The sequence below is a fragment of the Emys orbicularis genome, chromosome 5, assembly GCF_028017835.1.
Source record: "Emys orbicularis isolate rEmyOrb1 chromosome 5, rEmyOrb1.hap1, whole genome shotgun sequence".
NCBI lineage: Eukaryota > Metazoa > Chordata > Testudines > Emydidae > Emys > Emys orbicularis.
The window spans coordinates 143,155,173-143,426,003 of NC_088687.1; the positions used below are offsets into that span (position 1 = coordinate 143,155,173).

Below are 270,831 nucleotides of genomic sequence, written 5' to 3' on the forward strand. Positions count from 1 at the left end.
GGGTGTGAAGAACTCCTGGGTTCTGACTTTGACTCGGGGGCTTGAGCAAGACATGTGCTCTTTGCCTCAGTTTACCCATCTCCAATTTGCTGACTATTTTTTCATATTTATTCAATAACCTCCATGTTTAATTTGGATGAAGCTGCTGTAGGGATATTACTGCAGAAGCTAGGTTCAGCTTGCAGTGAAGTACAGGGTGGGGGAAAGATGGGACTCTCGTCTAATTTTTTGACAAGCCAAGAACTGGCTAGTGTGTTTGCCCAACTGTCCAGTCTACCCTGTGAAAACTACCCTGTGTGAGGACCTGGTTATACCATCATAGTTACCAGGACGGTCATGAGCGAAGTCCTGTAGGACCTCCCTCTTTCCTCCTTCCCTCTGTGGTGCAGGGGCTGATATAACATTTTGGGAGGTGCAGTGGTGCTTCAATTTTATTCTCCACCTTGACATCCTGGAATAAATTGCCCAGGGAGGTTGTGGAATCTCTGCCATTGGAGGTTTTAAGAGCAGGTTAGACAAACACCTGTCAGGGATGATCTACATCAGTGGTGGGCAACCTCAGCCCACAGGCTGCACGCGACCCGTGAGAGTAATCTGCTGGTGGGCCGTGAGACAGTTTGTTTACATTGACCGTCTGCAGGCCCGGCCGCCCATAGCTCCCAGTTGCTGCGGTTTGCCGTTACTGGCCAATGGGAGCTGTGGGAAGCGGCGGCCAGCATGTCCCTGCGGCCCGTGCTGCTTCCCACAGCTCTCATTGGCTAGGAACGGCAAACCGTGGCCAGTGGGAGCTGTGGGCGGCCGTGCCTGTGGACGGTCAACGTAAACAAACTTCTCGCAGCCCGCCAGCGGATTACCCTGACAGGCCACAGGTTGTCCACCACTGATCTACATCGTACTTAGTCCTGCCATGAGTGCTGGGTCTAGTCCATTCCCCCGCAAGGTCCCTTCCAGTTCTACAATCCTATGATTGTCCCCCTAATATCTGCCACTATTAAAAAAACAAACAAACCCTGGATTAGGCACCTCAGCTGGATGTTTTTGCAAATACGTTTAACTCTAAGATTAACAATGCAGAGATGTGAGTGGTAGGCTTCAGAGTTAACACTGCGTGGAGACAAACGGTGCAGCTTCCAGCTCTACTTCAAACTGTTTGCCCCCTCTGGCAGGCAGTACCGCATCAGCTCACAGCTGGCAACCAGAAGGGTTAGAGACTACATTTGAAAATGAAACCTGAGGTGGTGACACCAAAGAAATGCAGAGAAATCAGGGCCCCTGTCTGCGTGGGCTCTCTTTAATCCATGCGCATGATAGATACTCCGAAGGAAGGCTTAGCCAGGGCCTGTACCCCACTGCCAACGTGGTGCCAAGAAGCAGAGAGCGCATATGGGTATTGGGCTTTGTAGGAGAGCTCAGAATTTGTTGGGCACCAAGTCATTGGCGCTCTGTGGCCTGTCTTCCCCATCAGGTCCTGTGCTGCTGTGGCATAGTTACTGGTCTGGTGGAAGAAGTGAGGTTCTGGAGACCACAGCCCAGTAATCCCAAAACACCCGAATTCTGTTGGATGCGTGAGCAAGGACACAAGACTTTAGCACAGAAGAGCAGTAGGTTTAATGCACGTCCTAGTTTAAAGGGCAAGGCTGATATCTGAGCTAGTTTTTCCCTGGCTAATTCTCTTATGATCATAAGGCACTTCAGGTGTTAGTGATACCGACTCCTTATCTGCTCCAGCTCAGTAAATCACATAGCTGGGTTATGCCAATCAAAGCCCTTTTAAGCGGAATCTTAAAAAGCCAAGAGTCAGAAAAAGGCAGCATGGAAGTGGGGGGAGGGTATCCGCATAAGGGCTGATCCATTGAGGCGCTGAGCACCTCCACTCCTCACTGACATCAGTGGGAGTTGGAGGGTGCTCAGCGCCTCGCAGGACGAAGCCCTGGTTTTGCAGATGGAAGTTCTAGCCGCCGTAGTCGATTGCAGAGAGGTGAGCCTTGAGCGTAGCTCTGAACGCTGGGTCCAGAGTTTCCCGCAAGCTCACAGCCATTTCGTCCGTCCACCTGTGCTCCAGGCTCGGGAAGCGCTTCCTTTTCACATCGAAGATATGCGTGGGTTTAAATCCCTGCGGCATCGTTACTCTGATGGGCCGAGCGTGAGGATACAGGCTCCTCTCGATCACTTCATAGGGCAGGTTGGGGACGGGGGAGAGTCTCCCATTGTAAGCCATTTCGATCACCGGCTGTCCGTGCGAGTCCTTGGAGAGAAACAAGAAGGAGCTGAAGTCATGATCCCCACAGGCCTCGGGGTCGGTGCCCAGCCGGACTGTTGTAGGTCGGAATATGTCTGTCACCAGAGGGGAGGATGGATTGACGCTGGCATTCCAAGCGCGCTGTGATTTCCCAGTGGGGGGCTGAGCAGGGGCAGATAAACGAGGTTCCCCTTTAACTTTAGCCCTACGCTTGGCATGTACGCTGATTTTTTTTTCTCCAGGAGGTGTTTTGGCCACTTCCTTCTTGGGGACAGCATCCAGCTTCGCTCTGTCCTTGGGAAAATGCATCCTTTTAGCAGAGTCAGGCAACTGTTGTTGCTGCTTCATTCTAAGCCAGTTAGAAAATGCCACTGTATTCAACAATTCCTGCTCCCTCTGTAATAAACACACACAGAACCAAGTCAATCCTGTGTCATTAGATCGAACATTCGTCACCCAGACCAGGCCATAGAATCATAGAAGATCAGGGTTGGAAGGGACCTCAGGAGGTCATCTAGTCCAACCCCCTGCTCAAAGCAGGACCAATTCCCAACTAAATCATCCCAGCCAGAGCTTTGTCAAGCCGGGCCTTAAAAACCTCTAAGAATGGAAACCACCACCTCCCTAGTAACCCATTCCAGTGCTTCACCACCCTCGTACTGAAATAGTTTTTCCTAATATCCAACCTAGACTTTCCCCACTGCAACTTGAGACCATTACTCCTTGTTCTGTCATCTGCCACCACTGAGAACAGTCATATTAGGTTAAACAGCCATATTAGATTAAAACGTGTTAAGGAGCCAGAAAGCCTGGCAGGTGGTTTCTAAACGTTACTTGGTAGGGGGAGGTCTTTCCTCTGAATCAGTGCTGAATGACACGCTACTAGAAGACCCTGTGATGCTGCAGCTGCCTTCTTCCTTAGATGTAATGTTAATTCAGTGTCCTGAGTTCTGGCCACATTCCAGCTCATGTTAATATTTTGCCTACCTAAAAATTCCCCCTGTGGTTTCCTGGGGGCATAGTGTTCAATTCCTGTCCTAAACTCTTGGGTCGTGTCAGCCTGTGCTCGGAAGCAGCTGCTGCATTCCACCCTAGGGGCAATGCATTGCAGGGGGGCAAAATGAGTAGTGAGTCTAAAGAGTCAAGTGCAGCCCAGGTGAAAGTAGGCAACTAGCTCAGCAGGATCTGTTCTAAGGGCTTCCCTCTGGCTGCCTACGCAAATGAGGCTAGAACAACTCCCGATCTAGAGGATTTCTAACATCGGGGAGTCCCACTCATGACTGGATCTGAGTCCAAAGAAATGGCTTGGATGTCACTAGGGCAGCAGTTGAGGTGCAAGGTTGGGCCGTGGGCTTTGTGATTCACTGATTTGTATTTACATTTTCACAGGTTTTTAATGTCTCAGCACTAGGTCCAAAATGCCACCAGAAAAGGTACCCCATAGCCTGGGTCTTTCTCCTGCCTGGTGGACATACCGTGAGGAGATGAGATCTTAGCATTGTTGTGGTCCCTCAAACAGCTTAAAGCATTAAAATGCCATTGACAATATAAACATCATAACCCCTATTTCTTCTATAGATCAAAGCGCTTCATAATCTTGCATGTATTTATCCTCACAACCTCCATGTGAGGCAGAGAAGCATTATTATCCCCCGCTGGAGAACTGAGGGGCTAAGTGATGTGTCCAAGGTCACACAGGAAATTCATGGCAGAGCAGGAAATTGAACCACATCCAGGTCTGGGCCCTACCCCTGGGCCATTCTTCCCTCCACAGAAACACAGCATCTGACCCAGATCTCATAGAGCTGGAAGGAATCCTGAAAGGTCATTGAGTCCAGCCCCCTGCTTTCACTAGCAGGACCAAATACTGATTTTGCCCCAGATCCCTAAGTGGCCCCCTCAAGGATTGAACTCACAACCCTGGGTTTAGCAGGCCAAGGCTCAAACCACTGAGCTATCCCTCCCCCCTCACAATGCATGCTCTTGCTGATGGTAGTATTATAGAATCATAGACAGGTAGGGCTGGAAGGGGTCATCAAGTCCAGCTCTGTGCGCTGAGGCAGGACCAAGTACACCTAGATCATCCCTGACGGGTTTGTCCAACCTGTTCTTCAAAACCTCCAGTGATGGGGATTCCACAACCTCCCTCGGACACCTGATCCCGAGCTGACCTCCCTTAAGAGTTGGAAAGCTTTTCCTACAATCTAACCGAAGTCTCCCTTGCTGCAGATTAAGCCCGTTACGTCTTGTCCTACTTTCCGTGGACATAGAGAACAATTGAGCGCCATCCGCTTTGTAACAGCCCTTAACATGAAGACTGTTACGAGGTTCCCCCTGTTCCTCCCACTCTTCTTTTCTCAAGCCTACACAGGCCCAGTTTTTTTAACCTTTCCTCATCGGTCGGGTTTTCGAAACCTTTTCTCATTTTTCTTGCTCTCCTCTGGACTCTCTCCAATTTATCCACCTCTTTCCTCAAGTGTGACACCCGGAACTGGACACTGCGCTCCAGCTCAGGCCTCACCAGTGCCGAGCAGCGCGGGACAATTACCTCCTGTGTCTTACCTAAAACATTCCTGTTACCACCCCCAGAATGACATTAGCCTTTTTTGCAGCTGCATCACACCGTTGGCTCATATTCCATTTATGATCCACTCTAACCCCCAGACTCTTTTCAGCAGGACTGCCACCTAGCCCGTTATTCCCCAGTTTGTTGTTGTGCATTTGATTTTTCCTTCCTAAATGAAGTATTTTGCACGGTCTTTATTGAATTTCAGCATGTTGATTTCAGTCAAATTTTCTAATTTGTCAAGGTCATTTTGAACTCTAATCCTGTCCTCCAAAGTGATCCATCTTGGGATCATCCACAAATTTTATAAGCATGCTCTCCACTCCATTAACCAAGTCATTAATGAAATTATGCCACTAGTGTGACAGCGAACCATTGATAACTACTCTTTGAGTCAGTCTTTCAACCAGTTGTGCACCCACCTTACAGTAATTTCATCTAGACCACATTTCCCTTGTTTGCATATGAGACTTATCATGTGGGACTGTGTGAAAAGCCTTACTAAAATCAAGCTATATCGCATCTACTGCTTCGCCCATCCACTAGGCCAGTAACCCCGTCAAAGGAGGAAATTAGGGTTGTTTGACATGATTTGTTCTTGACAAATCCCTATTGGCTATTCCTTATAACCCTATTATCCTCTAGGTGCATACAGAATGACTGTTTAATCGTTTGTTTAGCATTGTTTCAGGTATTGAAGTTAGACTGACTGATCTACAGTCCCTCTGGGTTTTCTTTGTTCCCCCTTTTAATAAGTACTATGTTTGCACTTGTCCAGTTCTCTGGGTCTTCATCTGTCCTCCATGAGTTCTCAAAGATCATTGCTAATGATTCTGAGATTGCTTCAGTTAGTTCCTGAAGTACCCTAGGATGAATTTCTTCAGGCCTTGCTTACTTTCATACATCTAATTTATCTAAATATTCTTTAACCTCTCCTTTCCCTATTTTGGCTTGGGTTCCTTCCCTCTTGTTAGTCAACATAGTTCATATTATCTGGCCACCTTTTACCTTTTTAGTGAAGCCTCAAGCAAAACAGGCATTAAACACCTCTGCCTTCTTGATGTCATCAACTAGTTCTGCTGCCCCACTAAGGAGAAATCTAGGGCCAGCAGAGTTAAGGACAATAAGTATGTTTTTTAAAAATACTAGAAACAAAAAGAATCCTGACCATGGAATTGGCCCATTACTAGGTGGACAGGGTAGAGTTATCAATAATAATGCAGAAAAGGCAGAAGCCATTCAATAAATATTTCTGTTCTGTATTTGGAGGGAAAACAGATGGTGCAGTCTCACCATATAGTGATGTTAACACTCTTTCCACGCCATCTGGAGGATGTTAAACAGAAGCTACTCAAGCTAGATATTTTTAAATCAGCTGGTCCAGATAACTTGCATCCAAGAGTTTTAAAAGAGCTGGCTGAGGAGCTTGCCGGACCGTTAATGTTGATTTTCAATAAGTCTTGGAGCACAGGGGAAGACTGGAAGAAAGTGAATGTTGTGCCAATTTTTAGAAAGAGTAAATGGGACGACTCAAGTAATTTTAGGCCTGTCAGCCTGACATCGATCTTGAGCAAGATAATGGAGTGGCTGATACAAGACTTGATTAATAAAGAATTCAAGGAGGGTAATGTAATTAATGCAACTCAGCATGGGTTTATAGAATAGAGATCCTATCTAACTAACTTGATTTTCTTTACGAGATTACAAGTTGGTTGATAAAAGTAACAGTGCTGATGTAATAGACTTAGACTTCTGTAAAGCCTTTGACTTGACACTGCATGCCATTTTGATTAAAAAAACTATAATTCTATAAACTTAACATGGCCCACATTAAATGGATTAAAAACTGGCTAAGTGACAGATCTCCAAATGTAACTGTAAGTGGGGAATTATCACTGAGTGGATATGTATCCACTGAGGTCCCACGGGATGGTTCTTGGCCCTAGGCTGTTCAACGTTATTATCAATGACTTGGAAGAAAACATAAAATCATCATATTAATAAAGTTTGCAGATGATACAAATTAGGGGAGTGGTAAATAGAGAGGACAGATCACTGATTTAGTGCGATCTGGATTATTTGGTAAACTGGGCGCAAGCAAACGATACACATTTTCATACTGCTAAATGTAAATGTATACAAATGAGGTCAGGGGACTGGACTTGATGACCTCTCGAGGTCCCTTCCAGTCCTAGAATCTATGAATCTAGGACCAAAGAATGCAGGCCATATTTACAGGATGGGGGACTGTCACTGGGAAGCAGTGACACTGAAAAAGATTTGGGGTTTGCGGTGGATCCTCTATCACTGACAATGTTTAAATCGAGATGGGATGTTTCTCTAAAAAACTCGGCTCTGGGAATTATTTTGGGGGAGTTCTCTGGGCTGTGTTACACAGTAGGTCCGACTAGGTCCGGCTACCACAGTGGTCCCTTCTGGCCTTGGAATCTATGAATCTGTAATGAGAGGATCTACGCTTTGCGCTGGGTGTCGTACAGAGTAAACGACAGTCCTGAGAAGCGGCCGAAAAGCTAGCCAGATCTCTGCAGCCAGGGTGGAACAGACCTGTTAAGTCACTGAGTCCATCAGCTTCCTGACAGGCACAGCATCCCTTTGACAGAAGATCTCTCTGATATTAAGCTGACTGGACAGATTTAGACAGTATATTCCAATAACCAGGCTAGCCTGTAGTCAGAAGACAGCAGCTGCAGCTTTGCTCATGGGTTGTGGCCCCGGGGGCATGATTCACTCATAACGCAATTAAGCCCATGACTAACTTTCATCCTCAAATCTGACTCTCAGCTAGGCCAGGTGACATCTCTATGCAAATTGATTTGGCATGGATTCTTACAGAGCAGGGGCAGCCAAAGTGCAGCTCCCCCCTGCATGCTATGTAGAGCTGACGGGGAATTGTTTGACTAAGTGTTGTTTTTTTTCATTGGAAAATGCCCATTGGCTGAAACCAAACCTGTGGGGGGGGGGGGGGAAATAGCTGTTGGCTGTTCCGGGGTGGGTTTGGCTAGTGGCATGCAGCTCCACCTTGAGCCAAGCGGCTCATCCCACTCTTGCATTATTGCTCACCCCCTAGGGGGTCAAGGAGTACTGGGCTAGTGGATGGGACGGAGTCGGTGCTTCTGCTTAACAGGGGACTGAGGCATCCTGGCTGAATGAAGCAAGCTACATCCTCCCTCCTGAGGCGGAGTGCGCCACCTGGTGTCTCAGGAGAACTCTACCCACCGAGCGAGGGGTGCGAGTCCCTGCTCGTGTGCACACACTCCTGCTAGCTCTCATCAAGCTCGCACACGTACACAGCAGCGTGGCACGAGTAGCGGCAGTGGAAGCGCAGCTCAGCCGTGCGGAGTACGAACCCACCTGGGGGTACTGACCACGGCTAAGCTGTGCCTCCACTGCCACCACACACGCTCCCGTGGCTACACTGCTGTTCTACTAGCGGTAGCAGGGAGATCATGCCCCTAGCTTGCAGGGAGATGTAGCCTCGGCTACATATGAACACCGAGACAAGCATATCTGCCCAGCTCCCATGCTCCTTCAGGCCCTCAGGCGTAAGATTCCGGGGGGGGGGAGCAGGCAACTCTGTTTTGGTGAGTCTTTGGCGTGACTAATGAACAAGGAGGAAGAATTATTCTGGTAGTGAATGGGTAAAATGAGGAGCAATGGAATGAGATCAGGAAAGGGGAAACTTCAACTGAGTAACAGGAAAAGGTTCCAGACAATGAGATTTGTTAGGCAGCAGAAGGGCAGGAAACACATTTAGAAATGGACATGGTAAAACAGGGAACCATCCTACCCTGGGGGTGACCCAAGAAGTCTCTTTCAGCTTAGGCCTTGTCTACACTACACTGTTAGGTCGACATACGGCAGCTTACGTGGACCTAACTCCGGAAGCGTCCACACTAAAATGTCGCTCCCACTGATTTAACTCGCACACTACACCGCCTTCATAACTCCACCTCCGCGAGAGGCGGAGTGCTGAGGTCGATGTAGTTAGGTCGACGCAACATCAGCGTGGACACTGGGTTGCTTACGTCAACTGTTGCTACCTTTCAGAAGCCGTCCCACAATGCCCCACACTGAGTTCAATCGGTGCAGGCGCTTCTGGTGAGGACGCGCACCGCCGACACCAGGAACGTAGCGTGGACATGCAAAAGGAACTTAATTACTGTGGTGGCTGTACGCCGACATAACTGAGATAGACTTCATTTTGTAGTGTAGACTTGCCCTCAGATTCAGTGGGCTGGGGCACAGTTTGCTAAGGGGTAGGGGCCCTCACAATTGAGTGCTTTAACACCTGGAGCGCTGGAGAAGTTCTCACAAGGACCAGTGCTGCTGAGGGGCTGAACTAGTTGGGCATTAATAGTCTTTTCCACCCCTAACTACCTTGTAGGTTGCTAGTTGGCAACAAGGCCAGCAAAAGACCTTTTATTTTAACTAGAAACCAAAAACGGTCAGGAGAGGCCCTGGCTCTGCCGGTGCTACAGCTGTGGTGATCTTACCTTCTCTATCTTCCAGAAGTTTTGTTCGGAGCGCTGACATTCACTTTTGATTCGGTTCAGTTTGTGCATTTCGCAAGCAAAATTGCGTTTGTCTGTTTTCCACATGGCATCACTCAGGTACCTGGAGAATTACAGACCGGTCAGCTTAACTTCAGTACCCAGAGAGCTAAAGGAGCAAATAATCAAGCAATCAATTTGCAAACACCTAGAAGACAATAAGGTGATAAGTAACAGTCAACATGGATTTGTCAAGAACAAATCGTGTCAAACCAACCTGATAGCTTTCTTTGACAGGGTAACAAGCCTTGTGGATGGGGGAAAGTGGTAGATATGGTATATCTTCCCTTTAGTAAGGCTTTTGATCTGTCTCGCATGACCTTCTCGTAAACAAACCAGAGAAATATAACATAGATGGAGCTACTATAAGTGGGTGCATAACTGATTGGAAAGCCCTTCACAGAGAGTAGTTATCAGTGGTTCACAGACAAGCTGCAGGGGAAGGGCATATCAAGTGGGGTCCAGGGCCGGCTCCAGGCACCAGCCTGGCAAACAGGTGCTTGGGGCGGCTGCTCCGGAGAGGGGCAGCACGTCCAGCTATTCGGCGGCAATTCGGCGGACGGTCCCTCACTCCCGCTTGGAGCGAAGGACCTCGCGCCGAATTGCCGCCGCAGATCGCAGTCGCAGCTTTTTTTTTTTTTTTTTGGCTGCTTGGGGTGTCCAAAACCCTGGAGCCGGCCCTGGTGGGGTCCCACAGGGATCGGTCTTGGATCCGGTTCTGTTCAATATCTTCATCAATGATTTAGATAATGGCACAGAGAGTACACTTCTAAAGTTTGCAGATGATACCAAGCTGGGAGGGGTTGCAAGTGCTTTGGAGGAGAGAATTAAAATTCAAAATGATTCGGACAAACTGAAGAAATGGTCTGAAGTAAATTCAATAAGGACAAATACAAAGTACTCCATTTAGGAAGGAACAATCAGTTGCACACATACAAAATGGGCAATGACTGCCTAGGAAGGAGTACTGCAGAAAGGGATTTGGGGGTCACAGTGGATCACAAGCTAAAGATGAGTCAACAGTTTCACACTATTGCAAAAAAAGCAAACATCATTCTGGGATGTATTAGCAGGAGTTTTGTAAGCAAGACATGAGAAGTAATTCTTCCGCTCTACTTTGCACTGATTAGGCCTCAACTGGAGTATTGTGTCCAGTTCTGGGCACCACATTTCAGGAAAGATGTGGAGAAAGTCTAGAGAAGAGCAACAAAAATGATTTAAAGGTCTAGAAAACATGACCTATGAGGGAAGATTGAAAAAATTGGGTTTGATTAGTCTGGAAAAGAGAAGACTGAAGGGGGACATGATAACAGTTTTCAAGTACATGAAAGGTTGTTACAAGGAGGAGGGTGAAAATTTTTTCTTGTTAACCTCTGAGGATAGGACAAGAAGCAATGGGCTTAAATTGCAGCAAGGTAGGTTTAGGTTGGACATTAGGAAAAACTTCTTAATTGTCAGGGTGGTTAAGCACTGGAATAAATTGCCCAGGGAGGTTGTGGAATCTCCATCATTGGGGATTTTTAAGAGCAGGTTAGACAAACACCTGTCAGAGATGGTCTAGATCAGGGATCTCAAACTCAAATGACCACGAGGGCCACATGAGGACTAGTACATTGGCTCGAGAGACGCATCACTGACCACCCTCCACCCGCTGCCCCTGGCCCCGCCCCCACTCCACCCCTTCAATGAGGCCCTGCCCCTGCCTCGCCTCTTCCCAGTCCCCATTCTAGCCCCTTCCCCAAAGTCCCCGCCCCAACTCTGCCCCCTCCCTGCCCCTATTCCAACCCTTCCCCACATGCCCGCCCCTGCCCCGCCTCATCCCCTGAGCGCACGTCTCCCCGCTCCTCCCTCCTCCCTCCTGGAAAGCGCTAAGCGCCGCCAAACAGCTGTTTCGTGGCAGGAAGCGCCTGGAGGTAGGCTGAGGCGTGGGGATGCGGTGTGCTGGGGGTGAGGGGGTATGGCGGGGGAGGGGAGCTTGGCGGCCACAGGAAATAACTCCACGGGCCGGGTGTTTGAGACCCCTGGTCTAGATAATCCTTAGTCCTGCCATGAGTGCAGGGGACTGGACTAGATGACCTCTCGAGGTCCCTTCCAGTTCTATGATTCCACGATTCTATGATCAGCAATACAGAGCCGGATGAGAAAGGCTCAGTACTTGGAGCTTAAGGCTTCGGGTGGTTTGTTTTGGTTTTTAAGTAATTTCATATGTGGAGGTTTAATACCACAAACAAATCTAAAACCCTAAAACCCAAAGCTGTTAGAACAGGACCAGCCCTGCCTGCCCTACCCGAAGGCTTAGTCCCACTGAAGTCATTGGAGCGTCTCCTTTGGGTAAAGCAAAGAAGATTTGCCCCTTGGTCTGGTTTCAAAAAAGGATATTTCTTTCTCATGCATTTTCTTGTAGGGTGGCTTATGTCAAATGCATTTGATAGCATTTCCTAGTTCCGCTGGGACATTTGAGTACAGCAGTAATCTTATCTTGAAGGCAGACTGCCCTTTAATCTAGTAGAAAATGTCATAATATGCTCAATGGCTGAAGCTAGACAGACAGACTAGAAATCAGGCACTGATTTTTAACAGCGAGGGTAAGAAACCATTGGAACACTTTACCTAGGGACATAGTCCACTGTCCATTACTTGCTGTTTTTACATCAAGACTGGTTTTATTTCGGAAAGATGTGCTATAGCTCAACCACAATTGATGAGCTAGATGAAGGAACCACTGTGTGACAGTCTCTCGCCTGCATTGTACAGGTCAGACTAGATGATCAAAAGGATCCCTTCTGGCCTTAAAATCTCTTAATCCAATACTACCCTATGGTACAAGGGTCTTGCAAGGCTTAATTACAAAGGAACCTGTCCATCCTTATCAGGCAACCTCCTGTCTTTAGAGACCATAAGAATGGTCATAGTGGGTCAGACCAAAGGTCTATCTAGCCTAGTATCCTGTCTTCTGATAGTGGCTAGTGCCAGATGCTTCAGAGGGAATGAACAGAACAAGGCAGTTATTGAGTGATCCATCCCTTGTCGTCTGGTCCCAGCGTCTGACAGTCAGAGGTTTAGGGACACCCAGAGCATGGGGTTGCATCCCTGACCATCTTGGCTAATAGACATTGATAGATTTGTCCTCCATGAACTTATCTAATTTATATTTGAACCCAGTTATACTTTTGATCTTCACAGCATCCCCTGGCAATGAGTTCCACAGGTTAATGGCGCATTGTGTGAAGAAGTACTTCTTTCTGTTTGTCTTAATCCTGCTGCCTGTTAATTTCATTGGATGATCCCTAGTTCTCGTGCTACGTGAACGGGTAAATAAAACTTTCCCCACACCATTCATGATTTTATAGATCTTTATCATATCCCCCTTTAGTCATCTCTCTTCTAAAATGAACAGTCCCAGTCTTTCTAATCTCGCCTCATACAGAAGTTGTTGCATACCCCTAATCATTTTTGTTGCCCTTCTCTGTATAATTCAAATATATCTTTTTTGAGATGGGGCGACCGGAACTGCATGCAATATTCAAAGTACCATGGATTTATAGTGACATTATGATATTTTCTGTTTGATTATCTATCCCTTTCCTAATGGTTCCTAACATTCTGTTCGCTTTTTTTGACTGCTGTTGCTGCGCATTGGATGTTTCCAAAGAACTATCCACAATCAGGGCTGCCGAGAGCAGGTTCAGGCCCTGGCGAAAAATTTTTTTCGGGCCCCTCAGCAAGGGCGGACCAGCTAAACAGGGCCGATCGGGGGGGGGGGGGGGGGCGAAGCCGGGCCCCGGGCCCCCTTCCGGACCCCGGTAATTTGTACCGGCTTCCCGCCCCCCTTGTCGGCCCTGTCCACAATGACTCCAAGATCTTTTTTCTTAAGTGGTAACAGCTAATTTAGACCCCCATCATTTTGAATGTACAGTTGGGATTATTCTTTCCAACGTGCATTACTTTGCACTTATCAACACTGAATTTTACCTGCCATTTTGTTGCCCAGTCACCTAGTTTAGTGAGATCCCTTTGTAGCCCTTCGCAGTCAGTCTTGAACTTAACTATCTTGAGTAAATTTTTATTGTCTGCAAATATCCCCAAACATTTTGCTCCACCATTCATAGGTGATCTTCTCTTATGCAACTGATTTGTCTGCCCTTGGTCACTTAAGACTGGTTTTACTGTAACTGGAGTGAGAGGTGGCAAAACCTGGACGGGAACAGCAGGAAGCCTGGCATGTCAGGACTAAAAATATAATTACACTGGCAAATATAAAAATATCCTGGCGGAGCCAAGCAAAGGCGCACCACTGGAGCAGTGGGAGCTGCTGCAGAGCTGACGCATTGTTCACTGGAATGGCTGCCTGAGGCAGCTTGTACAGCACATGTCCATGATGGGGGTACTCTCCATTGCATGCTTCCTTGGGTGGGGTTTAGTGTACATAGAGCGCGTCATCCCCAGCCCGGGTATGGACAGCAGTGACCAGACAGGAAGTGTGAAAAATCGGGATGGGGGTGGGGGATAATAGGAGTCTGTACAAGAAAAAGACCCAAATATCGGGACTGTCCCTATAAAATTGGGACACCTGGTCACCCTAAGCAGTGTAGCCCATGAGGCGTGCCGTAGGTGAACAGAGTAAAGACTGGTTTAAAACGGGTGGGGATGTACCCACGTACAGACCCTACATGGCTCTCTACGGCCCAGTCCTCTACACTGCTATATTTAGCCTTCCCCCTGCTGCCGGGAAAGACTCTGGCAGCAGGGAAAGGCTGAGCTGGGAGCTGCTGAAGCCTCTCCCCACTGCATCCCCCCTGCCAGAGCCTTTCACTGCCAGGTGTAGCTACGCCCTGCAGGGTGGAGGCAGCCTGCATTTCACTGTGCCACGTAGCTACGCTGCCACTGGGTTTTAGGGTAGATGTGGCCTCGGTGCGGCTGTAGCCAGTGGTTTTACTCCACTGTCACGACCAGCAGGTTCCCCCATGTTTAAGTACTAGTGAGCATGATTCTGTGGCATGGAGAGCTGCGGAGGGAACTGTTGATTTCTCCTACAAATGTGTTTATTTTCCCACTGCTGGTTATCAGTTCCCGTCGTTAAACCCACAGCTGGTTGGGCCTTAGCTGTTTTTTTAAGGTTTTTCAGGCCCGGCTTGACTGATTATTTAGCTGGGGTGGTCTCCTCATCTCAAAAAAGATATACTGGGGAAGGGATAGCTCAGTGGTTTGAGCATTGGCCTGCTAAACCCAGGGTTGTGAGTTCAATCCTTGAGGGGGGCCATTTAGGGACTTGGGGATTGGTCCTGCTTTGAGCAGGGGGTTGGACTAGATACCTCCTGAGGTCTCTTCCAACCCTGATATTCTACGATTCTATTAACCAGTATTGTAGCTGGAAACTCTGAATCAGTCATCATTTGGTGTGCAGTGCTCACCTAGCACAGCTCCTGTGGGCCCATATCCTGCAGAGGTCAATGGGTTGCTGCCCCTCTGCGTCCTTGGCATGGACATCAGCTCCAGCCTCAACCAGTTCAATGATGCAGTTGAGGCGTCCTTCACTGGCTGCCTTGTGAAGTGGCGACGTTCCGCCCTGGTTCTGACTGAAAAACAGACTGTCATTCTGAATTCTAGTCCCGATTATGGTGGTCGGAGATGAAAGACAACTACAGGTCCCCTCCAGGCCATCCAACGCCACTACAGGATTGTGTTCTACTGGTGTCTGGAGCTTTGTTTGGCCTAGATTTCAAGGTCCCCAGTGGTGGGCTTCCACCACTTCTTTTGGAAGACTCTTCCCCTGCCTCTGAAGACAAGAAAATCCTCAAGCCCTTTATTTTTTTTTTTAACAGAGTTTGGATAGGGAGAATTTTGGCCAGGCCTGCAAGTGAATCTCTTCTAATTACAACCAAACTCTTTTCAAGTTGGTGGCTCCAAGTATCAACTCAGTCCAGGTGGATGGCTGGTTCAGGACTGGCAATGAGGCAGAGTGCCTCTCACACAGAGGCTCTGGTTTTAATGCGGGTCACATTGCTAGTGACTGGAAATCACTTTTTGGGTGGCCTATATGGGATGGGAAGCGACTGAATGTTCCTAGCTGATAGGAATCCCCATCCGAATAGGCCTCCTCAGTGGCAGACGCAGCAGAGAGAGCAAAGGAAGAATGGATCATGGAGACTCAACTTTTCGCTCCTCCCTTCAGGTCAGGATTGAGGTATCATATGATGGATTGCTGGAAATTTACAGGACAACTTCCTGTGCTATACCTATTCTGAGAATCAACACAGGACTTCAGCCTCCAGGGCTGCCAAGCCAGCATCTTTAAAGGGCATTAAAGCCGCACAAATTAAAAGGGAAAAAAACCCATTAAGATGAGGTAAAAAGTTACGGAGTCTCAAGCCGTCACTCACACATTGATGTCTGCCCCCTTTCCAATGAGGTACTGCAAACACTCCAATGCCCTGGGGCCACTCTCCTTGTTCATCACCAGGTGAATGGGTGTCCATCCTGTCAGACTGGCCAAGTTCACATCAACCTCAAACTTTTCGACTACCAGTTTCAGGCACTCCAGCCGGCCGTGTAGAGCTGCTAGATGGATGGCTGAGAAGCCCTAGCAGGGAGGAGGAGGCAAAGGACAATTCTAAATGTTTCTTGTCGGACTTGTCCTCTAACTAATCCACTCTAATGGGGATGCTTTTCATACCAGAGAAGTGTAGGCTGGTGTTCTGAGCACAAAAGCTCCTCCTGGATTCTAATTTTGGCTCTGACAGTAACTCCTTCTGTGACGTTGGGAGAGTCACATTGCCTTTCTGTGCCTCAGTTTCTCCCTCTGTAAAATGGGGCTGATAATATTTTCCTACCTTCTTGGTGTGGTGGTGTATGTTTATTTATTTATTTATTTAGAGGACTTGTGATTGGAAGTAATTGAGAATGGAGGGTTGCAACAGAAACAGTATCTGAAATGTAACAAGATATATGTGTGTGTGTGTGTGTGTGTGTGTATGTCTTTATACTTTGCAGTGGCCACCGTCAACACTGACACACACATCTTTACCACCTGCACCAAACTGCTTCTAATTGTGAAGATGTAGAAGGTTATTATAATTACTCAGGACAACCACTAGAGGGCATGATGATCACATGTACTAGGCTGATGTGTTACACAATGACATGTATAGAGGCATTATTTCATTACAGGTGTGACACTACATGCATAGTATTAACCCTAGAAATCAGTAGTTTACAAAAATAGTCCTAAAAATACCCAAATTTCCTCTTGTTTCTGAAGCACCCAGAAATGTTGCCAAGTTTGGGGGGCTGATACATGGAGAAAACACACATTAAGAAAAGATGTCAGTTTACTAAAGAATTAAAGGTAGATACTCAACATGAAACTCTATATTATTTAAGATGCCTGTCTTTTCAGGTGTTACTTTAAATACCTTAGCTTACTGAAACGGAAAGAATGACAAAATAAAACTCCAGATTTACTTTTCATCTTTCTGAGCCAGTGAAAGTAGACCCATCAGTTCCACTTGTGTCCAGTCAATTTCACTTCACTGCCTATTTGTTTACTTGCAGGACACACAGTAGGGAAATGTTTAAATACACCCTTACTATGTTTTTTTGTTTCCTGAAACATTTCTATTCTCCATAGGGTTTTTAAACCCACCCACTCCCCCTCATTTGTGTCACCCCAAGCTAATGTTCCCAATTTTGCAATCAGGCCTGTGTGGGGGGGAGAACAGTGCACTCACACGGATCCCCACTTGGGCTTCATACAGGTGCAGAGATCTGTCTGTGTGGATCCAGTTGCAGGATCAGGGACCGAAGGGTCTGGTCCTGAGTGGAGCTGAGCCCCGCAATTGCCATTTATTTCAATGGGGGTCGCAGGTGCCTAGCATTTTTTAAACTAGGAGATGGGGGAAAGCCGACTGCTGCAGAGGAGCGTGTGGATCGGACACAGACTTCCCTTAGGGGAGAGTCTGATGATAGAGAATCTCCAGGTTATAGTCAGGAGCAGAGGACTGAAAAGTATAATGTAAGGGCCGGATCAGATGATAAACAGTCACATAAAAAAGAATCTGGCACATCAGAAAAAGGCAGGCTAATAAACAGGGACAAGTTTTTAAAGTGCTTGTACACAAATGCCAGAAGTCTAAATAATAAGATGGGTGAACTAGAGTGCCTTGTGATAAAGGAGGATATAGATATAATAGGCATCACAGAAACCTGGTGGACTGAGAGCAATCAATGGGACACAATCATTCCGGGGTACAAAATATATCGGAAGGACAGAACAGGCCGTGCAGGGGGAGGAGTGGCACTATATGTTAAAGAAAGTGTAGATTCAAATGAAGTAAAAATCTTAAGCGAATCCACAGGTTCCATAGAGTCTCTATGGATAGAAATTTCATGCTCTAGTAAAAATATAACATTAGGGATCTATTATCGACCACCTGACCAGGACAGTAATAGTGATGATGAAATGCTAAGGGAAATTAGAGAGGCTATCAAAATTAAGAACCCAATAATAGTGGGGGATTTCAATTATCCCCATATTGACTGGGAACATTTCACTTCAGGACGAAATGCAGAGATAAAATTTCTCGATACTTTAAATGACTGCTTCATGGAGCAGCTAGTACAGGAACCCACAAGGGGAGAGGTGACTCTAGATTTAATCCTGAGTGGAGCGCAGGAGCTGGTCCAAGAGGTAACTATAGCGGGACCGCTTGGAAATAGTGACCATAATACAATAGCATTCAACATCCCTGTGGTGGGAAGAACACCTCAACTGCCCAACACTGTGGCCTTTAATTTCAAAAGGGGGAACTATACAAAAATGAGGGGGTTAGTTAGACAAAAGTTAAAAGGTTCAGTGACTAAAGTGAAATCCCTGCAAGTTGCGTGGGCCCTTTTTAAAGACACCATAATAGAGGCTCAACTTCAATGTATACCCCAAATTAAGAAAAACAGTAAAAGAACTAAAAAAGAGCCACCGTGGCTTAACAACCATGTAAAAGAAGCAGTGAGAGATAAAAAGACTTCCTTTAAAAAGTGGAAGTCAAATCCTAGTGAGGCAAATAGAAAGGAGCACAAACGCTGCCAACTTAAGTGCAAGAGTGTAATAAGAAAAGCCAAAGAGGAGTTTGAAGAACGGCTAGCCCAAAACTCCAAAGGTAATAACAAAATGTTTTTTAAGTACATCAGAAGCAGGAAGCCTGCTAAACAACCAGTGGGGCCCCTTGACGATGAAAATACAAAAGGAGCGCTTAAAGATGATAAAGTCATTGCGGAGAAACTAAATGGATTCTTTGCTTCAGTCTTCACGGCTGAGGATGTTAGGGAGATTCCCAAACCTGAGCTGGCTTTTGTAGGTGACAAATCTGAGGAACTGTCACAGATTGAAGTATCACTAGAGGAGGTTTTGGAATTAATTGATAAACTCAACATTAACAAGTCACCGGGACCAGATGGCATTCACCCAAGAGTTCTGAAAGAACTCAAATGTGAAGTTGCGGAACTATTAACTAAGGTTTGTAACCTGTCCTTTAAATCGGCTTCGGTACCCAATGACTGGAAGTTAGCTAATGTAACGCCAATATTTAAAAAGGGCTCTAGGGGTGATCCCGGCAATTACAGACCGGTAAGTCTAACGTCGGTACCGGGCAAATTAGTTGAAACAATAGTAAAGAACAAAATTGTCAGACACATAGAAAAACATAAACTCTTGAGCAATAGTCAACATGGTTTCTGTAAAGGGAAATCGTGTCTTACTAATCTATTAGAGTTCTTTGAAGGGGTCAACAAACATGTGGACAAGGGGGATCCGGTGGACATAGTGTACTTAGATTTCCAGAAAGCCTTTGACAAGGTCCCTCACCAAAGGCTCTTACGTAAATTAAGCTGTCATGGGATAAAAGGGAAGGTCCTTTCATGGACTGAGAACTGGTTAAAGGACAGGGAACAAAGGGTAGGAATTAATGGTAAATTCTCAGAATGGAGAGGGGTAACTAGTGGTGTTCCCCAAGGGTCAGTCCTAGGACCTATCCTATTCAATTTATTCATAAATGATCTGGAGAAAGGGGTAAACAGTGAGGTGGCAAAGTTTGCAGATGATACTAAACTACTCAAGATAGTTAAGACCAAAGCAGATTGTGAAGAACTTCAAAAAGATCTCACAAAACTAAGTGATTGGGCAACAAAATGGCAAATGAAATTTAATGTGGATAAATGTAAAGTAATGCACATTGGAAAAAATAACCCCAACTATACATACAACATGATGGGGGCTAATTTAGCTACAACGAGTCAGGAAAAAGATCTTGGCGTCATCGTGGATAGTTCTCTAAAGATGTCCACGCAGTGTGCAGAGGCGGTCAAAAAAGCAAACAGGATGTTAGGAATCATTAAAAAGGGGATAGAGAATAAGACTGAGAATATATTATTGCCCTTATATAAATCCATGGTTCGCCCACATCTCGAATACTGTGTACAGATGTGGTCTCCTCACCTCAAAAAAGATATTCTAGCACTAGAAAAGGTTCAGAAAAGAGCAACTAAAATGATTAAGGGTTTAGAGAGGGTCCCATATGAGGAAAGATTAAAGAGGCTAGGACTCTTCAGTTTGGAAAAGAGAAGACTAAGGGGGGACATGATAGAGGTATATAAAATCATGAGTGATGTTGAGAAAGTGGATAAGGAAAAGTTATTTACTTATTCCCATAATACAAGAACTAGAGGTCACCAAAAGAAATTAATAGGCAGCAGGTTTAAAACAAATAAAAGGAAGTTCTTCTTCACGCAGCGCACAGTCAACTTGTGGAACTCCTTACCTGAGGAGGTTGTGAAGGCTAGGACTATAACAATGTTTAAAAGGGGACTGGATAAATTCATGGTGGCTAAGTCCATAAATGGCTATTAGCCAGGATGGGTAAGAATGGTGTCCCTAGCCTCTGTTCGTCAGAGGATGGAGATGGATGGCAGGAGAGAGATCACTTGATCATTGCCTGTTAGGTTCACTCCCTCTGGGGCACCTGGCATTGGCCACTGTCGGTAGACAGATACTGGGCTAGATGGACCTTTGGTCTGACCCAGTACGGCCTTTCTTATGTTCTTATTTCTCAGGATCAGGCCCTACGCTGACAGTGTCTTTTAAAAAGTTTTACATTCAGCCAGTTAGGCAGGGGGGATGGTTATTGATTCTTGAGCATTATCATTAAGGGCGTGATCCTGATCTTCCAAAGTCCGTTGGAATCTTTCCAATATCTTCAGCAGAAACAGGGGCAGGCCCTAACAAACTACCTCTGTCCTCTCACAATAGGGCCCAATCCCATATGGTGCTGACCACCTTTTGCTCCAGTCAATGGAAGCTGAGGACACTCGGCATCTCACAGGAAGCACTTGGCAGGGTCAGGCCCTTTAATGAAGCAGTCATATTGTTTTGTCTGGTTTCTGCTGACGAGCAAAGCTCCCAAGAGCGAAGCCGAATTGTTTTATTTGTCCCCAGACGCGCAGGACAAACACAGCCTTAGGCTGAGTGCCGTTTATTCCTGCAATAATGTCACAATGGCGTCGGTGCTGTAAAAGCAGTAATTTTCACAGTGGGAACATTTGGTGGCCAAGGAGGAAGCACTTAATAGGACTGTGCTCTCAGCTAAATGACTCTGCATTTATTCTATGAGAGCGGATCAAAAAGGCTGCTACCTCCCAGCTCCATCCGTTCAGCAGTGCTGTCGGTGGGACTCATTCGTAAGCAAGCCTGTGATATGGAGATCAAGCTCCAAGCGATTTGCTTCGAACAGTCACACTCAGCTACCCAGGTCTCTCCATGAAATGACATTATGCACTATCAGTGCATTATGCACTGATCCAGAGCCCACTGAAGTCAATGCAAAGCTTTCCAGTGACTTCAACGGGCTTCCGACCAGGCCCTGGCTAGACCCACTGCTAGACGTGTAGTGTCTGAATTGCACACTGCAATCAAGCCAGGCATGAAACAAACCAGAGAATCTTTCTGGCTAATTCAATGTGACTGCCATGAAGACTAGAACGCCTTCAGTTACATTCTCCTTCGCAGGCAGGAGGACGCAGGGAAGAATACTTCCCACAGCAAGGAGGTTCAACTGTCCTTTGGGCAAAAAGACCACAGCACTTACATATGGAAAACCCCACATATTAAGTCTTATTGTCCATCTTGAGGGGCAGTAGCATGCCATTGATTTTCAAGCACAAATCCCACTGAAATCCGTGTTAAACTCACGGCAACCTGGACACCGCTGGATTGTCCCTTACAGTTTATTTTCTAGTATTTCTCATCTAATCTAGTGTTTAGAGCAGGGATAGTCAATAGGTGGACTACGGCCGAATCCGGACCACCAGACGCTTTTGAATGAACCCTGAAATCTTTGTATTTACTTATTATTGTTATTTTTAAAATATTATTTGCTCCGGAGTCTGGACCTTGACTATTACCTTTTGACCAAGAAATTTGAGCCTTGACAAAAAAATAATTGACTATCCCTGGTTTATGTCTCAAGTGTTGGGGCTTCTCTTGGGAGATTTAATTCAATGTCTACAGGTTTGACGGTCAGGAAGTCCTCCCTGATGGGTGAATTTAGGCTGACTTTCTCAGTGCCATTCCATTTCTCCTATTTATAGCCCCTGAGTTATGCCTCTTTGGTAATTACACCCTTCAAATATGGACACACAGTTATGTTCCCCTCTGAGTTGTCTCTTAGCTATACAGAGTCAGTTATTTACATTTCCTCAATCCAGCTAGCCCCTTAGTCATTTAGGTTGCTTTTTCTCTTAATTCCTTTCAATTTACATAACATTTTTTCTGGCAATAAAGATCCCAGAGCTGAATGCGGCATTCTATGAGCTGGCCATCTCACTTCAACTGGACAGAAGAGTCTATTACTTCCCTACTCTGTGACATGCTGACTGTGTAAACATAGTAGAAAAAGATTCATCTGCACATATAGGGAATTTCTGAGCAGGTATGGTAGGATTCAGCTTGGCAGGGCTCTGGGGGAATACAATTTTCAAATGTGGGTGTCTACCATTGGACACCAAGGGCCAGATTTTTAAAGGTATTTAGGTGCCTTTCAGAGGTGCATGGTAGGATTTTCAAAAGCACTGAGACACCTAAGTCTCACTGAGTCTCATGGGCATGAGGCACCTAGGAGCTTTTGAAAATCCCATGCAGCTCCCATCTCCATCTGGAGGTGCCTAAATATCTTTAAAAATCTGGCCCTAAACAGCTAGCCTGGTTTTTCAGAGGTGCTGAGCGCCCAGATGCCACCGAATAAATTCCCATTAGATAACAGTTCCTTGATGTCATTGGAAGCAGGACAAAAGATGGGACTGAGGCCTCCGTGGCTCACAGCAAGTGTCTTAAAAGACAGATCAAAACTTAACAGAGACTATCTTGGGAATACTGCCCCTCTCACTCATAGCTGTACAGACCACTTCCGCTCCTACTGGATCCCATAACATCCCCGTGGCAGCTATGGAGCAGTCGTTCACCTGGAAGAACGAAGGATTTATGCATTTTTTAACTGTTTTAAAGAAAATTAGCCGCTGGAAGCAAGGGGCTTCAATGGGAATGCTTTGCTAGATCAGAGCCCCAGTGAGCAACCAACTCTCTGCAGAGCACAAGTGGAGAGCCATTGATTCAAAGGATTAGTACACAGAACCTTTCGCCTCTAGGTTGCTAGTTCAAAGCCGAAAGCTCTCTTCTAAGTGTGTCTGGTGGCCTTGTCATAACAGTGAGGGAGCTTGCACACAGGCAGTGGAATCAGGCGACCTGGGCTCTAGTCCCAACTCTGCTACTGACTTACTGTACTCACTTGGGCAAGATACTTCACCTGATTGTGCCTCAGTTTCCCCATCTGTAAAATGTGGATAATTATTCTAATCTTTATAAGGGGGTTTGAGATCACTGGATTATAAACACCGTTTTTAGTTATATCTTCCAAGTGCTGTGCAAACATTAATGGCAACAACCCGGTGAGGTAGGTAAGCATTATTCCAGTTCTACAGAGGGAGGAACTGAGATAAAAAGAAGGCAAATGTTTTGCCCAGGATCACAGAGAGTATTAATGGGGAAATAGAACTCAGCAGCTTCTGGCTCCCCTTCCCCTGCTCAGTCCCCGATGCCACACTGCAATGAGTTTGGGTCTCAGGCCAGTTGCTAAGAGACAAGTGTCCAGCTCACAAAACCAGCCTCACAATTGTCCATCACAATGGGCCCCATGTTGTCACTCTTGGCAGAGAAACCAAGGACTGAATGGGCCAGGGGAGCCTGAACTCCCTTCTCCCCAGTTTGCTGGCATCTTTCACCAGCATTACGTTCACCTCACAAATGGGATTTACATTGATATCGGCTTGGTTGGGTGACTCAGCTTTCTGCAGACTTTCCTGGAGCCAGTGCAGGTTTCCCACGGTGGCTGCCATATGCTCATACTTCCCTCCATAAAACTTCTTACAGACTCTGGTCGATTTGGGAGTGCCTCTAAACGAGAAGACAGACACACAGACCCGTCACTCCGTCTGTCCCATTGTCTTCTTCACTTCTGCACAAGGCCTAGAATTGTGGTCACTGAGCTGAGCGGGGACTAGGCTGCAGCCTGGTTTAATGAGTAGGGGCAGGTCATCATTCTTTATATGTTCCATGTTAATCTCCACCCCAGCTGACTTCAGCCCTCCAGTTCCTTTGGACAGCAAGGTCAGCTATCCTCCATATCGGATGCACACAAAGCAACAGAGGTTTTCTTCTAACTTCAAAGTGCCCTGCGTCAAATTAAAATGAATTAAAAATGGTGCCAAGTGACTAGAAATCAATAATTTTTAAAATTAACCAAGTGGAGGGGCACGTTGTCTCCTCCCAAGTGAAAAACCATGGCTCTGGCTTCCAGTCATTCTCCAGTTACTTGGGTTTCACCCTCTGACTGCCACAGCTTCCAGCAATGGTCTCAAGTTGCAGTGGGGGAGGTCTAGGTTGGATATTAGGAAACACTATTTCACTAGGAGGGTGGTGAAGCCCTGGAATGGGTTCCCTAGGGAGGTGGTGGAATCTCCTTCCTTAGAGGTTTTTAAGGGCAGCAGGGCCGGCTCTGGCTTTTTTGCCGCCCCAGGCAAAAAAGCCTCCAGCCGCCCCCCCCCCCCGCCCAGCGGGGGGGGGGGGGGGGGAGGCGGCGAGCCCCGGCTGGGGCTCCGCTCTCCCCCCGGCGGCCAGAGCGCTGGGGGGAGGGCGCCGGGGGGGAGGGCGGCTGGAGCCCTGGGAGGAGGGCGGCGAGCCCCGGCCGGGGCTCCGCTCTCCCCCCGGCGGCCAGAGCGCCGGGGGCAGGGCGGCGAGCCCTGGCCGGGGCTCTGCTCTCTCCCCGGTGGCCAGAGCGCAGGGGGCAGGGCGGCGAGAGGGCGGCGAGCCCCGGCTGGGGCTCGCCGCTCTCCCCCCGGCGGCCGGGGGGAGGGCGCCGGGGGGGGAGGGTGGCCAGAGCGCCGGGGGGAGGGCGGCGAGCCCGGCCGTGGCCCCGCTCTCCCCGGCGGCCAGAGCGCCGCGCCGCCCCCCTCCAGGTGCCGCCCCAAGCACAAGCTTGGTGGGCTGGTGCCTGGAGCCGGCCCTGAAGGGCAGGCTTGACAAAGCCCTGGCTGGGATGATTTAGTTGGGGTTGGTCCTGCTTTGAGCAGGGGGTTGGACTAGATACCTCCTGAGTCCCTTCCAACCCTGATATTCTATGATTCTATGTATTAACTTTTTGGGGCCTCTTCCAGGGGGCTAAAGGGGAGATAATGATGTGCTTCCACTTGGCCCCTTTCCCCTGAATGGACCTTTTATCTGGAGAGGGCGGTGGAGGCAGTGGAAGGGGAAAATGCAGCCATCTCTGAAAGGCAGCAGCTGACCTAACAATGCACAGCAACACTACACAATTTGGGACAGGAAGGGAAGACTATCATATTGGTCGGAAACCCCACATAGATATCTATAGGGCTCTGCATTGTGAAGCCTAAAGACCTGAGGTCTCTCCTTGCTGCACACCTGTGTGGTCTGAAGAGAAATGAATGGTACATTGTTATCCCACACATCATGTACTGAATGGCTGAAGCGCCACAGGGCCTGGCTTAGCTGACCTGTCTGTTGGGTCTTGTCTTTTAGGTTTTAAGCTCCTTGGTGCAGAGCCTGTCATTTGCTCGCTATACAGCACCTAGCGCAAAGGGGTCAGACACAATTGAGGTGTGAGCGCAATATAAATAATGACATGAAAAAATATGGTGGTTTGGTGTCTACTGAGCCCCCAACACCTGAAGCACAGAGGATGAAATGTCTCACAGCCGGAAAGGTTGTTTTTGGGAAGTGGGTGGAGGGGACCTACGTGATATGTAAACACACAACCCGCAGACACACGTACACAATCACACTCCCCAGACCCACCCACAGGCTAACCCGCATATCTCAGACCCAGAAGTACCCCACTGACTCACCAACTCCTACACACATCCATCCCCGACTCACTCAAACCCCCAGCTTCCTCACAGTGCCTGTTCCCCAGCTCCTCAACCAACCCCCGCCGCACGCAACCCCCCCATCCACTCCCGTCCCAAACACCCCCCAACCACCCCCTCCCCAACTCACACCCCCAAATCCACAGTCACTACCCAACTCATACCCTCAGCCACCCCCCAGCCACACCATCCCCGACTCACTCAAATCCCCAGCTTCCTCACAGTGCCTGTTCCCCAGCTCCTCAACCAACCCCCGCCGCACGCAACCCCCCCATCCACTCCCGTCCCAAACACCCCCCAACCACCCCCTCCCCAACTCACACCCCCAAATCCACGGTCACTACCCAACTCATACCCCCAGCCACCCCCCAGCCACACCATCCCCAACTCACCCCCAAACCCACAGCCACCACCCAACTCATACCCTCAGCCGCCCCCCAGCCACCCCCTCCCCAACTCACACCCCCAAATCCACAGTCACTACCCAACTCATACCCCCAGCCACCCCCCAGCTCACACCCCCAAACCCACAGCCACCACCCAACGCACACTCCCAGCCACGCCCCAGCTCACACCCCCAACCACACCATCCCCAACTCACACCCCCAAACCCACAGTCACTACCCAACTCATACCCCCAGCCACCCCCCAGCTCACACCCCCAACTCACACCCCCAAACCCACAGTCACTACCCAACTCACACCCCCAGCCACCCCCCAGCTCACACCCCCAAACCCACAGCCACCACCCAACGCACACCCCCAGCCGCCCCCCCAGCTCACACCCCCACAACTCCAACTCACACCCCCAGCCACACCATCCCCAACTCACACCCCCAAACCCACAGCCACTACCCAACTCACACCCCCATCCGCCGCCCAGCTCACACCCCCAGCCACCCCATTCCCAACTCACACCCCCAAACCTCCAGCCACCCCCAACTCACACCCCCAGCCACCCCCTCCCCAACTCACACCCCCAAACCCACAGCCACCACCCAACTCATACCCTCAGCCGCCCCCCAACCACCCCCTCCCCAACTCACACCCCCAAATCCACAGTCACTACCCAACTCATACCCCCAGCCACCCCCCAGCTCACCCCCCCAACTCACACCCCCAAACCCACAGCCACCACCCAACGCACACCCCCAGCCGCCCCCCAGCTCACACCCCCACAACTCCAACTCACACCCCCAGCCACACCATCCCCAACTCTCACCCCCAAACCCCCAGCCACTACCCAACTCACACCCCCAAACCCACAGCCACTACCCAACTCACACCCCCATCCGCCGCCCAGCTCACACCCCCAACTCACACCCCCAAACCCACAGCCACCACCCAACGCACACCCCCAGCCGCCCCCCCAGCTCACATCCCCAACTCACACCCCCAAACCCACAGCCACTACCCAACGCACACCCCCAGCCGCCCCCCCAGCTCACATCCCCAACTCACACCCCCAAACCCACAGCCACTACCCAACTCATACCCCCAGCCACCCCCCAGCTCACACCCCCAACTCACACCCCCAAACCCACAGCCACCACCCAACGCACACCCCCAGCCGCCCCCCCAGCTCACACCCCCACAACTCCAACTCACACCCCCAGCCACACCATCCCCAACTCACACCCCCAAATCCACGGTCACTACCCAACTCATACCCCCATCCGCCGCCCAGCTCACACCCCCAGCCACCCCATTCCCAACTCACACCCCCAAACCCACAGCCACCACCCAATGCAACCCCCACCTCACACCCCCACATCCCCAACTCACACCCCCAAACCCACAGCCACTACTCAACTCACACCCCCAACCGCCCACATCCCCAACTCACACCCCCAAACCCACAGCCACCTCCCAGCTCACACCCCCAGTCACCTCCTAGCTCACACCCCCAGCCACCCCCATCCCCAACTCACACCCCCAAACCCACAGCCACCCCCCAGCTCACACCCCCAGCCACCCCATCCCCAACTCACACCCCCAAATCCACGGTCACTACCCAACTCATACCCCCAGCCACCCCCCAGCTCACCCCCCCAACTCACACCCCCAAACCCACAGCCACCACCCAACGCACACCCCCAGCCGCCCCCCCAGCTCACACCCCCACAACTCCAACTCACACCCCAACCACCCCCTCCCCAACTCACACCCCCAAATCCACAGTCACTACCCAACTCATACCCCCAGCCACCCCCCAGCTCACACCCCCAACTCACACCCCCAAACCCACAGCCACCACCCAACGCACACCCCCAGCCGCCCCCCCAGCTCACACCCCCACAACTCCAACTCACACCCCCAGCCACACCATCCCCAACTCACACCCCCAAACCCCCAGCCACGCCCCAGCTCACACCCCCAACCACACCATCCCCAACTCACACCCCCAAACTCACAGCCACTACCCAACTCACACCCCCATCCGCCGCCCAGCTCACACCCCCAGCCACCCCATTCCCAACTCACACCCCCAAACCCACAGCCACCACCCAATGCAACCCCCACCTCACACCCCCACACCCCCAACTCACACCCCCAAACCCACAGCCACTACTCAACTCACACCCCCATCCGCCGCCCAGCTCACACCCCCAGCCACCCCATTCCCAACTCACACCCCCAAACCTCCAGCCACCCCCAACTCACACCCCCAGCCACCCCATCCCCAACTCACACCCCCAAACCCACAGCCACTACCCAACTCACACCCCCATCCGCCCCCCAGCTCACACCCCCAGCCACCCCATCCCCAACTCACACCCCCAAACCCACAACCCAACTCACACCCCAGCTCACACCCCCAGCCATCCCCATCCCCAATTCATACCCCCAAACCCACAGCCACTACCCAACTCACACCCCCAGCCGCCCCCCATCTCACCCCCCCAACTCATACCCCCAAACCCACAGCCACTACCCAACTCACACCCCCAGGCACCTCCCCAGCTCACACCCCCAACCGCCCACATCCCCAACTCACACCCCCAAACCCACAGCCACCTCCCAGCTCACACCCCCAGTCACCTCCATCCCCAACTCACACCCCCAAACCCACAGCCACCTCCCAGCTCACACCCCCAGTCACCTCCTAGCTCACACCCCCAGCCACCCCCATCCCCAACTCACACCCCCAAACCCACAGCCACCCCCCCAGCTCACACCCCCAGCCACCCCATCCCCAACTCACACCCCCAAACCCACAGCCACTACCCAACTCACAGCCCCAGCTGCCCCCCAGCTCACACCCCCAGCCACCCCCATCCCCAACTCACACCCCCAAACCCACAGCCACTACCCAACTCACACCCCCAGGCACCTCCCCAGCTCACACCCCCAACCGCCCACATCCCCAATGCCACCCAACCCCCCAGCCACCCCTATCCCCAACATACAATCCCCCAGTCACCCCATCCCCAAGTCACACCCCCAAACACACAGCCACTACACAACCCCCACCCATCCCCATCCCCAAAACCCCCAGCCGCCCCCACTCCAACTCCCACACCCACAACCCCAGCTGACCTTAACCCCCTACTCATGACCCCCAAATCCCCCAGCTGCCTCCCCAACTCACCCCCCCAATCCACCAGCTACCCTGATCTCCGAATACACAAACCCCAACCCTCCAGCCACCCCATCTCCAACTCACACCCCCAAACCCACACCCCCCAGCTGCCCTCACCCCCTACTCAGGACTCTCGCAACCCCACCCTCAACTCAACCCTGCACGCCCCACTTGCCGCACATGAAAACTCACCCCCCAACTCCACAGCCCCCTAGCTGCCCTCAACCCCCTACTCTCGACCCCCCAGCCCCAAAACCTCCCCCAAGCCCACCGGTTGCCAGGTGTCCGGTTTTTGACCGGAACGCCCTAAGGCTCCCTACCCAGCTCCACGTGGCTCCCGGGAAGCTGCCAGCATCTCCCTCCGGCTCCTAGGCGCAGGGGCGGCCATGGGGACTCTGCACGCTGCCCCGCCCCCAGCTCAGCTGCTCCCATTGGCCAGGAACTACAGCCAATGGGAGCTGAGGGGGCGGTGCCTGAAGGCATGGGCAACGTGCAGAGTCATGTGGCTGCCCCTCTGATGCCCACCCTCTGCCCCTGCCCCAGCCCCGATCCCTATCCCGCAACCCAAACCCGTCATCCCCAGCCCACCCCACAGCCCGCACCCCCAGCCGGAGCCCTCGCCCCTCCCGCACCCCAACCCCAGCCCCGATCCCTATCCCACACCCCAAACCCTTCATCCCCAGCCCACACCCCCAGCCGGAGCCCTCGCCCCTCCCGCACCCCACCCCCCTGCCCCAGCCCCGATCCCCATCCCACACCCCACACCCCAAACCCTTCATCCCCAGCCCACCCCAGAGCCCGCACCCCCAGCTGGAGCCCTCGCCCCCTCCCACACCCCACACCCCTGCCCCAGCCCCGATCCCCATCCCACACCCCACACCCCAAACCCCTCATCCCCAGCCCACCCCAGAGCCCGCACCCCCAGCCGGAGCCCTCGCCCCTCCTGCACCCCAACCCCAGCCCCGATCCCTATCCCACACCCCAAACCCTTCATCCCCAGCCCACACGCCCAGCCGGAGCCCTCGCCCCTCCCGCACCCCACCCCCCTGCCCCAGCCCCCATCCACACCCCACACCCCTCATCCCCAGCCCCACCCCAGAGCCCGCACCCCCAGCCGGAGCCCTTGCCCCCTCCTGCACCCCAACCCCCTGCCCCAGCCCCGATCCCCATCCCACACCCCAAACCCCTCATCCCCAGCCCCACCCCAGAGCCTGCACCTCTAGCTGGAGCCCTCAGCCCCCGCCCCCCCCCTTGGGCCCCAACCCCCTGCCTCAGCCTTGAGCCCCCTCCTGCACCCCAAACCCCTCATCTCTGACCCCACCCCAGAGCTCGCACCCCAGCCAGAGCCCTCACCCCCTCCGGCACCCCAACCCCCGCCCCAGCCCGGTGAAAATGAACGCGTGAACGAGGATGGGGGAAAGCGAGCGACGGCGTGAGCGGGGGGTGTGGCCTCAGAAGGGACGGGGTAGGGGGCGGGGCAAGGGTGTGGGGTTTTCTGCAAATAGACAGTTGGCACCCCTAACCCCCCCATCCCGCTCACTGCCCCCATGCCCCCGCCCTTGAACCTCCTAGCCCAGCTGGTTGCCATGGCAACAGCACCATGCTCCACAGGAGCGCTGCCCGCCGCTCCCCCAAACCTGGGCGCTCCCCGGCGCTGACCTGAGGGCGGAGCCAGTCCGGTGCGCCAGGGCCGGGGGCCGCCCCACTGTTAAAGGGGCAGGGGGGGCTGCGTGCTGTTTGGCCGATGGGTAAGAGCCCAGCAGCCCCACCCTGATGGGGGCCGCACTCCCCCCCGGCCTCCTCCTCTCCCTTGGGGGGCCGGTCTGTGGGGGGCCGCACCCTCCCCCCAACCCCCTCCTCTCCCTTGGGGGGCCGGTCTGTGGGGGTCCTCACTCCCTCCCAACCCCCTCCTCTCCCTTGGGGGGTTGGTCTGTGGGGGGCCGCACTCTCCCCCCAACCCCCTCCTCTCCCTTGGGGGGCCGGTCTGTGGGGGTCCGCACTCTCCCACCAACCCCCTCCTCTCCCTTGGGGGGCCAGTCTGTGGGGGGCCACACTCTCCCCCCAACCCCCTCCTCTCCCTTGGGGGTCCAGTCTGGGGGCTCCACACTCCCCCCAACTCCCTCCTCTCCCTTGGGGGGCCGGTCTGTGGGGGTCTGCACTCTCCCGCCAACTCCCTCCTATCCCTTGCGGGCCTGGTCTGTGGGGGTCCACACTCCCCCCCGGTCCCCTCCTCTCCCTGGGGGGGCCAGTCTGGGGGGCTCCACACTCCCCCAGCCCCCTCCTCTGCCAAGGGGGGGCTGGTCTGTGGGTGACTATGCTCCTCACTGGGCTTGTGACCGTTAAGTCTAAGTGCATTGGGGTCCTTGCGCTAATGCTAGTGCAGAGGGGCAGGAAACTGTGCAGCCCATGGGACAGGGTCATTGCTCTTGGTTGGGATGTTCCACAGTTTAGGGCAGTGTCCTCAACCTTTCTAGACCACTGGACCCCCTTTCAGGAGTCTGATTAGTCTTGCGCACCCCCAAATTTAACCTCACTTTAAAACGACTTGCTCACAAAATCAGACATAAAAATACCAAAGTGTCCCAGCCCAGTAGTACTGAAAACTTGCTGACTTTCTCATTTTTGCCACCTGATTATAAAATAAATCAATTGGAATATAAATCTTGTACTTACATGTCAGTGTATCATAGACAGAGCAGTATAAACAAGTCATTGTCTCTATGAAATTTTAGTTTGTACTGACTTCACTAGTGCTTTTGATGTAGCCTGTGGTAAAGCTAGGCAAATCTCTAGATGAGTTGATGTCCCCCCAGAAGAGCTCTGCCTGCCCCCAGGCGTACACGTACCCCTGGTTGAGAACCACTGGCTTAGGGGAAGGCTAACGTGAGCCAGTCTGGTTTAAGGTCTGGAAGAGCAGAGGCCCCTCAGCCTGTAGGGCAGGCATTACCCAGGCTGTTTGCAGTCAGACACTGATCTCTGCCTGCTGCTGCATGCTTGCTCTAAGGAGAGCTTCGGCTGTCAGATTTTTCTTATCTGCTTTCACAACCCATCAGCCTTCGCTGGCCCAAAGACCCATTCATGGATTCCAAGGCCAGAAGGGACCATTGTGATCATCTAGTCTGACCTCCTGTATAATACTGGCCAGAGACCTGCCCCACACTAATTCTTAGAGTAGATGTTTTAGTTTTCACATCCAATCTTGATTTAAAAATGGTCAGTGTTGGAGAATCCCTGGTAAATTATTGCAATGGTTAATTACTCTCACCTTTAAAAATTTACCCCTTATTTCCAGTCTCAATTTGTCTAGCTTCAACTTCCAGCCATTGGAGTGTGCTATAAATGTCTCTGCTTGACTGAAGAGCCCAGTATTAAATATTTGTTTCCTCTGCAGGTACTTATAGATTGTAATCATGTCACCCCCTCCCCACGAACTGTCTCTGTGTTACGGTAAAGATCTACATTCTGTATTCTCTCTGTCTACCTTGCTGGTGTAACCCTTCTGCCCATCTAAGTTGGCAGCAACAAGGGCCGGGTTCTGTATCTAGGGGTTCCATTTTAATAATGCAATGCTAAACCGGCTCGAGCCCCCACCCAGTGACCTGGGACAATTACATACCACCCCCTGGGCGCCTCTCAGAGGCAATACTTCCCCTCTCGCAAGCACGGAGTCTGAGTGTAGCAGAAAATGTTTAATAACATGAGGTAAACGACATCAGCATTAAATTGGAAAAAACATCACAAACAGGATTCCTAACACAAACCATGAGCAAAAGACCCACCTCAGCAAATTGGGCTGTATCCTTTCCCTTTGGTTCTTGAATCCAGCAACCCAAAAACCACCCAAAGTCCCAAAAGTCCAACAACCCCCAAAGTTTCTGTCCCTGGTCAGTGCAGCCCCAGAGTAAAAGGGGGGCACGCAGGGTGTTAAGGGGCACCTTACGTGATCCGAGGCCAACTGGCCATCTCTCCGTGGGGTTCCGCCGCAGCCTTCACTACGAGCCAGTCCACTTCCTGCTGTGCCACGAACTGCTCTGCTCTACGAGCTGCTCCGCTCCACTCACCGACCTGTGAGCCGCTCCAGCCGTCCCCACAAATGGCTCCGCTCGCCGTTCCTTGGGCCGTTCCAACCATCCCCACAAGGCTCCGCGCCGCTCGCTGCTCCGTCAGCCGCTTAGCAATATAGCTTCAGGCTCCCCCACTAGTTAACACAGCACTCAGTGATCTCAGCTCTTAGTGATTTCAGCTTATAGTAGGGGAGCCCCAGTGCTGTTGTACCACTGGCCCAAAGTGAATTCAGCTCAGCAGCCTATAACTAGACTCTTAATGGAATCAAAGTTAGCTTTGACATTCAACAGTGGAGAGAGGAGATGGTGCAATTGGTGTTTCAGGCCCTCAAAGGGTGGGGTGGGGTGGTGTACAAATACCTGTCCCCATCCTCTCTCAATTCACTGGGCGGTGGAACCCATGTCCCTTGTCTAGCGAGAGCTACTTAGGTGATGGTGAGACCCTCTGTCATAAAACAGTTTCATTGTCCTTGATTCACATAATCAGGGTAACAACACTTTATTCCTCCTGCCCCAATAACAGAGAAACTGGGGATCCCACCCCATCCAAAGTAACCACTATCAGTTGCTGTTGTCTCATGCCAGGCGGGTGGGTGGGCCTATGCAAACAAGATCAGCCCCTGGAGTTCTTTTCCACACTCGCCATAATTCACCACCAGATGTCAGGGTAGAGCTCATCCTGACTCTGCTTACACTGGATTAGAGTGTTTGTGACCTTGCTAACTGTATTAATACTATTATAAATATAGTGTGATTTCCTACATGTGAGTCTTGCAACCTTGCATAGTGGGGTTATAATAATACTGCGCCTAATTTTGAGACAAGAACCTATCAAGCCTCAGAGTGTTAACCAGGAATTCTTAAGCAATCAATATAATCAATAGACCAGGCAACTCTATCACTATAAAGCTCGTTTTCTAATCCTTTAATCATTCTCATGGCTCTTCATAGGTATCATAGAATATCAGGGTTGGAAGGGACCTCAGGAGGTCATCTAGTCCAACCCTCTGCTCAAAGCAGGAACAATCCTCAACTAAATCATCCCAGCCAAGGCTTTGTCAAGCCTGACCTTCTCTGAACCCTCTTCAATTTATCAGCATCCTTCTTGAATTGTGGACACCAGAACTGGACCAGGCTCTTTCATGGTAGTCACGCTGATTTTCTCTAGAGGTTTGAGGCGTCTTCTGGTGTATTTTGCTAAGTGTAGTGACACAAAACTTCTCATAAGCCGATGGTCTGACCAGCATTCCGCACCTCTCAAAGAGTGGGAGATATACACATCTTTAATGTCATAGAATCATAGAATATGAGGGTTGGAAGGGACCTCAGGAGATCATCTAGTCCAACCCCCTGCTCAAAGCAGGACCAATCCCCAACTAAATCAAAGAACATACAAATACATAGTCTAGCATATGCCATTCTTTTGACCTGGGATGCATCCTTGTTTTATATTTGTTGGCCTGTTGGAAGACTGTGTTGGTAATAGTAAGATTGAACTGGGCACACTGGACAGAAGTAGTTGGCTGTTGGAGTTTGACCTTCCAATGCCGTGATGGCCTCGCACCCAGCTCCACGTGTCAGAGTCAGCTCTCACACCAGCATTAAAGTCTCCAAGGACAATGAGTTTGTCCTGGTACGGGACCCCTCTGATGACCCTGCTGAGATCTTTATTAAATGCCTTCTTGATCACGGCTGTATGAGTCATTGTTGGCGCATAGGTGCTGATAATGGCGGTGTACTAGTCTCTGGATGAGTTTTCGCGGAGCAGCATAAATCGGTCGGTTTATGTGGAGCACAATAAGGCAATCATTGACTCCCTTGGGGAGTGAGTCAAGCTTCCGGGCAATGTCAGACCATATGGGGAACCCTAGCCCTGACTATCTCAGCTCCTCCTTGCCCTTGCCAATCCAGTAGTAAGTGCAGCCTGCTCCTCCTCCTCAAGCTGGGACCCATCACAGTGTCAGGTGTAAACATTTAAATATTAATGTCCTTCCTCCCACTCACCAGTACCGTTTCTAAACAATGCATAGAACAGGCTGTGGAAGCATCAACTGCAACAAAACACATTTTCCTTTCCCAGCAATCAGACATGCATACCTAGGGAACCTCCTGGGCCATAGAGTCTCTGTTATCACAAGCAACCGTTATAGCATCCCGTATAAGAACTGGTATGGAATTGGAATCCTGCTACCCCATAGTGCCAGGCCTACATCCTGTCTTCATTTGAATCCCCCCCAGCGCTCCACTTCTGTGAGGCCCAGAAACATTATCCCACATCAGTATTGCACCATCACCACATCCAGGAAACAAACCAAGAGCTCTCCTTGGTTACCCCTGCTCTGCCCCTCCCTGTGCATCCTGTCTGTCTGCAGCTCCCATGGGTCCTGCTGCTTCTCTCACAGTGCTGTGAATTCAGAGCAACCCCTTGAGATCCCCGTTCTCCCTCACTCCTTCCACTCTGCCTCCATGATCTCCTCTCCCTATTCCTCACCACTATTCCTCTCCAGTCTCTGGATCCACCTCCCCAGGGCCTCCTCTTCTTGTAGAAATTCAACTCAGAAGCCACAACTTCTACGTTGCCTACAACCTCTGAGCTTTCCTTCCGGTCCCTTCCGTAGCACTCACTGCTACCAACCCTTCCTGCCTCCCCTGTCTAACCCCAACACACCCCGCTCCCTGTTATGAGAGAGCTGTACACAATTTAATAGCCTTGCATCTTGCAGGCCAAGCATCCAACATCTTGAAATACCCACAGCAGGCAGATCTTACCAGAGGCGCACATCAGCCATTCTCTTCCTACCCCTAGCTTACAAGAAGCATAAGCCTGCACAAGGCTTCAGTCTTTCACTAGTGGAGCCCTCGGGAGGAGGCATTCCCACAGCTGTTGGATCCGCTCCACGTTGGTTTGTTAGAGGTGGTAGTGAAGGTTCCTGAGCTGCCAGGCTTCAATGTTAATTTGTTTCAAATTTAAATACCCTCCCACTGAGATGTGTTGTGAGGTTCTCTGGCTAAGCAGCCCTAAGAATTGTTTCAACACGGCGTGCACTGGTGGAAAATGTCAGGGCCCGAAATGCTCCCAAGACCTATACAATTTGTGGGGCTTAGTTATTTTTTCCATGTTGACGTGACCCTGCTCATTAATTGCTTTGATGTTCATTTGCTTGCACAAGCTCATTCAGGTCAATGTATGTCAAGTGCCTGTCCTTGGATAGCTGAATCAAGCTATGTCATTCCTTAACATACTAAGGGGTCTTTCATGGCCCAAAATGAGATCCTCCCATACCGGATTCAGCAGATTCAGTCGACCTTCTGGTGGATACATCTGCTTGCTGTACTAGAGGGCGTTAATGCTCGAAGCCCTCACAGAAGAAGTGTTTTTTCAGGGGCTGGGGTGATGGGTTTGTTTGAATTATGAGAGGGAAGGGGAGGTACAGGGACCATGAAAAGGGGGAAAAGACAAGAGCCAAAAATTCCAAGACAGGAGCAGACACGTGACAACTCCTGAGTGTGAGGCTGAAGGGTGTGAACTTGATGGGGAAGCCAGGAAAGGGACCCAGAGCAGAGCTTAACTTGAGCAGAGCAGCGGGAGATGGTTTCTTGTCTGCAGGAAAGTGAGATGAGAGACAAGGGGGCTGAAGGACCAAGGTGAAATAGGACTCTGGGATGACTTCCAGCCCATGATGGTTTAGGACACAGTGGGACCACCACCGAAACTTTAGGGATGTCTCGCAATGTACCTTTTAATTCATGGTATAATAAGAGACCTCGGTGACGCTGGCAGACCAGACGCCAGCTCATGCCAAGGCCCCTAAGCCTCACTATGTGTTGGTATTGTTAAAATAGGTATTAGATTTATAAATAAATGTGTTTAGACTTTATGAAATGCTGCATGTATTAATCTGACTTATAACAGCTGTACCCCGTGTTGTAAGGCAATATATAAGTGTTTGCTCTGTAACTATAAATGCGTTTGCTCTAAAACTGTTACCCCCCCTTCCGCCCACTCAGTAGAGAGGCATTACCAAGGGTGAAATACTGGTTTACCACAAGAGGCGTCATCTCCTGCCCAACAAAAGAAGGCCCATGGACACCAGACAAGCCATTGTGGAACATCAGGAGCAAAAGACTTTGTTGGTTGCTCTCCCCACACCCATGAGGAAGAGATGTGCACAAGCCCTTGTCCCATCACTTTGAACTCTGGGAGAAGGGAATAAAAATCCATGACAAGAAGGAACTGTATCTCTATGCTGCTTGAACTCTGAGGGGTGAAGATTTCTAAGCATAAGCGAGGGATCCCCAACTGTTTGGCCTGGGATAGCCCTAAAGGACACATGGAGCTTGAATATTACAGCTGCTTCTATTACCTTTTGGAATCTAAGATTGTAACACGTTTGTGTGTGTATGTTGATCTGCTTTAGCCTTGTAAATAACTCTCATTTCTTTTTTCTTAGTTAATAAATCTTTAATTAGTTATAGGATTGGCTACAAGCACTGTCTTTGGCATAGGATCTGAGGTGCAGTTGATCTGGGGTAAGTGACTGGTCCTTTTGGACTGGGAGTAATCTGAATATCGTTGTGATTTTTGGTGTAAGGGACCATTTATCACAAAGGTAAGCTTGCCTGGGTGGCAAGATAGACCTGAGTGCCCAAGAAGACTGTCTGTGACTCCATGTTAAGGCTGTCATAGTCCTTGAGGAGTTCAGACTTGATACTTGGTTGGTGAAATGTGGACATAGAACTCACAGCCAGCTTGGGGTTTGTGCCCTGCTTCTTCACAGTCTGCCCTGAGGTGGGGACTCACGCTCGCGAGCCACTCTAGGCAGCTTGACAAGCTCCACAACATGTGAACTGCCGAGTGATCTGAACTTAGTACATCCAAATTCAATTTCTGTCTCTTTAGCCCTTTTCTCTAACAGGTCGTCTAGTTAAAAGGTACAGAGCTCAAATTTCAAATGTGGGGCTTCTTAGAAGGACACTCAGATCCCCCAAGATGCTCAGCTCAGCAGCTGAATGGGTTCTGCTGGATCTATTCTTGTCAGAGCAGCTCAGTTAGATAAGAATGGGCTCGAAAGCTGCAGCCTTTATCGGCAGTCCTCAGGAAGAGTGTGAAATTATGTTTGGCCTTTGAAAGAGGAAGGATGGATGATCTTTACAAACCACTGTCAACAAAACCACCTTCCACTGGCCAATGACAAATCCACTCTAGGACCACAATATGAAGCTTGTCGGTGTTAAGATTCCTGACCGCACCTCCCAGCAACCACCGAGGCAAGTGGAGCAAGCTAGTATGCGTAAGCAAGCAGGCTGCGCATCTGGTGGCACTTCGCGCTAACAAGCCCGATTGGAGAACCGCATCCCCAAGCTGTGCTCAGGATCTGAATGTTTGCGTGCCTGAAAGATACACAGGTGGGGCAGGTACTGCAAGGAGCATCGGCAGGGTGTGAGCCCAGGCGGTCATGCAGTGTATTGTGGTCCAACCTGAAAGAGATGCATGTTTAGAACAATAGAACAAAAGCATGAGAGTCCATTTGCAAGGCGGTAGTGCCTGGAGGCGGAGATTGGGACCCCGCTGTACTGTACCAACACGTCATAAGAAACAGACCTTGCCTCAAAGACCTTGCAATTAAACAGGCAAAGGAAGGACTATTATCCCCATTTTATGGATGGGAAATTGAGGCACAGAGAGACCAGCACACTCAGTGCTAGAGCCCAGCACTCCAAAGTCCCATGCTAGAGCCTTACCCACACCCCCATCCTCCCTTTCAGAGATGTCGCTTATTCACAGTAACTTCACCAAACTCCCACAAATGTAAGTCCCAACTAAATCCCCTGGATGAAACTCTGGCCTCAGTGGCACAATTCCCATTGACTTCGCAAGGGCCTGGATTCCACCCTGCTGCGGACACCATCAGCAGCCTGTGGCAGGGATACCCATGGAGTCCCAGATGGCAGCCTACAGCTTCCCTCTAGTCAGTAACTGTGGGGAAGGGAAAGGAAAGGCTGGGCTATAGCAGGTTGTCACGCTGCTATGTGCTAGTCAACGCTCAAGGCTGATACAGAGCCAAAGAAAAGTCCTGGGGCCCGATCCTGGCCCATTGAAGCCCATGAGAGCTTTGACATTGCCTTCACAGGGTCAGGGCCTGGGCTGGCAGCCTCCATACTGGACATTGTCCCCACACACCCACAGAGGAGCGATTGAGAAGTGACCACAACATCAATCTCGACTCACGATCTTCTGCCGTAGCAACCAACCCTTGTCCTCTCATGACCCCTCCTTTCACCCTTTGTATGATGTCACCCTTTTTGGTGTCATAGCCAATAAATGGCCAACTCCAGGAGCACCAGCATCTCCCAGCACCTATCATGGGGCTGTGGGGGCTTAGCACCTTTCTGGATTGTATCCACAGCCTCTGATCTGCGTCCACCGGAGTCAGTGCCAAAACTCTCACTGAATTCCATGGGAGCTGATGGTTAGACTGTAAGCATTTGGGGGCAGGGCTCTGCCATGTTCCTGGGGTGCTGCAGACAGCCCTAGCTGGCCTGCCTATCTTTGCGTTCTGGAGTGCTTTGCGGCCCCATTATTGAGGCCGTCTGCCCTTCCCCCACACAGAAACAGTCACGGTTTGGTATAACAGGCACATGCTAGCCTCTGGGGAAAATATTGAAACAAACCAGAACGAAATGCACAGACAATTACTGTTGTAACACACTTGTGCAGCATGTCTGGCATCCCCGCCTCGAGTGGCTGGTCTACCTGGAGGATAACCGCCTACTACTGCTGCCTGCTAGTGGAGTTACTCCTTTAGCTCAAGTGGGAGGTGCCTGTGCTGAAGAGCCCAGATCCAACCCTTCCTAGTGCCCCAATGAGGTGGGTTGTCATGGCTGTTTCTTACAGGACGGCTGGTTTTCAGGTAGTCTCTCTCTATGCTGGCTTGTCCTCTGCTTCATTCTGGAGAGCCAGTCGCCTGCTTTTCTGAAGGTGCCCCGATCTCGCTCTTAACTGGACGACAGCTACATTCTCCTCAGCGCATGGGCTGGACACAGCTTTGCAAATTTCACTGTCACCTTAGAAAATAAGAAAGCCACATAGACATTGTGTGACAAGCCCATGTTTCACAGAATGCTGCTATTCTGACAGGGGGGCTGAAACAATTTGTATAGTGGGGTTCTGAGAGCCACTGAACCAAACTGTAAACCCTGTATTTAATGGAATCCACTTCAAGCCCGGGGGTGCTGCAGCACCCCCCTGTACTCCTAGTTCCAGCACTTATGTGTTCTGAGATTCCATAGCTGTCAAACCTGCCCCCCAACAGTGGCTAAAATCAGCAGCCCCTCAAATATCTTGGCCTGATTCATTCTGCTGAATCATCCCTGTTATGACAGACTGGCCACAGAAATAGGACTTGATTCATCCCTCATCTGAAACTTACAGTGTTAAGCAAACCTAAGAAATAATGAACCGAGGAGAATATTTTGCATCAGTAGATCTCCAAGCACTATATAAAGGTTGGTCAGTATCATCCCATTTTACGGATGGACAAAGAGAGGCAAAGTGACATGCCCGGGACTGCCCGGCATGTCAGTGGCAGAGCTGCAAATAGAACCCAGGAGTCCTGGGTCCCAGAGCCTGGGCTCCAGTAATTAAACAGCCCCTTAGCCTGAGCCAGCTGACATGGGCTGGCTGCGGGTGTTTAATTGCTGGGTAGACATACTCATAGAGACCTACAACGTGGCTTCTGTCAACTACCTCTCAAATAGCAAGGTGTGGCCTGCCCCAACTCTGGCTCCCAGCATGCAGTGCTCCACTAAGCTTCCTGAATTGGATCTGAGAGACCCGAGGAGGTGTCACTGCACCTTGATTCTGCACCTCTTTTCTGAGCTCAGCCCGCAGTGGCGAGGGCTGGGCGGGAGTGGAGGAGTCCACCATCCTGCGCCGTCTCTGCAGGATGGACTGCAGCTGGTTGTCGTTGATCTTTTGGCTGTGTTTACGCCAGCTCTGTTTTCTGACCGGCCTTTTCATCGTGCCCTGACAAGAGAAACTGGCGCATGTTAGCGGACGGCTCAGCCACCGAGAAGCACAGTTCCCACCCACCCAGTGGCTGCGTGCGCAGGCCTCTCGGCTCACATTCAGAGATGCCCGTGGGCTGAGCCTCCAGTTGCCTAAAGGGGCTGAACTTCCCAACAGGGCTGATGTAACACTCTGCGTGGATCAGCAGTGAGGTTTGAATCTGGGGCTCGAGCTTGGCAAGGAACCAGCTTTGCAGTTTGATGGCAGTAAAAAAAAAAAAAAATTGGTCTGGATGGAACCAAATCTGACATTTTGCAAAATTTTCAGCAAATCAGAAACATCTGTTTCAGGTTTGTGGCACAGCAGGAACTTGAACCTGCATACCCCGTTGCCCAGGTGAGTTTTCTAACCCCTAAGTTAAAGGTGCGTTTAGGGGCTGCATGTCCTTCTCTGACTATTTTGGGCATGGCTGAAACTCTTGATGTCAAATTTGCGAATAGTTTCCGGTCACCCGAAGCTACATTTTTCTTCGAATTAACTATTTGTCCAAAAATAAACGTCCCCTGCTCAGACCTCAACCCCCTGAGGTGATGGAGAAGCTCCACTAGGGGGGAGGGGGGGCATATCTACACTACAATCTTAACTCGACCTAGGTCAACTTACAGCCTAATTGCTGTGGTGGCTGATGTCCACACGACCCTCCTGCTGGTGGTGCGTGTCCTCACCAGGAGCACGTCCACCCACTGAGGAGGGGCAATGTGGGGGGGGCTTGTTCTCTGCTCCATGCAGATCCCCTCTAGGAGCCCAGCTGCCGCTTGGGGCTTCTTGTCTCCGGTGGGGAAATCCGCCCCCGGAGTCCGGTCAGCTGCTGTGTTCCCAGCAGGGAGCCGGAACCCCGGGGGGCAGCAAGGTTCCCAGCGGGGAGCGGAGAGCCCGGGTGGCAGCCTGGCTTGCAGTGGAGACCCGGCTGGGGAGCCAGGAGCTGGCTTTCTTATCAGTTTTGGAGCCATGAAGTTGACAAGACAGCTAATAGTGATATAAGTAATGCAGCGTCTACACAGACACTGCGTCACCCTAACTACACCGACATAAGCCCTACACCGCTCCTCGAGGTGGAGTTGGGCACTTACATCGGCGGGAGCAGGGCTGTAGCGTAGACAATGACATAGTTAGGTTGACATAAGCTGCCTTATGTCGACCTAACTCTGTAGCGTAGCCCAACGTAGCAATAGCAGGCTATTATCCAGCTGCAAGAGAGGTAAGCGACACACATGGTAACTGTGATAAGCTTTCAAGCCAGAAAACACCCCCACATACAACTCTCAGCAGGTCTAGCGAGACAGGTTCACAGACTGTCGTAGAGGTGCCCAGGTCAAGGTCAAAGCTCAGTGGGTGGCACCACAGACTCTGCCGTCTGATTCTGTGGATTTTCCAAACCCAGGAAAATGAAGTGATGGCAAAATTGTCCAGCTCGCTTTCTGTCCCCCCTCCCAACATGCGAACAGGGCAGGGAGCATGCAGTGAACAGCTGGATGTTTCAGGTCCTCCCAGTGTGAGCCGTTCAAAATCCATTCACACATCGTACAGGGGAAACCTCGAACCTTCCAAAGCGGGGAGCCGCTTTTATTTTTAATTAAAAAAAAATTTTTTTTTAAAGGGGAGGGGGGGAATTGAAACTCACATCAAGAGTTTCCAAGGGCAAAAAAAAAAAAAAAAAAAAAGTTCATTTACAACAAAAAAAGCCTCCCCAGTTTGCAAAATGTTGAAACTTTCGCACGCTTAGAGCACAGCGTCAAGGTGCTGCGGTGAGCAGCCAGGGTAGGAGGCTCAAGGCATGTGAGTAAAGTTAAAGATCAGGCTGTCTGCACGGAGCGAGCGCATTATAAGGGGCAAGGAAGGGGGGTGAAGGAGGAGGTGCTTAAGTGTGATGCACATCCTGCTACTCAGCAATGGAACGGCCAGGGCCGGCTCCAGGCACCAGCCCAGCAAGCAGGTGCTTGGGGCGGCCAAGGGGAAGGGGCGGCACGTCCGGCTCTTCGGCGGGTCCCTCTCGGAGGGAAGCACCTGCCGCCGAATTCCCGCCGAAGAAGAAAGCGGCGCAGTGGAGCTGCCGTCGGAGTGCCGCCGATCGCAATTGCAATCGCGGCTTTTTTTTTTTTTTTTTTTTCACCGCTTGGGGCGGCAAAACCCCTGGAGCCGATCCTGGGAACGGCTCTGTCCTGGAGTAGCTTGATGAAGGCAGATTCCTGCAGGATGGGGGGCTCCCCTGCACGCCCCACCGTGCTCAGCTTTCTGCACCTGTCCTGTCCTGGGTGCAAATGTAAAGGGTTCTCCCAGGCACCGGTGCCTTTCTGCACAGCAAGCTGAGGGTTAAAGCTGCTTACCAGGATCCCTTGCAGCTCCATCACGGTGCTCTTGCGTTTGCTGACTGCTGTTGAGCGATCCTGAGAGGGAAGATCTCTTGAGAGAGGATTCTGCTGTCCCTCCCCCAGCACAGACACACCCCGTGTTCATATCCCAATGGCCCGGGGTCCTTCGCCTCGCTCCTGAGGCTGCCAAACAAGCCGGCCAGCTAGGACTGGCATTCAGTGACATGGACGCCCCTCCCCTGGGAAACCACCCCCTCACGTCACACGGGCAGTTATCAGCTGGTAAAGAGCCTTGGCATCTATCTGCCCCGCGCCGGAGTCAGGCTGGTGTGCTAGAGGGGAAGGGCTCCACAGCCCGTTCCCCAAGCCCGGGCCAGCTGGATCTGGGGCCCTACAGATGAAAGGCCCTGTCCCATCCTTCTGTTTCCCTCCCGGAGCCAGCCAACTGTCCCTCGAACCCATGTCTGGATTGGAACCACGGCGAAAGGCCCAACACCCCCACTCCTTGACTCCCCTGCCTGAGCCATCCCCGTGACACTGGGTATTACAAGCGCCATTGATATCAGGGGGCTGCACTTCCTGGTGGATGCCAGGGACCAGAGCCTCCCTTCTTACACCCCGGTGCCACTGTTTACCTGGGACAACGCAGCCCTGTCCTCCTTTGCTGGTCTCAGGGCAACCCCGCTCTTGATCCTGGCCATCATTTCCTCCACCGCACGAGCTTTGACGTCATCGGTAGCAGGTTCGCCTGCAGGCGTAGGAAGAATGAAGCTTAGTATTATTCGTATTTCCACAGTACCTGGGAGTCCCAGTCATGACCCAGGCCCCCGGTGCGCTAGGCGCTGTACAAACAGAACAAAAAGATAGTCCCTGCCCCAAAGAGCTAACAATCTAAGTATAAGACAAGAGACAACAGATGGAGACAGCCATGGGGAGCACAAGGAAACCATGAGACAGCACTGGTCAGTACGAGAGGCAGTGGTCTCTGTGCTCCAGCGGCCTGGCCAAGGGCCAGTGTTTTGTAGGCAGCATGGCAAAGGAGAGTTCTGACGGTGGATGATGAGGTGACTTCATGGAGGTCTATGGGGAGTGCATCCCAAGAGTATGAAGAGTGAAGGATCAAGGAAAATAAAACGGAGCCCGTGTTTAAATCTCCCTCTATGTCCAACAGCAGTGGAGGTGGTTCAGAGCCCCACTAGGAGATCTGCGATGCTGCTGAGAGGCACAGACTGGCCACATGACATCGCAGGAACACAGGAACCAAAGGGACATTGGATGAAAGTGGGTGGTGGCACAGCCAGAACTAGCAAAGGAAATATTTGTTCACACGGTGTGTAATTAACCTGTGGAACTCACTGCCACAGGATGCCATTGAGGTCAAGAACTTAGTAAAATTCAGAGAGGGGGTTGGACGGTTCTATGGATAACAAAGTTTGGAAGGGATATTAAACGTTGTATTTCAGGACTTAAGCCGATCTCAGTCAGAGGCCAGGATGAGACATTCTAGTGTATGTGGGGGGAAGGCAGGCAGATTATCCCACATCTGTACTGTGGGCTTTTTACACCCTCCTCTGAAGCATTTGGTGCTGGTGCCTGTCAGAGACAGGTCCTGACCGAGATGGGCCATAGAGCCGATCCACTCTGGCAGTTCCAATGTAACGCTTTGTCCTTCTAGCGTGTCTCTCATCTGAGGATCTCCAAGCACGTCACACACCCCAGCCTCACAACTCTCCCTTGGCATGACGCAGGCATCGCCAGCCCTCTTTTACCTGGGGGAAGCCGAGAGTGGGAGGGACTTGTCCCAGGACACACAGCGAGCCAATGGCAGATCTCTTGGATCTGTGCTTTAAGCACAAGCCCGGCTGCTCTCCTGTATAGCTGCATAGTCCGGTAGCCTCCTCTGCGCTTGAGCAAGGGAACTTGAAGACTCCCTTCCTTCCACACTGGTTTAGTCCCCCCGTGGATCTGTATCTCTCTCTGGTACTTATCTGATTTAGTTGGGGGTTGGTCCTGCTTTGAGCAGGGGGTTGGACTAGATGACCTCCTGAGGTCCCTTCCAACCCTGAGATTCTGTGATCTGCCCCCCCCAAGTATCTGAGCACCTCACAATCTTAACGTACTTATTCTCACAACCCATATTATAGGTAGGGAAACCGAGGCACAAAGAGACTAAGGCCCAATGGTTAAAATCAACGAGAGTGAGGTGCCTAAATACCTTGGAGGATCTGGGCCTCAGTGTCTTGGCCAAGGTCACACAGGGCATCAAACCTGAGTCTCAGGCGAGCACCATAACCACTAGACCACCTTTCCCCCTTGCCCATTCAGCAGCTGTGTCCATCTTGGCTCTGTTCAATACATTCACTCCAGCTCCCAAGCACCACTGAAATGCCACCAAGCCAGTAACGCACTGGAGCCCTGCAGCAGCCGGCTGCTTTCAGCCTAGAGTCCAGTAGCCCTCCAGAGAGGCAGACTGGATGATAAACTGCCTTGACACCATCACCTCCTGCTCCATGCAGAGAGGTCAGCGCCCAGAGGGACGAGACCACTCGAGAGCGCCATGCCCCCACGCCAGCGGAGTGCCAGGGGATTCGGCGTTAGTGCCGAGACGGATGCCTCTCGAGTCGGGCTGGCTTACTGGGTTTCTGCTGCCGCATCCCCTTCCTTTGCTTGATCACCAAAAGGGGACTGAAAAGGAGAGAGAAGTATGAATGCATTGCCACGGATAGCACTCCGGGCCCCACCTGGCCCCACTCTGCTCCTCTGCCTCCATCCCAACCCCACCATCCTCTCCCAGATCTCCATACCCTCAATGCCCCCTCCCCCCAGCTCCCTGAAGCCCCCTGAGCATCACAGAGGAACCAGGAAGGGACAGTCCAGAAAATCCCTCAAAGGACTGAGTTAGCCCTAGCGTCTCCTATCTGTCCAGGTCATTATCTGGCCCCATCACCACAGAGCAGAGGGCGTCCCATTAGCACTTCAAAGATGGCAACATTTTGGTTCTCTTTTCTGGCCCCTAGCTCAGGACGGGTTTGACACTTAGGACAGGGTTCAAAGCCTGGGAATTGACAGGAAATTGGCACACGATGCCCCCAGGGCGGGAGCATGTCACAGCCGAGGCCCCAGCGGGTGTTTTCTAGGACACTCAGCTGCAGTCCTTGGTTTCTAAGCGCTGTCAGGCCCCTCCTGGAGTGGAGGTGCTGAAGGGCTGCAGGGAGCGTGGAGGCCAATGGAGGGTGCTTAGGAGTAACCCAGCGCTGCAGGAGAAGGCAAGGGAGCACTTCCGCATCCCTGGATCTTCCAGCCGACGGACAGGCCATGGCTCGCTGGAGGGGAGTCCCAGGCCCCCACAATTATAGCTCCCAGACTGACTCCAACATGACCAACCCCCTGCCAGAGCCCGGCGCCCTGATACACCCACCCACCAGAACCCCAAACACCCTACCCGACCTATGCCAGGCTTTCCAAATGCCCCAGTCCCTGGCCAGAACCCCTCATCCTCAGCACATCCCTGGTGCCCCCTGCCAGAGCCCCAGACTCCCCCTACCTGTGCAGACCTCCACACCACCTATACACCCCACACTCCCCACCAAAGTCCATGGCCCTGGTGCTCCCTGCCACAGCCCTATATGCCTATCCCCAGACTCCCCCTACCTGTGCAGACCTCCACACCACCTATACACCCTACACTCCCCACCAAAGTCCATGGCCCTGGTGCTCCCTGCCACAGCCCTATATGCCTATCCCCAGACTTCCCCTACCTGTCCAGACCCCCACACCACCTATATTCCCCATATTCCCCACTAAAGTCCACGTCCCTAGTGCCCCCTTCACAACTGCCCCTTGGCAAGACCCCCACATCCTCCGATGCCCCTGAGAGAGCCCTCCATCCCCACCATCCTCTCCCAGACCTCCACACCCTCAATGCCCCCCCAGCTCCCTGGAGCACCCACAATGCTCCCCTTGGCCCGGATCTCTGCACCCATCCCCAGACGGTCGATGCCCCTGCCAGAACTCCATATATGCTTTGTCCCCCCACCCAGTAACTCCATGTCTTCCCTGTCGGCAGGCACAGAATCGTGCAGGGTGAGGAGCGTGAACGTATAGGGAAGCCATGTGGGACCCGAGGCTGGGAGAGCAGTAGACAGGGCAGGGGGCAGATGTAAATTGCATTTAGTGCTGGTTACAGCCCCAGAGGAAGACACCCCCCCCAGCAATCTGTAGCAGGGCAGGCTCCCCCACTACTCCTTGCCTGTGCACGAGGGGGCTGGGGTCCCTGATCAACCAACGGGGAGACCCATCTCTGTGGTCCGCTCTACCCTTGGACTACCCACTTGGAGAGTAACTGAGCTGAGACCCAGCAAACTTGTTTCACACAAGCCACCTAACATCAGAACGTCCAGTGGCTGCTGACCTGACGGAGCCAGGCAGCCTGAAGGTAAGAGGCTGTACGATTCATTACCCCTCCCCCCTCCCCCTCGGGCTCCCCACGCCTCCCCGCGGCATTCTCAGCAAGGTTTCTCAACCCGCGGCTCGTGACCCAAAATTGGGTTGCCAGAATTTGTCAAAGGAGGAGGGCAGCGGGAGGAGGGAGATTCAGGGCGGGTCCTGCCCGGGGTCCCCGGGAGTGTGTTACAGAGCCTGCCCTGTCTTCACCCTGCAGCGGCAGCTCCTGTGGGTCCAATGGGCAGGCTGGGCTCCGCTGCCCGCTCCGGGCGTTGCAACCCAGCGCACGACTCAGGTTTGGCCCAGCCGCCCCTCCGTCATGGTGATGCAGGCTGGCCAGGCCAAACCGGAGTGAGTGGCGCCGCGGCCCCATGCTCCGGGTTGCAATGCCACTCTGGCTGGTCCTCGGCAGGGGGGCTGGGCCAAACCCACAGCACCTGGCAGTCGCAAGGCCTGGAGTGGGGAGTCACACCCAGCGAGCCCTGCAGGACAGGAGCTGCGGCTATGGGATGCCCGGGGGACTGATTTAGCACTTTCCATTAACACGTACGCTGTATATCATGGGTAAGACGTAGTTACTAACCCAGACGGCTTTTGCACTAAAGCTATCGACTGGCTCCTGAAAAGCCATCCAGGGTTACCTGTGGGTCCTGAGTCCAGAAAGGCTGAGAACCACTGGTTTGTAGAAAACACTGGCACAGGCATACGCAATGCACGGACTAGGCGTGTGCCATGTCCCCCCCAGTGGCTGGGCTCGGACTGACAGCCAGCTGCTGATGCCCCGCTAGAGGAGCGACTCCCTTAGGGCCAGCGGTCTCTGTAGGGGAAGGTCTGGGTGTGGGTGGCACTTACTCCACGGGGGCGGAAGATGCTGGCAGTGGCAGAGGAGGTGGGGGTGGTGGGGGTGGGGGAGGAGCCACTTCTGGCGAATCAGGTTCAGAAGGCGGGGCTTCAGCCCTCTCCAATTTCTCTTCTAGTACCGTCACTGAAAGGGAATGCAGTTAGGAATACGGTCAGAGCTCGGGGGGGCCACAGAGACTGGGCTAGACGGCCCATCGGTCTGCCCCAGTAGGGCCGTTCTTATGTCTCCCTCCCACCCCCACCCCCCGAGATGCTGGCCTGTGGAGAACTGGCCTTGGACAGCTGGCTGGTCACACCATGCTGGCTCCTCTGTTCTCTTCCCAGCTGCTAATTTGCATTAAAAAACACACACATCTGTTCGGGGCCGAGAGTGCGGGCTGGACGGAGGCGACGCGATTGTACATGAGAGGGGAGGCAGGGGGGCCGTGGAATGGCGGGGGGGGGGGGGGAGCAGGGCTGGGTGATGGGGGAACGGGAGGGGAGGCAGGATCCGGTGATGGGAGGGGAGGGGAGGCTGTGGGGGTGAAGCTAGGAAAGAGATCGGCCCAAGTCACCGCCCCCATTCGGATCCGCATGCCCCCGAAGCTCGGAGGGGTTTGAAATCCAGCTCCAGTGCTGGGGTCTCATGCACACGAGGGGCTGAAGCCCCAGCTCTGGGGCTCTGCACAGCCTTAGACGTGGGGGCCGGGGGAAGGTTTGATCTGAACCACACCGCTGGAGTCCAGCAGCTGTAACGTCCCCTTTAACACCAGGCCCACTCACGAGAGGGTGGAGAGACCCTCGGCACGCATGGCTCTAATCCAGCCAGCCCCCTCGCCAGGAGTGTCCGTCAGATCCAGCTGGGCCTGCCTCGCACCTGGGCCCCCCTTGGGGGTCCAGAGCAGGGAGGGAGGGGGGGCTGGGTGCTACTCGCCAAGTGGAGGGGCCAGCACAGGAGCAGCGAGGAGAGCACCTACCTTTCCCCTCCAACTCCACGTTCCTCTCCTCCGTCTGGTGCAGCTGCTCCCCCAGCTGCAGCTTCTCCGCTTCGGCTGCAGCCAGGGCCGCTCGCACTGCGCCCAGCGCCTCCTGGCTCCCCTCTAGCTGCTCTTGCAGACCCTTCACCTGAGGGCAGAAGAGAAGAGGAGTGCAGGGGGCCTCGTCCCAGTGCAGGAGTCCCCCAGTCATCCACCCGAGAGACACACTGTGCTCCCTGGCCAGGGAGCCACGCCAGCACCAGGGCACGTGCTTCCGGCCACAGCCTGGCTGCTTGGAGAGAGGTCACTGAGGCCACCCGTGGGGCTGCCTGGAACATACAATATTACATGTTCCATCTGTCTGTGGTTTGCTCTAGCACCACACGGGGGGGGGGGGGGGCAGCCAAGCAGGGGTATAATAATAATAATAATTAATGGAGATATCCCATCTCCTAGAACTGGAAGGGACCTTGAAAGATCATCAAGTCCAGCCCCCTGCCTTCACTAGCAGGACCAAGTACTGATTTTGCCCCAGATCCCTAAGTGGCCCCCTCAAGGATTGAACTCACAACCCTGGGTTTAGCAGGCCAATGCTCAAACCACTGAGCTATCCCTCCCCCCAAGGGTGACCTGGGCATATGCAGGAGTGGGGCCCTTAGCCCGGATCGCCCCATTGAGCAGGACATATGGGACCACTCCAGCGTCATTCGCTCGGCAGTTTTCCCTGTGACCAGGCTGAGCTCGAGAGTCCGGCTTGGCCCAGGGAGGATCCGAGTGGGAAAGACTGGAGCAAAGAACTTCGCGGGGCGTGGGGGATAAACAGCCAGTCTCCGGATGCCGCGGCAGAGGGGGAGGCAGGGACTGCTGGGGAGCAGGCTGAACCCCAATGCCCACAGCTGAGGGTGTCTGGGATAAGCTAGGCCTCCCTGGGTGTGTCTATGTTGCACACTAAGCCGGGCTCTGACTCAGGTTTGAGCCCAAGCCCCACTTCTGTCCACACACACCTCAGTCTGGTTTGGGTCAGCGAGCACCCGGGATCCCGGTCCTAGGGCCTTGCTGGGGGGGTGGGTCAGAGCCCAAGTCCTGCTGTGACTCGGATCCAGGCCCTGTCATTTTGCAGTGTGGACGCAGCTCGAGCCGCAGACCTGAGTCAGGAGGCCTGTGCAGTGCAGATGCGTTAGCATGGCTATGAGGCCTGGCTCCGGCCACTGTATACCCAGGTTTACAATGCAGGGGGGATGCTTGGCCATGCCGAGTCACAAGCCCGGATCCCCCAGACCTGGATTCACAGTGCAGTGCAGACCCCCCCCCCCCCCCCCCCCGAGTCTCTGGATGACAGAGACGTGGGCTGACCCTTCTGCTGGGCCGTATCCTTACGGCTGCCATTCAGCCGCACTTGGGGGGAAGAGGCTGCTGGGTCTCCGTAGTCCCTGGAACCCGGCCTCAGAGTGGGAGGAGGGCAGGACTCCACCCTGGGGCAGGTGGCAGCCCGGGGCCCGACCTTGGCGGGGTGGAGGGAGCACTCAGATAGACGGGTTTGAGGTGCAGCTAGGCCTGATCCCTAACACAATTCCCCCACCCCCGGAGCCACAGGGCTCCAGAAGGGAAGAGGGAGGGGCTGACAACCAGCCCTACTCCTCGGTGCCGGGACCTCCCAGGCTGCAGCCGGATACTCCTGATGGCCTAGGCCTTTCGGAGAGCAGCTGGGGTCTCCAGGGAGGGAGCAGCTCATGGACAGATCCCCCCACCCCTCACACCACCACTATGGAGCAGCAAGCAGCTGGGTCTCATGGGCCCATACAAAGGTCCCTGCTGTTCTATAGGGAGGGGCGATGGGCGGCACCCCCTGGAGAGCCCCACAGCTCAGTAAGCAGATACGGGGGGGCAGCGGGTTGATGATCCAGGCGAATGCCGGGGTTAGCCCAGGCCGTCCCTGGTTACCGAGACAGTCCCTAACCTTTTCCTGGTGCTCCCGCTTGGCTTCCTCCAGCACCCCAGTCAGGCTAGCCACCTCATCCAGGGCCTGGAGCAGCTGGGCGTTGGGTCCCACGTTCTGGAGCAGGATCATGCTCTGCCTGTTGGCTTCCTTCTGCTTCACCAGCATCTGCGCCCAAGAGATCGGGGAGGGTTCAGTCGCGGGCTCGTGGGTACCGTATCCAGCCGCCCTTCAATGCCTGCTTCGACGCCGCAAAGCCGCTGTTCTCACGGCCCCTCCCAGCTCTGCCCCCCAGGGGCATCCGGCGTCACAGCACGTGACGCGACTCTCTGCTACTTTTGGAAGGGAGCAGTCACCAGGCGCCGTTCCCGGCTCTGCCACTGACCAGCCGGGTGACCCTGGCCAAGTCTCTTCTCCTCTCCGGGGCTCGCTCTGCATCAGTAAAGTGCTTCCATTGGGAAGCACTTGGAGAGGAACGCGTGGAACGTGCTGGGCCCCGCGGCCTGTTCCAGGCAATAGGAGGCTTCCGCTAACTTCAGTGCGCACGGGCCAGGCACTTGGAGAGGCAGGAATTTGTATTTTTACTCCTGTTAGCCCCGGCGGGCCAGCCCGGCTGTGGGGCAGGGAGCCGGGGCCTGTCTCTGTCAGCCCTGCTGGGCCAGCTTGGCTCTGGGGCAGGGAGCTGGGGCCTGTCTCCATCAGCCCCGCCGGGCCAGCCTGGCTCCAGGTAAGGGAGCCGGGGCCTAGTCCCCCTTGTGCATCGTGAACGGGGTTGTTTTCTGCTGTCCAATTTAGGGCCAATCACTTGCCCCGGGGGAAACGCACTAAGGGCAGCTGGGCTGGTGCAGGTGTCACTGAGGCCCGAATGTGGTGCCAGTCCAAGGCTGGTGTAATGTGTGCATAGCCATTAACCCTTTCACCCCTGGACTTTCCCGAGGCCGGTTGGGCTGTGGGGGGCCAGTGACATGGGGCTGGGGTGCAGGAGAGGGGCACCCAATACCCACGAGGTGTCCAGGGCAGGCAGTGCGGGAGCTGCAGCTGCCAGCAGGAGAAGCAGGCCAGGCCGGTGTCCAGGGTGCAGGGAGGGGAAGGTGTTTAAGGAGAGCGGCAGGGTCACTGTCGGGGAGCGCGGCAGGGGAGGGCGCCGAGCCCGGCCGCGGGCCCGCTCTCCCCAACCGGCCGGAGCGCCGGGGGGAGGGCGGCGAGTCCGCCGCGGCTCCGCTGGCGGCCGGAGCGCCGGGAGGAGGGTGGAGAGCCCGGCCTGGGCTCCGCTCTCCCTGGCGGCCAGAGCGCTGCGGGGAGGGCGGCGAGCCCAGTCGCGGCCCCGCTCTCGGGCCGGAGCGCCGCGCCGCCTCCCTCCAGGTGCTGCCCCAAGCACATGCTTGGTGGGCTGGTGCCTGGAGCCGGCCCTGGTCACTGTGGCTGGGGGGTGGGACAGGCCCGGGGCATTGTGGGAGGAACTGGGCAGCTCTTGGCTCGGCTTCAGGGACAGCCCTAAGTGGAGCGGAGCAGAGATGTCAGCATCACCCCTGTCCTGCTCAGACTTTCTGCCCCTGCCCGCTAGGAACCACTGCTGCTAGCGGAGGAGATAGGAAGGCCGAGCTGAGGAGAGTTACCCCAGGGCCAAGCAGCTCTTCCCACGCACAGACCATCCACTGTCCCCTGACCTCCTGGGCCCTGGCACTCCCCAGGGACCCAGGGCCAGCTCCAGGCACCAGCCCACCAAGCATGGGCTTGGGGCGGCACCTGGAGGGAGGCGGCGCGGCGCTCCGGCCTGAGAGCGGGGCCGCGACTGGGCTCGCCGCCCTCCCCCCGGCGCTCTGGCCGGTCGGGGAGAGCGGGCCCGCGGCCGGGCTCGGCGCCCTCCCCTGCCGCGCTCCCCGCGGGGGGCGGGCGGGGGGGGGCGGGCGGTGGGAGGCTTTTTTGCCTGGGGCAGCAAAAAAGCCAGAGCCGGCCCTGCAGGGACCCTACTGACTCCTAGCATCGGGCCCAGCGTTTGCACCCACAGCCTCGGCAGGATCGGTCCATGCAGCCCATTCCCTCGGGCTCTGCCCGGTCTGCAAATGTCCCAGGTGACGGGACTCCCGCCCCTTCCCTTGGGAGATGATTGCACAGACTGAGCCATCAGGGACCTTTCTCCGGGGCTCAGCCTAGAGCATGCTTGTGCGTTTCAGCCCCGGGCTCAAGGTTACGCCCCTCGTGCTGACGGTCCCGGGCGCGGGGATTCCGGCAGGCGCCTTTTGCACAGCGCTGGCCAAAGCCCGCTGAGCACAGCTCCTGGACTCGCCCTCCTGGCCCACTGCCCTGCCCTCCCCCCACCTGCTGCTTGCGTCCAGGGACCGTCCATTGCCCTCATCTTCAAGGCTCTGCATAACATCACGCCTGCTCTCGCTCCCAGCAATAGCCAGGAGAGATCTAGGGCAGGACTGGGGGACACCAGCAGAGCAGGGGTGGAGCCCAGGGCTGGGATAGCAGGGGGGCTGCAAGACAGGCTTGAGGGGCATCAGCAAAGCTGGGTGTAGGACCCAAGGGGTGTTCTCCTTTCCTCCTCCCCCCCACACCTTCCTCCCCCGTGTTCTTTTCCTCTCCCTCTCCGGTCCTCACAGCTGTCCCCGCGCCATCCTGTACCTTGTGCGCAAAGGTCTCCGCGTGCTGCCTCAGGTCCTGCTCCAGCTCCAGCTGCTGCACGGCCTCGTTGTACTCCTGAGCGACCATCTGGGACACTGCCCGGGGGAGAAGAGCCGTCGCTCAGCCTCTCCCCACGTGCGTCTCCGGGGCACCAGCCACGGCACTGACCAACCAATCGCCGGCTCCGGGAGACACCGGGGACAAATTCAACCCTTGGCTTCGACCGGCGCTGCACCCACATGGGCTGGGGCAGTGACACAGGTCTGATCCTGCCCTCCTCCCTCGGGACAAATTCCACCAACATCATTGGGAGTGTTTGCCCGAGTAAGAACTGCAGGATCAGTAATACACCTGCAGCTCTTAGACCTGGTCCAACTGCCCGGCCCTCCCTGGATTGACAGTGACCTGCTCCAAGACTGTACCCCCGAGTAAGCTCCCTCCTCCCCTTTGACCAGTGTCCCTCCCAACACACCCCAGCCATGGCCAGGCCGATTCCAAGGGTGTGTCCCCTGCGTGGCTGCAATAAACACAATGCGGGTTGAATGTAACAGGGAGCGATAGCACAGACCAGCTCAGCTGATGCCCCTCAGCCCGGAGCTGCAGCCCCCACTGCTGCAGGGCTGCCAGTTCTCATGCCTGCGCCCCGATTCTCAGGATATTTGGGGGGGGGTGAAGCCCCAGCTCCTGGAGTCAGGTGAGACTCTCAGCTATCAGAGCTAGCGCGGGTATGTCTACCTGAGCTGGAGATTACACCCCCAGCTGCAACATAGCCATCGCTTGAGTCTCTCTGTGCCTGAACAATGGGGTAACAACACTGCCCTACCTCACAGGGGCCGTGGGAAGAAGATAAACACATGGGGAGATGGGACACTAATGGGGGCCAGGTAAGTCCTATCGGTAGGTTCTTTGATGGGCTCAGACAGGAGTTCTAGCAATGGATTTTCATCAGGTGCTCGATGGGACGTGTGGTTCAGTCACACAGGTGCTTTGGAGAAGGTATTTGGAGCACAACAGCTAAACATCTAGGTACTCATCAAACTAAACCCACTGATCCCACCCCTCCAAGTTCCAGCCAAGCTCTGGGCATGAGCCAGCTGGCGAATGGGACACGAGAAGCAAGCAGAGGGGACAGGAGGCAGAAAGGAAAAAACCCACATGGGAGCAGGGTCACAGGAAACTCCATCAGCCGGGATGGACCTGGCCCAAGTTGTGCTCAGTGACCTGGGCTTGGAAAATGGGAGCAAATGTTCGTGAAACATTTCGAAAATTCAGAACTGGATTTCCATTCCACAGGTGTCCAAAAGGCCCAGTTCCCACTTCCCAGGCGGGTTTTTTCCCTTGAGAAAACCTCACACTGAAAATATTCATTTTTGAAAATGTTCTGATTCACATATTTTTGGGGGGGAGAGGGGGTTATGTTTTTTCTTGTTTCTCTGATTCCCCCCCCCTTTTGCCATGGAAAAAGGGGAGGAAAAAAGGAAAAATGCTAAACTGAAAAACAGAGGAAAAACCAAACAAAAAGGGCTAAAGTTTTCAATCATTAGTTTAACTGGACAACAAAAGGGAAATTAAAAAAAAAAGGGTTGGGAAACTTTTCAGCGCGGCAGGAAGGCCAGTGTTTCACTGAAAACACGGCACCGGAGAAGTCCGGAGCAGTTCTGTCCACGACTCACCTCTCTTGTACTTCTTCAGGGCCGTGTGACTCTGGTCCATCGCGGCCTGCAGGGACCGCCTCTCTGCTCGCTCCTCTTCCACCTGCAGTGGGACACCCGGTGCGGTTCTTTATTTGCACCAAACTCAACCCCATTGACTTCAGCAGCCCGTGGGCTTGAGCAGATCCCGGGCTTGATCTAACCCCTGCACCTATGGGGGGGCAGCGTTCACTCCAGGGGAGGGCAGGTGGCTGTGCACAGAGAGGCCTTTGGATCTGGCAGGCTCCCCCTCCCTCCCTGGCTCAGCCGTCCAGGGAATCTGCGCCCACGCAGCAGCGAAGAGCCGTGAGGAGTCAGGCACCGGGAAGGCCTGTAACTGCACTGGGGGTCTCCAGCGTCCTAAGGCAGGGTGAAGGCTGAGGGTGTAATGGAGCGAGCTCTGTGCCGGGCTCTAAGGGGCTGGAGCTCAGGGATGGTCCGTGTCAAACCCTCTGCCGGTAGCGGTGATACTGAAGCCATCACTCCGCCCCTAGGAGGAAAGTTCTCGCTGTGAAAGGCGTCTGCAGCTGGGTTGTGCTGGCCAAAGCCAGTGGCTTAGTCTGAGCAACTGCCAGCATCAAGGGGCCATCAGCCAGCTCGCCCTGGCCCCTGGGGAATAGCCGTGGCGGAGGGGGATCCCCAGCAGGTGACTCCACGTCACCCCCAGGGGCATGCTGGGGGCATTCCAGAGGCGAGCCGGAGCTCTGCTGTAGTCTGGCTATTCCCAGATGCAGCAGCAGCCCTTACAGGCCGTGGGCAGCCAAGCGCAATTCAGGGCAGCCCTCAGGCTGCTCTATACTGTGGTGAAGGGGAGTTGCCCCAGGCAGCCCCAGCATCGGGGATGCACAAAGGAGGAATCTCCCAGCCCCCTGGGGCTCTGAGCCAAGGCCAGGGAGGAATTCAGCCTTTATTGTCTTAGGGGGAAGCTTGGGGTCGGATCCCCCTCTGACATACACCAGTGCAAACCCGTTGAGCTCAGGGGAGCTATACCGGGCTGACCCCAGGGTGAGTGAAAGGGGAGCCAGGCCTGGGCATTCCCCAGATAGCGATGGGGCCAGCAGCATGCAGCAGCATGCAGCAGCTCAGCCCGCCACCTGATTACTGATTTGGATTACGGTAGCACCGAGCACCTCACTGTGCAGACACAGACCGAAGAGACAGCCCCTGCCCCCGCGAACTTACAATCAGCGCGTCAGGCTACAGACAACAGGCGGCGACAGACAGGGGAGCACAAGGTAACGAGAGGCGTCAGCGCGGTGAGCGGTGGTCTCAGCACAGCAGCGGCCGAGCTGAGCGAGCATCGCGGCCGAGCAGAGCGCCAAGGAGGGTCCGGCGTCGGCACCGTACCTGGTCCCCGAGCTCTCTGATCTGGCTCTGCAGCTCCTGCACTTGGATGGTGAGCTCCTTCTTCTCCCCCAGCAGCTTGGAAACCTTTTCCTGCAAATCTGGAGCCAGAGGAAGGGAAATAAAACGAGGTGGCTTCTCCCTCCTTGCTTCGTGCAACAGACGCTGGGCCTAAGGCAGCCAGGCCTGAGTGGAGGGCGACATCCGCTCTGTCTACAGGCCTTGCTCTCTGTCTAGGGCAGGGCGTGTGCGTCAGACCGATAGCTCTCCTAGAGTGCTCTCAAAAAGGTGGGTCACTAGCATCCTCCCCGTTTGACAGATGGGAAACTGAGGCACAGAGCAGGGAGGTGACTTGCCCGAGCTCACTGAGCGCCCATGTCGTTGCTTTATTCACTAGAGCATGCTGCCTCCAAAGCAAAGTCGTCCTAGTTGTCTCTGAACTTTGTGAAGGGAGAGGACATGTGGGGCCAGACAGGGCTTAAGGGGGCAGGGCTGGGGGGGGGAGAGGGGCATCTGAACGGTGCCCGGTAGGGAGATAGGCTGTTGGCTCCTCCAAGCATTTCCGTGCCGCAGAATGAAGTTGTTCCGGGGGAAAGGTGCCACCCTGGCAGCTCTGGAGACTGCAGGCCATGCCCAGCAGGTAACGGAAGCACCACCATGGGCCTGGTGGAAGGTAATGGACGCACACCCGTTGGTGACCTGGAGAAAACCCCCCTCGGACAGGAAGGGAAGTCAGTGTCCGTGGCCCAGGCTGTCCTCACCTTTTTCTGGGTAAGGGTCTCCAAAGGTGTTAACTTTGCATTAGCTTAACCTACACAGTTTTAGCCTGTAGGTAGGTCTCTTGCATTACAGCCAAACTTACTTTTAATATAAAATCTATAAGCCTAATACATCAAATACTCAAATTATATTTATACAGACAAGCAAATTAATCCTTAGGGCTACACGCCCCGCCTGGGGTCAGACAGGCACGGATGCCCTTAGCCCAAACGCATCCCCAGCTATGGTTTTTGATTATCTCTACCCTTGGAATGTCAACCCTTTGGTTCCTTGAAGTGCACCAATGCAGTCTGATTTAGCAACTGGGCCACGGCCCAGCACACAGAGGGAATGAACAGAACAGGTAACCATCAAGTGATCCATCCCCAGCTTCTGGCAAACAGAGGTTAGGGACACCATCCCTGCCCATCCTGGCTAATAGCCATTGATGGACCTATCCAGTTCTTTTTGAACCCTGTTATAATATATGGAGATATACCTATCTCATAGAGCTGGAAGGTCATTGAGTCCAGCCCTCTGCCTTCACTAGCAGGACCAAGTATTGATTTTTGCCCCAGATCCCTAAGTGGCCCCCTCAAGGATTGAGCTCACCACCCTGGGTTTACCAGGCCAATGCTCAAACCACTGAGCTATCCTTCCCCCCTAAGGGCTTTAACTGTTGTCCTCTCTCTTTCTGTGTCTTTAGTAAAAGGGTAAAAAGATTTGAATGGCGGAGTCGCCAGCCATAACATGACACTAGAAGCCAAACCTCACTGACGGGTTGATTGTTGTAAAAGTGAACATGGGTGTCCTTAACTTATCCCGTGTCGGGCCCGAGACCCCCCCACCCCAACACAACAGCACCTGGGTCCTGGCCCATGCCAAGGTCTCCTTGGCCAGTGGTTCTCAACCAGGGTGTGCGTATCCCTGGGGGCACGCAGAACTCTTCCAGGGGGGACATCAACTCCTCTAGAGATTTGCCTAGTTGTACAACAGGCTACATCAAAAGCACTAGCGAAGTCAGTACAAACTACAATTTCAGACAGACAATGACTTGTTTATACTGCTCTGTCTACGATACACTGATATGTAAGTACAAGATTTATATTCCAATTGATTTATTTTATAACTAGATGGTAAAAATGAGAAAGTCAGCAATTGTTGAGTACTAGTGTGGCTGGGACACATCGATATTTTTATGTCTGATTTTGTAAGCAAGTAGTTTTTAAGTGAGGTGAAATTTGGGGGTGCGCAAGACAAATCAGCCTCCGGAAAGGGGTACAGTCATCTGGAAAGGTTGAGAGCCACTGTCCTAGGCACTACAGTAATACAAGCAATAAATTATAACAATAACAGGGCTCCAAATTGACATCTGGATGTCTCAACGGCAAAGCGAAAGACCTTATATTAGAGTCCAAGTTTAAAAACTGGATTCAGATTAATTAAGTCCTGGAATACCCCTCACACCACTCCCTAGGCATGGATCTCTAGGTGTCTGGCACTGTTATGTTTAAAGTCAGGTAAGCCATGAGGTTTCTGCTCTGCCCCACAGCTCTAGCTAAATGCCCAAACCCCATCCCAGCACTGGCTCAGTGTAAGCACCTGGAATGGATTCCTAGGGGAGAGCCTCTTCTCTGGTTGTTCCCAAGTCTCAGTCTGGGACCCCAGGGCAGATGCGCGCGACTCACCTTTGATCTGCTGCAGGTACGGATACGCTGGATCTCGGCTTGGGTCGGAGGGGGAGTCTTCTTCAGTGGCCAGACTCAGCACGTCCTCGGGAAGCTGGTTCAACATGGGCAGCAGTGCCACGCTGATCCGCTTCAGCTTTTTGTTCTCCCTGTTCACCTACCCACCGGGGTGCAAGAAGAACAGACAGGAGCCCTTTGTACTGAGGCAGAGTGCAGGAAGGCTGCTGGACATAGAACTCGGAGCGGCTCTTACACCCAGAGGAAATGGGAGCATAGGCCAGACTGGATCAGAACCAAGGACCATCTAACCCAGGAACCTGTCTCTGACAGCGGTCAGTGCCAGCTACTTCACAGGAAAGGGAAGTTTCCTTTTAGCACGTTATAGTTAGTGTCTCCTCATACCATGAAACCCCCTTCTGAAACCCCTGATTATATTTTTAGTGTTTATTATGACAACTCCGGATGTTCTCTTTATCCACATAGCTGACCAGTCTCTTTCTGAATCCTGCTAAGCTCTTGGCCTCAATAATTTCTTGTGGCAATGAGTTCCACAGGCCAACTGTGCATTTGGTGACAACATATTTCCCCCTCTCACTTTTGAACTGGCTGCATTTCAATGCCAACAATTTTTGTCTCATTTGTTTCCCTTTATCCCCTCCCCAGGTGTCACATGCTGTTTGGATTTTCCCTGCTTACATTGCAGACAGTGATAATAATGGCATCGTAAAGTACAGCTAGTTGTAAAATTTTCCCAAGGAAAACTGATGAAATTTAAGAAAATTTCATTTTCTTGGTGAGGATTTTAATTTGGAAAATTGTAACTTTTCAGCAGAAATTTGAATTCCAGAAAGATCTCAGCCAAACAAAAATATGTAGATTTGGCAATCTGCCACACTGCCTCATGGGAGCTGTAGTTCAGGCGCCTCATGCTCACATTTGCCTCTATAGGCCAGGCTCCCTGGTCAGACTACATCTCCCATAATGCAACATAATCTCCCCTCTCAGGGAGTCCCGGGACATGGTGCATCATGGGAGATGTAGTCCACCTGAGGAGCCCAGCCTATAGACAAGAATGAGCACATGAGGCACCTGAGCTACAACTCCCATGAGGTGCCACGGCAACATTTCCAAATACATGTTGGGGGTGCTTGGGTTTTTCAGCGAAAAAATTCTGTTTTCCACGCTTTTCAAACCATTTCATGTGGTGGAAACCCCAGTTTAGCTGGACAGTTTTCAAGCAGCCCTAGCACTGAGTCTGACAGCCCCGGGAGGCAGGCAGGGATCACTTTGAGGAGCGGTGTGACTGCTGCTGAGTGATGCTTCCCCTCCCCTACCTGCTTTGGCCCTGTGCTGGGGACCAAGGACTGGCAGCTGGCTAACGCTGCCCTCGCCGCTCCCTGGGCCTTACCTGGGCTGCGTAGACTTCGGCTTGTTTGCGACATGATACTTCAATTTCATACTCCCCCTCCAGCGCCGAGAGCTCCGCCAGCAGCCTCTGCGACGCTGCGAATGAGAAGGGGAAGCTGGCAGAGGCAGGATTCAAGCACCCCACTCCACCCCCAACACAGGGTTCTTAACCGAGCGCTCCCTCTACACAGCCTGCCTCCCGGGCTCTGGCTCTGGCCCCCATCACTACAGCCCCACACTCATTCATGGAACTTTCCCAGTACATAAAAACATAAGAACTGGCCAGACTGGGTCAGACCAATGGTCCATCTAGCCCAGTATCCTGTCATCTGACAGTGGCCAATGCCAGGGCCCAGCGCACAAGTCCCCCTCTGCCTCGTAAACAATTTTATGTAAGTCAGCAAAAGTTGGAGCCACAGAGCCTGGGTCAAACTGGATTGTTCACATTGAAAAAGCTGGGCTAAGGGGTCTGCTGAGCTCCAGATAAACTCATAAGAACGGCCAGACTGAGTCAAACCAAAGGTCCATCTAGCCCAATATCCTGTCTTCCAACAGTGGCCAATGCCACGTGCCCCAGAGGGAATGAACAGAACAGGGAATCATCAAGTGATGATGAGCCCCTGGTGCTCATTCCCAGCTTCTGGCAAACAGAGGCTAGGGACACCATCCCTGTCCATCCTGGCTAATAGCCATTGATGGACCTGTCCTCCATGAACTTTAGTTCTTTTTTGAACCCTGTTATAGTTTTGGCCTTCACAACATCCTCTGGCAAAGAGTTCCAAGGGTTGACTGTGTGTCATGTGAAAAAATACTTCCTTTGGTTTGTATTAAACCTGCTGCCTATTAATTTCATTGGGTGACCCCTAGTTCTTGTGTTATGAGAAGGAGTAAATCACACGTCCTTATCTACTTTCTCCACACCAGTCATGATTTCATAGACCCCAGTAAGGCCAGAGGGAGTTAAGGCCCAGAGCAAAGTAGCCCAAGGCCTGTGACAAAGCCAGCAACTGAACCCAGCAGTATCAGCTTAGACAAGTGAGCCAAGCATTCCCCAAAGTTACAAAAGAAGTTTGCATGTTCCTTTTTATTTAATTGATAACTGAAGGACAGGTAAGCCTGTACACGTTAAATGAGTTAACAAAAGTGCTTCTTGTGGCCTTTTGTTTCGATTTAAATCAGTCCCAGCTCACTTTCTCCAGCAGCACCCGAAAGTTTGAAGAATGTAGTGCTGTGTGGGGCTCAAATCTTGCCAGAGCTAATAGAGCCTGTCAAGGGCGCACCGCTCACTGCTGGACTGGCACTTTCTCCTGGTCATGCCTGGGGATTAGCTGAAGGACGACACCCTCCCGTCCGCAGTGTGCACCCCGTCACACTGACTCCGCCTCCGTCGGCAGTCGCTCTAGGAACTGCCGCATCCTCTTCATGTCAGTGTCTGTGTTTCCCCCTTCCGGGGGTCAGTATCTCGCGGTCCATGCGTCCAGCCAGTTACCTCCCCTCATATAGGGGCGACTGTATGACTTCGTTCTCCAGCACGTTGTCATGGGGCGCACCACTCACTGCCGGACTTGTGCCTCCTCCTGGTTGCTCCAGGGATTAGCTCGAGGCCGACTCCCATTCGCGGTCTGCACACGGTCACTCCAGGAACCGCAGCATCCTCTTCGTGACTCGCAGTCCGTTCGTCAGGCCACTTCTCCAGGGGCGAATGGGGGGGACCCGGTCCCCGCCTACTTCGGGTCCCAACCCAGGGACCCTGCAGATGGCAACCACATGCTACGTCCCCTCCAACGGCTCAGTACATTTCCCTGGGCCACTTCACCACAGCCCCAGCACCTTCTTCACCCTCACCTCAAGGCCTCAGCATATCAGTTCTGGCAGCCACTCAGGAGCTCCTTCTGGCTCCCCCCAGTCCCTGCCAGCAACTTCTCTGTCCATGGTGCTAGATTCCCTCCATCTGCTAGGAATCCAGTCCTCCCTCCTTGAGCTCCAAGCCATGATTGACTGGTTCTGACCCAGCAGCTTCTTTCATGTGAGACCGCTGGGCCCTGAATGGTTGCTCCCTCCAGCGCCCAAGGTGCTCCGAGGACTCATCTCCATGGCACTCCTGGGGTTAACCCCTTCTACACCTGTGTGGGGTAGACACCCCATCACTGTGCCGCAAGAAGCTGCCTTGTTACCAGAATTGTTACCAGTTTATCCCCCTCCCCGGGCATCACCTTATAAGGGACTTGCTGCGGTAACCACTGCTTGGTGAGGCCATGGCAAGATTGTAGCCGTTATGATCGGTTCAGGACTTGGTGACATATATTTGGAATTGGTGAGATGTTAAAAGTTTCAGTAATAGCTTTGATGTTGTGTGAGACCTGAGAAAAAGAGGATTTCCATTAAGATCTCAAGAAGAGAGACGTTCAATCAATAAGGAAGGCAAAATAACACCAGCACTGGAGGTTTTGAAGAAAGATGGGAAAAGAACGCGGCAATTTCAGACATCTGGTGCTGCATCCAGATATGGTTAACAGGCACTACTGGGAGTAACATATTATATTGTTGCTTCTTCTATTTGCTTCTTTCAGCTAAAGTAGCCATTTGGGCTAATGAAGGCCACTGTGACTTGAAAAATCTGTCACAAAGTGCGTCTCTACACGGCTCATCACAAGAGCACACGACAAGTGACGTTTCTCTTGAAATGCTTAGAGCAGGAAAGCACTTCTATGGATGTGAGCAAAGGCGTCCTGCTGTCTTAGAGCATAACCAGAAAGTCAGGAAAAACAGAGAGATTTTGAAGCAACCGGCTGATATTTCAGTTGTTTTCTCTTGTCAAGAACTTGCATTATGTGACCAATGTGAGACGGAGGAATCTGTCAGACAGGGGAAGTTCAAGGAACATTTTGAGTATTGCTTTTTGTCAAAAAATGGGGTCGATGGCTTATTGGCAGAACAATGTATCCATTTTTTCCAACCTAAGAAAGACAATTCAGGATTAATTGATCGAACGCACAGCTGAAGAAATAACATTCTATATTAAAAAAAAAAAATTAATGGAGATATCCTATCTCCTAGAACTGGAAGGGACCTTGAAAGGTCATTGAGTCCAGCCCCCTGCTTTCACTAGCAGGACCAAGTACTGATTTTTTGCCCCAACTCCCTAAGTGGCCCCCTCAAGGATTGAACTCACAACCCTGGGTTTAGCAGGCCAATGCTCAAACCACTGAGCTATCCCTCCCCCCATATGGTTATTATATTGACCGGGAGATTGAAAAGTGCAGCTTTTTCACTTGCGAGGTAGACAAAACAACCACGCTTTCTCCCTTAAGCCAGCTTTCACTTGTGTTGTGCTACCTGGACAAGAAGAGGCAAACACAAGGGAAGCTCATGGGTTTTAAAGATGCCAGCTCAGATCGAAATTCAGGTGCTTTGACGCAGGTTGCGAATTCAGTGATATTAGAATACGACTACTTGTGTCTCAGTCGTATGATGGCACTGGAGTGCTGGCTGGTGAGCTGGAGGTCTGAAAGCCCTAATTAAGAAGAAAAGGTTCCTCAAGCATTGTTTGTGCGCTGTTTTGCACACAGATTAAATCTAGTTCTCCAGTAAGGGGCACAGTGTATTAAAGAAACCTGTGGCTTTTTTGCAACCTTGCAAGGCTTCTCCATATTTTTTACATGCTCCAGCAACCACAGTGAACTGCTGGACCAAACTGTGGGCAGAAGGGCCTTCCCTGGGTGCAGTTCAATGGCAGAGTCTACGTGCCATTGTCTTGGAAAGAGAGAAACCGGGTAAAGTGTTTCAGGAGATGTTCAGTGCCTGCGGGTGGGATGGAGAATCTCAGCGACATGCTATAGGATGCCTTGCAAAATTAAACAACTTCTAGTTTCTGTTCTTGGCATACTCCTACAGTAACATCTTCAGCATCACCGACATTCTCTATGATCAGACAAGGCGGGGGAGGGAATATCTTTTATTGCACCAACTTCTGGTGGTGAGAGAGACAAGCTTTTGAGCTACAAAGAGCTCTTCTTCAGGTCTGGGAAATGTACTCGGAGCATCACAGCTACATACAACGTTGCACTGGGTCCAATGATGTTATTGCATGCTTTGTCTCGAATCGAGAAAGGCAGACTGATCTCCACTATCCATTAGATAAGCTCCCATCTCTCTTATTGGATGTATAACTCAATTTCTGGCCATGCCAGGACAAACTGGCTTGTTTATTTTGAAATTTTTGAATTCATGAATTTTTATACCATATTTGTGCCTTTATAGTGAATATTCCACTAAACAAGATGTGATTGTCAGGTTCTGATTTGCTGATCAATTATACACGCATTTTTTTTAGTGCTAATGTTGCTTTTTTTTTTAATTGATGGGGGTATATTATAGTGACATAGCAACGGCAGTCTGTTATTTGAATGCATACTCAATTGAAGCAGAGGCATATGACATCAATGTCAATTTATGTTTAGGACTTTAACTAAAGCCGATATTTAATTTAATATGAAAATCTTGGTACTTGTAAACTATTTTTGTTTACTTGGAATTGCTCTTCTTCTTTCTCTGTAAAGAGATTCATTTAGGGATGGATCACTCGATGATTCCCTGTTCTGTCCATTCCCTCTGGGGCACCTGGCATTGGCCTCTGTCAGAAGACAGGATACTGGGCTGGATGGATCACTGGTCTGACCCAATCTGGCTGTTTTTATGTTCTTATGATTCTTTTCCATGTATTTAATACTAGCTATCCAATTATAAATTGGGTGGGAGTGGAAATGACTATTTTGTGAGGTGTGCCTCGTCTGTCAAAAATGTCCCAGGCCACCACTGGACCCGTCACCCCAGGTCTGTAGAGTCCTAGTCCAGCACCCTACCCACTAGCCATCCCGGAGCATCCCTAGCTGTTTTGCTAGCCAGGTGGAAAATGGCTTCAGCATGCCAGTAGCTAAGCAAAAAAGGCCAGCCAATCAGTGGAGCAAAACCAGCCAGCCAATCAGAGCTGAGCCAAAAAAAAAAAAAAAAGGCGAGTGCTATGCCTCCCTCCCGGAAGTTGGTACCCAGGACAAATGCCCTGCTTGCCTGCCCCTAGAACCAGCCCAGAGGCCATCCTTCCTGGCCTGGTATCCTGCAGCCTACTGCCAGTGTGGCTGTGTCTTACACTTGGCAGTTACAGATGGGCCCAAAGCAAAACGTGCCCAGCCGCTGGGGCACGTCCAGAGCTTGGCCTGACGCTGGCGGCTTGATCCGGTTCAGCTCACCTGTACAAACAGGTGACGAAACCGCCCCTGACCTGGGGGGGTTGGACTGTAAACCCTTTGGGGCAGGGGTCATCTCTCAGCCACATCGGTGTGACTGGGGCTTCCAGACCCTAGGGCCACCCCGAGAACAATCTTGCTGTCCTCACCAGCCCCTCCCCATCAGCAGCAGATTCAGTCCCTGTATCTACCACAGCCCTTTAGCTCCATACGTTGCTCAACATGCCGGGAGGTGACCAGGACCCCGGGGTCACCGACGTGAGCTACAAAGCAGCTTTGTTAGCTGCTGCCGATAGCGGGGTTATCGCCCTTCCCGTGGTCCCAGTCACCGGGGGCAGCCTCCCTCACTCACGCACAAGAAGTCAGCTCGCGACATGTCCGTAGCCCACATGTTTTATCGATCCCTGGAGCGAGCAGGATGATGGGGGATCCCTACCGGCCGGGGAGGGCTGTTTGCCCACCCAGTGGGAGGTACCAGCATGACCGGGGATGTTTTCTCCTTTAAAATAAGCATGTTTGATATCCATACGCTGCTGCAAAGAGGGGATGGTCGCTGGGCTGAGCTCTCCCCAAGCTGCCCAGGCGAGGACCCGTCTGCAGCTCGTGGTTATTCAAGAAGACGGTGCGGGAGATCAGAGCAAAGGTGGGCAAGCCACTGGGGACACTCAGTATTGTGCAACGCACCATCCCGGGGTAGAGAAGGGGGGTGATGGAGCAGCACAGGTCCCACGTATCTGGGCAGGGAACCCGACTAGAACGTACTCCTGCTCCTAGCACCATGGGGTCGCTTGTCTATGCAGCTGCGGGGCACGTGTTCGCAGCTCAGCAGATGGGCCCCTCCCCTCCCTGTGATGCAGGAGGGCCCCCGATTCTGTAGCCGCACAGTGCACAGAGTGGGCTGTGCATCGCTCCCAAAGGGCAGGGTGGCTGTCTGGTCCATTAACGTATGTCTACACACTGAAGCCAGGGGTGTCCTCTTCAGCTTGAGCAGACATACCCAGGCTAGCTCTGATTGAGTCAGAGTGCTAAAAAGAGCCGCGTAGATGGGGCGGCGTGAGTGGCGGGATGGGTTAGCCACCCAAGTATGATCCCGTCTGAAACCCTAGGTCTGTACTTGGGCGGCTCGTGTGTCCCTCTGCTCGTTCCGCTGCTATTTTTAGCATACGAGCTTGAACAAAGCTGGTGCCCATATGTCTGCCCGAGCTGGAAATTACAGCTCCAGCACTGGTGTAGCCGTACCCTGGGACTGCCAACTCTATGCGGCAGGGCCCTTGACATCAGGCTGTTCGTACAGCGCCTGGCACAAAGGGGCCCTCCTCCTGGTTGGCCCGGTGGCACTGCTGTAATAAACATGAGTCATGCTATCGAGCTGCAGGAGGAATGGAACGGCTCAGCCAGCCAGGCAAACAGCCTGTTTTCCCAGGTGTCCCCCGGTGGTCACAAGGAACTGCAGGCAGGAGGCCAGATTTCATGGTCATCCTCAGGTCGGATGCACTGGGCAGTCAGTGCACCCCTTGGCTTTAATCCACAGCTTGTCTGGTAGGCAGAAAAAATGGATTCACCAGACCAGAATTTTGTTCATTCCAGGCTGAGAGGAACAGGTCTGGACAACATGGGGGTTAGAATCTCCCGTGCCCTGGCTTAACCAGTCTCTGCCCATGGTACAGTAGCACCAGAGGCCCCGACTGAGTTCAGAGCCCTGTTGTGCTGGGTGCGATACAGACACGTCGCTGGGGAAAGCTAACGCACAGGGAGGGGATGTGACTTGTCTAAAGGCACCCAGCTGGTCGGTGGCAGAGCTAGGGAGAGAACCCAGGTCTCCTGGGTCCCAGGTTAGCTTTGGGAGACCAGGCCCCGCTATCTACTTCCCAGCCTCCATATCCCGCCATCTTTAATGAGCCTGGAGATTACACGCCTCATAAATGTCCATGGCTCTCTCCTGGGAATTCTGGGGGGAAAGGAGAAGAAGAAGAGGGAGGCCAAGGAACAGGACTCACCTTGCTCAAACTCAGACAGCTTCTCTTTAGCTTCATCCCTCTCCTGGAGGAGGGCCTCATGCTGCAGGCAGAAGCAAGGAGACAACACTTCATTTTTACACAGCACCTTTTGTCCCGAAGGATCCCAAAGCACTTCACCCACCACTCAAAAGCAGCCACCTCTGGGGTGGTGCATGGCACCTTTGTTTAACACCAGGCCACGGTTAGGGACAGGAAGCAAAGGATCCTGTATCCAATTAAAACTGCAGGGGATTTGAGGAAGGAAACGTAGTCACCCGAGTTAGGATTTGGTCAAGACTAGTGGGTTACCTGCAGCTCTGGAGCTTGGTCATTTTCACTGACCATGACTGATCAGGACGTTGGTTTTGTGTTTCGTCCAATGCCCCCCATGGCACAGGGCCATGAGAGAGGGACTATTGCCCCATAATCGGTCCCCTTGGCGCTACCGTCTCTGGGCCAGGCTGGGTTAGTTATTTTGGTCCGGATCCATTTGGACTGGTGGAGGGCTTTGTGAGTGGAAGGGGGGCCTCTGGGGGAGATGTGGACTCTGCTGAAATAATAAGTCTCTCCATTCAAGAAGGATTATGCCCAGAGAGATTATGCCCTTCGTGCCAGGCTCTGTATGAACACCCAGCAAGGGACGGCCCCTGCATTCCGTCATGCAACGCAAAGGCAGGGGCTGAGGACACTTTGCCCAGCACTTTGTGAACTCTGCCCAACGTGAGGACTTGGGGACAGTGCTTTCCGCAGGAATTGAAATGGGTGTGTGTGTGTTTGAATTTACAGGGGGGGTCAGGGCCGATGAGGGGTGAGACCATGAGGGTGAAGGTGGGCTGTATGGCACCATAGTAAAAACTGAAAAATTTTTCATGACCATTTTATTAGATTTAACTCATGTTTTAAAATCATCACACAAATTAAAGTTGGCTACTCAAGCCTTCTATGAAACACGACATCTACATCCTTCTTGGTTTCTTCTTATAATTTTGCACAATTCTGTTAATGAACTTCTTGAATGCAACGCGTTCATCTTCGGTGGCTTCTCGTGTGTCCGGTACTTCCATTCCTTCAATTGATCTGCTCATTAGTTCATTCACATGATCAGGCAGAAGGCGACTTCTTTCAGAACACAAAATTCTATTCAGTGATGAAAAAGAACGCTCAACTGTAGCTGTCGTGATTGGGAGTAGCAAGAGATGAATTCCTACTTCTTTCATCCCAGGAAACCAAACACAAAGATCGGGTCGAGCCACTAGTGATGATAAAACAGAAGTTGAAGTCAAATCTTCATTCATTTGTCGTATGATATTCCACTTTGTGTTCAAATGCTCTATTCTGTCCTGAGCACATGGCAGCCCCATTGCTGGTAGTGCCGCACTCCACTCAACTGTCGGTGTTTTATAGGACAGGATCTGTAAAAGCTAGTGTGACAGACCCAGACCAGTGGGGTACAGGAATCTAGTAGAGGGCAAATATACTGGTCACTGGATGAGTAGTTTTCTGTTCCCTGAGTGACCAGAGCAGGGGCTGCACTAGAGTAATCAGGAACCTGCTAAAACCAGTTAAGGCAGGCAGGCTAATTAGAACACCTGGAGCCAATTAAGAAGAAGCTGCTAGAATCAATTAAGGCAGGCTAATCAGGGCACCTGGGTTTTAAAAAGGAGCTCACTTCAGTTTGTGGTGCGAGTGTGAGGAGCTGGGAGCAAGAGGCGCAAGGAGCTGAGACTGAGCGGGTGTGCTGCTGGAGGACTGAGGAGCACAAGCGTTATCAGATACCAGGAGGAAGGTCCTGTGGTGAGAATAAGGAAGGTGTTTGGAGGAGGCCATGGGGCAGTAGCCCAGGGAGTTGTAGCTGTCATGCAGCTGTTACAGGAGGCACTATAGACAGCTGCAGTCCACAGGGCCCTGGGCTGGAACCCGGAGTAGAGGGCGGGCCCGGGTTCCCCCCAAACCTCCCAATTGACCTGGACTGTGGGTTCTTCCAGAGGGGATGGTCTCTGGGCTGTTCCCCAACCCACATGGTGAATCTCTGAGGCAAGAAAATCTGCCAATAAGCGCAGGACCCACCAAGATAGAGGAGGAACTTTGTCACACTACGTAGAGGTTGAGTAGAATCTAGAAGTCACTGTTGTAGATTTTTAAGAATCAAGTCTGTTTACTTTTTCAGTTGTCTTAACAAACACTTCTTGTCCTCTTCACTTAAGGATTCAATATAAATGCCTTCATTAGTCAACTTCTGGACTGAAGTCTTTGCTTCTTCCAGTACTTTTTCAATGGATAGCTCTCTGATTGATCCAAATGTAGCTTCTATTGCTGGACAAAGATCTACTCCTGTTGTAGCAGATGCCTGGATGGCATTGTTTAATGATCCAAGTGGTTTCAATAGTAGACTTATGAGAGAGAACGGCAATAGTCTTCTCTGAACGTAGTAGCAAAAGTAATCCACCAGCCTCACTACTTCGATCCATCCCATCTTGGCAGTGTGATAGACCCAGGCCAGTTGGGAACAGCAGAGTAGCAGAAGGGAGATATACTGGCCACTGGATAAGTAGTTTTCTGTTCCCTGAGTGACCAGAGCAGGGGCTGCTCCAGGTTAATAGACCACCTGACTCCAATTAACCTGCTAAGAGTCAGGTGAGGCTGTTAAGCACCTGACTCTAATTAAGGCCCCTCTGATGCTATAAAAGGGCTCACTCCAGTCAAGCCAGGGGGAGGCAGAGGAGAGGAAGTGTGTGTGAGGAACTGGGAGCAAGAGGTGTGCAAGAAGCCGAGAGTGAGTAGGCGTACTGCTGGAGGACGGAGAAGTACAAGCGTTATCAGACATCAGGAGGAAGGTCTGGTGGTGAGGACAAAGAAGGTGTTGGGAGGAGGCCATGGGGAAGTTGTAGGTGTCGTGCAACTGTACCAGGAGGCACTCTAAACAGCTGCAGTCCACAGGGCTCTGGGCTGGAACCCGGAGTAGAGGGCAGGCCCGGGTTCCCCCCATACCTCCCAACTCCTGATCCAACACAGGAGGAATTGACCTGGACTATAGCTTCTACCAGAGGGGAAGGTCTCTGGACTGTTTCCTGACCCACAGGGTGAATCTGTGAAGCGAGCAAATCCGCCAATAAGCGCAGGACCCACCAAGGTAGAGGAGGAACTTTGTCACAGTAGATACTTTCCAAAGCCAGTAATAACAGCTGGAGTAATTTTAAGACAACAACCAAGGATCACTCATGAGAAAGCCAGAGGGTTTTCCCAGGTTGGACTAATTTGAACTTCAGTCCCAGTGTATCTTCTATATTTTCCAAGATATTTAGACTTTTTGGACTCTTGCTGAAAAAAGATCATAATGAAGACATTAATTTTATAGCTTTTAAAATGTCTGTTGAAGAGTCTGCCACTTGTACTAGCACTAGTTGGAGTAGATGGCCTCTGCAGTGCGTATAGGAGAGATTAGGGTTACACTTTTATCTGAGCAAAGCTTGTACTCCACCATGTCTTCCAAAGAAGTTTGCAGCTCCATCAAATGCACAAGCAGCCATCTGTTTGGGGTCCAATTGACAAGCATTTAACTCTTCTAAGATGTGGGTTGTCACAGATGCAGCCGATGTGACTTCTATAACTTGAAGATCTAGAAATGCATCTACTGGCCTACCCCTGACATCAAGATAACATACACAATGACTTAATACTTGATGCCCATTTGCATCGGTGCATTCAGCAGCCATGTATGCAAATTTTTTGAATGTGGTGAGAGAGTTCTTCACTTTTTCAACTGTTGAGTCTTTCACTGTTGTACTGCATGCTTCTAGCCAGTCAGTTGAGTTTCTTGCAGAAAGATAGTGAGCATTTGCTGGTCTTGTTCGGAACCAGTGTTCAACTTCAGGATGAACAAGTGACAAAGCCCTTAACATTGGCCTCCAGTTTGTAGTGTGTGGTATCTCTTGCTTAAATAGAAAGTAGGATGCCACAGCCATGTTTGTTCGCCTGAACTGTGTTGTGTCTCCAGCATTCTTAACAGCCTCATTAACACTCACCGGTGCTGTCCTTAGTCTGTAGAGACTCAGAGTTCAGAGGTGCTTTCAAGTGAGTTCACCTCCCAGGTGGGGGGCAAGAAGGCACTTTGCTCGTTCCTCCAGCTGCTCACTGTTCGCTCTGGCCATTGTTCGTTGTGCCACCGTTCACTCCATCGCTCTCTTGCCAATGGCCCTGCACCGTCACCTTCTGCTGCCACCTGCCACTGTGACCTCTGCGAGTTGGTCTCTTGAGGTTCCACCAGCTCTCAGTGATTTCAGCTGAGCTCTCAGTGGGGGAACCTCACTGCTAGTGCAGGCTGGGCCCTCTCTTCCACAGAAGCACTGTCCCACAGCAGGTCTAAGCAATTAGACCTGATTATCAGTGATTTCAGCTGTAGTGGTCACTTAACAAAACAAAAGACTATCTATGGAGACTAATCAGCTCTGTCTTTAAACAGTGGAGAGGGGCAAGTACAAATAGTACTTGTGACTCAGGCAGACCATCAAGCAAAACACCTGTCCCCACCCTCTCTCTTGATGCCCTCAATCAGCACAGGCTAAGTACAGTTCTACTGCCCTTTACTCATACAATAAGAATAACATTTCATTACCCCCTCCCCGCCCGCATTCAAGTGATTTGTAACCCAACCCCAGCCAAAATCTATTACTTGGGCAACACAGCTCTGTTTGCTGGATACCTAGGTAGATTAGGTGTGAATGTAAATACAATCTGGTCCTGAAGCCTTTCCCCCCAGCCCCCAGCTCATCACTAGCTGTCAGGGAGAGCTCATTTAGACTTCGCTTACAAATCATCATTTGAAATTATTAGGTTGGCCAACATCACCGAAATGAATGCACTGACATTGTCATAAAAACAACAGCCGTATAAGGAAGCTAGTCTATGTTCATACTTTTCAAATCTATGATACTTTTTCAGATACACGTATTTTATCATACACTGTATATGCTTTTAAAGTGTGTATTAATGTTTCAATTTCAATTCAAATGTCCAAACAGTCACTAAATTGGCAACACTGCATGTAACTAGTTCACAAAACTGTGGGGGTGGGGGGTGGGGAAATTCAGGGGGTGTGTGGGAAATCCCTGCTTGGGGAATAAAAACAAAACAGAAAACGACTCTGTACCGTAGCCACTTCTTCATCCTCAGAGGACTCGCTGTCAGACTCCGGGATGGCTGCAGGGAACAGAAAGCAGAGCAGGAAGTTACCCCGGTCAGCAAGAAGCATGAAACCTTTGCAGGAGCGCTCAGCATTCCAGCTGAAAGGTCCTCATGTGCGTTCCAACCCCCCGGGAGGGACCCAGCACCCTCAAATACCCCAACATCTATGGGAGTCGAGAGTGCCTTGTGCCGTGTCCCGGGACTAAGTCATCTGCTCCAGAAAAGCAGCCACCACTGGTAGCTTCATGCATTTACACCATAGTATTGCCAACTCCTGCGATTGTACCGCAAGTCTCATGTGAATTAGTATTCTCCTTCAAGCCCCAGCTCCTGGAGTCATGTGAGGACGTGAGAATCCACCGTTCGTTGTTTTTTAAAAACGTCTCTTGATTTTTAAGCCATGAGATGCTGGCAGAGCAGGTGCCAGCTCATGCCAAGGCCCCTAGGTCTCAACTTAACACTGACGTAGCTGGAAACCAGTCTGGCTCAGTTGTGTGTTAGTGTTGTTCAGATAGGTATTGGAATGATAAGAATGTGTTTGGTGTTCAGACTTTATGGACTGCTTGTAAGTTGCTGCCTGTGTTAATCTCACTTCTAATACCTGTAGCCCATGTGATAAGGTGACATTTAAGTGTTTGCTCTGTAACTGCAAATCACCAGACGGGAGAGGAGCATTAACGGGTGTGAATTACTAGGGGCCGACAGGAGGTGGTGTCTCCTGTCCCTCAAAGGAGGCCCATCAACGCCAGATGAGCTATTGTGGAACATCAGGGGACAAAAGACTTTGTTGTTTGCTCTCCACCCCACGGAATTTGCAACTGGAAGCAGAAGCGGGGAAGGAATAAAAAGCCCTGACAAGGAGGAATTGTATCTTTCATGCTGCTTGGACGCTGAGGGGCAAGGGATACTAAGCATAAGCAAAAGATCCCCAGTGCTTGGCCTGGGTTAGCCCCAAAAGACACATAGAGCTTGCCTATTCTAGAAACTTCTATGACTTTTTGAAACTTAAGATTGGAACTGATGTGTGTATCTGTGTTTACCTGCTTTAACCTTGTAAATAACTCTAATTTCCTTTTCCTACTTAACTAATCTTTAGACAATTTATTGTAGGATTGACTACAAGCGTTGTCTTTGGTGTGAGATCTAAGGTGCAACTGACCTGGGGTAAGTGACTGGTCCTTTGGGAGTGGGAGTAACCTGGATATTGTTGTGATCTTTGGTGTAAGGGACCATCTGTCACAAAGGCAGGCTCACTTGGGTGGCAAGAGAGATCGGAGTACCCAAAGGGACTGTCTGTGACTCCATATTCAGGCTGTTATAGCATCTGAGAAGTTCACACTTGATAAGTGGTTAGTGAAATCTAAGTATAAAACTCACAGCCAGTCTGGGGTTTGTGCCCTGCTTCTTAGCAGCCTGCCCCGAGGCGGGTCCTCACGCCCCGGAGCCCCCGCAGGACAGCTTGCCAAGCCAATCTCATGAGCTTTTAGGGGCCTGACTCAGGACTGTGGCGTGGCTGGGGCTGGCGCTGCTGCTTGCTTTGCATCAGTTTCCCCATTGCGAGGATTTGACCCCATTGCTCAAACAGGCGTGCAAGGAAGTGAAGCCCTGGGAACCATGCTGGCCCCTGGAAGCAGCTGGGAGCCCAGGAAAGAAGGGTCCATGTACGGTGTTATCTGGGCTTAGCAGGGAACATAAGAACATAAGAACATAAGAACATAAGAAAGGCCGTACTGGGTCAGACCAAAGGTCCATCTAGCCCAGTATCTGTCTACCGACAGTGGCCAATGCCAGGTGCCCCAGAGGGAGTGAACCTAACAGGCAATGATCAAGTGATCTCTCTCCTGCCATCCATCTCCATCCTCTGACGTACAGAGGCTAGGGACACCATTCTTACCCATCCTGGCTAATAGCCATTTATGGACTTAGCCACCATGAATTTATCCAGTCCCCTTTTAAACATTGTTATAGTCCTAGCCTTCACAACCTCCTCAGGTAAGGAGTTCCACAAGTTGACTGTGCGCTGCGTGAAGAAGAACTTCCTTTTATTTGTTTTAAACCTGCTGCCTATTAATTTCTTTTGGTGACGCCTAGTTCTTGTATTATGGGAATAAGTAAATAACTTTTCCTTATCCACTTTCTCAACATCACTCATGATTTTATACACCTCTATCATGTCCCCCCTTAGTCTTCTCTTTTCCAAACTGAAGAGTCCTAGCCTCTTTAATCTTTCCTCATATGGGACCCTCTCTAAACCCTTAATCATTTTAGTTGCTCTTTTCTGAACCTTTTCTAGTGCTAGAATATCTTTTTTGAGGTGAGGAGACCACATCTGTACACAGTATTCGAGATGTGGGCGAACCATGGATTTATATAAGGGCAATAATATATTCTCAGTCTTATTCTCTATCTCCTTTTTAATGATTCCTAACATCCTGTTTGCTTTTTTGACCGCCTCTGCACACTGCGTGGACATCTTTAGAGAACTATCCACGATGACGCCAAGATCTTTTTCCTGACTCGTTGTAGCTAAATTAGCCCCCATCATGTTGTATGTATAGTTGGGGTTATTTTTTCCAATGTGCATTACTTTACATTTATCCACATTAAATTTCATTTGCCATTTTGTTGCCCAATCACTTAGTTTTGTGAGATCTTTTTGAAGTTCTTCGCAATCTGCTTTGGTCTTAACTATCTTGAGTAGTTTAGTATCATCTGCAAACTTTGCCACCTCACTGTTTACCCCTTTCTCCAGATCATTTATGAATAAATTGAATAGGATAGGTCCTAGGACTGACCCTTGGGGAACACCACTAGTTACCCCTCTCCATTCTGAGAATTTACCATTAATTCCTACCCTTTGTTCCCTGTCCTTTAACCAGTTCTCAATCCATGAAAGGACCTTCCCTTTTATCCCATGACAGCTTAATTTACGTAAGAGCCTTTGGTGAGGGACCTTGTCAAAGGCTTTCTGGAAATCTAAGTACACTATGTCCACCGGATCCCCCTTGTCCACATGTTTGTTGACCCCTTCAAAGAACTCTAATAGATTAGTAAGACACGATTTCCCTTTACAGAAACCATGTTGACTATTGCTCAAGAGTTTATGTTTTTCTATGTGTCTGACAATTTTGTTCTTTACTATTGTTTCAACTAATTTGCCCGGTACCGACGTTAGACTTACCGGTCTGTAATTGCCGGGATCACCCCTAGAGCCCTTTTTAAATATTGGCGTTACATTAGCTAACTTCCAGTCATTGGGTACCGAAGCCGATTTAAAGGACAGGTTACAAACCTTAGTTAATAGTTCCGCAACTTCACATTTGAGTTCTTTCAGAACTCTTGGGTGAATGCCATCTGGTCCCGGTGACTTGTTAATGTTGAGTTTATCAATTAATTCCAAAACCTCCTCTAGTGATACTTCAATCTGTGACAGTTCCTCAGATTTGTCACCTACAAAAGCCAGCTCAGGTTTGGGAATCTCCCTAACATCCTCAGCCGTGAAGACTGAAGCAAAGAATCCATTTAGTTTCTCCGCAATGACTTTATCATCTTTAAGCGCTCCTTTTGTATTTTCATCGTCAAGGGGCCCCACTGGTTGTTTAGCAGGCTTCCTGCTTCTGATGTACTTAAAAAACATTTTGTTATTACCTTTGGAGTTTTTGGCTAGCCGTTCTTCAAACTCCTCTTTGGCTTTTCTTATTACACTCTTGCACTTAAGTTGGCAGTGTTTGTGCTCCTTTCTATTTGCCTCACTAGGATTTGACTTCCACTTTTTAAAGGAAGTCTTTTTATCTCTCACTGCTTCTTTTACATGGTTGTTAAGCCACGGTGGCTCTTTTTTAGTTCTTTTACTGTTTTTCTTAATTTGGGGTATACATTGAAGTTGAGCCTCTATTATGGTGTCTTTAAAAAGGGCCCACGCAACTTGCAGGGATTTCACTTTAGTCACTGAACCTTTTAACTTTTGTCTAACTAACCCCCTCATTTTTGTATAGTTCCCCCTTTTGAAATTAAAGGCCACAGTGTTGGGCAGTTGAGGTGTTCTTCCCACCACAGGCATGTTGAATGCTATTGTATTATGGTCACTATTTCCAAGCGGTCCCGCTATAGTTACCTCTTGGACCAGCTCCTGCGCTCCACTCAGGATTAAATCTAGAGTCACCTCTCCCCTTGTGGGTTCCCGTACCAGCTGCTCCATGAAGCAGTCATTTAAAGTATCGAGAAATTTTATCTCTGCATTTCGTCCTGAAGTGAAATGTTCCCAGTCAATATGGGGATAATTGAAATCCCCCACTATTATTGGGTTCTTAATTTTGATAGCCTCTCTAATTTCCCTTAGCATTTCATCATCACTATTACTGTCCTGGTCAGGTGGTCGATAATAGATCCCTAATGTTATATTTTTACTAGAGCATGAAATTTCTATCCATAGAGACTCTATGGAACCTGTGGATTCGCTTAAGATTTTTACTTCATTTGAATCTACACTTTCTTTAACATATAGTGCCACTCCTCCCCCTGCACGGCCTGTTCTGTCCTTCCGATATATTTTGTACCCCGGAATGATTGTGTCCCATTGATTGCTCTCAGTCCACCAGGGAACAATCCGACATGGGCTGGAGGAGTGTCCGGGGCAGACAGACCACGCGTGACTTTTCCATCTCTTAACGTCTTTGATTGATGCGATGCAGGAAGCTGGGGGCGCCGGTGGTGGGGTTTGGAATGGGGACCGCAGCAGCCAGGGCCCCCAGGGATAGAATTCTGGGGTGAACCCCCCCTCACAGAAACACTCTCCCCCACTCTATGAGAAAGAGCAGAGCCAGTGACTCTGACCCGTCCTGGCGTAGGTGAAATGTGCTGCAATTCACAGGCCACTGCTGCCTACCCAGGCCATGTGTGAAGGAGGAAAGAATGTGGGTCCCATTTACAGGACGGGGGGCTGTATCCTGGAGTGCAGTGATGCTGAAAAGGACGTAGGGGCCGTGGCAGATGACCAATGGAACATGGCCTCCCAGGGCCATGCCGTAGCTAAGAGGGAGGACACGACCATTGGATGCATAAGCAGAGGAATATCAAGTAGGAGTAGGGAGGTGGCATTGCCTCGGTATATGGTATTAGTGGGACCGTTACTGGGACACTGTGTCCCATTCTGGTTATCTACACTTCAAAAAGGTCACTGAAAAATTGGAAAGCAGCTTTCAGAACATTACCGGGCAGTCTGGATATGCTGGATTCCCAGTGTCCTCCTGTTCAGACTCTAGAGTAACAAACCCGGGGCCGTTCAGGGCTGCCATGTGGCTTCATACCACAGCCAGGCCAAACTTCAGAGCAAGAGCAGAGACAGAGCTCTGATCCGCCAAGCCCCCCACCTATCTGGGCGAAATGGCAATCTCCATTAGCTACTAGCAGTATAGGGCCCATGACACACAGCGAAGCAGTTCAGCTTCCATCCTGCAGAGGGCAGTGGTATGCACATACCAGCAAGGTCATTACAGTTCTATAACATGGAATCATAGAACTGGAAGGGACCTCGTGAGGTCATCTAGTCCAGTCCCCTTCACTCATGGCAGGACTAAGTATTATCTAGACCAGGGGTCTCAAACACATGGCCCACAGGGTTATTTTCTGCGGCCTGCGAGCTCCTCACTCCCCCCCCGCCCCAGCGTTTACCTAGAGCGGCTCCAGCCCGACGTGCACCAGGGGCAGAGCAGGGCAGGGCAGGCTCCCTGCCTGCCAGCCTGCCTCCGTGCCACTCCAGGAAGCGGCCGGAACGTGGGGAGGGGCGGGGCGGCTCTATGTATTTTGCCGCCCCAAGCACGGCAGTCAGGCGGCTTTCGGTGGCATGCCTGCGGGCGGTCCACTGGTAACGTGGATTCGGCGGCATGCCTGCAGGAGGTCCACCGGTCCCGCGCCTTTGGTGTCCCCCGCCGCTGAATTACCGCTGAAACAGCGGGACCAGCGGACCTCCCGCAGGCATGCCACCGAAGGCGGCCTGACTGCCGCCCTCATGGTGATCGTCAGGCCGCTCCCCCGCGGCTTGCCGCCCGAGGCACATGCTTGGCGCGCTGGTGCCTGGAGCCGCCCCTGGAGAGGGGGGGCACATGGGTTTGTGTGTTGCTCTTGCTTCAGGCACCGCCCCCAGCAGCTCCCATTGGCCGTGGTTCCCCAATCCTGGCCAATGGGAGCTGCTGGGGGTGGTGCCTGAAGCAACAGCCACACACAGACCCCTGTGCCCCTCTTTCCCCACGTTCTGGCCGCTTCCCGGAGCGGCACGGGGGCAGGGCAGGGCAAGCAGGCAGGCAGGGAGCCTGCCCTGCCCCCGGTGTGCGCCGGGCCAGATCCTGCCCCCCTGCAGCCGAGCCCCCTGCCCTGAGCCCCCTGCTGCACCCCACACACCTCCTGCACCCTGACCCCCTGCCCTGAACCCCCTGCCACACACCTCCTGCACCCTGACCCCCTACCCTGAGCCCCCTGCTGCACCCCACACACCTCCTGCATCCCGACCCCCTGCCACACCCCACACCCCTCCTGCACCCTGACCCCTGTCCCCTGCCGCACCCCACACGCCAACCCCCTGCCCTGAATCCCCTGCCGCACCCCTCCTGCACCCCGACCCCCTGCCGTACCCCGTGCCCCTCCTGCACCCCAACCCACTTCCCTGAGCCCCCTGCCGCACCCCACACCCCTCACCCCTGCCCTGAACCCCCTGCCACACCCTGCACCCTGACCCCTTGCCGCACCCCTCACCCCTCCTGCACCCCACACCGTAACTCCCTGCCCTGAGCCCCTGCCACACCCCACACCCCTCCTGTACCCCCTGGGGACAGTGAGGGGCAGATTTCGGGGAAGGGGTTGGAATGGGGGCAGGGAAGGGGTGGGAAGAGGCGGAGCCAGGGCGGGGCCTCATGGAAGGGGTGGAGTGGGGGCGGGGCCGAGGGCGGCGGGGGGGAGGTGTCAGTAATGCAGCCCTCGGGCCAATGTACTAGTCCTCATGTGGCCCTCGTGGTCATTTGAGTTTGAAATCCCTGATCTAGACCATTCCTAACTGGTGTTTGTCTAACCTGCTCTTAAAAATCCCCAATGATGGAGATTCTACAACCTCCCTAGGCAATTTATTCCAGCGCTTAACCACTCTGACAGTTAGGAAGTTTTTCCTAATGTCCAACATAAACTGCCCTTACTGCAATTTAAGCCCATTGCTTCTTGTCCTCTCCTCAGAGGTTAACAAGAACAATTTATCACCCTCCTCCTTGTAACAACCTTTTATGTACTTGAAAACTGTTATCATGTCCCCTCTCAGTCTTCTCTTCTCCAGACTAAACAAACCCAGTTTTTCCAATCTTCCCTCATAGCTCATGCTTTCTAGACCTTTCATCATTTGTGTTGCTCTTCTCTGGACTCTCTCCAATTTCTTCACATCTTTTCTGAAATGCGGTGCCCGGAACTGGACACAATACTCCAGTTGAGGCTTCAGCAGCGCGGAGCAGAGCGGAAGAATTACTTCTCGTGTCTTGCTTACAACACTCCTGCTAATACAGCCCAGAATGATGTTTGCTTTTTTTTGCAACTGTGTTACACTGTTGACTCATATTTAGCTTGTGATCCACTATGACCCCCAGATCCCTTTCCGCAGGACTCCTTCCTAGGCAGTCACTGCCCATTTTGTATGTGTGCAACTGATTGTTCCTTCCTAAGTGGAGGACTTTGCATTTGTCCTTATTGTCTGGATTCTACAGGTATGGTCACTTTAGCAATGCAGACAGACCTAGATGGACGGGTCAGACTCCTCCAGCCTCACCCCTTCGCCTGACATCAATGAGACTGCAGTGGGGTTAAGATCCCCATACAACCAGCAGCTCCTGCACTGGACCAGACCATTAGCCAGCCCAATCTGCCAGGGGCCAATGCCAGATCGCTCGTAGGAAGAGAGACATTTCCAGTAGATCGCTCATTGTGCGGCACACAGCGGAGACCCTTTCTCCTCGACTCAGCTGATGATCAGCTGATGCCCTGGAGCATGGGATCACCCTTGTAACTTGCAAGTGCAATTGCACATGTGTATTCTCACTAACAAACACTCGGATCCTTTTCTAAGAACCTGCTCAGCCGTTTGCAGCTCATGTTATCACATGCACTCGGGGGGGGGGGGGGGGGGGGGGGGGCTTACCTGGCAATTGGCTAATGCTGTCACCGGCACAATCCATTCTGATCCAAGCTGACAGAGCTGTGTCTCCACGCTGGTGCGGCCTGTTGCCTCTGATGTGAGTCGACTGGTCTCCTTTCCCATCTGCACAAGAGGCTGGGCGTATTCCATTCCTCAGCCACATGGGGAACCGAAACCTTCCCTCTTCCTGTGAGCCGGCACCTCCAGTGGTGCATGCAACCCGTAGCAATTGTATCAACGCAGGGACTCAGCAGCGTGACAGGACAGGGCTGTTTCACCAGCAACTTGCAGGAATGATGAGGGTCTAAAGGGGCCCTGAACCTTGTGATCTCATGGGCACTGGTGCAAAGGGGGCATGTGATGGTGCGGGACTCACCCCTGTGGCGCCTCCTGCTGGTCGTCTCTGGGAATTAGTGTTTCTAGCCTCTGGAGCGCCCTCTGTAGGCTGGTGTCCCACTGCCGCTGGCCCCCATGTCCCTCCCAGGACCCGGTGCCCCTTGTCTTTGGGGTGCTGCCCCCTGGCAATACCTCTGCAGTCTCAGGGTCTCCCCACCCAGGGGAACCCCCAACCCTCTATCCCCACCTTGCCTCAGTCGTGGGCTACTGCCAGTCACCATCTAGCCCCCGCTCACTGGGGCAGACTGCAGTGTAAAAGCCACTCATCATAGGTGTCATAGAAATTTCTGTCCGTTCCAGCTGAGGAACAAGGAGAGACGGACACAGCTAGCCAAGCAAGGAGCCCCGGGAGGGGCGATCCGTTTATTTCAATTGCAATCGGGTTCAAGCTCATAAGTCAGCCAGAACAAAGAAAACACTTACACCAAAGCATTATATGCAGTTGCTTATGATAATCTATCGCTCTATGACTGGCCAAAATTTGCCATCATTACCATACATAATTAGCAAGCTACATGTATCTGCCCCTCTTATGACCCCTTATTGTTCATCTATTTGCCCCCTCCTCCTTGCTTATTTTGCAAACCAAGCAGTTTATCTACAGGACGCAGGCACAGAAAGGTCCATTGTCTGCAGGTTTGGAGTTTGGCTACATTTCCTCTTGAAGGAACTTCCTGACTACCTATAGCTGACCCTGCATTTTGTCCTTCTTCTTTCTCCCATGTGTACGTGACAAATTTGCCCCCTGGCAGTTAAGTAGAATAATTTTATATCAATAGGCAAGGGGGGTTTGGACCTGTTGCCTCTGCCTACCCATGGGCTGCCCCCTGCAACCCCAGTACCTAACTGGCCTTAGACTAGGCCACAGCCTGGGGTTTTCCAAGCCGGAGCTCCCCAGCTCCCTTGGCCTTCCCCCAGCCCTGCTCCACTCCAGGTACCTTCTCTCAGCTCCCTGCAGCCAGGTCCCCCCCTCTCAAAGCTAGAGAGAGTCTCTCTCTGGTGTCTGGCCCCAGCCCTCTTATAAGGGCCAGCTGGGCCCTCATTAAGCCAGTCTCGGCCTGATTGGGGTGTGGCCCCAGTTGAGGCTGCTTTCCCCAATCAGCCCCGCTTTTCCTTCCCTGCCACAGCCCTCTCCCCGGGCTGATTTAAGCCTTTTAAGGCAGGAGCGGGTGACCACCCCGCTACAGGGCACAAAATACTATGGGAGAGATTCTGTTTTACACTAGGGCCTTGTCTGCAGGGGGAAGCTATTCCAGCGGAAGGCAGGGAGTGAATGTAAACGGCTCACTATTTCAAAGTGAGCGCATCCCCCCCGGAGCTCTTCCAGAGTCGCTAGTGTGGAATAATTTACCCTGCAATAGCTACTCCGGTCAATGGCGCAGACAAGCCCCTCGCCCATTTACACCTCTAGCCTTAAAGTGGCTTTAAAGTGAATACACCTGCTTTACGGCCCCTTTAATCCGCCGGAGCATCGGGACGGGGCCTTGTGTGAATGATCTGATCGCGTTTGACACCAATACCAAATGGGGGTAAAGGGGCCGGACCACAAATCATAAGTGATCATAAGAATGAATCAGGCCCCCAGTGGCTCCGAGTGAGTCCCTTAGCCAGCCCCTCGGGCAGCCAGCGCCGCATCGTTCCCCACGATACTTCCTCCGAAGTTTTGCCCAATCTACCCTCACTTCCTTACTCCCACCTCAGTGCTCCTCATGAACCCGCTCGGTGCCAGCCCAGGTCACCTGTTCCCCTCCGGGGGCTTTGCACATTTCAAATACCTGTACACGTCAGGTACGTCCCCTCCCTGAGCCACGCTGAGCAGATATAGGTCTTGCCTTGGGAGCTGATCCCTGACCATTTCTGTGGCCCTTCTCTGAACGCCTTCTGGGGAGGAGGTGCCCAGAAGAATATTCCAGGCAGCAGAGCTGTATTCCCTCCCTTGTCCATGATGGGATGCCCTGTGGAGGCAGCCCATCATTGCCTGGGCCTTTTTTCCTGACATCTCACGGTGCAATCTCGCCACGAAGCTCAGCACGGAGATTTGAACCAGCTGTCCATTACGCTGCCAGCGCCATCATCACCTCTCCCCTCCCCCGTTCTTCTAACTTCCTCTAAAATAGCTAAAAGACGTCCAATGTTTATAGGAAAGTCTCCCTTACTCAGATCCAGGGCCGTGCAAAGTTCTCTTGGTGGAAGGGGCTCGGGTCTGAGATGTTCCCTCATGCATTGCTCACACCTCCAGCTTCCCAAGGGAGCAGGGCTCCACAGGGAAAGGGCCCCCATAGTGGCATGTTGCCTCAGGCAATGATCCCATCACCCGCCGTCAGTATGTGTTCTCCCCCCACGTGCCTCACCCAGGGCTGGCACTACCATTAAGGCAAACTAGGCGGTTGCCTAGGGCGCCAAGATTTGGGGGCACCAAAAAGCGGTACCCCCAATTTTTTTTTTACAGCGTTCCTGGGCTGGGCTGCCAGTGGCGCGCTGACATGTGCGGCTCAGACTCCCTCTCCCAGCGCAGCGGCCGCTCCATGCAATTATTGTAATTGCCGGCGGGGGCGGCGGGCTCGGGGAGGGGGCGTAGCAGAGGTGAGCTGGGGTGGGGAGCCCTGAGGCAGCTCCCCCCCCCCACCCTGAGGCACCCCCACCCCCCCGGCCCGGGGAGCCATGCAGCAGCTCCCCACCCCAGCTCATCTCTGCTACGCCCCCTCCCCGAGCGTGTGGTCGCCGCTCCACTTCTCCCGCCTCCCAGGCTTGCGGCGCCAATCAGCTGTTTGGCGCTGCAAGCCTGGGAGGGGAGGAGAATTAGAGCGGGGGCGGCGTGCTCGGGGAGGAGGCGGAGCAGAGGTGAGCTGGGGTGGGGAGCTGCCACCCGGCTCCCCGGGGGGGGGGGAGCTGCCGCGGGGGGGGGGGGGGGGCGCTTGAGGGCAGGGGGGGAGCTGCTCGGGGGGGGGGACGCCTCAGGGCGGAGGGGGGGCGGGGAGCTGCCGCAGGGCGGGGGGGGGGAGGGGCACAAGATGGAAGTTTCGCCTAGGGCGCGAAACTTCCTTGCACCGGTCCTGGCCTCACCATGCTAGAATCATAGAATCTCAGGGTTGGAAGGGACCTCAGGAGGTATCTAGTCCAAGCCCCTGCTCAAAGCGGGACCAACCCCAACTAAACCATCTCTGATAACACCACAGCGTTCGTTCCTCTGCTCAGGAACCGGCCAGTGCGCCAGGCCAGGGTGGACACAATTGCCCAGGACATCCCCAAGTTCTAGTGGGACTCCACAGCAGCCAGCGCCTGTAGCTTTTGGAGCCTGTTTTCCTCTCCTTCGCTTCTGAGGTCACTCGGCAGGACTCCAGAGACCGGGACGGGCTGGGGGGTGTGGGCCTTGTTCCGCCCCGCCCCCTCTGCCAGGCCTTGGCTTCACCGCCTTCGGGCGAAGACCTGATGTAGTTAGCCCCATGATCAGCTGGAAGGCGGTGATGCCGGGTTAGCGGGTGAGAGCTGCCCGCCTGGGTGGGATGGCGCTTTTCGAACCCCCCCTCCAAAGGCTGGGGGTCGTTTCCAAACAGGGTCCCGCATGTCCCACAATTAAAGAGCCAGAGACGGATTTTTCCCTCCACTTTTTTTTACTGCAGGTTAATATCCCGCTCGCTGTTGCGGGTCCCAGCCCAGGGTATGTTGTAAATAGCGATGTCTGGTCAGGCCTGGAGCCGGTGAGGCCGGGGGGAGCAAACCGGGATTCCTGGCCTGGGGCACGTGGTGGGAAGCGATCTCTCTCCAGGAGAAGGACGCCAGGCAGGACTGGGCGGTACAACAGGCTGCTTTGCTACGGCTTAAGGCCAAGCGGGGACAGGGGCTGTGGCCATGCTGGGAAGACTGGAGCCAGAAGCACAGGGAGGAGAGCTGGGAGGGAGGGACCCAGGCATCCCAGGGCAGGGGTGGGGGGCACTCTAGGGCTCTTTTTGGGTATTGATTTGGACCTCATTGGCTGAAAAGACCTTTGGTTTCCAATAAAAACAACCCCCCAAAGGAAGCGGAATTTGTTGGGGGGGGGTGTTCTTCCTCCTTCTCTGATGTGGGATCCCCCCTCTTCTAACCCTGTCCCTTCCCCAGAGAGCCCAGGCTGCTACAGCCACCATGCAGCCTGGGGGGGGGCAGGAAATCGGCTATCCCAGATGGGAGTGGGGGGCGCTCGGCCTGCCTGGGTTTGGGGGGGAGCAGCGCACACATCTCACCCCAGGCTCCATGGGAGAAGAGCTTGGATCTCTGCCTCTGGCCAGAGAGGGCTGGATGGGGGCAGGGAACTGACAAACGCAGGGTGTGGGGGGGGGTGGGGGGGATGGCTAGTGGTGAAGAGACATCAGCGCTGGGCTTAATCCGCTGCAAGGAAGGGGCTGCAAAGGCGGGACCGGTCTGGCCAATGCGCTCTCCTAGCCCTGCCTTCCTGGCGAACGATAAGCCAGAGGGATGCGGCCCAGGGCTCCCTCCACCCCATCGTCCCCAGTGCCTCCTCCCCACTGCCCTGGCTAGCTATGGACCAGAGGCTGCGGTGTGACGCAGGGGGTCTCCAGGATCCGGCAGAGCTCCCTTCGCACCACTAGAGGGAGCACTGCTGGGCAGGTAGCTAAGTTCCCAGGCTCTCTACCTCCCCGGTGGCTCCCGGGAGAGGGGACCTGGAGCATGGCTTTGTTGTTAGCATAGGGACTGGTCGTCTCACAGGGCCTCTGGTCCCCAGCAGCAGCTGCTGCTCCGTGCGGTTGCTGTGGCGGGGCAGGCAAACCTTGCCCCAGACAGGAAGGGGTTAAAGAGGGAATCTTTTATTTTCAGCATTTATTGGCTTTGGCTTAAGGAACTGTCACCCCACAACGGGTTGAATGCTTTCCAGTGGCTGGGCCAGAGGGCCAGTCACCTTTACAGCCAGAGCAGGCTGAAAATTGCCATGGGGAAACTGAGGCAGAGCTGTATATCTCCAGCCACAAGGGGGCGTGTTGGGACAGCAGCTCTGTGACAGCATCACAGAAGCGTGATCGCGCAGAGCGCACACTAGCTGCCGGCTGTGTAAATACCACCCAGCCCACCCAGCCGCAGAGCCATCTCAGAGTACTAGGGGCTGTTCCTTTACATAAATACGCTGCCGAAGCGCCCATGGGCGGGGACAGGAGCTGGTAACTAGGCTCCGAGCGAGGGGCTGGCCCGGAGCGGAGCAGGCGTTTACAGGGCGGTGTCGTGGTGCTGCAGGCCTGGCGCTTTGGCCTCCCGCGGGTAGTACTCGGCCAGGATGCTCTCGGGGATCCGCTTTAGCAGCTCCTTCGGGAAGATGCGGAGCAGCTGCCAGCCGATGTCCAGCGATTCGAAGATGGTTCTGTTGTCGTAGGGGCCTGGCGAGCGGGACAGAGGCGTGTTGGGAGACTGGGTGCAGACACCTGGGGCGCAAGGGTGGACACCTGCACCATGCCCCAGGAGGGGCTAGAAATGAATGTGGATCCCCGCGCCCCAAGCTGGTCTGGAGAACGGCTAGAGATACGTGAGCACCAGGAGGGCCTAAAGGGCTAAAGCGTCTCACACCCCACCAAGTCCTAGAAAATGGCCAGGGACACCCGGGCCCCAGGAGAGACTGGAGAATGGGCGGGGGCCCCAGGCCCCTGGGAGGGGCTGGAGAACGGTCAGAGGGCCCCAGGAAAGGCTGGAGAACGGCTAGGGGGCCCCGGGCCCCAGGAGAGGCTGGAGAATGGCCAGGGGGCCCTGGGGCCTCGGGGCGGGCTGGAGAATGGGATTCTGGAGACATGGGCTACAAAGTTTTTTATGATGGGAGCTTTCAGCCCCTGCTGTCCTGAGCTGGCCGTAGGCTGTGCCCGCAAAGCCCGACGTCGGCTCCACCGCGGGTGTCTTTGCACTGAGCACCACTCGTTTGCGGGCTCTCTGCGGAAGGAGGGCACCGGGCCGCCATGCCGGCCTGCGAGCCAAGGCACTGCAAACGGGGACCCCCAGCCCGTCCTCTGTAGCAAACACAGTGGCTTGCTTCAGCCATGCCCCTTCCCCGCCCTGCTGCAGACGCGTGGGCTCTGCTTGCCCGCTGGGCGCCTGTGCGTGGAGCTGGAAGCCGGGCTCCTTACCCTGGGCGATGAACTGCTTCTCAAACTTCTGCAGGAACTCCAGGTACAGCAGGTCGTCGGCCGACAGTGCCTCCTCCCCGACCACGGCCTTCATGGCCTGCACGTCCTTGCCTATGGCGTAGCAGGCGTACTGGGGGTGCGACCGAAAGGTTGGGCCGGTGAATGGGGTGCAGGAGAACTTGCAACAGGAGCGTGTGGGGAGAAATCCACTGAAGATACTACGGTGCTGGGCGCCACGTAAGACAGATTATCCCCCAGGAAGGGCTGCTATCTTCAATTTGCATGTAAGGAACCGAGGCAGAGACTAGGTGACCGATCCCAGGACACAGGGAGTCCGGGCAGAGCAGGGAATTGATCCGAGTGTCCCAAGCTATCACCCTAACCACTGGATCATACTTCCTCTGGGGAAGTCAGCGCACTTACCCCGGTTCACTGCCGGTGTAACTGAGGGCAGCCTCTGGCTCTCCGTATGAAGGGGAACGAGAGAGGGGTCGGGATGGAGAATCCCTCAGCGGGTACGACTAACATAACAAATTATTCCTACCCCCTATTGCTGCACTTACCAGCTGGTTGGAAACGTCACCATGGTCCTTCCGGGTCATCCCCTCCCCGATAGCCGACTTCATCAGGCGGGACAGGGAGGGCAGCACATTTATGGGGGGGTAGATCTGTGGCAGCAGAAAACACATGAACACGACGGCCTTAGCACGCCCTGCATGGCGGGTGTGTTAAGTGCCGGACGGACACTCGCTAGTGAACCCCCCACAAGAAACCCCGGCAGGAGATGGGGATTGTGAGCCCTGTTTTACAGACAGCGGCCAAGCCATTCGCCCAGGCTCACAGGAGCGGCCAGTGGCCCAGCTGGCATTAGAAGGGTGGAGTTCCTGGTGCCCAGGTTTGTGCCCTGGGCAGAAGATCTCGCCTCTCTTTATCACGTGCCCCCTCGCTAGCCAGTCAGCACCCCAGTTCCCCCAAAGCCACGGCTCTGTGCGCCCCTGCGGTTCCAGCCTTGGGGTCATCCCCTTTGGCAGTGGGTTTCCCTGGCTGTGGTCAGAGCCTGAGCCCTCTGCTCCACCCTGAGACACAGAGGGGGAAGGAGCGGCTCTCGGATTCAGGGGCGGCGAACCTGTCTGTTATGGAGCTGTCTGTCCACGTACACCTGCCCTTCCGTGATGAAGCCCGTCAAGTCGGGGATGGGGTGGGTGATGTCTGGGAAGGAAAAGACAGAGCCAATGGTAGCCTGTGAGGCCTGCAAACCAGCCAAGGGCTGTGGGCCAAATGAGCCCCCTCCACAAGGAGCCTACCCTCTGACAGCTGGCGTGGTGATGCCAGCCTATGCCCGGCCCGAGGGAACTGTCCTCGGCAGACCCTCACCAGCTCCCCCCCGTAGAGGGTAGGACCACCCCACCCACAATACCACCCCCCGGCACCCTTAGCCAGAACTCCGGCCCCTGCCAGGTAGGGAAGCCCGCGCGAATATTGGCTCTTGGACCGTCTCCATTCCCGACGGATTGTTACAGATGCCAGTCACATGGCAGTGCTTCTCCCTGATTGGACGGCTCAGCCCCCAGCCCACTGATGTGTTACCATCGATGGACAGTTCGGTGCTTGCCATGGAGTCGCGGGATCAGGGAGCCGGATCGGGGCCCGGTGCTGACGCAGGGCCTCAGTGCAAACAGCCCCAGTCTCCTGCTGGTCCCAGGGGACGCAGGGTTTGTGGGGGGCAGAGCGGCAGCTCGAGGGAGAACCCCGCCCTGGGACGATCCCAGGAAAAGCCCACGCGTGGCGCCCTGCAGACCCGTCCTCCCCTGACGAGTCCCCTCCCGGAGCAGAGGGAGTGCTCCCCCTTCTGACAGCTCCCCAGGGCGCTCCCCGTGTAAAGGTCTTCAGAGCCGCATTCGGGCACTGTCCCCTCCCTCCGACGGGATGCTGTGGGGGGGGGGAGGGGCAGGGCCGCAGCCTGAGTGATTCTAGCAGGCGAATAGGGGAACTTGTGGGACCTCAGATAAGGAACTGGGAGGTGGGGCGGAGGTCATGCATGGGCGGCAGCTTCCCTCTTTCCATTTCCTGCTTCTCGTACACTACAGCCACAGCCCGGTCCCCCAAAGGGCCCTGGGAGACCTGTGTGCAGGAGTCAGTGAGCGGTGCTGCCCTCTGGGGGCTGGGCCACGGAAAGGATAAAGGATATACCACTGCTAGCCGAAGCGAAGGCTGGCGTCCATTAGCTCACAGCTGGTGTTTTGGGTGCTGAAGGAGGCCGGTTCTCGCCCTGTTCCCTGGGGGCCAGCTGAGTCCGACACCCCCACATCTCCGAGCGTGGGGGCACAGCAGCTTGCTGGGATCCCCCCCAGCCCCCTCCCCATGGGGTGTGCAAGCACAGCTGCCTGCTGAGATCCCTCCCCCCATCCGGTGTGGGTTGTGGCCACCGGTTGGGATCCTGGCTGCTAATGCAGCAGCAGCAAATCACCGAGCAACGTGCTGATGCCCCCGGCACCCCCTGTGGCCTGACTGCCGTGGGGGCCGTGGGCTGTTCCGCCGTGTGCCCTTTGCCCCGCGCCGCTCACCGTCGTTGGGCATGGTTAGAATGGGGATCTGCGTGATAGAGCCGTTCCTCCCCTCCACGCGCCCGGCGCGCTCGTAGATGGTGGCCAGGTCGGTGTACATGTAGCCAGGGAAGCCCCTGCGGCCTGGCACCTCCTCCCTGGCTGCCGACACCTAAGGGGAAGAGCCAGGAGCGAGAGTTACTGCTGCCGGCCAGCGGCCATGGGTCCCACCCTCCTGGGATCCGCCGAGGGGCTCCGTGGGGAGGACCTGTCCCAGCTTCGGCCCCATCACCGGGTCTGGGATACGGAGCAGGATGCTCCCCCTGCCCGGCTGTCCCGTAGGTGCAGCGCCCCCCTCTGGTGGATCCCGGCTGAGCGGCGCCCCTCCTGTGCGATTCTGCCCCCAGGCCTGGTGAGCCTGCCCCCTCCACAGCTCTCTGCCCAGTGGCACACTCCTGCCGTACCTCGGATCGCATTCCTGCCCCACCTTGGGTTCCCCCTGCGCTTAGTAAACCCCCGTTTCTTTCTGCCTGAGGGACAACCCATGCTGCCCTCCCCCCACTGCGATCCAGCGGGCTGGCCCCTTCCCCCAGCGCCGGGTTCGTTCAGGAGAGGGCAGAGCCTGCGCTGGTCACCACCACTCGCCAGGGCTGGGTGCATGTGATCGCTGGGTGCTCTGTTTTACTGGGTCAGATAAATGGCTCTGGGGCGAGAAGATGCCCCGGCAAAATAAAACCCAGCCCTTGAAGCTCAGCTCTCCCCCCGTGGAAGGGAAACTGCCCTCCCAGCGGAGACGGACGTTTCAAAGGACAGCGGGTCGCACCTCTGCCAGAAAGCAGCGCTCTGTCAGAGCTTTGAAAAGCGTCCCATCCACAAGGAACCCGCTGACCCGGGGGCACCGTGTAACCCACATTCGGACCATTCCATTGGGGGGATGCCCCCTGGCAGGGTCACTGTGTGGGGACGGAGCCCAGGGCTTCCGGTTGTAAAAGGACAGGGCCCGACTGATAGAGCTATTGGGCCAGCGCTGTTAGTGTGAACAGATAAACCCGGCTGATTCTCTCTGCTTCTCCTGCAGCCACACCGTAAAACTCCCCCAGGCTCTCCCCACGTGCAGCGTCCTGCTCACCGGCCTCGACAAATGCCAACTTGCCCCGCTCAGACCCATTCGGGGTCTGCTGCAAAGATCAGTCTCCCAGTCAGCCGCTTTGAGCCCGTCCCCCCTCACTTTGCTCGCCCGGCCTGTTCGCATCGCACACAAGCTGCTTGTCTTCGCTTCTGAGGCTCCATTACCTCTCCTTTGCCATCACGCTGCCGGCGCTCGGCTCCGACGGGCGCGCGCCACCATAGCCTGCCCAGCAAGTTTTCACACCAGCCCCTCGCACTCGGGAGGAGCTCCCCGGGAACACCCGCAGAGTGACCTCTGTTCTCCTTCAACCCCCTCCGGAAAACTCGCCTTTGCCACGATGCCTCCAAAATCCCTTGGCACTGCCTAGGACCCCTCACTGGGCTGCAAGCCAGGCGGTTTGCTCAGATTAGCAATCTCCAGGTTCAGGGCCCGAGGGAGGACACCCGACGGGAAACACAAATGTGGCCCCAGGACAGAAGCAAGCGTGGACTGGAGTCACTTTCCCCTTCCCCAGCCCCCTGCAATGCACATGTTACTCTGCGGCCGTTGGATGCCGGGTGCAGCTGGGGGGTGAGGCCCAAGGAGCCAGAAGGAAGGAGCGTAGCGAGGAAAGCGAGTCTAAGGCCTTGGCTACACTTGGGGATTCACAGCGCTGCCGCGGCTACTCCCACCTCTCCGAGGGGAGTAGCTTGCAGCGCTGCGAGAGAGCGTGCAGCGCTGCAGGCGCTGATTACACTGGCGCTTTACAGCGCTGCACTCGGGGGGGGGGGGGGGCGTTTTCACACCCCTGAGCGCAGCAAGTTGCAGCGCTGTACAGCACCAGTGTAGCCAAGGCCTCAGAAGGTTGTGGGAGAGAGTTGGCCACGTTCACCCCAACCTGCCAGCCCACCCCCGGGGTGTATGTGACGATGTGTGTCGGGAGGTGGATGGGAGCAGCTGGAAGGGAGTGGACGGGAGCCGGACACAGGCAGGGGAACTGGGTCACATCACCCCTGAGTGTCCCGTTTGGACCAGAGTCTCCAAAGCATTTCTCTCTCATTTAGGAGCCCAAAGGAAGCGACTGGGTTTGATGAAGGCCTCAGCTCCCGGCAGCTCCCGCTGCTTGTTCACCTGCCTCAATGGGAGTTGCTGGGAGCTGATCACCTGGGGACAGTCTGGCCCTCCCTGGGCAGTGGGACCCAGTCTGGCCCCCCCTGGGCAGTGGGACCCAGTCCGGCCCGTTCACAGGCACCTCCAGCTCTTGGGAAGGCTGTGGTCTGAGTCCAGCTGTGGCGTCAGGGTGGGAGGCGTCACCGTACTGACCTCCCGCAGGGCCTCGGCGTAGGAGCTCATGTCAGTCAGGATCACCAGGACATGCTTCTCGCACTGGTAGGCCAGGAACTCGGCGGTGGTCAGCGCCAGGCGCGGGGTGATGATGCGCTCGATCCTGCGGGAGGAGACGGCCGTTAGCGGTGGCTGGTCTCGGATGGCATCGCGCAGCATCCCCTGAAAGCGCGTTCACCGCAGCCACGCCGTTCCCCCAAGAGACCAGGGGGCCCATCCCCGCTGGGCATCAGATGGCCCCGCTCTCGCTGACCTTGGAGTTCCCCATCCTCCAATGGCGAGCACCCCAAGTCCGCGGACAGCATTGGCACACACCCACAGGGAGCTGGAACGTCACGGCTGCACCCCTGGGCCATGCAGATCCTGCCCCGCAAAACCAGCCCCTCCCAACAGCTAGGAGATGACGCTCCCCTTGCTGGGAGTAGCAGCTGGCCTAGGATGTGCGGGGGAGCAGCTCTGAGTCTGTCTAGCAGAGGGCAGCCGCGTCCGCACACCAGCCCTTACGTTACACTCTCAGTAGGAACTGGGCCTCATGGCAGGGGAACCTGCTCTGGGTGAGCTATCCCTTGGATGCGTTCCCTCTCCGCCACTGGCCACCAGGCCGCATTGCAGTGTGTCCTAACCGCCCTACCCAGCAAAGGGACGAGGGGGGACGGGGGTGGGCATTGTGAAAGGACTTGAAATCTGGAGGCACCTTCTAGTTGCTGGTGGTTTCCTCCTGATGCAGGAGGAGGGCTGCCCAATCTGTAGCATCCATGTGGCATGCCCCCCAGGGAAGAAGAGTGTGAGCTCCGCCCAAAGAGACGAGCTCCTCCCCAGAGTGGCATTTGGGCCCAGGCGGAATGGGCCTATTGACCTCAGTAGAATTACTGCAGAGATAACTAGGCCCAGTGGAGCTGACCCTCCTCTCACTTACACCGGAGCACTTCCATCGACTTCCACAGGGTTACTCCAGCTTTACACCACAGTGAGGGAGATCAGAGCCATGAGAGGATGCCTGTAGCCTCTCAGGTCTCAGTATTATTAATTATTTGTATTACCATAGGGCCCAGGCCCCCCGTCATAGACCAGGAACCCGTCGTGCTTGGCGCTGTACGATATAATTGCTATTAGGTGTATTACGGTAGTGCCCACGAGCCCCAGCCATGGACGCACCCCATTGCTCTGGGAGATGTACAATTTTGTTGCTATTAGGTGTATTATGGTAGTGCCCAGGAGCCCAGCCAAGGACAGCATCCCGTTGCGCTGGGCGCTGTACAGTTTAATTGCTATTAGGTGTATTATGGTAGTGCTCAGACACTCCAGCCATGGACAGCACCCCATTGCGCTGGGCACTGTACAGTTTTATTGCTATTAGGTGTATTACGGTAGTGCCCAGGAGCCCAGCCATGGACTGCACCCTGTTGCGCTAGGTGCTGTACAGTTTTGTTGCAATTAGGTGTATTACGGTAGTGCTCAGGAGCCCAGCCATGGACTGCACCCCGTTGCGCTAGGCGCTGCACACGTGCAGAACAAAAGGCAGGGGGCCGGGCGTGTTATGGTTAATGGAGCCTGATCTGGCGCAGTTCCCTTGATGACAGGCAGGGGCTGCACTCACGTGGGGTCGTTGGCGAGGTTCAGGAAGAGACACACGTTCTCCATGGAGCCGTTCTCCTCGAAGTCCGACTTGAAGAAGCGGGCGGTTTCCATGTTCACCTGCCAATCACATCCAGAACGGGGCAGGGCTGAGCAACACAACAGTCCCCATTGTACAGATGGGGAAACTGAGGCCAGGGAAGGGCAGGGGCTCGCCCACAGTCCCACAGGGAGTCAGTGGCAGAGCAGGGACTAGAATCCAGGTGTCCTGAGTCCCAGTCTCTGGTTCCCACCCCAGCCTCTTCAGTATAACTTGGCTCTTTTAATTCCTTTCTGCTTTTACTCCTCTGGGCCCATGTCACCCTGGGGATGCAGTGCAAGGGCCTGCAAGGATGGGGCAGGCTGCTGTGGCACGGAGCGCCTCGGGGCACTGGCCCGGCTGCAGGGCACCTCTCCGCGTGGCACTGGGTCTCCTGGGACGGTCTCCGGAGGAAGCAGCTGGTGCTGGGGGCAGGGAGCGGTGTGGGGCCGGGGAGCAGAGCAGGTTGCAAGGACACAGCTGTCCACCAGGGGGGAGCACAGTGCTGCCGATCTCGGCCACCCGGCTCTTTACAGGAGGGTTCTCCCTGTCCCCGGGCCCAGCCTGAGGGGGCCGGGAGGCAGATCCAGGGCTTAGCCTGTTTCCCCACCGACCACTCGCTCTGCCGCGCCTCTCCGAGGAGCAGTTCCCAAAGCCCTTGGCCCTGAGACCAAGGCAGGACGTTGGATCCTCCCATGCTCGTGCTGACCCCCCAGTGGCTGGGCTCAGCACCGAACCCTGGTCCGCAGAGATGCCCCTGCTCGAGGGCCCTGGCTGATCCCAGACTCAGCCCTGAGCCCCCCAGATTTGTCCCCGAACCCAGCCCCAGCACGATGACTCTGACGCCCAGGTCCCCAGCCAAGGTCTGGACGCCTTGCTCTGGGTCTGACCCAAACCCCAAGTCCAGGCCACCCTCAGAGCCTTGCTGCATGGAGCCGTGAGGGGCCCAGCACCCTGGGCTTGCTGAAGCTGTCTGCAGCCCTCCGCCCCGGGACCTGCGGCCTGGGGCAAGGCCCTGCACGGAGCTGGGAGGCCTGCGCCGCCCCCACCAGCCCCCCGTCGGACTCACCCCCATGGCTGCGAAGACGATGGCGAAGTTCTCTTCATGATAGTCCATCACATCCTTGGACTTTTTCACCAGGCCGGCCTGTCTACAGATCTGAGCGGCGATCTGCAGAGGGGAGAGACGCAGGGCTCAGACCCAGAGATGGGCACCTCAGCCCAGCCTCAGAGCCCGACGCCTGGGCCGCCAGCTCACTTGGGCTCTGGATCCGGCCCATCTCAGATCCGGAGGGCCAAACTGCACGCTGGTGTAACTCCACGGAAGCCAGCCGCGTTACGTCAGTGAAGAATTTGGCGGACGGAGACTGAAGCTTGGTCAAATCACAGCAAATGCGGAGCCCGGGGGAACATGGAAAGTGCCTCTGGGAGTATTTGAGGGATGTAACAGAAGTGGACTGACTCATGGGATGTTGCTAAAGAAAGGAAAATGGAGGCTGAATCCTAATCTCCTCCCGACCACTGCCGTTCTCCATCACCGTAGACACCACCAACACCATCCTGCTGTCACTCAGGCGCAGAACCGGGCGCCCCCTTTGGCTCAGCCGTCTCTCTAGGTCCCCCCCCAGCTACGTCTAACCCTTGCTGATTCTTCCTGTGCCGCGTCTCTACGATACGGCCGTTCCTGTCCCTCCGCACAGCCAGAACGCCCATCGCCGGGTGTCTTTTGATTGCTGCAGCAGCCTTCTCTCTGGCCTGGACAACGGCCAGAGGACTGCGGCAAAGGGGGTTTTCCTAGCCTGGCACTGTGACCACGTGACCCCTGTCTTTGCCTCCCTCCACTGCCTCCCCCTTCTCTAGCATCAAACACCAGCGACTTGTTTTCACCGTCAAGGCCCCACCTGGCCAATCCCCGCCCTTCCTATCACCTCTTGCTCACTACTGAGATGTCGAAGCTCGTCTCCAAACGGCTCCTGATGCCCGCCACCAGCACCCACTTGTTACATTTTCAGACAAGTCCCTTGGTGCTTCCTCCCCTGCTGGGGGAGGAGTTCCCCGTAAACAGCCCCGAACCACCTCCTCCTCCTCCTCCTCCCCCCTGCCCCGAAACTCTCCTTTGCAGTGATGCCTACAAAAAACGGGACCCCGACCTTCCTGCTGGCTAATACTGCCTCTGAGGACAGGACAGGAAGCAATGGGCTTAAATTGCAGCAAGGGAGGTTTAGGTTGGACATTAGGAAAAGCTTCCTAACTGTCAGGGTGGTTAAACACTGGAATAAATTGCCCAGGGAGGTGGTGGAATCTCCATCACTGGAAATTTTTAAGAGCAGGTTGGACAAACCCCTGTCAGGGATGGTCTAGATAATATTCAGTCCTGCCATGAGTGCAGGGGACTGGACTAGGAGACCTCTTGAGGGTCCTTCCAGTTCTACGATTCTATGATTGTTTCCTTGTACGCCACCATCTCTCTGTATCCGTCTGTTGTCTCTTATTTTAGACTGTGAGCTCTTCGGGGCAGGGTCTTTTCCTTCTGTGTTTGTCCAGCACCTGGCGCAGTGAGGGCCTGGCCCGTGACTAGGGTTCGCAGGCAGTACAAAGAATAAATAACAGCGATAATAATAATAATTATCCACAGGCCGGTGGGGGTCATGTGTCTGCCTCTGTGCCTGATCCACAGAGGGGACGAGTCTGCTGCAGCCCCAGCTCTGAAGCCTGGCTTTCTGCTCAACTCCAGCCTGGCTTCAATCCCAAGCATCAGCCGAGCTAGTGGCCTGCATGCTGCTATTCCCTAGTGAGATCTAGTAGGCTGCAGAAGAGGGATACATGGGTGGGCTGTTGAAACCGATGCTGGGTGAAGCCCTGGAGAATGGACTCTAAGGGAGGAGCCTGACTGGGCCCCTAGAAGAATATATTTACATGGCCCGTCCCATCTCTAAAGTCTTGCGGCCCGTATTTAAACAGTTGGTACCAAAAAGGCAGGAACTCCAGCTAGAAATGCGAGCTGAAAAGCTTTGGGAGCCAGTGACGCAGGAGGGTAGAGCCCTGCTCAGACCTGGCAGTGCCGTCCCCAACACACCCTAATAGGAGGGAGGGTGCTCCCCACCAAGCTGGCCCGGCTGACCTGCTCTCACTGCCCTTCTCCAGGCCAGGGGGCTGCTTTCCCATCAGACAGCCGTCAGCTTCGCCGATGCCCTGCCCTGCTAACGGGGTGGGACCTTGCTGGGAACTGGTTGGTGTGTGAGGGGAAGGCCGGGAGCAGCGATGGAGGATGGGGGTTAGGGGGAAAGCAGGAGGCAGTGATGGAGGATGCGGGTGGGGGGGAAGGCGGGGGGCAGTGATGGAGGATGGGGTGGAGGGGGGAAGGCAGGGGGCAGTGATGGAGGATGCGGGTGGAGGGGAAGGCAGGGGGCAGTGATGGGGGGTGGGGGGAAGGCAGGAGGCAGTGATGGAGGATGGGGGGTGGAGGGGAAGGCAGAGGGCAGTGATGGAGGATGCGGGTGGAGGGGAAGGCAGGGGGCAGTGATGGGGGGTGGGGGGAAGGCAGGAGGCAGTGATGGTGGATGGGGGGTGGGGTGAAGGCAGGGGGCAGTGATGGAGGATGGGGGTGGAGGGGAAAGCAGGGCGCAGTGATGGGGGGTGGGGGGAAGGCCGGGGGCAGTGATGGAGGATGGAGGGTGCGGGGGAAGGCAGGGGGCAATGATGGAGGATGGGAGTGGAGGGCAAGGCGGGGGGAAGTGATGGAGGATGGGGGGCGGGGGGAAGGCAGGGGGCAGTGATGGAGGTGGGGGGGAAGGCGTGGGGCAGTGATGGAGGTTGGGGGGCAGAGGGGCAGTTATGGCATGTGGGGAAGGACCTATCACTCGCTCCCTGTGATGAGAGTCCATACTCTAATCTGATCCTTCCTGTAAGTACCTACCAATGGGCATCTGCTCCACTAACACTGCCTTTCAATCCACTTCAAAATCACGGCAGGACCAATTGGAGGCCTGGCTTTAAAACAGGCACCCAGCCTACCAGCGCCCCCCGATCCCCAAAAAAGAGGGGCCGAGGAGGAGGCTATTTCCCTGCCCTCCTTTATCAGCCGGCTCTGCTCCTGGATCCCTCCCCACCTCTGCCTTGTGCTGCCGCAGCATCCATTGCACTGGGCCCTGACTTTATTATATTAACTTTCGTCTGTCACTCCCGATCTGTCAGGCCAGGTTTTCCGTCCGATTGCATCACTGTCTCGCTCTGGCTTGGCGTGTGCGGCTGTTGTCAGAGGAGGAAGTTGGTTGATTACCTCTTGGGCCGCGGATCTCCGGTTCGTTGCCAAAGCGGCAGCACCAGTTGCATTTATAGATCAACCTGATATTTCGAGTTCATCAAAGTTCACAACCGAGTGGTTATGATCAGGGCTGATGCAGCTTGGCATTTCAGCACAAACTTCACTTGACGTTTCTAGCGCAGCCCAGCTTCGGCTCTCACTGGCTTTGATGGCCTTGCTGGGCCCAGCACACAGGGCTGAGGAGACCCTGCCCTTCCAAACCCGGGTCTGGTTTTTAGAGATTGGCCGATGAGTGCGGGCACCGGTGCCGGAGGTGCAGAGAGTTACAAACAAAAACAAGATCTTTCATCCTCCATGCGGAATCTCAGAGATCCCAAGGCCAGAAGGGACCATCGTGATCATCTCGTCTGACCTCCTGCCTAGCCCAGGCCAGAGACCTACCCCACAGTAATCCCTAGAGCCGAGCTGTTAGACAAACTGCAAGTCTTGATTTAAAATTTGCCAGCGACGGATAGTCCACCACAACACTTGGTACATTGTTCCAATGGTTAATTACTCTCACTGTTAAAAATGCACGCCTTATTACCAGTCTGAATGTGTCTAGCTTCAGCTTCCAGCCGCTGGATCGTGTCAGACCTTTGTATGCTAGACTGAAGAGACAATTACCCCATGTAGGTATTTATAGACTGAGATCACGTCACTTTTAACCTTCTCTTTGTTCCACTAAATAGACTGAGCTCCTCAGGCCCATCACGAGAAGGCAGGTTTCTGATCCTTTCATCATTCTCCTGGCTCTTCTCTGAACCCTCTCCAATCTATCAACATCCTTCTCGAACCGTGGGCACCAGACTGGGACACAGGATTCCAGCAGTGGTCACACCAGTGCCAAATACAGAGGTCAAATCACCTCCTTTACTCGAGATTCCCATTTATGCAGCCCAGGATCACATTAGCCCCTTTGGCCTCAGCATCACATTGGGAGCTCCTGTTCACCTGATTATCCACCATGATCCCCAAATCTTGTTCCAAGTCACTGCTTCCCAGCATAGAGTCCCCCCATAATGTAAGTATAGACTCAACTATTTGTTCCTAGAGGTGTATATTTGTAGGAACCAGGGGTCACCCAATGAAATGAACAGGCAACAGGTTTAAAAGGAACATAAGGACGTACATCTTCACCCAATGCACAGTCACCCTGTGGATCTCCTTGCCAGGGGACGTTGTGAAGGCCAAAGCTATAACTGGGCTCAAAAAAGAATTAGATAAATTCCCGGAGGATAGGTCCAGCAATGGCTATTAGCCAAGATTGTCTGAGGTGCAACCCCATGTTCTGGCTGTCCCTAACCTCTGACTGCCAGAAGCTGGGAGTGGACAACAGGGGATGGATCACTCAATAACTGCCTTGTTCTGTTCATTCCCTCTGAAGCATTTGGCATTGATCACTGTCTGAAGCCTGGATACTGGGCTAGATGGACCATTGGTCTGACCCAATATGGCCGTTCTTCTGCATGTAGCTGTATTAAAATGCATATCTTTTACCTGTGCCCAATTTACCAAACAATCTAAATTGCTCTGTATTACTTACTGATCTCTCTTCTTCATTATTTCCCACTACCCCAATTTTTGTGTCATCTGCAAACTTTACCAGTGATGATTTTATGTTTTCTTCTCGTTGATAAAAATGTTTAAAATAGCGTAGCCTAGATCACTGTGGGACCTCACTAGGAGCACACCTGCTTGATGATGATTTCCCCGTTACCGTTATATTTTGAGACCTCTCCGTTAGCTGGCTTTTAATCCATTTCCCGAGTGCCATGTTCATTGTATATCAGTCTAGTTTTTAAATCAGAATGTTGTGCGGTACCAAGTCAAACGCCTTACAGAAGTCTAAGTGTATAACGTCAACACTGTTACCTTTATCAACCAAACTTGTAATATAATCAAATACAGATATCAAGTTAGTTTGATAGGATCTATTTTCCATAAACCCATGTTGATTGACATTCATTATATTACTCTCCTTTAATTTTCTATTGAGTCCCATATCAGCCACTCCATTATTTTGCCTGGGATTGATGTCAGGCTGATAGACCTAGAATTATCTGGGTCATCCTGTTTACCCTGTTAAAATATTGGCACCACATTAGCTTTTGAAAGTTCCCCACTGTTCCAACACGTATTGAAAATGAACATCCAGTGATCTCCTCAGCCAGCTCTTTTAAAACTCTTGGATGTAAATTATCCTGACCTTCTGATTTAAAAGAGTCTGACTTTAGTAGCTGCTGTGTAACAGCCTCCTGACATACCAGTGGAATAGAAAGAGAGTTATCTTCATCATATAATGAGATCACATCATCTGTTTTTTCCCAAATGCAGAACAGAAATATTTTTAACACTTCTGCCTTTTCTGCATTATTATGGATAATTCTACTTTTTTCATGTTTTTTTTTTTTGTTCCTAATATACTTTAAAAACTCCTTCTTGTTGTTCTTAACTCTGCTGGCCATAGATTTCTCTATGCCTCCCTTATCAATTTTCTATACTTCCTAGCTTCTGACTGATATTGATTGTTGTCAACTTCCCCTTTCTTCCATTTGTTATATATTATCACCTCAAAGTGTTTCATGAAGATAGGCGTGGTAGCATTAACCCCATTTTACAGTTGGGAAAACTGAGGCACGGAGAAGGGAAGTGGTTTGCCCACAGAGTAGGGCACTGAATCCAAGATTCCTGATGTACCTTGCTTATATCGGCCTTCCCTTAGGAAAACACTGTGCTTTTACAGCTGGTCAAACTGTCCATTGCAGAGATTAGTCACTGAGTACTGAGCCCTAAACTGTTTGGGGAATAATTCCTGCAAACACACCTGTTCTCCCTGAAGACTCGCTGAACCGTTCGGACCAACAGTCTTCAGCCAGGGTGACGCTTACAAAATGTCTGCTCCGAGCTTTCGCTGTTTCTTACTTGCGGTGTGTGGAGGCCCAGCTGGGTCACATGGTGTGGTTCTGTTCCGATTGGACGGCCAAGCCATTTTTTGTAAAGAGGAGAATAACGAGTACCAAACACTGCCTCTTTCTGAGCCAGGTAACCACTGATGCTCAAAGTCACGATGATGAGTCTTGACCCTCTGAATACTTGGGAATAGTGAATAATACGATGCACTTGAACCATAATGACCCATATCATGTGCTTTTATCCACAAGCAGGTTCTCAGACCAGCCTGTTTACTCTGTGGCCATCATGGGCACACAGCAAGCTGGCAGCCGGACAGAGCATAGGACCCAGAAAGGCTGAAGCGCCAGTGCAGAGAAAACAGGATGTATTGCACTTTGCGTGGCCCGAGGGCATGAGCTGCAGACTTCATGCTTTAGAAGTCAGTGTGTGTAACAAGCCTGGTAGCTGAGATCCTCACAAGGAGGAAGGATGCTAGTTTGGGACTCAGGATGCCTGGGTTTAATTCCCTGCTATGCTATAAACTCCCTATGTGACCTTAGGCCAGTTGTTTCTCTCAGTAGCCCCGTGCATTAAAGATTGTGAGCTGCTCAGATAATGGAGGCCACACTACTACCTTGGATAGATGGGGGGTGGGGGGGGGGGTCAGCTCTCATGCTTCAGGGTGGAAATGGAGGGATTTCCTTTTTTGATGTACAGCAGCTGTCTTGTGTAGGGGCCAGGGTATGGGTGGTCAGGCCTAATGGTCAGAACCGGGGTCGGCAGCAAAGCCGGAGTCAGAGCAGGAAACAGAATCAGGATCATGCCAAAGGGTGAGCCGGAAACAGTGTCAAGAGTCACGCCAAGGGTCAGGACTGGAGTGAGAGTCAGACAACCATGCCAAGGGCCAAGCTGGAGCCAGATCCAGGACAGCAGCAGGTCAGGAATTCACTCAGTTGCTTGGACAACCTCCTTTACCTCCTTCTGGCTTAAATAGTGCAGCCGGGCCAATCAGTGGGACCAGACGTCTGCTCCAATCAGGCGCTTAGTGGGTGGAGCCTCTAGTGGGCCAGAGTTCTGCTGGTCCTCTCCCCTGCTGGTTCGAGAGAACTGTTGGGTTGTGGTCACGGTCTGGGCACCGCTTGGGGAACCAGTGGGGTGGTTCTCATAGAAGGTCTTTACGAGGTCAGGGGTGTGGCCAATCTCTGCCGGCTCCCAGGAGCACTCGTCAGGACCGCCACCTTCCCAATCGATGAGATGCCAGAGCCTACCATGTCTCATTCTGGAGTTGAGGATCTCATGGACAGTATACTCATCATGATCTTGAACATGTACCGTCATGGGAGGATTGGGAATGGACCCTATGTGGGGGGCTTGGAGTGATCTATGAACAACCAGGTAGGTGGAGTTCAAAGGTGACCTGGTTGATTTGGTGGCAAACTCGGTAGGGGCCGAGGAACTGGCAGTCCAGCGTATGAGATGGCTTTTTCCATATGTAGATGTTTTATCGAGATCCGTATTTTCTGGTCTACTGAAAGGGCGGGCCCCTCATGTTGACTGAAATCCACATACTGTTTGTAGCTCCTCTTGGCATCCTTTGGGTGAATCTTTGTGTCATCTTGGGTTTGATGGAGTTGTGCCCAGTCCAGGGCTGCTGGATTGGGGGAAACTGCAGGTAGAACCAAGGGTGGAATCCACAGTTTGAAAAGAAGAGTCTTTGCCCCACAGAGGCGTGTTCTGCGTTATTGTACATGAACCCTGCACGAGATAGCACTGCGGACCTGTCGTTCTGGTGGTAGTTTATGTAGCATCGAAACTGCTTCAGAATCTGGTTGGTTCTCTCCACTTGCCGTTTGTTTGCTGGTGTGTAGTGGGGTTGTCTCTTCGGTGATCAGGCTTAGTGGTCAGGACCTGCTGTTCCAGTCTCTCCTTTAGTTCACTATGTCCAGCACCACCTAAATGGGGTTCCACTGGGTCAGCTTCCTTGTTGGTAACCCCCTAGGCCTGCCCGTCCCAGGGCTCGGCTTAGGAGAATTTGGAGTGGGTAGGGGGACCTGGGCCTCCTGCTCCATTGGGTCCTGGCCCAGGGGCCCTGAAAATGTGACAACACGGGATGGCCAATGCTCAGTCCACCTCCTGCTCACCTTCCCCTACCCCACCCGATGGCTCAGTTTGAGGCGTGGCTGCTGTTTAATAATAGTCCTTTGCTCCAAACCTCGGGGTTGACCCAGGTGACCCTCTGGTGCCCCTGCCTATCCCTGGGGTGATGTCTCAGAGGAGGAGGAGCATACTCAGCAGTGCCTGAGGGGCAGCGCTTTCCTGGTCCAGCTGCTGCCTATCCCCTGCCTTAGCCTTAGTGTGGGGTTTGCAAGCCCCATCCCAGGGTGGTGGGCGGAAGAGAGACGAGAGGGAGTGCCCGACATTGGGAAGGCTTCACGCCAGAAGCTAGAGATGAATTACGCTCTGCGGTCAGAGATGATGGAGACCAGGAGGCCTCCAGGAGTCCAAGGAAGCAGCCAACTTGATCCACCCAGAGCCAGGTGGCCCCCTGGGAGGAGGATAGCCAGTTCAGGGGATGGAGTGTGCTGTTTTTGTGAGGTGGTCCCCATCACCGGCACAATGGTGGTGATCCCAGCGGGTTCGGATAATTCTAGTATAAAATCTAGGTAAAGACTAACCAGGGCCCAGATGGAGTCTTGAGGGGTTGCAGGAGCCCGAGGGATTTTATGGGGTGGCACCTTGGGGCTGGCAAATACATTGCAAGAGCCGACATAGACCTGCACTGTGGCTCGTGTGCAAGGCAGCCAGTAGAGATGAGAGACTAGGTGCTGAGTCTTGACCCGGCCAAAATATCCCACCTGGGGAGAGTCGTGACAGAGTTGTAGAGTTGTATTTCTCGGCATTCTGGGGGGACGTATCTACACCCTTTTCCAGTAGGTTATCCGCCTCAGACGCCGTGGGGTTTCCTTCCCTATCTATGGACTCCTGTTCATTGGGAGGGACCCTATGGGCTGAGGCTGAGGCATTACAGTGAGCAGGTCTTGGAATTATGAGGCTTGAGGATGCAGAAGGTTTCAGGGTTCAAATCCTCTAGGTCAGCGTAATGTTCCCCTTTCTGGGACAGTGTGTCAGTTGGAATGCCTCCACCTGGCTGCTTTGGGGATTAGCTGGTTCCAGGTTCCTCCTGTCGGTTCCTTGCCCTGTGGTCTCCCTCTTTCTCCAGAACTCGGGGTGCTCCTTCTTCATGACTCAACCCTCCGGCCAGGTCACTATAGTCCTCCCTTTCCGGTGTATGAACATCTCTTCGGACAACCGTCCTAGGCAGTCTGCGCTCTACTGCCACTCCCCCCGGGGCTGGTAGGGGAACCCGGGCCCACCCACTACTCCGGGTCCCAGTCCAGTCCGCTTTTCCTCAGACCCTGTTGCTCTTTCCCTGGACTCCTTCCTACTTCTCAGCCCTGCCTCCTGGCTCCCCCCGTCTCTGGGTGTACCAGCCCAAACTCCTTTCTCCCAGGGAGCAACTGCAGACTACTTCCTCCACTGCCCCCTTTCTGCTGCCAACTTCCTGTTTTCATAACCCCGGCCCACCTCCTCCCCTAGCTGGACTTCATCAGCAGGTAGGCCTTAGCACTACCTGGCTTTCCTCCAGGTGCAGTTTATAGGTTAATTGTCCTAATTTACACCTCCGGCCTTGAGTGGGGTGGGCCCCATCACAGTCGGCCTTGCTGTTTTTGGCTCCTGGGTGATAGAAGATTTTGAAATTGACGTGTGAAAAGAACAGGACCCACTGAAGTTGTTTCTGGTTAAGGGCCTTGGCCCTACACAAGTATTCTAAGTTCTTATGGTCTGTATACACCTGGCTGGGGTCCCAGGCCCCTTCACACACACATCTCCCCTGGGGAGAGGATGGAGAACAAACACGTGACAGATATCGGGTCACAAAGCTTAATGCCTAACTAGAAGGCGATGAGTGCCGAATAAGAACGTATACGGACTAGAGCAGAGGCGAGGCAGGGGAGACGGTATCCCTCCAGGAGGGTAGATCTAAGCCTGGAGAACACCTCTGTGAAGAACTGGAATGGCAGAATGGCGTAGTTGGGTTTGTTTAAGGGATGATTTCGCACAGACAACACTACTGACGATTGAGGTATCGGGTGGGCATTATTCACGGTATTTCTATCACACAGCATGTACAGGCCCCAACGGAGATCAGGGCTCCATTGTGCCAGGGGCCTAGTGAAAGGCAATCCCTTTACCCAAGAGCTGACGATCTAAATAGACAGGAGTAAAGGACCTGGGGATTACAGTGGATGAGAAGCTGGATATGAGTCAGCAGTGTGCCCTTGTTGCCAAGAAGGCCAACAGCATATTGGGCTGTATTAGTAGGAACATTGCCAGCAGATCGAGGGAAGTGATTATTCCCCTCTATTCGGCACTGGTGAGGCCACATCTGGAGTATTGCGTCCAGTTTTGGTCCCCCCACTACAGAAGGGATGTGGACAAATTGGAAAGAGTCCAGCAGAGGGCAACGAAAATGATCAGGGGGCTGGGGCACATGACTTATGAGGAGAGGCTGAGGGAACTGGGATTGTTTAGTCTGCAGAAGAGAAAAGTGAGGGGGGATTTGACAGCAGCTTTCAACTACCTGAAGGGGGGTTCCAAAGAGGATGGAGCTCGGCTGTTCTCAGTGGTGGCAGATGACAGAACAAGGAGCAATGGTCTCAAGTTGCAGTGGGGGAGGTCTAGGTTGGATATTAGGAAACACTATTTCACTAGGAGGGTGGTGAAGCACTGGAATGGGTTCCCTAGGGAGGTGGTGGAATCTCCTTCCTTAGAGGTTTTTAAGGCCTGGCTTGACAAAGCTCTGGCTGGGATGATTTAGTTGGGGGTTGGTCCTGCTTTGAGCAGGGGGTTGGACTAGATACCTCCTGAGGTCCCTTCCAACCCTGATATTCTCTGATTCTAGGAGAGACAAGGGTCGAAGGGGAAGCCACTTGCTGGACGTCACCCAGCAGGTTGGAGTTGGGCCTAGAACCGAGGTCTCCTGAGTGCCAGGCCAGCCCCCTGCCTGCAGAACCTGCTGTAGAGCAGTAATATGAATGGATGGTAGACGGTGTCATGGCGACAGTCTGGGAGTGCAACCAGGTGCCACACGGGACAGGCACCACACAGGGCAGAGCCAGGGCAGGCTTCTCACACACACGGCTCTGCCCGGGGGTCTCAGCTCGGACTCAGGGGGACCTTCTCTAAGGTCTCGTTCACTCTTCCGGGCCCACCCAGTTTTTGGCATCCCTGCTGAGGCTGCCAGCGGGGGGTTGGAGGAGTCAGTGGTGCTGGGGGGTTCTTGGGCCGGCCTGCTGGCAAAGGAGGCCTTGAGGTGCATCTCACAGCCAGCCAATGAGGGACAGCTGTTGGGAAGGGCGAACTGGGCCAGCTAGGAACAGGGGATTCAAACTCCAGCCACCATTACCAATCCTCCGGGCCAGGCACCCCTCCCTGCAGGAAACGTCCATGGATACCGGGGGCCTGGTGGTCCCAGCACTTGCAATGCCACGAGAACCCCACATCCAGCATCTCTGGTGTTAGCATAAAGCAGAGACGGGTCCGCCCTCGCCCCACGTGTCCTGGCCGCCCCTGCTGCAGAAGGAGACGGGGAGGGATGGGCAGAGAGGCGAGGTCCTACCTCGTTGTGAGGGAGTCCGGCAGCAGAGAAGATGGGGATCTTCTGCCCCCTGGCGATGCTGTTCATGACGTCGATGGGCGAGATGCCAGTCTGGATCATCTCCTCAGGGTATATGCGACCATGAGGGTTGATAGGCTGACCTGAAACAAGAAAGCAGGAAGGGGTTATTGCAGGGGACGCTCATGGACCTGATTTGTTATTGTAGGGTCACTTAAAAGACCTGGATGGTTTTGTGGGGATAGGGAAATGAACTGTTAGATATGAAAAATACAAAAACCTCTCATAGAGGGGGAAAATAGTCCAAATAGAGAGAGAGAGAGAGAGAGAGAGAGAGGCCCAGAAAGATGAGTGTCGTTCTGGGCCTGCTGTCCTGGGCAATGGCCCCTTAAAATCTATAGGGCAGTGGTTGCATGAGAGTGATCAGGTGTGCAGGAATCCAGGTCCCTGCAGGGCAGTCTGTGTGTTATTACACAGGCATCACTTCGACGCCCATGTGTGAAAATGTGCCCCCTGGAAGTTGACATTGCCCCCCCCCCCCCAAGATACGTCCATGCAAATGTAACCACGGCAGGCAGAACATAGTTTCAGATCTCCCCAGTGGCCGGGCCATATAGAGGTTTATGAGTCTGCTACCACCTCTGAACTAACAGACTGAGCCCTTTAGATCAAGCAGTAGAGGCTTGTGCTTTTAGACACAGGTTCAGTCCCCGAGATGACCCACACAGTGGTGTCATTTCAACTGGGGGTCAATCGGGGGCTGTTCCACTGTGGGTTGTGCTAGTGAAGTCAGTGGGAGCTGCAAGCACATAGCTGGGGGCAGTAAAGAGCCAGCTGTTGTTAGAGGGACATTGGCACGGTAAAAATACATTGGCCAAGTCGTGTAGTCCTCACTCAGCTTCACAGAGGGAGGTTTTGCCTGAATAAAAGCTACATAAGGGCTTCTGGATCTAACATCACCTTAGATTACTACCGCTGAAAGTAATTGAGAAACCTAACATAGTGTTCTATTGAAATGTGCCAATGGTCACTATCAGGTGAGTCTATGCCTTGGTCTACACCAGGAAATTAGGTCGGTATAACTACACTTAGAGGTGTGAAAAATCCACACCCTACAGCGACGCAGTTATACCGACCTAACCCCTGTTGTAGACAGTTTTAGGTCGACGGGCGAATTCTCCTGTGGACTTAGCTACCGTCTCTCCGGGAGGTGCAGCGCCTACGCCAGTGGGAGAACCTCACCCATTGGCATAGGGAGCGGCTTCCCTGAAGGGCTGCAGCAGCACAGCTGCCCCATTTCAGTGTAGACAAGCCCTTAGGCCCAAAGACAATCACATACCTTGTTAAAGCTAGTGGTGCCAGGCTCGCCATCTGACTCAACAGACGGAACAATCAAGCCCCTTTATGTAGTAAAAACAGCTGCAACCGTGCAAGGCAACAGGCCGCCTGGCAACACAGAGCTAACCCAGTTAGATTCAAAGAGGTTTCACTGATTGCAAAGGCAGAGGCTGGATATTCATAGAATCGTAGGACTGGAAGGAACCTCGAGAGGTCTTCTAGTCCAGTCCCCTGCACTCATGGCAGGACTAAGGATTATCTAAAGTCAGACCATCCCTGACAGGTGTTTGTCTAACTTGCTCTTTAAAACCTCCAGTGACTGAGATTCCACTATTGACTATTGATTGTGGATGTTGGAGGCAGAGGGAGGAGTTGTGAGTGCGATGCAGAGAGGAAACAGAGGGACAAAGCTTCTTGGGCACAGAGCTGGCTGGAGGGGCAGATGGGGATTTCTGAGCAGGGAACCTGTTCCTGTTTGTTCCCACTGTGCTCTGGGAAGCAGGACTCTGTGTACGGTTTTTGTAAACAAACAACCCTTCACCGAAGAATATACCCGAGTCCAAGCTTCAATTTCTCATCCTCACCGAAACAGCCCAGCAAGACCCCGGATGTTGGCTAACCCCTGGGACCAAAGAGGCAACACTATTCTTTGGAGCCTCATCTAACTCACACTGGCCAGGAAGATCTCCCCACTGACTTCAGTTCCCTTCTTACCCTTCACTTGGCTTGGGCAATTAAAACAGCTTGGTCCATTTCATTGGTCCTTGTCAGTCCCTAGTCAATTTCACCTGCAGAGTCTCATGCACAAGCCCAGTGCTGCAATGTTTGTATTGCAAACACCAAAGAACAATGGTTATTTGTTCACAAAAATAACTGTTCACATTGGAATTTATTACCTATTAATAAAAAAACACCTTGGTAACTTGGTCAAATTCAAGCCCAGCAGCCTCTTGCTAATGTGATCTGAAACCTTTAGTGCTGGCTTACCTGGTTCAGGGACTAGGGCCTGGCCCTTGGTAGCCAGGAGACCTGGGTTCTTTGGATCTGCCACTGACTTGCTCTGTGATCTTGGTCGAGTCATGGCCTGTCTCAGTCTCAGTTTCCCCACCTGTAAAATTGGGATCTGCCTGCCCCCCTTTGCAAAGTACAAACATAACAACGGCCATACTGGGTCAGACCAATGGTCCATCTACTATCCTGTCTTCTGACAGTGGCCAATGCCAGGTGCTTCAGAAGTAGGGTTACCAGATAGCAACTGTGAAAAAACGGGACAGGGGGTGGGGGGTAATAGGCGCCTATATACGAAAAAGTTCCAAAAAACGGGACTGTCCCTTTAAAAACGTGACGGCTGGTCACCCTATTCAGAAGGAATGCACAAAACAGGGCAATTATTGAGTGATCCATCCCCTGTCATCCAGTCCCAGCTTCTGGCAGTCAGAGGTTTAGGGACACCAGAGCATGGGGTTGCATCCCTGCCCATCTTGTCTAATAGCCATTGATGGACCTGTTCTCCTTGGCCTCTCTGCTATGACTGACAGCTAGAGGGCCACTCAGTGTCATCCCAACACACAGGAAGACATGGTCCGTGCCCCTTAGATCATGCGCTCAACATCCCTTGCCAACTTAATTTCTTGCAACGGGCTTACCGTTAATATCGAGAAAATCCTCGGCCATAACAGCTGGGCCTTTGTCGATGGGTTTTGCAGAACCGTTAAAAACCCGACCTGCAAAGGGAAATAAACGCTACTTAACATTTGGCCTTGAGGATAACAAAGTCATCACTGACAGCGTTTGCCGACCACACAAAGATTGGGGGAGCGGTAAATAACGCAGAGGCAGGTCAGTAATACAGAGAGAGCCGGACTGCTTGGTAAACTTGGTGCAAGCAAACAACATGTGTTGGGGACACCCCCTCGTCCCTCCTGGGCTTTGCACCCTTCATCGAGAACCGCGCTGGTTCCAGCGCTTGTTTTCTAGGCTCAGAAAAGCTGCAGACCCAGCTAGTCCACTTAACGCGGCTCCCGTCCCCAGAGGGGACTTGCCCCAGGTCGCACCAGAAGACCATAGCAGAGTAAGGAATCAAAGCAAGGTTTTCAGAGTCCCTAGCCAGCATCCTAACCACTGAGCCATCCTCCCTCTCCCGCAGAGCCTGGGCTCTCCCCAGGGCTGGTTGCAAATGGAAGCCATTTTGCATGCAACACCTGCCCATCCAACGGACAGCGGTCAGCTGGTTGCTCAATGCCTATTGAAATCAATGGGGGTCTTTCCTCCTACTTCGAAGGGCCCTAATGAGCCAGGTGCTTTGTTTTACTGGATGTTTCCTTCAGCAGCTCACCCCTCCTCCCGCCTCTGCTTTTGCTTCGGTGATAAATTAAACAGCTGTGTGTCTAAGACAAATAGAGGCGCAGTGAATACCAAGGTTACTGACCTTTCATGGTCAGTGGCTCCCTCTTCCCAGCGCCATCTCGATATTGATCTTTATCTGCTGTGACAAGGACAATGCTTTCCCCGGTCCTCTTAAAGGGCCAGAAGAGAGTCCTATAGGGTAATCGCCGGCGTACGGGGAGAAAGGGCTGAAGCGGGGGAGCACTAACGCTGCGCTATCGATTCCCCAGTGCGGCAATGGCTGATAGCAGATCTATAATGGGGCTTCGGCGTGGGAGTGCCGGCGGAGCGTGCTCAGGAGAAAGAGGCACAGAGCGCAAATGTTCACTCCCTCCCTCAGGAGAACACCTGGGTTTTAAGCCCTGCGCGCTGAGGCCCGTTCGGGGCTTGGCTGGAGCGTCTCGTTCACTGGTCTAGAACTTAACGAGGGTCATGGAAGCCCAGGGGAAGGATGGGGAGGGTCACCCAACCTGACCCCTGGCTGGACTCCTCCCTTCACACCAACATGTAACCCCCAGCAAGGCGGTTCTCCCCTCTCTAATCCAGGTCTCCCTTCCCTCCCTTGAATCTCTTAAGTCAAGCTGCTCCCACCACCGTCTTCACCGTCTGGGAGGCTGCCCTGCTGGGCTGGCTTCCCCTGAAGACGCAGGCTAAGCTTTTCCTGCCTTAGCCACAGCTCCTTGGGTAGCTGTCTCTGGGGAGCGTGCACCATGTCGTTTCCTTTGCGGTGTGCATCCAAGGGGACAGTACAGGCCGTGGCCACGTCTCAGTCTACACAGAGCCCTTCCTTGCCTAGATTCCACAGTCTACACAGAGCCCCCTGCCTCATCCCCCTGCCTTTGTATCGCTTCTCTGGCCGGTCTCTCGTTCTCCTCTCTCCTTCCTGGACTCTCAGGACGAGCGAGGCGCTGACCTTGGCCCGGATCCTGGACTCCGCTGAGGCTGCATTGCTCTGGCAGCGCAAAGCCACTGGAAACTTGGATCATCCAGTTCCCTGAGGTCTTCCCCCTCATATGGGAATCTCTGGGTGGCCAGCGGCCAGGGCAGTGGCTGCTACCCTGTTTCCCCTCCTGTGTCGCCCCCGCAGAACATGGGGGAGTGACTTGGACAAAGGGGGGACAAAGGGAGCTTCAGAGCAGCACAGTAATGACCTTGGATTTACGTACGATTCCCCTGATCAGTACGTCCCAGCAGAGCAGATTAGGGCTGAACCGGGTCCGTGCAGACCGCCTGGAGAGGTACGCTGCCTGGACAGACTTCATACTCTTTGCAGCACTCGCAGGGACACCGTCAGGATAAAAATAGTGGCCTACGTTTTCAAAAGGGGCTTAGGGTTTTGGGTGTCCAGCTCCGTGCGCCTCAAAGAGGCCTGATTAGCAGAAAGGACCACGCGCCCATCCTCTGGAAATCAGGCCCCTTTAAGGTGTCTGTAGAGGAGCGGACTCACCCCTGCGGCACCTCCTGCTGATCGTCTCAGGGAATTAGCTCTTACAGCCTTGGAGCGCCCTCTGCAGGCCGGTGATCCACCGGTCCTCTGGCCCTGTGTCCCTCCCTGGACCCCAGTGCCCTTTTGTCTGGGGTGCTGCCCCCTGGCAGTAACCCCACAGTCTTAGGGTCACCCCTCCCTGGGGAACCCCCACCCACTATCCCCACCTCACCTCAGAATAAGGCCACTGCCAGTCGCCAACTAGCCCCCGCTCCCTGGGGCAGACTGCAGTATAGGCCACTCATCACAGGCAAGGTTGGGTTTGGACCCACTGCCTTGGCCTGCCCCTGGGCTGCCCTCTGCACCCCCCGGTACCCCTTGGCCTCCCACTAGGCCGCAGCCTGGAGCTATCCAGGCTGGAGCTCCTCAGCCTGTCCCCAGCCCTGTGCCACTCAGGTGCTCTGTCTCCCTGCAGCCAGGCCTTTCTCCCTCTGAAGGCAGAGAGAGACTGTTTGGCCTCTGGCTCCCAGCCTTTGTATACAGGCCAGCTGTGGCCTGATTGGGGCGTGGCCCAGCTGCGGCCGCTTCCCCAATCAGCCCAGCTTTTAGAGCTGCAGCCCTCTGCAGGGCTGCTTTCAAGCCCTGCCAGGCAGGAGCGGGTGTCCACCCCGCTACACAGTCTCAACTCGGGCACCCAAAAATTGAAGTCGCTTTTGAAAATGGAGGCCAAAACCCAGTAGTAAAAGGCCCTTTCCTGGGTTACTACTAACAACCCGAGTTATTAACACGGAGAGATGTCTGGACAAATCACATTCACCTTTCAGCACGGAGGCTGCTTAGCTGCCTTTTATCCTTCACTCCCGGTGAGCAATGAAACCCAGACGGGTCACTTCCACTTCCTGATTTTCAGGTCTTAGCCCAAGGCTGTTGCAGGGTAGGGTTACCATATGTCCGGTTTTTCCCGGACATGTCCGGCTTTTTGGTAATCAAACCCCCGTCCGGGGGGAATTTCCAAAAAGCCGAACATGTCCGGGAAAAATACTCCCTGGCTTAGCTTAGAGCGGGCGCCGGGGGCTGCTGTGCTCCCTGACTCCTGGGCTCTGTAAGCGCCGAGCTGCCCGAGCGCTACCGGCTTTGGGCAGCCCCCATGCCTCTGGACCCTGCGCCCCTGGCCGGGCACTTCCCCTCCCGGGCTCCGGGGGCGCAGGGTCCGGAGGCATGGGGGCTGCCCGAAGCTGCGCTGGGGAAGCACCGGCCGGGGGTGCAGGGTCTGGAGGCTGCCCGGCAAACCGTGAAGCCGGTAGCGCTCGGGCAGCCCTGTTCGCGTGGCTGGGAGGGAGGAGGGGGAATGCGAGGCGCTCAGGGGAGGGGGCGGAGTTAGGGCGGGGAAGGGGCGGAGTTGGGGCCGGGGGGGTGGGGAAGGGCCCCGTGGAGTGTCCTCTTTTTTTATTTTTTAAATATGTTAACCCTATTGCAGGGGAAGGTTTGCATTTTTTAAACGAAACCCTCTCTCATTGAAAACGGTCTAGATAATCCTTAGTCCTGCCATGAGTGCAAGGGACTGGACTAGACGACCTCTCGAGGACCCTTCCAGTCCTACGATTCTAGGATTCTCCGAAAACCCTTGTAGCTCAAGTGATACGGGCTGGTGTTTATGGAACAGAATTAATGCAACTGTTTGTTTCAAGTGAAAGAAACAGCTGGCCAGTCATCATTAGTAATACTGCAGTTAACACTGAGAGGCACTAAATGGAGCTCAGGGGCCCACTGTGCTAGGCACTGTACATACAGAGGCGGATTAAGATGTATTGGGGCCCTACATTCGGGCCAACCACACTCCCCTCGCCACGGAGCCCTGTCCCCTGCTCCTTCTTTTCCTAGGGTTGCCAACTTTCTAATGGCGCAAAACCGAATACCCCTGCCCCGCCCCTGGCACCGCCCCTTCACGGAGGCCCCGCCCCTGCATGCTCCATCTCCCCTCCCTTTGTCGCTTGCTCTCCCCCACCCTCACTCACTTTCACTGGGCTGGGGCAGGAGATTGGGGTGTGTGAAGGGGTGAGGGCTCTGGCTGGGGGTGTGAGCTCTGGGGTGGGGCTGGGGGAGAGGGCTCTGGGCTGGGGCAGGGGGTTAGGGTGCGGGGGGGGGTATGGGTTCTGGGCTGGGGGTGTGGACTTTGGGTGGGGCCAGAAATGAGGGGTTCAGGGTGTGGGAGAGGGCTCCAGGCTGGGGCAGAGGGTTGGGGTGAGGGCTCTGGCTCGGATGTGGACTCTGGGGTGGGGCAGGGGATGAGGGTTTGGGATGAGGGAGGGGGCTCCAGGCTGGGCCAAGGGGTTGGGGTGTGGGAGAGGGTTTTGGGGGAGGGGTCTCAGCAGCACTTATCGCTGCTCCCGGTAAGTGGCTGCCAGGTCTCTGCAGCCCCTGGACACATGGGCGGCCAGGGAGGCTCCACGTGCTGCCCTTGCGCCCACTGGCACCGCCCCCGCAGCTCCCATTGGTCATGGTTCCCAGCCAATGGGAGCTGCGGAGCCGGCCCTCAGGGCGGGGGCAGCACGCGGAACCTCCCTGGCCGCCCACGCACCTAGGGGCCACAAGTACCTGGCGGCCACTTCCAGGAGCCGTGTGGAACTAGGGCAGGTCGACCAGAGCCGCCCGGGTCCCTTTTTGACCAGGCGTTCTGGTCAAAAAACCAGATGCCTGGCAACCCTACGTCTTCCCCCTGAGGGTCTACCCCCTGGCCAGGCTGGAAGCTGGAGCTGGGCTGTGGTAAGCACCGCCCAGGGACCCTGGGCTGCTGTGGGAAGCCCCGGACCTTCCATCTGCTGTGGGCGGCACGGCCCAGGGGGCAGGGGCATGGGGAGGGGCTGCTCTTGGGCACCTTGCTCACCGCCTGGCTCTGGTTTCTGGCTTGGTCACGGGGCAGGGCCTCGAGGGGAAAAGAAGGAGCAGGGGGCGGGGCCACTGTTCTAGCACCAGTGGCCCCGCCCCTTCTATGCAGGTTCCAATGCTCCTGTGAGGAACCCCAAATTGACCGGGGCCCCAGGCACAGGCCCCATGTGTTAATCCGCCCCTGTGTCCATACCATAGGGGCTGGAACTAGGGGGGCTGCCACACCCCTGGTCTCCATTATATACCACGTTTACAGTTTGGTTCAGTGGCTCTCAGCACCCCCACTATACAAATTGTTCCATACACGTGCTATGAGACAGTCTCTGCTCTGAAGAGTTGACATCTAGACAAGAAAAGAGAGGATTGTTATACCCACTTTACAGATGGGGAGCTGAGGCATAGAAATTTTTTACCAGAGGTCACCCAGAGAGTCTGTGACAAACTGGGAACTCGAATTCACAGCTCCTGAGTCCCAGCCCAGTGCATTAACACAAGCCCAAAGGGGGCCTGGACTAGCTCTAGGTACAGTCATGAAATCTGCATAATAACCACAAGGCCCAGAATGCCCATCTGCAATTGCATCGATTCTAAGGCCCGAAGGCATCTCTGTTTTAGTCTAACCTCCTGCACAGCACAGGCCAGAGACCTAATTCCTGTCTGAACCAGAGCAGAGCATTTAGAAAAAACCTCCGACCCAGATTTAAAAATTGACAGTGATGGAGAATTCACCACGACCCTTGGGAAGTTGAGCCAGCAGTTAATTAACCTCAATGTTAAATCTCTGTGCCTTATTTCCAGTCTGAATTTCTCTAGCTTCAACTTGCAGCCATTGGATCGTGTCAGACCTTTCTCTGCTAGACTGAAGAGCCCATTTGTGAATTCTGTTCCCCCTGTAGGTACCCATGTGATCGAGTCACCCCTTCACCATCTCTTTGTTAAACTAAACAGATCGAGTTCCTTGAGTCTATCGCTATAAAGCAGGTGTTCTAGTCCTTTAATCGTTCTCATGGCTCTTCTCTGAGCCCTCCCCAATAGATCAACATTGTTCTTGAATTGTGGATGCAGGATTCCAGCAGCGGTCACACCAGTGCCAAATACAGAGGTCAAATCACCTCCCCACTCCTACTCAATAATCCTGTTTATGCATCCAAGGTTTGCATTAGCTCTTTTGGCCACAAGGTTGCACTGGGTGCTCATTTTCATTAGCCAGCATGATCCCCAAGTCTATTTCCGAGTCACTGCTGGCCGGGATAGATTCCCCCAGCCTGGAAGCACGGCCCACCAAGTGCTAGAAAATGAACGGAAGGGAATACACCTGCCTAAGGAGTTGGAGTGACTTAATAGCTCCCCGCCCCCCATCTCTATATTCTGTGGGTCGGGTGAAAACAGCCTTTCCTCATGGCACTGTGGGAGTTTAGTTCCCAGCCGGAACCCCTAAGAGCAGAATAATCAGCCAAAAAACAAAATCAAATTGTGGGGGAGATCAAAGTGATGCTTGGACCCTTGCAAACAGCCCAGGTTGGGTTTGGGGACAGTTCTCATTGTGTCTCAATGTGCTCTGCGGACCTTGCCTTGCCTGGCTTCCTATGGGGCAGCCCCAGTGTGGATGGCTCTGGCCTGTGTCATGCCAATTGGGCCAGTGGGCTGCTAAAGGTATCCCCAAGATGCTGGTGTCGGCTGGCGGCCTAATTAATGGAGGTATCCTATCTCCTAGAACTGGAAGGGACCTTGAAAGATCATCAAGTCCAGCCCCCTGCCTTCACTAGCAGGACCAAGTACTGATTTTGCCCCAGATCCCTAAGTGGCCCCCTCAAGGATTGAACTTACAACCCTGGGTTTAGCAGGCCAATGCGCAAACCACTGAGCTATCCCTCCCCCCCATGGCCTAGCCATGGACAAGCCCAGCAGGCCTCAGTGCACCTCCAGGGGAAGGCTTTGCCCATCAGGCTAGGAAGGCGCTGGATGACTTTGGCGTCAGCTCTTGATCCTGCGAGTCCCTAAGTGGTGTGCAGCAGGGGCCAGGTGTGGGCATAAGTTCGGTTAAGCAGCTGCATGGAGCAGTAGGAAGCCTCCTGCACTCCTGTTCCCGTCTTCACAAGGGACAAGTCGGGGTGGAGAATGGTGGTGTCGGTTCCCCATCATGCTACGGGGACACTTAGCTGCACATTCCAGTGTCACAGCAAGGCAGGGTCAGGTTCCCCCACCTACCCAGCACCCTCTGTGTGCCAGAGCTCTGCACCTGGGCTGGGCACGATTAACTCTTTAGCGTCTCACTCTTTTCCCCTTCTTCCCACCTCACCAAAACCAAACCAAACTAGAGCCCAAACTCCCAGCTAGTATGAAACCGGGACCTCCCCTCTGTGTCCCTGGGTAGCAGACACATCCTGGAACGTGGCACGTATCCCAGCGCAGCCCCAGTGGGCAGGGAGAGAGGAGACAGGCGGTCTCCTAAAGTTTTCCAGCAAGATGAGAACAGATCCCTTAAGGAACCATCCACTGTCCAGTGATCACGTTACCCCAAGTTCCCGCACTGACACTGCCCCCTGCGCGATGCATTGCCCTTTACCATTGCCCTTTGCAGACAGGTTGGTGGCCAGTTCTCCTATTGCAAGTCGACAGGAGAGTAAGATGGCATGAGACACTCTAGCAAATACTTTACTGATGTCCAGACACTGACACATCACATCTACTGAGTTCCCGTCCCCCACTGATTTTGTCCCTGGGATTGGGTCTGCCCAGATCTGTTCTTTACAACTCCCCAATGCTGTTTCACTGCTCATGCCTCCATCGTTAGCCTCCAGGCGGTTACGGAATTGTTTTCCCCTTCACGTTGATTTGATTCCGTTACTAAGGATCCAAGTTAGATTTGCTGGACTGTCATTGCTCGGGCTCCTCTCTTGTGGGAGCCAGTTTCATGCCAGTGAAAGGTGCTGCACTGGCAGAAGTTCTCTGGTTAGCCACAGACTGCATACCGCAACGTAAGCTTCCCCCACACGGACTCCGTCCTACCCTAAAAAAGTCCCCATCGACACTGGAGCTGGAGGTATAAATTGCAGCTCGGGCAGACGTACACGCCCGCGCTCTGATCGAGCCGGTGTGCTAAAAATAGCAGCGAGGCCTTCCCAGCACAGGCAGCGGCTCAGGGACACCCCCTCCGAGCTCCTAAGAACGCATTCAGGCAGCTAGCCCGAGGCACTGCCCGTGCCTCTGTGGCCACACTTCTAAGTTAGTAAGCTAGCTCAAGCTGGGAATCACCTCTCCCAGCTGCAGCGTAGATGTCTCCAAAGAGGCCTGTGGCCTAGGGGATAGAGAACTGCAGTGGGAGTCAGGTAACCTTGGGCAAATTCCCCTTCCTGTACCTCTGTTTCCCTCCCTTTATTTCTATTACGAGCTCTTTGGGGCAGAAGCTGTCTCTTACTATGTTTATATACAGCGCCTTGCACAATGGGGCCCTGGTCTCACCTAGGTTCACTGCTACTGGTTCATTCACAGGAAAGGAGTTCAGGTTCTACATTTACTGCATCCTCGGTCACTCCTCTGAGACAAAGGGGCCAGTTATTTCCAACAAGGATGGTGCTAGTTTATATTTTTTTAAGATGCAGCCGCCTGTCATCCAGTAGGTACTAGACTGACTCATTTGATATAAGAGACAGGCCAATCATCAGATGGGAACCACCTTTAACTCGCCTCCAACCCTAGACCACATTTGAACTGGTGACCTGGAAACAAGAGATCCTGTAGGCAATCCACTAAACCCTCCTGCCCTTTGCAGTCATTAAACAATTTTACTGCCTTGTCTTCCTGCTTTGCCATTATTATTATTGCTGATTTCAATCCCTCCCGTCGCCTATTAGCGGGGCTGAGTTCTCTCTAGCGTTCCGGGTGCCTCCAGCCCGGATCTATTCGCTCGAGACCGGCCGGAAGCAAAGCCCCAGTTCCAACGCTGGGGAGTACCAGATTGCACTCTGCCGCTGGGCTGAACCAAACCCCAGGATCCAAACATCCCCAGACTTTGGTGGCTTAGAATCTGAATTTGAATAGGGATTTCTTAGCTGGCCCCTCTCTCTCTAATGCACCAGACACCCCCTGAACGCGGGATCAGATCCCAGATCCCAGCCCGCACCTTGGGCCCATGTGTGCCATCAGCAGAAACCTGTTGGCAGTATTAATTCATCCTTGGGTTTTGTGGCCTTCTGTTTTCCCCTACCAGCCTTTATAGACGGTGTGACCTTCCCCACTTCTCCTCCCCACTCCCTTCTCTGTTTCCATTACTGCTTCTTTTACCCGCTGCTTGTGGGGCCGGGCCTGTATGGAGACACACTGGCTGCTTCTGGAGCCTTTGGAATTTTGCTTTTCAGACTCACTGAGAAGTTCTATCAAAAGTCACCCAGCAGCTTTTCAGCAGAGGCCGGGAGGCGTTTCCAACAGCGCCAGTGGAACTGGACCAGCCTTTCAATCCATTTCCCAAAGCGCCTGCAGCTAGGCTGACCAGAGAGCAAGTGTGAAAAATCGGGACACTTTTTTTCGGGATGGGAGCATAGTTGCATATATAAGACAAAGCCCCTAATATTGGGATGGTCCCGAAGATATCGGGATGTCTGGTCACCCTACCTGCAGCCCCTATCTCAGCGCAGGTGAAACAATGGTAAAGATTGAGCAAAGGAAAGTGAATCTCTATGCAGACAAATCACAAGTTGCAAATGTAAAATCAGCACCAGGCTACCGGCTCTGGCAGTAACTTGTTGCTGTTTATTTTTTCGAGTGAGATCCATGTAGTGAGATAAATTCGTTCTCAATGCTCTTATGGACCTACCTAGCATGTCCTCGGAAACAGGTGTCCGGAGGATGTCCCCGGTAAACTCGCAGGATGTCTTCTTGGCATCGATCCCAGATGTTCCTTCAAACACCTGCACAGACCGGGGGACAGGAACCGAATTAGTGGCAATTAGTGGGGATTAACGGCAAATGGCTGGAGAGGGCCAGGCGGGTTCAAATGAACCGAGGGGAAGGGAATCTAGAAGATAATGTTATGTGATCTGCACTGTTTAAAAAGATGCACCAGACACAGAGAGAGAGGGAGACTAGGAAGGAAGGAAGGAAAGAAGCTTTGGTATTAAGAAAACTCCTCTTTTAGGACCTGATCGAATGCCTGTCAACGGGAGTTTTTCCACTGACTTCAATGGGCTTTGGCTCAAACCTTTACTCCACCATGTCACTGGACCCTGTATGCATGTGTCTCAGCAGGCCCTCTCTCTAGCCTGGCGTAGAGCTGCACAATTGCCCGTTTATGGCCTCAAAGCAGCAGCGTATGGATCTGGGGAACTGGCGCTCACCTGGCTACCCCTCCATTTAAACCTACAATCTCCCTCATGTCTTACAGTGTAAAACCTCCGGGCTGCTGGGCCACCCAGGGAGATTTCTGTCCCTTTTCTGTCCCCTCACGGACCTGGCTGGCCTGGAGAACGATGGGGCTGTCGAACAGGGATGGCTGTAATGCTGGTACGTAATCAGTACTACCGTCAAGTGTAAGTAGTGGCTGGATCTGGGCCTGGTGATCTTGGTCAGCACTGGGGATTGAAGTGGGGCCCTCCAGAGCTAAATACACAAACCTCTATGACATGAGCGAAAGAACCCGTCTCGCCAGCTGCAATCCTGGAACAGATTCATCTCCTCTGTGGATCCGGTGCAGAGGTGGACAGGTTGCACACACTGACCCGTGGGTCACTGTTCCAGGAGCCCGATCCGTAGCTACTGGTGTAGCTGATACCAGTGGAGCTGGTCTGATTTACACCAGCTCCCGACCTGCCCCCTAAATGTAACTATGTAGGCTCAAAAGCAGGTCACCTATACATCCCTGCTCAGCAGCCCTGCCTTCACAAAGGGACAGGGTAGCGCTCTGCTTGTTCGCCTCTGGGCACAGAGCTCTGTGCTAGCCACAAAGCACACGGTGGTCCTTGGCTTCCTAGCTGCTGCTAGAATTCTTCTATCTCCCAAGCTAAGCAGTGTACGACCAGGTCAGCACTTGGATGAGAGACCTTGAGGCAGGAAGTGGAGTTTGTGTCTCAATAGGTGGCGCTCTTGAGCCAAGGCAGAACTGGAGCATGGCGCCACCTTTCAGATTTGACTTCGCAGGGGGGGAAGAGAGCTCAGGCCCTTGCAAGCTATGAAAGTCCTCAGCCAGGGATCTGTTGGTTGTGTGTGTGTGTGTGTGTGTGTGTGCGAGCGTGAAATACAGCTCCCCAACCTGAGCTGTGTCTTCAGTACAACACAAACCGAACCCCTAGCAATCAGACAGGAAGCCAGCCCCTGTCGTGGTTTGAGACACAGGAAACGGAAGCAGGCATCAGAATATCCTGCTCCTCTCTGCATTTAAATGCTCAGTGCCCCAGTCACCAGTGGGTTTGAATCCTCAGCGCTCGCTGCAGTACAGACCTCTGCCATGTGAGCAAATGAAGAAACATCAGCTGAGTAGTCGACCAGCCGCTATGGGAGAAAAGGGCACATGTGTTGCTCGCATGTAACGAGCTGTATTTCCTGTGGCTCAAGAGTTATCATCAGAGCAGCTATCCTGCTGGGAAGTTCAGTAGCATATATGACACACAAGCCCAGATGCTGCAACGAACTCGGCATGGGTGGAGGGATTCACTTGGGCAGAGCCAACTTCAGGATCAGGGCCATATTTATAGATCACGCACATCTATTATATAAACATTACACACCAGTGTTTACCTGCAATTTCTTTAGCTATCTAAGAGATCATTGCAATTTTCCATCCCAACTCCTGCCATGTGAGAAATAGCTCTTTTAAAATTGCTTTGAACCCTAGATTTGCTCAAAGAAGGCAGCGCTGGAGATCCCTGCAACTCCAAAATGAGTCCGGGAGAGGCCGGAATAAAGAAAGCATAAAACAGTCTCATTAATGCACTGGAGGTAACAGTCGGGTGGTTTAAGGGCTGTGTTTTCTCCCAGCCCACTAACGAGATCCTACCAGAGCAGCATGCTCTAGCAGAGAAGGGAATCCAAAGGCACTTTGATTGGTATAATATTTGCCACCATTTGTATTAATTAACCTCCCGACCGCTGCTTTAATTAGAGCCGTGTGGCCCCTTGGAAAGGACCGGACTGTGAAAGAATGTGGCACATTCAAGCAGGCTCATTCATAGAGCTGCAGCTGCGGCAGCAGGGAAGAAAGGAAAAGGCTGCCCGACCCCGGTGCATGTGTGTGGGTCAGGCCCTTCCTAAGCCGCTTCTGCAAAAGACGCAGGTTTTTGGAGGCTGACTCCCTAATAGGATTAGAAGGGCACTGCAAAGGTCTCTGCGCATTGGAGGAGTGAAGTTTCGCAGCTCGCCGGCAGAGGTCCCAGGCAGGTTAATGATTAGAGAGGGACAAGCCAGGAGGGAAGGTGGGCTGATTGGAAGGGACAGGGAGTTAGATTACAAAAGGTCAGGACGCTTTTAGAGAAAACAGTGACTTCTATTTTGGACGGACCCTGGTGCCCCCATGGAGACCCACAGAATCCACCCGCATGGAGGGTGCAGGATCAGGGCCACGATAAGGATCTCACAGGGAGAGACCTTTTGTGCCAGTTGTTGTGAGGGTGAGGGGTGAACTGGTGATTGTCAATGCAGAGTTTGCTGACTGGGCGGAGGGGTAGGGGGCATGGGACCTGAGAATGGCATTTCCGGGGACCTCCAGCAGGGGTCACTGGAGAGACAAAAGCTCCAGCAGGGCCAGGCCAAAGGCACATTTTAGGGGGAAATGACGTGAAGCAGAGGGAACTGGGGAACAAACTGGCTGTGCCCATGTAATTAAAGGCTGTAACCTAGTGCATGCACACAACGGGGCCAAATTCAGGTTGAAAGAGGCAACTCTAATTCTGGCATTTCCCAACTTTTGAGTGCTTGACTTCGCCACCTTAACAGTGTGTTTTAACATAGTTTTTGGTGTGTATTTCCTAGGTTTTTGAAAAAAAACAAACTGACAAAACAGGAGTGCCAACTTGTGGAACTAGGCGGGTACTCACATGGGTCACCGGAAGGGTGCGAACTGTTAGTTCCCTAGCGCAGACCTCTGCCCCGGAGCAACTGACAGCACTAGTAGGTTGTCATCCCCAACATGAACCAACCAGTAGATGGGGATGAGACACACACTTTGCCAGTGGGTTTCACTGCTATGGGCTGGCAGCCGAGGGATACTGAGACTCAGGAATCCTGGGTTCTAGTCGAGGGTCCGAGGGGAGTATCTACTCTAGTGGTTACACAGCCCCTGCGCCCGCCTGGCCTGACTCCTGTAGCCCTGACCCTTCCAGGCCACTGTCCCAGTTCCACCCCCGTCTCAAGTCCTCATTCCTGTCCCAATATCCCCCAGCTCCCTGACCCCCTTGGCTCCACGTCCCCACCCTCACTGGTTCCATGGCCCAGCAGCACACCCCAGCTCTTTGGCCCAATCAGCCCAGTCCCTCACCCCTTGGCTTCTTGTCCCAGTTCCCTCAAACCCTCGGCTTCCCTTCTCCATGCTGCCCACCTGGATCTTTGTCCCAGTCTCACCCACCACCTGTCTGGCTCCTTGTCCAACCTGCCCTCCCTCCACTGCCCCCAGACTCCTCTCCTCGCCAAGCAGACTGAGTCATCTTCTCCTTGCTGCCTGGGGGCCAGCCAGGGGGTGGCCGTTGGGAGCACAGGAGACACAGTTTCCTGCTCTCGGGTTTTGTGCCTGGCCCCTCAGCAGATGGGAAGCGCAATGCCAGAGCAAGTGTTGGCCCCAGCAGCCAAATGCCAAGTCCCTGCTCCAGAGCATGATGGGGCTACAGCTTCCCAACAAAATGCTTAAGAGTTTTATTAACATGGGCAAAAACAACCAATTTTTCCCTAGTCTTGTTCTGAGAAAAGGCTGAACCATTTTTGTTTGGGGGGGGGGGGGGGGAGAAACTTCAGCCCGAGGCAGACGCTCAGCAGGGAAAATACCAGCCCCAACGGTTACAGTTTGGCAAAGTTATAAGCCGCTGACAACGAGGTGTTATAACAGGAAGTGTTAACTAGAGGCTTTCCTACTGCGCTACATACAGTCCTAGAACCCTGCCTGTCCCCTTAGTGCTGGCCTGCTTGTAGGCCAAGAGACAGTTGCAAAGGTGGTTTTGTGAGTGTGTTGTGGCTGCCTCGTCCAAGGAGCTGGAAGCAGACCCCCCCACTCAACAGCCAGAGACACATCGATTCCAAGGGCAGATGGGAGCACTGCGGTCATCTAGTCTGATCCCCTGCATAGCCCAGGCCGGAGAAGTGCCCCAAAATAATTCCTAGAGCCGAGTTTAGAAAAACAGCCCATCTTGATTTGACAATTGCCAGTGATGGAGAACCCACCACAACTCGTGGGTAGGTTGTTCCAATGGTTAATTACCCTCCTTGTTACAAATTTACCCCTTATTTCCAGTCTGAATTTGACGAGCGTCAACTTCCAGCCACTGGATCATGTTATTCCTGCCTCTGCTGGCCTGAAGAGCCCGTAACTGAATATTTGTTATTTATAGACTGTGATCAAGTCTCCCTTTAACCTTCTCTTTGCTAAGCTAAATAGATGGAGCTCCTTGAGTCTCTCGCTAGAAGGCAGGTTTTCTAACCCTCTGATCGTTCTCATGGCTCTTCTCTGAACCCTCTCCATTTATCAATATTCTTCTTGAACTGTGGGCACCAGAACTGGATGCAGGATTCCAGCAGTGGTCACACCCGTGCCAAATACAGAAGAAAAACAACCTCTCTGGTCCTACTTGAGATTCCCCTGTTTATGCATCCGAGGATCGCATTAGCCCTTTGGCCACAGAGTCACCCTGGGAGCTCATGTTCAGCTGATTATCCACCACGACCATCAAATCTTTTTCAAAGTCGCTGCTTCCCGGGATAGAGTCCCCCGTCCTGTATGTATGACTGTTATCTTTATTCCCAGATGTAGACATGTACATTTAGCCGTATTAAAATGAACAAGGTCACTGCCAAACTTGGCGAGATTCAAGTGAGCTAGAGGGACACAATGGCTTAGTAGTGGGAATGAGGACTAGCAACTGCTGCTGCTAGGATTTGAACTGAGGGCCCAGCACGCTACAGCAAAGCCCTCTGCTACTAGAACGAAGCAGCAATTCAGCTAGCTGCTCACAGGAGTAGGCTGTTCTCTTCTGGAGAACAGGGAACAGCTGGAGGGTAGGGGCAGGATACAGAAACACCTAGACAAATTAGAGGATTGGGCCAAAAGGTTCAACAAGGACAAGTGCAGAGTCCTGCACTTAGGACGGAAGAATCCCATGCACTGCTACAGACTAGGGACCGAGTGGCTAGGCAGCAGTTCTGCAGAAAAGGACCTAGGGGTTACAATGGATGAGAAGCTGGATATGAGTCAGCAGTGTGTCCTTGTTGCCAAGAAGGCTAACGGCATTTTGGGCTGTATGAGTAGGAGCATTGCTAGCAGATCAAGGGACGTGATCATTCCCCTCCATTCGGCATTGGTGAGGCCTCATCTGGAGTACTGTGTCCAGTTTTGGGCCCCACACTACAAGAAGGATGTGGAAAAATTGAAAAGAGTCCAGCGGAGGGCAACAAAAATGATTAGGGGGCTGGAGCACATGACTTATGAGGAGAGGCTGAGGGAACTGGAACTGGGCTTATTTAGTCTGCAGAAGAGAAGAGTGAGGGGGGATTTAATAGCTGCTTTCAACTACCTGAAAGGGGGTTCCAAAGAGGATGGATCTAGACTGTTCTCAGTGGTAGCAGATGACAGAACAAGGAGTAATGGTCTCAAGTTGCAGTGGGGGAGGTTTAGGTTGGATATTAGGAAACACTATTTCACTAGGAGGGTGATGAAGCACTGGAATGGGTTCCCTAGGGAGGTGGTGGAATCTCCTTCCTTAGAGGTTTTTAAGGTCAGGCTTGACAAAGCCCTGGCTGGGATGATTTAGTTGGGGATTGGTCCTGCTTTGAGCAGGGGGTTGGACTAGATGACCTCCTGAGGTCCCTTCCAACCCTGATATTCTATTATTCTGGGTGGACCAGCCACCACGACACGCACTTTGCAAGCACGTTATACAGTTGGCAAGGTCTCCTCCAGGGCTAGCAGTCAGCGGGAGGAAGAAAATTCAGTGGACGGAGGCAGAAAAGGGAACAGAAAATCACCTCTCTTCTCCCGCGTGGGGGTTCACCCCACTCTTGTGCCACCGTGGGTACAGAGCCTGAGTCCCCCAAAGACACTTGCAATCCAATCTCTGCAGCAGCTGCTCTTACGGCCCTGCCCCTGAGGGGGGGTGTGAGAGGAAAGGAGAACTGAGGGTAGGTCTACACGTCAATGGAAAACCCAGGGCTGGCCCGTGGCAGCTGACTCAGGCTTGTGGGGCTGTTTCATTGCAGTAAAGATGTCTGGGATCAGGCTCTAGGACCCTGCAAGGTGGGATGGTCTCAGAGCTCCGGCTCCAGCCTGAGCCCAGGTGTCTACACTGCAATGAAACAGCCCCGCATTCCGAGCACCGGGAGCCCGAGTCAGCTGGCACGGGCCAGCCGCGGTGTCTAGTGGCTGTGTAGACACATCGTGACCAGGTAAGGCCCCTGCACGCTCACAAGCTCATTGGAGCAGGGGTGGTTTTTCACTATGGGTTTGTGCAGCGCCCAGCACAATGGGGCCCTGATCTAGGTTATGGCCTAGAGGTGATACCATAATACAGATACACTGATATCCTTCCCAGTTTCCTGAGCCATCCAGTCACTCTGACAATGTGTATTGCAAAGAATGAAGCTCATATGGAACCGAACTGGAAAAGGGAACCTATAGAGAATGCAATACAGGTGCTCAGCAGCAGAATGGACCGGGTGAGTTGCAGTTGTGGTGTGTTGAAAACTGTGTTAAAATGATAAGCTATCCCAGTGAGTCTCAGAGATTTTCATGATCTGTTTGCAAGGGGGCGCTGCAGGGAGGCATGCAAGCTGAGTCTTCAACAAAGAGCCAGCTTAGAGCAAGGTGGGTGAATCCTGCTTTAGGGAGCAGCCTGCTTTGTCTCTATCTGGTTTTGGCTCTTGTGTGTTAAGGTTCTGGGTTTGAAGAACCAAAGTTGTGTTACATTGCAAGCTTCCAGCAAGAGGATTTCCTGGTTTTAGCTAACCTCTGTGTGTGTGTGCCGTGAACATAGCAACGAGGAACCCGCTGCACGCTGTGCACTCACCTGCACGATAGCTTTAGAGCCCACCACTTCCAGGACCTGCCCGCTCCTGTTGGTGCCATTGGGGAGGGTGAAGTTGACAATCTCGGCGTACTGGGCGAACTGCGCAGAGAGAAGCAAGGCCGGGGTTAATGTCCGAGCGGCCGCTGCTCTGTGGGAAGCAATCCTGCCCCGGCTGAATTTCATAACACAACCAGACTCCAGCCAGCTCCCCACATTGGTACAACCGTCGTGCAACGCCCGGCTCCCTCCCTCGCTCAGTGGGAGTGCCAATGGGAGAGCCTGGGCCTGGGTGTAACCTCTTGGGCTGGCACCCCCCGGCCCCTGCTTCCAGCTGAACGATCGGAAATATTTCTGTGTGTTCCTTTGGCAGTAGGAGCACTGCCCGGGTGCTCGCTGCCTCGGAGCGGCCCACACTGTGCCTACCTCCCATTCCTCGTCCCACACTTTCGTGGGGCTCCTCGGCTTTCCCCCACCCCTTCGTGCTCATTTCTTCCTGCTCTCTTCCCCTGCCCCCTGACCAAACCTCCTGCACCACTCTGCCCTTTGCATCCTTCCCCTGCACCCCTACCATGCAGCCCCTATGCCTGGAGCTCCCTCCTGCCCCACCTGGACAAAGGTCTCTCTTCATTCCAATCCTTTCTTCACGCTCACGCCTTGTATTCATCACTTCTATGGAAAAGGCACCAGACTGGGAAGCAGGAGATCTGGGGTCTATTCCCAGCTCTTCCACTGACCTACTGGGGGACCTTGGGCAAGTCTCTTCATTTCCCCGTGCCTCAGTTTCCCATCTGTAAAGTGGGGATAACAACACTCCCACGTCTATTTAAAGCGTGAGCTTCCGTACCTAACTGGGGTGCTGCAAGGATAAATTCATGAGCATTTGTGGGGGGGTTCATACCCTAGGGCATAAGACGTCCAAACAGCTAAAGCTAGCAGGGAAATTGGCTCAGAATCATGGTCTACGCTTGGGTACTTTGAAATGGACCTTCAGTCAATGCCAGGCTGGTGAAAGCTGCCACATCTGAAAGCCTCTCCTTCGCCACAGAGCAGGGAGAGGATGGGGGCGGGTGCAAAGGGCAAGCTACCCCCCCACACACATGCTGTCCTGCCCTCCCATAGCCCCCATTTTGAGCAAGGGAGTAATTCACCTTCTGGCTACAGCTACATCCCCCGGACTAACCCCCATGTAGTTACACCAGGGAGGGATATGTACCATGGTCACTCTCTACTGACCTGGCTTGGATTAGAACCAAGGGTCACGTCTACACAGCACATGAAGATTGTAGTGCGGGTAGGCCTTAATCTAACGAACACAGATAACAATCAGAGTAGAGACATGGCGGCTCGGACTTCAACATGGGCCAACTGCCACAATACAGGGCTGCTGGGGACCTGGGTATGTACGCAGGCTGCTAGTTTGCTGCCATATCTTCCCTACTGTGGTTACCCATGCTAGCTAGATTAAAGCTAGCACAGATGGGCCTATATCCCATTATGGCGCCCCCCAGGCCCCCTTTTGCTTTCTAAGCTCTGGCATTGTCCCACTGTCCTTCCCTAAAGTTGCCGAATTGTGTAAGTTCCAAGGGACGGGCATTTCGCCAAACCTCCAGCAGCCCTGCTCCACGCACCAGCCACCAGCCTGCTGGCTTAGCCTCAGCCAGAACGGTACCGTTTCCCCGGCTACTGGGCATCTACGCCTGTGAACTTTGGACTTCAAATCTCCAGTAAAAACCTTCTTTTAAAACAATCTAACACGTGGCCCAGCTCTTTAACTGATCTTATTCATTTCCATCCTGCACGTGTCAGAGTGAAACGATCCAGGATGTTGCAATTGATCAACAAAGCATTTCTTTATTACCAGGCATAACCCTTCCTCTGGAGCCAGGGGCAGCTACGTATGGAATGCAGCTTTCCTGGCTTTAGCGTTGGCTGCTTTTAACTCGAGAGCTGCCCTAATGCCAAGGAAGAGGGCCAGGACAGCAGGGTTACGATAACAGTGAACTCATTCAGACAGGGGGGGTTTGATCCCTGGTCTCTAGACAAGCACCGAGATTGGTGACAAACCCAGAACGCTGAACGCCCAGCCCCATGCCCGAGCCAGAAGATCATGGCCCCCATAACTGAGCAGACGGTGTGCAAACCGGGGCCTGGCGTGAGTGGACACACAGCTGCAGCCCATCCATGTCCACGGAACTTGAGCCAGGCTGAATCTGCCCGGAAAATGCAGGATGAGCATAGCAGTGTCCACTAGAGGTCACTTTGTCAAACCAAGCAACAGTATTTCCCCCGTCTACTAAAACCGCCCGGTAACAGGAGCTACAGCCAACAGATCCGAGTCAGTTTGCACAACGGATGGAACTGTCTGTGTCCACTGGTGTCAATGGGGAGGAATTTCTTTCAAAGACCATGGTGTCATGCCAGATTTTCACTGCAGAATCCGGCCTTGGGGAAATACAGGCATTTTACATAATGGTATATCAGCCACACAGGTGGAGGTGAATACCTACACACACCGTGAGAAAGCAATTAGATAAGAAAAGAAATCTAGCTGGCTTTGCAGGATGGCCCGTTAGGGGGAACACCACTATTTACCTCGCTCCATTCTGAAAACAGACCATTTATTCCTATCTTTTAACCAGTTACTGACTGATCCAAGAAGGCCAACGGCATATTGGGCTGCATTAGTAGGAGCATTGCCAGCAGATCGAGGGAAGTGATTATTCCCCTCTATTCGGCACTGGTGAGGCCACATCTGGAGTATTGCATTCAGTTTTGGGCCCCCCACTACAGAAGGGATGTGGACAAATTGGAGAGAGTCCAGTGGAGGGCAACGAAAATGATCAGGGGGCTGGGGCACATGACTTACGAGGAGAGGCTGAGGGAACTGGGGTTATTTAGTCTGCAGAAGAGAAGAACGAGGGGGAATTTGATAGCAGCCTTCAACTACCTGAAGTGAAGTTCCAAAGAGGATGGATCTAGACTGTTCTCAGTGGTGGCAGATGACAGAACAAGGAGCAATGGTCTCAAGTTGCAGTGGGGGAGGTTTAGGTTGGATATCAGAAACACTATTTCACTAGGAGGGTGGTGAAGCACTGGAATGGGTTACTAGGGAGGTGGTGGAATCTCCTTCCTTAGAGGTTTTTAAGGCCCGGCTTGACAAAGTCTTGGCTGGGATGATTTAGTTGGGGTTGGTCCTGCTTTGAGCAGGGGGTTGGACTAGATCAGTGGTTTTCAAACTGCGGGTCGCGACCCAGTACTAGGTACAGTCAGGCACTGGGTCGCGGCAGCTCTGGTCAGCACTGCCGTTAAAAGTCCCGAGCCGTTAAAAGTCCTGGCGGCGGTGCCCAGCTAAGGCAGGCTAGTCCCTACCTGTTCTGACACCGCGCTGCGCCCCAGAAGTGGCCAGCAGCAGATCCGGCTCCTAGACGGGGGAAGGAGAGGGCATGGCGCTCCGTGCGCTGCCCCTGCTCCGAGCACCGGCTTCGCTGGGGGGGAGGTGTCTGCAGGTGAGAGTCGCGCGGAGCCACTTCCACACCTCTGCCTAGGAGCCGGGCCTGCTGCTGGCCGCTTCTGGGGCACAGCGCAATCCATGGTGCCAGGACAGGCAGGAAGCCTGCCTTAACACCCCCGCTGTGCTGCAGACCCGGGAGCCGCCCGAGGTCTGTGCCCCAACCCCATGTCCCAATGTGCCCCAACCCCATGTCCCAATCCCCTGCCCCAGCCCTGAGCCCCCTCTCAAATCCAGAGCCCCTTCCTGCACCCTAAACTCCTCATCCTCATAGAAAAGTTAGATGTCTGCAAGAAAAGTTAGATGCCTGCAAGTCACCAGGGCCTGATGAAATGCATCCTAGAATACTCAAGGAGCTAATAGAGGAGGTATCTGAGCCTCTAGCTATTATCTTTGGAAAATCATGGGAGACGGGAGAGATTCCAGAAGACTGGAAAAGGGCAAATATAGTACCCATCTATAAAAAGGGAAATAAAAACAACCCAGGAAACTACAGACCAGTTAGTTTAACTTCTGTGCCAGGGAAGATAATGGAGCAAGTAATTAAGGAAATCATCTGCAAACACTTGGAAGGTGGTAAGGTGATAGGGAACAGCCAGCATGGATTTGTAAAGAACAAATCATGTCAAACCAATCTGATAGCTTTCTTCGATAGGATAACGAGTCTTGTGGATAAGGGAGAAGCTGTGGATGTGGTATACCTAGACTTTAGTAAGGCATTTGATACGGTCTCGCATGATATTCTTATCGATAAACTAGGCAAATACAATTTAGATGGGGCTACTATAAGGTGGGTGCATAACTGGCTGGATAACCGTACTCAGAGAGTTGTTATTAATGGTTCCCAATCCTGCTGGAAAGGCATAATGAGTGGGGTTCCGCAGGGGTCTGTTTTGGGACCGGCTCTGTTCAATATCTTCATTAACGACTTAGATATTGGCATAGAAAGTACGCTTATTAAGTTTGTGGATGATACCAAACTGGGAGGGATTGCAACTGCTTTGGAGGACAGGGTCATAATTCAAAATGATCTGGACAAATTGGAGAAATGGTCTGAGTTAAACAGGATGAAGTTTAACAAAGACAAATGCAAAGTGCTCCACCTAGGAAGAAAAAAACAGTTTCACACATACGGAATGGGAAGAGACTGTCTAGGAAGGAGTACGGCAGAAAGGGATCTAGGGGTTATAGTGGACCACAAGCTAAATATGAGTCAACAGTGTGATGCTGTTGCAAAAAAAGCAAACGTGATTCTGGGATGTATTAACAGGTGTGTTGTGAGCAAGACACGAGAAGTCATTCTTCCGCTCTACTCTGCTCTGGTTAGGCCTCAGCTGGAGTATTGTGTCCAGTTCTGGGCACCGCATTTCAAGAAAGATGTGGAGAAATTGGAAAGGGTCCAGAGAAGAGCAACAAGAATGATTAAAGGTCTTGCGAACATGACCTATGAAGGAAGGCTGAAAGAATTGGGTTTGTTTAGTTTGGAAAAGAGAAGACTGAGAGGGGACATGATAGCAGTTTTCAGGTATCTAAAAGGGTGTCATAAGGAGGAGGGAGAAAACTTGTTCACCTTAGCCTCTAAGGATAGAACAAGAAGCAATGGGCTTAAACTGCAGCAAAGGAGGTCTAGGTTGGACATTAGGAAAAAGTTCCTAACTGTCAGGGTGGTTAAACACTGGAATAAATTGCCTAGGAAGGTTGTGGAATCTCCATCTCTGGAGATATTTAAGAGTAGGTTAGATAAATGTCTATCAGGGATGGTCTAGACAGTATTTGGTCCTGCCATGCGGGCAGGGGACTGGACTCGATGACCTCTCGAGGTCCCTTCCAGTCCTAGAATCTATGAATCTATGAATCCCCAGCCCCATCCCAGAGCCTGCACCCCCAGCCCACAGCCCGGTCCCCCTCCCACACCCCAACCCCCTGCCCCAGCCCAGAGCCCCCTCCCACACCCCGAACCCCTCATCGCCAGCTCCGTTGGGTCATGGGCATCAACAATTTTCTTCAACTGGGTCGCCAGAAAAAAAGTTTGAAAACCACTGGACTAGATGACTTCCTGAGGTCTCTTCCAGCCCTAATCTTCTATGAAAGAGCCTTCCCTCTTAACCCATGACTCCTTACTTTGCTTAAGAGCCTTTGGTGAGGACCCTTGTTAAAGGTTTACTGAAAATCTGAGTATGCTATATCCATCGGATCACCCTTGTACACGTTTGTTGACTCCCCCAAAGATTCCCCAACAAATCATGTTCATCTGTGTGCCTGATAATTCTGTTCTTTACTATAGTTTCAACTAATTTTCCCGGTACTGATGTGAGGCTTACCGGCCTGTAATTGCCAGGGTCAGCTCTGGAGCCTTTTTTAAAAATTGGCGTCACATTAGCTATCCTCCAGTCATCTGGTACAGAAGCTGATTTAAATGATGGGTTACATACCACAGTTAGTAGTTCTGCAATTTCACATTTGAGTTCCTTCAGAACCCTCGGGTGAATACCATCTGGTCCTGGTGACTTATTACTGTTTAGTTTGTCAATTTGTTCCAGGATCTCCTCTAATGACACCTCAATCCGGGACAGTTCTTCAGCTTTATCACCAAAAAAGAATGGCTCAGGTTTGGGAATCTGCCTCACATCCTCAACCGTGAAGACTGATGCAAAGAATTCCTTTAGTTTCTCCCCAATGGCCTTATCGTCCTTGAGTGCTCCTTTAGCATCTCGATCGTCCAGTGGCCCCACTGATTGTTTGGCAGGCTTCCTGCTTCTGATGTACTTAACATTTAATTTTTTTTGCTGTTACTTTGAGTCTTTGGCTAGCTGATCTTCAAATTCTTTTTTGGCCTGCCTAATTATATTTTTACCTTTGACTTGCCAGAGTTTATGCTCCTTTCTATTTTCCTCTGTAGGATATAACTTCTAATTCTTAAAGAATGCCTTTTTGCCTCTAACTGCTTCTTTTACTTTGTTGTTTAGCCATGATGGCAGTTTTTTGGTCCTTTTACTATGTTTTTTAATTTGGGGTATATTTAATTTGAGCCTCTATTATAGTGTTTTTAAAACGTTTCCATTCAGCTTGCAGGGATTTCACTTTTGGCCCTGTACCTTTTAATTTCTGTTTAACTAACCTCCTCATTTTTCTGTAGTTCCCCTTTCTGAAATTAAAAGCTACTGTGGTGGGCTTTTTTGGTGTCCTCCCCTCCAGGATGTTAAATGTAATTATATCATGGCTGCTATTATCAAACAGTTCAGGTATATTCACCTTGTGAACCTGATCCTGTGCTCCACTTAGGACTAAATCAAGAATTGCCTCTCCCCTTGTCGGTTCCAGGACTAGCTGCTTCAAGGACATTTATGGTGTCAAGAAACTTTATCTCTGCATCCCATCTTGAGGTGACATGTACCCAGTTAATATGGGGATAGCTGAAATCCCCCATTACTATTGAGTTTTCTATTTTTATAGCCTCTCATCTCCCTGAGCATTTCACAGTCACCATTACCATCCTGGTCAGGTGGTCAGTAGTATATCCCTACTGCTATATTCTTATTATTCAAGCACTACATTTCTATCCATCGAGATTTTATGGTACAGTTTGGTTCATTTAAAATTTGTACTACGTTTGACTCTATGTTTTCTTTCACATACAGTGCTACTCCCCCACCAGCACGACCTGTTCTGTCCTTCCGATATATTTTGTCCCCTGGTATTACTGTGTCCCATTGATTATCAGCATTCCATCAAGTTTCTGTGATGCCCGTTATATCCATAGTCTCATTTAATACCAGGCACTCGAGTTCCTCCATCTTAGTATATAGACTTCTAGCATTTGTACATAAGCACTTATAAAATGTGTCACCTTTTAGCTGTCTGCCAACACCCACCCACACCCACACCATTTGCTTAGCAGAGGATTTGGCCAAACACAAACTAAGCGTGATTTTGCACGTGACTGTGCCACATACCATGGTTACTTTCCAGTGTGGCTGCATCACGTCATCCAGCCAGCAGGGAGAGCTCTAAGCAGGCAGCATATGTCAAGAAGGGCAGGGGACAGAATCCAGGGATGGCTCCAAAAGGACTGGTCCCTCCCTTGTTCTCGGCTCGGCCCAACAGGGGCTTTGGCTGTGCCAGGACAGCCCGTCTCTCCTCCCCTTGATGAGTGTTAATTCAGACCCAGGGACCACGTAGATCCCTCCTCCATGCAGGCTCCCACCTCTCTGGTTACAGCCCGCCTGCAGCAGGTGCTTCTGGGCATCCCGTACCACAAATCAGCTGTTGGGGGGAGGCACTGCAGGGCTCCCCCTGTTGGTTCCCTTGATCCGTCCACACCAAATGGGCTCCAGTTGCAAGATCCACCACCTCCCGCGCCCTGCAGCTGCCTTCCCCAGAAGCTCCCTCGGGATCTCAGGCCCACGTCCTCCAAGGCATTTAGGCACCTCCACCCTGTGGGAGTTTGGCATCTAAAAACCTTAGAGGACCAGGGCCCCTCTCCCTCTCCCGTGTCATCTCTGGGAATAAGGGAGCTGCAGGCCACGCCAGGCCCTGAGAGATGCCCTGCTCTCCTCCTCCCCTCACTGCACCTGGGCAGGGTCCGATTCAGCCACTCGGGGGCCCTGGGCATGACACAAGGACTCCAGTGTCTCTGCTCCCCTCTTAAAGTGGTGGTGGCAGGGGGGCCCACCCCTTCCCAGAGAGCCGCCCTTTTCCCCCAGGAGCATCAGGGACAACAGCTGGGTTCATTCCCCTCCACACCACCCACCCTCAGAGGAACAGGAGCAGAGGTAGCAGGGTGCCTGCCCAGGACTTACCCCAGCAGTCAGGGGTGTAAGTGTTTGGGTGAGTGCCCCAGGCCCACTGTGCTGCCTGCAGGCTCCACTGCTGGGCTGAACAGTGGGTCTTGGGGTTAACACCCCCTTGAGATGTATAGGGCAACTCCCTCTTCTCAGAGCTATTGGTGCAGGCTCTCGGCAGACTCAGGCAGATAAAGTCGCTGCATTGGTTACCCTTAGGTCATGTTTTCAAGCTTTCCTTTGCACCCATGGTTCACGTGACTCCAGGAGCTGGCACCCTTGGTACAGGCTTGTAATGCCTCGGCCTTAATCCACCATACAGTTGTGTTTTCCCCCATCCTTCTGCCAGTAGCAACACCTGTGCCACCCAGCTGTCATCTGTGGGCTTGACCGGGGGGGAGGGGAGGAAGGACATCACTACCTGAAGTGAGGCAGATAATCCTGCTTCTGCTGCAAAGAAGGAGAATCCAGCTAACCCCACCCCTCCTCCCTGGGCCCAGCCCAGCTGCCCAGTCCAGATGTAGATCATAATTGGAGTCCCCTTCCCACTCCTACACACATGGCCTGACTCCCACTGCCATGCACCTTAGCCTCGATCCTTCCTTCTGCTGTGGCCCACTCTCCTGGGGCAGAAAGACCAGCAACCCAGTGGATCCGGCTGCACATGAGCCGCCCCTGGAATCACTAGTGGCAAAGAACCAGCACAGCACCTCTGTCTGCGCCGTACCCCCCGGGCAGCCCCAGGTGTAGGGGGCACGGCTGCGGGAAGGGGGACATGGGCTGAGCGTCTCTGTGCTCCGGCTACTCCCAGCAGCTGGAAAGGGGGAAATCAAGGAGCTGCAGACCTGCTACAAGCCACCTTGGCTCCCCCTTGCTCGCTGAACGCAGCTCAAATCAGACCCCTCTTATGGCCCTTTACGCCCAGGGAAGACACGTGCTTCTGTGAGGGGAGGCTAGGGGAGATGATGTGGGGGGAACCAGACCCTTCCCCCCCCCCCACTCAGCTGGGCAGCAGCCTGGCCCTCTGCTGGGGGCCCAAGGGGGTCAGTTTCATTCTTGTGCACTCACTGCTCCCCGCACCGGGGGCAACCTCCCTGCTCCAGGAGATTGTGCTGCTGGCCCTCCTCGGCCAGCCGGAGAAGCTAAGTGGGAGGCTCATCATGCCAGGCCCTGGGGGCCCCTTGAATGGGCCCTCGCCCCGTCGGCTCTGGCAGGGTCATTAGGAGAAGCAGTAACGAGGAGGCCAATCACACAGCCCTAGGGAGGGATCTGTTCATTATGGTCACAAACCCCGGAGGCAGCTTCCCTCCCGCTTTGCATTGGAGGGGAAATGCCCGATCCTGATCCCACTGAGCTCAGTGGCAGCCCCCCGCCCCCCCCCGGAACAAGATTGGAAACCTCTCCCCGGCCGAGGTGTGGGGGCTCTGTGCGAGGCCGTGGCTGGGTGGGCGCCGTGTCTTTGCGGCAGCGAATGGCTCCTATGCGCTGAGCCAGGCGCTGCCTGTGGCGGCCGGGAGAGAAGGCATCAGAGATAAACCCAGCCCCGTCCTCCCACCCCAGCCCCCGAGTGGTGGGGGGTGGAGTTTGGGCGGCTTAGGGGCTGGGGAAACCCAGGGAGAAAGGGGTTCGGCTTGTGGGTGCCTCTCTCTGCCCCCGAGCCCTGGGCTGGGGGTTTCAGTCATTCCAAGACGGACCAGTTCAGGTAGGGTTACCATATTTCAACAATCAAAAAGGAGGACACGGGGTGCAGCCCTAGCCCCGCCCCAGCCCCGCCCCCTCCCACTTCCCGCCCCCCTCAGAATCCCCCTACCCCCTACCAGTCCCCTGACTGCCCTCTCCTGAGACCCCCCCCACCCTAACTGCCCCCAAGACCCCACCCCCATCTAAGTCTCCCTGCTCCCTGTCCCCTGACTGCCCCAACCGCTCTCTACACCCACTTCTCCCGACAGCCCCCCCCAGAACCCCCGACCAATCTAACCCCCCCGTTCCCTGTCCCCTGACTGCCCCAACCGCTCTCTACACCCCCTTCTCCCGACAGCCCCCCCAGAACCCCGACCAATCTAACCCCCCTTGTTCCCTGTCCCTTGCCTGCCCCAACCGCTCTCTACACCCCCTTCTCCCGACAGCCCCCCCCAGAACCCCCAACCAATCTAACCCCCCCGTTCCCTGTCCCTTGCCTGCCCCAACCGCTCTCTACATCCCCTTCTCCCGACAGCCCCCCCCAGAACCCCCGACCAATCTAACCCCCCCGTTCCCTGTCCCTTGCCTGCCCCAACCGCTCTCTACACCCCCTTCTCCTGACAGCCCCCCCAGAACCCCCAACCAATCTAACCCCCCCGTTCCCTGTCCCTTGCCTGCCCCAACCGCTCTCTACACCCCCTTCTCCTGACAGCCCCCCCAGAACCCCCGACCAATCTAACCCCCCCGTTCCCTGTCCCTTGCCTGCCCCAACTGCTCTCTACATCCCCTTCTCCCGACAGCCCCCCCCCAGAACCCCCGACCAATCTAACCCCCCCGTTCCCTGTCCCTTGCCTGCCCCAACCGCTCTCTACACCCCCTTCTCCTGACAGCCCCCCCAGAACCCCCGACCAATCTAACCCCCCCGTTCCTTGTCCCTTGCCTGCCCCAACCGCTCTCTACCCCCTTCTCCTGACAGCCCCCCCAGACCCCCGACCAATCTAACCCCCCCGTTCCCTGTCCCTTGCCTGCCCCAACCGCTCTCTACACCCCCTTCTCCTGACAGCCCCCCCAGAACCCCCAACCAATCTAACCCCCCCGTTCCCTGTCCCTTGCCTGCCCCAACCGCTCTCTACACCCCCTTCTCCTGACAGCCCCCCCAGAACCCCCGACCAATCTAACCCCCCCGTTCCCTGTCCCTTGCCTGCCCCAACTGCTCTCTACATCCCCTTCTCCCGACAGCCCCCCCCAGAACCCCCGACCAATCTAACCCCCCCGTTCCCTGTCCCTTGCCTGCCCCAACCGCTCTCTACACCCCCTTCTCCTGACAGCCCCCCCAGAACCCCCAACCAATCTAACCCCCCCGTTCCCTGTCCCTTGCCTGCCCCAACCGCTCTCTACACCCCCTTCTCCTGACAGCCCCCCCAGAACCCCCAACCAATCTAACCCCCCCGTTCCTTGTCCCTTGCCTGCCCCAACCGCTCTCTACACCCCCTTCTCCTGACAGCCCCCCCAGAACCCCCAACCAATCTAACCCCCCCGTTCCCTGTCCCTTGCCTGCCCCAACTGCTCTCTACACCCCCTTCTCCCGACAGCCCCCCCCAGAACCCCCGACCAATCTAACCCCCCCGTTCCTTGTCCCTTGCCTGCCCCAACCGCTCTCTACCCCCTTCTCCTGACAGCCCCCCCAGACCCCCGACCAATCTAACCCCCCCGTTCCCTGTCCCTTGCCTGCCCCCCCCCCCCACCAGGCCGAGGGAGAGCTGCGAGCTCCACGTGCAGCCAAACACTGTGGCGCTGCTCTGCGGGGGAGGAGGGGGGGGGAGGGACTCTGGCTGCTAGAGGCCCCAGTGGCTGCGAGCGGCTTTCAATCAGGCCCAGCCATCCAATCAGCCGCGCCGCACTCTGCATGAGTGGAAGGGGGAAATCCCGGACATTTCTACTTTATTAGAAATCCCCCCCGGCCGGCCATTTAAAGCTGAAAAAGCCGGACATGTCTGGGGAAACCCGGACGGATGGTAACCCTAAGTTCAGGGCCTTACTGGCATGGCACAGAGAGATGCCTCCCCCTGGGTAACTCGAATACATCTCCCACCCCCCGGCTTAGACTCGTGTCATAGAATCTCAGGGTTGGAAGTGACCTCAGGAGGTATCTAGTCCAACCCCCTGCTCAAAGCAGGACCAATCCCCAACTAAATCATCCCTGCCAGGGCTTTGTCAAACCGGGCCTTAAAAACCTCTAAGGAAGGAGATTCCACCACCTCCAAGTGCATTTGCCTCAGGAGAAGATAAGGTTAAGTCAAGCTCAGCTTGGACATGAACTTCTGGGGGTGGACTACCTGACGGACAGACCCTAAGCCCCTTAGAATCCTGCAGGTTTCTACACAACAGATCTCCCCGAAAACTCTCTCCTCCCCTCAGCCGAGAGAAGACAACAAGCCCGGAGCGTTAAGTGTGCATGTAGTTAAAGTGAAAGCACAGGACTTGGCACAATGTGCCGGCACAGCAATGCTATTCCTACGGTACCACTAAGGAGGGACCAGACGGAGAAAACGGGGCCACTCATGGGAGAGGCGGGGGCCAAGGGAAGAGGACTGTGTGTGAGCGAGAGGGAGAGCCCAAAGCAGAATGTGGGGAGAAAGCATAAGGCTGACGCAGCGACATGCTGCCCAGTCATTTGACATAGGCTAAAGCACCAGGGAATGCATTTCTGTTACCTTCACGTTGTCCAGCACCACCAGCGGCCCGTTGACCCCGCACACCGTCCGGTATGCTGCAGAGCAAAGAGCACAGCATTAGAAATGGACTCCGAATAGGGCTGGTTCCCAGGATCAGGCAAGACAGGGACAGCCCCAGGAACATCAAGGCAGCAGCCAGTCTATCGAAAGGTCAAAGCTGTAAATCTTCGGAACTGCCAGAGTCGATTGAACCTTGGGTCACTGGTCCCGTCTCCTGCCACTGCCAGTCGCCAGCACCAGAAGCAGGGTGTAAGAACCCCACAGCAGGCAGCAGGGAGATAATCTGCCCCCCTATTAAGGTCTCGTCCTACTTCCTATGAATAGTATTTACATTGTGGTAGTGCCTAGCAGCCCCAGTCATGGGCTGGGACCGCACTGCGCTAGGTGCTGTACAAACACAGAAGAAAAAGACAGTCTCTGTCCCTCAAAGAGCTGATAATTTAAATTAGAGATTAGTTAAGACCCTTAAATACAAGGGTTTGTGTCCCTTCCAAAATTGGTGTGAGTGTTAACTATGAAAACATTCTGGCTAATCTGGTTGTCTAGCTCCTAAGCCTTAACTGCATCCAGTGGCAATGAGTTCCACAGGCGACTTACACATTGTGTGAAAAAATATTTCCTTTCATCAATTTCGAATCTACCATCTTTCAATTTCACTGAATGCCTCCTGGTCTTTGTGGTATGCAAATAAAAGCTCTTGAACTATCTTCTCTAGATGGCTGATATTGTCTGGGGCACGGCTGGGAGGGGAAGCAGTGGTTGCTGGGTCTCTGCAGCCTTAGAGATGGCCAAAGGGGCCTCCCGTAGTCAGTGCAGCTGGCACCCCCATCCCCAAGATGGAGTAGGGGGATTCTTTAGCACTGCATGGGCCGAAGGGTCTGAGCCAGAGTCCTGACTGCAGCGAGGTGGCTGCCGGTCTCCTCCCTGAACCGCAGTGGGAGGGGCATACGTACCACCTGAACCATTTCTGGGGGTGCCCCCCCCCTTGAGATGTCATTGAAGTTCAAGTAAGAGGGGAGCCATTCTCTTATTTAGTTGTCTGACTGTGTAACCCCATGACTGGCTTCACGGCTAAATCCTAAAGCCGGGATTGGGTTCTAGGACCTGGAATTATATTTCTGCACACGGCCCATGGAGGTGCCCTGAACTCAGCATCCAGCCCACTGTGAAAAGGCTGGTCCACGACATGTGTAGGGAACTGACATGTGTGTGTGGGTGAGAGAGAGAGAAAGATGGAAAACTGCCCTCTACTGGATGGAATCAGAACTGGCCAGCTGTGTGTCATACGCTCTGTACTGCCAGAGGAGGTTCTCCTTTAGCTCAAGCATGCAGGGGCCAGGCTTTTGGAGCAGGAAGATTTATCCCTGTTCCCACCATGAAGAGTCAGGTGGCTGCGGTGTGCGGTTTAGTGACACCTGTGACGTTGCTAGGTGAGCAGGGTTTTGTTTCAGGAGAGATGGCTGCTTTCCTTTTCAAATCCCCACGTTGGGTCTGTTACGCTGGACTATGTTCCCCTTTTCCCCAGCGAACTAAAGCTAGCTCCAGAGAGCTCCTTCAGCAAAGAACTGCAGGGTGCGCCCATCCCCTTCCCTAGCTCCGCGTGCCCAGCCACCAGACCCAGAAATTCCTCCAGCAACGAGAGCCGCACTTGTGCTGATCTCTTCCTGAATGCGCTCGCTCCCCTGCCCCCCTCTCGCAGCGTCAAGTCCATTAGTCCTGACATGTATAGCCACCATTTCTGTAAAGGTCACAACCTGCCCAGTAGGCCTTGCAATGGGCTTGCACATCTGGGAGCCCCGGGCCCAGGCTGCCCCGCGGCAAAGGTGTGTGTGTGTGTGGGGGGATGTGGTGGGGGGGGATGGGAGCCCCTACCTTGCTATTTGCCAGATTTCAGACCCCTTCACCCAAAAGGGGGCTGTTTCCTCCCCCTCTGGCCAAACCAACCCCGGCTGCAACCAAATATCCAGGCATTGAACTCGCAAATGCTGCTGGAAGAGAAGCGAAGGCGAAACGTACGTCAGCCTCTCCCCCATGCCGCCTGGAGTGTAATTAACGAGGGCACATGGCCCCGCCCCCCAGCCAGCTGCCCGGCTGTAGTCCCATGGCGGGGCTCTGGTGACATCATACACCGTGACAGTGGAGTGACTGGGCGACAAGTTAGTTTAGCACTTCAGAAATGTCACTGTGGTTTTGTCGGAAGCTGTGAAAAGCGGCTCTCGCTCTCAAAAAGAAATGGCACCTTCTTACTCAGCCGCTCCCTGGGCTCAGCGAAGTCAGATCCACTGGTGCTTTGGCTGTTCCTTCCTCCTGCTGGAGCTAACTTGGTTAAAGACAGAGGGAGCCACACTTGTGCATCACCAGCAAGGCTGTGTACCCAGCACCCACGCCTGGGCAACCCCATAACGGCAAGTGGAGGTCCACAGGTGGTGGCAGGAAGACAATGGAGCTGCACAGGACGGAGGGGCGGAGTTTAGCCTGTGGAATCTTTATTCCTGGCGGCAATCTGAGAGATGGAATGACACCAGCTTGAATCTCAGATCCCAGGGGGCAGCTTGTGGGTCTGGCCATTAGAAGAAAACCAAACATTATTATTTGTATTATCACGGTGCCTGGAGCCTTAGTCATGACCCAGGACCCTACTGCGCTAGGTGCTGTACAAACCCAGAACAAAAAGATGATCCCTGCTCCCATGAGCTAACAGGCTAAGTATAAGACAAGAGCCAACAGATGGATGCAGACAGAAGGAGGACTACATGTGAACCATGAGAATACTGGTCAGCATGCTAGGAAGAGGTCTGTGCAGCCCGGCCAGGGGGAAGGTTGCAGGGCCAGCTGTTAGAAAAAAATCCATCTTTCTACTTGTAAATGAAACACGTGTTCTGGCTTCACTGAGACAATCAGCACCCAGCCCCGCACTGCCATTTATACAGAGCAGACCCACCATTTCAAGCGAGCGTAGTGCAGAGCCCAGGCGAGCATCTAAAAAAGAGCCCAAAACCTAGCACAGCAGTTGAAATCTGGGTCCGGAGTTTGCAATGGGGGCCCATCTGGAGGTTGATAGACAGGCTGCAAGGAGGTCAGTGGTTCTCTGCAAGGCCTTTGCCCCAGTTTTGTTTCCCAGGGGTTTAAAGTCTCGGAGCTTCCCTGGGAATCTCAGGTTCTTTTGAACCCAAAGCTCTGGATGCAGCTCAGCTCAAAGGACTGAAGAAATCACAAGTCTCCCAAGGTTTTGGCTGGAGATGGCCCCAGACTGTCACTCCAGAGCCCTGGGAAAGTTCAGGTCCCGATCCTATCTTTGCACCTGGCCTCTCTAATGCAACGGGACAGGACAGATCCCCTGATCCAGACACACCTGGATTGGGAGGGAGGTTGGCTCTGAAGCTGAATTTTGTGCCTGGGTTCCCTCTGTAGTTTGAACGTTCTAATGATTCCATTTGTGTCTCTACCACAGACTTCCTGTGTGACCTTGGGCAAGTCACTAGATCATGCTGTGCCTCAGTTTCCTCATCTGTAAAATGGGGATAATAATCCTTCCTTTCTCCCACCTTGTCTGTTCAGGATGCAAGAGCTTCAGGGCAAGGACTGTCTCTTACTATGTACAATACCTAGCATATTGGAGCCTCTAGGTGCTAAAGTAACATTCCCATAGAGCGGTGCTCTCCATTTCTCTCTACCGCTGCCCTCACTTCCCCTGGTGTAAATCGGGTCGTAACTCTGCTGACGCCAGTAGAGTCCCAGCCAGGCGTAAAGCTGGTGTGAGAGGTGTCAGACCCCACGGTGCTTTCTAGCCCAGTCCTGAGCAGCAAGCAATGGCAAGGTGATGAAAAAACTGCCCCTGAGTAATCTACACCATGCACCACTGGGCTCTTCTCTGCCTTCCATGTTAGGGTCTCGAAGAGCCTTACAAACATTACCTGAACCTTACAACGCCTCCCTGCATAAACACACACACATACACCCCCCTTTGGTTGCAGGCCAGCAGGAATCCAGAGGCTGTCAAGGTTTTGGCTGCCTGACACGGGTCATCTATTTAGAACTTGGCCCTGTATGATTGCGGAGCCGCTGCTGCCTTGTAGCAGACCACGGACTCACCGGCATGGCACCTCCTGCTGGTCGTCTTGGGAATTAGCTCAACTCCAGCTCCGGAGCACCCTCTGCTGGTCAGTGGCTCACCTGCCTCAGGCCCTGTGTCCCTCCTGGACCCCAGTGCCCCTTTATCCTAAGGGTTCTGCCCCCACAGCAGTCCCCATGCTCTGGGTCTCCCCTCCCAGGGGAACCCCCAACCTTCTAAACCCACCTTGTCTCAGTGGCTACTGCCAGTCACCATCTAGCCCCCGCTCCCTGGGGCAGACGGCCGTCTGTAACGGCCACTCATCATCGGCAAGGGGGTTGGACCAGCTGCCTCTGCCTAACCCCGGGCTGCACCTTTGAAGCCCCAGTACCTTCGTAGGCCTTCAACAAGGCCTCAGCCTGGGGTTTTACCAGGCTGGAGCTCCCCAGCTCCTCTTGCCCTTCCCCAGCACGGCTCCACGTCAGGTACCCTGTGCTCCCAGGCAGCCAGGCCCTTCCCACTCCAGGGCTAGAGTGAGACTCTCCTCAGCTCCTGGCCCCCCAGCCCTCTTATCAGGGCCAGCTGGGCCCTGATTGAGCTGGCCACACCTGTGGCCAGCTACTCCCTCAGTTGCTCTCACTGCTTTTCCCAGCCGCAGCCCTCTCCAGGGCTGCTTTTAACCCCTGTTCTTCGGGAGTGGGGCAGTCGCCCCACTACATGCCTCCATACTGGGAAACATGTTCTCGCTGGCAGGGAAAGTGCACACTTCGACCTCAGCCTTGATGTCTCCACCTTGAATGATGCAGTTTTCAAAAGCTGGTTACCTGTGCAGGTGGCATCGCTGGCAGCCCTGCAGGTGGCAGCCAAACCAGTGTCCAGCACGACAGGAATATTGGTTTGCCAGACTCAGTCTGACCATGTGCTCGGCTATCCGACCTTCTGCCATACCACAACAGCTCAATGGCCCACGTACTCCGGTGCTCCCTTCCCTGCCTTATCACATCAACCCATTTTCTCCTCTAGTTTGGTCTCCTGTTGCAGTGTATATGAATAGGGCAGGGTGCCTTTAAATAGCTTGCGAGCCCTCTACCGGCTCTCACTGCGTTCCACATTTTAGAAAGCAGCCAGAACTGCCGTGTGTCTCCGTAGCTAAGCCTTCCCCGTTGTGTAAGTGCAGCAAACATGGCTATTTGGACCCCACCGTGCTGGCGTTATTGGGAGTGCTGTATAAAGAGCAAAAGACACAACACTGCTCCTTGTAGGAGGTTGGCTCCCATCCAGAAGCACCAGGATAATCGTCCTTGAGACACATTTGCCCTAACTTCTGAGCTCAGTGGAACTGCTTAGTTCATACATCTCTACATTGCCCCATTTGAAACCCACCCACTGGGCTGCTTGGATGACTGGCGATGCCGGTGAATTCCACTAGATACAAACTCAGCGGGGCTCCAGGGAACTGGGTAGGGAGTAGATCTGGTACCTACAAAGATCCACTTTGAATCTCAGCTCCAGAGTCGAATAGGACCCTCTGTTGACATGCACAGCCCGTGCAATGACGCACCGGAGGATACGGGTGACAAGGGCCAACGCACACCTCATGCATGGGGACAGAACTGATCCTCAGCTGGGATCCGGAGACAAGGGCCCCATCCAAACCCCGTCTAGGTCAATGAGAGTCTTTCCAGTGGGGATCAGGCCTTCATTTCCTATTGCACCAGGAGGGCTTATGCCTTCCTCTGTTCTCAGAGACAGACCAGCTGACTAGATGGAGGGGTTGGCCATTCTGGTAACACCTCTTTTAAAACGTGTGCTTGCTCTGACAGCTCTGCTCCAGCCCCCCGACCTGGGCTCATGCCCCAGCATTTATCGTCTCCACGGCAAGCAGGATACCCAGGTGAGTACGCGCAGGACTCGGATCTTTCCTCCAGCCTGTCCCTCCCCCACAACTGTCTGAGCTGCCACTTTCCCTTTCAAGTCGAGTCCCGCCAGATCTCAAACCCAGACTGATCAGTCCCACGCTGTTTTCTGTCCATCGCTTTCACTGGCTCTGTCCTCTCATGCCCCTTTGGGTGACTCTACTTGGGAACAAGCTGAGGTCTGGGCGACACGACCCTCTTTCCATGTGTTACCTTCAAGATGTGGTTCATGTTGGGTGATATTATGACCACTTGACCTTTGAGCCACTTGGATGTATCCTAGAGGTTCCAGGCCCTCTTCCCAGAAGGAAATCCAGAGCAGCAGCTGAGCAGACCTTGGCTTGGCATCAGTGTCTGGTTTCTATTTTTTTCGTTATGTTATTATTTGGCATCAAATGAGGGAAGGATCCTGAAGTGCCTGGCTAGCAGAGCTGGGATCCTGCCATGCTCTTCCCAGAACGGTCAGAAAATGCCTGAGCAATGACAATATTGTATTTTCTGCTCTTACGTTTTCTGTACAGATGGTTTGACTTTTTCAGGTGTGCAAAGGCATGTTTCATAACCACCCTCCTGTCTATCCCTGTACATCCCCATCTAGTTGTCTATCAGTTCCTCCATCCCCATACATATCCATCTACATAAGAACGGCCAGACTGGGTCAGACCAACGGCCCATCTTGCCCAGCATCCTGTCTTCCAACAGTGGCCAATGCCAGGTGCCCCAGAGGGAATGAACAGAACCAGGCAACTATCAAGTGATCTATGCCCTGTTATCCAGTCCCAGCACCTGGCAGTCAGAGGCTTAGGGACACCAGAGCATGGGTTGCATATTTTGATACTATTCCTATGCTCACCATGGTGTCTTAACACCTTATAGTAACGCTTTCTCCATTGGATCATATGAACTGGAACCATAAACTCCCTGACCATTAAATCTCACCAAATGAGGATCAATCCATCCTCATCATCATATCCACTCATTATACTCCACACCCGAACATAGCCACTCTATGAACTTCATACCCTCATATCTCAATATCTGTACTTTCACCCATCAACCTTTTCCCCCCAATCGGGGATATCACAGATTATGGATTCCTCATGCCACCCAATCTTAAACCAAACTTTGCACCCTCGATAATCTGTACGTTATTCCCTGATAACCAGAAACTTCTATGCTTAAACTCTGTACCGGTCACTTTTTTTTAAACATCATCTTAATAAAATTTTTATATCTTCGCTCCTTCTAGTCAAGGATCTTAAAGCACTTTCTTTCGTATTTCCCTTATTCCTGGAGTTTATTGGCTTCTCAGATGCTGCAAAGGAGCAAGGGATCTAATGGGGCGATGGAGACAGAGCTGCCCTCTCAATCTTCATCCTGCCCCCGCCAGCCTTTGATGCTCATTGACAATGGAGATCTGCTCTGCTGCTGCCTCTCATGTGCCTGTTCTGTACTTAAATTCACTCTCCACAGTGCTTACGTGTCATGGTGACAGGTGCCTTAGTGACACACAGATGGAGAGATGGGGCTGGCAGTCCAGCTAGCGGGCACCTTTTATCAACAAGAGATTCATTTTGATGAGCAGCATAAGCTGACACTGACTGGAAACATTAGTGGGGCTCAAGGTAGGGAAACCGCCGAGTTCTTTCCCAAGCTGGCGTTCGCACAGGACAACAGACTCACCCCGTGCCCTTCGCGGAAAGGATCAGCAGGTTTGTAACGATTATAAGCGCTCATCATCTTGATTTGACATCTCCTCCTACAGATAACATCTCCGGCAGCTAGCAGCACACAGGGGCATTATCTCAGGACTGACTGAGAGTGAAGGGTGGGGGGCTAGATGGACCATTGGTCTGACCCAGTTGGGCCGTGCTTATGTTCTTATACAGTCCCAGCATAAGGTGCAATGTCATCCAGTTTATAAAGACGTTTGAAAAAACATGAATAGTTGTTAACGCTTTTTGTCTTCCAAGCACTCTGCGAGCTGACTGATCCTCGCAACACCTCTGTGGGGTCGTTAAATATCACGGTCCGCATGACAGGCTCTCTGCCTTGCCCGCGATCACGGAAGGCATTAGAGGCAAAGCCAGGAGCTGAACGCAGGGACTTCACTTCTGTCAGCTGCGAGTACGTGCAATTTCCGCTGAAGTCAATGGGAATTGTGCTCCAGATAAAGCAGTTCCAGGTCTGACTTTATATTATAGAGGCACCTAGAAACGACATCTGCCCGGTAAGAGACAGGCCGTGCCCTTCGGTGTTTGCAGTCTATAGACAAGACAAAGGGATTAGAGGTAGCTGCGTTTGGGGGATGGAGACCTCCGACAATGAGAGATTTATTGACTTGCCCCAGGTCACACAGCAAGTTTGTGGAAGAATTAGCAAGCAAACCCTGATCTTCTGAGTACATAGCTAGCACCTTCGGCCAATCTCCCTGGACTCCCACCCTCTTTCTTGCTACCCCATAGCCAACGGCTACCTCCCCGCTCGCTGTCTAAAGCTCCAGCCCACACTCCCGCACACCCTCGTCGAGGGAGATGTTCATATTCCCTTAATTCCTTCCATTTTTACAATTAGCCAACTCTCTGGTACCCAATTACCTCACAATTCTGCCCAGCAAACCGGCCTCCCATTCTGCAGCCTGGGGGGGGGGAGGGTTTGCGGGAGCTGCTTCCCCCAGTCACTGGTCTCCCCTCCTTTGTCTCTTTTATTCCCAAAGTGACTATTCTTCCTATTATTTCACTCCCCACTTTTTCACAAATATCCTTTGCTGCTCCGTCTGCTTCCCTTCCCCTGGGAGGTTTTGTTGGGGCCTTTTCTTCTCTCCTCGCCTTTCCTAGCCAGCCCGTTGTTTAGAAACCACCCACATGATACAGTAGTCGATGGAGCCGCCGGCCGGTTCAGTCCTTTCCTTTCTATAAAAGCGGCCCCGGCTCCTAGCCATCTGGCACAAACTCGCCGCCGTGACCCCATTCAGGAAACTCATTGGCTCCCGGGCAGCCGCTGGACTGGGCATCTCCTTCCAGCGGAGGTATACGAGGGCTTGGGAAGAGTCCACTCCTGCCAGCAGCTCTGTTACCTGAAAGTAGCTACTCTTCCACTGGGGCAGGGACACTCTGCCCACGGCTGGCAGCAGCATTCCCTTTCCAAGCCTACAGCCACTAGAGATCATCAGACCATTATACACCAGTTCCCACTTCCTATTGCTCATACGTGCTCCCTGGCTGGCTCAGTAGCCGCCCAGCCAGCTTCTCCACATGCATGTTCCATTGCCACAAGGTTTGCTTTTGTTCCCCTTGCATCTCCGGCCTCCTCTGCCTATGTACCTACCTGCCCCCCATCGCTGGTGTGCACGAATGTAGCTTCCCACCTTCACCGTGGCTCAGGACATCATGAGAACATCAGGCCAGTTTTCAAGTCCCGTCGCTGGCTCCCAGACAGCACCCGATGCCAGCTGAAGCCTTTTGTCTTAATCTTCAAAGCAATTCATGGATCAAGCCCCAGCTAGAGCAAAGCTGTGGACCAAATTTCGATCTGTGGAGCCCCGCGACAGCCCAGGATGCAGCATGTGAGAGCAGGGAGCAAAGCGCTCTCTGTCCAGGGAATCCATTGTCTGGAGGAGATCAGGCGAATTGCCATCTTTAGGAAATGCTGCAAAACCTTCCTCTTTGGAAAGACTTCTGCTCCGTAAGAATGACACTCCCAGCGCTGACACCCCTTCAGCCCAACAAACCCCAAAGGAAAGTAACATCTTAATGAAAACTCAGCCGCCCCTCATCCCACACAGAGAGATGGCCCTGAAAAGAGCCAGAGTTTCTGTGAAATCCGCTAGGGACATCGCTACTATTGTGGATTTTACGTGCAAGACGCTCAGACAGAACGGGAATGGGTGGTCAGGATAAAACCCTTAGATAGACCTGGATCTTGAGGAGGGATGGGAAGGAGACATGGTTTAAAGGATCAGTTCAGAGAGGGTGTTCCAGGCGTATGTGCTGTGTGGATGAAAGCACATGAAAATGTTGGTGGAAGAGGCAGACAAAAAGTGGATGCAGGATGGTGTGAGGGGACAGGATAATACGGTAGATGAGCAGATAAGCAGAGGGGCTGAGTGTGTCTTAGGGTATGTCTACCAAGCAGATAGGAGGGTGCTGCCCAGTTCAGGTAGCCAATGCCCAGATACAAACCCACTTGACCCTCGGGGTACATAGTTGGCTGGCTAGTCTGAGACGCTGCTGTGGCCATATCACTATTTGTAGTGCACTAGCTCACGTCCCCAGCTGCTGTGTAGACGTACCCATAGAAATAAGGACAAAAAACTTGGACATAGAGTTAGTCAAAAAGTGTATTTTCGAGGAACACCGGCATTGTTCTTTTTTCTTTTTCTTCTAAAGTTTGTTGGCAAATTTTTCCAATTTTCACCGAAAAGCCACTGACGAACTTTGTTCGGTTTGTAGATGTTGAAAACAAAAACAAATTGCTGAGCGACGAAACGTTTTGAGCCTTTCGGCCCCCAAAGTGATATTTTTATGAACAGATCCATTTGTGGGACATTTCCCAGCTAATCAAAACAACCGTGTTTCGCAGCAAAAAGCTTTAATAAAAAATTGTCAACCAGCTCTGCGTCAGCGCAGGGGTTTGTCTGAAATGACACACGCTTGTTCTACGTAAGCTGGTCCTTACTGGGCCGAATTCAGGCCTCTCCCAACCACCGTTGCTTTTCTCTAGCGTATTCAGTTACGTTCTCTGATCAAAAGCAGATGAAGACGGGATTCTCCTCTGCGTGGGTCTACTCTCTTTTATCCACCTGTTGCACAGGCTCGAAATTCTAGATTGCGAGTGTTGTGCTTTTGTCTGAAGTGCGCAATGAGGCCCCGGATCTGCCACGCAAATGGGGCCATCTTGTTGCAAAGAGGAAATAACAGCACCAGGCAAAAGGAAAAATGGACCTTGATCACGTCATGGTGAGAATCCATCCATGGGAGTGACAGTAAATGAGTGACAGGGAGGAAGGGAGAGAGAAGACAGAAAAGACAGAAAGAGGAAGATGGAAATACATGTAAAGAGACTGAGACAGAATGAGTGATGGAAGGAAAGAGAGAGAAAGAGAGAGAGAGAGAGAGAGAGACCCTCTCCCCCACCGGAAAACACCAATTCAAATAATTAAGGGGTTGAGCTGTTATGAAGAAAAGCCCGGCACTCCTCCGAGGAGCGGCTGGCTGGGTGGGCTGTGATTTTTGTTGAGACGGGGGAGTGAGGGGAGAGGGGGAAAGAAGCTGTTGGACGTGATTGCCAATTCCGCACAAGGAGCGGAGGGGAACAAATCAGAAAGAAAGTCTTTCAACCTGGCCTTTCCACACACCCATCCCCAAATTCACAGCTCCTGTCACATGTAATCTCCATTAGCCCTGACAATCATGCACTATTAACTCCCCTTGGGGCAGGAGGGAGGGGGGGAAGCCAAGTGGGGGGGGGGGGGAGGGCAGCGAAGTAGCAGAGGAAATTGACCATGCTGACAAAGAGGACAACCGGCCCAACCACACCAAAGCACTAATTGTTTCCAATCATCCATCCTCTCCCCACTCCCGTCCTCGCCCCCCTTCCCCTGGCATCTCTAGGGTGGGTCCTCTGTTCAGTTGGGGGGCAGGGGAGGCTGTAGGGGAGTTTAGGGCTCTGGTGCAAAGTGTTCATTTCTCTTCCAATGGACTGGCCGAGCGGCTGGCTGCCAACAAATCTCAGCCTCCAGGCGCAGCTTGAGACTGGCCGCCTGGGTCACGAGGGAGCGTGCCTGCTCCCCAAAGGGACGGTGGGAACTGTTGAAGCCGCAGGATAAATGAAAGAGGATTGAGGAATCGGGGTTCCAGCCGTTGGTGTGTGACTCTTGAGGGAGCGTGGGCACATGTAGAGAGTTGCCGTTCCCAGGCATCCGCGCCAAAGGGAACCCGGTCATGGAAATAGTCACAGAATCATACCGAGTTGAAGCGAACAGCCGTTTGGGACTGGAACCAGCCAGCGCTGGTCTGGGAGGGTCCCTGGGCAAGCGTGCGCACAAATGGAAACTCCCTGCTCTGCCTCTGACTTGACCTGTGAGGACCCCTTCGAGGGTAGGGATGGGCACAGCTGGGTTTGCATGGATGCACACTGTGTCCCCCAAAGGGGCGCTCAAAATTTGGCCTATGTACCCCTTAAAAAAGCTCATGAGCCTTGATGAATCTGGGAGGAGTTTCTGATTGAGCAAATTGGGTGGGTGGGTGGATGGGGCGTCTTTTTATTGGACTCCTGGTCTTTGAGACTTGGGCTTACGTTTCCAAGCTTTTCTTTGGAACCGGGGGTAGGGGGAGGGCGGGGCTAGAGACTTACTTTCCTTTTTACATGAAAGCTGGGATACTCACCTAATCACTTGACTCCAGCAGCTGGCGCTTTAGGAAAAACACCAATTTTTGCACGATTCACAATAAAACCATAAGGACTGTCAAGAGGGATAACGGCCCAAACAAAACAACCACAGACAGATTTCTCATTTCCAACTATGCTCCCAGTAGCTTTGCTCCGGTGTCAGTCTTTACTCTGCAGTACTCAGACGCAGGGGCCATGAGACGCAAGGGAGTGCACACACTGTTCAGGAGCGGGGCTGAGCCAAGCTCGAATCCTGGCTCTGCTGCAGATACACAGGCCTTGAGTCTCACTTACACTAGGGCCTCGGTACACTTAAAGGGGACTCGCAGTGTGTGTCAGGGGCAAAGCTGTGTAAAAGGGTCTCCGTATCAATGGGAAGCAAGCCCAATATGGGCTTTTGGGCCCAATTGCCGAAGCTCTCCGTTTTGCCTCCTATAAAATAGGGACGATACGGTATCTGCTTCGCTGGCGTGTGTAATGTTTGCAAATATAAAACATGGGACCAGGACCTGACTGTCACTGAGCTCCTCAATGAACAGCAGAAGTCCCTAAAATATGGCAGCAGAGGGTATGGGAATAAAACTCAGACCCCTCCCTGCTCTGAAAACCCAGGTTCCTTCTACTTGAGCTAAACAGAGAGCAGCCATTAGCAGTGCAGGTCCCATGACACACAGTTTCCATCCCGCCGAGGGCAGTGGTGCACATACGCATTAGCCGGCTCATCCCTGTGCTGACATTTCTTATTTCTCTTTCCTAGTGCTGGCATTTGAAAACCTTGAGACGGTGAAGTGAGCGGCTCCAAAAGGCCTCGCAGCAGAACTCCCTGTGTCCTAAGGAAGGTTGCAAACCACACCGGCTGCTCTGACCCTGCATTCCTCGCACACCCAAGCTGTCCACTGCCCTGCAGTCTTCACCCAGCACCGTGCCTCAATCCACATGCAGGCGCCAGATACTCGGGGTACGTCTACACTGAACGAAAGCACCCGGGGCAGCGAGGCTCAGAGCCGGGTCACCTGACTCGGGCTCACGCTACTGGGCTAAAACTAGCAGTGTGGACTGTGACACCTGGAGGCTATTTTTAGCCTTGTAACCACAAGCCTGCGTCAGTTGATCCGGCTCCGAGACCTGCTGCGGGGATTTTTTTTTTGCCATGTAGACGTACCTCTGGGCTCTATCCCCTGTTTTGCCACGGACCGACTGAGTGCCCTTGGGCAAGTCACTTCTGTCTCGCCGTGCCTCAGTTTCCCCCGCTGTGCAATGAGGAGAGTGATCACGACCACCCCGTGTGAAGCACTGTGAATTCTATGAAGCAACACTGATACCCCAGTGCAGCCAACGCCTGTAGCAGTTTTCAGCCCAGCCGCCACATTCTGCAAGGAGCTGAGAGCCCTTGGCGAACAGAGTTAAGGCCACTCAGTATCTCACACGATCAGACCCTGAGCCGGGGCCGTAACACTGGACAATCCATTGAGACATGTCTCCTGCTCCACAGCTGATGTGTGCAATGGGCCCCCCTCCCCTTTTCCGAGAGGCCTGCGCTTGCTTCGAACTTTTCCGACGCTCCCTCAGTGACCAGCTTTCGCTCTTATGCAACCTGCCCATTGTGCGATGTGTCAGTTTGTGCAGCGCTGTCAAACACATTGGCCTATCCAAGCCGACCGGACCCTGTGAAAGGCCCAGCGGGGGGTCACACACTATGCCACTAATTAGGGCCTGCAGTGGAGGGTTCCCAGACACACCTGCACGGTCATGTGACAGAGGCCCCCTGAATGGCAGGCTCGCCCAAGCGTGAAGCCAATGAGCTAGCCTGGAAAAAATGCTGGACTCGCTGTCACGTTTTCTGTCAGACAAAACAGACTTGGGCCCTCAGCGGGCGGGGGGCGGGAGAAGGACCCTATCCCGGTGAAATCGAGCGCTGGCTTTAACTGGCTTCATGGGAGAGACGATTGATGTCGCCGGATCCTGCTTTGGAAACGGGCGTTTAATGAAACCTTGGAAACTCCCCCCCAAAAATCAGCCCCCCGAAAAATGACTTTTCCTGCCCGGGGTGTGGCAATATCGCTCAACATGCGGGGTAGTCAGCTGGGAGTGTTCCAGGCAAAGCTGGTCTGGCCCAGGACCTGCCTGAGGAGTGGGCCCATCTCAGCCGGGGCCTCGCTGACAGTGGCCAGCACTGGCTGCTTTGGAAAGGTCCTTAGACTGCTCTGTGGGGCAGGAGCTGTCTTTCTGCACTGAGTTTGTACAGCACCTAGTGTAACGGGCTCCCAGGCCCTGGACACTGCAGTTAGACAAATAATAAATAGTATTAGGAGGAGTCGGGGGCAAAGAGCCTAACTAAGGTTTCGATGGAGTTTGATAAGTTTATGAATGGGATGGGATGACGGGGTTGCCTGCGATAGCAGGGGTCTCGCTCTTCCAGTCCTATGTTCCTATGAAGTGCAGGAAACCTGCATTTATATAGCATCCCCCACAGACCTTTACAAACCGGAATCACTCCGCCTGCCTCTGAAATGCGGCCACTTCTGGGGGCTGGAACACAGCAGCTGCTTAATAGCTCACGGCAGCACAGCACAATAGTTTAGGACATGAAAAGAATATGAATACAGTGTCCAGTACGACAGGGGTTATTTTAGGCCAGTGGGATGTATTCTCCCAAACTGGAATTTGGCCCGGACACTGGGATCCACCCTGCCGTCTTTGCAAAAGGATCTTCAGGCTACAAGTGGTCACGATCAAATGCACAGTACTCCACTTAGGAAGGAACAATCAATTGCACATATACCAAATGGGAAATGACTGCCTAGGAAGGAGTACTGCAGAAAGGGATCTGGGGGTCATGGTGGATCACAAGCTAAATATATGTCAATGGTGTAACACTGTTGCAAAAAAAGTGAACATCATTCTGGGATGTATTAGCAGGAATGTTGTAAGCAAGACACGAGAAGTAATTCTTCCGCTCTGCTCTGCTCTGTGCTGATTAGGCTCCACATTTCAGGAAAGATGTGGACAAACTGGAGAAAGTCCAGAGAAGAGCAACAAAAATGATGAAAGGTCTAGAAAACATGACCTAGGAGGGAAGATTGAAAAAATTGGGTTTCTTTAGTCTGGAGAAGAAAAGACTGAGAGGGGACATGATAACAGTTTTCAAGTACATAAAAGTTTGTTAAAAGGAGGAGGGTGAAAAATTGTTCTTCTTAACCTCTGAGGATGGGACAAGAAGCAATGGGCTTAAATTGCAGCAAGGTAGGTTTAGGTTGGACATTAGGAAAAACTTCCTGTCAGGGTGGTTAAGCACTGGAATAAATTGCCTAGGCAAGTTGTGGAATCTTGGTCATTGAAGGTTTTTAAAAACAAGTTAGACAAACACCTGTCAGGGATGGTCTAGATCAGGGGTCAGCAACCTTTCAGAAGTGCTGTGCCGAGTCTTCTTTTATTCACTCTGATTTAAGGTTTCATGTGCCAGTCATACATTTTAACGTTTTTAGAAGGTCTCTTTCTATAAGTCTATAATACATAACTAAACTATTGTTGTATGTAAAGTAAATAAGGTTTTTAAAATGTTTAAGAAGCTTCATTTCAAATTAAATTAAAATGCAGAGCCCCCCGGACTGGTGGTCAGGACCCGGGCAGTGTGAGTGCCACTGAAAATCAGCTCGCATGCCGCCTTCGGCATGCGTGCCATAAGTTGCCTACCCCTGGTCTAGATAATACTTAGCCCTGCCATGAGTGCAGGGGACTGGACTAGGTGACCTCTCAAGGGCCCTTCCAATCCTACGATTCTATTATCTCAATTTTACACAGTACCCCCTGGAACTGTGTTGGGGCATCAGTCCTGAACTGATGGAGACAAGAGCACACCCTCTTGAAAGATGTGCCTGGATACCATGGGGAATGGCACACTCGAAGGAGATAAGATAGATCCTCATCTGCTGCAGCATCCTGGAGTTTCTTTGGAGATTTCCCATCCAAGCAGTGACCAGGCCAATCCTTCTAGGCTAAATCCACAGTCTAGTGAATGCAAAGTGTTCGATGGTCGCTGTCTATTGTGCACCCCTCACTGCTGTATCTGAGGGTCTGAGAGGGCTGGAGGCTGAAGTGGCCAAAGTAGAATCTGCTGCTCAAATGCGGCCCACGCTGGTCTACAGAGCCCACAAAGGCCCTTGCATTCCATGAGGAGGAGGAGTCCTGTGGAAGCTACAGGTGTAATAAAATCCTGAGCCACAGGAGTGCGGGCTGGGAAGAGACTGGACATTGACCTGTGTCACATGGCATGAGTCAGGGTTACAACCCCTGTCATGGGTCAGCATCGCTATCCACCGACCCCGAAAGCAAATACAATACTACTGCTTCCGGGTGGGCACATATTACTTCTGCCCATATGGAGCACTGTCAACAGCAGTCCTGATGTCCTCAAGAAATAGAGCGCTATGCTTTTATTGGGACATTTTGGGGGGTTCTCTTGTCAGACTGACCACTGGGGCGGTTCTGTTTAGAGCTGATTGGAAAATTTAGTGGAAACAGTTTTGACAGAAAAAAATGGTTTTGACAAGACTGAATTTTTTTTACAAACTCATATTTCTATTTCAACCAAATTACCCAGGGACTATTTCTTTTTAACACTGAAATAAAATGTAGACGTTTTCCTAAAATAAAATGTTCTGAAATGGAAATTTGGGGGATTTTCTGTTCTGCAGGATGGAAATGGAAATTCTGAATTTTGATCAGTAAGTTATCTGACACTTTCTGCTTCTAACTTTCTCTCCCACTTGCCAATGGCACTTGGTTACTATTGGACATTTTATCAGAAAAGTTCTTTAATGTCCTAGTACGTACCTGTTTTGTAAAGATACCAGTATATCTGTTTGAAGAATCCAAGGATAATTTTATGGAAACTTTCAAAACTTTGTTTTCATTTAGAAGTGTTTGAAGCACAACCCAGTTTTTGTTTCTCATTCAAACTTTTTTTGCAATTTTTTTCTGATTTAAAAAATATTGAAAACATTTATCAAGATAGTTATTAAAAATTATTTACCAAAAAAACAGGTTTTGCTAAACCATTTCAGTAATGTTTTTGTTCATTTTTTGAATTAAAAAAGGCACAACACTTTTGTCAAAAATGTTCCTTTCTTGCAAAATTTCATGGAATTTTTTATTTTAAAAAGACCATATTTTACAAAACCAAACCAAACCCCTGTTTATTTAGAAAGTTTTGACTTGCTTTAACTTTAATTGTCTTTGGTGCAAGAAGATTGGCATCAAATGCCAAGCTGTTGGCACTCAGGTTTTTATCCTTCTGCCCATAAGTATTGGATACTAATAGATCACCCTGAGCTGTATTGCGATACTCTCAAAATGCTAAATACAGATATCTTAACTCTGCTTGGTCTTCAAAATCAAGTCCTTTGTTATATTTTGATAACCCACCTGACTGGGCCTAATAAGGGCTTGTATTGATGTATCAAAGATAACGGATTAAATGAAATATTTGTGGATCATCGTAGGCCTGGTTTGACATGCGCGATATGGGAGAGGCCTCGTTTCTTGGGAGACAGGATTAGGGAGGTAAATGGAGCAGCAGGCTGGGAACAGAATGTCTGTACTAGCTATGAGAAGGGGGAGCACCCGGCGAACTATTTTCAATGGACAAGCTAAGCCTGGAACATAAGAGGAGGTAAAGAGCAAGTCGTGCATGGACAGTGCGTGGCCAGAGCATGCTATACAGGGATTGGTTCCTACAAAGTGAACAAGCCAAGCCCAAAGCGTGCGATGCAATGTATAGTAGGTGCAATGGAACGTGTAAATGTCTATAAAGGAAGAGGTTTGCTGTGCAACTTTGGATGTGTGCTACGCCCTATACCCACCCCCTACACTTGAGTCTGATCAACTGAGCATAGTTGTGCTGTACACCACGTAAAGGAACGTGAGTGATGAGGCTGGACCAGGACTGAATTCTTGGGTGACCGAGTGGAAGAGGTCTTGGGGGAGCTCCCACAACCAATATCCGTTATTAACTCATTCAGAATAGCATGGCGAGCTAACTGCAATTTGCAGTGTACTACTAACTGCTGCTTGATGTGTTGTGCAACAGCTCCATTGAACAAAACAATTCGTTAGCAGTCCGCTACGAATAGGAAACCTTCCCTGTTTAACTGAAGTCCACATGGGCCAACTTTGGCCCAGCTGGCATTGAACCAGGGGCTTTATTCTCTTGGCACCTCTTAGCTGGCACAGCCATGACCACAGTATAAACAGTGGTGAGCCGTCAGTCCCTGGGCTGCTCATGTTCTGTACTCTCTTTGCAGGCCTTTCAGATATTTGCCCTCTTGATTGAGAGTTTTTCCGCCCTCCCAAATTTTACACCCCTTTCATGGGCAATCAAGAAGCTCATGTGGTAGCAGTAGGTCTTTTGCACTCTGCTTCACATGTTTATTGTACATACTTGGATGATGCCTTTTCTTTATGCCTGGCCAGAGGACAAGTCAGACTTTCATGTGACACATCTCAGTACTCCAATGGGTGCTGTGGGGTATGGTAAATCTTTCCAACCTTCATCCTGTGTGAAACGTTCTTCACACACAATTGCATATGCAACCATTTAATCTGGTCTAGTTCCAGTATGTTTTTGTATTGAGAAGTACCTGGCTTTTTTTTAATTTGCCATCCATCTAGAATTACTCTCTCCAGTTCTTGCAATGTCAGGTCATTCTATGTTTAATGTTTGAGACTGTCAGATTTTTGTTTCAGAAACGGTATAACTGAATTATATTTACCACTTCCTAAAGCATCCTGCTCTCACTATGTCAAACGCTGCTTAATGGCATCTCTCCATAGCATGGCTTTTGCTTATTCGATGACGGCTATTTGAAACCAACTTTGTTTTCAGTTTTAACATTGGTGGGTCACTGATTTCCCTGTCTATGCATACTGACATTATAGTGCACTGAGCTTCAATATCTCGTCTGAGATTCACTTTTTTCCTGTTTATTTCCAAAGTCCCAAACAGGGCCGGATTTACACCTTACGCACCCCTAGGCCCAGCATCTTCAGCGCCCCCCTGGCCAGGGGCGGCTCCAGGGTTTTTGCCACCCCAAGCAGCCAAAAAAAAAAAAAAAAAAAAAAAAAAAAAAAAGCCGCGGTCGGCAGCAGCTATACGGCCGCCGTTTCATTCTTCGGCAGCAGGTCCTTCCCTCCAAGAGGGAGTGAGGGACCTGCCACCGAATTGCGGCCGAAGAGCTGGACGTGCTGCCCCCTTCCATGTGCCACCCCAAGCACCAGCTTGCTATGCTGGTGCCTGGAGCCGGCCCTGCCCCTGGCCTACAGCTGACCTTCATATTGTATACAGTTTTAGAGAGGTGAGGTGCCCCTAAAACGCTGGCGCCCCTTGGCACGTGCCTACTGTGCCTAGTTGGAAATCTGGCCCTGGTCCCAATCAATCTCTCGTAGATCCTTGCTTTGAGAGCTGCTTGGAAGTGTTTCCACAAGACTTTTTCACTGGAAAATGACGATTCATTGAAACTGAAGCTATTTGCAGGAAAGGGCTGATTTTCCCCATTTTGAAAAATAGAAAAAAAAAAAACCCCCAACCCTTTCTAAATTGTTAAAACGGGACTTTCAACTTTTTCTGAAAAAAACATTCTGTTTGGGTCAAAATGACATTTTGTTTCAAAATTTAATTGAATTTAGAGTAAAAAATGTAATGACTAAATAAATACATAAAAAGGTCAACATCAAAATGAAACATTTTTACTGGCAAAGCCTGATCTGGTGATTTTTTTTTCAGATTTTTGGCTCATGAAAATGTTTGCGATTTCGATTTTTCATTGCAATTCGAGACGGGATTTTTTCCCCCTTAAATCTCTGAAATTCTCGTGGGATGGGAAACCTGTTTCCCAACCGGCTCGGCTTGCTTTGTAACTGTATCGAGACCCTACAGGACTCGGATTCTGCAGCAGTCACATCAGCGTTGTGTCCTTCCGCTGTATGTTCACAGACAAACCCATGGACACCTGCAGCCCAGTTTTGTGCAATCATTGGGCTTCTGGTCATTCTTCAATGCAGCCTTCAGGAGGGCAAAGGTTGGGAGCCCTTTGCTGTTCCTCTGCCTAGGGGTGGTTCCAATCCCATGTTCACAAGGGGTCCCCTTGGTGTCTTCAGCCAAACAGAAGTTCCTGGGCTCACTGCAGAGGGAACTGGAGGGAATTCACAGGCCTATGCTGTACAAGAGGTCAGACTAGATGATCTAGTCCCTCCTGGGCCTACACTTTATGAATCTCTGAACCACTGAAACAGGGCCGGCTCCAGGCACCAGCGCAGCAGGCAGGTGCTTGGGGCAGCCAACGGAAAGGGCAGCATGTCCGGGTCTTCGGCAGTAGGTCCCTCGGTCCCTCTCGGAGGGAAGGACCTGCCGCCGAATTGCCGCCGAAGGATGAAGCGTCGGCGGTAGAGCTGCCACCGAAGTGCCGCCACTTGGGGTGGCAAAAACGCTGGAGCCGGCCCTGCACTGAATACACCCCATCCTCAGTTTAAACGTAATGCTAATGCACCGAGGCTGTAGCGAGCAAGTGCAGGGTATAATGGAGAATGCTAGAGGGAGCTGGGGAAAGGCCTGAGGCCTGGTGCTGCTTCTCCCATGCACAGACACCTACCTTGACAGTAGAGGGACACTGAACGCAAGCAGTAGCGCTCGACTGTTGACTTCTGACTGTTTCTCCTGAGATCCCGGGGAGGTATTAGCAGCTGTTTCGAAGCACCGCCAATCCATTAGCAGGAGTGAGTGGAAGAAGCACTTATCACCTTCTGGCCTTTGGCTTGCTCCAGCTTGGAAACCCAAACCCAAAGAGATTCAGAGATTCCAAGGCCAGAAGGGACCATTGTGATCGTCTAGTCTGACCTCCTGTATAGCCCAGGCCAGAGACCTGCCCCACAGTAATCCCTAGAGCCGAGCTTTTAGAAAACCAGCCAATCTTGATTCAAAAATTGTCACTGATGGAGAATCCACCACAACCCTTGGTAAATTGTTCCAGTTGTTAATTACTTTCCCCATTGAAAATGCACGCCTTATTTCCAGTCTGAAATTGTCTAGCTTCAACTTCCAGCCATTGGATCGTGTTAGACCTTCCTCTGCTAGACTGAAGAGCCTGTTATCAAATACTTGTTCCCCACGTAGATGCTTGTAGACTGTGATCAAGTCACCCCTTAACTTCTTCTTTGCTAAACTAAATAGATTGAGCAAGTTGAGTCTATCACAACAAGGCCGTTTTCTGATCCTTAAATCATTCTTGTGGCTCTTCTCTGACCCCTCTCCAATTTATCCACATCCTTCTTGAACTGTGGACACCAGAGCTGGACCCAGCATTCCAGCAACGGTCACACTAGGGCCAAATGACTGATGGGCTACCCAGGGATGCTGCTGGCCTCACTCGCAAAACCTGCATTAATCCAGCTCACCCACCGACATGCAATCGGAAACTGTCTTTAGGTATAACTTGGCTGAGCGTGACAAGTAAACGGTCACCAGCAGCAGCTGTGGTGTGAGAGATTTCCAGCAGCGCGTCGGCTCACTGGCAATATCCACTGTGGTTTCTGAGAGGTGGCAGGCTGTGCTTCCCTGATTCCCTGGCCGCGTGCTCAGAGATTGGCGCTGCGTGCTGGCCGAGGGCCGTGCTTCTTAGCGAGGCCACAGAAGGTTCTGTGATGCCACTGACCCGTTACCCGAGCAGAGCCGAGATCCCCCTGCAAGGCACAAGCTGATCCGGCTGCACGCACCTGGAGTGCCTGGCTCTCTCGCCGGCTCGGGCGCTGAACGGCACCGCTGCTCTGGGAGCGAGCGTTCAGCCGCCCAGGGGATGGCTGTGGGTTTGGTCCTGCACGACGGGCGCTGATGGGGATTGTGCCATTGATTTCAATGGCAGCAGGAGCAGGCTCTGTATCACCATCCTACACTCCTCCCAGCCCCACAGTGAGCTCTTCTCCCCAGCCCAGCCTCTCTGACCTGAATCTGACCCCTAACCCCCTCCGCTCCCCTGACCCGCAACCCCCTCCGCTCCCCTGACCCCCAACCTCTCTGGTCTTCTATCCACCACCTCCCCCACTCCCTCTGATCTCACACCCTCTCCCTCCACCCCCCGGCCCTCTGGCCTGATATCCCCCTACTCCCTTACTCATGACGGTTCCCTGCTGCTCCCAGCTAGAGTCAGAGAGTTTAAGGCCAGAAGGGGCGACCAGAGCACCCAGTCAGACCTCCTGCAGAGCACGGGCCCACCCAGCATCCTCACGCTAAACCGAGCAACTGAAATGAGTCTGAAGTATTAGCACCTGGCTGCAGGAGACTGGCCGAGTATGTGCCACAGGCGGGGAATAGGAAGGACTGAGGCGCACCAGTGCCCGAGGCCACCACGATAGCAGGGAAATGGTTACATGAGCTAGCCCCACATAATCCTGGCAAGTGACCCGCACTCACACACTGCAGAGGAAGGGGACCTGCCCCCCTGCCCGAGTCCCTGCCAATCTGAGCTGGGGAAATTCCTTCCTGACCACACGCACGGTGATCAGCTAGACTCTGAGCACGTGAGCAAGAGCCAGCCAGCCAAGCTGCTGCCATCTCCGAGCACGGCCCACCCCGTCCTGCGTCCCACGTCTCGCTGTGGCCATCCCTGACGCTTCAGAGGAAGGAGACAAATCAAAACAAAACCCAGAATACACTGGGGGTGGGGGACACCTTCCTGATCCCTGCAGATGTCTGGCTGGGCCCTGAAGCATGAGATTTTAGGAACTTAAGACATAAAGTGGAAGGGACCCTCCAGGGCTGTAGAGCCTTGGGCCCCCCCAAACTTTCTGACCTCCTAGCCACCTCCTCGTCCCTCTCCCTCTCCTCCATTCCCCTCACGCTCCAGCTTGTCTTTTTCTCTCCCCTCTGTATAACTCCCTCATCAGTCATTTTCTCTCAGCCGTCCATCTGGGCCGTTTCCCCTGCCCCTGTCTCTCTATCACGTCCTAGCATGCTGTTAGCCGGCAATTGCCTTTCTCGCTGGGCAGCGTTCGGGTTGCAGTGCCCGAGGAGAAAGGAACGGGGTCGGATGGGGAATAGCTGTCCTACCGCCAGCCCTGCTGGGCTTTCCAGTCCATGCAAAGGGCTGTAAGCAACTAGTGCTGAGCTATCACCAGCAGCTGCTCAGAGCACAGCAGTTCAGTCGCTGAATCTGTCACCAGCCTGAGGTACAATCTGTAACAAGTCATTTGCCTGGATTTCGTGTGGTTTCAAGCGAAACGTTAGGACAAACACACCCCAAGACCCCGTAGGGAGCAGGTGTTCAATTCTTCCTCCTGGTTGCTCTCGGTTTAATTGACCACAGACTGTTTTGGGGCTCAGGCAAACAAAGAAAAATATCTTACGTTTCTAGAATGCCATTCACTCCCCAAAGCTCTTTGCAAACTATAACCATCACTGTGATGCAGCCACCTCTGGGATGGAATGTGGCAGCTGTTTAACAGGTAGCGGCACTGCACAACAGTTTTGGGTGGAAAGCGTAGAAAACCGTTGTAACCAGCGGAAATCGCAAGGCGCATGTAGGCTGGCAGGATGTCATTTCCTAGCCAAGCAGTCGGGCAGGGCTTTGGGATCACACTTGCTGCCTAGCAAAAGGTGTTCAGAGGCACCAATCTTATCGGAAAGGGCAGCAGCTCCAGCATTCTACAGCGCCCCCAGCTGGTAGAATAGTACCTACGGCATCAACAACCCCACCCACCCACTAGCACCATGTTGCGGTGGTTTCCTATCCAGGTACCGAGCTGGCCTGAGTCACCTTCCTGAGCTTGGGGAAACTGCCTTGATCACGAACCGGAGCTGGATGCCTCCAGGCAGACTAGGTCCCCGTCCGCCCACCATGATCACTTTGTGTTGGGTTCTGATTAACAGGCCAAATCTCTCCCTGGGAGTCGGCAGAGTTGTCTGTAGCTCTTTGCATTTCACAACTGGTGTAACTAACCACGGCTGTCTCCTTTCTGCCTCCCCAGGAAACTGAGAGCTGGTCATTGCTGCCCGGAGCAGTGTCAGAGGCAGGGGCACAGCCAGGCGCCAGGGGAAAGGGGGGAGCGAAATTTTGGGAGGGAGGGAGGAAAAACTCTCAGCCAAGAGCGTGAATATCTGACCAGGCTGCAGAGAGACTACGGAACACGGGCGGCCAAGGAACCGACGGCTCACCACTGTTTATACTGCAGTCATGGCTGTGCCAGTTGAGAAGTGCCAAGAAAATAAAACCCCTGGTTCAGTGCCACCTAACCCCTATGGGCCGGCTAAGCCCCCCAGTGGAACTGATGGCAAAGCTCACACTGGGGGACCAGAGCTATAGCGGACAAGGCGACTTTGCTACAGTTACAGCGTAATTTCTGCTGAAGACACCTACCCCTGAACCCTGAGACCCCCCACCCCACCCAGTGCCCTCAGTCTCTGCTCCCGCTGCCCCCTCTCCTCCAGCCTCGGCTGTGCAGTGCGAAAGCGGCCCCTTTACGAGCAGGCCTGGAATCGGAAAGACACATTCAGACGCAGTTCCAAGCCCTTGACCCCGCGGAGCACATCCCTGTTAAGAACAGCGTGTTCCTTCACGCCTGGCAGACGGGAGGTCACAGAGGTTAGCAGCATGCGGATTGGCCCGGCCCAGCATCTGCAGCGTGGGGAGATCTGCAGCGGCCTCTCTGGAGCTAAACCTTTGGGGCACTGCAGGGCGGGTCGTGGAGGGGGCTGCTCATTGGAGGTGCCTTTCATGGCTGGGAGACCTTCAGCTGAGCCAGATGGAGGAGGAAGAGACAGCGAAGGTCCTATGGTGATCTCTAGCTCCAGCGCGGGAGGGAGGTTCTGCACCAGCCTCTCAATAGCAGAAGCTGGGGGGCAACCAACTAACCAGATTGAAGATGGAGCTTGATAAGTAAGGGGGTGACATGAAGGGCTTGCCTGGGATGGCAGGGCCTGGCCTGGATGGCCCACGAGGCCCCTGCCAATCCTGCGTCCCTGGTCTAGTGAAAAGATCCTCCCCTTATGGGTGCAGCGAGGCTCAGAGGGATCCCAAAGTGCCTTCCAAACGGCTTATAGAACGACTTCACCAACGCCAGAAATGCAGCCACTTCTGGGGCGAGACACAGCAGCCCCATGGCCACAGCACACAACAGTTTAGGAGGCAAAGGAGACTCCTCTGTTCAGCTGAAGCCACAAGGGGAACCCGGAGAGGGAGAATGTAATTCTGGAATCTGGCCCAGGATGCGAGGCTCCCGGCCCTGCCCCCGGGGGAGAGCCAGGGGACCGTCAGCGACTACAGGTGGGCAGGACCTTGGTTTGCCTTCTCAATCTCAGCTGAAAGACAGGCCCTCTAGCAGCACAGCGCCCCCTAGCAGGGGGCAGAGACTCAGAGGGAGGAGCCATCCGTGCCACGTCACCCACTCCATCTCCGGCAGCTGCTGCCTTTTCCTTGGAGAGCTCCTGGCCAAAGCCCTGCCTCTGCCTATCCCGTCAGCCGGGAGGGGGGGTAAATCAGCAGGCAGGCTCAGGTCTGCATTCGGCACCCACGTCAATGACGTACTAGTTACAGGGAAGCCTGGACTCCCAGCAATGCAGCAGGGGCTTCCCTGGCAGCTGGTTGCCAGGACACTAGCCATATTGTAAAGATTCAAACAAGAGGCAGTGTTCCCTAGTGCCTAGAGCCTCGGACTTAGGAAACCTGGGTGTTAGTCCTGGCTGTGCCACTGACCTGCTGTCTGACAGCTGGCCAGTCCCTGCCTCTCTCTGGGCCTCAGTTTCCCCTCTCCCCCTCTGCCAGTTCAGCCCGTCAGCTCTTCGGGGCAGGGACTGACTGTTGACTCTGGCCAAGGGAGTGAGTGGGGCCCTGGTCCTAGTCGGGGCCTGGAGCGGCTCCTGTGATACAGACAAGACCTCACAGTAGGGGCGAGTTGGTTTACTATTGAGTCAGTGTCAGGGGAGCAGCTTGGAGATCCAGACGGTCGGCCAGGAGAGGCATCCGAAAGTTACTTTTTCTGAAGCTTTGGCTGAACGGCCAAAAACTTTTCAGCTTAGAAAATGGGCAGGAAATTCCACCGGGCTAAACCCAGAGCCTCTCGCTCCCAATGAAGCCAGTGAGTGAACCAGATCCCCACATCCGAGCAGACTTGAGCGCTGGATCCAGATTGGGATTGGGCGCTAAGGCGTGATTAGGGGGCGAGCCTGGTGCTACAGCCCCGGGGCACTCAGCCTCTGCTAAGCACCAGAGGTGCACACCAGACCAAGCGAGCCCATCCTAGCAACCTCTGTGACGGCGGTGCGGCCTCTCTCTTTCATGCCGTATGGCGAGCACTCCCCTACTGGGAACTGGGGGGGGGACCAGCCCTAGGGACAACCAGATGGAGAGCATGGGAACCCCCCAGTCCTGATAACCTGCCCCCACGAAACGAAAAGCTCTATGCAAGCAGCACGCATGGCCAACATGCCAACACGCGTGACCAGGGGCAGAAACTCGCTTCTGGGGTGCAGCCCTGAATGCTCCAGGGCCTCATATTGATTGGGGTGGAAGGATTTGATTTCGGGGGGGGAGGGGGGCAAATGTCAGCAAACGTCCATTTCATCCTATGCACACAAACCGGCGAAAACAGGTCTCCACTGATCATCGTGGGAATTTGTAGTGAAGCAAAGCAAGAAAATGCTCCTTGGGAACTTATTCAAGTTCGATTTGAGGAGATTTACTCTGTATATTTCGACACGGGATATTGACACTTTGTGTTTTAACGGTTATAAAGCTTTAAAATCTCAGCATCTCCTCTCATTAAAGAATTATTCGGACACTCCCCCCCGCTCCCCCGCCCCCCCGCCCCATCTCCCACATCTGGGAAAATGTACATCGATCAGAACAGGGGGAAAATGCTTCCAAATGAACCTCAGTATTACCCAGCGACATTATAACAGAATAAAAATCGCATTCTGCTAAGCCGAAATATAGACCGAATTGCATCTGGAAAGGAGGAGGGGCTGGTGGTGAAAGTCTGGGATGGAGGACACCTCGGTCCTAGGGGCAGACCCGTCCCAGGTCCTGTCGGGCAGGTTCTGGGATTTTATTGGATGACAAATTGTACTAGTTTTAGTTTTTCTACAAAAAATCCTGAATATTGACTTTTTCTCATTTTTTCGCCTCCCTTCTCCTTTTCTCAGGGGAAAAATGGAAAAAGGGGCAGGGAGAAAAAAAGGGAGGGGGGGGGAACTAAACCAGTTGCTGAAACACACACCAAAAAAATCAGTTTTAAATGAGAATTTTCTCCAAAAATTGTAATTACCAAAATAAAAGGAGGGGCGCCATTTCCCCCTCACCCTGTGGAGCCTGGATTGAATCAGCAACAGCCTGGCCCTCGCTCTCTGCTGCAAACTGGCTCTGGACTTGCCCTGACGTCCCTTTTGCCTCCTGGCTTTGAGCGCTCCCTTGCCCCTGCAGCTGCCCAAGGGCAAGGCAACCCCTTCCTGGTCGGACTGGGCGAGGAGAGGAGCTGTTCCCGGTGAGCCCAGCCTGCGCTGTTGACAGCACACACGAGCTGTTCCGCGGGACCGGTTCAGCTCCGGGTGAGGGTAAATAGATGCAGCGGAGGCAGAGCCTGACCAGAGCGCTCTGGATTCTCCTTGAACTGAACACGGAGATGGCGGCACACGGCGAGGGGAGCATTCAGGCACAGGAAAGTGGGTTTCAGGCCTTCCTGGTCTCAGAGCAGCTGTACAGAACAGCAGCCTCCCTGGCCCCTGCCCCACACGAATCCAATACCACCTGACAAGCACCCAACACGTCCCGGAGACAGGGGCTGATTAGTACTTCACCCGATTGTACAGCGGGAGAAACTGAGGCAGGGAGCACCAGCTCCCATGCTGATGAGTGTGGGATGGATAGCCAGCTAGCTTCCAGGTATTCAGTATTGCTGTCGCATCTAGGGCTTCAGTCACACACCAGGCCCCCTGGGCTCGGCATCGTACAAACACAGACAGTCCGGGCCCTGAGGCAGCCGGCTAAGGCCAGACTGAGGGGGGACAGGGAGCACCAGGTACCGAAGAGCCGATACGTGCTTGCCTGGAACGCTGCTGTCACAGCGCACCCCAGCTGTTTAACCACAGGCAGAGAGAGCCTGGGTCTCCTCTCACTTCCACGGGTAACAATGGGCTCGCCCGAGCGCAGAGCTGGGGGACGTGCCAAGAGAATCAGACCCAGGTGGTCTTTTCGCGAACACACGCAGGCCTGCGAAACTTGCACCCACCGGTTTTGGCACCTGCGCTGAATTACTGGGGCAGGTGCGGCCCCTCTGCTCTGTGCCCACAACCCGGGAGGCTGGGTGGATAAAGGCTTTGTCCCGGCTCATGCCACGGGTGGCCAAGCAACTGAGGCCCGGGACTGGGACTGAGGAATTGAAGGCTCCCCCACGCTGCTCTAGCAGGGAGGGACCAGCTCTAGGGATGAGCGGGCCGGTCTCTCTCCAGAGGCCCTTTCTACACAGATTGCCAACAAGGGGCCAATTAGTGCCCACCGTGCTGGCCGTTAGTGCGAGGTGCACACCTGGACTTGAGCCTCCCTCCCCTCCAGACTCAGTGCTCAAAGTCCACTCAGTAGCCGTCACCTGTCTGGACTGATGGGCTGAGTGGAACAGGTGCCTTAGAGGGGAAAAGGCTCTGTAGCCCACCCCCACGCTAGCCAGTCCCCTGCAGATTCCTTCCCCTGCATCCCTCGGCCACTCAGCATCAGCGGGGCACACAACTCAGATCCTCCTGTTCCATAAGCCAAGCCTGTAGAGCATCTCTGGTAGCTGTGTGCAGTGCAGGGCCAATGACACACGCTTGAGCAGTTCTGGTTCCATCCAGTGGAGGGTGGGAGTGCCGCATACACACAAGCCAGTCCACGGGATGCACGCAAGCAGCAGGTGCTGCTGTCTGAGTGGTTGGGGGAGACTGGTTTTGTTTAAAGACTTCAGCTCATCTGTTGCTTCTGCTCATGAAGAAGCCGTGACCTGGGAGCGGTGCACATTTGGGGCCCCAGTGCCCGTTGCTGGGCTGTGTATTACTCTGAGAAGCTGTCAGGCTGGGCTGACGTCAGGGAGTGGAGCTGCTGGGACCTCTTCCGGGAGTTCTCCTTGGGCAAGGTTAGCTGGGAGCATTTGCAAGGCAGGGGACTTGAGGCGCTGGCTGTGTGGGTGGGACACAGACACTCATGTCTGCACACAGAGACATCCACGCACACCCAGACCTGCAGTCTGCACGCGTCCAGAGGCAGAGAGGAAGACAGGCAAGTAAACACACACACACACAACTAAATACACAAACAGAACCTAATCTCTCTCTCTCTCTCTCTCTCACACACACACACAGACACACAACTAAATACACAAACGGAACCTGATCTCTCTCTCTCTCTCTCTCTCATATACACACACAACTAAATACACAAATGGAACCTGATCTGTCTCTCTCTCTCTCTCTCACACACACACACACACCCCTAAATATACAAACAGAACCTGATCTCTCTCACACACACAACTAAATACACAAACAGAACCCTATCTCTCTCTCTCTTTCTTTCTCTCTCTCTCTCTCTCACACACACACACAACTAAACACACAAACAGACCCCAATCTCTCTCTCTCTCACCCACCCACAACACCTGAGGGGAGGAGGGGTAATGGTGGAGACTGCTGAGTACTTTGCCAAATGACTTCTATACAGAATTTGGGAAGAGATAGACTCCTTTGCCATCTAAAGTTTCTCACTGAGCAATCCACTTTCTGAGCCTGATTCTGTTCTCATTTACACTGGTGTAGATCTGGAGTCACTCCATCGGCTTTGCTGGAGTCACTCCGCATTTATGCCGGAGTTGCTGAGAACAGAACCTGGCCCAGTGCCCTTCTCTTTGGGGTAAATGTCACCCTTTTACTTCAGTATGAAACAGCCTCCCAGACAGCCAGCCGCAGTGTGAACACCAAGCGTTGTATGAAGCTATGGGGCAGGTGAGTCAGCCCCATAGCCACAGGGAAACGGTGCCCTGGCACCATTCCAGGGTCACTTCCTCTCAGCCATTCTGGGCTGGGGGTGCAGCTAACACAAGGAGGAGGCAGAAGACAGAGACTAAAAGGGTTCCCGTCCTAGAGGGAGTTCAGGACTCCAATCCAACAGGCCCCATGTACACCCCCTGGGGGAAGGGAGCCCCCCCGAGCCTGCCATACAGATGCCCTCAGTTGCCAGGGTTTGCGGAAGAATCCCTCCATGCACTTTCCAGAAACGTGTACCAGGCTCTGCACTTCACCCGAGGTGCTCCAGCCACTCAGAAAGGACAGGTGGGGAAACTGAGGCACGGGGCAGGGACGTGACTTGCCCAGGGCCGCAGAGCAGGGGAAAGAACCCAGGAGTCCAGCTCCCCACACCCAGCCACCACATCCAGCCAAGGTGGAAACCACACAGGCCTTGGGGGGCCTACATGCAAAGAGCTCAAGTCCCCACAGCTCTCCCCTCCCCCTGCTGCCCCCCCCCCATACACAGCCCCAGGCTGGGTGCTAGCAGGGCTAACATTATGGGTGGGGGGGTGGAACAATTGTTGCAGGAGGGGGGACGTTCTCGCCAGCCCCCCTCCCCCCGGCACGGCCCCCCCGACGGTACTCACTCAGCCTGGGGTTGGTGACGTAATTCCTGGTGACGGCCTGGACATGCTCCTGGGCCCCTGCCAGCGCCGCTGGGTGCCCGCCGAGCCTCACCTCTACCTTGGCAGCCATCGCTGGGCACAGCTGGGGCGGGAGGGAGCCAGGGGGTTTTATAGCAGAGGGTTACGCTGCCCTGCTCGTCCCTCGCTGGCCCACACCTGTCAGATCTGCCCCTTTCCCGGCTGCGTCGCTGGCCCCGGCGGGGATTAGACCTGCCCACACAGGCCCCTGTTGACTGTAAACTGGGGCAGCCTCAGCACCTGGCTGGGAGCCCCAGGCCCAGAATGCAGGTGAAGGTCACCTGAGAGCTCCCACCTGGGGGTGGCTGAGTGAGGCTGCAGCTCAGGGCTCTGCATTGAGCTCTGGGTGCCGGGGGAGGAGGTGGTTGTGTAGCTGTGTGCTGGGGGAGTAGGTGGTTGTGTGTGTGGCAGGGGGTTGTGTAACTGTGTGCTGGGGGAGTAGGTGGTTGTGTGTGTGGCAGGGGGTTGTGTAACTGTGTGCTGGGGGAGTAGATGGTTGTGTGTGTGGCAGGGGGTTGTGTAACTGTGTGCTGGGGGAGTAGGTGGTTGTGTGTGTGGCAGGGGGTTGTGTAACAGTGTGCTGGGGGAGTAGGCAGTGACTGTGTGTGGCAGGGGGTTGTGTACCTGTGTGCCGGGGGAGTAGGTGGTTGTGTGTGTGGCAGGGGGTTGTGTAGCTGTGTGCTGGGGGAGTAGGTGCTTGTGTGTGTGGCAGGGGGTTGTGTAACTGTGTGCTGGGGGAGTAGGTGGTTGTGTGTGTGGCAGGGGGTTGTGTGGCTGTGTGCTGGGGGAGTAGGCAGTGACTGTGTGTGTCAGGGGGTTGTATAGCTGTGTGCTGGGGGAGTAGGTGGTTGTGTGTGTGGCAGGGGGTTGTGTAGCTGTGTGCTGGGGGAGGAGGTGGTTGTGTGTGTGGCAGGGGGTTGTGTAGCAGTGTGCCAGGGAAGTAGGTGGTGGTTGTGTGTGGTGGGGAGTTGTGTAGTTTTGTGTCAGGGTATTAGGTGGTGGTTGTGTGTGACAGAGGTGTGTGTAGTAGTACTTAGGGTTGTAGGTGGTGGTTGTGTAGCTGTGTGTCAGGGGAGTAGGTGGTGGTTTCTTGTGTGTCAGGGGTGTGTGTAGCTGTGTGGCGGGGAGTAGGCGGTGGTTGTGTGTGGCAGGTGATAGTATAGCTGTGGTCAGCGAGTAGGTGGTAGTTGTGTGTGGTGAGGGTTGTGTAGCTGTGTGTTGGGGGAGTAGGGGTTGGTTGTGTGTGGTGAGGGTTGTGTAGCTGTGTGCCAGGGAGTAGATGATGGTTGTATGTGGCAGGGGGTTGTGTAGCTGTGTGTCGGGGGAACAGATGGTGGCTGTGTGTAATGGGGGGTTGTGTAGCTATGTGGTGGGGGGAATAGGTGGTGGTTGTGTGTAGCGTGGGGTTGTGTATCTGTGTCCTGAGGGAGTCGGAAGGTTTTTTTTGTGGGTGGAGCGAGAGTTGTGAAATTGTGTTTGTTTGGAGGAGAAGATAAATGTGTGTGTAGGAGGTTTTGTAATGTGTGTGCATGCAGGAGAAGGGTGTATAATTGTGTGTGCTTGTATACGTGGTTTTGTGTGTGTGTGTGTAGGGGAAGATTGTGTAACAGTGTGGACGAGAAGGTGATTGTGTGTGTGTGTGTGTGTAACTGTGTGTGGATGGCAGCATGGTCAGTCTTTGTGGCGCTTTCAGCACGGCCCAGCAATCTGAGCCAGGAGCTAACCCATTCTGCCACTGCCTCCCTCTGTGGCCTCAGTCCAGTCACTTAGGGCTCAGTGATTCCCTGCCCCTGGTGGGCAGAGTGGGGCAGATCCAATGGGCATGTGCCCTGTGCCGGGTCCCAGTGCTCCGGCTGCCCTGAGGGCGGGGCTGGACTGGAGAGAGGACTGACGAGAACATAAGAACGGCCGTACTGGGTCAGACCAAAGGTCCATCTAGCCCAGTATCCTGTCTGCCGACAGTGGCCAGTGCCAGGTGCCCCAGAGGAAACGAACAGAACAGGGCAATTAGCGAGTGATCTGTCGCCCATTCCCAGCTTTTGGGCTGGGGCAGGCGGAGAGGCAGCAGCACCTTCTGCAGCTTTAATTTCTATGGTTGGATGAAAGTGTTGTGAGAGAGCCCGTGTGTGTGTGTGTGTCACTGTGTGGATGTGAGGGACCGTGTGTTATGCGTTTTATTTCCCTAGGCCGGTCTTTCTGCCACAACAGGGCCTTAAAGACTCCCTCTCTTATACACACCCCCTACCCCGGCCCCACGTCTCATCTGCCCCCCCGGGTTGGTTATCATCCGCTCACCCACAAACGCCGGCTGCACACACTGGTTTGTTAGTGTAGGGTTGCGCGAGAGCACTGGGTTGCTCCAGTGTGGCGGGTTGACAGCATTTCTCAGATTTGATTTGTAGAAAGTTGATATTTTGCTGAGCTGGTTTAACACGGGGGGAGGGGACATTGGGAACGTTGCTTCAATTTTCCCCCTTTAAAAATAGTCCAAGTGGGCAATGCTGCTGGCGTTCTGACGTTCAAACTGTGGGGCTGGTTCACAGTGACCGCTTGCTCCGCGCACTTTGATGTCAAGGAAGAAAAGGCAGGTGGGCATCATGACATCACTTTTATTAACCATCAGAAACCACGTTGTTCATTAAAGTTTTACAGACAGTACTTATTTTTTCTTTTTCAAATTGTACACGTTACAATACATTTCCAGGATTTATCTCTGGTGTTCAAGACTGTTAGAACTGTGTGTGTGTGTGTGTGAGAGAGAGGGGGGGGGCAGTAGGGTTACAGGGTTATTTCCTGAATGGTTGGTGTTGCTGAGATCAGATTTGATGGTGATTCATTGACTGGTTAAAGCAGACGTCTGAACATTTCTGGAGGGGACGCTAGTGACTTTGGAAGGAACTCTCTGTGCAGTAAGGAATAAGCAGCGTGCCAGCTCAGGATCAGGATTTGAGCCAGGTAAAAATAGGAATTATCCTGTCCCTCCACCCAGGAGTTTTAGGAAAAATATTTGCCATTTTGTTCTAGGTCCGCTAGTGGCTTTCCTCCCCCAGTATATTACTTGCTGCAAAATCATCTCCAAAGTATGGACGGTTTGTTGATAGGGTTTTTGGGGGGTTGGTTCGTTTGTTTTTTTTACATCCAAACTTGTGACATTTCAAATGCTCACAAAGCCTAATTGTGTCATGACATTTTGGAATTTCAAAACTTTGGAGGCTCTCTTGCAAGAAAACCGGCCCCTGTTTGGGGGGGAAAGTCGGCCCTTTCTTCCTCGAAATTTACAAGGACAAAAAACAGCTCTCGAAGTGCAATGTGTTTGTCACCAGATCGGACCATTTCCCCCAAATTAGAACAAGCCAGGAGAAACCTTGCAAAGTTGTCAAACTTCCTCATGACTATTTCCTAGGCCCTTATTCAGGGTTTGGAACAAAGGGACTGCTGTATTGGAGATGACTGTCCAGCCCAGGAGCTGGTCTCAGCCAGGGGCCAGCACCAGAGGAATGTGTATGAAACCTGCAGCAGGCAGATATGGGATAATCTGCCCAAAAGAGACGTTTCTGCTTGCCGATGCCCCTCTGTGAGAGGATCCTGGCCCTAAATCATAAGGATTCTATTTCTGCCAAGTTTGGGGCCTCCAGGCAAATATGAAATTCTTCGTATTTGAATTACAGGATCTGTGCACAAAGTTTGCCGCACGTGGCTGTGTCCAAGTTCAAAAGGTCGGAAATACTCCTCACCAGGAATAAACCAGGAAATGCCCTTGAACATTAACAGGAAGCAGTTTGCTAGCATAAGGCCCCGATTCTAGGTGTTGGTTTTTCAGCCAAACGGATTGCAAACCGAGCTGGAGGGGAAATGAAAAAGAAAAAAATGGCAAAAAGGTATTTTTGGGGGAGTGTATCATTTTTTCCTGTCGAAACACCATATGTCAGCCAAAAAATGTAATAAACAATGCTGACCTTTCCAAAACGGCCACCAGCCCCAGAGCTTGTAGGAAAACGTAGGAGGCAAAGTGTGAAAATGCTGTTGCAATTTTTTGTTGTTGCAAGTCAACCAAAAAGTCCATTGAAAAGTCAAATTTGGGGAACCGTCAACCAGCTCTGGTAACAAACCCTGATAAGAATAGAGAGATGTTGTCTAAGCAAAGGACCGGGGCCCAAATCCCCAAAGGGGGTTAGGTGCACCTTTGAGGCTCTGGGCCTGGGAGAGAGAAGCTCCTTATTCTGGGCTCTGCCAATGATGTCTATGACTTTGGGCAACATACAGGCCCCTCCTTGTGCCTCCGTTTCCCCATATATGAAAAAGTGATAGTGATACTTTGCTACCTCCCAAAAGTGCCAAATTAGCTAATATTTGCAAAGTGCTCAGACAGTGACATGCACGATAAATATTATTTCATAGATATTGAATTTTAAAAAAAAATGAGTGAAACCTTCTTTATAAAAACATTTATTTTAAATATTTCCCTTCAAAATAGGGGGAGGAGTTTAACACACTGGCTAAGAGTAATAGACTGGTCCATATAGAGGAAAACAAGTTACTCCTGAGAGCAGTTGTGGAGCTGGTCACTGAGTTAAAGCAGTAGAGATATGTGCTTTTAGTGCCCAATTCAGCAAAGCACTAAATCACATGCTTAACTTTAAGCATGTGCATAAGTCCCCTTCCCGAACCGGGGTCTGGGTTTTGAAAGACGAATGGTTGACTCCACTAATGACCGTATAGGGGGTTACAAACAGCAACTAACGGGCACGGGTGGGAATGAATTTAGGCCAAAGATTCCTTATATAAAAAGCACCACAGAAACCCTTGGCATAACCCGTACAGGGCTTTGCTTTTAACTAGAGCAGGTGTGGAAAATGCCAATCAGTGGCTGCCAGCAAGTAACTGATTTGTAAATATTTTCTATGAAACATTTGTGTTTAGACAAAAAATGGAGCCAAAAGCTGAGGGAGAATGGATTGAAATAATTGGTTTCTGGTAAAACTGCTCCATTGTTGAAAAGCTAAAAATTTTACTGACAAATGTCTGTTTTCAGTTTGCACTTTTGTTGCTGAAAAACCGGGACCCAGGTGAAAATTTCCCATGAAAACAGGCTCTTTGGTGGGAAAGCCGGTTTTGCAAAAGGTATTTTGACCAATGCTGCATTAATTACCTTGCCAGGAAGCCCCTAGGATTTTGATTTATACAGGGCCGGCTCTACCATTTTTGCCGCCCCAAGCAAAAAACAAAAAAACCAAAAGCACTTGGACTGTGCTGCCCCAAGAATGGACAGAATGTTGCCCCTTAGCACGTGCTTCCTCCGCTGGTGCCTGGATTTATACCCCGCAGGATGAGAAATGACCTTTCCACCATGTAGGGGATTTGAACCTGTAGCTTTACAGTTACAACCTAGAGCCTAGCCTAGCTGCACCCACTAAGTGGCCTTGAAAGGTGTCTCCACTCTCCATTGCTTATTCCCCACCTCATTCCTGAGGGGCAGTATTTCTGGCACAGAGGACACGGCCCAATGCTATGAAATGGCGAGGTTGCTAACCCCCCCGTCCTGGGCCCGCCCAAACGCAGCCGGGGGCTGTAACAAACCCTGAAAGCACCGTGGCCCCGTTCAGCTAAACACAGAGAGCTGAGCAGGGGAAGGGGGATGCAGATAGAGGGGGAGGGGAAAGGGGGGGCAAATGAAGATAAAAAGAGGAGCTGGAGAGAGGGAACAGGATAGCTGGGAAGGGACAAGGGGATCAAATCAGACAGAACCCATGTTAGTGTGTAGCTCAAGGGGCTCCTCCCATCCCAGTTGCCACAGGGTGTCATCAATCCTGGTATTGAGGATATCAGCTCAGCCCCCATCCCGCCCTGTGTCACCGCACCGCCCACTCCCATGACCTCTCTCTCCCACCCTGCACACACAATCACTGACAGGATCGCAGGGGAAACCCACCCACCCCCAAACATCCAGGGCAGATCCTGCCCAGGGTGACAGCAGCGTCACTTCCCTGAAACCAACAAGGCATTTGCAGCTGGGATCTCAGTGGGGTGCCAGGCAGGCGAGGTCAATTGGTACCTTGCTAAGGATTCCCTGGGCAGAACGCGAGAATCATAGAATATCAGGGTTGGAAGGGACCTCAGGAGGTCATCTAGTCCAACCCCCTGCTCAAAGCAGGACCAATCCCCAGACAGATTTTTGCCCCAGATCCCTAAATGGCCCCCTCAAGAATTGAACTCACAACCCTGGGTTTAGCAGGCCAATGCTCAAACCACTGAGCTATCCCTCCCCTCTATACGAGCTCGTGGGTATCATCCGTCCCTGTAAGGACTAATCTTTGCACACACACCCCTGCCACCCCCATCAGCTCCCAAGACTCGGCAAATATTGCGCAAGGCTCCAACCGGGTGAGCGAGTCTGCATGGGTGTCAGGAGATAAAGTGACCTGGGCTCCGCCCAGCGGGCAGGGCCTGACCTGGGTGCTATGCAGTGGGATGTGCCCTAGCCTCCAAACTCCGCCCCCTCCTCATCATCCCAATGCAGGGACACCCTGAGCACGAGCAGAAGTGCTGGGTTTGGGGGCTGTGGAAGTGGGGGTTGCTGGGCCCTACCAGGCCAAAATAGCGATGGGTCTGGCTCGATCCATTCCTGCTTCCCAAAGCCGGGCCTTTAATGCAGGCTGCTGGGGGCACCAAAGGGACCCTCCTGGCCCCAAACCCATCTGCAACCTCATGGCAAAAGAGCCTTCGCCGGGAGACTCAGCAGCGTCCGGCTGAGCTCTGAGCCCGAGAGGTGGCAGGATGTGGGAGAGAGGGATGAGGCGGGGGCAACCCCTTACAGATAGCAAGACCAGGCCAGGCCAAACACCATGCTAAGCAGCAGACAGCAATCCAAGCACAATACGCCACAGGCCAAATCCTGGCCTCATGGAAGCCATTGGTCTCAATGGGGGCAGCTCAGGGTGGGCAAAGCTGTCAGGATCGGGCCCTAGTTTACAATCAGGGTGGGGGTGGTGGCACCTGTGACTTGTCAATGGCCAGCTGAAGGCCTGTGCGGCCCAACCCTGCCATCAAAGCCACAGATGCCAAGGCCAGATAGGACCATGTGACCATCTAGTCTGACCTCCTGCATAGCCCAGGCCGGGGACCTGTCCCGAAATAATCCCTAGACCCGAGGCTGTCAGGAAAACATCCCATCTTGATTCAAAAACTGTCAGTGCTGGAGAATCCACCACGGCCCTTGGTAAATTGTTCCAATGGTTAATTACCCTCCATTACAAAATGTACACCTTATTCCAATCTGAATTTGTCCAGCTTCAACTCCCGGCCATTGGATCCTGTGAGATCTTCCTCCGCTAGACGGAAGAGCCCGTTATTAAATATTTGTTCCCCACGTAGGTACTTATAGAGTGTCATCAACTCACCCCTGAGCCTTCCCTTGGTTACGCTAAATAGACTGAGCTCCTTGAGTCTATCACAACAAGGCAGTTTTTGAAACCTTTCGTCCTGGCTCTTCTCTGACCCCTCTCCAATTGATCCACATCCTTCTTGAATGGTGGGCACCAGAACTGGGCCCAGGATTCCAGCTGCGGTCGCACCAGTGCCAGACACGGAGGTAAAATCACCTCTCTGCTCCTACCCGAGATTCCTCTGGTTATGCACCCCGGGACCCCCTTAGCCCTTTTGGCCACACTGGGAGTTCGTGTTCAGCTGATTAGTCCCCACAACCCCCCCCCCCAAATCTCTTTCAGAGCCAGTGAGGCTTCAGCCGCTTGCAGGATCAGGACCTAGGTTTGCAAGGGAGCCAAGAGGTCAGGAGGAAATCCTGAAGCCCTTCCAAGTCGACTCGCATAAAGAAGCCTGTTGACGTCCAGAAGGCTGCTTGCAGAAGCATAAGTGTGGATGCCAGGATCAGGCCCTCCGTCCGGGCCCAATTCTGAGAGGTACTGACGCTGAGCGCCCACAACCCCATCAATACTGCAGGAAGCTGCTAGTGCTCGGCAGTCCAGCCCAGCTCCCACTGGAGTCAATGGGAGTTTGGCCCCAAGTCAGGACTGCAGGATCGGGCCCATTGCTAATAATGCCCTTGTGTTCTCACAGCCATTCTTCCCTCTGACACATCCTGGGTTCACCGGCTTTCAGCCTGTTTCTGTGTCTATTTCCCTATTCCCAGGACCCAGATGGACAGGGAGACAGGAGACAGGCCCATCAGCAGGACATCACACACCCCTGGGTGTCTGTGGCAAAGCAGTAGAAGTCGCTTATTGCACCAGTTGCATCGGCAAAGAGACAGGGCGGGAGCAAGGCCATGGTGGGGGGTTAAATTAGAGATGCGGGGAGGGAAACAGGGTGGCTTTGGGTTTGGCTCTGCCCAGCGTTCATTGGGTCTCACAGAACCAGATCAAAGGTGGTTTGAATCTGGGTATTATCTGATCTGAACTACCACTGCCTAGGGAGTCTGGAGAAACGCTTCGGAGTCTGATCCCCATTGCTCGGAAATGGGCCAGAACCGAAGTTCCACATTCCAATAAGCCTCAGGGGGCTTTTGAAACCCTTTTGTAAAGGCCTGCGCCCACTTCCCACTTCATAGAGGGCTGAACCAAAACCTGGGTCTGAATTCGGGAGGGTTCAAAATCTGGATCTGGATGACAATTTTTTCTCTTGATCCCACCTGTAAGTTCGAGTTACCGGGGTACTGTACCAGCAATTTCTCTTCTCTCTGAAAACCCTTTATCCACTGTAGTCACAGTAACACCACGCAAGCTAGAACTGAGAGGGGTGAGACAGGAAAACGAGTTCGATTTTTGCTTTTCAGTTTGGTTGCTTCGTGCATTTGATAACAATTTCTGTACAGTCGTTTTCAGGCTGTCCCCTGTCCAGTCACTTAGTCTGTTTCACCTGTTATTTGTGTTTCACCTCTTTCACAGGTTTCTAAAACAATAAGAACAGGAGACTGACACGGCCAGCGGCACGTGGGGTCAAAGTCGTGCCTGAAACGACATTGAACGAGAAATGCTCAAAAATGTTCAATCCAAACCGTTTTGCGGCACAAACTGGCTTTCTGTTACTGCAGGTCGTTCCACGGGAAATGCCCATTTTCAATGTTTTGAGCATTTAGTTAAACCCTCTCTGCCCCCACCCCCCAAATAACTACAAAGGCTGTCAAGTATCAGAGGGGTAGCCGTGTTAGTCTGAATCTGTAAAAAGCAACAGAGGGTCCTGTGGCACCTTTAAGACTAACAGAAGTATTGGGAGCATAAGCTTTCGTGGGTAAGAACCTCACTTCTTCAGATGCAAGACCCTCTGTTGCTTTTTACAAAGGCTGGTTTTCTACAGCCAAGCATTTTTAGCCAAAACCTGAAACATTTTCATTTTGGTCAAAAATTGTCATGGGAGGAGGGAGGAAAATTCCCAAGTTGCTTTGAACTGGGATTGTTCGAAACTGACAAACTTTCCACAGGTGGCATCTCTTTAAGGCAAGGACCAGCCTCAATCTTCCGACACCATCTGAGTGATCTTAAGGGTCAGAAAAGCTCTTGCTAAAGGCTTAGGTCCAGATCTTCAAAGGGATTGAGGTGCCTAACTCCCATAGGCACCAAAATACCTTTGAGGGTCTGGGCCTTAATGACTAACCCACAAGCTGTCACTGTTGGTTGACATGGACATGTTTGGGTCTTAGGCTCTTTTCCCATGTCCCTAGTAGAAAAGCCGTAAAAACGTGAGTCACGTTAGTTAACAGCCCTGCATAGCAGTGTTTTCTAGCAGCCGTGTCGTCCAGGGTGGCAGCCGTCCTGGGAGCAGTGTTTATTATCCTGCTTGGCAAGTGGGCATGGACATTGGGGTGTTGGTGTGATACATAAAAGTGATGACTATCCAGAGATTGTTTGTTAAGAAGCTGTATACAATCTGTAGGGCTCCCCATTCATTTCCCATCTGGGCAAGCTGTCAGTGCTGTATATAGCCTGTCAAAAGCCAACGGCTGCCGATCCAAACACCAGACACCCCTTTTGGGCCTGGGGGGGGGGGATGCAAAGTTTTGGGTCCTTAAAGCTGCTGCTGTGGTACCTGCATTTGCACTGCTGCAGAAGAGCTGTCAGAGGCCCCCAGGCCCGTCTGCAGCGCAGGAGAACAGTGAGGGGGGCTGGGATCCGTGCAAGGGGCTCTCTGAGTCCCACTCTTCTCTGTGCCAAAAGTGCTGGTGGTGGTAGTGGGGGACTGAAAGGATCATTGGCACCAACGCCAGCCTGTATGTACAGTACCTGCTTCCTCCTTCAAGCACACCCCACTAGCTTGATGGGATTAACAAACCAAGCGAGGGTAGTGCTGTCCCCATGTGCGACAGGGACAGATTAAGGCAAGATCACAGAGACTGGACCCTGAGCCTCCCCCTCCTGCGCCGGGCTCCCCAAACTCTCCCAAGCCACCTAAACAAAGGAGCACAAAGTTCTTTACAGATGGGGAAACTGAGGCACAGAATGGGGACTTGCCCAGAGGCAGAGCCAGGAATAGCACCCAGGAGCCCTGACGCCCATGTCTGCTCTAACCACTAGCTCGCACTGCCTCTCTAATCAGCGGGGAGCTGCTCTTCCAACGTCACACCCCGCCCCTGAATTTTGTAACATCCCAACCCCGCCTGGGATTGGCTTTAGCTGCCTGGGGCTTCCTGTCCCACTTGGCCTCAGTCCAGGTCTGGCTCCACATCCAGGGTATTGGGTGATTTTGGGCGCCTGCAATCAAATAGATCAGACAGCGACCGTGCAGTCTCACTCCATGGCAAAGTCAGAATAACACACATGGTGCCAGCAAACCTTCCCCCGTCCCTCGCTCCCCCAGCCTGGCCCCGGCGGCAAGAGACAGAGCATCTGTGTATAAATACTACCTGGCTGGCACCCTGAAGAGGGGTGCCTTTGACCCTCTAGCAATCTGGGATCGGGGGGGCCCCCAGCAGCAGCGGTTTCCCTGTGCGTCTCCCCGGGGAACCCTGCCGAGTCGAGCATGTCAAACAGGGTGTTGTCTGGAGCTGTATTTTTATTTCCGTGACAGGAAGACACAGTCACACGCACGTCACCTGGACATTTGTTCAACGGTCTTTGCAATTCCACTGGCCACAGAACAGCCCCATGCGGGAGACAAGGTGGGGGCAGGGGGTGGGGATGATTTTGACACTGGTTTTTAGTTAAAGACTCGGCTTCTTGCTGGGTATGGGACTGTCTTTCCTCTCCAGCCGCGTGTAAGGCTCAAAGGCAGAGCTCCCCAGTCCATAGCCGCTAGGTAGCTCGTGCAGGCTTCCCAGGAGCGGGCCGCTGAAACAGAGTGGGGTGGCAGGGAGCCTGGGTGAGGAAGAGGAGGATGCTAGCGACGGGACCTGCAGGCTGAAGGCTCCTGTCCCAGGAGGGCTGTTTCCACTGCTCAGCCCAGGCGAGGTGGTGCCAGAGGGAGCCAGGCTGGATCCGTTCCCGGCGGGGCTCCCGATGGGATTCGAATTTGGAGAGAGCAAGTTGGAAGGGGCCGGCACAGACAAAAGTCTCCCTTGTTCCAGGAGCCGGAGGATGTTACACGTGGCGAAGGATTCGGAGGTGGAGGACGAGCGTTTCTCAGAGTCCCTGCTCTGGTCCTTCTTCTGCTTGGTGCGCCGGTTCTGGAACCAGACTTTCACCTGGGCGGGGGGCGGGAGACGGACAGAGTGGAGCAGAAGTGGAAAAGAGAGAAAAACAGGGTGAAGGAGGCGAGGGGGAAGAGGGGGAATGGGGAGAGAGCACACAACGGGAAGTAGGGAAAGAAGAAAGAGCAGCCAAGCAAGAAAGGCAGAAGGAAGAGAGAGAGAGAAAGAGGGGGTGAGAGAAAAGGAGGGAATGGGAAAAGAGAGAGAGAAAGAGGGGGTGAGAGAAAAGGAGGGAATGGGAAAAGAGAGAGAGAAAGAGACAGTCACAACGTGTTAAACATCCTAGAGCAAATGGATTCAGCAGCCCAGTCACCCAGTCACCTTCCCAGGAGCCAGAGACAATGGTCTCCAGCCACCAGGGGATAGCAACATCTGGAGCAAAAGACCCTCCATGGCAAACGCTGTGTCCCTCCAGGGGAGAAGATGCTCTTGCGACATGGAGCACTCAAGGGCGGGATGTGGCAGATGGAGGGATAAATGGATCCAGCAGATGTGCTCTCCCCAAGCTGTGTCTGGGCTGCCCATTGGGCTGTATCCATTGTCCCTTTAGGCCGCAAGCTCTTTGGGGGAGGGATCCCATTCGCCGCTCAGCACATTTACCCAGAGTGCAATGCGATGGCCGGATAGAAATAGCGAGCGAGAGAGATGGGAACAAACCAGACCTCGGAGCAGCCCCAAACTCTGGTGGATCTCCTTCTGGATCTGGAACCGACCTCTGTAGCTGAGCACGTGCCCTGTCCCAGGCCAAACCAAGGGACGTGGCAGATTCTCCATTGGGGACTGTCCAAAGCAAGATTGGTGTCTCTTTCTAAGACACGCTCTAGCTCGACCACAAGATATGGGCTTGAAGAAGGAATCAGGGCGTGGCATTCACTGGCCTGTGTCCGGCAGGTCAAACTAGATCATCATAACGGCCTCTGCTGACCTTGACATCTATGAACCAGACCCCGGATCTGGACACGCCTGGACTCTGGAGATGTCCAGAGTGGAAGCTCTCAGCACATGGCCGCCTCTCACTGAAATAAGGAGTGGGGCTGGGTTAAGGCTCAGTAGGCTCCAGCTACACCAAAACCGCAGGCTCTTCCCCCAACCCCTGGATGACACTTGCCCTTCGAAATCCCACGTCTCTGTTTTTCCTCCCAATCCAGGCAGCCCAGCCACCCTAGAGCAACCAGCTCCTCCTGCTGCGCTGCCTCTGACCTGTGGCCAACCCTAGGCCTGCTCTGACCTCACTGCCTAGACGCCAAAGGGCCGAGGACCCACTTGACTGGGCCCCTGATAGAGAAGCGCGACAGAGCGAGAGCCGGGTACCGAGATGCCAGGAAGAGAGAGGAGATGGAAAGACAGACAGATAAAGGAGGGGTCTGTATAGGGAGATAGATGAGGTGGATGAGGCAGGGGTATGGATGGGGACTGATGGATGGATGGATGGATGGATGGATGGATGGACAGTCAGACGTGTTTAAATTCTAGCACTGTGGGCAGTGAGCATCTCACTCACCCACGTCATTGACAAATCATGCCAGCAGGACCAGCAGTGACTCGCATCATCATAACCTGCAGCCCTCACATACCCATTGACACCTCAGACTGAGCTGAGCTGCCGGACCACGGGCAAGGAGCGGGTCTTGGACCCTCTCCCAAGATAATAGTGAGGCAAGTGGCTTAGCAGGCTTAGATAAAGCCTGGGAGATTTATACGGCAGGAATAGCATCTGCAGTGACACCTGCTAAGACAGGGGGGACAGGGGCTCCAGATCCTCATGCTCCAGGGCACCAGACCAGCTGGGGTCAGGAGGGAAACCCCTCTCCCATGATATAGCACAGTCTGATGCATGCTGGGGCCTGTAACTTCTATCGAAGCAACATGCACTGGCCACTGTTAGGCAAATCCCATATACGATACCCTCTGGGCTGAACGGCGCCAGGCCTGTGGACAGAGGCTATAACTGCTGAGACAGGACCTCAAGAACCACACTGTGGAGGTCCAAAGCTCACCTGAAGGGCCAGCAGGTGGGTCAAGGGCACCCACCTGCTGGTCAAGGGCACCCACCTGCTGGTCAAGGGCACCCACCTGCTGCCCCTCCCTAGCACTGCCTTATGGCCAGTTTGGAGCTGCACGGAGATCTCTGGGAGAAAAGCGTCTCCTTCTGGGGCCAGCGGCACAATCCCTGGGATCAGCGAGGGGCTAGAGGGGAGGGCATGGCAAGCTGGGGAGGGGGAAATTCCTCTCAATTCATTGGGATCAGCCCTGGTTCCTGCGTGCCCTCGCCCACAAAGCAAGAGCTTCTTGGGGAATTCCCTGCACGGGGCTGGGCAGGACCCTCCCCGTTTCTAAGCAGCACTGGGGATAAACGGGGGTGGGAACTGGGGGCTTAGGAGACAAACTGAATAGGCCACAGACACTGAGCCCCTTCTGGCCCCCCAGGCTTGGTTCCTCTGAGCCAGGGGCAAGGAGACACTTTGGTTGGGCTGTGGGGAATGGGGGATCATGCCCCACACTCTGTCCTTCCTGGGGATAACTAGTGGGTTTAATTTCCCAGGGCTCTCAATCCTGCCCCTTTCGCCAGCGTGAAACCCACAGGGAGCCCAGTCCTGCAAAGTGCTGAGCGGCCGGATACACTCCTGTTCAATTGAGTGGGAGCTCAGCACCGCTCAGAGCCGGACAAACTTACAAATAAGGATGCAAGGAGGTAATTAAAGATCTAAGCGGCTCATTCCCCATGCCTGGTGATTTACATTCGCTGCTCCCATTAATAGCAGGGTGGGTGGGTTTAAATCAAAGTGATTTAAATCACCCGTTTTAACCCTGATTTAAATCAGCAGGCAGGAAACCTTGGTTTCTATTGAGCTTTGCATCTGTGCTTTTTAGTTATTTTCCTAAAACCAGGTTTATTCATTGGTTGGTAACCATTAAAACGCGCTGATTTTAACAAAATAGAGCGTTTACACTGAAAATGGTGCTTCTTTTTGCACCCCAGGAGGATACCCCATATCTATCTAGATTTGTTTAAGCAGTTATAAAACTCAACTTACAGTGATTTAGAGTCTTTTTTTTTTTTAAGTCAGTTTTTATCCACCCCGATTAACAGGCCAGAGGCAGGGCACGCCCGGGGCTCGCAGTAGAGTCTGTGGTGGAAGGGAAGTGGCTTCTTCCCAAGCCATGTGTCTGGCTTAGTCATCTCGTTTCTTTCTGTTAGGAAGCAGATTCAGAGGCATGGTATCTACATAAGAAAGGCCGTACTGGGTCAGACCAAAGGTCCATCCAGCCCAGTATCCTGTCTACTGACAGTGGCCAATACCAGGTGTCCCAGAGGGAATGAACAGAACAGGGATCCATCCCGTCACCCAGGGATCAAGTGATCCATCCCCTGTCGCCCATTCCCAGCTTCTGACAAACAGAGGCTCAGGACACCATCCCTGCCCAGCCTGGCTATCTGTTCTTTGAACTGGTTAGATGGTGGTTGATGTCCCCTCCACCAAAGAGAAAAAAAGCCCTGTAGATACAGTACTGAAAGGAATGCAACCAGAAGCTGGGGTGCCCAGGCTTGCATCAAATGTCACTGTTCAGAAAGGTCTGTATATTTCCGTGTATAAATACAAAGTTTCTGTGCTCTTTTCTCTGGTAGGGTCAACATGGCTCACATAACCCTACAATAACAAAAGGGCCTGGATAAGCTAACCCTACAGTAACAAAGCAGCACTCTTGAGCAAAGCCTTCCATGTGCTATTATTCTGGATAACCTTCCAGCAGCAAACTGGGTGTGTCTACCCTGCAGCCGTGGGCGAGCTTCCAAGCCCAGGTAGACAGACCCGTGCTAGCTGGCCTCGGGCTAGTGCACTGATGGTGGCAGCACGAGGCTAGCTGTCTGAGTACAAGCCTGCCTGATCCCCCGGGTCCATGATCAGCTGCCTAGCCCATGCCACTGCTCCTGCCGCAACGTTTTCGCATGCTAGGTGGGGCGGAGCTAGCAGCGCTTGTCTGTCTACCCAGATCGGGAGGCACGCTCCCCGCTGCAGTGTAGATCATCCCTCCTTCTGCCCGTTTTTGTGTGTAAACCTTTCAGCCTCAAGCCAGGACCCTGCAACAACCCGCTGGGTGTCACAAGGAAACCCCACCTGAACTGCGCACTTCTCAAGCAGCACGGCTGAGCTAACCCTACAATAACAAAGCAGCACTAGACTTCAGCAAACCCTTCAACGTGTGACTATTCCTGCTACAGTCCCGAGTGCATGGGGTGTAGCTACACTGCAGCTGGGAGGGGGCCAAGGCTCTGCCCAAGCAAAGCCCAGGTTTACTGCCCAGAGCTGTGTGCAAACTTTTCCTTTGGGTTTTGCACCCACCTGATTGAGCACTGCTCTGAGTTTTCAGTGCAAGGCACAGTCTGTCAAGCAGAGCCGTAACAAGGAATTTTTGCGCCGGAGGCAAGGGCCGGCTCCAGGCTCTTTGGCGGCGAGTCCCTCTCGGAGAGCAGGACTTGCCTCGGGTGCGCAAAGCGGAGGGGCGCAGCTCTACGGCGATCGGCGGCGCTTCGGCAGCAGCTCTACCGCCACCGCTTCTTCGGCAGCAATTCGGCGGCGGGTCCCCGAGTCCTTCTCGGAGAGCAGGACTTGCCGCCGAAGAATGAATGAAGCGGCAGCGGCAATTCGGCAGCAGGTCCTTCCCTCCGAGAAGGACTCGGGGACCCGCCGCCGAAGTGCCGCCGATCGCGGTAGAGCTGCGCCCTCCGCTTTGCGCACCCGAGGCAAGTGCCTCACTTGTTACGGCACTGCTATCAAGTTTCACCTCCTTTCGTGTCAAGCTATAAACGCCTCTTGGGTTCGATGCCAACTCCATCCGCTGGTTCCAGGTTTCCCTGCAAGGTTCACAAGCCTCAGAGACTCCCTTACTGAACTGGGGGCTGAGGTATGAGATTGCCAACATGGGAAACTGAGGCACAGAAAGAGCCGAAGGCCAGATTTGTAAAGCGTCACAATGCCAAAAGCTCATTTTTTAAAGTGTTTTAAGCCCTTAGGAATCAAAATCCCACTGATTGTCAATGAGATTTGAGCACCTAAATCTCCTTTACAGATCTAGGCCTGAATGACTTACCAAGGAGGCTGTGGAAGAGGTAGGAATTGAACTCACACCTGCAAAGCTGCAGACGAGCATGCTAACCACTGGCCCCGCCCTTTCCCTATGCTCTGAGTTTTGTGGTGTTCACCAAACCAGTTTCACTCTGATTTAGAGCTTGTAAATCAGTTTGTTCTCAAGGACAATACAAAGGCAAACACCCTGTTTGTTTAGTGTGACAAAGTTTCTCCTCTACCTTGGTGGGTCCTGCGCTTATTGGCGGATTTGCTCGCTTCACAGATTCACCCTGTGGGTCAGGAAACAGTCCAGAGACCTTCCCCTCTGGTAGAAGCTATAGTCCAGGTCAATTCCTCCTGTGTTTGATCAGGAGTTGGGAGGTATGGGGGGAACCCGGGCCGCCCTCTACTCCAGGTTCCAGCCCAGGGCCCTGTGGACTGCAGCTGTTTAGAGTGCCTCCTGGTACAGTTGCACGACACCTACAACTCCCTGGGCTACTTCCCCATGGCCTCCTCCCAACACCTTCTTTGTCCTCACCACCGGACCTTCCTCCTGATGTCTGATAACGCTTGTACTTCTCCGTCCTCCAGCAGTACGCCTACTCACTCTTAGCTTCTTGCACTCCTCTTGCTCCCAGTTCCTCACACACACTTCCTCTCCTCTGGCTCCCCCTGGCTTGACTGGAGTGAGCCCTTTTATAGCATCAGAGGGGCCTTAATTAGAGTCAGGTGCTTAACAGCCTCACCTGACTCTTAGCAGGTTAATTGGAGTCAGGTGGTCTATTAGCCTGGAGCAGCTCCTGCTCTGGTCACTCAGGGAACAGAAAACTACTTATCCAGTGGCCAGTATATCTCCCTTCTGCTACTCTGCTGTTCCCAACTGGCCTGGGTCTATCACATATCCCTCCCCCCTGCTCAACACCAAGGGGTTGGGCAGCTTGGGACGCCAGACAGTGTACACGTGATAAGCCATCGGCGTTGCCATGGCGACTCCCTGCTCTGTGCTGTGTGCGGAACTGGAAAGGTTGGAGGGATAAGAACCACCTGGTTACCCGTGTGTTCTTTTCCTTGTTCCGTTGCATCCATTGAAGAGGGGCATGGTCGGTCACGAGGACAAATCTGCGTCCCAGCAGGTAGTAACGCAGCGTTTCCATGGCCCATTTTACGGCGACGCATTCTCTCTCTCCCACTGCGTATTTTTGTTCCCTCGAAAGGAGTTTCCTGCTGAGGTAGAGAATTGGGTGTTCCTCTTCCCCAGCCATCTGCGACAGGACAGCCCCTAGCCCCACCTCGGATGCATCTGTCTGAAGGATGAATTCCTTGGTGAAATCCGGGGCTATCAATACGGGGTTACTGCAGAGGGCAGTCCGTAGGTCTACAAATGCCCTCTCTGCTGCGTCGGACCATCTGACTGGATCCGGACCACGGGCCTTCATTAAGTCCGTTAGGGGACTTGCCCTTGTGGCAACATGGGGAATGAAACGCCGGTAATACCCCACCACCCCTAGGAATGCTCGGACCTGCTTCTTACTACTTGGTCGTGGCCAATTTTGGATGGTCTCTAACTTGTTCAGTTGAGGTTTCACCAGATCTTTTCCTACCACGTAGCCAAGATATTTGGCCTCTGTGAACCCCACAGCACACTTAACAGGGTTTGCCATAAGGCCAGCTCGCCTGAAGGTATCAAGGACCGCCCCCACCTTCTTCAAGTGGGTTTCCCAGTCTGGGGTATGAATCACCACGTCATCCAAGTAGGCCGCAGCATAGCTGGCATGGGGGCGTAATAACTTGTCCATGAGGCGCTGAAAGGTAGCTGGGGCCCCATGTAGTCCAAAAGGAAGGACCGTATACTGGAAAAGACCCTCTGGCGTAGAGAACGCCGTCTTCTCCTTTGCATCTTCAGCTAGGGGAATCTGCCAGTACCCCTTTGTCAAGTCTAGGGTCGTTAAGTACCGGGCATTCCCCAGACGGTCTACTAATTCGTCTATGCGGGGTATAGGGTAAGCATCGAACTGGGATATCTCATTTAGTCGCCGGAAGTCATTGCAGAACCTCGTGGTGCCATCAGGTTTGGGCACCAACACTACTGGGCTGGACCACTGACTGTGAGATTCTTCAATGATCCCCATCTCCAGCATTTTCCTGACTTCCGCTTTTATTTCCTCCCTTTTGGCTGCTGGCACCCGGTAGGGCCTCATTGTTACTCTGGCCCCAGGGTTCGTGACGATGTGATGATATGTCCCAGTTGTGCCACCCGGCTTTGTTGAGAATACATCTTGATATTGGGCGATCATCTCAGTTACCTCTTTCTTCTGGGCTGTCGTTAGATCGGGAGACACCCTCACCTGTCCAGGGTTTTTGTTCCCTGGGTGTAGGTCTTCCCGAACCACTGTGCACGCCTCTCGGGTATGCCAGGGTTTCAGAAGGTTGACATGATATATCTGTTCTAGTTTTTGTTGTCCCGGTTGTCGCACCTTGTAATTTACTTCCCCTACGGGTTCAACTATTTCGTAGGGCCCTTGCCACTGGGCCAACAGCTTACTTTTGGCCGTGGGTACCAGTACCATTACTCGGTCACCGGGCTGAAACTGACGAACCTTGGCTTGACGATTGTAGTAGGTTTGCTGGGCCTCTTGGGCCTTTTCTAGGTGCTCCCTCACTATGGGAGTGACCCGGGCTATCCAGTCCCTCATCTGTAGCACATGCTCTATTATGTTCTTCCCCTCACTGGGTTCCTCCTCCCAAATTTCCTTGGCTATGTCCAGGATGCCTCGGGGGTTGCGCCCATATAACAGCTCAAAGGGGGAGAATCCAGTTGAGGCCTGAGGTACCTCCTGGATAGCGAACATAAGGTAAGGTAGTAGGGTGTCCCAGTCCTTCCCGTCCCGACTTACCACCTTCCTTATCATAGCCTTGAGGGTTCGGTTAAACCTTTCTACCAACCCATCAGTCTGCGGACGATAGACTGAAGTTCTCAGGGTATGTATATGGAGCAGCGTACAGAGGTCCTTCATTAGCTTCGACATAAATGGGATTCCTTGGTCGGTTAATATCTCCTTTGGTAGCCCCACTCGGGCAAAGATCCCCACCAACTCCTTAGCTATCGTTTTAGAGGCCGTGTTTCGCAGGGGGAAGGCTTCTGGGTAGCAAGTAGCATAATCCAGAATGACAAGTATATATTGGTGGCCCCGGGCTGTCTTCTCCAGGGGTCCCACTAGGTCCATGGCTATTCGCTCGAAGGGGACCTCTATGATGGGAAGGTGTACTAAAGGTGCCCTCAAGTGGGGACGGGGACTGTGCAGCTGACACTCTGGGCAGGACGCACAGTACCTCCGCACTTCTTCATGTACTCCGGGCCAGAAGAACCATCGTAGGACCCTGGCCAGGGTCTTCTCTACCCCCAAATGTCCCCCAAAAAGATGACTATGGGCAAGACTTAATACAGCATTCTGGTGTTTTTGAGGTACTAGGATCTGCTGTACCTTCTGCCCCTGTACTGGTGCAACCCGGTATAAGAGCTCCTTCTTCATTATGAAGTAGGGTCCTGGTCCCTGGGTTTTCCCTTCCACGGGGACCCCATCTATTTCAGTCACCTCCTTCCTAATGTTGTCGTACCTTGGGTCTTCTGCCTGGTCCCGTCCAAAATTTCCTCTCCCGGGGCTAATCTGCCCGAGATCTAGGGGGCCAGTCTCTGTTGCCTCTACTGGTTCAGAAGTGTTAGGGTGGGGGTCAGACTCGGGTGCTTCTCTCTCCTGGGTGGCCTCCTTTTCAGCTGCACGGGTCCGCCTACCTACAAGAACGACCCTCTGGCTTTGGGTCAGTATTCGGGTTCCCAAGGCCTTAGCTGCCCTCCTTTCCCTTTTTGTCTTTCTACCCTGTCTGGGAGTGGAGAACAAATCTGGGGACATTTCAGAGAAGACTGGGGGTTAACAGTCTGCTGTGGATGCCTCTCTAACTTCAGGGTTTCCCCCTTTCTCCAATCCCCTTACCGGGAGTAAGTCTCCAAACCCTGGGAAGTCCCTCCCTATGAGCACTGGGTATGGGAGTTTAGGGACTACACCTGCTGCTACCTCAGTAGTGTTCCCCTGAATCTCGATTTTTACTGGGATGGTGAGGTAGTAACTAACTGTCCCATTGACACAGGTTATCCCCGTATGCTTAGCCTACAGCAGCTGACTATGCGTCACGAGCTTCCCCGAGACAAGCGTGATAGCACTCCCCGAATCAACCAGTGCCGTGGTCCCTACCCCATTTCGTTTTACTGGTCTGGTATACATATGTGGGGTTAGTGAGACCCTCACAAGGTGGATTAGGGAGCATGGGTCTGCCCAGTTCCCCAGGTTACACTGCATAGGCTCCTCAGCATTGGGACACTGTGCAGCTATGTGTCCCCACTCCCCGCAGGCATAACATCTGTATGGAGCCCTAGGCGTTCCCCGGTCTCTTGGTTTGGGCAGTCTAACATCCCGATCCTCTTCTCCCTCAGTGCTCCGACTCTTTGTGGTCTCTAGTGGGCCTTCAGCCTCTCTCTTTTTCCACCTGGGCCCTCTTGGTGGCCCAGTCACCCAAGCTTTGGGGCTTGGTGCTGCTAATTTAACCCGGGGTGCCTCTTCCTTAACTGGTCGGGTCAGCTCCCTCGCCGTCCTTCACCTCTCTACCAATGCAACGACCTCGTCGTAGGTGCAGGGTTCGTTCTGGCTTACCCAGGCGTGAAGGTCTGGCGGTAGTCCCCTCATCTATTGGTCAATGACCAGAACCTCTAATATCTCTTCCGGATTCTGGGACTCAGTTCGCAACCACTTTCATGCGAGATGGATGAGGTCATACAATTGGGACCGCAGGGTTTTGTTTTCCTGGTACCTCCACTCGTGATACCGCTGGGCCCGCACTGTGGTCGTTACCCCAGATCTGGCCAGGATCTCTGCTTTCAGCTGGGGGTAGTCTGCCGCAGCCTCTTCAGGTAGATCATAGTAGGCCTTCTGGGCCTCCCCACACAGGAATGGGGCAAGGATGCCAGACCACTGATCTCGAGGCCAGGCCTCCCGTAGGGCTGTCCTCTCAAAGGCCAGAAGGTATGCCTCTACATCATCCTCCCGTGTCATTTTCTGCAGCCAATGGCTGGCCCATATGAGCCGCGTCCCAGCATGGCCGCGATTCAGCTCTGTAAGGGACTTTACCTGGCTTACCAGTTCTCGCAACATAGCTCAGTCTTGAGCAGCCTGGTCCATCAGCAGGCGATTAGTCTCTTGCTGCAGCCGCACTGCCTCCTGTTGGGCGGCTGCCTGGACACGGGTAGCCTCCTGCTGGGCCGCCGTAGCTTGTATCAGTGCCCGCACTACGTCATCCATTGTGGTGAAAAAAATAAATAAACCCTCTCCCTTTTTTTTTTTTAAATCACCCTCCTTCTTCCGCCGCGCTGTGCACCCCAAATCCCACTCCTGACACCAGTTGTGACAAAGTTCCTCCTCTACCTTGGTGGGTCCTGCGCTTATTGGCGGATTTGCTCGCTTCACAGATTCACCCTGTGGGTCAGGAAACAGTCCAGAGACCTTCCCCTCTGGTAGAAGCTATAGTCCAGGTCAATTCCTCCTGTGTTTGATCAGGAGTTGGGAGGTATGGGGGGAACCCGGGCCCGCCCTCTACTCCAGGTTCCAGCCCAGGGCCCTGTGGACTGCAGCTGTCTAGATTGCCTCCTGGTACAGTTGCACAACACCTACAACTCCCTGGGCTACTTCCCCATGGCCTCCTCCCAACACCTTCTTTGTCCTCACCACCGGGCCTTCCTCCTGATGTCTGATAACGCTTGTACTTCTCAGTCCTCCAGCAGTACGCCTACTCACTCTCAACTTCTTGCACACCTCTTGCTCCCACTTCCTCACACACACTTCCTCTCCCTGGCTCCCCCTGGCTTGACTGGAGTGAGCCCTTTTATAGCATCAGAGGGGCCTTAATTAGAGTCAGGTGCTTAACTGCCTCACCTGACTCTTAGCAGGTTAATTGGAGTCAGGTGGTCTATTAGCCTGGAGCAGCTCCTGCTCTGGTCACTCAGGGAACATAAAACTACTTATCCAGTGGCCAGTATATCTCCCTTCTGCTACTCTGCTGTTCCCAACTGGCCTGGGTCTATCACACTAGCTAAGAGGAAACTGTACTGGGGACAGAAGGATCGGCGTTCTATCACCGTAAAGTCCAGAGAGGCTAAGGTGTATACACAGCATAGAGATACCTGTGAAGTCCTCTGGGCCAGGGATTTGTAACACTATAAATAGATTCTTGATGCCATGAATGATGTGGGTCAATCAGATCGGAAGGCACTCCAGGAAAGGTTCACAAAGCCCGGTGAATGGGCAGGCCAGTAGCAGCTGAGAGTCTGTATTGACAAGCGCAAAGCAATCCACACGGAACTGCCTTGCTGGGTTCTAAATTAACTGGAACCCCTGAGGGGAAACACCTGGCTATCGTTGCGGACAGTTCAATGGAGACCTCTGAACAATGTACAAGGTCGCTAAAAAATAACTCGGGAACATTAGGATGGGCTCAGAAGAAGATAGTGGGCCACAGCGTAATTATTATAACGTCAATAGTACTGTTAAAACGACATGGGAAGACGCTACGGCTGTAGCAGCAGGCGACCAGAGATGGAAGGCAGTGGGGAAGGTTCTGTGCTCCATATGGAACAGAGAGACAGACGAGAGAGACGATTGTCAAAACTGGGATCAGTGGACAGACAACGTACAAGGAGGGCTCGGTTAGACAAACAAGCGGTTTGCTATGAATAATTCACCCACCCCTACAAATGACTTAACAGGATATAAAAAGAACGAGCTATTTAGGGGCAGACTTACAAAAGAGCTCTGGAGTCAGGCTATCAAGCCCTCAGCACCCACAAGTGGGGTCAGGTTTTCAAAAGTGCTCAGAGTCAGCACCCATCATGCACTGGGCCTGTTGACCTGGCCGCTTCTTTTGGTCCCAGTTGGCGCATTTTTGATGAAACATTTTTTCATAGAAAACAATGCTGTCTTGTCGAAGCAGAAATGTTTCATGGGAAGATCTCGAAGTTAACAACGTTTTTGATGGGAAGGTTTCTGAGGTTCAGGGTGAACTCTCTGGTCACTTCCAGAGAGAGAGAAAACTGGACCTTTTTGAGCCCAACCCAAGACATTTTGACACAATTCTGTTTCATGGAAACGTCTGAAAGGTTTCAGTTTCATTCCAGCGCAAAACAAAATCAAATCTCTAAACCTCGAAAGTTGTCATGAAACAGAGTCGTGATTCTCTGGCAACTCTAGTGCTAGGTGGGAGCCGCGATCTTTTGATAACAAAGCCCTATGTGGATAAAAATAATAGCAGATATATGAGTTAGAGTAAAAATTTTACAGGATGTCAGCCCTCATGCCTCAGACAATGACCCATCTTCTGAAAAGCTAGGATTTTTCTCAAAAATTTGCTGAAAACACCAAATATATATATTTCCCCCCCCCCCCCCGATTTTTGGCTACTGAAAATCAAAACTTTTCTGTTTTAACCCCCCAATGCTCCATTTTCAATTGCAATGATTCTCAGTATTTTGGGTTTTTCAATGAAAACCTGCCAAATTTCAGAGAGAATTTTTGACAGAAACAAACATAACAATTGGCTTGGGTTTGGGTTTCATGGGAATTGGATGTTTTTCTAAAAGCTCTGCTCTAGGGATGATTGTGGCGAAGTTCTCTGGCCTGAGTTATACAGGAGGTCAGACTCGATGACTCCAATCTGACTCCATGAATATTTCACAGGGGAAAAAATCATTTCCCAATCAACTCTAGCTAGTAAGAAACTTCCCCCATCAGCATGCGACTTCATAACTGTCCAGAACGAAACGACTTCATCTCAACTGGCTGGTGCTGGTCAGTGCTGGAGGCAGATTACTGAACTAGATGGACCCCTGATCTGATCTGGTGTGGAAATTTCTATGTTCCAGTCTAGCAGAACCCACTTCTGATCTCCTAGATTGCTCTGAGCCTTTGCCAGCCTCTATGGGCTTCAAAATACACTTCACAACTAAAGAACATATTCCCCACTCAGAATCAGCACTTCATCCCTCACCAAAGGCTCCCATTGCATCCCCAAACACAGCACAGATACTCAGGTATGACACTTGTCCCTGACTTTATAATCTTTGTTCCACCAACGTCAGCTCAAAGTAGTCCCTACAGAACTCAGATCCAGGAATCCAGGCAAATACTCTGTAGCAATTCTTTAAAAAGGGACATTGTTCTGAATCTGCTATAACCCTCGAGCATAAGCTCATGGAAAATTCCAACTCAGACTTTGCCATGCACAAAGTCTGGGCTGGTAAACGGGGCTTACATGCCAAGGTGATTGGAGACGCGGAAATAGATTTTTTTCACACAAATATTTAAGTCCCGGCTACACACAGGTCTAGATCTACAAGATATTGGGCAGAGAGCCATGTATGTGGAATGCCCTATGTCCATGCGACGTGTGGCTGGATGGTTCAGTAGAAGAGGAAGGATGGTCCATTCGTTAGGATATTAGTTTGGCTCTTGGGAGACCTAGTTGAATTCCTGGCTCTGCATGACCGTGGGCAAGTCACTTAGTCTCAGTTTCCCCATCTGTATAATGGGGATAATAGCACTGTGAGGCTGTAGTGAGGATCAGTACATTGAAGAGTAGGAGCTGCTCAGATATGACGATAAGGGGGCCAGATAAGTTTAAATACATTAGATACACTGTGTAGTGGGGTGGCCACCCGCTACTGCCTTGAAGGGCTTGAAATCAGCCCTGGGAGAGGGCTGAGGCTGCGAGAGGGCTGCTGCTATGAAAAGCAGCAAGCCTCCACTGATTAGGGAACCAGCCACAGATGTGGCCACGCCCCAATCAGGGCCCAGCTGGCCCTTATAAGAGGGCAGTGGGCCAGGAGCATACAGAGTCTCTCTCTAGATGTGGAGAGGGATGGGCCTGGCTGCTAGGAGCTGAGCAGGGTACCGAGACTGCAGCAGGGCTGGGGGAAGGCCCAAGGAGCGGGGGAGCTCCGGCCTAGAAACTCCCCAGGCTGCAGGCCTTGTTAAAGGCCACACAAAGGCACTGGGGTTGCAGAGGGGCAGCCCAAGGGCAGGCAGAGGCAGCAGGTCCAAACCCCCTTGCCGGTGATGGGTGGCACTTACGCTGCAGTCTGCCTCAGGGATCGGGGGCTAGGTGATGACTGGCAGCGGCCATAGATTGAGGCGAGGTGGGGATAGAGAGTGGGGGTTCCCCGGGGAGGGGAGACCCAGATCTGTGGGGGTACTGCCATGGGGAAGCACCTCAGAGGAAAGGGGCACCAGGGTCCAAGAGGGACTCGGGCCCAGCGGCAAGCGGGACACCGGGCTGCAGAGGGCGCTCTGGAGGCTGGAAAACGCTAATTCCCTGGATGACCAGCAGGAGGCGCCGCGCCGATGAGTCGCCGCACTGCTACACACTGCTTCAGGAATCTCATTTCTCCTGAACCCAAGCCCTGGGTATCTATAGAGCCAGCGGAATGAAGAGCGGGCTCTAAGTGACTTTGCACAGAGTAAACAGCTCGCTAACATCTGGCACTTTCTCAAAAAGAATCAGCTGTTCAGAAGAGGAATAAAAGGTTTCCTGAAAAGTGAATAATTCCAGTGCACTCAGTGCCGTTGAGATGAGAGAAACATTTGCCCAGCATCAGGTCACATTTGTCATTAATGCTTCTGAAAAGAAAAATCCTGTTTCCAAGGCATGTCTTGCCATTAAAGGTACATGCTTAAAAGATACAGAGATACAAATCTCCTTGTTACTGGTTCCGAGGGGTGGATGCTGCTAAGCATTCATGGCAGAGCTGTAGCCTTTAAGTTAGGGACTGGAACACTGCATGGTGTTTTTCCAAGGAAGATATAGAGCCCCGTAGCTAAGGAAATGGTATGGAATTCAAAGGCAAAACTTGTTTCATAGTCGAGCAATGAAATATCTAAAGACAACAAACTCTGACAATTGCTTTTAAAAATCGTATCCCTTTTGGGGATCTGGGCCAATAATTTTCTACAAAGTAAATGCACATAAACCACCTGGAAACCTGCTAACTTAAGCAGTTAGTTAAAAAGATGTTTACTGGTAACTGCCAATGGAAAGTATAGACATAGCCAGGAGAATTCTTGGATGTCAGAGAACACCTAGGATTTAGGGAAGGAGAACACGACTTTAAAGTCTGCATTCTGATCCCGGTTGAACTTCACCTAAGCATCTCTAGATTTGCACCCAAACAGACAAACCAGTAACTCTAACCCACCAAGAAAAAAATCCAGCAGGTAAAGTAAACGTTGAATTTCGTACTACAGAGGAAAGCTGCTGAAAAGGTAAAACCCATATATTGGTGGAATTCTACAGCTGCAGATGAAAAGCCAAATCAAGGATGGATGTGCATTTCTCCATGCAATTTAAATACAATATTCCTGCTCGTTGATGCAAGCCATGAAAAGAGGATGTGCAGCTGTGGGGAAGCCAGGTCTGGTGCTTAAGGCACTGAATGGGGAATCAGGAGTGTTTAGTTCCAAGGTCTCCCTCATCTGGGAAACAGGGATTGTCGCACCCTTTGTGTGTCGTGTCTGCTGAGAATGTAAGCTCTGCGGGGTGGGAACTGCTCCTTGCCGAATATCTATTAGTATCTACCTGGGGAACAAATATGTAACAATGGGCTCTTCAATCTAGCAGAGAAAGGTCTGACATGATCCAATAGCTGAAGCTAGACAAATTCAGACTGGAAATAAGGGATACATTTTTAACAGTGCGAGTAATTAGCCATTGGAACAATTTACCCAGGGCTGTGGATTCTCCATCACTGGCAATTTTAAAATCCAGACAGGCTGTTTTTCTGCTCTAGGAATAAATTCAGGGCAGATCTCCGGCCTGTGCTATACAGGAGGTCAGTCTAAATGATCACAACGGTCCCTTCTGAATAATACTGATACCGTCAGTTAAGATCTCAGAAGCAGAAGCGTTCCCAGGTCCCGCTGCGGCACATAAAGCTAGACAACTCGAGCTCCGAGTCAGCGGCCTGAGATGATGCCCCATTTGGCCATTCTGGCCACATCTGTAGCTGGGGTGACACAACTCCTTTGCCTTGCGGGGAGCTGGACTGATTTACCCCTGCTGAGGATCGGGCCCGTCTAAGTTGGAGTGAATCCTATCCCATGCAAAGCCCCAAGCTGGAGGAGACCCTTCCTGTGGGCCCACACTCAGTGTGGCCCTGGACAACCTCTCCTCGGCTACCAGGCTGTTCTCCTCTAGCATCTTTTCAAAGACACAGAGGGAAGTTAATTGCCCCCCTGGCAATGACTTTCACTGAATACTGCCCCCCAGTTCTGCTCTGTCACTCTGTTCCTGAAGCCGCTGGGGGGAAGCACCGACACTGTCCCGGGGGTCGACAATACCTAGGTGTCACCCGTCTCCGTGTCTTGCTCACTTCTGAGGCCAGGACCACTCTCACCCAGCTGTCTCTAGGCTTAAACTCAGGGCTCCATATGGGCTTGTAGCGCCTGCTCTGAAACTCCTGCGGCCACAGCCTCCCTGCTCCTGGCCCAAGCGAGCTGGATTAAAGCTAGCTCAGGTATGTCTGCTCAAGCTGCACGCCTGCCCGGTGACTGCAGTCTAGAATGACCTGCATTCTGGATGGGAGCTGAGCAGAGCCGGCTCCGCTGCCGATCAAGAGGCGTGGTTGAAACGTCTGCTCTGCAATCTGCAGAGATTTGCAAGGGACGACAAACTCTTTGACAAACCTCGACCCTAAAGCGACAGACAGTCGATACGCTCCCCCAGGGGACGGCCGGGGATTGACCCTGTCTGGTACTGGGCAGACCGACATCATCAGACCTTCTAGCAGCGACAAGCCGTGATTGTCGGCCTATCGCTTTGAAATCCTTATGATTGCACTCAGCCTGTTGCATTGCCTGCAGGTGCATCTCATGAAGGACATGGATCCCTGGAGGTCGGCCACGGGTGTCTGCCTGGGGATCCCTAAGCCCCGAAAGGGAGACCATGGTCATTGTGTTCAACTCTCGTAAGTTCGACCAGGAGAGGTATATATGGGGATAGGCGTGACACAGGGGCATCCAGGCCATGCCCCCTTGGCACCGGCTCCACCCCTCTTCCCTGTTCCACTGACAGCAAGACAGGGTGCAATCGTCTCTATGCTGTCAGAAAGTCCCCTCACATGGAGTGATCTTCTCTGGCCCAGATGTGCTACCTCTGCAGCCAGCTGCCAGGGACTTGACACAAAGCGGCCGCACCGCATCTGAGAGTCTGGCCCACGTGCAATAGAAATCAGGTCAAATTGTTCCCCATCCTCTCTAGGGGTTGCCATAATACAACAATATAAATAATAGTCTGGGGAGGCAGCCTGGACACAGCAATAAACAGGGACTCAGGAAACCTGGGCTCTATTTCCAGCTAAGCAACTGAGCTGCTGGGTGACCTAAGGCCAGTCGCTTTCCTGCTCGGTGCCTCGGTTTCCCCTCCCAGACTTTGTCTGTCTGGTTCATTTAGACTGTGAACTCTTCAGGGCAGGGACAGCCTCTCATTAGGTTTGTACAAAGCCTGGCACAATGGGGCCCTGATCTTTCCCCACCGCACCGGGGTGTTGTGAGGATAAATATATTGAAGATGGTGAGGTGCTCAGATATTACTGTAATGGGGTCAGATAAGTATCTAAGACAGACAGATAGACGGAGCTTAGTTGGGGCCCCCAGGCGCTAATGTAATATAAATAATTAACAATAATACTACACATAGCAGACACCCTGAGTGTAGTGGGGCGGCTGCCCACTCCCTGAGAGTATGGGCTGCGGCAGGCCAGTGGGCCTGCGCAGACGCACAGCCAATGGGAGAAGGGCTTATTGGGAGCCAATCAGGGCCCTGGTTGGAGGCAGCCAATCAGGACCAGGCTCAGCCCTATAAAAAGGCTGCTCAGGGAGCGTGCAGGCAGTCTGTCCCAGGCCTTTGACAGGGGAAGGTCTGTCTCCAGAGCTGAGAGACTAGCACCCGGGACAGCGCAGTGCTGGGCAGGCCCAGGGGAGCAGAAGGTAACTCCAGCCCGGTGTCTGCCAGGCTGCAGGCCCTGAGGGGAAGGGCCTAGCCGGTGTGAGGGGCCGAAAGGGAAATGGCCCAGGGATGTGGACAGACAGAGGGAGAGAAGGAGGGCAGGACGGCTGCCACTAGAGGGTCCCTGGGTTGGAACCCAGAGTAGTGGGCGGGCCTGGGTCCCCCCCTTTCCCCCTTGCAGTACACCCAGCCATCGGCTGTAGGGAGCGGCCATCATAGACCCGCCAGATCCCTGACAAGAAGGGATTAGACTCAAAGGGTGTGGTTGGACATGGTGACTGGAATGTAGGACTGCTGATCACCCAAACCCCGGAAGGGGGTATGGATGGACTAAGGGGCACTGCCGGAGGGCAGTGGTCCAGAAGAGGACGCCATGAGTTGGTGAGCGACATGGGCTAAGAAGCCAACCAAGGGCAAGGCAACGGATGGGACACCACCAGGAGGGGGTGCTCCAATGGACAGAGCTAATTACCGGAATAACCAGTAGGAGGCACCGCGGTGGTGAGTCCCAACCTTGTTACACTGAGCAAGTGCAATAAATAGATCAATATTAACTGAAAGTGATACTGATGAATATGAATTTCATATACTGAGACCCAGTTTTGCATAGCTGGGAACACTGGGGGCAGGGGCGGGGTCCAGACGATTGGGAAAACAGTTTATGTGACAATATTGAAAAGATAAACAGGATGACCCTGCTAAATATAAGCCAGCTAGCCTGATATCGATCTCAGGCAGAAATGTGGAATGGCTGATATCCGACTCACATAAGAACAGCCAGACTGGGTCAGACCAAAGGTCCATCTAGCCCAGTATCCTGTCTGCCAACAGTGGCCACTGCCAGGTGCCCCAGAGGGAATGAACAGAACAGGTCATCATCAAGTGATCCATCCCCTGTCGCCCACTCCCAGCTTCTGGCAAACGGAGGCTAGGGATACCATCCCTGCCCATCCTGGCTAATAGCCATTGATGGATCTATCCTCCATGAATTTATCTAGTTCTTTTTTGAACCCTCACTCGATAAAGAATTAAAGGATGTCACATCATTCATGCTAATCAACATGGTGTTATGGAAAATAGGTCTTGACAAACAAACTTCATATTGTTCTTTGATAAGATGACAAGTTTGGTTGAGAAAAGTAACTGCGTTGACCTTATAGGCAGATTTCTGTAAGGCAATTGATTTAATCCCAAATAATTAAAATATCAGCACTATGCAAAATCAATGCATCCCATATTAAATGGATTAAAAACTGTCTAACTGATACAATTATTTCTTGAGATCTAACTGGGGAATATCCCCCAATGAGGAAGTTTCTACTGGGGCCCTACTGCGATCAGTTCTTAGCCCATTGTTATTCAATATCTTTAATAATGATCTGGAAAAAAATATTAAATCATTGCTGGTAAAGTTTGCAAATGACACACAGATGAATGAAGTGGAAAATAATGAGGAGGACAGGCCACTTATACAGAGCAATCTGGATCAAACAGTATGATGGGAACAAACAGCATCTATTTGAATATGACCAAATGTAAGGTCACACATCTAAGAGCAAAGAATGCAGGTCACACTTACAGGATGGGGGACTCTATCCTGGACAGCAATGACTCTGAAAAGGTCATAGAGGTGATGGTAGATAATCAACTGAACATGAGCTGATGATGCTGTGATTAAGAAGGTTAACATGGTAAGGCATTTGATACGGTCTCGCATGATATTCTTATCGATAAACTAGGCAAATACAATTTAGATGGGGCTACTATAAGGTGGGTGCATAACTGGCTGGATAACCGTACTCAGAGAGTTGTTATTAATGGTTCCCAATCCTGCTGGAAAGGCATAACGAGTGGGGTTCCGCAGGGGTCTGTTTTGGGACCGGCTCTGTTCAATATCTTCATTAACGACTTAGATATTGGCATAGAAAGTACGCTTATTAAGTTTGCGGGTGATACCAAACTGGGAGGGATTGCAACTGCTTTGGAGGACAGGGTCATAATTCAAAATGATCTGGACAAATTGGAGAAATGGTCTGAGTTAAACAGGATGAAGTTTAACAAAGACAAATGCAAAGTGCTCCACTTAGGAAGAAAAAATCAGTTTCACACATACAGAATGGGAAGAGACTGTCTAGGAAGGAGTACGGCAGAAAGGGATCTAGGGGTTATAGTGGACCACAAGCTAAATATGAGTCAACAGTGTGATGCTGTTGCAAAAAAAGCAAACGTGATTCTGGGATGTATTAACAGGTGTGTTGTGAGCAAGACACGAGAAGTCATTCTTCCGCTCTACTCTGCTCTGGTTAGGCCTCAGCTGGAGTATTGTGTCCAGTTCTGGGCACCGCATTTCAAGAAAGATGTGGAGAAATTGGAAAGGGTCCAGAGAAGAGCAACAAGAATGATTAAAGGTCTTGAGAACATGACCTATGAAGGAAGGCTGAAAGAATTGGGTTTGTTTAGTTTGGAAAAGAGAAGACTGAGAGGGGACATGATAGCAGTTTTCAGGTATCTAAAAGGGTGTCATAAGGAGGAGGGAGAAAACTTGTTCACCTTATTCTCTGAGGATAGAACAAGAAGCAATGGGCTTAAACTGCAGCAAGGGAGGTCTAGGTTGGACATTAACCACCCTGACAGTTAGGAACTTTTTCCTAAACACTGGAATAAATTGCCTAGGGAGGTTGTGGAATCTCCATCTCTGGAGATATTTAAGAGTAGGTTAGATAAATGTCTATCAGGGATGGTCTAGATAGTATTTGGTCCTGCCATGCGGGCAGGGGACTGGACTCTATGACCTCTCGAGGTCCCTTCCAGTCCTAGAATCTATGAATCTATGGTCCTTGGATGCATAAGCAAGGGAATATTGAGAAGGAGTAGGGAGGTGGTATTATCTCTGTATATGGCCACTACCGGGTACTGTGTTCAATTCTGTTGTATGCATCCGAAGAAGTGGGTTGTAGCCCACGAAAGCTTATGCTCTAATAAATTTGTTAGTCTCTAAGGTGCCACAAGTACTCCTGTTATTTTTGCGGATACAGACTAACACGGCTGCTACTCTGAAACACTTCAAAAGGGACGCTGACCAGTTGCAAAGGATTCAGAAAAGAGCTGCAAGAATGATTCGAGGTCTGGAAAACCTGCCTTACAGTGAGAGACTTCAGAAGCTCAATCTATTTAGCATATCCCAAAGGTTAAGAGGTGACTTGACTACAGTCTACATCACTTACATGGGGAAGAGACTTCTGACTGTAGAGGGCTCTTTAATTTAGCAGACTAAGCCAGAATGAGACCCAAGGGCTGGAATCTGAAGCTAGATAAATTCAAATTAGAAATAAGCTGCAGCACTTTAACACTGGGGTGATTAAGCACCGGAATAACTGACCTTGGAACATGGTGGAGTCTCCATCTCCTCAAGTCTTTGATTCAGGATTAGACATTTTTCTAAAAGATACGCTTTAGCTCAGGGGTCGGCAACCTTTCAGAAGTGCTGTGCCGAGTCTTCATTTAGTCACTCTGATTTAAGGTTTCGCATGCCAGTAATACATTTTAACGTTTTTAGAAGGTCTCTTTCTATAAGTCTATAATATATAACTAAACTATTGTTTTATATAAAGCAAATAAGGTTTTTAAAATGTTTAAGAAGTTTCATTTAAAATGAAATTAAAATGCAGAGCCCCCTGGACCAGTGGCCAGGACCCGGGCAGTGTGAGTGCCACTGAAAATCAGCTCGCGTGCTGCCTTCGGCACGCGTGCCATAGGTTGCCTACCCCTGCTCTAGCTCAACCAGAGTTATGGCCTGTGTTTAGGGCTTCCCTCACTCAGGATTTATTAATTTCATTTTTCAGGGTTTATTTTTAGCAATTTTTGAGTTTTATGTAGATGTCAGGGCTCTCTCTTTGCATCTACTGTACTAACTAATGCATATTATATACACTGCTCATTACAAAAGTATATCCTCTAATGAGTAATCTCTTTGTAACGTTCCCTTGTGCGTTTTAACGTAGTACTCTTTCAAACAGCACTATGTTAAAGCACACAAGGGAACCTCTAATGTGCACCAGAAGGGTCTACACAGACCAATTAATAAGCAACACGTTAGTGTGCTTTATAAATCACCCCCCCCCCCGAAGTCTGCATTATTGCTCTGTGTAGACAAGCCCTTCGATACCAAAACCATCTGAGGTGCTTTTCCGCTGCTTATTGGATAAACACGGAATGTTTATTTTATTTTATAATTGGGATGTTTTAATGGTGTTCATTGGTTAAACCCTAAAATCAGAAGCTCTACCCATGTTATACAGGAGGTCAGACTAGATAATTACAATGGTCCTTTCTGGTCTTAAAATCTCTGGAACTCTGAAATACATGACCCTCATGTAGGTATTAACAAATGCGAGCAAAGGGCAAGAGATGTTTTGCTCCAGTCTGGACTGAGTGCTTAGATAACAGACTCTTCACTCATTGTGGTACGTCATTGCTTCTGAAGAGTACAGCCAATAAAAGAGCCAAGCGAGGGTCATGGAGATCCTAGACAGACCATGGCAAAGACAGGACTTGTTTGAATTTACTGCTAGTCGGTCACTACTCTGACTTCATGGAAGTTTCAAAGCAAACAAACACAAGGATGTGGAATGGCAGCTGCCCACATCAAATCTCAGTGTCTGGGACACAGGATCACACAGGTTCTGATCACCGACAAAGGACCTCAGGAATTTGCTAAAACCTAGCCATGTCAGTCATCACCTCTTTGCCAAAATACCCACCGAGTAACGGGATGGCCCAGAGAGCCATTCAGACAAGGCGAGATCTCTTAATGCTAAACATGATGACCCACGGAAATATCCTAGTAGAAGGATTGGCTTCCCCAATAGAGATACTAATGCGCAGATAAACAAGCACTTCGCGTCCCACAAGAGTTACTCAAATCCACACAAATCTAACTTACAAATGCAAGGGAAGAAGCATGGTCCAACGGACACTGCATTGGACGGGGCGATGGGGAACCTGGTTCCCAGCTCTGAAACTGATCCACTGTGAACTTGAACAAGTCACTGTTGTGATAATTGGGCCTACAAATTTACCATAATTGTGAGTTTACGTGTAAAGAGTGAGTGAAAGTTTATAAGCCGTCACAACAAACTATGACAACAAATGTTGATGGGAAAAGGTATGAAAAAGAGACAGAAAAGACTAAATCAGTCCAAAAAAAAAAAAGGCCTCCTAACTGGTATAATTCAAGGACTGGGTCAAGATCATGCCTAGTAAACAAGAACAGTGTGGAACCAGAAATCGGCAAATACAAATTGGTGTGTTGGAAACTAGACCTAAGTGGTGGACAAAATAATGAGGGGTCGGGCTAGTCCACCCACCACTCCCTTTGTGGGGTCCTTAAAGAAAGACTTTGAAGAGAAAAATTGGCTACTGGCAAGAGCTTCACCATCATGCCTGCCACCCCCACCATCTCCTGGGACTCTGGGCCTTCGTCCTCCTGATCCTAAGACATGTCCTGACCAGGTCAGGCCAGAGAGAGGGACGCACATGACATCACCACCTCTACCAGCTCCAGCTGAATCCCAGCCACCACCTGGGATGAAACAGGATCCGACTTAAACAACAACAGCTCCAGCCTATCTCAACTCACTTCTCTTTTCCCCAAAAAAGACAGCGATCGCCATCTTTGGTGCCATCCAAGAGACTATCAAAGAGGGGAAGTTTCCTTCTAAAAACTCTCTCCAGCTAATGGGAAAGGGAACAAGGAACCACTTTACATTTCAAAGGCTTTACCTGCTTCCCCTTCTTTTTCTGTGCCTTCAATAAAAGGTTAAGGATTTTTAATGGTGCCATGGTACTAAGCAGCCTAAAGTCTTTGTATGCCAAACCCCAGACCCTCTTTAAAACGAATATTGGACAGTGACCGGGTTATGTTAACACCTTTCGCTCAGATGTTCCACCTAAATTAACACAACTTCCCTTCACCTCTGTTTCTTCTCCCACCCCCACCCCCATCCCTTCTAGCTGGACTGAGCTCTCTGCAGGAGAGACTCCATCCGTATGTGTGTGCACAGCACCTTGCACAACAGGGTCCTGATCTCAGATGGGCCCTCTGGATGCTACCCCAATACAAATTAAAAAAACAGCAACTGCCGGCGGAAAGGCAAGGGAGGTAAACTTGTTTCTATGACAGATCAACTGGCGGCTGGAGCCGGGACTCCTGTTATTAGGGTTGTTAAGACTGGTTGACGAAATGCATTTGGGGGCACACTGCATTCCCCCCACCGGGAGCTCTGAGCAGACTCCCAACTTCCTTCCCTTCCCCGCCTAGCCCCACCATCACCTGGGGCCACAGCAGAGAGGGTCGCCTTCTGGGGAGCTTTGTTTGAATTTCACTGCCGTGGAGTTAAGCGGCTCCATTATATTTTACTGTTGCTGGGAGGGTGTGTTGGGGGGGGAATCGCCATGAAAAGGGGCTTGTCGGAGTTAGCAGCTTAATTAGGCATCGTTGGAAAGGGGAAATAAAGGCTGAATGGATCATTATTCCCCATTTTTACTGCCAGTGAAAAGCCCTTCCCTGTACTCCCCCATCCCCTGGTTCCGCTTCCAACAGATCCTTCCATTAATTGCTCTGGGGGTGAGGGGAAAATCAAACAATGAAGGGGAAGAGAGGGGCAAAATTAAAATCACAAGCGCCCCCCCCCCCACTACCTCTGGAGAGAAGCACGCAGGAGTGACTGCAATTGTGTTGGTCCCCAGCTGGAGAGAAATGCAGTGCTAATGCCACATACCCCTACACAGCATTTGCAGGAATAGGGCTGTTCAGATTTCCAGTTAGTGGCCTCTGAAAGCTTGTTTTTGGAAGATGCTAAGTGGCTTGCTCGGAGAACTCAGCTGGAGGTTCCTCACTGGCTATCAGAAAGGAGCCACCTGCTGGAGTCTCATGCATCCGATGAAGTGGGCTGTAGCCTACAAAAGCTTATGCTCAAATAAATTCGTTAGTCTCTAAGGTGCCACAAGTACTCCTGTTCTTTTTGCGGATACAGACTAACACGGCTGCTACTCTGAAGCATGTTTAAAGCTATATCTCAAATAGATGAGGGAGGTCAAAATAACCCAAACTCATTGCTGGCTACTTTCATCAAAGCTCAGAGGCACCAGAAATGAGGGATATTTTTTGTCCTTTGAAAGGACAGAATGAGAGCTTGGATGTTCTGTTTACAGGGCACCTGTCCCTAGATGTAGGTGGCACCTGATTTTATTATCGTTTATAATATAGGCGCACCTCAAGTCCCCAGATAAGATCCAGACCCCGCTGTGGTGGCCACTGCACATACACCTAGTAAGAGACAATCCCAAGACAAGGCAGAATTATTGTCCCTCTTCTACTGACCAGGCACAGAGAGATTTAGAACCCAATTCAGAAAAAAAATCACTTTTCATTATTATAGCATTTAAGCCCCACTGAAGTTATTGGGACTGTCCTGAACTGGGACCATAAGTAACTCATCCAAGGTCACACAGGGAGTCTGTAGCAGAGCTGGGACCTGAAGCAGGCCCTGGTCTAATCCCCTATCCATCAGGCCATCTTTCCTGTTCTTTTACCACTCGTTCATTCCAAGACCTAGAACCACAGTTTGGTCCCTAAGAAAATCCCGGCAGTGTCATGGGTTAATGATAGAATTTCATGGAATATGCACGGCCACCAAGTCTCATCAGAACTGCTGCGATTTTTCCAACAACGGAGAGGTGGAAACAGGCATCTGCACATATGGGACTCATTCTCAGCGTGGCTCAAAGCGCACTGCAGCAGCATCATGTCAGAGCAGCAATTCTGTGGGGACTTGGCGACCGTTTTTGTGTGAGCACCGCCCCTGCCTAGAAGACACACTACGAGCTGCACCAAGCCGGAGACTAGCTTGTGCAGATGCCAGCTCCTGCCTCCCCACTGAGGCCACAGCTGCTTGTGTTGCAAGCAGCAAAGGCTGCTGGGAAAATCTCAGGATTGGGCTAATTTCAGATTTACACACCGTCCATGAAAGTGTGATCGTCACAGGGCCCTAACCATAACAGCCCCATCTCACCACCACAACCCACTGCCCTCTCCTCTCCTTGTGTTAACCTGGAGTCATTTGTCTAGGATATTGACAACAACTGCTGCTCTAATGAATACACTGAGTATTTATCTTATTTTCTTCTTGAAAGTGTCAAAGTGTCACACTGTTTCATTACAACACAAATAAGAGACACCCTGGTCTAGAACATAAGATGTTTAAATCTGTGTTAAGCAACAGCTGCCCATAATGATTTTAAAGTATAATAAAATAATATAAAATTATCAGAATACTTTGACTATCATATTATGTCATAATATATGTCAGCAATGTCACAATATAACGTGACATGTCATATTATGTACTACTACGACATGTCATGAAATAATGTAGAAATAAAAATAATATCAAAATGAAAACAAATTGAAACACAAGTTTCATTTTGAAACAAAATTGCATTTTTGGTGGTGGTCCAAAACGAACAATTGGAAACAGATTTTTCTTGGAATTTCTGTTGGGGAAATTTCCCTCTCCTTCCTCAGTGAAAACATCTCTGGATACATTGCTGGCAAGGTTGGGTGATGGCGGGGTGGGCAAGCCAAGTCCTGCTCCTCTGGGAAAGGGCTGGAGAAGCTAAAGGGCTGTTTCTTGTCACGGCAGACAGCGTGGGCTGGTAACATCCTGGGCTTGCATCCAGGCCTCCCATGCAGAGGGCGACTCCAGCTTTGCCTCTATAGAACTGCCCCGAATCAGTGTCAAACACACATCCTCCAATTTTTACAAGAGTTCGGTGCCGAAGAGAGCAGGCAGCTGGCAGCTCTAGGAGCTGGCTCCCAAAGACAGGGCAAAACCCAGACAGCATCAGCACAAGCCACCCCCATGCTGTCCCACCAAAGAGCCCCACGTCTGGGCAGGAGGGATCTCCTATGGGTGTTGGAAGGGAGCTCAGCCTCCCAGCTGGGAGAGCCAGTGCAGGGGCCTGTCGGTGCTAGCACTGGCCATGCTGGGGGGTGTTGGAAACACTGATTTTCCCCCCCCCCCGATGTAGGCCTCTCCCCCACCCACCAGCTCATCCAATACAGGCCACAGCGAACGGCACCATACGGTAACCATGCTCACACAGAATCATCCCAGCCTATACTAAGCCAACTTCCTCGGGGCATTCAGGCCTACAGCCTTAGTCTGGGCTGGATGTGGGGGAAAAGCAGACACGCCACCAGCTGGAGAGTCTTTTCCTGGGGACAAAAGACAACTTAATCAGTTGGCAAGAGCAAACAGGGGGCGGAGGAACATGTGGGGGGCGAGTGGCGATGCCAGCCCCGTGCAGGGAGGGAGGCAGGGCTCGGGCGCAGGGCAAGCAGGGCTAGAGAGAGCAGCAACGCCAGTTCCAGCCTTTGGGAAACACGGTCACCCTATCTAGTATGTGCATGGGTGCTCGTCCAAGTTCTGTCTGCAGCCCCCCTGGGGAGGGGGGCTTGGGCGAGTGGCTTGGGCCATCCAAATGGGGGGGGGGGAGATTGGGCGAGTGGCTCGGGCCAGCCCCAGAGGGGCAGGGAGGGGAGGCTCGGGCCAGCCCCACACAATGTCCTGTTTTCCCTTTGGGAAATATGGTCACCCTACGACTGCACCCAAACCAGTGCTGCAATGGAGTAGTGGGCCTGGTGGAAGCCTCGCCTTTCACCCGCGGTGCAAGGCCGCAGTCCGATTCCATCGGGGGTGCTGAGGGTGCCAGGGAACCCCCGTTCCCTCCTCTCCCAGTTGCTGCCTCGATTCTGATGCGGCAGAACAATCAGGGGAATCTATCTGAGGGCTCCAAACGCATCCCACTCCAGGAGCGAGGTGCAGGATTGCATCTCCCCCTGGGTCTGGCTTCTGCAGGGTTACGGACCTGGCCTGGGAGCTAGGCTGCAGCCAGTGCACTAATCTACATGCTACTCGTCAAGAGAGAACGGGAGAAAGAGAGAGCGAGCAGGAGAAAAGCTAGTCAAGTGGCAGGCAAGCCAGGGGAGCAACCAGTTACACAGTGGGAGCACAGGGCAAAGTGACAGCAGGGAGAAAGAGAGGGGCCAGCCAACGAGAGGGGGGAAAAACATCAGGTGGACTCAAATCCAACCCCCAGCTTCCACAATCCCCCTCAGACTCTGGGCAAGTTTGGATCCAAATTCCTTGGCTGCCCCCATCTCTCCCTAACGTGCTGAGCCGAAATCTGGGAGCCCAACTTTGGAAACATTCGGGGCCATATCCCAGCTTTGTGGTCTTTGAACAAAATCAATTTTAGTTACAAAACCCCTCCCCAAAAATGTCCAGATGTAAACAAGGGCCAGATTCTGATCGTGGTGAGATTGGGGTAACTCCAGACTAACATCCTCGAAATCAGCGAGACAAATTCCATCCTCGGGGACGGTGGTGTCAATCCGGAGCAGCTGCACCAACTCTAACGTAATTACTACGGCAAGATTAACTAATGCCCATGCCTCTGAAAGGGGAGTTTCCACCCTTGCGAACGAACGAAAGAAAGAAAGAAAACTTTAAGCAATTTGAAGTGTCACACGAAAGCAAAACTAGTCTAGATGACCAGATTCTCAATTGGTGTAAATCAGTGAAGCTCCATTAAGTTCAGTGGAGCTATGCCAAGTGACATCAGTTGAGGACATGCCCTAGAGCAGGGGTCCCCAACCCGGTGCCCGCGGGTGCCATGGTGCCCGCCAGGGTGTCTAGTGCGCCCGTGTACTGGCCGGCAGATGAGCATCTGCTGAAATGCCGCCGACAAGCAGCGTCATCCAGAGGCGTTGCTGCTGAAATGCCGCTGAAAATCGGCAGCATTTCGGCGGCGACGCCTATTGATGTTGCCGCTTGTTGGCGGCATTTCGGCGGATGCTCGTCCGCCGCCACGTCCTCCGTGGCTCGGCGTCTGGCGCCCGCCAGACGAAAAAGGTTGGGGACCACTGCCCTAGAGTTTATCTTAACACCGTTACAGTAGTCTTGCATACACCACCGTTGTGCATGTATATTACAACCCCTCATTCAGTCAGAAGCTAAGCTCTCACACACGCTCCTGATCTCGCCGTATGCTGAACATTTACACACCAAGTGTTTCCCTTCACATCCCCGTAACGATCTAAAAAATAAAAAGGAGTCATCTAAAAAATGGAAACTAGGACAGATTACAAAGGATGAATATAGGCAAACAACACAGGAATGCAGGGGCAAGATTAGAAAGGCAAAGGCACAAAATGAGCTCAAACTAGCTACAGGAATAAAGGGAAACAAGAAGACTTTTTATCAATACATTAGAAGCAAGAGGAAGACCAAAGACAGGGTAGGCCCACTGCTCAGTGAGGAGGGAGAAACAGTAACAGGAAACTTGGAAATGGCAGAGATGCTTAATGACTTCTTTGTTTCGGTCTTCACCGAGAAGTCTGAAGGAATGCCTAACCTAGTGAATGCTAATGGGAAGGGGGTAGGTTTAGCAGATAAAATAAAAAAAGAACAAGTTAAAAATCACTTAGAAAAGTTAGATGCCTGCAAGTCACCAGGGCCTGATGAAATGCATCCTAGAATACTCAAGGAGCTAATAGAGGAGGTGTCTGAGCCTCTAGCTATTATCTTTGGAAAATCATGGGAGAGATTCCAGAAGACTGGAAAAGGGCAGATATAGTGCTCATCTATAAAAAGGGAAATAAAAACAACCCAGGAAACTACAGACCAGTTAGTTTAACTTCTGTGCCAGGGAAGATAATGGAGCAAGTAATTAAGGAAATCATCTGCAAACACTTGGAAGGTGGTAAGGTGACAGGGAATAGCCAGCATGGATTTGTAAAGAACAAATCATGTCAAACCAATCTGATAGCTTTCTTCGATAGGATAACGAGTCTTGTGGATAAGGGAGAAGCTGTGGATGTGGTATACCTAGACTTTAGTAAGGCATTTGACACGGTCCCGCATGATATTCTTATCGATAAACTAGGCAAATACAATTTAGATGGGGCTACTATAAGGTGGGTGCATAACTGGCTGGATAACCGTACTCAGAGAGTTGTTATTAATGGTTACCAATCCTGCTGGAAAGGCATAACAAGTGGGGTTCCGCAGGGGTCTGTTTTGGGACCGGCTCTGTTCAATATCTTCATTAATGACTTAGATATTGGCATAGAAAGTACGCTTATTAAGTTTGCGGATGATACCAAACTGGGAGGGATTGCAACTGCTTTGGAGGACAGGGTCATAATTCAAAATGATCTGGACAAATTGGAGAAATGGTCTGAGGTAAACAGGATGAAGTTTAACAAAGACAAATGCAAAGTGCTCCACTTAGGAAGGAACAATCAGTTTCACTCATACAGAATGGGAAGAGACTGTCTAGGAAGGAGTACGGCAGAAAGGGATCTAGGGGTTATAGTGGACCACAAGCTAAATATGAGTCAACAGTGTGATGCTGTTGCAAAAAAAGCAAACGTGATTCTGGGATGTATTAACAGGTGTGTTGTGAGCAAGACACGAGAAGTCATTCTTCCGCTCTACTCTGCGCTGGTTAGGCCTCAGCTGGAGTATTGTGTCCAGTTCTGGGCACCGCATTTCAAGAAAGATGTGGAGAAATTGGAGAGGGTCCAGAGAAGAGCAACAAGAATGATTAAAGGTCTTGAAAACATGACCTATGAAGGAAGGCTGAAAGAATTGGGTTTGTTTAGTTTGGAAAAGAGAAGACTGAGAGGGGACATGATAGCAGTTTTCAGGTATCTAAAAGGGTGTCATAAGGAGGAGGGAGGAAACTTGTTCACCTTAGCCTCTAAGGATAGAACAAGAAGCAATGGGCTTAAACTGCAGCAAGGGAGGTCTAGGTTGGACATTAGGAAAAAGTTCCTAACTGTCAGGGTGGTTAAACACTGGAATAAATTGCCTAGGGAGGTTGTGGAATCTCCATCTCTGGAGATATTTAAGAGTAGGTTAGATAAATGTCTATCAGGGATGGTCTAGACAGTATTTGGTCCTGCCATGCGGGCAGGGGACTGGACTCGATGACCTCTCGAGGTCCCTTCCAGTCCTAGAATCTATGAATCTATGAATGTCGCTGTTTGGGCCAGACTAGCATGGCGATTTGTACCAGTTAAGGAGCCGCCCTCTCTCGATATATTTGGTATCATCCGACCCCCATGAATTGCCTTTCGCCTAGGCTGGCGTTAGCAGGAATGAGGTGTGCTTCTACCTCCCCATCACAACCCGCACGCCAAACCTGACGGAACTTCTTTTGCACCCGTCTTCTCCCTCCTCGTCCTACGTGACGGGCGTGTGATCCCTGCCTGTTAAGCCTTCTTTGCATGTCTCCCCGCTCCTGACAGTGAAGGTTTCCTAAATGTCTGGGCCTTCAGTGTCTGTCTGAATTTTGCATCCTGACGGGAAGGTTCCCCTTCATGGCGCCCGCCCACGCTGGAACTGACAATACGGAGGTTCACCTTGGCCACTGCTTTGTAAAGTGCCCAAGGCTGGGAGCAGGCAGCGCCACAGCCTAGGCTGATGGGCAGAGCTGGGCAGGGTTTTTTTTACAATTATTATTTAACAGGCTGCCCTGCGAATGACCTCGGAGGTTTAAAGCTCTCTGTGCCATGTGTCAGTTACTCCCTGCATCTGGGCTATTTATAGCTTCCCTCCGAGGCCTTTTTCCCTACCCGCTCCGGGATTAGCTCATTCTGACAATCAGCTGACAACAGTTGTGGAGAGGGTGAAGGCTGGATCCATGCCCGCAGCTGCCACCTTTTAGCAGCATCACTATTTGTCCTTTTCCCTCCCGGCCCCTCCGTTCCGGGCTTGCTCTGGTGGGTTGCGGAGCTCTCTCGGTCCCCATGGATTTCGGTAAGAGTTGAGGGGGGCAGGACATACTGCAGGATCGGGCTCTTAGAACTGCATAAATGACCCAACATTTGCAGCAAGGCTGCAGCAGGGTCAGTGATGGTGACGGGAGGTCCTCAAAGGATCTAGGGTACGAATGCATTGCACTGAGGACTGGGCTAGCATCAGTGGATCGCTCTGGATAGGTACCCAGATGCTGAGCTGCACTTCGTGGGCTGGAAATCACACAACAGCCGTCGCTTTTATGAGCAGAGAGGAGCCTGCATCTCAGTGTTCTGACCAGATCTGAGCATGGGGGTTCTGCTTTGAAGCTATCTCTGCTCATGAGATTTCTGGTCCCCCCTGTTTGCTATTTCAGCCAGAATCTGGAAACCAGGAACCGGTGGGAGAGCAGGAGAAACAAGGAGGGCAAATCCCATTATCCAAAATATTTGGAGCCACAGACAAGGTTCAGTTCAGCGGGTGACTCGAGGGCCGGGAAGAGGTTGGGACCAGGGACAAACTGGAATCATTTACCTGAACCTCTCAGAACTCTGTGGATCCCAGCTGGGACCCAGCCCTGGTTTTATAGAACCACTATTCCAGCCAACACGGTTTTGCAAAATCAACCTCCCCTTTGATGTAGTTCTCCTACCTAAACTGGCTCATCCTGCCCCTCCTCAGCAGTCAGGTACGCAGGTGGCTAGGAGAACAGCCAGGGAGTTTCTCGGCTCAGATCACTGGGCAAGAGTCTAGCCATGCAGTTCCCTTGGCCAGTAAGTGTAGCCACATCAAGCTGAGTCTAGAGTTGAGTCCAAGCCATGGAGTGTGAATCCAAACATAGATCTACATTTGCCCCAAGTTTGGGAAGTGTCAGATTTTGGGTTCTGGTTTGGCCCATTATAGACAAAGGAGCCAGCTGCAAAGTTTGCGGGTGCTTAGATCCAAGATTTGGATTTGAGGCCCAACTCCAGATGAGAGCAGGAGCCATGTTTTAAGCCTGGCTCTAGCAAGGTCTTGATCAGGAGGCCTGGAAATTGCAGATACTGTTATGCTCATAGTGTGCACAAAGAGAAGTTAGGTAAAAACATCAATACCCTTTCTGGAAGATTGCAGCGTAACCCTACTTTATTCCTTAGAATGCAGCACAACACCACACAAGAACCCCAAAACAGAGAAAGACAAAGCAGGCTGCTCCATATAACCTAGCAACACAACTCACCCCACTTTACTCTAGATGGGCTGACTACACACTGACAGATGCTAGGCCCAGTCACCACTGAGATTGCAACAAAGACCAGGAAAAAAACCTGACATTTAAATTGACAGCCTACAATTTTAACAGAGTTTTCAATACTCCACAGATACAATTTGTGCTCACAATTATCTGCAGGAGCAAATGTCTAAGCATCTGATCTGTGAGCACTGTGAGGACAAGGAGCCCAAATTTCAGGCTCAAAAGCAGAGGCCGGAAACCTGTCCCTGCATCTCTTTTGCCCTCTGATTTTGATCTAGTTTCTGTTCCCCAGGAGAGTAACCTCACGAGACGCAGCAGGAACCTGACAGGGAGGAGTCTCCTGGGAACGAGACAGATTTCTCTAAACAAAACACACTAGCAACCACTAGTGGTGACGGGGCCTGGAGAGTGTGCGGAGAAGAATAAAACAAGGACTCGACCATCGATCTCCTTGGTGGCCTGAGCTTGTTCGCATCATGGAGAAGAGGGGCAGAAATGCTCTTTACATTCTATTTAGCAGACGTGGCGCTCGGGAAATGGAGGGTGGAGGGCACCTCTATAAACTTCTCAGAGGCTTTCCTGAAAGCTGCATGTGATTTTAATTCTCCATCAGCACCACAGAGGATTCAGGCTCTTCTTTCTCTCCCACAAGATGCATTTGACTTTTAAACCATTCCCCGCAGCAGGCTTCATTTTGCTGCACATATCCTGCTAGAGACATGGGGGCCACTTCCTGCTCTCGGTTACATCGGTGTAAATCTGGAGGAACCCAGTGGAAGTCAGTGGGCTCCCTCCAAATTGACGCCGGTGTAGCTGGCAGCAGGATGCACCCCGTGCATATATATTCTGAGTAGCGCTGGCTGGATAGGGAGGGGAAAGCATGTGATTTGCATTAGATTTTTGGTTTTTGCACAAGAGAGAACAGGCAAAAAGCTTTAGGAAGAATAAAAGAATTACAGTAGAACCTCCGAGTTACGAACATCAGAGTTACAAACTGACCGGTCAACCACACACCTCATTTGGAACTGGACGTACACAATCAGACAGCAGCAGAGAGACACACACACACACACAAAGCAAATACGGTACAGTACTGTGTTAAGAGTAAACTACTAAAAAAAATAAAGGGAAAGTTAAAAACAAAGATTTGACAAGATAAGGAAATTGTTTCTCTCCTTGTTTCATTTAAATTCAGATGGTTAAAAGCAGTGTTTTTCTTCTGCATAGTAAGGTTTCAAAGCTGTGTTAAGTCAATGTTCAGTTGTGAACTTTTGAAAGAACCAGAACCTTTTGTTCAGCGTCACAAACAAGCTCCATTCCCGAGGGGTTTGTAACTCTGAGGTTCTGCTGTACGTACAAACTGGGGGGCTGGGTTCTTGAGGTGCTGGGGGCCTTCAGCACCCACTGGGAACCGAAGATGCTCAGCACCTTGCACCCATTGGGCCCCAGAAGAGATTTCCGGATTCCTAGTAACTCTACAAAGACAGAAATACAGAGTGAGGCCTGGCCAGGCGGGAGGAGGAGGGCTTCAAGCATTAGACCCAACGCAGGTCCTAATGTAAGGCTATTCCCCTCATACTACAAGCCCATAGTAAATGGGGGGCGGGGGGAAGTTTGACAAGCGTCTCAGGGGTCTGGAACATCAACGGGTTCCTGGCTTCCAAAAGGGCAGGATGAAGCTGAGGGCCATACACAAAAATGCCAGTGTATTTTGGGTGTGTGCCCAATTGAGCCAGCAAGAATCTACCATAGCAGCCCCCCGGGTATCTGAGCTCCCCCAAGTCACACCACCTGCTTTTCTTTCCATCATCACCCACTTGCCTTTGTCGCACTGCAGCTCCTTTACAAGGAACTAAATCTCAGGGAGAAGGCAGATTTTGCCAAGAAAGAAGGGAAGGGTGGGGATGCAGTGCAGCGTACTGGGACCCATGCCCCCCAGCTAGTCTAATAACAGCCCCAACACACTGCAGTGGTCCCAGCAACCCATCACTCCCCAGTAACCAGTGGGAAGTGGAGTTGGACCAATTCCACCCAGAGAGCCCCGACTATTGTATTTAGCCTCTCTGTTTAAATCCCAGAGACGAACTGAGACCTGCACAGCTCTCACGGGCCCTGATCCCGCAAAGCACTCACGCATAAGTACGTGCCGAAAGCTAAGTACGTGCTTACCTGCCTTGCTGAATCAGGGCCAAAGGGCACGGAATTGGGAGGCCCTGAGCCACAATGACCAAAGCCAGAACATTCACATATGAGAAGCTGACACACCTAGCTCTTTACTCATGATGTGATAGATAGATAGATAGATAGATGATGATGGGGTGGATGGAGCTAGCTAGCTAGCTAGATAGATAGATGATGGGGTGGATGGAGCTAGATAGATAGATAGATTAGATAGATGATGGGGTGGATGGAGATAGATAGATAGATGATGGGGTGGATGGAGATAGGTAGATAGATAGACAGATAGATGATGGGATGGATCGAGATAGATAGATAGACAGATAGATGATAGGGTGGATGGAGATAGGTAGATAGATAGACAGATAGATGATGGGATGGATGGAGATAGATAGATAGATGATGGGGTGGATGGAGATAGATAGACAGATGGGGTTTATGGGGATAGATCAATCGATCTTCCAGCCAGTGACTTTACCTCCTTATATGTTTGTAATGGGCTTATCCCAATGGGGCAGCAATCCTGAACGGAGTCTTTAAACGTTGCCCTAATATAAATAAATAGTATTAATGACACCAGATCAACGACGAGAAATCTGCCTTGCAGACACTGTGGTCACTGGGGCTCTGGGAACCTCCTGCTTCTTGCCAAGTTTTTGCCCGCAGTGTGATTGAAATGTATCATTTCTTTCCTCTGCAGTTTGGTGGAAAGCTATAACATGCACATTGTCTACCCCGAACATGGCCCAACGGCTCATCTGGAACTTTAACCTGCTCCCCTTGGGACCATATGTATCTCTGATCTGAATAGAAGCGTCTATTCCTTTTTAAAGGAACAGAATAAAACTAATGTCCCCAGTAAGGGTCTCAACACATTCTGGGGTTTGGCTTGAGAGAGCACCCAAAATATTGCTGATCCAAACCTCAGAAGTACCTGATCCTCTTGGTCAGAGGCAAGGTACGTATTGTGCAGCACCTTAGCCGGTGTAAACAATGGACAATGGAGTCATGACAACTGACACCACCTGAGGTGTACAGGAATAGCCAGGAATGGGTCTGAGCCACAAAGTTCGGCTCAGGATCTGGATCCGAACTTTCCCAAAGATGTTTGGATTGGAGTTTTGGGTTCATAGTCATCTTTAGTAAAAACCCAAACAGTGTGCAAATTTATTTGAGTTTTTGGCCCAAATAAATAAGTAAATAATTTTCATATAAAACACACAAAAATTGTGAATTTGCAAAATTTCTCTTGGGAAAAATTTCCACTTTCTGACCATAGAATCATAGAATCATAGAATATCAGGGTTGGAAGGGACCTCAGGAGGTCATCTAGTCCAACCCCCTGCTCAAAGCAGGACCAATTCCCAACTAAATCATCCCAGCCAGGGCTTTGTCAAGCCTGACCTTAAAAACCTCCAAAGAAGGAGACTCCACCACCGCCCTAGGTAACGCATTCCAATGCTTCACCACCCTCCTAGTGAAAAAGTTTTTCCTAATATCCAACCTAGTCCTCCCCCACTGCAACTTGAGACCATTGCTCCTTGTTCTGTCATCTGCCACCACTGAGAACAGCCGAGCTCCATCCTCTTTGGAACCCCCCCTCAGGTAGTTGAAAGCAGCTATCAAATCCCCCCTCATTCTTCTCTTCTGGAGACTAAACAATCCCAGTTCCCTCAGCCTCTCCTCATAAGTCATGTGCTCCAGACCTCTAATCATTTTTGTTGCCCTCTGCTGGACTCTTTCCAATTTTTCCACATCCTTCTTGTAGTGTGGGGCCCAAAACTGGACACAGTATTCCAGATGAGGCCTCACCAATGTCGAATAAAGGGGAATGATCACGTTCCTCAATCTGCTGGCAATGCCCCTACTTATACAGCCCAAAATGCCGTTAGCCTTCTTGGCAACAAGAGCACGCTGTTGACTCATATCCAGCTTCTCGTCCACTGTGACCCCTAGGTCCTTTTCTGCAGAACTGCTACCCAGCCAGTGTCTAGTACAGTGGGGGTTGGATCTCAGTTAGGATCTCAAGCTGCTACTGTTAATTAATTAATAGCAATGATAATAATACGGACCTATGGGTTTGGTTTGACCCTATCTTTAGTCTTTCACATTCTGATGGTCCACTGTGAAATGGGTTTCTAGCCACTGAAAGTTTCAACTTTTGTTGAAAAACCAAAAGTTTTTCTCTCAAAACCAGAAGTTTTCAGCTTTTGGTCAAAAGGTTTTGTAGTTTTTGATTTTTCACCCAAAAGCGAATGTTTGGCAGAAAGTAGCAACTTTTCACCACAAAAATGATTAGTCAAAACCCCAATTTTTCATTGAAAACCAGTTTTGGTGGAAAATTTTCCACCAGCCCTAGTTGTGACCCCCAGAATTAATTTGGGATTCTTGGATAATCCTGTAAAGCTGACAGGCTGCAGGAAGTTTGCACCCTATAATCCAAAATTACCTACACAGTTTCCTGGTGATCCTGGCTTTCACAAACCATTGTGCCCTGTTGGAATGAGAGCGTGCATGGGACCTGTCCCACATGACACAGAGCCACCTCTCACAAGTTTGCTGGGACAATGAGCGCTGATCTCATAACCCTCATGTCCTGGAGAATGAATTGCTCTACCTACGGGACAGGTAGAACGTGGGCAGAGACAGCACGAGCTTCACACACGTACATCACCACTTACAACGTGCCTCAACTCTGTCCTGGAGTGAGAGAACAGTTGAAACTCCATGGCCCGGTCAATCCTGTGTCTCTTGGGTGATGCTGCCAACAAGGAGGACAATTATTGCCAATTGTGTAAGGTTTGGGGCCATGGACACCTGTTCTCTGGGATATTCAACAAACGAGACAAGGGGAGCACACCGAAAAGGTGAGTCACGTGCCCTATGTGCTGTGTAACAAGGGTTCATACCAAACTCTTCTCCAAGGAGAGAGCAAAATGCATCTTCTCCTAGGGAATGGGCTGCGTAGTGAAGGTTTTGACGCACTCTGTCCACCACGGCTTGTTACATTAGCTGCAGAGAGCTGCTATACCTCAGGCTGCTGTGACAGACGCAGGAGAGAACGTTATCAGTTCTAGAGAGCTCTCGCCCTCATCTCCATATCAGTTAAGTGACGGCATTTATGTCACCCTCTGGTGATTTAAACGTTGATCATAAATAGAGAAAGTCAACATTTTCCAAATTTCCATTTCTTGGACAACATTTGACCCTCCCAAAATTGATTTTGGACTGAAACAAACCTGATGGGTTTTTTGTGTGTGAAAATGTTCAAGTTTCTCAACCAACTGATTGAAAGTTTTCAACGAACAAAATAGGTCGACAAAATTCTGAAATGTCCTTGACTTTTTTTTTGAAATTTTGACAAACCAGCAGCAATTTTGTCAGATAAATGCCACAGCTGATCCAGCTCGGATCATAAATATTATTCACAGATAAACAGGGTGACGATGGGAACAATCCCTGCCGATTTCTTCCAATACTAATACAGTCAAAGCCCAGAGGCTTGATCCTGATCTTACTTATCCTTCTTTTAATACTTATTTATTTAAGCCCCACAGTCTCCAGAGCAAATACAAAGATCTGATTCTGGCCACTAAGAGTTTACAATCTGGGGACCCGATCCTGCAAAGATTTACCCACGTGAGTCGATTTATTCATGTGAGTAAGTTTACACAGGATGGAACATGGAATGAGAGTAATAAAAAATGAAGTGCCTGGGAGTGCCAGAGTTACAGGAATGAGGCTGCCCCGTGACTCGGCTTGTTACAGCACGTGGCTGCATTGTGGGGCAAGCACTCAGTGCTACTAACTGTGCTAATCGTCAAGTTTTATGGAAATCATCTTGAAAACATGAACATAGCGGGTCTATTTCTGATCTCACACCAGGTGTGCGCTGTTGTAACTCCACTGACTTCAGGGGAGGTGCTCCCAGTCTACACAAGTGCCAATGAGATCAGAATCGGGCTCTGTGTTATCATATTTTCAGCTGGATTCTTCTGCAGAAATGACGTGGTTAAGAGAATTGTACCGACACTTTGGCCTTAGCTTATTATTGTTCCTGTCCTTAAAAACCCATTTGGTTCCTCACCTGCATCTTCCCATAGAGATGCTACACAGCTCGGAGATGTCTTTTTAAAAGAGGTTCTGTTTTCAGAGAGAACCCAAACCCCTGATCTGCGCACCCCACAATTTGGTGGTATTCGAAAGCCAAACCCGAACTTGAGGCTTGTGCTACAAGCCCATCTATAGAGTTAATCAATCCAAGCAAAAGACATGGGTTTGTTGATTGGCTCAATTCAGCAACTGCCCATCAGGTAATTGTAAATATGGCTATAGCCATAGCATTGCAATGGTTTAAAATTACACCCTGCTAGAGCCAAGAAGGGAAGAAAGTTCCTATTGGAGATTTATTAAATGCAACACTTCTCATCTAAGTGTTTCTACCTTTGTGGAGGACAGACGGACCGGCAAGTTAGATAACTGGATAGATTCTTTCTGTACCATCAAGAACCACGCAACGTTAGCTACCTGCGTAACGACATGACCGTCTTTTCATCACCCTCATGCGTTCTCCCTAACGTTTGTCACTCATTTTGCATCTTGTTTAGAATTAGCCTTTAAGGCCCGGATCCTCGAAGAGATTTAGGCCCCTGACTCCCATTGATTTCAAAGGCAGTTTGACACCTAAACCCCACGAGGATCTGGGCGTATGTTCTTTGGGTCGTCCCATGTGTTTGTACAACACCCAGCACAAGGGGGCCGCACTCCTGCTAGGGGCAGCACTGTAAGATGAGCACGTATTTATGACGACAGACAGACAGACAGACGACTAAAGGCTGTTTAGCTACAGCAGCCTGCTCTGTCACTTTCCTCTGTTCCACTAGGCTGGGGTATTCAATGCCGTGTGTGGGTTCTCAGCTCCCCACTCCCACTGGGAGATAACAGGGAGGTTTCCAAAGACACAAGGAGCAATGAGGTACCCAGTCCCCACTGTAAGCCAATGGGAGTTGGGCACTTAACTCCCCTGAGTGCCTTTGAAAACCTCCAACCCAGTTCCTTAGGCTCCTGTGCCGACACCAGACAATCATACTCTCCTGATGTTTTGCTGCCCTTTGCACATTGTAGCTCTCGTGTGTATTGTCGTGGGTTCTTTGTGCGACGGGAGGGCACCGAGCGCAGTTGCAGGCCAGCGTCTGATCATCTCTCTTGGTGGAGATTGTGAATTGTTAATGACTAGATGTGAGATTAATTTTTAATGGCGGCATCTTAATTGTGATGCTATAAATAGACCCCTTGCGTCTGTTTCTGGAGTAGTGGCCTTGACAGAGACGCTTTGAATCACATAGAGGTTTTCTGGGGTCCGCCCTCTGTTCCTTACCCTGGCGAGTACTTCTGGCTCATGCCAACGTGGGATCGCTCAGATGAGTCAGGAGTACTCATGAGAGCACCGTTTCTTTGTGCTCTAAGATTCGGATTGACTCCTATATGGAAAAAACTCAAGGAGCATCCAGGAATCTCCCAAGAGTCTCCACTCCAGGTGCACCCAGCATGTTATCCCAGCTGGGTGAGGCAGGGTGGGGCAGGCCCTGATGAGGACGAGATTGGGGAGCAGACCCATCCGACTGGAAGGAATGCCCAAGATCTACAGGGAAATCCTGTGCACCCCAAGACATCTGCAGAGGAGGGACGAGGCATTTGCACTGCTCCCCAAGCACCCAATGGGATCGCAGGCTAGCAGCAGCCTTGGGGTCTATGAATCTAGGTGACTGTGGGAGCCAGTGCCGCTGCTTGGCAAGATTTCTTCTCATCATCGTTCATGATGAGTTTGGACTGGATGCCCAGAGCTTGAGATAGACGCGTCTAATAACAGATGCCAGACAGTGCATCACACGGACCGAATAGTTTGCATGTGGCATGCACGGGAGACCCAGCACCTCATTTCACGCAGGGAATAAGCACCCAGCCATGGGCACCAGACCAGGTTCTGATTGAACTCATGACTTAGAAAGACCAGGCCATAGAGCCCCCGGAGCTAACCACTCCCCTGCTTTCTTGCCTCTCTGGTGCCTGAGGATTTGTGGAATTATCTGCCCTCAAACAAACCTCTGTGACATCTCCACCTCCACGTCTTCGCAATGGGATCACATTTCCCATCTCGCAATGGTGCTAAACAGGGGTCATGTGCATCTAATCTCTGAGAGTATGTTGCCTAGGGAAAGTTCTGCTCTGCTGCCAGGGATACAGGGCCAAATACTACCCTCATTTACACTGGTGTAAGTCTGGAGAGACTCAACGGACTCACTTGGGATTGACACAGGTGTAATTTAGAATCTGGCCCTCGCTCTAATAGATTAAATCCAGCCTATTGCATCTGGAGCTGTATGAAACAATTCTCACTGCTGATGAAACTGGCTTAAAATAAAAAGTCATTTCCATGGATTAGTAAAATAGCCAGACAGTTGTGGCTCCCGTCCAGAACAGCTCGTGAAAGAGCAGAAGGCAGGGGAAGCAGTTTCGTTTGCTGGAAAGAACAGGTGAATTTCCACCGGAAATGAAGAGACCAAAATAAATTCCCACGTCCCTTCTTGCCCCGGGATTGGTGTTTGGATTGCACCATTTCCTGTGTGAGGGCGAGTAAATTTCATTTTCCTCTAGTGAAATTTGGTCCTGGATCAAACGGACGAGTACTCAGCAAAGAAATATGCTGAAGCGTTTAGAGAGGCAGCTTGGCCTAGTGGATAAAGTAGTCAGGTGACCTGGGTTCTAGTCACAGCTGTTCTACTGTGTGACCTTCAGCTACTCACTTCCCCTCTGTTTCTCTCCATCTCCTACTGATTTTATGCCCTTTGGGGGCAAAGACTCTCTCTTCCTGTGCACTGGTGGAGTGCTGAGCACAGTGGGGTCCTGATCTTGGCCGGGGCCCCTAGGGGTGAGCACCACTGTCCCCTATTATCTGATTGGAGGCTCAGCTTTAAAACCCAGCGATGATCCCTCACTGTCAACATTCACCATTTAATCACTGATCATTTTTCTTGGCTTAGATGGGGAAGTGAAGCCCAAGGAGCTGGGAACTGGGAATGGCCAAAGGGAAGGAAATGCAGCGAAAAGGATTCGCAAAAACCGAGCTGATGGAGCGATGCAGAGAAAGAGGGTAGAGAAGGAAGAGTAACGAGCAGAGATAGCCATGGCTTGAAGACGGGGAGATTTTCTCACTGAGTGATGAATGCAATAATGAGGCACAGAACAATTAATAAATAACTAGACATTTAGTTACTACATAAAAGCCGCGTCCTCCCCTTGAGCTCGACGCAAGCCTTCTACCGATGCCGACGGGCATTCCTCGGGGCACTGCGGGGAATATATCACCCTCAACTTATCCCCCGGCCTATGGGCTATGCTCAAGCATGGAATTCAGATTGTTCCTTAGAAGGAGATTGACCCCCTGACCCTAGAACTGGTCGGAAAATATTCATCTCACAGGTTTTTCAGTGGAGAATGAGGTTTCCATCTAAATTTGAACATTTTAAAAAAAGTGTCCATTTCAGCTGAATTGTGTTTCAAAACCCCGCCCCCACCCCGCCCGAACACAGCATTTTCATAATGCCGAAATGGTCCATTTCGACGTCTGCGGAATGGAATGGTTTGATTTTTGTTTTGAAACGACTTTTTGGAATGAAATTCCTTTTTTGCAATTTTTTAAGTATAAAAAAGGTCAAAATTGGAACAAAATGTTACCATTTAAGCAGAACAAAACATTTTAACGAACCCAAAACAAATCTCGGGGGGGGGACACGTGATTTTGTTTCATGTGAAATTTTGTCATTTTTTCATTTGGGTCCATTTCAGAATGGAAAAAAAATGTGGAAATGCAACATTTCCCAGGGAATGGAAAATCCCGTTTCTGCCAGCTCTAATAGACACACCACGACAGCATCTACTCCCATCAAAGTGGATGAGAATCTTTCCACTAACTTCAATGGCTTTGGGTTGGACACATGGAGAAACAGAACCTTCCTCATACACGCAGAAGGTCTGAATCACAACTTTTCGGTTTTCAGTTGCCAGAAACGGCAACATTTTTTCCAGATTTTTTTTCACAAAAACCTGAAAAATCCCAATGAAAATGCTCACCATCTCCTCTCAGTTTTGGCCTGTTTCGACACAAATGCCATTTTCTGTCCAAAAAAATGTTTTGGACAGACATTTTTTGTCAGTTCTACGATTGTACTTTTCCCATCCACAGCAAACACTCGTGTCAGTGACCATGCAGGCTAGAACACTTTGTCCTTAACCCCACCACGGTTGTGCTCGTTCTGCTCTCTTTTTTGCCCCTAAGTATTCCATGGATACAAACCTACCCTACAAACCCATGATCACACAAACAGCCCGCTGAAGGCAATCATTCCCCTCAGCTCCTGTAAGGCCTTATCCTGCAGGCTGACCTAAGCAAGGCACTCAGCAACTTTCGGGATCAAATCTTATGACTGTGTGTCAGGCAGTTCATAGAATCATAGAATCATAGAATATCAGGGTTGGAAGGGACCTCAGGAGGTCATCTAGTCCAACCTCCTGCTCAAAGCAGGACCAATCCCCAACTAAATCATCCCAGGCAGGGCTTTGTCAAGCCTGACCTTAAAAATCTCTAAGGAAGGAGATTCCACCACCTCCCTAGGGAACCCATTCCAGTGCTTCACCACCCTCCTAGTGAAAAAGTGTTTCCTAATATCCAACCTAAACCTCCCCAACTGCAACTTGAGACCATTACTCCTTGTTCTGTCATCAGGTACCACTGAGAACAGTCTAGATCCATCCCCTTTGGAACCCCCTTTTAGATAGTTGAAAGCAGCTATCAAATCCCCCCTCATTCTTCTCTTCTGGAGACTAAACAATCCCAGTTCCCTCAGCCTCTCCTCATAAGTCATGTGCTCCAGTCCCCTAATCATTTTTGTTGCCCTCCGCTGGACTCTTTCCAATTTTTCCACATCCTTCTTGTAGTGTGGGGCCCAAAACTGGACACAGTACTCCAGATGAGGCCTCACCAATGTCGAATAGAGGGGAACGATCACGTCCCTCGATCTGCTGGCAATGCCCCTACTTATACAGCCCAGAATGCCGTTAGCCTTCTTGGCAACAAGGGCACACTGTTGACTCATATCCAGCTTCTCGTCCACTGTGACCCCTAGGTCCTTTTCTGCAGAACTGCTTCCTAGCCATTCGGTCCCTAGTCTGTAGCAGTGCATGGGATTCTTCCGTCCTAAGTGCAGGACTCTGCACTTGTCCTTGTTGAACCTCATCAGGTTTCTTTTGGCCCAATCCTTTAATTTGTCTAGGTCCCTCTGTATCCTGTCCCTACCCTCCAGCGTATCTACCACGCCTCCCAGTTTAATGGCACTTGCTATCAGAGATGTGTAAGTTCTCCAAGTGCCATTAGACAGAGAGATAAAGAGTCTCCATATATACACTTCCCAGGCACAGATCATCTTATCTTAGCATGCACATGAAAAAGGTGAAGTTTAGCATCATGATGAAGCATCGCACTTGCTATCAGAGATGTGTATCGATGAAATCAGGCATGAAACCAACGTTCTGGGATACACCCCTTCAGTACATCACCTGCCAGCTACGTAAGTACACTGCCCTCTCCAGATATTAGCTGCCCAGAGCCATATGGTAGATCAGAGGCTTTCTAAAGTCCTTAGAGAAAGTCTTTGTTTGCAGAAATAACACCTCTTACAGGGTTGCAATGGACAGAACAAGGCAGGGAAGACTGGAGGCTGGTATTGTCAAGGGGGCAGAGTTAAGGTTGTTTGGGGATCATAGCTGAGACTTTCCCTACTTTCAAAATCTGAGTTTCTTGTAAGTTTAACCTTAGCTATGAATTTTATAGCCTGTCAATGGGCATGTTTGGTAACAATAGCATCCTTACAATGAGTCTTACTTTTCCGTTACTAGTATGGACTTTTAACTTTACCTTCAAGGTTTTCTCTGGGAAAGGCTTTAGAACTCACAGGTGCATGGTGGGTACCTGTCAGATTCTCAGCAGTATTTCTTCTCCTCCCAAAATGGTTCAGTTCCTTTTGGGAACCTCAAACTCTTAGGATGAGCTTCCCCGGAAAGTTAACACTGATTAACCATGTCATGTCCTCTTCTTGAGGCTAGTCCACACAGCGTATGATAGCCTACTACTACTAAATAGGTAATGGAGTTGCTCCTTTAGGTCGAGTGGCAGAAGCCTGTACTCTTGATTGCGACTGTCCTGGATTCAAACTGTGGTGATAAAGATGGTGGGGGTTTGGTACCCAATAAAGGGAAATTGATTGAGACAGCTGCATATATGCCTCACCCTCGCTGGTGACCACGCTCAGTGTGCATCACCCCACACTCCCAAGGACCTCGTCACCAGAGTCCGTCCGTGGCGGGAAGCAGGCAAGCGAGGGCTGCTGATTAATTGGATGATTTACAGTCCTCTCTATTGGGGAAATACCCTAGGGAGGAGTCAGTGCATGATCCCCGTCTCAGCATCCAGCCCGAGCAGCCAGCCTCGACACTGCAGACCGGCAGTGGGGCAAGAATTTTTTTGTACACCAACACAGCCAGGCCATGGAGCAAACCGGCGGTAGCCCTAACACCCCAGGACTAGGAGCTGCCAGAGAGCTGTGCTGCAGGGTGCAGAGGGACATCCTGCGTGGTCCCCTGGGAGCTTGCCCCCCATGCAAAGTGGACAGGAATAGCCACCAGACCCCTTGCTTCTTACCTGTGTCTCTGATAGGTTGAGCTGCCTCGCTAGCTCCGTCCTCTCCCTGCCGACGACATACTGACACCGCTGAAATTCCAGCTCCAGCCTGTACAGCTGCTCGGCTGTGAAAGAGGTTCGGGTCCTCTTGGGCCGGTCCAGATCCAGCCCTTTGGGGAGAACAATCTCCCGGATGGTCCCTTTGGCATCTGTAAGTCAGCACAAGGAGAGCAGCGTGAAGAGAAGGCTCCCGTTCTCAGAGGTCGTGGGTGGGCTCAGCGAGGGTGCAGCAAGAGAGCCATTTGATTCTCTGCCCAGTTCCCACTGGCTGTGCATAGCAAGAGTTCCGGAGCATCCTGCCCAGAGACTCAGCCCTTAAAAACCCAGTCCCCAAAACCCCAAACGGCAGAGCTAAGGAGATGGGAATGGTACCTTCTGACCTTAAAGTCTAGGAGTCTACGAGCTATTCAAAAAACACCAATTATTTTTGTGGGGGGACTTGAAAAAAATAAATGCTTTTAAATCCAGCCCAGTTGCCTTTCTGGAAGATGCTTCAGCCAAACACGTTACTGGGCTCAATGCAAAGATAAGTGGGTGAAATTCTCTGGCCTTTTATACAGGAGGCTAATCTAGCGATCCCTTCTGGCTTTATAATCTACAAATCTGGGGGGGGGGTCAGAATTTCCCATTAAGATTATTTGATTTTTGGATGAAAAATTTAAACTGGAAGCAGAAAAATGTTCATCTTTTTAAAAGTGTTCTTGGTCAAAAAATGTGTGATTCTTGAAACCAGAAATTTGTTTATGAAACAAAGAAAATATTTCAAACAAGCTGTTTTTCTTTTTAAGACCAAAAGCGTTTCGTTTTTGGTTTCCACTTCTCACAGGAAAACTGAAACATTTTGTCTGAAACAAAAATTTTCCGCACAAATGTTCATTTTTGTCCAAAAGCCATTTTGCATTGAAAACATGTTCTACCAAAAAAATGCCCACCGGCCCTAGTTGTGGGGTCTGTTCTCCTAGCTGCCTGTCTGCGGCCTGGCTCTCCAAGATGTCGTGCACCTGTTAGGATGTACCTGCAGTGCCACTGAAGGCAATGGGAGGGGAAAGCAGCCAGCACCTTGCTGGATTGGGCCTGAGGTGAGTTTAGGTCACAGGAGAGACCTAACCCAGGTCAGGAGTGAGCAATGGCCGTTACCCATGTCTGTATCATGGACTCCACCACTGAAGTTGGCACCTTCTCATGGGTTTAGCTTCAGACACCGTGTCATGACATAGGGAATAAGACATAGTCTTATATAGTACACATTTATTAGAGAACAGCTATAAACTATAGATTCCGACATGCCGGCTTCTACCCAGCTTGGTTTCCAACTTTGCTTCCCTTGTATAGCAGGACCACACCATGTCTGGAATTCTATATCACGGGCTCTCAACCTGCGGGATGGTGAACAGGTGTCAGGGATTTGTAACCACCCTGCCCTTCCCATGTTGTACTAAATGGGAGCTAGGTAGATCCCAGCACTCTGGGCACGGAGGAGTGGGAGATGAGCAACAAGGTAAAATAGATCTCACTTAAAAACCTGGAAAAACAACGAGGAGTCCAGTGGCATCTTAAAGGCTAACAGATTTATTTGGGCATAAGCTTTCATGGGTAAAAAAAACACTTCTTCAGATGCAACTGAAGAAGTGGTTTTTTACCTACGAAAGCTTATGCCCAAATAAATCTAATAGTCTTTAAGGTTCCACCGGATTCCTAATTGTTTTTGTGGATACAGACTAACATGGCTGCCCCTGATACTTAAAAACCTGGGTGAGCTTGTAACCTTCCATGTGCAGAGTCCGTGGAAGTTCTCAGCATGACAGGTTTGTGAGGCCAGGGCCAATGTTAGCGAAAGTCGTCCTTACTAAAAAAACCCACAAAAGGTGAAATTCCCTGGTGTGTAACACGTACAACGCACGTAATGGCTTATGTGGGACATAAGTGATGCATATCCCTTGCACTGGTCCTCTGTACAGGGGGAAATTTCCCCCCAAGAGGTATCTGCGATCAGCTCCAAAATTGTGATACAACAGTAAAGCCCTCAGCAGCTAGGGGTAAATGTCCTAGTCAATTTCCCTTTTCCATGGATTGATGGGGAAAGAACAAAGCTCCAGTCTCATTGGATTATATGTTCATTATTTACAGGGTGCCAAAAAAAAGTGCATGACACTGGAAAGACTTATAAGGAGTGGAGAGTGGAAAATACCCAGACAAATTTCCTGAAAATATTCCCTCAAATCATAAAGGGCACTGGGCCCATGTTCACTCCTTCCGTGTTTGCTTTCCACACATATTCGACTGAATGCATTTCCTGGTAAGAGAATGGCCAATGCTAAGCAAACACCAACAAAAATCAATAGACGGGAAAATTTAAACTCGAAATCATGAATGTTCATGCTAGAAACCTGGCTCTACTACACTCATCCAACCAGGAAGCAGGAACAATACAACGTGACTTGGAATCCAGATACCTTGGGGGCCCCCCAGAGAGAGAAACAGAAAGAGGGGACTTGCCTCTAAGATCAAGCTAAGAATTTGCTCTCTGAAGCACCTAGCGCATGGGGGTGGGGAGAGGGGAACTGTAAATTAAAGAGAGAGAGAGAGAGATCTGTGGATGGGGGAGAGAGATCTAGAGATCTATGTGACTGATCAAATCTAAGCAACTCAAGCTCCAATTTTAAGCTCTGAATCATTGAGCACTTACTGATAAGCTGCTCTCACGTGACCTGCAGCCCAAGAATTAGTCACAGAAATTACCCGGTGAACAAAAAAACAAACTGTAACATAAAAAAATTCCCAAGGTGCTCGGGGACAGCTGTGAAAGAGGCTCAGGTCCCCGAATACGGAACTCCTTAGGAAGATCTCTCCCAGGTCTCCTGTGGAGACACGGCCCCTCCCCCAGCACGTTTGCCGTCTAGCACAAGCACACACAAACCAGGCCCGGTTTCTCCGCTGCTTGTGTCACACGGCTGGTGGAGTCTGGGCCTGGGCTTTGTGCCGTCGGCCTTTGGGAGATCCCCACGGTGCAGGGGACTAAATCCTCTGACAGTGTCGGGATGTCAAAGTAGCTTCTCTACCATCTCCCTCCTTCCTGCTGACACAGAAGGGGTGGCCTGGACCTTCTGCAACTCCCTGGATGCAGGGCCGGCTCCAGGCACCAGCCCAGCAAGCAGCTGCTTGGGGTGGCCAACCGAGAGGGGCAGCAGGTCTGGGTCTTTGGCAGCGGGTCCCTCGCTCCCTCTTGGAGCAAAGGACCAGCCGCCGAATTGCCGCCGAAGACTGAAGCGGTGGCAGTAGAGCAGATCGTGATCGCGGCTTTTTTTTTTTTTCCTTCCTCTTCTTTTTGCTGCTTGGGCGGCAAAAACCCTGGAGCCGGCCCTGCCTGGATGCCATGTTGGCTCCTTTCTCAATGTAACTCGGAGCAGCCTGGGACACCGACAGGGCACAGAGCCGGACTCGGGTGAGGGGAGAGCAAAGGCCACCTTTGCAGCACTCCGTAACTGACCAACTGGGCCATATTGGGTAACAGATGCTAGGGCAAGCGGGAGCTGGGGGAGGAGCAAGGCTGGGGCTTGGCAGACAGAGCGTACGTGGGGTAGGGAGCTGCATGCGGGTCTTTAAATATAACAGTAAAAAGCATCTCTGAATCTCCTGCAAATTTACTATTATTCATTATGATGAGCCCGGAGATCAGGCTCTGGTTTCATCCCCCTTTGCTCCCATCAGTTATGGGCTCAGCCCTGAGCCCTGGCCTTTGAACGCTCACTTGCTCATTCTGGTTGGGCCAGGAGGGGAGAAGATTGCAAAGCCAGCAAGGGAGGGCAGAGGAAGGGGGCAGCCAGGGAGAGGAGTGTGATGAGGCCGGGCATGGAGCTCTGGCTGGAGGTGGGCCATGGGAATGTGGAAGGAAGAGAGCAGGGCAGGCAGGCTTGGAAGTGGAGTGGGGCTGAGGCAAGCGCGGGTAGCCTAGGAATGGGGCTCTTGAGGCTGGTTATGGGGAGCTGTGATGGGCGCAGTGAAGTAGCCATCGAGGGGGGCAGGGCTCTGTCAACGATTTTGGCAAATCTAAACTCTTCTCTCGGGGTGACTGAGGCTGTAACGAACTCCTTCCAGGGGAGCAGGTGTTACTGCCACAGACCATGGACCCAATTGTCTTCGGTGGGTCGGGTGACCAGACGTGCAGCTCTGAGGGGCCTTTTCTTATATCCGCTACCCTTACCGCCACCGCCACCCCGGGGGAAAAATGTGTCCCGACGTTTCACACGTGCTCTCTGGCCACCCTCGCCGTGGGTCCTTGACTGTCCTCTAACTTGCAAGAAACAAGCGGCCCAGGCTTTCAATACATGGCGGCGAGTCCTCGGTTTCTGCATTAAACCCTCATTTCCCCAACAGTTGCCATTCCCATGCGGAGCCCATCCTCGTGGCCAGTGTTACAAAGGGGCCCCTCAGTGCACAAAAACCCACACTCCACTTACAGCACTGCAGGCTGGGATGGTGATGCTGTCTCCAGCTATGTACCAGAGGGGGGAGGGGCACCGGCCAACTAAACAGGATGTAACTAAGAGAGGGGGTGGAGCATAGCTCCAACCCATAATACTCTTCTGAGTAACCCAGTTAACCCCTGGGTGACCATTTTACTACGATAGGGTGGGAGGGGTTGAGACTGGCTGACAGGTTACAAACGGGCCGGGCCGGGCCTGTGCAGATAGGCTTTGAGGAGCCACCGGTCCACCTCTTCCTGGCCCCCATCCCAGTGGACCAGGAGCTGCATCAGACCCTGATGACCAGCTCTTGAACCGATCGCCCATGGGGAAAGAGGTTTTAGTGGTAACTCTAGCTGTCTCCAGAATCTTCTCCCGGCCCCACAGCCCTTGGCTGCTGAGATGGCTCTAACACAATGTTTCTCACCCTTTTTGATACCGGGGACCGGTTTGCTGCCTTCCTAAACTGTGTCAGGGAGATCTCAGGGACCGGTGCTGGTCGTTGGGAAACACTGATCTAACACCTGAAACAGCGAGGAGGGGGAAAATACTGTTATGGGGGGAAATCAAATGGAGAAATTGGCGGATCCTTTCCAGCTGCACCTGCAAAAATTCCCCCCCCACACACACACACACTGTATGCCACACTATTTGTGTTTAGTAGATACAGTTTACAGCACACATACACAGATATAGGTAACACACACTCAGTGTGTGTGTGTGTGTATATATATATGAAGACCTCTCCCAGGTCTCCTGTGGAGACACGGCCCCTTCCCCAGTGTCTACATATATATATCAGAGGGACAAGGTGGGGGAGATATCTTTTATTGGACCAACTTCTGTTGGTGAGAGAACTGAGGTCTTGAAGAAGAGCTCTGTGTAAGCTCGAAAGCTTGGCTTTCTCACCAACAGGAGTTGGTCCAATAAACCAGCGGCTCTCAACCTTTCCAGACAACTGTACCCCATTCAGGAAGTTGATTTGTCTTGCGTACCCCAAGTTTCACGTCCTTTAAAAATGACTTACTTACAAAATCAGACATAAAAATAGCAATGTGTCACAGCACACCATTACTGAAAACTTGCTGATTTCTCATTTTTACCATATAATTATAAAATAAATCAATTGGAATATAAATATTGTACTTAAATTTCAGTGTATAGTAAATAGAGCAGTATAAACAAGTCATTGTATGAAATTGTAGTTTGTACTGACTTTGCTAGTGCTTTTTATGTAGCCTGTTGTAAAACTAGGCAAATATCTAGTTGAGTTGATGTAGCCCCTGGAAGAGCTCTGGGTACCCCCAGGGGCACACATACCCCTGGTTGAGAACCACTGCAAAGATAATACATCACCCATCTTGTCTCCCTAATATCCTGGGACCAACACGGCTACAACAACATTGCACATATATTTATATGGTATATACACATATGTATAAGATATATACATATTTATATCATAGAATCTCAGGGTTGGAAGGGACCTCAGGAGGCCATCTAGTCCAACCCCCTGCTCAAAGCAGGACCAATCCCCAGACAGTTTTTTACCCCAGTTCCCTAAATGGCCCCTCACAACCTTGGGTTTAGCAGGCCAATGCTCAAACCACTGAGCTATCCCTCCCCCTATATAGGTAGGGGTGTGTGTGTGTGTGTGTGTGTGTGTGTGTGTGTGTGTGTGTGTGTGTGTGTGTGTGTGTGTGTGTGTGTGTGTGTGTGTGTGTGTGTTTTCAGTGAGGGTTCCATCCCACACATTTCTAGCTCTTACAAGCAAATAAACTCAGGGTCAGAGTTTATATATTTGTGTGTGTGTATATATATATATACAGTATGTATAAACACATGCACAAACATACACACACTTTGTGTGTGTGTGTGTGTGTTACAATGTATGCATTATGAATAGGTAAGATATATACTGTAACTTAAACATAAATGTATATTGCACCATGTCGATATATAACCCTTTACTGCAGTACAGACACCAGCAGAGGCCGACTTTGGGAAAATCAGGCACTATCCCCCCCGCCCCCCTTTCCTCACCTGTATAACTAATGTGCTGAGAGTTGATCCCTCTCCTAGGGACAGAACAATACGGGATAGATCTACCACTACCGGTAGATCAGGATGTCAGGTCCCTGATGGGGATGTTGTAAACCTCCGAGATTCTCATGTCTAACCTGTCAAATATATTAACGGGGTGTTTGTTTGTTGATTGTTTCTAGTGGGGTTTCTTTCGGTTGCTTGCTTGCTTTGTGAAATGCCTCTTTCCCTGATACACCAAGCACTGCTCGGACTCTCCCGCAGGAGGAGGGGAGAGGTGAGGGTGTGTCTGGGGTGGAGGAGGCAGTGGGGGGGGAATGATCGCTCGTAAAGACCTCGGCGCCTCTTTAGGTACCCACAGTCGCCCCCCTCCCACGCGTGTCTATACACAAATACACCCAGGCACTGAGCTCAGCCTCCTCTCTCCCGCTGACCTCCCCCTGGCTCCAGCCCAGAAGTATCGAGTCTGCGGGTGCACGGTCCCGCTTCCCCAGCCCGCACCCCCAAAAGTAGCTGTTTCTTTAACGACCCGAAATAGCGCGCGGCTCCTTTAACTGCAGACAGGGCGCCCATTGTCCCGGCTGCTGGGTCTCACCCCCCATTCATGCCAGAACTGGGCATCTTCACAGTCCTTCCGCGAGGAGCGCACGGAACACGCGGGACAGCTGTGTCGGGGAGGGGGGCGAAGGCTCTCAAAGTGCCCCAGCCCCATTTCTACGTTTAAGCACATTTTCTTTAAAAACCACCAGGCACCTTCCAACTTCCCTGAAGGCGGATCGTGCTAATGAGTCCACACCACAACGGAGAACCAACAAGAGGGTTTAAACCTGACCAGTTCCTCCCCCAGCGGCTAGGACCTGGCCTCCCTTGCTTGTTTCACGCACTGTCAGATCTCAGCAACAGCTGACGACACTTCCCTTCTCGGCGATGGGGTAGCGGAGGGGAAACCCCGCCGCTTTGCGGGACTCCCTGGCTGCACGTTTAAGGTTGTAGATCCGAGACGAATTTCAAAAGGGCAATATTCAAATTGCGCGCCGCCTTCCTAAGCGAACGCGCAAACGGTTCTTCTGTTTCGTTGGCTCTTCAGGTGGTGTTTGTATAATCTGTGCCTTACCCACACTCTACGGACATATGTGTAGACGTGGCCATAAATGCAGCCGCGTGTTGCTATGTCTATAACTATACAGATATTAATACGCACACACCAAGATACACACGGTGTGTCTGCATGCTCAGCAAAACCCAGCCATGTTCTAGGTACAGAAACACACACTATGCATTCATGCAAGTAACGACTCTTTTCCGGAAGCGTATTTCCTATGTTGCATCTAATGTAACCCACCTTCCCCCGCGGTTTATCGCACATGTTCTTGTAAAGAGTGCCACGTAAAAGCGATCTGGTCAAACCAAAGCAAAAACCCTCCTCTGTTAGCCTGATTTTTTTCTTCTTTTCTTTCTTTCTTTTCTTTCTTTTTTTATTACTGGCTTGAGGTGCACTCAGAGAGAAAACAAAGAGACCTGTTTTCCAACACACATTTCTTCTGCAAAGCCCCAAGCCAAACACCTTCCTAGACGAGGGGGGAACCGTTTCTTTCTCGAAACGCGGCTACATGCGCGCTGCTCTCTGACCCTTCTGACATCAATCACACGCAGCTTTGGTGCCGTTTAGGAACCTCGGCAAAGCGGATTGTAGGGGCCAGCGAAATACTGCTAGCTCCGGGCTCTACATTCAGACCTGGACACGTCTGAGAGCGATTCTTTCCCCATTTTCCTCCGGTTTAGCAGCAAAACCAGCCCCTGCATGAACCACTTCCTACGAACAACCTGGCGCCCGCTAGTTCTTTACTTGCTGGGTTTTTGAATGAAAGCTGCGAGGTCTGAACACTGCGATTTTTAAAAGAAGAAATGGAGAGACTCCTGCGGGGATTGAGAATTCGCCGTTCTATTTTCAAAGCAAAAATCCCGGTGATCCGAAAAATTCAGACAATGCGCCCTTGTCTTGGTTCAAACGGTCTCACGCCACGGGGTTTTAAACGGGATCTCCCCATTCCGCAACGCTCCTGAGAACCACAGAAAACTTGTTCAAACAATAGTCTTTCCGATGAGTTGCCATGTCTTTTGTCAAGGAAATTAATATTAATTTTAAATAATGGCTGGAATAAAGTCACGGGGTTTTGTTTTGTTTTTTAGGGTTTTGTTTGTTTGTTTGGTTTTATTTTGGTTTTTTTTTTTCGGGGGGGGGAGGGGTTAGGTGCATTAAAATAAATTCAAATCCTTCCAAAGGACAATATGTAAAAGCCACACGATTCAGTCCGCCCCCTTCAGCCCCAAGTTACACGTCAAGTTATTCCTGGCCTGAGAAAAATATCTACTCCAGCACTAAGTAGAAAAGGAGCAGTTCCCGGGGCAATGGCCCATCCCATGCCACTCATGCCACCACTGCGATAAATACAGAGCCTCTTAGAGCCAGCCCCTCGCCCATTGCCCAGGGCAGCTCCTAGGGAATGTGTGTGTCTCGGACCACGTATGTGCCCAGTGCTGGATTGTTAAGGGACACGGTGCGTTTCTCATCAAATGTTTGGGGGATTTTAATTTTTTTTTTACCTGGCCATATTGATTGTCTGATCAGCTGCTGCTTTGGCCTGGCGGTGGTTGGTCTCTTTTCCTTTTGGGAAGAAATACCGTGCGGGCAAAAAGAGGGAGGACGATATGGAAGGGCTGCGGGGGGTGGGAGGGGGGGGCGCAAGATATTAAATATTATTATGCAGCTATTTGCCTACTTTATGCTTCTGCCACCATTTTGTCCCCGCAGTGGGGAAGGCTGCAAAATGGTGGAGCCCTGCCCAGCCCGAACATCTTACAGAGGAAGGCCCAGGCTCGCCACCGGAGTTGGGGCCAGGCACCCAGGGGTCCTCCGGGAGAGCAGGGTTTGCCTGCGGTGGCTCCTCTCTTGCTCTGGAAGAGGGAGGCCTCAGCCTGAGTCCCCTCTGGTGCAAAACGACCCTCGCAAGCTGCTTCCCCAGCCTAAACCCCACGCGTGGCGGGGATCCGGCCTGCCAGGCACGCGGCCCAGTGGGTCCCTGCCACCTTGGCGAGCCGAGGGCCCCTGGTTGTGGCTTAGCGCTGGGGTGTCAATCAAGGCCAGGGAGGGAGATCGAGACACTTGCTGACCTCATGCTGACCCCAGCTTCTCCCCGGCGGGTTCGAACACCAGCTTCCGAGCCCGGCCCGCCCGCCGCGTACCGCAAACTCCCCCGCGCCTCGCCAGCCCGGGGCTGCGGAGCCGCGTTCCCCGTCCCTCGCCCTGCCCCGCCGCCGCGGAACCCAGATCTGCTCGCTCCGCGTCCGGCTTATCCCGCTGCTAGGAGCGCCCAGGCCGACTGCCCCTTCCCCTGCCCTGCAGCTGCCGGGGGGCCGGCCCCTATGTTCCAAGGAGGGTAAGGGTTACAGGGCCCCGCTCGCCCTACCGCCTTTCGCCCCCTTGGACTCTGCTGCCCCCATCCCAAGATGGGATGTCCCCCAGGGACCCCTCCCCAATCACTCCCGAGTGTCCCCCCCCCCGCAGGAGGAATGGGGGGGGGATAACTAACCACCCTCCCCGCCTTCCCTAACAATCTGGAAGGGCTGCCTAGATGTTCACGTGTTAAACCTGAAACCCCCTCCCCCGAGGTGTTACTGATCCCCGGTTTGGGCACGGGGAAACTGAGGCAGGGGATGGCAGGCACCTCATGGTTACATAATGACAGCACCTAGGAGCCCTGACCCCTAACCCAACTCCCAGTCCGTGCAGAGCTAGAGAGAGAACCCGGGAGTCCCGGGGGGGGCCGCCTACAGCCAGGCACCAAAGCAGTGACATCCTAAAAGGCTTTAGGAAGTGGGGCAGCAGCCTTCCCCCAAAGACAGCGAATATCTCTGCCCCCGCCCCAATAGCGAATAGTTGGGGGGAAACAGGGAAGGGCAGGACTGGGGTGCCGCCCCCTCTTGCTCACCACCTCCAGCCGCTTACACAGAAAGATTCCGAGTCACTATGTTACCCGGTTAAGTTACACAACTGTTGCTAGAGAATGTGTGTGTGTATATAGCCACAGAGTGCGGTGTGTGCCTGTAATGCCTGTACACACCAACAGAAACAGATAGAATTCTACAGCTTTAGGGCAGATATAGATCTGGGTCACATATGGACACACACACCTCATATGTGTGTACACACACGTCAGTTTCTGTGTATACACACACTAAATCAACACATGGCAACATATGGCTAAATATATTTAGTTGCTTTGCATACACGCACTACAGACACATTTATGGCGATGTATAGTTTGCTTCTGTGTACCTATACACTGGTTGCATACACGTTTGGCAATATAGGTTGATAAATACGTTTAGTTTTGTATAAATGCACCGCGTACACATTTAGCAATGTGTGGGGGAATGTATATTTTGTTTCTGTGTCTACATGCACTATATGTCCATTTAGCAAGGTATATTTTGCGTCCGGGTATATGTACACTACGTACACATTTAGAAATATATAGCGATATATAGCTTGCTTTTAGTGTATCTATACATTTCATACACAGTTGGCAATACATGTTTATATATCGTTTCTTTGGATCCATGCACGACATACACATTTAGCAATATATGGCGATATATACTTTGCTTCTTTGTATATATACACTAAATACACCTTTGGCAATATATGGCTATATATATATTTCGTTTCTGTGGATACATGAGCTACATACACATCCAGAAATAATTGGTTTCTGTGTGTACACGCACTACATACACGTTTGGCGATACATGCAGGCTTGTCAGAATCCGAATTGAATGTTGTGATCATTATCACAGATAATATTGAGGTTTATTTTCAAGCATTTTTTTATTTGTGTCCATTTAAATGCTCACAGTTGCGGGGAAAATTATGGGAGCGGTCAGACAATAATTATTTAATGACCAGAAATGTTGAGATTCAGATAGTGAAAGATTTATAACCATTAAAACACAAATTGTCAGTATCACCGGCCAACATGCAAAGTAAATATGTTTAACTGAAAATCGAATAATTTCTCAAGCATTTGTCTCACTTTGCCCAGCTGTAATTTATTATTATTATTATTGATGGAATTATTTTTCCTGTGGTTTGAATGTCTGCGGTGAAAATTGGACTTTTACTGACATTTGCTGACAAAAAATCATCCTTCCAAGCCTAATATATGGTGATCTATCTATCTATCTATCTATCTATCTATCTATCTATCTATCTATCTATCTATCTATCTATCCCCGTACACCCCATCTATCTATCTATCTATCTATCTATCTATCTATCTATCTATCTATCTATCTACACACAGAGAGAGAGAGAGTTTCTGTGTATAAATACACATACAGCAATATATGGTGACAGATCTATATATTCATACACACATCTCTTCATATACACACACGTATTTTTATACTTTACTGCCTATATTATATACACACGCACAAACACTATATATCCACAAGCATACACGCCCATATTTACAAACATATCCATGTGCATCTGCTATATATATATATATATATATATCACAAATAGCCACACACGTATATGACTCGCAGATATTTGTACGTCTGTGTGTTTATCCGTGTGTAGATAGATATGCCACAAGTACTCCTGTTCTTTTTTTAGATTAGAAGTGTTACAGTCTGGGCACATGCTGTTTTTGCATAGATACACAGTAAATATAGAGGTACAGATCATCCCAAACTGAGGTTCAGCCGGAGATACGTATAAATAAAGTCCCACACGCCTCACTGAAAGAAATCTAAAGCTGCAAAACCCCAAACTTTTCGTCATGTCGGTAGCCGTTTGTGCACCATTCTTTTTATCTGAGTAATTTCACGCAAATGACCTGATCTAAAAGGAAAATCTGTGTTACAAGCGGATCTTGCTGAAATGTGCAGTGTCTCCGCAGAACAGATGCTATTGTCAAATGGGGTCGTTGCTTTGACGTCACCCCCACAAGGTACAATCCAAAGCCGAGAGAGGAATTAGAAGCGTTTGAGGCCTTTTCTAACGTGACTCGCAATCGTTTTGGGTACGGACAAATATCTGAATCTCTCTTCTACTTTCCCAGTCTGCTCTGGCTGAAGGGGAAAATGTGGCCGCTTCACCCGGATCTATCTATCTACCTATCTACCTACCTATCTCTCTAACTCATCAACAAACAAACACAACAAATGGGTTAGCGTGATTTCCTTTTTAAAAAGAGATTCCTCTATAAAAGCCCCTATATTTCCGAAGGGAATCTTAAAATGCAAGACAATGCAGTTCTTGGAACCTGTTTAGTTACAAAACTAAAAAAAAAAAAATCTTGGAGGGGAAATAAAAAAATCCCAGAGGACGGGAGCTGGGTTGGAATATTTCTGAATGTATAAAGGGAAAGAAGAGGACGGATGTTTCGAATTTCTTGTCTGCCCAGAATTTTTCTTTCCTCCACTGCAATGCTCCTAAAACAACAAGGAGTCGGGTGGCACCTTAAAGACTAACAGATTTATTTGGGCATAAGCTTTGGTGGGTAAAAACCTCACTTCTTCGCATGCATTCACATGCAATGCTCCTGTTAACCCTGCTGCCATATTAATTTAAAAAACAGGCCAACCAAAAAATCGAGGCTTTCAAAAAGAGCTCTGGTTGCAGAGGGGGGTTTCCCTCCCTAACCGGACACGCTGTTTTCTAGCCATTCCGCTATTGTTATTTTGAAGAAACAGTCACACTCAGAGAGACAGAATAAAACATCTGTGGTGGCTGCATGCTCCGCTTTTACACCGCTCGCCCTCCTCTCCCCCCCCAGAAAGCTCCGGGGTCTCAGGGCAGGGCCCTGGCTTGAGGATTTCTCTGCCCGAACCCCTCAGTGCCGAGAGGCGCCGATTGAACACATGACTGAAAGGATCCCGGGGATGGAGTTGTGTATTTATTTATTTATTTATTTCCGTGGAGCAAGTGCTATTAAAAACAACCCTCTTTAACTCGATGATGCTTCCATGACGCTTTTTTCCTGCGCCAAAGGTTTAAAACCCAAAGCAGCCCCGTGGGATCCTCCCCCTCCCCCGTGTGTGTTTATTTCGGGGAGAGGGGTCCCCTTCCCCCCACCAGCGCTGAATGCATCACAGAGACCGACCGTTTAAACGAGAAGAAGATAAAAACGAGGGGCGGGGGCAGAAAGGCTCGGGGTGTCTGTGTCACCCCCCATCCCTTTTCCGCACCCCCCCCCCCAGCACAGCCCTCTCCCGAACACACGCACCCAGTCTCCCAAATCTCTCAGTGAAGCCCTACGGGAGCTGGAGGGAGGAAGGGGGATGCCGGGCGGCGCAGGGGAAGAGGCAGCTGACAAGCAGGGACCCCCCCACCCCAGTCACCACCACCCCTTTTGCTTTGGTCCTTCGTGGGCAAGGGAGGCGACTGGAAAGGGACCGGGAGGGGCGCAGCCTCGCTCGCTCGGGCCCAGTTCGCCTGACCTGTACCAAAGCCACACGCCGCTTTCCCCTTCCGGGCCGCCTTCGGCCTGGGGGGGCGCTGGGATGGGGAGGGAGCGGACAGGCCCCGGGGCAGGGAACGAGCCGGGTTGGGGGGTATTATTGTTGGGGGGGGGGAAGGAGGTGGGGATCGGAGCTGTTCCGGGGGGAACGGAGCGGGGCTCGAGGCGCTTTATATGGGGCGGAGGTGGACCTGGAATTGCCGGGGAGGGCTGGGGGGGGATTGGAGGCTGGGGTGGGATGGGGGGTACCGGGGATGGGTGTACAGGGGGTAGAATGGAGTGTAGGGGATGGGGGAGTGCAGGGGTGGGATGGGGTGCAGGGAGTGGGGGGTGCAGGGGTGGGATGAGGTGCAGGGGGTGGGAATGGAAGTGGTATAGGAGTTGGAAATACAGGGGGCGAGATGGGGTTGCAGGGGATGAGGTGCAGGGGATGGGACGGGGTGCAGGGGATGGGATGGGGTACAGGGGATGAGATGGGTTGCAGTGTATGCGGTGGGGTGCAGGGGATGGGTTGGGGTTGCAAGGGTGGGTTGCAGGGGATGGGGTATACAGGGGATGGGATGGTGTTGCAGGGGGTGTAATGAGGTGCAGGGGATGGGATTGCAGGGGATGGGATGGGTTGCAGTGTGTGGGGTGGGGTGCAGGGATGGGGTTGCAGGGGATGGGGTGGGGTGCAGGGGATGGGGTGCAGGGGATGCGCCCTAAGGATCGGCTGGGGGCCGGGGCCGCGCTCCCCCCTTACCTCGCACCAGGATCCGGCGGCAGTAATCCGCTTCTCCTCCCCCGGACTGGCTGTCGCTCTCCGGGACGCACTCCTGGGACGAGCCAGGGCTGGCCGCCGAGGTCCCCGGGATGTCCTTGAGTCCGAGTCCGCCGCCGCCTCCCCGCAGCGCGGTCTCCAGCTCCCCCCGGGCGCCGCTCTTCCCCCGGGCTCGCTCCGGCGCGCCCGGCTCCCCCAGCAGCAGGGGGCTTCTGCCGGCCGGGGCCCCGCCATCGCTCATGCCTGTGGCCGCCGCAGAGGGATCAAACATCAAGAGACAGAGAGCGGGGCGCGGGGGGGTGGGGGGCAGCTGTCTTCCTGCCCCCCAGACCAGTCGGGGATCAGCGCCCTGGCGCCGGCCGGCGGCAGCCCCGGGGTGCAGCTAAGGAGCCCTCCCCCAGGGCGAGCACCATGGTCGGGAAGACCCAGCGAGGTCCCCCCCCACCTTCCCCGGTTCCCTCCTGGCTCTCTCTCGCCCTACTCACGGAGCCTTTCCCCCCGGGCTGCGGGGCAGGCTCGATCCATTTAAACAGCCCCTTCCCCGGCCCCCCCTTCTGCTCCCCCCCCTCCAGGGGAAAAAAAAACCAAACCAAATTTCAATGGAGGAGTCAAGAAATGCCGGTGCCCGCCGGGCGCCTGGGGCAGAGGCGGGTGGGGGGGAAAAGAGTTCAAAACTTTGACAGTCCTGGTTCTTTCTCACGTACCCCCTACCCCCCCCCAGCACCCCTCTTCCTGGCAAACTTCAAGAGCAGAGCCTGCCTCCTGCGCGGACCTCTCCTTCCGTGTCTCCCGTGTCTCCCTCTGATGAGCAAAAAACCGAGGAGCGAGCCAGTGTCTGGCCAAGCCCTGCCTTCACAGCTCTGCCAGCCAGGCGGGTCCGCCGTTCGCAGCTGATTCGCGTGCCCGGAGATCGATCCTGCTTTGGGAATGGGGGGGGGAAAGGGGAGGGAGTGAGGGAAGGGGGGTTAATTAAAATAGTCCGGGATATTTTTCAGACGCCCCCTCCTTTTCTCCATCTCTCATCCCCCGGCCGATAAAGACAAGAAGAACCAATCATCAGCGTTAATCGAAGGAACAGGGAAGTCCTCGTCTACCTGCGGCTCGCAGCCGCCTGAAGGGGCCGGCCCGCTCTCTCCGGGGAAGCAGGAGAGTGAGCCGGGCGAGGGATGGGAGTAAAGAAGCAGTTTGAAATTGACTGCTTGCCACACACGTAATTTCCTGCCGCAGCCTCCCTGGCTATTGATTGGCAAACAAAGAGTCGCTGTGCTTTGCCCCCCTCGGCAGGCGAACCCCCTTCGGCTCCTTTCCGAGGGAGCGGGGCAGGGCCTGGCTATAAAAGCCCAGGGCCCCCGGGGCATTTTCAAGGTGTTATTTTGGGAGGAAGAGCAACAAAAGGCCACGGGCTGGTCAATTACTTAACTGGGTACTTCCTGGGCCGCTAGCCCCGGTTGCAGACAGGCGCTCAGTCCGGGGGGGAGGCGGACAGAGCCTTGGCGAGCCTGGGGTCCCAGATTCCTGAACGATCAGCTTTTCCAACCGCTGAGCAGCAAACAAACTAACACATACACTGGTGTGGGCGGATGCTTGGTGTGGGCTGCGTTGGAAAACAGACCCAGCTCTTTAGTTTTATAAGCACACTTTGTTTAAAAAAAGGTATGTGATCGGGGTATTCTTTTTTGTGGGGTTGTTTGATTGGATTTTGCATATAGACTATTATAGAATTGCTCTTCTCTTCCTCCCCCCCCCCCCCGGACAGAGTACCCTCTCCCCCAGTCGCTGATCCAAGCGGGCAATAGATTGCCCCTCTCGTAAGGGGAGTATTTTTGGTAAATGTTTGTGATTGTGGTGATAGAGCCCGCCTCGTGCGGACACGCCAGAGTGATTCCTGGAGTTGTCAATTTCCCTCTTCAGATCTGGTCACTGAGTGCTACAGAAAACCCCGGCTCTGCATAGGGCCATGTTCTCCTCTCCTTAGAGTTCATTTCTCCATTTTGGGGGGCTACCGATGCCTTTATTATTGAACGTAGATGTGGGGGCGATTAGCCTCCGGAGCCCGGGAGTTAGAACAACACAGAGAAGGTTTTTTTTATTTGCAATCACAGATGTTCATTTGCCGAGACACAATGGCTTTCTGCCACTGCTCCTCTTGGAAGTTCGACCCTCAGTCTATCCTGGGTCACCCCTGTTTATACACCAGCGAGTTCTTCACAATGCTGGGGGCGGAATGGCAGAAAGGGACAGTATATCGCAGCCCAACTGAGATTTTAGTTCATCAAGGCGCTAAGAGTTTCCCAGCCTGCTTTCATTTTCTGTATAGTCCCACCGACTTCTCAGAAATATTCCAGCAACTCGTATAAACGACCAAGTGAAATTGACCACCAGACCTTGAATAGTTCTGATCGGGTGCCTGAGTGATTCTTGTCACCCTGCGATCATTTTGAAACTTTGCTATAACGTACTTTTGATGGTTCCAAAATGTTCATCAATTCAATCAACTTGGGTTGCACAGCGCGCTAGTCCTAACGTTTATATAGACCACAGAAAAAAGAACGTCGAAATGATCTCAGACAATGACCAGGTTTTATTCGAAACAAAATCGAATACCCAAGATGCATCTTCTAATATAAATTCTACACCATCCAGCACATTTCTGAGGCTTGACGCAAAACAAATCAGTTCCCAAATACTGACCGTACAACTTCCCCTAAACTGCCTATTTCCCCCCTTTGAGGTCAGGTTAGATTGGTGCAAATCGGGAATAATCTCGTTGATTTACACCGCTATAACTGATCGCAGAATCCGTTTTATTACTGGGTTCCTAGATGTTTCTTTCAATTGTTTGTTACAGCCATTTCAGAGTCTTAGTAAAAATAAAGGCGTGGACATTGTACATGATTTTGATTGAGTTATTTTGTAAAGAAAGAGCTGTGTTCATTGGCATTTTAAGATCATGCAAAATACACTGGAAATTCAGAAGCAATTTTTTCTTTTAACTCACCCTCCTTGTTTTTTTCCCCTTCCTTTTTCTTTCTTTACATAATCAAGTAAACTTTAAATCAAAGACGCTGAACTGCGCAATTTAATTTGGGAAAGCCTCAAAATCGAAGTGATTTCGGTTACAATTCCTCGGGATAAAACAAACAAACCTGCTTTTAATCCAATTGGCAACTGACTGACAGCTCTTCTCTCGCCATCCCCAAGCTAGGAACCTTTGGGAGGTTTACAATGAAATTTACACCGCCTTTCTTTGAAACTTCACAGACGGCGTCTTTTGCTTAACTGGTGTCAGAACTTGCGACGCAAAAGAATAACCTGGTTGATTTGGCTATTTTTTTGTGTGAGAGGGCGGTGTGTATGATGGGGTGGACATGGATTTGACTGGAATACAGATAGAGATATAATTTAAATCCGAGCTGTATCATTTCCCGCGTTAAATCCCGGGATAGATTTCTTGTGGGAATCACCAGGATAAATAAGATCCTCTGATCTTAAATATAGATAGATAGATAGATAGATAGATAGATAGATAGATAGATAGATAGATAGATAGATAGATATGTGCCTATACGGATTCTGTGCGTGGGAAGATGAGGCCTTAACATGTGAGAACTAGGGAGTGTGGTCAGTTTTCCACTTGAGTTCTGCCGGGTAAACTACTGCAGGATCGGGCCCCGGATGGTGCACATTTATTGAAAAAATAAGCGGTGTTCCCCAACTCCCACCCGCCTCAGAAAAGAACCATCTACCGACACTGGAAGACCTAGGCTGGGAGCGTGGAGCTGGTAGAACTAGTTCCGCTCCCTGCTCCTACCCGAGTCCCTTCGGAGAGCGTCCCTCTGTATCCGTGCTGCGGTTCTTCTACACAGCCAGCCCGCCCCAGGGACTGGCCACAGAATAAAGTGAAGGGGGGGGGGGAGGAGCTGGGCCCTTGCTGGAGGTCTGCTGGCGAAAGGATGTTTCCTCAGACGAGGTTCTCAGCCCAGGGTGCAGAACCTGAAGCAGCGATTCCATGCCCACCACTGGGAACCAGTCAGGTTTCTGATGGACCAGTGGTTCCCAAACGGGGGTTCGAGAAATGTTACAGGGGGGTCTCTGGAAAAAAAATTCCCTAATGGCGGACAGAGCTGTCCCTAGGGACCCCAGGCAGCTCGGACTGGAGCCCCTGGACTTCCGAGAGCTAAGCAGATCAAAGCAAGCATCTCTGTCACACTGAGGAGATTTAAACTTCAAGACTCCCTATAAGAAATGGAAAGGAGGTGGATATTTTTTGCTGTTTTTAAAATGAAATAGGCAGCTAGTCTTGTTGTCAAAAGTATTATGAAGAACAAGTTTAGGCTTTGTTGTAATGTGCGTTGTTTGCCTGGACTTCTCAAGACCTGAATGCTTGTATAGGAGGAACTCTTGAGTTGGCTTCTTAAATACCTTCCTGCTGGTTCACATCTGATACTCCTTGATGAAACATAGGAGCCTTGTCTTCTAACAGTCTTATTCAAAGTGATACACGCTACGAAAGTGAGATCTTGGAAGAGTGGTGCCATTTTCATCATGTAATAAAAATACCGGAATTATAAATAATAATTAATAATAAATAGTGTATAATAAGCATGTCATAAAAACAAATATAATATTTCCAAGAGCACGGCTTTTATAATTTATACTCAGGTAAAGGAGAAAATCCCTGGAAATATTCATTTTTAGGAGGGGATTCGCGAGACTTGACATTTTAGTGAAAGGGGTTCACAAGTTGTTAAAGTTTGGGAACCACTGTGCTGGGGGGGACTGAAGAAAAGCACCTCTTGGGATCTGTATTTAATGATCTGACAAATTTCTTACACCTCCCACCCCATTTCTGATCATTTTCATCTCATAATGTACCAAGGCGAGGAGTGAATTTGTAATCGATCAAAGTCCTGAACCTGGTGAGATGTACAAACCCAGAGATCATGCCTAAACTATCCATTGTTTATTTATTTATTTTTTAAAAGCAAGGTGAAAATAGATTAAATTAAACTTTTGGGGGGGGGGGGTAATGATTTAAAAATAACAGGAAGGAAGAAATGTCTGAGGGTAACTTGGAATTAATCTTGTCAGCGGTGAAGATACATAAATATGTTGCATCTCCTTTGCAGACACGAGTTCTTCCAGCTCAGAACAGGCACCCGCAGAAATCAAAGGAGCAGAGAATGATCTTAAACACACACACACACACACACACACACACACACACAGAGGACTGGGATAGTCCTGGGATGATTCTCACTGATCTGAGAAAGGGGCTTTAGAGCGTGTGTTCCTTAACGGGACAGGTAAGTGGGGAAATCAAACTCAGTTTCCAGTGACGCTCACCTCTATTCCCCACGCCCCTGAGTTGAGCTGGCCTTGGTTCTGCCATTCATCGAGCCTGGGTTCCACAATCTCTTTCACCTGTTTATTTCTACGGACCTAAACGGGTTAGGAGCTAGAACATGGTGCATCTTAAAGGGGGAGAAATACAGATTTTATTCTGATTTTTAAGTCTGGGAACTCTGAAGAAGGTCTCAAGAAATCCCATAAGAACATTTAAAAGGTCCCTGGGTCGAGCTGCGATGAAGATCCGGAGGAGGAAGGGACCGCTAGCCCGGGGCGGTGCAAAGAGAAATGAGACCCGGAGAAGTTTAAAAATTAAAAGGTGTATCCCGGAACTCGGTCTGCTTGCTGGAGTTTATGAACTCCCAGGCGCGGAGCAGGCACGCGGGTGTGTCAACAAAATAAAACAGCGACTCAAGATTAGACCCTGAAATCAGCTCGGAGGGGGGAGAAAGGCGATGTACCTGAAAGGCCACCTGCGATTTCTAGGAGTGACCAGTTTCCCATTTGCTCTTTGCAACTTTCTGAAGGTGTCTCCGCCACCAGAGGTTTCTCGTGGCTCGACCTACAAGCCGATTCGTTTCTATGCCTGTCATTTAAAAATGCTGCATGATGGTGGGGAATAAAGATCAGAATCAAAATCTGGAGAGATTGAAATAAAAAATATTTTAAATATTTAATTACATTAATTAAAATAAATTCTTGGATAAATCCAATATCAGGAGATTTGGAGGAAGCGGGGAGGGAATTGAGTTGAAATTGGGGGGGGGCGGTTTCGAAATTATACCTCGCCGGCCCTCCCACCAAATCCTGGAAACTTCTGACCCCACTGGGCGGGGAGGGGAGATGTGCCCCTTAAACAGAGACCGTCCGTCAGGGTCTGAGCGAGACACTCATCGCTCAGCAAAAGGAAGGCCTGAGTGTGCATTCTATTAATTCATTATCATTATTATTACCCAGATACAAATGCAGGGCCCGATCCCTGCCCTCTTTACCCAGGCAAAAGTCCAATTGAGTGAGGAAGGAAGGATTGTCCCCCTCAAAAAACGCCTACACCCCACCTTTCTGATCAACCCTAAACTGTCAACAATGTCACCAGTGTGATACTTAATGCACCTAAACTTTTCACTTCTCTGGCGAGTGTGTGTGTGTTGGGGGGGGGGGTATGTGAGTGTGTTGGGAGAAGGGTTGTGTGTGTTGGGGGAGGGTTGTGTGTGTGTGTTGCGGGGTTGTGTGTGTATTGGGGGAGGGTTGTGTGTGTGTTGTGTGTGTGTTTGTGTGTGTGTTGGGGGGTTGTGTGTGTGTTGGGGAGGGTTGTTTGTGTGTTGGGAGAGGTTGTGTGTGTGTGTTGGGGGAGGGTTGTGTGTGTTGGGGGGTTGTGTGTGTGTTGGGAGGCAGGTTGTGTGTGTGTTGGGGGCGGGTTGTGTGTGTGTTGGGGGGTTGTGTGTGTGTTGGGGAGGGTTGTTTGTGTGTTGGGAGAGGTTGTGTGTGTGTGTTGGGGGAGGGTTGTGTGTGTTGGGGGGTTGTGTGTGTGTTGGGAGGCAGGTTGTGTGTGTGTTGGGGGCGGGTTGTGTGTGTGTTGGGGGGTTGTGTGTGTGTTGGGGAGGGTTGTTTGTGTGTTGGGAGAGGTTGTGTGTGTGTGTTGGAGGAGGGTTGTGTGTGTTGGGGGGTTGTGTGTGTGTTGGGAGGCAGGTTGTGTGTGTGTGTGTGTGTGTGTGTAGAGGAGGATATAAACTGCAAATAAACTAACAGGAAACTGCACCGAGCATGGGGGGAGGGGAGTGTCTCTGGACCTAGCTGCGGATTCCCCCAAACGCCACCTGTAGATCGCAAATCAGCGACGAGACGAAGATGCGGCCGGACTGAAGCCCGGGAGCTCTGCGGAGGATCCAGCCCCGCCCCGCCGGTGCCCAGGAAAGGGGGTGGGGGGGTGTATAAAGCCAGAGGGCTGGGGAAGAACAAGTGGTAAACAAGCCAAAGGAAAGTCCCCCTCCCCGCTCCCCCCGGGTGACTTTTGGTTTATCTTTCTATATGAAATGCAGAACGTCTCGTCTCCCCTCCTCCCCCCCCCCCCCGCCCGCTGCTGCTGCAGGGTTAATAGGGGAAGCGGGGCGGGGTGTCCAACCCCCGAGGGATCTGGAGGTGAAGTGTGCGCAGGGATGTGAAAAGGGCAGGGGCCTGTCATTCCCAAGGGGGCGGGACTCAGGAGGGCTGGGGTGGGGGGGTCTGGGCTAGGGCAGCCTGCCTGGAAACCAGGCGCGCTCCCCGAAGGAAGATGCGTCCAGGGGCTTTCCGGATTGATTCTTCCACCTCCGCGACTGGACCCCACCGACCTGAGCCCGCAACCTCCAGCGCCAGACATTCCCAGCCCACGAGCACCACCCCCGTCACAATGTACAGATTTATCCCCCCTTATCCCCCAGGTCGGAGAAATGTAGATTAAACCAGGCGCCAGACCAGGCGTGGCTGGGGGGAGGAAATGAATCAAACTCACTTTGCTCAGGTTATAAAACGCTGTGGAAATCCCTGGACATGAATTGGGTGTAAACATTAAAAAAAAAAAAAAAAAAAAAACAACGGTGCATTTCCCCCTAGATTGCCCCATCGCTGATCCAAGCGCTAGATGGGCTTTAATTCTGCAATAGCCCCGGGATTTCTGCCCCAGGACTGGGGGGACACTCAGCGACCGGTGGATGAGGATCCTTCTCCTTCTTCAGCTTGGGGCGGGCGGTGGGTTTCATTTGTTCCTACAGCCCTACAAGAAGAGGCGTGGGCCGGGGGAGCTGAAATCGCCAGGGCATGGGCCCGTGACACGCCCTCACCAGGGCCTCCCATCCCCTGCAAACCGAGGACTCAATCCTCGCTGAAGGACAGAAACACCCCCCATCCCTCGGGGGCTACGCGCCTTTCATCTCCTGACCTCCGGGCCATTGGGCACCGTCCCCGCAGAGACCAGGGCCAGTTCCTCGGGGCCCGATCCACAAGCCAATAGGAAGGGGGCCCATTGGGCCTTTTTTGTAGTGCGGTCAGTGGACAGGGGCAGCGACATGCAGCTTCACTAGATGTTCCGTTGGGAGAGGAAATTCCCTCTCTGCTCCCAGGGGAGTGAGCAGGACAGATCCATAGGTTGTTAGGCCAGAAGAGACCCCCGTGATCCCCTGGTCTGCCCTCCTGCATGGCACAGCCGAGCGAACCTGCTCGGGGCAGTGCCTGGCTGACTGAAAGCAGATCTGTTATTCACACACACACACACACACACACACACACACACACACACACACTCTCTCTCTCTCTCTCTCTCTCTCTCTCTCTCTCTCTCTCTCTCTGGGTTTTACAATGGCCAGGGATGGAGATTTCACCGGGACCCCGAGTACGTTGTTCCGCGGCTAATTCCCCACCCGGGTAACAATGTCACCTCGTGTACAGTCCGAATCTGTCCAACTTCAGCTTCCAGCTGTTGGATTCACCCACTCCTGGTTGTATAAAGTCATCGCATCGCAGAATCACAGGCTTGGACGGGACCGTGGGGGTCACCCTGTCTAACCCCCAGGCTCTCCTCTGCTGTGCGAAGTCACCCACCCCTGATGGGGATAAATCCCACCTACCCCCGGTCCGTCCTTAAACATCCCTCGCCTCTCTGCCACGCTCCCCGCGAAGGGGGAACGGGTCTGTCTGGCCGGGGCGATCACAACCCCACAGCTCCAGCCCGGAGAGATCTCCGTCACTGCAAGGCAAGAAACCCAACAAGCCCCGGGGAAAGGATGGGGCTGCCACGTGCGCATCGCTCCAGGATCCCTTGGTGGTTTAGCGAAGGGTATTTCTGGGGGGCTTTGTGCCTGTAGCAAGCGGGAGGGGGGAAGGAAGCACAGGGTGGGGGCATCTTAACAAGGAGTTCATAGGGCTCAGCTCAGGCAGCCGGTTCACAAGAGGGAGGGCGCTTGTCAGCAAGCCAGTCTGGGAGCTGTAGCTCCGGGGAAAGGTAGGTGTTTCCAGCCAGGGGCCATCCTCAGTGGAGTCTGGGCTGGAGAGGGGGGGTCCGAGATTCTTTATGGTCAAGAGCAGAGAGATCCCTCCCCCCGCCCCCGCCCCAGAAAAGGGCACACTTATTTCTCTGAAAGAGAGAGAGACCTTATTTGCTAGACGGTGGAAAAGATGGGGTGAGTCTGCCGGGGCCCGGGTGTGGGCACAGAGGCAGGTCTGATGGCAGTGAAATGAACTAACGGCAGCTCAGAGTGAGCACAGGGCAGAGGGCTACAGGCGCCGCTGAACTGCAGAGGGGACAAGAGTTTGTGTGGTAGCACTTGTTGTTTGGTGTGTAAGCGGGACGGGCCTGTCTGGTGTGTGTCTGTGTTTGTACGTTGTGTGTATGTCGAGTGTTTGGCTCTGCTGTGCATGGATATGTTTTATGTGCGGGTTTATGTGGTATGCATGTTGGGTGTGTGTATATATGTTTTCTGTGCATATGTTGTGTGTCTGTGTATGTGTCGTGTATATGTATGGTCTCTGTGTGTGCGTTTTGTGAGTGGTTATTTGTATGTGCTGTGTATGTTGTGTGAATGTACGTAGGTTTTTTGTTGTATGTGTTTGTGGCTGTTAAGAACATAAGAACATAAGAACATAAGAAAGGCCGTACTGGGTCAGACCAAAGGTCCATCTAGCCCAGTATCTGTCTACCGACAGTGGCCAATGCCAGGTGCCCCAGAGGGAGTGAACTTAACAGGCAATGATCAAGTGATCTCTCTCCTGCCATCCATCTCCATCCTCTGACGAACAGAGGCTAGGGACACCATTCTTACCCATCCTGGCTAATAGCCATTTATGGACTTAGCCACCATGAATTTATCCAGTCCCCTTTTAAATAAATAATGTTGTATGTGTGTTCTGTGTGTGTTGTGCGTGTGGGTGTGGTTTTGCTCTCCTAAACCACAAACCTCCTGAGAACAGACCAAAGTTCCCCTTCCCTTCCCCGGGGCTCTGTGGGCCAGGTCCTGCAGAGATCGGGGCAGACACCAGAAAAGAAACGTAACTCGAGCCTGGGCAATCTGCCCCAACGACAGGAACCCCAGGGGGGTTGCCACAAGGACCTGCTCCAAACACAACGCCTCTCCTCCATCCGCCCCCCCGCTAAGGGACCCCCCTTTGCACAACGCCCCGAGGAGGGACTCACCAACCACTGCCTGCTCACCCTGCTCTGGCTGCAGAGAGCGGGAGAGACAGGCAGCATCCCATTTGCAAGTCCAGGATGAAGCTGCAGGCCTCACAACGTCTCCGATAATTTCTTACGCAGGTGCACAAACCAGGCAAGATCCAGCCACTGTTTGAAATCATACTACCCCCTCCGCCCCACACTGTTCACATCCCTACCAGGCTGGGGGCGTTGGGGCTGGATGGATGGCAGGGTGAGACTGGAAATACAGCCCCCCTCTTTTCGCTACATGACGCACTGGGCCGAACTCTCCATATCTAGGGTTCGATTTTAAACACGTCACTGCTACTACAAAAACACACACACACACCCCACACATGGTTCAATAAATCAGCCACCCCGGGGTAGTTTGATTCAAGTGCCAGGTGCCAGAGGGAAATATTTTCCTCACTAGGGGAACTTACTCAATTGTCAGTGGTTCCCAGGAAGGCATTTGTTAGGCAAGGATGGGGAAGGAATCTTTCTTGGGCTGTGCTTGGGCATTTTCTGTCTCCTCTGGGTATTAGTGCGGATGGGTGAGAAATTACTTAAAAACAAACAAACAAACAAACACCTCGTGTGGTCAGGAAAAAAATGGGGGGGGGGGGAGGGGAAGAAATTATTAAAGTTGTCGCCTTTGATTTAAAGTAAAACCCTTCTGGGGGTGGGACCATTGGAACCTATTGTGGCAGGGTTTATACTCCTATAACTTCGATCTGGATCAGATTCAACTTTTAGTTTACAAGAAAAATCCAGGCTCACAAATATGGACAAAGACACTTTGCAAACTCAAAGCAGAGAGGAGGGGGAAATTCCACCTGAAGACTGAAAAGGAAACAAACAAACAAACCCAGGCTCCACGAGCATACAGACAATAAAAACCAGTAATCTGGAATTGATTGCATTCTGGGGGATTTCAGTAGTTCTCTGGACAAACACTGCTCATTTGACAGACCTCAATTTTTCCTACCTGCCCAGGGTTTGGGATAGCATCTTTTGGAACCTCGCTTGTTGAGGGTCTCGTCAATTTCAGAATCTGCCCTGTTAGGACAGAATGGAAAGGAGTATTTCAGGCAGAATTCCTTCTTTTCGGTGTCAAGTATCAGAGGGGTAGCCGTGTTAGTCTGGATCTGTAAAAAGCAACAGAGGGTCTGTTTTCTTTTCGGTGTATGCCTCGCAGGTCATTTTGCGTAGTAAACTCGTACCTCACGCAGTTATATTATATCACTGGTGGGGGTGGGGTAGGGGTGTTTGTGGATGTGCGTTGCGTTGAATGTCTTTGTCCTAAAAATAATTTTAAATCTTTTGGTTAATATCACCAATATCTCAGAGAAGATCCAAGAGCCCAACTCTGCGATCTTTAGGCATAATTCCCATTGATTGGAGGATTGCCCTATCTAATCTATCTATCCCCATACACCCCCTCTATCTAATCATCTATCTATCTATCTATCGATCGTTCTGGCCTCTCTCTGACAACTTTCAACCCCCACTTAACCTCCTCTCCCCGATTTAAAAATGAATAAGTAAATCTACGAAGAAGATTCATTTGAGGAGTATGTTCCCTTCCTGACCCTACCCTCAATTCAGCGGTGTGCGTTGTTAATACAATTTTGAATGCCCCCATCAATATTTGGGGGAAATAAAGACGCTGTTGACACACTGCAGACTGCAACAATCTGGCTCTGCTTCAAAGAGTCTGTTCTTCCAGGTGCCTTTCTAGACCCTGGCTAACACAAGCACTTTTTGTTTCCTCCGTTGAATACAATCATTGAGTGTGTTTACAAATATTCCCCCTCTTTCCCCGAAGCCTTCTGTGACTGGGACCGAATAGTCCCTGGGAAAAATAATTGGCCCTCTCTTTGTACAATAGTATTAAAATCTGAAAAGCCAAAAAGTTGAGATGTTTCCTAACACGCTTTTGAGAAATCAGAGCATGTGAATTCCGAATGAACGCGAGAAAAAGGAAACAAACCATCGGATGTTATCCCTTCTATACATCTGAGATTACAGGGGGGAGAACTCAAGCAGACACCAGAATCTGCTTCTCATCCCGATTCTATTTTGAATAGACTGCTTTCTTTCTTTCTTTTAAAAATCAACATGTACACAAGGAAAAAGACGAATCTTTCATTCCCACGTTTGGATTTTTAAAAAATGTTTCTCAGTTTCGGGTGATTCTAAAGGATGGTTTACAAGGATATATATTTTTTTAAATCTTGGTTCTTTATTGGCTCGCCTAAAACTGAAATAATCTGATTTTTTTTCTCCTGAAAACGACCTAACAAAGGATTCACTGATTTAAACAAAAACAAACAAACAAACAAAAGGCGAAGACAACAAGACAAAATCGCTTGTAAACATGGATATTTGGGTTCTATCAATTATTGTGTAATTCCCCCCCCCCCCCCCCCATAGATTTTTAGTGGATGAATGGAAAATAGCAAGACAATGGAGGATATGGATGAGGTAGTTTCTTAACTAAAAGCTTTGATCAGAAGAAAGGGCTGGAATGAACCTGTGTGTGAGAGGAAAGGAGTGGACATTTCAAAAGGAATCTACCATTCACTAAATATTAAATAGCAAAGGCTCTACCTAGATTCTTGTTAATATCACGTACTCCTCAAGTAAACAGCTTAATACTCTTCATTTGCTACAATTTCACAAAGAAATGTCAAAGGTGAGTGTTAGATTTTAATCCATCCATTTCACCAACATCTTGCTTTTTGGGTAAAAATTCTGATTTGCAAATAAATGGATGTAAAGGGAAACGGTAGGCGATCGGGACTCGCTTCAGGATTGCTCTTAGATTAGGGTTTCGTTATAAGGCAAGGAGTTCGTTTTCAAAGCTCCTTTCTCTCTCCTTAATATTCTCTATTCTCAGATCCACCGGGCACCTTCAAATGCCTTTAAGTGAGAAGTGGAAACACTTGAAATATTAATGGAGATTTTCATTCTTAAACGAATTTATCCCCGAAGAGGGTCGTTTGAACACGAGTATTAAAAGGCGTGACACAAGCATACATTATTCGTACAATCGCTGCTCCGATTTTTGCTACGTTGAGAAATGTGAGATTTCCCCCTAGCCAGAATCAAATGAAAAGTGGAAATTCTAAAGAAGTCACTGAAATAAAAATACTTTAAACAACAACGAAACCGAGCGAACAGAAGCAAACAAAGCTAGTTGTTGCAAAATATGCCAGTAAGGGATGTTTTGGGGGAAAGCTTGGTAGATTGTAAGAAGCAGGGGCATATGTTATGGCCAGCGTCAATCCAGTGAATAAACAGCCAGGTGGAAAGTTACAAAATTTCTGAGAGTCAATTCAGCTGTAGAGCTAAACTTGGAAATGTATTCTGTCTCTGTAGAGTCAGATGATAGAAAAATAAACAGCGAGGGAAAGCGATCCCTCTCTCTCTCTCTCTCTGATTAAATAATAAATACGAGGGGGGAGAGAGAGACAATTTCTCTTTAAAATCAGAGGGAATACAGATACCTTGTATTGACTACTTAGTCTGTGTAAGAGAGGTTCAAAATATTAGTTCTGTCATTTCATATTTCAGAATGCTCTGCCCGGGCTGCTGCTACCATCCGGATGATGTTTCGCTTGTCTGTTTCAAAGCAGGATGTCTGATGCTCTTTGTCAGAGAGGCTACTTATAAACCTGCAGTCTGATCAAAAGGTATCTTCCCCCCTCCCCCGAATCTAAATAGGAGGAATAGAGAGCTCCTAATGAACTCCCATTTCCTCACCAGGTTCTTAACATCATTATAATCGATTAATAACACTGACTAGCCAATTCCAAACTCAAGTGGTGATCAAGTGTATGACATCAGAGAAATAAAGTGCGATTCCAAATAGAAAAGAAAGCAGGCTTTAGTTCAGTCAGTTTTAGCAAGGTATAAAGTCAAGGTTTTCTACCAGCAATTTGAATGTTTTCCCTTGCATTTTATCCTGAAGGCAAGGGTAAGAAGGAAATCAAGGCTAAGGTTGAAACGGGAAAGAGGGAAAAATATATAGAATGTGTGTGTGTGTGAATAGCAAGCAATGTGTGAGTGTGTGTGTGTAGGTGAATAGCAAGCAGTGTGTGTGTGTAGGTGAATAGCAAGCAATGTGTGAGTGTGTAGGTGAATAGCAAGCAATGTGTGAGTGAGTGTGTGTAGGTGAATAGCAAGCAATGTGTGTGTGTAGGTGACTAGCAAGCAGTGTGTGTGAGAGTGTGTGTGTGTGTGTAGGTGACTAGCAAGCAGTATGTGTGTGTGTGTAGGTGACTAGCAAGCAGTGTGTGTGAGAGTGTGTGTGTGTGTAGGTGACTAGCAAGCAGTATGTGTGTGTTCATTTATATGTAGAGAGAAGGGGAGAGGATCAGAGAGAAGCTGATTCATAGAATAAATTATTGAATGAAATTAACAAATAGTATTAGAGCACTGCCCGTACATATCTAATTTCAACGTATATTTTCTGAATTCTCTCTCTCTCTCTCTCTCTTCCCCCTCCCCCCCAGTTTGTTCTCTAGCTATTTCTGTCCATTTGTATTCACAGAGCACATCCTATATACACAGTATAATACAGACACACCAATTAGCTAGAGAGAGAGATTCTAACTAATTAGGGAGCAGAAGTAGGGCTGAAATGCACTTCACTAAATCCCCCAAACCAAAGGCAATGTGGAGAGTGTCTATCAGAGGATCCCCTCAAACTGCTCCACTCAAGCATCTTCAGCTGGTCTCAGGAAGCGGCAGCAGCCCCGGATCCTGGTTGGGATTCGTGGTTCAGAGGGGTCTGCTGTTGTTTCCAGCCTCCTGCAACTGACTGAGCAGACTGCAAATGGAGCCACAGGGACAGTCTGGAGCTGCAGGAGATCTCTGCACTGCCCTCTAGGGCCTACCTGGAGGGCTTCATGCGATCTGCTGCAGACTCGCTCTCCTCTCCCCCAGCATGGACGTGGCCTGGCTGTCTCTGAGAGTGAGCGGGTCCTTTCTCGGAGGTTCAGAATGTCTAGGGCCAGGAAGGCACAAAAGGCGGGTTGCTTATTTCAGGCAGGGGGTGATTCTCAGACGCTCCACACATCAGCCAGCTTCCCCCATCACTTCTCTTGCTATGTGCTAGCAACCAGCACTTCATCACCAGGGGCTCCCCCATAGGCCTCCTTCCTCTCCCACTCCGTCACCGCTTCCTACTTCATAGCGCGGTTCAGCCAGGAGGCAGGATGGTTGTAACTTGGATCCAACCCCCAGCTCTGGGACCAGCCTTGTGTCTCGGCTCCCCTAGGCGTGACAAGTGTCTCAGAGAGGATGTGAGGGGTAGTCCATTAAGGGCTGGGCAGTGCAGCTCCATGCGTGTGGCTCTAGAGTAGGATGCCCAGTTCTATTCCTGGCCCACTGTGTGAGCTTGAACCAGTCACCTCATCTCTTTGTGCCTCAGTTTCCCCACTGGTAAAATGGGATAATGATATTTACCCTTCCCTTGAAGTGCTTCAATAACTCCGCTAGTGCGGGACAGGTGCTCCAGAACGCAGGCCATTCTTACAGCATGGGGGGCTCTATCCAGGGGAGCAGTGACTCTGCAACAGATTTGGGGGTCATGGTGGATACACAGCTGAACCTGAGCTTCCAGGGGGACATTATGGTCAAAAGAGCTAAAGTGATCCTGGAGTGCTTAAAGAGGGGAATCTCCAGTCAGACCAGGGAGGAGATTTTCCCTCTGTATCTGGCACTGGTGTAACCACTGCTGGAATCCTGTGCCCAGGTCTGGTGCCCACAATTCAAGGAAGGTGATGAGAAATTGGAGAGGGGTCAGAGAAGAGCCACAAGGAGGATTAAAGGATTAACAAACCTGCTTTATAGCGATAGACTCAAAGATCTCAATCTATTTAGCTTAACAAAGAGAAGGTTAAGGGAGGACTTGATCACAGTCCATAAATATCTACAGGGGTGTAGCAGGGTGGTCTCCCCGCTCTGGCCCTGAAGGGGTTAAAGCAGCCCTGGAAAAGCCAGGCTGACTGGGGGACGCAGCCACAGCTGGGGCCACGCCCCAATCAGGCCACAGCTGGCCCTATAAAGGGCAGTGGGCCAGAAGCTAGCATGGACACACATTCTCTCTCTAGCTTTCTGAGGGAGAAGGACCTGGCTGCCTGGGAGCTGAGGAGGGGACCTAGGGTGGAGCAGTGCTGGGGAAGGGCAGAGGGAGCTGGGGAGCTCCAGCCTAGCAAAGCCCCAGGCTGAGTTAAGGGCCTATGAAAGGGTATTGGGGCTGCAGGGGGGCAGCCCAGAGACAGGCAAAGGCAGCGGGTCCTACCCCCCTTGCCGATGATGAGGGGTTCACAGACTGCAGTCTGCCCCAGGGAGTGGGGGCTAGATGGTGACTGGCAGTAGCCACTGAGGCAAGGTGGGGATAGAGGGTTGGGGGTTCCCCTGGGTGGGGAGACCCAGATTGTGGGTTACTGCAGGGGGCAGAACCCTGACATAGAGGGGCACCGGAGTCTGGGAGGGAAAGAGGGCCAGCGGCAGGTGAGACACCGGCCTGCAGGGGGCGCTCCAGGCTGGAAGAGCTCATTCCTGAGACGACCAGCAGGAGGCGCCCTGACGGAGAGTCGTCGCCCCGCCACAAGGGGAAACAAATATTTACCAACGGGCTCTTCAATCTAGCAGCGAAAGGTCGAACACGATCCAGTGGCTGGAAGTTGAAGATGGACAAATTCAGACCGGAAATAAGAGGTACGTTTTTCCAAGGGAGAGTAATTAACCCTTGGAACAATTTGCCAAGTGTTGTGGTGGCGTCTCCACCACTGACAATTTTAAGGTCATGAGAGGCTGTTTTTCTAAAACCTCTGCTCCAGGATTGCTTTGGGGGCAGGTCTCTGGCCTGGGCTAAGCAGGGGTCAGACTAGACAACCGCCAGAGTCCCTTCTGGCCTTGGAATCTAGGAACGATGGGGGCCAGCGCTCCACAGAAAAGCCTATCAATAAATTCACTCCCAAGCTTTAGAAACGGCCCCGCAAACACTGGGAGAAAACAGCCCCTGCAGAACTCAATGCTCTCCTTAGTGAGGTGCTTGTTGTGACAGTGTGACTGCGCCGATTTCATTGTAGCCATGCTGGTTTATGCCGGCTGAGGAGGACCCTATGGATGTGTAATAAACGTTAGTTAACCCTGGGCCCAATCCTGCAGCCCCTACCCCTGTGAATAAACCGAATGGCTTTGCTGGGGGCTCATCCGTTGGAAATTTTGCAGACGATCCAAGCTGGGAGGGGTTGCAAGTGCTTTGGAGGATAGGATTAAAATTCAAAATGAACTGGAGAAATGGTCTGAAGTAAACAGGATGAAATTCAATAAGGACAAATGCAAAGTCCTCCACTTAGGAAGGAACAATCAGTTGCACACATACAAACTGGGCAATGCCTGTCTAGGAAGGAGTACAGTGGAAAGGGATCTGGGGGTCGTAATGGATCACAAGCTAAAGCCGAGTCAACAGTGTAACACTGTTGCAAAAAAAAAGCAAACATCATTCTGGGATGTATTAGCAGGAGTGTTGTAAGCAAGACACGAGAAGTAATTCTTCCGCTCTACTCTGCGCTGATACGGCTTCAACTGGAATATTGTGTCCAGTTCTGGGCTCCACATTTCAGGAAAGATGTGGACAAATTGAAGACAGTCCAGAGAAGAGCAACAAAAATGCTTAAAGGTCTAGAAAACATAAGCTATGAGGAAGATTGAAAAAATTGGGTTGGTTTAGTCTGGAGAAGAGAAGACTGAGAGGGGACATGATAACAGTTTTCAAGTACATAAAAAGTTGTTACAAGGAGGAGGGAGAAAAATTGTTCTTCTTCACCTCTGAGGATAGGGCAAGAAGCAATGGGCTTAAATTGCAGCAAGGGAGGTTTAGGTTGGACATTAGGAAAAACTTCGTAACTATCAGGGTGGTTAAGCACTGGAATAAATTGCCCAGGGAGGTTGTGGAATCTGTCATTGGAGATGTTTAAGAGCAGGTTAGACAAACACCTGTCAGGGATGGTCTAGATAATACTTAGTCCTGCCATGAGTGCAGGGGACTGGACTAGATGACCTCTCAAGGTCCCTTCCAGTTCTGTCATTTCATAGAATCACAGGAGGAGGAGGAAGAGCTGGGTGCATTAGTCCATCACAGGATGACCATGAGCCACCAATGCGATGCCGCCATAAAAAAAGCCAATGAGCTCTTAGGTGGCATCAGGCGAGGGGTTTCCAGTCGAGCACAAAGCTCGCAACAGCACTATGCAACAGATGGGGATGGGAAGTGTAGAAGAGTCCGGCATCCACCTGAAGGGAATTTAAGTAGGGGTTGTAGCCTATGAGTAAGGCCACTAAGTGCTCTGGTGATATAAATGAATAAGTGGAATGTGTTGACCAGAGTTGGAAGCTGGCCAAGCTGCTCAGATTATTAGCATAGTTTTGCAGCCCCAAGAAGTCTGGATAAAGCTCAGATTAGAGCCGGTTGGAATAAAAAGAGAGAGGGGTGTATGTGAGAGAGAGAGAAAAATGTCAAATTTATTTTCACACTTTTGAGGGCAAAAGTCAAAATTTCACTTAAATGTCCTCAAGTCCTCTCTAACGCTCCCACTTTGACCAGCGCACGTGGCGAGGCGTACCTGAGCCAAGCCTCAGAACTCAAACCCTTCGGGCTCCTGTCCCTACTCAGCGAATCCTGAGCTGCAAACTCTGTCAGAGCCAGGCCCGCTGGCTCCAGTGGATTGTCACTGGGCAGGGTGCCCCTCCCTTTAAAGGAACAGATCCAGTATTTCCTCTGGGAACAATAAATCCCCTATGAGGCCTCTGCGAAAGGAGCAGCGCTGGCCCCAAACTGACACGTGTTTGAATGGGAAACTTTTTTGGGGAAAAAAATTCACTTAAACCCCCAAATTTCTCTGTCATAGGGTGACTGGTCCCATGGAGGGGAAATAGGGGGGCTACCTCCACTTATGTCATACTTAGCTGCCTCCCAGTCCGAGGGAGCAGGACTACATGGGGTCAGGTGTTGCTGACTAACACCTAGGTGGGGTCAGGGCCTGATGGACACCTCAGCCTTCTGAGAAGGGCTGGGAGAAGTGACTTAAAAGAGGAATTACAGGAAACAAATTAGTGAGACCCTGAGGCTGGGGCTGTCAGAAGCGGGGAGGTAGTGGGAACCTGCTAGGAAAAAGGGTCTTGTGGGAGGCAATGCACAGCTGGGGGGGGGGGGGGAAGGAGGAACTCTGCAGGGCCTGGGATTTGGGGTGATGATCAGGGAACCCCAGTGAGCAAAAGGGATTTAAGGGAAAGCAGCCCGGGGGATCCATGTTCTATAATAGAGAAGAGCTCAGTGGTAGCGCAGAAGAGGCTGAGAACTGAGCCCACAAGGAGGGCTGAAGAGAAGTCCAAGAGGGCAGAAGGGTTTGTCTGGATGCTCGTTGGACACTTGTTACCCTGGAAGGGGACTGAGCTGGAAAGGCTGGAGGGAGGGTTGGGCTGCAGGAACGGCAGACCATTGAAGAACCAGAATGGCAGATAATAGAGGGTGCTGGAGGAGAAGGTGGCCTGTAATGCCGAGTCCCTGCTGGAGGAGGTGGTGAGGCTTTATGTTCTTATGAACATGTTTTTTTTAATGGAAAAACTGAAGTGGGAACTTGAAAAATCAAATCTCTGGCAAACTGATGGTTTTTGTTTTCAGTTTTTTCCCTCTCCCTTCCCCCCCATTTGTCCTTTCTCCTCCTTTTTCCAGTGGTAACATGGAAACAGAGGAGAGACAGGAGGGATGGGGTACGAAAGGAGGAGGGAAAGCAAACAGGAAAAAAATTCAGGTTTGGTTTGGTTTTTTGTTCCCCAAACAGGAAAATTTCAAAAGGAAAAAGTTTAATTGAAGGGGGGAAAAGGCTGTTTTCAGTTGAGAAATATTCTCGATGGGGAAATTTTCTACCAGCTCCAGATTTGAAATGAAATAGGGTTTAACTGGTACCAGTTAAGGACTATATTCCTGTCTGGCATGGGCACATTGTGCCTACTCAGCTAGTAGGGGGTAGACACTAACTCAAAGACAAGTAAAAATAACACCAGGAGAAGGGAACCAAGCCACAATACCCACAGCTACCTCTAAACCGTAGAGTAAAGAACAGTATATGCATCACGGCTTGCCACTGGATGAATAGACGAAGGTTTCTAACTATCAGAGGAAGGAGGTTCTGGATCAGCCTCCAAATAGGAGCGGGGGGGGGGGGGGGCAAACAACCTAACTAGATTGTAGATGGAGCTTGATACATTTTATTAATGGAATTGTATGACTGGGTTGCCTGTAATAGCAGGAGAGTGGACTCAGGGGCAGAAGAGGTTCCTTCCCATCCTATTTGCCTATGATCCCCGTCTGTCCAGCTCTGTGTCAAATGCCCTTTACTTGTAGGAATTATTGGCGAGTCTCCTTTGGCTCCAATGGTTCTAAGTTCTATGCTTTTACCTTGCTATTGTAACCCACTGTGTCTCGTCCACTAGAGGATAACAGCCTACTAGTGCTACCAGCTGCTGCAGTTATGACTCTAGCTCCAGTAGCAGAGGGCTGAACTGTACCACTGAAATTCCTGGGTTCAAATCCCATTGCGCCCCCTGCCCCAATGCAGTAGGTTGTGATCGCACCACTGTGACATCTTGAGGGCAGCAGTGAAAGGCTAGCAGAGGGAAAATTTATTAGTTATGCCAATCAGTGTTGTCTGCAAAGCATTCTCCTGCAATTACCTCTCTGAGGCCAGGAAAAAAGTATCAGTCTGAAATGATGATTCTTAATGGATTGTGTTGGGGAAGAAGTGAAACATAAAGGGATGCCGGCTAATTTGTATTTTCCCCAATGGTGAAAGAAAATAACCATTAGTCACTGTTCTGCTGTTTGCTTCAGTCATTTGTAGCGAAGAGGCATTTGAATGTATGAATTTATATTGGGACTTTTGTGCAGGCTTTGCTTTTGGTTGACAAAATTGGAGAGGGTTCACAGAAGAGCCATGAGAATGATTAAAGGGTTGGAAAACCTGCTTTGTAATAGACTCCAGGAACTCCATCTATTTAGCTGAACAAAGAGAAGGTTCAGGGGTGACTTGATTCCAGCCCAGAAGTACCTACTTGGGGAACAGAAATTCAACAATGGGCTTTTCAGTCTAGCAGAGGAAGGTCTAACATGATCCAATGGCTGGAAGTTGAAGCGAGACAAATTCTGACTGGAAATGGAGGTAAATTGTTAACAGTGAGGGGGAATTAACCATGGGAATGATTTAGTAAGGGGTGTGGATTTTCTACCACAGGCCGTTTTTAAATTGAGATAGAGCAGATTTTAGGAAAACAGCCCATCTCGAAATGGGATGAATTCAGGGAAGTTCTCTGGCATGGGCTGTGGCTGCAGCTTCCCCTGGGGGAGGCTAGCTCCCTGTCCTGTCTCTTCTGCCCGCAGCCCTGCCACTCCACCCTTGCTCCCGATCAGTCCCCTCCACGCGATCCTCTCTTCCACCCACCCCTCCCCCACCTGCAGGGATATGGTAGTGGCAGGAGGCTCATGGGGTGGGGGGGGGGTGGGGGGGGAGGAGGGACGTGGTGGGTGGGGGGGGGCCTCCGGAGCGTGAGGGTGGAGTGGAGGAGAGGAGGGACTCAGCCAGGCAGCGGTGGGTGGCGGGGGCTTCTGAGAAGGGGTGGGGCAGGTACGGGAAGATATGGGTGCTGGAATTAGCGGTGCAGGGGGGGCTGCAGCCCCCCCTGGCTGGAAGCAATTTCCATCACAGATGGGTTACAGTTTGGTACAATAACTCTCAGCACTCCACTATACACATTGTTCCAGCCCCCCTGCCAGAAGAGGCAGAGTGCAGGTGGGCCCACCACGGCCCAGAGGGCCGGCAGCGGCTGCACCGGGGAGGTCTATTATACCCGCCACCTGTGTTCTCTGGCCTGCGCTAGGCGGGAGAGCTCACTAGATGATCGCTGGGGTCCTTCTGGCCCTGTAATCTATGGCTCCAGTCTTTGCTTTGGGGGCCGGGATTAACCTTAAGACTGCAGCCCATCCATGGGCAGGCCACAGTGAGCGGCCATCAAAGTGCACCACACAGCAACACTCGGGAGAGGTTTCACACCGTTCAAGGCAGAAAGGGAGGAAGAATTCCATATTCAGTTGCACCGGCAAGGGAGACGTCAGGAGCAGGATGTAATTACCCACACTATGATGCAGTAACAGCATGACACCTACAAAGAGGGCGGTGGGACCTTTAAGGACCCAAGACACTCAGGAATGTGGCTTCACCTGAAAGGCTGTGCCTCCAGCAGCACAGCGCTCCCTGGAGCCAGGCTGGGCCATTGATACTATAATAGTAATCAGGCAGGGGGTTGGAACAGCACCCAGCCGCCCCGTTGAGCTGGGGGCTACGCACTCGGGAAGACATTCCTGCCCATAGGAGCGGACAGTCTAAGGAGACAAGCAGCATGCAGAGACTGTGGGACAGGGCTCAATCATACCTACCTCCCCCTCCACCTGCTCTTCCTAGGGGAGATCTGGAGGGTGAGTGTCATGGCTGGGGTTGTGGGAGAAGTGGCCAGATCCTGACAGTCCCAGCTGGTTGTGAGAGGTGTGTGTGTGTGTGTGTGGGGGGGAACTGGGGTTCTCCACAGACCCAGAGAGAAAGGCATCGCATACCGATGACCCTGCCTGACATCCCTGGGTCTCCCAGCCAAGTGCTGACTGGTCTCTAAATGAATTATCCCTGTTGCCATGTTAGGCAGGCCAGGATTATCTTCCCCGTTGGACAGACGAGGCCCAGAGAGATGAAGTGACAAACCCAGGGTGGGTTGGGGCAGAGCCCAGACCTTTGACTCAAGCCTTGGTCACAAGAGCTTCCGTTCTTAGCACAGCCCGAGCTGGGAGGGCGGCAGAAGCGTTATCCCAGTTTGTCAGCTGTGCTGTGATGATTGTATTGCTACTGAATCTGGAGGCCCTGCCTGAGATCGCGGCTCCATTGTGCTGGGTGCCTTACAAGCGCTCAGTGAGAGACAGTCCCAGCCCCAGTGTGCTGACCGTCGAAATAGAAAGACAGACGCAGGATGAATTATTCTCCTCACTTTACAGCCAAGGAACTGCACACAGAGAGGCCAGCTTCCCCCGGCCAAACTGGGCAGAGCAGGGGACTGAACTCCGATGGCTTAAGTCCCCGCTGAGCGTCTTAACCACAGCTCTCTTCCATCCGGAGAGATGTAAATCTGCCAAACAATCGGTCGGGCTGCTGGACAACGGAGGTGCTAAAGGAGCACTCAAGGAACACAAGGCTGTTGTGGAGAAGCTAAACGAATCCTTTGCATCTGTCTTCACTGCAGAGGATGTGAGGGAGATTCCCACACCTGAGCTATTCTTTTGAGGAGGCAAATCTGAGGAACTGGCCCAGCTTGAGGTGTCATTAGAGGAGGTTTTGGAGCAAATTGGTAAATTAAACAGTAAGGAGTCACCAGGACCAGATGGTATTCACCCAAGAGTTCTGAAGGAACTCACATATGAACCCACAGAACTACTAACCCTGGTATGTAACCCATACTTTAAATCAGCCTCTGGACCAGATGACTGGAGGGCCGCTAATGTGATGCTGATCTTTAAAAAAAGGCTCCAGAGGTGATCCTGGGAATTACAGGCCTGTGAGCCTAACTTCACTATAGTTTCAGCCAATTTGCCTAGTACTAATGAACAAAATTATAAGACACATAGATGAACATGGTATGCTGGGGAAGAGTCAACTTTTGTAAAGGGAAATCATGCCTCCCCAATCTATTAGAATTCTTTGAGGGGGTCAACAAGCATGTGGATAAGAGTGATCCAGTGGATATAGCGTACTGGGACTTCAGAAAGCCTTTGACAAGGTCCCTCACCAAAGGCTCTTAAGCAAAGTAAGGAGTCATGGGATAAGAGGAAAGGTTCTCTTATGAATTGGTAGCTGGTTAAAGATAGAAAACAAAGAGGAGTAAATGGTCCGTTTCCACAATGGGGAGAGGTAAACGGCGGGGTCCCCCAAGGATCTTTGTTAGACCAGTGGTGTTCAACATGTAAATGATCGGGAAAAAGGGGTCAATAGTCAGGCTGCAAATGTGGCAGAAGATACAAAATGACTCAAGATAGTTAAATCCAAACCTGACTGTGAAGAGTTACAAAGGGATCTTGCAAAACTGGGTCTTGGGGCAAGAAAATTGCATTTATGAACAGTGAATTTCATCTGCCAAGTAATGCAGATTGGAAAAACATAATCCCAGCTATGCATACAAAATGATGGGGTCTAAACTAGCTGTTGCCACTCAAGAATAGATCTTGGAGTTGTGGTTAGTTCTCTGAAAACATCCGCTCAATGTGCAGTGGCAGTCAAAAAAGCTAGCAATGTTAGGAGACATTAGGAAAAAGCTAGAAAATAAAACAGAAAATGTCTTAATATAAATCCAGTGTATGCTCTCACTTGAATACTGTGTGCAGTTCTGGTAACCTCATCTCAAAAAAGATATATTATAAGTTGAAAAAGTACAAAGAAGGGCAACAAAAATGATTAGGGGGATGGAACAGCTTCCGTATGAGGAGAGATTAAAAGGACTGGGACTTTTCAGCTTGGAAAAGAGACGACTAAGGGGGGATACGATAGAGGTCTATAAATTCATGACTGATGTGGAGAAAGTAAATAAGGAAGTGTTATTTATCCCTTCACATAACACAAGAACCAGGCGCCACCCATCATATTGACAGGCAGCAGGTTTAAAACAAACAAAAGGAAGTACTACCTTACACAATGCACAGTCAACCTGTGGAACTTGCTGCCAGGGGATGTTGTGAAGGCCAAAAGTATAACTGGGTTCAAAAAAGAATTAGATAAGTTCATGGAGGCTAAGTCCATCAATGGCTATTAGCCAAGATGGTCAGGGACGCAGCCCCATGCTCTGGATGTCCCTAAACCTACTGCCAGAAGCTGGGAGTGCACAAACATGGATTGCTCACCAATTGCCCTGTTCTGTTAATTCCGTCTGAAGCACCTTGCATTAGCTGCCGTCTGCAGACAGGCTACTGGGTTAAATGGGCCATTGGTCTGACCCAGGCTGGCCGTTCTGATGGTCTTACCCTCTGCTTTGTTTGAATTTGCTGTGGGAGTCAGAGCACATAGGGCCCAAGGACTCTGAGAAGCAGTGGAGGGATTGGGGGAATGGGGAAGGCACTAGGATGCTCCAGAGGGACTGGAGAGAAGCTAGACGAATTGCTGTGGCTTTTATAAGATTTTCTGGTCTAAGGTCCTTAACTGCAAATCTTAGCTCCACCGCTGCCATCTACAGGTGGGAACCGGATTAGCACTCTACTCTAAGGCAGCTGATTCTCTGTTCCACCTGGCCTCACTTTCCAGAAAAGGAAAAACCATCCAGAGGCCACAGTGGGAAACCAAGGGAATGGATGCG

The 270,831-nt window shown here is 51.9% G+C and overlaps 4 protein-coding genes across 4 annotated transcripts; all 4 read right to left on the reverse strand.

The window, feature by feature from the left end:
- Positions 1 to 1,951: 1,951 nt before the first annotated feature.
- ANKRD53 (ankyrin repeat domain 53) lies at positions 1,952 to 35,207 on the reverse strand. Its single transcript, XM_065405756.1, has 5 exons — positions 35,097 to 35,207; positions 15,757 to 15,956; positions 14,788 to 14,952; positions 9,320 to 9,440; positions 1,952 to 2,533 (listed from the first exon to the last, which is right to left on the reverse strand). The coding sequence occupies exons 1-5, from the start codon at positions 35,205 to 35,207 to the stop codon at positions 1,952 to 1,954; spliced, it is 1,179 nt and encodes a 392-aa protein (XP_065261828.1).
- A 5,217-nt stretch (positions 35,208 to 40,424) lies between these two features.
- LOC135879707 (shootin-1-like) lies at positions 40,425 to 82,327 on the reverse strand. The gene is made up of 17 exons (XM_065405757.1): positions 82,181 to 82,327; positions 79,953 to 80,097; positions 73,979 to 74,028; positions 68,833 to 68,893; positions 61,594 to 61,688; positions 60,186 to 60,342; positions 57,742 to 57,839; positions 56,377 to 56,458; positions 54,704 to 54,798; positions 52,097 to 52,243; positions 50,140 to 50,287; positions 49,175 to 49,307; positions 46,515 to 46,564; positions 44,515 to 44,627; positions 43,895 to 43,954; positions 41,357 to 41,528; positions 40,425 to 40,567 (listed from the first exon to the last, which is right to left on the reverse strand). The coding sequence occupies exons 1-17, from the start codon at positions 82,325 to 82,327 to the stop codon at positions 40,425 to 40,427; spliced, it is 1,896 nt and encodes a 631-aa protein (XP_065261829.1).
- A 5,442-nt stretch (positions 82,328 to 87,769) lies between these two features.
- ATP6V1B1 (ATPase H+ transporting V1 subunit B1) lies at positions 87,770 to 172,248 on the reverse strand. The gene is made up of 14 exons (XM_065405026.1): positions 172,140 to 172,248; positions 141,105 to 141,160; positions 128,422 to 128,520; positions 121,044 to 121,137; positions 111,180 to 111,257; positions 108,199 to 108,338; positions 96,390 to 96,491; positions 95,264 to 95,361; positions 93,646 to 93,769; positions 91,236 to 91,386; positions 89,798 to 89,880; positions 89,235 to 89,339; positions 88,672 to 88,801; positions 87,770 to 87,936 (listed from the first exon to the last, which is right to left on the reverse strand). The coding sequence occupies exons 1-14, from the start codon at positions 172,246 to 172,248 to the stop codon at positions 87,770 to 87,772; spliced, it is 1,536 nt and encodes a 511-aa protein (XP_065261098.1).
- An 11,097-nt stretch (positions 172,249 to 183,345) lies between these two features.
- On the reverse strand, positions 183,346 to 245,136 carry VAX2 (ventral anterior homeobox 2). The gene is made up of 3 exons (XM_065405652.1): positions 244,848 to 245,136; positions 230,029 to 230,216; positions 183,346 to 183,825 (listed from the first exon to the last, which is right to left on the reverse strand). The coding sequence occupies exons 1-3, from the start codon at positions 245,134 to 245,136 to the stop codon at positions 183,346 to 183,348; spliced, it is 957 nt and encodes a 318-aa protein (XP_065261724.1).
- Between the last annotated feature and the right edge of the window lie 25,695 nt (positions 245,137 to 270,831).

Bases quoted from the DNA above. Each gene is read 5' to 3' on its own strand.
- VAX2 (XM_065405652.1), bottom strand. From the start codon at position 245,136: ATGTTTGATCCCTCTGCGGCGGCCACAGGCATGAGCGATGGCGGGGCC. The intron at 230,217-244,847 runs GTAAGGGGGGAG...GCTGACTTACAG, and splicing joins CCGCCGGATCCTGGTGCGAG to ATGCCAAAGGGACCATCCGG. The intron at 183,826-230,028 runs GTAAGAAGCAAG...CCCCCCGCCCAG, and splicing joins TCAACCTATCAGAGACACAG to GTGAAAGTCTGGTTCCAGAA.
- ATP6V1B1 (XM_065405026.1), bottom strand. From the start codon at position 172,248: ATGGCTGCCAAGGTAGAGGTGAGGCTCGGCGGGCACCCAGCGGCGCTG. The intron at 141,161-172,139 runs GTGAGTACCGTC...TTTGCTCTGCAG, and splicing joins CGTCACCAACCCCAGGCTGA to CATACCGGACGGTGTGCGGG. The intron at 88,802-89,234 runs GTAAGTGCAGCA...TCGCACCCCCAG, and splicing joins GTGACGTTTCCAACCAGCTG to TACGCCTGCTACGCCATAGG.
- LOC135879707 (XM_065405757.1), bottom strand. From the start codon at position 82,327: ATGGAATACGCCCAGCCTCTTGTGCAGATGGGAAAGGAGACCAGTCGA. The intron at 74,029-79,952 runs GTAATTCAGCGG...TGTTCCCTGCAG, and splicing joins CTGGTCCCGCTGTTTCAGCG to CCATCCCGGAGTCTGACAGC. The intron at 46,565-49,174 runs GTAAGTGCCACC...TCTCCTTTTCAG, and splicing joins GCATCTTCCGCCCCCGTGGA to TCCCCTTTTGGTGATCAAGC.
- ANKRD53 (XM_065405756.1), bottom strand. From the start codon at position 35,207: ATGACTCATACAGCCGTGATCAAGAAGGCATTTAATAAAGATCTCAGC. The intron at 15,957-35,096 runs GTGAGAGCTGAC...CCTCCCTGCTAG, and splicing joins TTGGAGACTTTAATGCTGGT to GGCTTCTCAGCCATCCATCT. The intron at 14,953-15,756 runs GTGAGTGACGGC...TCTGTTTTTCAG, and splicing joins AAGGGGGCAGACATCAATGT to TCAGAACCAGGGCGGAACGT.